The 288,358-nt window shown below is 39.0% G+C and overlaps 8 protein-coding genes across 9 annotated transcripts; 4 read left to right on the forward strand and 4 right to left on the reverse strand.

Annotated features, from left to right (window-relative positions):
* Nucleotides 1-4,376: 4,376 nt before the first annotated feature.
* SLC27A2 (solute carrier family 27 member 2) lies at nt 4,377-27,431 on the reverse strand. The gene is made up of 10 exons (XM_053465137.1): nt 26,884-27,431; nt 15,326-15,535; nt 14,584-14,742; nt 13,511-13,635; nt 12,702-12,896; nt 11,693-11,789; nt 10,269-10,467; nt 9,058-9,155; nt 5,722-5,852; nt 4,377-4,654 (listed from the first exon to the last, which is right to left on the reverse strand). Exons 1-10 carry the CDS (start codon nt 27,359-27,361, stop codon nt 4,478-4,480), a joined length of 1,869 nt encoding a protein of 622 aa, XP_053321112.1. The 5' UTR covers nt 27,362-27,431; the 3' UTR covers nt 4,377-4,477.
* A 13,540-nt stretch (nt 27,432-40,971) lies between these two features.
* GATM (glycine amidinotransferase) lies at nt 40,972-50,859 on the forward strand. The gene is made up of 9 exons (XM_053465147.1): nt 40,972-41,139; nt 43,121-43,336; nt 44,331-44,526; nt 45,776-45,966; nt 47,152-47,289; nt 47,445-47,609; nt 49,122-49,185; nt 49,499-49,615; nt 50,187-50,859. The coding sequence occupies exons 1-9, from the start codon at nt 41,071-41,073 to the stop codon at nt 50,297-50,299; spliced, it is 1,269 nt and encodes a 422-aa protein (XP_053321122.1). The 5' UTR covers nt 40,972-41,070; the 3' UTR covers nt 50,300-50,859.
* A 14,043-nt stretch (nt 50,860-64,902) lies between these two features.
* Nucleotides 64,903-168,054, forward strand: PDE8A (phosphodiesterase 8A). 2 transcript variants are annotated; one of them, XM_053461794.1, is made up of 22 exons: nt 64,903-65,221; nt 131,083-131,139; nt 131,891-132,081; nt 135,610-135,666; nt 136,867-136,924; nt 149,893-149,981; nt 153,308-153,386; nt 153,526-153,663; nt 154,687-154,775; nt 155,186-155,237; nt 155,330-155,372; nt 157,193-157,270; nt 158,125-158,195; nt 158,538-158,702; nt 160,543-160,591; nt 160,698-160,833; nt 161,670-161,868; nt 162,737-162,954; nt 163,770-163,899; nt 164,483-164,647; nt 165,266-165,395; nt 166,612-168,054. In XM_053461794.1, the coding sequence occupies exons 1-22, from the start codon at nt 65,159-65,161 to the stop codon at nt 166,716-166,718; spliced, it is 2,364 nt and encodes a 787-aa protein (XP_053317769.1). In that variant the 5' UTR covers nt 64,903-65,158; the 3' UTR covers nt 166,719-168,054. The 2 variants fall into 2 exon arrangements, with proteins under 2 accessions (XP_053317769.1, XP_053317768.1); XM_053461793.1 differs by lacking the exon at nt 64,903-65,221 and adding an exon at nt 89,412-91,005.
* An 11,501-nt stretch (nt 168,055-179,555) lies between these two features.
* Nucleotides 179,556-196,017, reverse strand: FSD2 (fibronectin type III and SPRY domain containing 2). The gene is made up of 13 exons (XM_053464415.1): nt 195,828-196,017; nt 194,046-194,958; nt 191,046-191,141; nt 190,733-190,966; nt 190,635-190,657; nt 189,353-189,474; nt 188,028-188,183; nt 186,513-186,647; nt 185,464-185,617; nt 183,948-184,081; nt 180,918-181,047; nt 180,416-180,592; nt 179,556-179,843 (listed from the first exon to the last, which is right to left on the reverse strand). Exons 2-13 carry the CDS (start codon nt 194,934-194,936, stop codon nt 179,591-179,593), a joined length of 2,505 nt encoding a protein of 834 aa, XP_053320390.1. The 5' UTR covers nt 194,937-194,958; nt 195,828-196,017; the 3' UTR covers nt 179,556-179,590.
* Nucleotides 196,018-198,484: 2,467 nt separating this feature from the next.
* On the forward strand, nt 198,485-207,284 carry WHAMM (WASP homolog associated with actin, golgi membranes and microtubules). Its single transcript, XM_053463683.1, has 10 exons — nt 198,485-199,459; nt 200,923-201,096; nt 201,767-201,917; nt 202,250-202,419; nt 202,741-202,906; nt 203,969-204,147; nt 205,195-205,281; nt 205,411-205,506; nt 205,657-206,056; nt 206,537-207,284. The coding sequence occupies exons 1-10, from the start codon at nt 198,905-198,907 to the stop codon at nt 206,815-206,817; spliced, it is 2,259 nt and encodes a 752-aa protein (XP_053319658.1). The 5' UTR covers nt 198,485-198,904; the 3' UTR covers nt 206,818-207,284.
* A 15,479-nt stretch (nt 207,285-222,763) lies between these two features.
* Nucleotides 222,764-266,978, reverse strand: HOMER2 (homer scaffold protein 2). Its single transcript, XM_053464375.1, has 9 exons — nt 266,870-266,978; nt 253,627-253,783; nt 243,111-243,242; nt 236,066-236,158; nt 232,995-233,134; nt 228,399-228,555; nt 226,873-226,983; nt 224,764-224,844; nt 222,764-223,822 (listed from the first exon to the last, which is right to left on the reverse strand). The coding sequence occupies exons 1-9, from the start codon at nt 266,956-266,958 to the stop codon at nt 223,634-223,636; spliced, it is 1,149 nt and encodes a 382-aa protein (XP_053320350.1). The 5' UTR covers nt 266,959-266,978; the 3' UTR covers nt 222,764-223,633.
* Nucleotides 266,979-278,303: 11,325 nt separating this feature from the next.
* On the forward strand, nt 278,304-279,973 carry RAMAC (RNA guanine-7 methyltransferase activating subunit). The gene is made up of 3 exons (XM_053464114.1): nt 278,304-278,403; nt 278,836-278,998; nt 279,550-279,973. Exons 2-3 carry the CDS (start codon nt 278,844-278,846, stop codon nt 279,716-279,718), a joined length of 324 nt encoding a protein of 107 aa, XP_053320089.1. The 5' UTR covers nt 278,304-278,403; nt 278,836-278,843; the 3' UTR covers nt 279,719-279,973.
* A 1,091-nt stretch (nt 279,974-281,064) lies between these two features.
* On the reverse strand, nt 281,065-285,387 carry C4H15orf40 (chromosome 4 C15orf40 homolog). The gene is made up of 4 exons (XM_053463120.1): nt 285,244-285,387; nt 284,622-284,754; nt 281,998-282,125; nt 281,065-281,471 (listed from the first exon to the last, which is right to left on the reverse strand). The coding sequence occupies exons 1-4, from the start codon at nt 285,382-285,384 to the stop codon at nt 281,376-281,378; spliced, it is 498 nt and encodes a 165-aa protein (XP_053319095.1). The 5' UTR covers nt 285,385-285,387; the 3' UTR covers nt 281,065-281,375.
* Between the last annotated feature and the right edge of the window lie 2,971 nt (nt 285,388-288,358).

Here is a 288,358-nt window from a genome sequence, read left to right on the forward strand (position 1 = left end):
ATTGACAAAAAATACTATATTTTCTTTAATTCTGAAATGAAGAATATGCGCATAGGTTCAGTTTAGTTTACTGCAGGGTTGTCACTTGAGGGTGGCAAAAGCTGGATGGCAGTTTCCTAGGCGTCATATGAGTTGGATTCCCAAAACCCACAAAATACATAATAATAATAATAAAATCACTGTGAAAAGATAACTCTGCAAACTGGTGTTTACAGACGTTTATTGCAGTGACCATGTGTGCTGGGTAAATATTATTCCCAGCAACACATGCAGTTGACACACAAGAAGGGGGGTGCAGAGAAGAGTTGTCTACATTCAGACTAGGCACAAAGCACCACATGATGTGTTACTGTTGAGCTCCAAAACATGACTGACAGACAACACATTCAAAGTAGGTATATGTTCTAGTTGTAGTCAACTATTCACAAATTTACCAAAAATGTTAGGAAAGAGTTAAGGTTGAAGAACGTCTAATGATAATGGTGCCCACCATCCAAGTTGTACCTGACACAGCACATGTTATCTGTGGGTGCATGGCTGTTGAGGGCACCCAAGGAGCCAGGGGCTCCTTAATTAAGCCTAGGCCCAGGGTAGCTGTCTCCTTTGCCCTGTGTTAAAGATTGTCCTTGGAGGAGGGTCCCATCAAAATCAGAGTTTGTCTACAGCAGCAAAGTACTCATAGAGTTACATGCAACATACAAATGCTGAGGGCATCTACTGACGCAGCCCAACATCATGGAACGCTAGACACGAGGCTGTAACTTCTGTGGGGCAAGAAGGGCGGCTGCCCCAGGTGACATACGATGAGCTCCCCATTGAAAATGCCGTTGCGTCTCTTGTTTCCCTTCACTTCTGGAAGCGGATGTAACGTCATTGCCAGGCTTGACCTTGCCCCAGACACCTAGATTCCTAGTTACGGCTTAGGTTGGATAGCACTACAAAACACTACAAAACATTTCTCCTCCTGGCCTTAAAGCCTTATTAGTTTCGCAATAATATATTATTATTATATGTATAAGTTTCTCTTTTATACCATATTCATTCTTACATTATCTGTTATATAACCTATTTAGGAAATAAATATGTTCGCATTTCCAGTTTTTTTTAACTGTTCGTTTATTTTGAGTTTGAGAGTACGGCCTTCTTTATTTAATATATCAGTTTTTCTTATGCAGTCAATTCTAGTTGGGTCAGACCCTCTGAATGTATGCGCTGTGTAAAGTGTTGGCCCTACATAAATAAAAAACAGTAATAATATTTTGTGTCAGGCATAGTGGTACTCAGTGGTCGCTTTCATTGCATTACCATTTATGACCAGAAGATGTCAGCACTACAGAAGGCGATCACTGCTCTTTTGTTACCCTCTGCGCTGAAAACAGATTTCTCCCGTACATGTTGCCAGATTGCCAAAATATGATGTGTTTTGGGGGGGTTGTGACGTCATGCATAATCCCCTGTCTGTGAGCAATGCCTGTTTTGCAGTGAAACAAATATGACTCTTGTGCGTGTCCTTAGGTGGGGGACTCCCATGGATCTCTAGGGCCCATAGCATCTGCTTGAATTAGTCACGTGCTAGCACCACCTATGCTTGGACTACATTGCCATAGTTACTGGCAGGAATCAGGTTACGGACAGCCCTTCTGTGGGTTATAAAAAAAAGCCAGTAACCCAGAAGAAAAAGGCACGTTTAAATGGACTTTCACCCTATAGAGACTTACATTAACTAGAATTGCTTTAAACTGATTCAGCACATTTGCCCTTCTTTTTAATATCTTATATCTTAGAAAGGTGGGTCACCAATGAAAGGGCAGTCACCCGGACCTTTGTGCATGCATGCTTTACTTGGAAAACTTGATTACGAAACATCTAAGTCTCTGATCCCCTAGTTTTAGACTATGACCTTTTTCTAGCATTTCTCCTCCTTTGAAGTAAAATATCTCTCCCTCTCTCGTCTTTCCTCCAAGCTATACATTTTTTTCTGATAATTTTTTTCTGACAATTTCCCCACCTGGGACAGTTGGCCCTGGATGCTGCAGGGTTTTAAGCATATATAGTATTATATAAAAGTCTTAGCCTGTGTGATGCTACATTGCATAGAGGCTACCCAGACTGTATTTATTCTGATTTGTATTTGGCTATATAGTTCTGTGGGATATTTAAAGTGTTAGCTCTACAGGACAGGGACCGCTTACCATAATGGAGAGATGTCCCTACCTGCAGAACACCCTATCATAATGTCTACATAATTAATGTGCTTATTGTACCACTCTAATTGAACTAAAAACTGTGAAATTCTCAGTGCATCTGTTGGTGTCGTGCAAGTATTAGTATAGATGCATAAAATATTACAGCATTTGTTCTCCTCATTTTCCCAAGCATTTCTTTTCCCTGCTGAGTTTGCCAAATATAGACTGTGCCTTAATTTGCTGTGTGTGCCTGTGCCTGTACACATGTATGTTGTTTCGGTAAGGCAGCGTCCCTATTGTATTGTGAAAAGCCTTGAATAAATTAATTCCAGTGGGAGCTACAAATGTCACTGGAGGATAAACCAGGCATTTATAGAACAAGGTGTGCACAGTAAGGAGCGTAATATAAGGAAAAGTGACCTTGGATCGTTATTTTTGCAACTTCTTTGAAATGGATTTGCAAAAATATGAAATTACTATAACTAATTACTATAAAGGGTAAACAATTGAGCAAAAAGATAGTGATCTTAGGGCCCAAATATGGTAGGTAGCAAACCCTCCCCCAAAAAACCTCTGCTTAATTCAAAGAAGCTCACAAGAACTATAGGTGGTAGGGTGGGTGGTCGGGTGAATTTACCACAATGAAAATCTACAAATTATGATATAAACCTTCAAACATGTCAAGGGATGACAAGGTATGATGCTTAGGGGGCTGCCCTAGGGCCAAGCCCTGTGACTCAGATTCCCTCCACCACATCATACCCTTTGACCAACTTTGCCACTGAGAGAAAGGATTTATGCCTCTGAAAGAAGAATAGTGCTAGGTATGGATACTATAGAGGATTTGCTGCTTAGACAAAGGTGTTCATAATATAATTTGACTGGTTACAAGGGAGACCTCCAATTTCCTGAATTGGCCGGCAGCACACTCGAGGGGGCCTTATTGGATGTAATTGAATAGCCTACGATTAATCCTGGGGCTAATATTGGGCCAACCTGGCTACAGTATATATGAACATATTAGGTTAGCCTCATTACCCACGCCTTCCTGGGTGATATGAGCAAGATTTGGGAATCCTGACGCCAATTAAGATTACATATAATTGCGTGATGAAGAAGACATGGCCATTCCATCCTCTGATCAATATGGCTTATCCATTGGTAAAAGGATAGCATCAGATATTGCTGTCAGATCTTCCTGAGAAAGTAAACTGGACAACTCAATTCCATGTAAAATGCAACAGTTTTTGTTTATAATAATTAATCTTTTACCCCAAAGTTTAATTTGTAACCACAAAATCTTCAGTCATGGGAATCTATAATGGCAGTTCTGGTTGGTGAGGGTAGTAAATCTACTATTAAATGGAAACAATTGGGATTAATACATAATAATATAGTATAAAAAGAAAGATTTGTGAATATGTACACAGGCCATGTACCAGGAAAACCAGTAGTTTATATGCTGACCACTAAACTTCTGATACATCTGAAAACATTGATAATATATGTCGTTTTCATGCACTCTCAAAAAAGCATTCTCTGGATCAAGTTCCTTGGGTTTACAATTATAATATCACGTGAAAAACATAAGGTTTTATCTGAAAAAGAGATCCCCGACGTGATGAACGTTTATGTAATTTTTCTTTGTCTATTCCATTTGTCTAAAGATCTAGCTTTTTGTTGGTTCTATGTAAACATGCGAGATTATAAGCATATTACAATGATTTGGATACAGTAACTTTTATTGACATATTCTGTTTTATAAAATTAATTTCAACTATTTGGTTATCATTTCACTAAACTGCTTCAACCATAGAAATTTATTTGCAATACATTTTCATCTTCTGAAAGTACTTGATTTCTCATAGCCCATGGCAACAATATGCATAGTTTGTAACTTATTACAGAGATTGCCAGAAAAGAGCAGTGCTGTGTATTGCATTTATATTACAACACGTACAACTGGGTGTTGTTTATTTCTGATACTAGCAGAGAGGTCCGACCTTCTCAATTGGTCCCTGTGGGGCACTAAATGATGTCCTCCAGGAGTAAATGTTGTTACTTAGATACCCTTTTAAGAAAAGACAAACACACACTTATATTAACCCCTTAATGACAAAGCCCGTACATGTACGGGCTCAAAATGCATTGTTTTCAATGGGTTTAGGGACCACCCATTGTCCTTAAGGGGTTAACAATCTCTTTTTAATGTAAAATATGCTAACTACATACAGAACTACAAATCCGTCTTATGTGAACCCAGTCAATATTTCCCGTGAATGTGTCCGGTCTTATAACTTTATTTTTTTATTCTTTATGTCTTCGCAAATAGTCTGAGTCATGGGAACATATTTCTTTTCTCTTTCATCCAGGAAGTAGAGAGGGTCAGAGATAACAGCTGGGTCAAAGCCTTCCTTTACAACCTCCACCTTGCGCTGCTTAAAGGTTCCTGTGATTTCCAGAGAATCCTGGGGAAAAAAAGAATTCCAAAAATATAAAACCAGAAAGTTGTGCCAAACAAAAGAATATTTTTTTTAAAAAAATCAATAAAAGTTTGATGATAAGGAATTTCGGAAATTTAGTAAATTATAACAGAAGCCTATCTCCTGCCCCTGGCTTAACACTAGGTTGCCCAGATGTTAAGTATTGAGGTCACGATTAAGTTCCAGGAAGTATATCCAGTTGCTTGTTTTCTACTGGGAACATGCAGGACAGCATACTGCTTGGAAAAACAAGTTCAGTTGTAGTGCATCAATATTTTAATAGGTGGTGTAATACCTGTACTATAAACACTATTCTAAGTTTAAAGGTAGAAACTCTTTGCAGAAAAGAAAAAAAAAACAGTTCTGCTAAAGTTGATTTATTTAACATGCTAGAGAGAGATTGATATTTTGAGTGGAATAGCACCTAACTATTTGAGTGCAATGGCATATAATTAATTTCGTGTATTTTGATGTGCAAATGGTTAACACATAACTACTGTTCTATTGATCAGGGGTCCTCAAACTATGGCCGCACAAGTTTTTATCCGGCGACCAGCAACTTGCAGCAAGATGGTAGGTCCAGGCATGCCTACTGGGTTACCGGGAAATTTCCCGTTAGGCCGCCTATCAAAATATGTGTGACCGCTGCTGTAGTGTCTGCCACCGCACCGCATATGACATCATACCAGAGGGATTGGTTTTGTAAATATGTGCATACATGTAAACCTGATATAGACCTTGCTAAGTAGGTGATAGATAGCATAGATTGTAAGGTAGCTGGACCCTCTTCTCCTTCTATACTGGTCAATATTATTATTACTTTTGTATACTTTTACTCTAATTATTGTTGTTTTTGTATTCTCCCACCAAGGGAGGACTGGCACATTGCTTTACATGAGCCCACTGTGCTCCCACTCTGTGAGTGGGCCAATCCCAACTCTGACCAGCCCTGTTTTAAGTATTTTGGACCACCTGGTAGAGCTGGGGTCAGGTCACATTTGCACTTGTAGTTACTCGTATGATATGTTAATTTATGCAAAGAAATACTTTACCTGAATCCTAACGAAGCGGGGTCTTGCGTAATTTGGCAGAAAGTCTCTGACATGTGCATACAGCTTCCTTCCATCAAATTCATATTCATCTCTCAGACGGATAGTGGCCATTCCTATTCGACCTTCATGATCTATAGAATATATAATTGAAGTTTAATGATTTTTGCATTGCAAATACATTCTGTATCAGTAGACGATGGTCTTATTTAAGTTGCATTTAGTGAGATAGAACCAATCTAGCCTGTCCTTTCTGAATGACTTTTTATCATGGCTTCATGCACATCTCAAGCGTTCTTGAATTATTTTATTGTGGTTGACTGTACTATGTGAACTGGGAGTCTTTTCCCTTTCTGTAAAATAGTAATAACGCATTATTCAGTCTTCCACCCTCTTACTTTAAATCATGCCTTTTAGTTTGGGTGCTCTTTTTATTATAAGTAATTCTTGGGCTTTATTTAATCCCCTGACATACTTGTCTCCATTGGGCCTCCTTTCTTCCCTTGCTCTTCTGGGATATACCTATCAACATGTAAGTCTTTTCTGGTATATCTTCTTAGTAAGATTGTTCTCTCTAAACGTTTAATGGATTTCAGAAAACATGGTTTTCAAAACTGGACAAAGTAGTCTAAAAGAGGTCTCACCAGTGATCTATAAAGTAACATCACAAAAGACGGCCTGGTATCCAGGTATCTTAACTTTTTCACTATTTTATCAGATAATGTCCAATGTTTGATGTCCATTAATCATTTGCACATAATGATACATCATAAATGCACATTTGTTAAAAAAAAGCCCTTCCTTGAAATCTGAGGGACCTTCCTTGAGGTCCAATCACTTTAATAATGCGTAAATAAGAAATGATTGTCGTTTTTTGTATATACGGTACTAGTTGCTGTTTAAAGCAGAAGATTCCGCATGGAACTACTTTCAATTGGCCTTTACCCTGCATGAACCTTTTGTCTATGAAAAGCAAACCCTGTGACAATAGTGGCTCCGTGCAGATTTCCACTTTGGCACAATGTTGTTTCACCAGCAAATAACCAAGGCAGAACATTTGGGGTCCACAATCACTTTGAATATCTCTTTAAATTGCTTGAGCTTTGAAGTAATGATGAATATAAAAAAAAGTTTTCTGTCATATAAAGCCCCAAAGGACTTCCAAGCATCGAAGATGATCCCTTTGTATGAATGGGTCGGCCAAGTGCTCTCCATTGGTGCGTATCAACTGAGTGTCACAGCAAGTTAACGGAAAACCCAGGTATAGACTTATTTGCCAACTGTCTTTAATGATCTTGGTTCACTTGGCCAATGGTATGTTGTTGTGCTTTGGCATTAGTGGAAACAATGTTTGAATTAAGTCAACGGTAGTTCACCTTTTAAATGAACAACTCCAGAAACTTACAGTATGCCCATAATGTAAAAGGTTTCCATAGTTAAAAGTGAGCACATCAGGTACAGAGCTGCCCTGCAGTGTGTAAGATGTGTACCTGAGTAATTGGTTCCATGTGGTCTGGGTGATTTATGAATATTAGTCAGCGGTGCACCACTGGATTTATTTATTACAGAATTAACGCCATGCCAACTGCTTCTGTGATGGCCATTTTCAGATAAGGGTATGTCTCTACGGAAGGATTAATTCTTACTGTATGAGGTAATAAAATGGGTTCACTTGGGGGGTTAACCGCGGTAAATTCACAACACTGAATTTGGCAAGATGTGTAGTTTCACCTCTCCGGATTAACTATGTATTTAGCAGCAAGGAATGTTTTAGGGTTGGCCTTTCATAATAGTTAGTGCGTGCACGATGGGATTTATTATTAACTATTTAGTGACACAGAAGGGGTTAACATATCTTCTTTAGGCCTAGGTCATTCTGCATTCCGTTTTCTGGTAAGGAACTGGTTAATTGCTGCTCTATGTGTTGCTTGTTATTGTTAAGGAATATATGAAACACAGAGAGAGGGCAAAGTGGGACAATAGCATGTCTGACAACAAATAAAGTCTCAGTTTATTCAAAATAAACAATTCTGCTCTAAATACATGCCATTCGACGCATTACTTTAACACGAACTGTCACCTTTACAGCTTGTTTAGCATAACTAAGTTACCGGTAATTTGGAAAAATGGCCAGGCTAGATGGTTCTTCTTTGCCAACAAGTTATTTGTATCTAATAGGAGGTTAAGTAGCTGCAACTCTGAGATACATACATTCATATATAATCATATAGACTGATTTGTTATCAATAAACCAAATTACACCTGCTATATGTTAAGCACTAAATTTTAAAATGTAGAATTTGGGAAAGTGACAGAACTGATTTCACTTCATTTGCTGTTTATGACTGGCCATGCGGAATAGAGAGCCTTTTGGCACTGTGGTAAAATACTACAGATAATCAAATTTTAATCTCAAGTGCATTCAAAGGTGCTGCCTATATTCAGGCCAGTATCATATGCTGAGTATATGAACTTGCCAAGTTATAAATCTCCATATTCCGAGCAAATAATATCTCCTGCTTAGTGAATTATGAGCTAATAGCACAAACTTTTATCTATGTTTTTACATTGCAGTATAATACCAAGGGAAGGCTGTCTCTTGGCAATTATGTGAGTAACCTAAGCTCTAGGCTAAACACAAATGGCCACCAGAGGCTAATGCTAGATCTCAATTCTGGATCAGGTTTTAAACTTCTGTAACATAAAACTACTCCACAGCGTACAAATATTTTTCAGCTGCCTTTGTGTTTTCAGAACTTTATATTTATGGATGAACATTTAAATAATTCAAGAACAAACAACGCTCTGTGTGCTCCAAACAGCAGGGTTTTCGCCTACCTAACATATTGGTGCTTTTTAAACACATGTGGCATACTCTCTCAATACTGGGCCTAAAGTTGAGGTGCCGTCGTTCAATATTTTTTTGTTTCATTATATATATTTATACACAGGAACTGAGTATTTTTCATGCTTTTCCATTTCAAACCACACCAAACAGTAATTAGGGTGATGACTTGTGGACGATGTTGTTTCTGTAGACCCCCAGTGACTAGGGTTGCAAAATTCAAGACAGAAAACACAGTGTAATAGCAACAGAGCCCCAGCAACCCACATCAGCCAGAGAATCATATTAAAGGGAGACTCACCATCATATGCACTTTAATTTAATGGTGTAGGGTATGTTGGTCTTGCTTTACTCACTGATCTACTTACGGACAACGCTTTAAGTAGATCAAGAGCAGGTCATTGAAAAATGCTGCTCGCTATTCTGGGGCTTTGATGTACAAAGGGTTAACACTCACAATTATTTAATAGAAAAAGTAATTAAAAGTTTCATACTTGGAACAGGTACTCCATACACATTAACTTCTTGGATAAAAGTTAACAAGCTTAGAATATCAGCAACTTCTGTGGTTGCCACATTTTCTCCTTTCCATCTGAAAAGAAATATACATTGTTAGAGCTGTAATGATAGAAGTTGCTTTGTCTGCCTGCCTGCGGTGCAGTATTTAAGTTAATTTCATCAAAGTTACTAAGTAAAAGGACATGTATGGAGTTCTCCACATGTGGACAATCATTGCTAGTGTACATAATGTTTTCTGGTGAAGGATCATATGAGGTCAGGAGTGTAAAGATCAACCATTACTATTCCAAAATTTCTAGATCGTCTCTATCTAATGTTTCTACGCAGCCACCTATGATCAGCGTTAAAAGTTTTCCCACTTAAGAAACAGTCCTAAATATAGATATGGTATGGGTCCACCATATGCTATGGGTAAAGATAAAAGTATCTGCAAACTTGAAATACAGCCTTCCCGTGTGATAATGAAGTGCCTTAGGGAACATAACCTGCTCTGTGAGATGTATTGTATACATTTTCAACACTGTTTTTTAACACAAATAACATCTGCTTTTATTAAACAAATTCCTTACCATAGAATTGCATATTTATACGCCCTTAAACATAGATTCCAGAACTTGATAAAGTAGAAAGTAGCTAAGCGTAGTAATTGAATGCTAAGAGGACCATTTGACATGTATAGAAATTTCCCAGTGAAACACACACAGGAGAGGTACGGGTAAGTGCAAAAAGTAATTAAAATACTGAGGTAAGCAAAAGACTGCATTATATAGATATCTGTTAACTATATCATCCCTTTGGGGGATGGAGAATTAAGCAAATAACATCACTCAAACCTGCCGTTGTAATAGTTAAGGTTCTTTCCTTAAAGTTAGAATTAAAAGAAGTATCCTTAGTAGCCCACATGTGGTTAAGTGAATCCTTTCAAATAAGTTACACTAATAAGGACCCACTTTTAGCACTACCTCTCAGACTATTTGTATTTGTAACCAAATGAATACCATGATGTCATGGAACAAACCCATTCCATAATAACCTAGCCTAGGGGACATTGACAAGGACATTCACAACATGTTATAGTAAAGTGTTAGTAAAGGTGCATTCTCCAAACCCTTCTAATACTCTGCCTTTCCTATATTTACATAATATTGATATAATAATGAATAGTCATTAAAGCATGGAAACCCACCTGAATGTATCTCCAACTCTGTCATGGAAATAGACAAAATTTTGTTGGTCAACTGTCAAAAGATCTCCGGTGTTAAAGTACATATCGCCTTTACGGAAGACGTCTCTAAGTATCTTTTTTTCTGTATTGGACTTATTGCCAGCGTATCCACCGAAGGGATTAAGGGATGTGATCTTACCGATTAAGAGTCCAGGTTCACCTACAAGAAGGGAGACAAAATATTTAAAGGTTTCTTGTTTATTATCAAAAACCTGCTTCTCTATCCTCAGTTGATTTATATGAAGTCGGGGTTTATTATATTTGAGTCTAATCGTATATATATATACTGTACTTGATTATAAGACTATTTTTTTTCCAGAAGCAATTATCTGGAAAAACGACCTTGTCTTACAATCAAGGTCATCTTTCATTCAGACCTCAGATCTGCACCGCTGATCAGCCGAATCAGCATTTCCGCCACCTATTACAATATTCCCTGGACATATTATATGAAAGACTTGCCAGACTGTGAACTGCAAACCAATATGCGGACACGCGTGGGTGCGTGAGTTACCCCACGCTCACGTGACCCTCGCCACTAAGGAGCGATCTTCACGAGGTGTATGCAGCATTATGCAGCGTGATCTCCCACAGTCCCGCCCGTCAGTCTGTGCTCCTCTTCACAAGTTGTAGAGAGGAACTGGTTCAAATAGGAGTTAATCTTTGTGAACTATATACCCCATGATTCTCAGACTGCCGTAAGGTTGACATCATGGGACATGTTGTCCCTAAAGATGTGCTACTCATCTCCGAGCCACTGACTTGTTTTGATGTTATACTTTGCAGATAATCGGTTTGTTAGGTGTTGTAACAATTAACTGTGTTTTATGGCAAAACAGTCTTTTTTTCTTCTCCGTAAGGCTGTCTTATATTTAGACCATTTTCTTTCAATAAGATACTAAGTTGTCTTCTAATAAAACAGTTACACGTGTGTACGTGTGTGTGTATGTACAGTATGTATATGCAATGAATAAATATATTAAAGGTTCTTAATTATATTAAGGAAGTTGGGATTTAACAAATGTATGTGTGTGTTATAAATATACATATACAATAGGTAATATACAGTATATTCTAAAAAAACAAAACAAACCAATCAAATATCTGTTTTTAAACCCACATTTCCATGAAGATTCAGCAGTATAGTGCACTTCACGCTAGCAATCTAAAGGTTAACCGAGTAGCCAAACCTATATACATTTATTGCACCTTGCAAGGATTGCTTTCCAGGTTTCCAACCACTGAGATGGCCTTGGCTGGATTAGCTTGTAGATAATAAAAGAAGGGTTTAGAACCTACAGTTCAAATAACTAAACAACGCTAGATACACATAGTAATATCGCTGACCCCCATGGAAAAAGCTGTGTTGAACCACTAAATAATACCTTTTCCTTTCTTAACTTTAATACAACGTCCCTTGGCATCTCGAACAGGTTCATCCTTTTCTACATCATACTTGATAAACTCGTAAGGCGTTAGTTTCTAGAGATAAAAAAAACAACTAAATATTATTACGGTAACTTCACAACATCAAATGAATACAATACGATATGTATCATACAAGATGGTAAGGCAGAAATTTTGCAGAAATCATTAGATTCACTTAGTAATGGCTAGAAGCTACAATATTAAACCCAAGCTGCATCGCTGCTGTACAAACACAGCATGCAGGTTATTAACCATTTCAATGCACAAGTCTTTGGTGCCCAAAACCACAAAAGACAACACGGGGAAGGCACAGAAAGTTACACTTTAGATTTAGATCAATAATAATAATTTGCAAAGACCCATTAGATGTTATATGCTTTGTATTATAGGTGGACAATTCATAATTGACAAGTCTTGGAAAAAAACTTTGTGTGATTTTCTAGTTAAGCATCAGCTGAATTCACTTTGAGCTTGTGGGGTCTACTTTTCGGTTCAAGATCTTGGATGGTAGACGCACAGACACAAGTGACAAAATCATTTAGCTGTGTGCAGTGTATACTTTAGTGCACTTATGTCACAAAGGACTAAAATCCAATTTTGAGTCTTAAGTTTGGCTTAAGAGTTTTATAACCTTCCTAAAGAACATTCACATAAACATTGAAGAGCAATCAACTTTGTGCTTCATATACAGACTGGAGAATATAAATCAGGTAACCACTTATTGGATTAGGGACATTTAACCACAAAATAGATATCTGCTGTAGTTCCCTACTGAGACGAGCAAATCACTAGATCGAACGATCTATCTATGAGCTTATATAGCGCATAAACCCTGCTTAACGCCAGTTTAAGATGTTAAGGTGAGCCATGAAAACAAACCAAGCTATACATGACACCACTGTTTCTATGGTGGAAACATACTGTAGCTTGCATGAGGATGTGCTTCGCAGAAAGCTAGGGACATACCTTGTGCCAATAACTCATTCTCCCCACTGCTCCAACTGTGTTGGTGTAATTGACAAATCCTACATTTCCTTCAGTGGCTGCGTAAAACTCATACACATGAATGTCACCGAATCTCCTAAGGAATTCACTCCAGATGTCAGTCCGAAGTCCGTTTCCAATGGCCATTCTTACGTTGTGGGAGGCATCGTCATCTGACTGTATAAAACAATATTGGTTACCCAAGAATCGCAATCCATTGTACAGAAAATGTAATTATTTTTTGCATGTTAGTAATGCCCCAGCAAGTGCATCGCAGCCAGGGTGACACACAGGGTGGGTACCCAGCAACATGGCACATTTTTTACATTATCCCATTACACTGTACGCCAGTAGTGTGGGACTTAAACACACAATCATACAGTATAGTGAAGAGGTTAACTACGAACATATGGATGTTTCAGTATCAGAGACTAACTACGTACACAAACAGGCTGAAACGCAGCTACGCACTCACTGTTACATTGTACCCGACAATGAGGAGCCAGTTATGCCAGGCGGTTGAGAGGTTAGACCAGGCTGTCAGAATACAGCCTATTCCTTGCATAAATCTGACTATACAGACAACCAGCTTAACGTTTCAGGAAACAGTCAAGCCAGACAAATGCCAACCATGTGACAACCCTAGGCTCATACCCTAGGAGAGTGAACTGATAGGACATGATTTTAGTGTCCCAGCCTCATTGGGAACTATGGAAGTATACTGAACATCAGGGTGTGTTAATAAGTAATAGTGAATAATACAAACACTAAAAAAAACTAAACAAACATACCTTTGGGACGTTACAAAGATATCGCAACACCTCTCCAATGTATTGTATAACAGTCACATTATATTTTCTACAATCATCCCAAAACTGGGTGGCTGAAAACTTCTGCCTTAAGGCTATGGTTGCACCTAATAAAAAAAGTAAATAAATAAGAGTAGTAAAAACTAAGTAATGTGTGCACTAAAAATTGGGCTAAAACCCCCCAGAAAAACACAGAGTTCAAGAGCAAAATGCAATAGTCCAAAAGGTTGATAAACAAGTAAAAGCCCTAAAAGAAAAGGTCAAATAATGTAATAAAAATGTATTTTTTCATGCTGTTGCTTCTGCAGGTCTGTTCTCCTCTCGCAGTGCCACTTTTACAAATAGTAGGGTAATTAAACAGAAGACATGCATTTCTCTACAATATCAGACATCATTTAAAATGATGAGAAAGTACCTTAAATTTACACAGCAGACCAGTCTAATGTATGTGGTGTCACCGTGTACAGTAGGCAGATAAAGATATATATAATGATGTATGTCTATATATATATATATTCATTCTCTATGAATAGGGGAAAACATGTATTTCTTAGGTAAGAGATTTTGACATCATCAGGCAGCCGCCAGACTTAAAGTGCCAGGGCCGTGCAAGGGCCACGGCCCATGTCTAGTCCTGCTCTGTCTAGTACCTCCAGGATGAAAGGGAGTCAATCAGTATATAAGAAGCATACTTCCCAAAAGTCCCTCTCTAGGAGCAATAGTCATTCTTTAAAACCCAAATCCAAATCCCCAGGGCTCTCAACGAGTAATGGAAAATACATCATAGGCATTTATCAGTTCATAGGAAATTATTTTTAAACGCACTTCAATAAAAAAAAGTGTTATATGGTAAGTTGCTGTAGAAGTGGGCAGAATAATCCTTTTATTATATAGCTGTTGTGATCCATGTGCATCCATGGGTTAAATCGGCACAGTAGAGCTGCAATGCCAGAGTTTGATAAGTAATGAATCCTTTGAACTTCACACACAAAACCATCAAATAATAATTTATCAGTAGGTTTTGGGCTGTTCAGTTAGGATAGTAACGCTATTACCTTTATTGATGCATCCACAGACGCCAATCATCATAGCAGAACTATGATACAACGGAAGAGCGGTGTACACAATGTCCCTTGGTCTTACGTTGCAAACATCAAACATGCCGGAAGCTAGCAGCAAACGATGATGATTAATGATAGCAGCCTTTGGAAGACCTATTAAAGTTAAAATGCAGAAGTTTAAATTAAAATAGCATAATCCCCACCATGTTCCAAATTACGCAATAAAACAACTTTAGTCCAAACCTAGCAATACCTATTGCGATATAATACATGAATATTACATTTATCACGAATATGTTTTCACAATTTAGCTCAATAAATGTTTCTGTGGACTAGAGGTGTCCTTTGCCCGCATAATAAGTTGCTGAAATCATTTTAGAGCGGCTAAAGGTTTATAACGCTGGGCACTGTGAAACTATACCAAATTATTGATATAAGAACAGGTGAACATTTCAGCTCACTGATACTACAACGGTCCAAAAAAAGAACAACTCAGCGGACACTCCATGATGCATAGTTATTGTGGAAAGATTTCTTGTCATGTCACTGGTTTAACCGAGGGCTATGCAAAGTGAAAGTGGACCTTATTGTAGGAGAAGCTTACCAGTGTTGGGACTTTTATAAAGCATAGTGAATACAACCATCTGAAATATTCAATTTGAGTAGCATCTACCTTTGGAGATAAACACTGAGTACTACTATAACCATAGATTGTATCTTATATGCCGTTAGTTACCTGTAGTTCCAGATGTGTAAATGTACATAGCAAGAGATTTTGCACTGATGAACGACCTCAAGGATTTTGGAACTGAGTCATCTGACGAAGCCTTAACTTTGTCCAGGAACGTTTCACACCCCTCACCGATGGCTGTTTCAGTTACATAGAAGACTCTTACATTTTCTTTCCTAAGTTCTGGCATCACCTCCTCAATGGCATCCTTGAGCTCTTTGGTTAAAAAAAAACAACACGTTTTAGAGGGATACCCCACTACTCTATGTCATCGCCTTACATTTTCCGTTCTCCTCGGCATCTATTACAGCTATTTCATCCTAAAACCTAAATGTTAAACATACAAGTGAAAATCTTACAGATAGTTCTAAGAAATCACATTCACACTTAACTTGTTCAAATATTTAAGGTGAGAACCAACAAATTACCAACTCTTTGTAATGAAGGCAATATAGATAGGTATACAGTATGAGTGATATCACAATAAATGCTTCAACATCTACTGAGTGTTAGTATTTATATTATATTTTTAGACTATAAGGGTGACCTATACCCGCCTGTTGTCATTATGGTACTTCTGATGGGTGCAAGAGATACTTCATTAACATGTTCATGATATTTGATATGAGAGTGAAATAAGGTAGTAGTTGTACATGTCTAATAAAAGCTAAGAAACTAAGCAAAACCTAAGAACACTATTTAGAAAAATAAGTACTTTATTTTCTACGAACATTATTCTGAGTATTATGGGACTTCATGCATTTACCCATCAACAAGGGGGGGGGGTGAAGCAACAGCAAAGTTTGAACAGGAGTTGGCCAAGCAAGCTATCCAGCTGACTCGAGACAAGTATATCACATGCAGTGAGACGTGTTCGAACAAATCTCTTACATGGAAAATAGTTGGGGGGAAAGGCAAATGCACATGGAGGGGTTCTACAGAATGCCTCATGCATTAGCAGGACAACATGTAAGATTAAAGGGACCTCTCCACTATCCACTATGCCTCATATGATTCACTCATCCCTGGGGACCCTCGACGACTATTACAGCACAGCCTAAACTAATGAATGTTTCTGGATGGTGAAAGCCCTAGAAGCCCCTTTCACCCAGATTTCTTATGCAATGTAAGACCTTTAGTAAGTCATGTTTTAAACATGGCTAAACTTTGTGACAAAGTTCAGCTTTAAGCAGATAAGCCTGTTTTCATACACACCCTTCCTAGCACTACAGAATCTAGTGGGGCTCTATAAATAAATGTAATCTATGTAATATAAAGTTATTTTAAAAGTACTTTTTTTAGGGGATTTTAGCTCTTTGTTGTGCACGATTCTAAGTTTAGCAATGATAAGTGTGGTGGGGGGAATTGAAATGATTGTATCTATTTGTAAGATACAAGTAAAGGCGCTGTTCCAATTACACTCCTAAATTCACCCTCTTTCCTGTCACTACTGGATGCCAAAATCCTTCCTAGAAATAATTCTTCAATCATATAGCTTTTGCCATGAAACACTTGTCATGTGACAAAAAGGAGGCAATAATGAGTTATTGCCATAGAAACTAAAAAGTATCTCTATTGTTTGTGGGTTTTTTTTTTATTAAACCTGAAAAATTATACTTTTTATAAGACTTTTTTTGCTTTATATGTTAGAGAAAAAGATTGTGAGTGGAACAGCATCTTTAAGTGAGTGCGCTGCATGCCATTTCAAAGGGTTAAAAGGTTGTATAGATGGATGGAAATTGTAAATATGTGCACAAACCTTAATTGCTAGGTAGGTTCTCAAGAGCAGGTATGTGTGTATGATGCCCACGAGGGCCAGCGTGGCCAGAGTGGGCCCTGACTGGGCTCCCGAGTAGGGCCAGGCTTTTGGCGCCAGTTTTGATGGGTTGGGGGGAAGTTACTTAAGGGGTTGTGACACGAGGTTTGGGGACATTTTGTAGTCACCGTCCCTGTGTGGTGGTTCCTACCGTAGTTTGCCTGGTAGGCTTTATGGTTTTTGTTAATTATTTATGTTTATGGATGTTATTTATTATATTTTTGTGTTCAGTTGGTAGTCTTTGCCCTGTTAACGCAACGAGGTGTTGGGCCTAAGGTTGCATGGCATCGACTTGCTTAATAAATAAAATTGGCTGTGGCCTTTTCAACCCAAGTTTCATGTGTCGTCATTGGATTAAAGTAAATTGGGTGGGGGCCTGGCCAGGAGATCGAGGGTACTTCAGTCATGTGTTTATGTTAATATTGTATTCTTCTTCATAGTTATCGCACTACAGAATTTAATTAAATACTATTCTTAGTACACACATCCATTAATATTAATACTAATTGGGTGTGTGTACTTCTAAGAATAGTATTTGACATCAAAATTGTAAGCTAGAATACGATGAGGCATTGTTAGGCTGCTAGCATAAATATTATTACATTTATTGTACAAAATAATATACAGTGCTGTAACACCCTCTTTTGGCATCCAGTAGTGACAGGAAAATTCACCCTCTTTCCTGTCACTACTGGATGCCAAAATCCTTCCTAGAAATAATTCTTCAATCATATAGCTTTTGCCATGAAACACTTGTCATGTGACAAAAAGGAGGCAATAATGAGTTATTGCCATAGAAACTAAAAAGTATCTCTATTGTTTGTGGGGTTTTTTTTTTTATTAAACCTGAAAAAGTATACGTTTTATAAGACTTTTTTTGCTTTATATGTTAGAGAAAAAGATTGTGAGTGGGACAGCACCTTTAAGTGAGTGCGCTGCATGCCATTTCAAAGGGTTAAAAGGTTGTATAGATGGATGGAAATTGTAAATATGTAACAGATTGTAAGTTCTCAAGAGCAGGTATGTGTGTATGATGCCCACGGGGGCCAGCATGGCCAGAGTGGGCCCTGACTGGGCTCCCGAGTAGGGCCAGGCTTTTGGTGCCAGTTTTGATGGGTTGGGGGGAAGTTACTTAAGGGGTTGTGACACGAGGTTTGGGGACATTTTGTAGTCACCTTACCTTGTGTTGTTTGTCCCGCCCTCCATCCCTGTTTATTGGGGTATGTGTGTTATGTTGGGGTACTTATGCTGTCACAGCCGGGTAGGTAGCTTACCAGGCATCTAGGGAGTGTGAATGCTCTGGGGGAGAGCATTTGATGGGAGGTTCCCGGTAGGTGGTGCTGGGAGCCCCAGGTTTGGGTTTGGGCATCTTGGTATGTCCGTCCTTGTGTGGTGGTTCCTACCGTAGTTTGCCTGGTAGGCTTTATGGTTTTTGTTAATTATTTATGTTTATGGATGTTATTTATTATATTTATGTGTTCAGTTGGTAGTCTTTGCCCTGTTAACACAACGAGGTGTTGGGCCTAAGGTTGCGTGGCATTGACTTGCTTAATAAATAAAATTGGCTGTGGCCTTTTCAACCCAAGTTTCATGTGTCTGTCGTCATTGGATTAAAGTAAATTGGGTGGGGGCCTGGCCAGGAGATCGAGGGTACTTCAGTCATGTGTTTATGTTAATATTGTATTCTTCTTTATAGTTATCGCACTACAGAATTTAATTAAATACTATTCTTAGTACACACATCCATTAATATTAATACTAATTGGGTGTGTGTACTTCTAAGAATAGTATTTGACATCATAATTGTAAACTAGAATACGATGAGGCATTGTTAGGCTGCTAGCAGAAATATTACATTTATTGTACAAAATAATATACAGTGCTGTAACAGTGCTCCATTGCTGATTTCTTCCATTTTTGCTTAATTTCACATTTTGATGTTAAGGTGTAAACACTAAATGCAGTTTTGAAATGATCATTTCATTTATTGAAGGTAAAGAGTTAATCGAATAATCACCTGTGTGATAAAGTACCGTATTTGCCCGAATATAGGCCGCACTTTTTCGCCAACTGCCCGGCAGAGTGGCATATCTGGGGGGGGCAGAGTGGCATATCTGGGGGGCAGAGTGGCGTATCTATAAGTAAGGTGCATTAAAATGGCTATTGGTTTTCTGTTTGTATGTAATATTTGTTGGCTAACTACATAATAGATACCAAAAATGTTAAAATACAGTATGTTTGGTAGAATACTGTTTTACTATTCCACTGATGTGTATTTTTTCTAAAAATATAAATTTTTCTTTAAAAGCACCTAACTTTTAGGGTGCGGCCTATAATCGGGGGCGGCCTATAATTGAGCCAACACGGTAATTACCCGATAAATTGGTTGTGCCACCCTTGGTAGCAACAACTAAAATCAAACATTTGTGATAAATAGCAATGAGTCTTTTACATAGCTGTGAAATAACTCTTCTTGGCAGAATTGTTTTCATTCATCCACATTGGATGGTTTTCAAGCCTAAACGGACTTTTTAAAAGCATGTCACAGAATCTTAATCGGATTTAAGTCAGGACTAGGGCACTCCAAAACCTTCATTCTGTTCTTTTGAGCCATTCAGAGGTGGACTTGCTTGTGTGCTTCAGATCATTGTCCTGCTGCATAACCCAACTGCGATTAAGCTTTAGGTCACAAACTGATGGCCGGACATTCTCCTTCAGGATTTTCTGATAGGGAGCAGAATTCACGGTTCAATAAATTAGGGCAAGTCTCCCAGGTCCTGAAGCCATAAAGCAGCCCCAGACCGTCACACTATCACCAGCGTGTTTGACTGTTGGTATGATGTTCTTATTGTTGAATGCAGTGTTAGCTTTACACCAGATATAACGGGACCCATATTATCAGTCCACAGAATGTTATCCCAAAATTCTTGTGGGTTATCAAGATGTTTTTGGCAAATGTGATATATGTGAGTTATGGGCAGATCCAGTGGGGCAACAAGTAGTGAAAAAGAGGTAACTCCCAACATCTGGACTTACTTCATTATCTCCCTAACTTCCAGGAGGAGGCGGAGTCACTGAAGGTCACGTTGTGTGACCCCATCGGGGTAACGCTGCAGCTCACAGCACGAGCTGCATTAAGCACAGGCTGAGACTTCACGGGGTAAGTGAGCTGCGTGTGTGTTACTGGCTGTCTATGTATGCATTTTAGTGTGTGTGTCTGCCTGGGTCTGCACGTTAGTGTGTGACTGCCTGGGTATGTACAATAGTTGTGTCTGGCTATGTGTGCATCTGTATGTTAGTGTCTGTTTGGGTCTGCAAGTATTGTTTCTCTGCCTGGGGAAACATGTTAGTGTGTGTCTGCCTGAGTATGTGTGTGTTTGGGTATTTTAGCGTATGTGTACGTGTCTGCATGTTAGTGTGTGTCTGGGTATGTATGTTAGTGTATGCATGTTTGTCTGCCTGAGTATGTTATAATGGGTGGCTGGGTATGGTAGTGTGTAACCATGTGTTTTTGGGTATGTAAGAATGGGTATGTTAGTATGTATATCTGGGTATGGTAGTGTATAACCATGTGTCTTTGGGCATGTTAGTGTGTGTCTGGGTTTTTTATTGTGTGAGCATCTGTTTTGGGGTATGTTAGCATGTGTTTATTTTTGTATGTTAATGTGCGAAAATGTGTCTTTGTTTGGGTATGTTAGTGTGAGTGCATGTGGGTATTTTAGTGTGTGAACATGTGTCTTTGTCTGGGTATGTTAGTATGTGTGTGTCTGGGTATGTTTCTGAGTGTGTGGAAGTTGAAGAATTTTTGCTGATCGAGGATGTCAGTTCAATGACCTCTTTACCTCATTGCTTATCCTGCTGATAGCAGATAAGATAACACTACAATCGCCTGTCTATCTCATTTCTTAGTTTACTGATATCTTGTTTTTGTTTGGAAGAATGCATATGTATGGTATGTTTTCCTGTTTTTTCTTTGCTCTAAGTGCCTTGTTGCAAAAGAATCAGAATGGCTAGACGATATGCTAATAACTGTTTGCGCTTTTTTGCCTATATATTGTTAGAAAATTAAGGAGGGGGAGAGAAGCCTGCGAACTGGACTCTCCCCTGTGCGCACTTGAATAAAGAAGCTCTTGCTTATTCAACTCATTGAACTGGTGTCGTCAGATTTCTTGCCGACATTCACAAGTGTGTGGGGTGTATTTTAGTGTGTGAACATGTGTGTGTGCGTTAGTGTAAGTGCCCCTCCAGGTCAGGCTTTGGAGCTGCCCTAGATGTGAGTCGCCATGCAACTTTCCCATGGATGCCATTTTGCACAGTCTTTTTCTTAGTGTGGAATAGCGGACACTGACCTCAACTGAGGTAAGCGAGGCTTGCCGTTTATTATATGTTAGTCTGTGACCTACTGGATAAGTTGTCAATGAGCTCTTGGAGACATTTTGGTAGGTCAACCATTCCTGGGACGTTTCACCACTCTGGCACTTTTCAAATCTGTTTATTGGACTACATACGATCGGCACTTAATCTGCGTATTTGACTAGATGTACCGTATTTGCTTGATTATAAGATGAGGTTTTTTCCAGAGCAAATGCTCTGAAAAATACCCCTCGTCTTATAATCGAGGTCGTCTTTTAATCAGACCTCATTCAGCTGGGGCCGTGCTGCTTACCGGGCTTTGATCGCGAGCAGCGTCTGTGCTACTAGCAGCAGGAGAACAGGAAGCTAGCACAGTCCTCACATAACTCTACCTCCCCCCTCCTTCCTCTGGGGCGGGGCCAGAGAAGTTGCTCGCACAGCCGGGCCCCTGCAGAAGTCTGCGAGTGGGAGATCTGCAGTTCAGGTAACGGGCTGGGGGGTGGGGGGTTTGAACGTGTGTGTATGTGTGATTAATGGAATGAATGAGTATTTAAATGTTTGTGAATGAGTGTGTGATAGCATGGATGTGTAAGGGGGTGGGGGTGGTAGCATGGCATAGGGAGGCTGTTATCACACTTCTATCATCCCAGGTTCCAGCATGTACTGGCTGCCTTGGCTTGATAGGAGTGTGATTGCTGTTAGCAGTATATATATATATCTCCAGAAATGCATTTTAACCCCCTATATGCCACTCAGCCCCATGATATGCCTTTTAACCCCCTATATGCCAGAGTGGCATATAGGGGTATAAGGCATATCATGGGGCAGAGGGGCATATAGGGGGTTAAAAGGCATATCATGGGGCACAGTGGCATATAGGAGGGTATAAGACATTTCTGGAGGCAGAGTGGCATATAGAGGGTTAAAAGGCACATCATGGGGCAGAGTGGCAAATAGGGGGGTATAAGGCATTTCTGGGGGCAGAGTGGCAAGCCTGGGGGCAGATGTGCATAACTGGGGGGGGGGGCAGGTTGGCAAATAAAAGGAAATAAAAAATATATTTTTCTCAATCATAGCTTTTATTAAATATGAAAATTAGTTTACATGAATTAATATTTACTAGTAAAACTTTTTTCCTATAGGGTAGTCTTATATTCAGGCTTTTTGTTTTTTTCCTAAATTAATATTTTGATTTTGGGGGGTCGTCTTATAATCAGGGTCGTCTTATAATCGAGCAAATACGGTAATTGCCATGTGTCAGACTCCTGTCTTCCTTCCTCGTCACTGTCCCAATGGCTAATAAGAAGAGCCATACAAATTGTGTATAAGAAATGGTTGGGATGCAAAATTTAGCCTTAAAGCAACCAATGGGATGTTCCTGCTAATTGGGTAATTCTACATGTTGCTATGGCAACAAGCACACTTTTCAAACTTTGCACTAAAATAACTTTTCATACATAAACTCTTGTTTTTTACACAACCTCTAATGCAATGTGTAATGTAAAGAGGGATTTTCTTGGGACAATATTTTAAAATTTTAAGACAGAAACCTGCTATCCAAGGCAAGCTCTTGATGGGTTAGTCTTATGTTACAGCAACGGAGCTGAGCACTAACTATGTCCCTAGATCCCAAATCCCTTCAGGATTTATCTATAGTAAAATGGGGCAGTATTTCTTTTTAATTAATTCGGTTTCTATAGAGTTGCAATGATTTCACACCACGAGGGATGTGTAACTATTTCTCTCTTGCGGACTTACAATCTATTGTAATGATATATATATATATATATATATATATATATATATATATATACCGTATTGGCTCGGATATAGGCCGCCCCCGTATATAGGCCGCACCCTAAATGTTTGGTGCTTTTTTAAAGAAAAAGTTTTTTTTCTTTAAAAAAGCACCAAAAAAAACATGCTGCCACTCTGTCCCCCCCCCGAGATATGCTGCCACTGTCCTCCCTCCCCGAGATATGCTGCCGCTGTCCTCCCTCCCCGAGATACGCTGCCGCTGTCCTCCCTCCCCGAGATACGCTGCCGCTGTCCTCCCTCCCCGAGATACGCTGCCGCTGTCCTCCCTCCCCGAGATACGCTGCCGCTGTCCTCCCTCCCCGAGATACGCTGCCGCTGTCCTCCCTCCCCGAGATACGCTGCCGCTGTCCTCCCTCCCCGAGATACGCTGCCGCTGTCCTCCCTCCCCGAGATACGCTGCCGCTGTCCTCCCTCCCCGCGATACGCTGCCGCTGTCCTCCCTCCCCGCGATACGCTGCCGCTGTCCTCCCTCCCCGCGATACGCTGCCGCTGTCCTCCCTCCCCGCGATACGCTGCCGCTGTCCTCCTCTGCCCCCCCTCACGCTGCCGCTGTCCTCCTCTGCCCCCCCTCCTCGACTTACCGGAGCAGACTCCCGGGTGTCTTGCGGGGCCGGCGAGGGACATCTACGCAATACGCGTATGCAACTTCCGGTACCGGAAGTTGCATGCGCGTATTGCGTAGATGTCTCCCACCGGCCCCGCAAGACACCCGGGAGTCTGCTCCGGTAAGTCGGGGGTGGGCAGAGGTAAAACGCTTAAACAACCTCCCGTGCCGGCATGCCCCCCCCCCGTGGGAAGTGCTGGCAGGGGAGGCTGTCTGAGCGTATCGCGGAGAAGGATGCAGGTCCCCTGCACCGCTGCGGGGGATCTGTATCTTAACCCCGCTGCCTGCCCGGCGCCTGGGACTGCATGTCCCGGGCGTCGGGCGCTAGACCCCGAATATAGGCCGCACCCCCACTTTAAAAACTTAAAGTGGGGGAAAAAAGTGCGGCCTATATTCGAGCCAATATATATATATATATATATATATATATATATATATATATATACACACACACACACACACTGTATAGGTCTGCATTTCTCACCTCCAGACCTATTATTTACGACACCCCACCCTTCTCTAATACCATCACTTGTTTTAAGTTGTAACCTCTATCATGTTGATTAGTATTGCTTCGGACCTGATGAAGGGAGGATAACTCTCGAAAGCTTGTCTTTTAAATATTATGTTAGTCCAATAAAAAAGGTATCACCGCATACTCTGCAATACTCTATTCTTGACATCGTGTCTACTGGACTAATACGGCTTCACCCATTTACATTGCACGTACTGTATATATATATATATATATATATATATATATACACATACATATATACACACACACAATTTATATATTAGGTGTCATATATATATATATATATATACACTGCTCAAAATAATAAAGGGAACACTAAGATTACACATCCTAGATCTGAATGAATGAACTAATCGTATGACATACTTGCGACTTCACATAGTTGAATGTGCTGACAACAAACTCACACAAAAATCAAATTTATCAACCCATGGAGGTCTGGATATGGAGTCACACTCAAAATCAAAATAGAAAACCACACTACAGGCTTATCCAACTTTGATGTAATGTCCTTAAAACAAGTCACAATGAGGCTCAGTAGTGTGTGTGGCCTCCATGTGCCCGTATGACCTCCCTACAACGCCTGGGCATGCTCCTGATGAGGTTGTGGATGGTCTCCTAAGGGATGTCCTCCCAGACCTGGACTAAAGCATCCGCCAACTCCTGGACAGTCTGTGGTGCAACGTGGCGTTGGTGGATGGAGCGAAACATGATGTCCCAGATGTGCTCAATCGGATTCAGGTCTGGGGAACGGGCGGTCCAGTCCATAGCATCAATGCCTTCCTCTTGCAGGAACTGCTGACACACGCCAGCCATACGAGGTCTAGCATTGTCTTGCATTAGGAGGAACCCAGGGCCAACCGCACCAGCATATGGTCTCACAAGGGGTCTGAGGATCTTATCTCGGTACCTAATGGCAGTCAGGCTACCTCTGGCAAGCACATGGAGGGCTGTGCGGCCCCCCAAAGAAATGCCACCCCACACCATTACTGACCCACCGCCAAACCGGTCATGCTGGAGGATGTTGCAGGCAGCAGAACGTTCTCCACGGCGTCTCCAGACTCTGTCACACGTGCTCAGTGTGAACCTGCTTTCATCTGTTAAGAGCACAGGGCGCCAGTGGCGAACATGCCAATCCTGGTGTTCTCTGGCAAATGCCAAACGTCCTGCACGGTGTTGGGCTGTAAGCACAACCCCCACCAGTGGACGTCGGGCCCTCATACCACCCTTATGGAGTCTGTTTCTGACCATTTGAGTGGACACATGCACACTTGTGGCCTGCTGGAGGTCATTTTGCAGGGCTCTGGCAGTGCTCCTCCTACTCCTCCTTGCACAGAGGCGGAGGTAGCAGTCCTGCTGGTGGGTTGTTGCCCTCCTACATGTCTCCTGATGTACTGGCCTGTCTCCTGGTAGCGCCTCCATGCTCTGGACACTACGCTGACAGACACAGCAAACCTTCTTGCCACAGCTCGCATTGATGTGCCATCCTGGATGAGCTGCACTACCTGAGCCACTTGTGTGGGTTGTAGACTCCATCTCATGCTACCACTAGAGTGAAAGCACCACCAGCATTCAAAAGTGACCAAAACATCAGCCAGGAAGCATAGGAACTGAGACGTGGTCTGTGGTCACCACCTGCAGAACCACTCCTTTATTGGGGGTGTCTTGCTAATTGCCTATAATTTCCACCTGTTGTCTGTTCCATTTGCACAACAGCATGTGAAATTGATTGTTCATCAGTGTTGCTTCCTGAGTGGACAGTGTGATTTCACAGAAGTGTGATTGACTTCGAGTTACATTGTGTTGTTTAAGTGTTCCCTTTATTATTTTGAACAGTGTATAAAAATAATATCAAAACACAGCAAGAGTGTTAACCTGTTTTACAAGCTTTGTTTACATGCATATTTTTTTGATTTTTTTTTTATATATATAACATACAATTTGCTTGCTGGCAGATAAGACTCATTCGGCCATCTAGTATGCCCATTTTTTCTTGATATAAAGGCTCAGACCTTAATCAGGCTTTGGTCTTATTTTAGATACAAAATAGTAGCTATTTGCCTATCCCATGCATGTTGAAATCCCCTCACTTCAATAGCCTCTACCACTTCTGCTGAGAGGCTGTTCCACTTAACTACCACCCTCTCAGAAAGGTAAAACTTCTTAACATTACATCTAAGCTTCTAACCCTCTAGTTTTAGACGCCGACCACTGACTATTTTTTTGTTTTACATTTTCTGTACAAATAAAACAAATATTACATTCCACAGAACAAAGATGATCGGTGTACCCAGCAACAGTATCTCCCACCTGGAATTTAAATGCTGCGATTTGACTTAGAGGTTTATTTGGTTTATACATAATTGACATCATGAAGATGTGTTTTCCTTTACAAATACACTTCTCATCTAACATGTGAATATAAAAGGACTCACCTGGCGCAGCTAGGATGATCTTAGCCCCACTGCATCGCAAACAGTGTAGAAAGGATTGGGACCTGATGTTGTAATTGAGACAAGCCAGCGAACACCCTAATTTAAGCACCCCAAGCCAGATCCAGATATAAGCCGGTTCATTACTCATGAAGATTGCTATACTGTCCCCTGATTTGGCAGCTGCAAGTTTCCTTAAGGCTCTGGCTGCCTGGTTGCTCAGTCTGTCTACCTTGGAGTAGGAATAAACCTCATCTTTGAACAGCAGCATTGGCTTATCAGGAAACTTTTCTACCTTGTCCAAGAACATGTCCACAATGGTGTATGCTGGGGTTTTGCTGGTTAACTTCTTGGTCCTAAAGCCACATCGTAATATACAGATGAAGTTGGCTATATCCTGGAAGATATAGGGGAAAATGAAGCTAATGAGGAGAGGGAGAAGGAGCAGCCCTGGGAGGGCTGTGAAGAATACAGTGATCATGTGGTGGGATTGAATGGAGACCTTCTCTGCTGGGCTGCCAGTGCTGGATTGACCATGTCACAGAGTGCAGGTGAATGACACTCTGTGCTGTCAGGTGTACTACCCAGGGTGGAGCCTGTACTCCTACAATAACAACCTCCTCCCATACTCCTCCTCCAGCACAAAGCATCAGGTAAACCCCTGGGTCTGCTATTATGCCTACACTGCATGATGGGAGTTGCGGTATACAGCAGCTGTGGCGACAGAAACTGCCTTAATATAAATGCATATATTTTATTTTAGGTTGTTATTGATTGCTAAATGATGCATTAAAAATAAATTTGACTTGGTGATTATCATTATTGCCGCACTATTTTTTATTTTACATGCACACATATATACATAAATATACACGGATCAGCCGTAACATTATGTCCACTGGTGGGTGAAGTGAATAACACCAATAATCTTATTATCATGGCACCTGTCAGTGGGTGGGATATATGAGGCAGCAAGTGAACATTTCGTCCTCAAAGCTACATCAGCTTTGAGGACGAAATGTTCACTTGCAGGAGCAGGAAAAAAACAGGCAAGCGTAAGGATCTGACAGACTTTGACCAGGCGAATGGGTCAGAACATCTCCAAAACTGCAGCTCTTGTGGGGTGTTCACGGTCCGCAGTGGTCAGTACCGATCAAAAGTGGTCCAAGGAAGGAAAAGGGGTGAACCAGCGACAGAGTCATGGGTGGCCGAGGCTTATTGATGCACCTGGGGAGGCAAAAGCTAGTTAAATCCAACAGACAAGCTACTGTAGCTCAAATTGCTGACAAAGGTATTGCTGGTTCTGAGGGAAAGGTTTCAGAACACACGGTGCATCGCAGTTTGTTGCATATGGAGCAATGTAGCTGCAGAAGGTGGTCTGGTGAATCACATTTTCTTTGACATCACGTGGACGGCCGGGTATGTGCGTCGCTTACCTGAAGAACACATGGCACCAGGGATGCGTCCATGGAGGCCCCACCTCACAGTTTACAGGACTTAAAGAATCTGCTGCTAACGTCTTTTTGCCAGATACCACAGCACACCTTCAGAGGTCTAGTGAAGTCCATGTCTCGACTGATCAGGGCTGCTTTGGCAGCAAAAGGGGGACCTACACAATATTAGGCTGGTGGTCATAATGCCATGGCTGATTGGTGTATATATGGGCTGTCCTGCCTCCTCACCTTATGTGTAATGTGTTACATTCTTTCTGGAATAATATGAAGGGTTGGAACCCTAACCCCACATGGTTAGAAAGATACAACAACAATATAGAAATGCCTACCTTCATACATATCAGTCAAATGCACATCACACATAATTTAAAACACTTGCAACGTGTGCTTATATCTGCATAGAACATAGAATTTGACGGCAGATAAAATCCATTTGGCCCATCTAATCCGACCCTTTTTCGTGATGTAGAGACTGAGACCTGAATCTACAGGGGTAGACCTATGCCCCCTTCTTCCTGTCTCCTTGTACCAGTTCAAAATTGTTAAGAAAGGACCCTTCCAACCTGGACCCCACCAGGTCAGAAGAGCCCATTCTAAACTATTTTGAATAAGAAGAAGGAAGAATTCCACTGGTTGGCATGTCTTCTACTCCCTCGCAGTCCTCACACACTGTAAGCAGGAGATCAGACTCAGTCACTGTGCTTTGACTGAGGGAGCGTGACCCACAGGCCCAGCAGTATGCCTGGATCTGTGTATGTTAGTGTGTGTGTGTCTAGGTATGTTGGTGTGATTGCCCGGGTGCATGTGTGTGTGTTACTGTGAGAGGATATCTTACAGTAGGGACATGAGCTCGACAACGCAATAAAATATATGAGGCTGGTGTCCAAATATTTCCAGGGCTGCTTTTCACTCCCAGTCGAGCCCTGAAGTTTTAGTACTGTGTTTTTGCCAAAAGCACACAGGCACTTCTGGAAAGGCCAGGGATACAGCTGGGCCGGTGGGCCGCTCCCTCACTTCATTGATCAGTCCCACAATCAACAGTAAATGCATGGAGGGACTGACCCACAAAGGTAAATGTCCTCTCATTTGGCCTACCCTCAGTCACAGCACGATGACTGAGCACCAGAACATGATGTAAATTTCCAACACTCTGATGTAGGCAGCACGTGAGAACCGCAAGCAGGGCCGGCCTTTGGGGTGTGCGACCTGTGCGACCGCACAGGGCGCCACACTCCAGGGGGCGCCGCCGCCGCCGCCGGGTCCTCCCCCGCCGCCGCTGCCGCCGCCACGGGGTCCTCCGCCGCCACGGGGTCCTCCGCCGCCGCCGCCGGGTCCTCCTCCGCTGCCGCCGCCGCGGGGTCCTCCTCCTCCGCCGCCCCCTCCGCCGCCCCCTCTGCACCTAAATGAAAACGTTGTTTTTTTTGTTGTTGGTTTTTTTAACTTTATTTAACATGGAGGATGTTAAATAAATTTAAAAAAAACCAACAACAAAAAAAACAACGTTTTCATTTAGGTGCAGAGGGGGCGGCGGAGGAGGAGGACCCCGTGGCGGCGGGGGAGGACCCGGCGGCGGCGGCGGCGCCCCCTGGAGTGTGGCGCCCTGTGCGGTTTGAAGGGGCAGAGGGGGGGTAGTTTGAAGGGGCAGAGGGGGGGGGGGTAGTTTGAAGGGGCAGAGGGGGGGGTAGTTTGAAGGGGCAGAGGGGGGTAGTTTGAAGGGGCAGGGGGGGTAGTTTGAAGGGGCAGAGGGGGGGTAGTGAGGGGGGGCGCCAGAGGAGTAGTTCGCACAGGGCGCCGGAACACCTAAGGCCGGCTCTGACCGCAAGGGAGCACCAGAGCTGTCGTCAGCCTGCGGACTGCACGCTTCTGAGCCAACAAAGCTAGTGTGTGTAAGTTGTAAGTATGTTAGTGTGTGCGTGTGTATGTATGTTAGTATGATGTAAATGTGCACGCTGGTCATCTAAAGTCAGGTCACATGACGTAAGATGACCCATTTTTTTAGCCATACCTTCTATTCAGGTGGCTTAGCAGGTAAGTGATTGTGGTGAGGAGCTTAGTGACTCCCATACTAAGTCTCGGAGGGGGCCCCAGCATTTTTTGTTTACAGTGGTAAGTGAAACACTGCCTGCCTTAATTCTTCATCTTTATTAATTAATCAGTTAATAATTCGTTTTCTGCATAACTTTTTTTTTTTTTACTAAAAAGAAGTGGTATCCATCATCCATTAACAGTCTAAGCATTAGAAACTCAAGAACCTGATGACAAGTCTATAGACGCATGCCATTGTATCAACACAGTCATCTATGCAATTTAAACAAGCAGAGTTTCTACACTAATCAACAGGGCCACCTACTGGACAATGTTCTCCGCTCTTCATTCACTATTCTGCAGCAGTTGCAATATTATGTAGTTCTATTTCTAGGAAACCTGTTGCAGTACGTGGTTTCATGCAGCAAGCCACAGGATGCTGGCGAAATCATATCTGTTATGTGTCACATAGCTAGGGATTAGATCTCTGACCTCATCAGATCTTTCCACTACTTTAATCTAATTATAGATACTGACATTGAATAAGTCAATATATGCCTATGTACCCCTAATATCAAGGTAACATATATTGTAGAGGATGGATTTTATTGACATACAGTGACTTGCTAATTGTTTATTGACATAAAATGAGTTTATGGATATTTGAATGCATGTGTTTTGGTTTTTTTAAATACTTTGTAAGGGGTAGTAAAGAATTCCTGGACAGACTTCCTGCTGAAGGATAAAGACATGTTAAAAAATGTAAGCATTTTTAAGTTTATCAAATGTTATCTATTTTTAAACCAAATTACCACCACCACCCCTTTATCTGTCCCAGGAGCCAAATGGGCATTCAGTACATTCAGACGGCACAAAGACGTGAACCCTTCTGTAAGAAGAAATGGAATTGAAACACATGGATGCATGAATACGCAGCACTGCTGAGGGCATGTGAGCATAAAAACTGGACCACAGAGGAATGAAGAAGGTTGCGTGTTCATTGCTTCCTTGGAGAACACCTAGCACCAGGATGCATCCATGGAGGCGCCACCTCGAGACTTACAGGACTTAAAGGATCTGCTGCTAATATTTTGGTGCCAGATACTACAGAACACCTTCAGAGGTCTAGTGGAGTCCATGCCTTCATGGATCAGGGCTATTTGGCATCAAAAGGGGGACCTACACAATATTAGGCTGGTGATCATAATGTTAGCACCAGGAGCGATGAGAATCAAGGTGCTAGCACACTTGTGAAGCCATGTAATAATAATGAACAAAGTCCTTGAGAAGATCGTGTCAATGTTTCGGGAGTGCACACACCATCGAGTCTGTACACTCTTGAAACATCGAGATGATCCGATTAAAGATTTTGCACTATTTTGTGGATTATTACCATATACATATCAGCATATCTGCTTTTCTTTCGTTCTCCAGTGTTACAAATGGGAAAATGTTTTTGTAAATATATTTGTAAATACATACTTATCTCACAGAAACTAGCCTTTGACAAAAACAAAACAGTTTGCAGTGTTTGGGTTATGGGTAATAGGTTTTTCCTAAGGCAATATATACAGTTATATCAATGCTTGTTCTGTACATATGTATAGAGAAGATGATATGCTGCCATGTGGGCTGGGGATGGACACCGACAATTCTATCAGAACACAATTCAGTGTGCATGTTACATTCTGTAGCACAGAGGATTTTTTAATAGACAGTAAGGCTAGCCCAAAGAATATAGTACATTTTATATACTTAAAGAGTGTTGCTGTCATTCTCACATTATGTTAGTGTTTTGCGTGCCATCAGCTTTTGTAGAGGTATAAAAAGGCATGCTATGACATACCGGTACACACTAAATATAACGGAAAGCTATTAACATTGTTTTAATTATATGTATTTAATTTACATTTATGCAAGTTATTCTAATGTAACAATGATAATTAACATAGTCACATGCAAAAAAAATCTACTAATGGAAAAAAAAACTTTTCATATACATGAATTTCAGTCTATAGGAGCAATTTAGCATTTAAAACATGTGATAAAGTTTTTATGAGTCCTTGTCAGGCTGTCACAATCTCACACAGTATCTAATATGGCGTTAAGGAGCGTGTAATGGTTCCTCTTTAAATAGCGGTCACAAGGCATGATATGAAATTACAGCCAAGGGATATATCTGTTGCTAGTAAACTATGGGTTGAAGAAGCAAATGATTATGGTCACAAGTTATCCCTCGAAGTGCTCTATGGAAGCATATCTTTCAAGATTCCCCATTTACTAGCCATGATTTATATAAGGACTACCCATTACTTATATCATACTAATGTGCATTTAAATATATTCGGAACCATTTAACAGAATGCAATGAAATTGGTGGAGAAATTCATTGTATTTCAGTTGGATCTATAATTTAATAATTTAATGGCTCCAGTCACTTTCTCAGCTGACACTTGCTGAACTTGACCTGATTTTCACATTTCCCTTTTATGTTTCTCTAGTCTCGTGTATGTTAAACTGAACTTACAGCTATGGAATAAAATAACACACCTGTACATGAGATATTTCCATCCATACAAGTTCTGCTCTGTAAATGTGTAACCAAAACTAGGAGTGTTTCATGCCACTCTGTTACATGTTAACTGATCATAACGCCAATTGACCAGAGGGGTTGCAATCAATGCAAGAACTATGGATAGCCACTAGATGTATACCACCACCATGCTTTATGTTATTAAATGCTTATTATTGAGCTTTATTTATGTTAAATAAATACAAATGAATATCTAGTGGCAATAAGATTATTAATATGCATGAAGACATCAGGGTCTGTATGAGAGGTAAGTACACAAAATAAATGTTCTGGAATAGTAAGCAATTCCTCTCAATTTTTGTGGTTGTTTACCAATATATTGAGAGATCCTTTACACTTTGAGTAGTAGTTCACTACTGTATTGAATGACTCTCTTCTAGCTCTCCTGTAACACCACTCAGACCCATGAAAGCCTCCAACTTGCCACACGCTACTTGCAAGAGAGAAAGGACTTCAACTACATTTGTTCCACTTTCCTAGACCTGCAAGCAAGTTTATGAACTAATCTTTTTTCCTGTATACATACCAAATACATATTTTTTGACATTGTTTCATTTTGGCCAACTATTTACCTTTTCAAGTGTACATTTTTTTTCCTCCCTGCAGCCATAACCTATGCTCTTTTTGCTTTAAAATGTCCACTATCTGATTCATATTTACCTTTCCCCTTTCAGGCTTTTTTGTAACACGACAACAGCTCTGCAAACCACCCTCTTGCCACAATCTCTAATCCATCCACCCCTCTGTTCATTTTATGTAGAGATTCTGCAACCACTTACCCCCATTCATTTTGCCCATTCTGTTGTTTCAATTACCCATGTAATTCCTCACTCACGGGCATTAGCCTACCTTTTATGCAAGGTACTTTGTATGAAAGTGGCATAACACTAGAGAGCAAGCAAACAGGAATGGTCCTCAACTCCTCAATACAATATTTGTATGTATCTGTAAGCCACCTCATATTTACCGGTAATTTCTACAGAGCAAAAGCCTTGGTATGAGCCAGTTTTGGGTCCAGTTTCAAGAAACCTCATATAGTGTACACTGTGGGGTATCCTCACTAAAGTGAGTGTTTGAAAGAAGGACTGAGCTTGCCTTTCATAATACAGATTTAATTGAGTCCCTTAAGGCAATCTCTCCTACTAACCAGGCCCGATTCCTTGGGGTCATCCTTGACTCAAACCTCTCCTTCATCCCTCACATTCAGTCCCTCGCCAGATCCTGCAGCTTGCACCTAAAAAACATCTCTCGTATCCGCCCATTCCTCACCCAAGAATCCACAAAAACTCTAGTTCATTCACTTATCATTTTCCGTCTTGACTACTGCAACACTCTTCTGGTTGGCACTCCACTGTCTCGACTCTCTCCTCTGCAGTCTGTCCTAAATGCCGCTGCTAGGCTCATCTTCCTTGCACGTCGCTCCTCTTCTGCTTCCCCCCTCTGTGAAACCCTCCACTGGTACTGACATATAAGGCCATCCATAATACTGCTCCTCCATACATTTCTGCCCTAAGCAAATACTCTCCTACTCGATCCCTACGTTCTTCCCATTAGCTAAGGCTCTCCTCCTCACTTATCACCTCTTCCTTTTCCCGTCTACAAGATTTCACTCGAGCTGCCCCATATCTCTGGAATCTACTCCCAAGGAACCTTCAGCATTCACCCTCCCTCCCAACATTCAAGAAACATCTAAAAACTCTTCAGAGAAGTCGCCTCATCTTAGCTGCTAGAACTTCCTTGTCATCGATACAACCCCACACTACCTCTCACCTTTTCTCTGTGCCTTATGTTTGTCACCCCATTTCCCTCTAGATTGTAAGCTTGCGAGCAGGGCTCTCTCCACCAAATGTATCGGTTTGTCTTCGTCTGTCAATTCTTGTCTTGTCATATCCCTTCAATTTATGTATTGTATTAAGCGCTGCGTAAACTGTTGGCGCTATATAAATAAAAGATAATAATAATAATAATATGCATTATGTAGACTCGGTTCAGTCCATCTTGCAGAAGAAGCTTGATGGGTTTGGTCCTTCATAGCAACAAATTATACCTGGCGGTTGAAATATTCAAATATTTCCATGTCTCAACAAGGTAGCAGGGTAAAACGGTGCATCAAAGCTGCTTCTGTCCGCAAGATTGCTGGTCCCTTCTAAACTTTGAAGGGTAATGTATTCTTTCTGATTAATCTCTCAGACGGGCTGATGCAGCTTTCAATTTCGTTTTGTGCTAGCGGGAGAGAATTCTTCCCTGCTTCTGTCAGCATGATCAATCATTTAGTCATTTGTTAATGAAGCTAATGTGTAGGGTTTTAAATCTATCTGTAAATGTGGTCTTTGGCAATGTTTGTACCAAGGGGATCTGGACTCATTTTTTCAGCTAGTTTAACTTGTCATTATTAGAATTACCTTGTATTTATTAAGCACCAACAATTTGTGGTGCTTTTGATGTTTCAGGAAAGGTTTGATATCTTGTAAGGGACCTGTCTTAATAGAAGCTGAATTACCCAGGGGATTGCTTTGATCTGATTTATCAAGCAGTGATTTTTAATTGAAAAAAAGCACACATTGTGTGGAGATACAAAGTTGGAGATGTTAAACACCTTTTTCTTTGTAAAAGTTTAGAGCTCATTGTTTTTTCCTGCTATAGTGTTGAAACTAGGATTATTAAATCAGGTTTATTGAAATACTATATGTACGTTGAATGTATCACATTAATACGTTTGATGTATTTCTTTACAGGTTGTTAGATGCATATTTGCAGTGCTTCTTTGTCACATAATAGTTATGTAAGCTCGTTTGAGCAGGGCCCTCCTCACCTGTTGTCTCAGTAAGTCAAATTGTTATGTTACATACTACTTGTTGTGTCCTGTCCACCCATTGTACAGCGCTACGGAATTTGATCACGCTATATAAAACAATAAATAATAATAACAATAATAATCAAGCTGTGATCATTAGGGTACAGATCTGTTTTCTAATTTTACTCGATGTAGCTGATAACACACATGATTTTACAGTAAGCTCCAGCATTAATGATGTCGGAACATATCATTACTCATAGATGCCTTAGCAAAATGAGTGGTGTATGTAGTGGTGTTGGGCCAACCTTTGTAAGCCCCTGAAGAATGCATTTTCCATGGCTAATTGCCCCTTTTTGCCCCTACCATAAATTTAGCAAAGGCTTGCTTTGTAGCGTTATGGAGAAAGAGTATCACATAGGTGTTATCTTCATAGCATATCCTGTATTCAAGTTGTATAAACATGGATGCAGCAGATGCTAAGGAGGTCCATCTCTGCTGGAGGCTTTGATATAAACCCTTGTTTGTTATGACATGCAAATTGAGCTTTCATTGTGAATGCAGATGGGTCCCGTGATACACGTGACCCATCTGCATTCACAATTAAATACATGTGGATACATAAAAAGAACTGTATCTAATGTAGAAGTTAGAAATGAACTAATCCATTTCTTACGGAGCCTTGCATGTATTACAGTTTATGTTACTGATAGTTTCACTCCCACACTTTTATGCTATGATTTGCCTCTCTTGGCCATTGTCCTGATTTGGTAGGATGTTTGTCAAGATGGCTGTTTCTTGCAATTGGTCACCATTGCAGTTTCTACAAGTATGTCGTCATGGATCTCTTAAATGTATAATCCGTTGCCCCAATTTATGGTTATCTCTAAGCCGCAATAACCACCTGGTAATGCATACTGAAAACTGCAACTAAGCAGATACCTTTAGTTAATTGCAATTAAAAGGACAAAGGCAAATACTTTGGAAGACATGGTTATTTACTTTTACCACAACAAACTACTTGCTTTAAGCCGTTCTTCACAGCAGTTATTGACACGAGACACCAAAGATTAGATGAAAGAAGTTCTTCACTGCTCTGCAAATAACAGCTAGTTAAGATAGACAGATCCATGCATGCAGTAATTGTCCTCTCTGGTTAAAAACACAATACTTCTTTACTGCTGACAGGTATTTACATTGAGATTTGCTATTAACCAGAAAAAAAGGTATTAATGTACAGTATTTGTAACCACATCTGTATATCAACAAAATTTCCAGATATCCCCCCCCATACTCTGCTTAATTTCTGTGTGACCCAAAATCAGACAACAGATTTGAAACTGAAACTCGTTCTGAAATGTTTCCATGTTGTTCTTATGTGATTGCACCCAGTGATTTATTTACGTTGGGCGCTTCCCAAGGCCTGACCCAGTGCAGCGCTCCCAGCTGCCCCCTCCATAGGTGCCATCCTCGCTGCGGAGTGCCAGGATATGACATCTTATGCCTATGCTCCGTGACTTAATGACGCAAAGTGCCTCTTAATGCAGTGTATGGAGGCAATACTGGCTCCGTCATTCAACAGTGTCACACGCCGCATGAAAACAGCATTGTGTGCTCCCTTAAGTAGTCTGAAATAAAGAAAAGGGAAGCACAAAAAAAGAAAGCTGAGCAATAGCGCCAGATGCCCTGTACTAGAACTTGATCCCACTCTCTGTTCAGTAAAGGTATGAGTGAACACATGTTAAACATAATTTTAAACACCTATTCCATACCTCCTAACAGTCTCAGATGTTTTGGCACAGTCCTGATTTTCACTCTCCCTATTGTAATAGAGTTACGGAATTGGCTGATGCCCTATAAATAAAATGCAGGGCAGGTTATTATTATTATTATGATGCTTTGTTAAGCATTAGCATATTCCATAGCGCTGTACAATTTAAAGGGGTGGTTAGTAAACACATATTTACACAAACAGAGGACACTGTCTGTAAGCCTGTCATCTAGCTGTATAGCAATTCCATGCAGAGTTCCTTGCAGGAACGGTGGGTTTATGGGGGCCTGCTCATTTACAATCTAATTATTATATGGGAAATTGAGACAAAAAAGAGGGGTAAGAGGGCTCCGCGCATCAATTGAGACCCTTTATGCGCCAGTGTAACGCAGTCACACTGATTTCAATGGGAATACTTTTCTGCCACTGACTGCCTGCTTCAAGCAGAATCAGCGGACCATGGAGAGCGGGGGAAGATGCAGATTCTGCCTAGAGGAGAGCTTTACAAAGTACTTTCCTATGCTTTCATTTATTTAGGGAGCTCCCTGTGACACTGGGGTGTCTCTTTAAGTACATTGTTTTAAACTTTTGCTAGAGGAATATCCTAATCAATGCATTTTGCACTCAGATGGTGCATTTTCCCACTATTTAAAAAAAATATATATTTTTTCATTCTTTGTAAGTTCAATTTGTGAGGTGAGAAAAGCATCAGATGTGTTAAAACTTGAAAGTCAAAGCCTGCCTAAACAAAGTCAATGCGGGACAATATAACCTTGTGGGAGTGCTCTCTAGCACTTGGAACGGCAGCTTGGATTAAATCTACTTCTTGGTTGCATTTTAGATAAAATAGAGTTAATATTGGATAACGCATGTTGAATAATTACTCTTGCAACCAACTGTTTGTGTAACCTTTAGCTGATAATACTATTAGAAACGTTGATGATTTGCTGACATGTGTTGTGAACAGTGCTAGAAATGCCGTCTGTTTTATTAAGTAAAATGCTCCCATATGATAACTATTCCAGATTGTTCTTAATCTTAAATTATTTACACCGGTAATGTGCCACAAAATAAGTGTTAATTTTTATTACTGTGCTAATTACTGAGGTTTGTTTTTTTTACTCTCTTCCTTAATCAGTTTTTGACACATCTGCCAGAACATGTTATAATGTATCAATATAATATTATGCTTATAATGATATTATTATATATTATAATATCAGGATCGGTGATAGGTAAGCAGGTGCAGGAGAGAGGTGGGATGTATATGTATTTGTACTTCTAAGTGTGTGTGAGCATGGATGTGTAATTGTGTGTGTATGAGCACGGATGTATACTTGTGTGTGAAATTGTGTATGTGTGTGAGCATGGATGTGTAATTGTGTATGTGCATGGATGTGTAATTGTGTGTGTGTATGAGCATGGATATGTCATTGTGTATGTGTGTGTGTGAGCATGGATGTGTAATTGTGTGTGTGTATGAGCATGGATATGTCATTGTGTATGTGTGTGTGTGAGCATGGATGTGTAATTGTGTATGTGTATGAGCATGGATATGTCATTGTGTATGTGTGTGTGTGAGCATGGATGTGTAATTGTGTATGTGTATGAGTATGGATATGTCATTGTGTATGTGTGTGTGTGAGCATGGATGTGTAATTGTGTTGAGATGGAGTGTGTGTTAGTGAGTATGAGTAACTGTATAAGTGTGTTTAAATATGTTGTATGTTGGAAGGGGGAGCCAAGGGACAAATAAGGCACAGACCAGTGGTGTGGGGGCAATGATGCCACAGACCAGCTGTTGAAATTGGGGGGCCCGGGGCAATTTTTCACACCAGGGTCCAATGGCTTCTAGTTACGCCCCTGCCACAGGCAGGTGCTATTAAATAGTGTTTGCTAGATCTCTTGCCTTGTTATGAGTACATGTTGGTTATTTCAGTAGCACCCCAGAATGACCAAACCTTAGCGTTAAGTACCCTACCTGTTACCCTACCAGGTGCCTTATTAATGGTGTCCAGAGAAGGATGTCATTTGCTTGAATTGAGTTAAAATAGAGTGCTGTCAGCTCATTGATTCAGCACCTTGGTAAGCAAAATAGCCATGAAAACGTAGGACTCACCAAAACTTGACATAATGACGGGCTAAGCATTATATAGCCAAGAAACGTATCTTTACCAAAGTTACCAAATTTGCTCTCCCTTTCCACAGTTAACACAGTAGAACTATATATTCTTTCCTGCCAATGCATTCTATGTGTCCTTTAACTCTGAAATATCCAACTGGGGAATAAAAATGATGTAATATTTATTTTGTGTCACCTTGTCATCCTAATCAAGTATTTGGTCTTTGCAATGTTTCCAGATAAAAAATAGCAAAGGTAATCACATCTAAGTGAGTAATGTTAAGGATAATGCACTCTCAGGGTCAAAGCTCCACTTTGATATAACATAATGTTAGCACCAGAGCTTTCCTTAGAGCCTATATAGTGTGCCTTGAGTTGATGCCAATTCAAAGCGGGTTACGCTTTTCAGGAATAAGAAACACATTCTGGGATAACAGCCAACTCTCTCTTACTGGAAATGTGTTGCCACTTGTATCTTCTCCTTCTCTTAATATGTTATTCACATGTGGTACAACCGTAAACAAGAACTTACCTTTCTACTGGCCGCACCAAGTTATATATGTTTTAAGACACGGATAGCTCTATAATTGGGGCCAGCCATCCCTTGTATATAACTGCATTCACCCTCACATTTCCTGTACTTGGTTTCCCTGTAGTGTTGTTTTGGGACAGTAACCTTTACCCTGTTACATGATAAATTAAGTTGCCATCAGAAAGGGGAGAGGTGAGCAGCCTACAGGATAGGGAAATATACCTGGACATCAGCAAGCAAACACTGGAAAAAATACATAAAGTCCACCAAACATTGGTGTGCTGAAATGCAGCAGGAGGTGAGGGCACGTAGTTCAATTCCACATAAAAATATTTTAGCAACATTTCAGTAAAAAAGAGTCCCTGTCACATTTTAGACAGACATTCCAAAGTGTTTAGGAGTATATTCATAATATATTATGTATATATGTTATGTATATATATTGTACAGTATACATATATGTAATATATATTATGTATAATATTTATCTATATTATACAATATATATATGTATATATATATATATATTAGTTCCAGATGTTCATATTGCTGCTATATACATTCTTATGTCCCTTCTACTAATAGGTAGCTTGCAGATGTTCTTGTTTTTTTCTCTGGGCATTGCTCTTCTCTGTCTTACTACAACTAAAAAAGGGAAAAGGTGTTATGTTTCTTGGAATGGAGACTTTCTAATCTGGGAATTTGTGACCTTTAGCTTCTCCCACAATCACCACCTGTTATCTGCAACAGCCAATGGAAGGAGCTATGGAGTTCATATAAAAGGCTTTACAGCCCTGAGCTGAGCACCATTTGGTTTTAGTTGAAGAGCTCACAGCTTTTATTCATTCATTCATTCATCCACCCAGTGGGGACATTCCTTTCCATACAAACCGATCACCATGCTGCGGGTGAGGTGTGTCAGAGGAGGAAGCAGGGGAGCTGAAGCTGTACATTACATTGGATCTATGGTTTGTATTCACACATTTTATCTTCCATTAACATGGCTCTTTTTGTTCTTGACTCACTAGAACCCAAATCAAGCGTCTTATTTCCACTTATTACCCAATGTAATGTCAGATCAAGTAACAGTAACACATGCAGAATTATTTTTGTCATCTGTCTTCTGATCTTCCTGGTATACTCTCTCTTCAAGCTTCAGAAACAAAACTAAAAATAAACAGCTGCGTGGAGTAATATATCAAACATTGTACAAGATAAACAAACAAACATACTTACTAGAAATGTTTATGTTGACCAAACTGTTCCCTCTGTGTGACTTCTTCCAAGATGACACTGTGTTGATTGAGTTGAAATTTGAAATCTGGCTTGTAAAGCCCATGTTCTTAAAGTGCTACAGTGTACTGTGAACTCATCAGATCCCTGGTCACCATTTATAACTGTGATGTATGAGGTTTAATGCCCCTAGCCCCATAAATACAAAGTAATGTTGCTCCTTGTCCTTGCATGAAAGCAAACTATGCTCTACCAGTCTGTCCCTTTAAATATATTCCTAGAATGCGGTCTTTCATTTGGAAGCGGCTACTGTTCCCAAATTCTTGGTATACATGTTTGAAATTGTTTGATACATTTGTTGTGACTATTATTATTATTGTTTATATATAGTGCCATCATATTCTGTAGTGCTGCACAATGGGTTTGTTATGTTTGCTATCTGTTTCTATCTGATAATATATCTCATAATATATTTAAGTCTTTATTAATGCCTGACATAGTCTTAACCCCCATTACTGATAAACCTGGGTGAGACAGGGTTAGTGATTTAATTACATCCATTAGCATTTATTTGGAAAAATCTCAATGTGAATTCAAGAAACTGTGCTCCTTAAGAGAAACAATATTCAAATAAAAGGCATAGATTGTTCCCAGTTTTAAAGGACATTTAACGACACAGCAGGGGCTATTCTGGTTTTAGAACGAAAAAAATACAGGCTTGATGGGGTTGTTTTTTTTAAACTATAATGATGAGTTGGAGGGGAGGGACTGGTCCGCATACAGAGTTTTAATAAATAGATAATCGTTGCCAAGGCCATTGTATCAGTTAAGCAAATGTTGGATTTGCAAATTCTTTCATTCACATGTAGTCTTTAGACTGGGAGTGGAATCTTAACACTTTATCTGCCTGTGGGTTTTATGGGGCTGTGTGAATTGCCCTGTCCATACAAAAACTGCATGCTCCAGGACAGGTTGATAAGGCAGGGTTGATAACAGTGTTTACAGCAGCTGCTACATTATTTACTCCGACCACCGGTTCTCCTGGAGCATACAGGTCACAGTGCAACTCCCTGGAGAGTGTGATAAAAACAAGCCATGTGTACGTGCAGCGGGGCATGGAGGAGAGTGCATGGAATGCACAATGTGCCATCAATCTACTCCAACAGCACAGCATGCATTCCTGCTGCGCACACAGTACTGATGAGTGTGCAGCCGCATCAATACATTCAAAATATCTCCCTCTTACAACACTTTTGTAACATAATTCCATATCTCTTGCGGAGGTATATTGGGAGCTTCTGGGTTTGAGTTATTCTCTCTTGTACAAGACACTTAAATACATGCATAGTAATGTCAATGTGCGGAGACCATCCTGGGAGAGTTTAATGTATATGAGCTTGCTGTGTAAGCTAGATGACTCCCAGATCTTCATGTTTGCGTTCAATCAAAACTTTTTTTGTGAAAGTTCCCTTTTCTTTGAAACACGTAGGACGTGGAATATTTCTATATAAAACTCACTTTATTATTTCCATCAAACACACATTTTTAGACAGACATGATTAAAGTTTTAAGGTAGAACAGATTATTATTTTTTATTATTAATATTTTTGTTATAAACATATTCATTATCCGGTAAATGATTATATTCTCTAGAATGGTAACTCGCATATGAACAATTTGCACGTTGTAAACACTGATGTCCCTTGTCACTTCCAGCTGAGAAAAGGATTTGTCGGGTGGGTGCAGCGAACTTTCCAAAGCACCCAGGCAGCTGCAGCAACCCAAAAACTCTGCTCTGCTGATGACAAAATCACCGAAACGGTGCCCGAAGAGTGTCCTGTTTGCTCTTACAACGAATGGGACCCACTGGAGGAAGTCATTGTGGGGAGACCAGAAAATGCTAATGTCCCCCAATTTTCAGTGGAAGTTAAGGTAAACAAATGTTAATTTCCAAGACATTTCCTCTAGTCACCAACTAAACAGATGTACCTAGCGCGCATGTTTAAATATCTTCTGTCAGGCCTCTAAACTTCAATGCTCTACTTTGTGTGAAGAAGAACTTACACAAGTGGCATATGTTTCAGTGACAGCTGTTCCTATTGTAATGCATAAGGGTTTTTCATTGAGGAAAAAGCAAATCTCTCTTAACACATTCATAATACATTATTAGCATGCGACAGGCACAGCCTACAACCCAAAATGTCCCATAGTGCTATACTAATACATAAAAGGTACTCAAAGTCTCACATATGTAAATATTTTCTATATATATATATTTAATAAATGCAAGAATGGGGTTGGAGAAAAACACAGAAGAAATATAAAACCCAGCTATGTGAAACAAAAGTTGAAATTTCAATAAATTTCACTGACCAGAAAATGGACAGATGAGGATATTTTAACAGCATTTAGTATCTGCCATAAAGTGAAACAAAGCAATAAAATGTAATTTTCCACAGACGTTTACCATGAGTTAAAGCTTTACTGTCTTTTTGCTTGTTTGCTTGCTTGTCTGCCTTGGAAATGGTAGGGTTGAGGCAACATCAGCTTTAACCATTGAAAATAAAGATTATATACTAGATATAGTAATTTTAGGAAAGTCTGGTAAAGTAATTAAGAAGCTCCTTTTGAGAGTGATCATGAGGCAGCTAGCTCTGACATCTACGGTTACATCAGGCTCTTAAAATATTTTCCAAGGAAGATAGCTGACTGGATAATGTAACGACCCGGTGAGCCGAGAAAGAATAGGACATACTGTACATTTAAAGAAGCACAAGCCTTAATTAAATCCACTAAGCTGCCAAATGCATTAACAAAACTCCTATTTTTTCATTTTTACACAAAGTATATATTTGAGGGTTTGCGAGACATTTTTTTTTATGAAGCCTTGCCACTTTAACTTAATGTCATATTTGTCTCTGTCCAGGCAAACACATATGAAAAATACTGGCCTTTTTACCAAAAGAATGGAGGAAGTCCATTCCCCAAGGAACACGTGAAAAAGGCTGTTGAAGAGATTGAGGAAATGTGCAATATTATGAGACACGAAGGTGTCACTGTTCAAAGACCTGAAGTGATAGACTGGTCAGTTCCTTACAAAACACCTGACTTTGAATCTACAGGTAAGTGTGCATTGGGGCTGCTGTTAAACAGGTACACGCCAAATATTTCATCTCGGTTTTCAGGACATTGACTAAACCTGAGTAAAAAAATATGTATGCGTTAGAATTTGCCTTACGCATATAGCTTGGAAGCAGCCATCTTAACTTCCTGTTGTCGGGATCTGTAAGGTTATTTCTTCCCATTGTGTTATCTTACCCCTTGGTAATTTACGGCCCTCCTCAGACTGCTGCCCATTTGTTCTGCAGCATTTTGTAACGGTGGGAGGAGGAGAAGGGGTAATAACATCAGGACAGGAAATTCATTGACATATTAGGTTTTGCCCCCAGAGCTCAGATTCTGTGACGTAAAGTAGCTTCACAAAGCCTAAGTGATAATGGTGATGGTTCCCCTTTTATAATATTGACGTTCCTCTATAGCAAAGGGAATGTTTGTATGTAAAATACCAAGCTTTGTTCCGGACATCCTCCCATTTCTATGCAATGAGCCCTCACTTGGCTAGCAGGCTATTGTGTAAACGGCCCAACTGGCCTAACCACTGAAACCAGACACAAAAGGAAATGCAGTGGAAATCCAATAATGTGCACTCTCACTACATCTGCATTTAAAACAATATGCAGATACCCAGTGTGGTATTTTACTAATACTAGGAGGTAGATCCTGGATAACAACATTTGTGTAACACCGTATCAAACACGAGATAAAATCCTTAAAAAAAAACAAAATCATAGTAAAAAGGAATAACAATAAAAGTGCTTTACGTTATGGTGTAGACCGTACGTAGCAGCGCTTGGTAGGTGGCAACAAGATTCTTCTCAAGAAGCCCCCTTTTTGGAGAAGGTTTCAGTCTTCATTTTGCATCTTAAGTTCACATTAAGCGATGAGCATTATGTGTATTATATATTATAGCAGATCCACCTTAACCCCATGAAGGCTTAGATCGGTTCTGGCAGAACATTATCTAATCAATGTCCTGTCCTGAAGATCTCTCCTCACCTCGCCTACCCTTGCAATAGCTTCCTGAAGCAATCAACAGCAATCAGCAACTTATGTATATATCACAGGGAAAGATAACTTAATCTTGTGAGATCTGGGTGATGATTTATCTTATTGTCTTATCCCTGCCTATTTGTAAGTTGCTGATTGTTAATGATTGGTTCTAACAGCCATGAGTGATATGTTTTCTTACAATTCCTAAGAATTTTAATTGACTGAACCTTATTATTCTCACATCTTTTAATTACATAATAGGTCTATATGCTGCTATGCCCAGAGACATTTTGCTGGTTGTTGGTAATGAAATCATTGAAGCCCCTATGGCATGGAGATCCCGGTTCTTTGAATACAGAGCTTATCGACCTCTCATCAAGGACTATTTCCGCCGTGGGGCAAAATGGACCACTGCACCTAAACCAACAATGGCTGATGAACTCTATGACCAGGTAACTCAAAGAGAGAGTATGCCAAGGCTTCTGGTGATATTCTCTTTTTTTCTGGATGCTTTTGATAAACTAGGAAAGGGTTAATGTGCTACATTTTCCAGCTTCTACCCCCACTGGTCCCTTCTGTCAAGGATCCTTGGTGGCAGGGCTGCTTTAAGAACTGGGCAAATTGGCAAAACAAGAGGAGAGTGCTGGCTGTGTGCAGCTCTCTGCCGATTCCGACAGATGGCACTGAAGAGCACACGTAGCAGCTCTAGCTCTTCTCTGCAGCATGATAGCAGGTGTGTAATGTGTGTGTAAGTATACATTATCACATGCGTGTCTGTGTACGGAGCATGTGTTGTGTGCGATAATAATTAAGGTATCGGAGTTGTGACTATCTTTAAATTTAGTTTGGATTTAGGAGCTAGCCAAAATATGTAGGAGCCATTTTTTCTTTTACCCTAATCATTTCTTATTTTCATATATTTAAAGTTTCGGTCATATCTCCCATATCCTTTCTCTCTTCTAAGGTGATGCTCCACCATCATATATTTCCTAAATATATCATAATTCAAAAATACATCCCATTCTATAGATAATAAAGATCTACAAAATACATAAAATATCTGTCAAATATATATTAAAGATGATCCTTTTAATAAATAAATTATAAATAAATTATTGAGAACATTAATCCATTTAGTAAACTAATAAATCAATACATTACATTATTAGCAAATCAAGTTACAAATTAATTGATAAATAATAATTACATACACACCATTCAGTAACAGACACTAATGCACATGCATGCTAACACAAATACACACACACATACTCTAACGCTATATGCTGACATACACTCACACTATACGCTAATACACATTAACACCACACTCTTGTTTTTTCCAACAATAAAAAGGTGGATTAGCACCTTAAATACAGTGTTCTTTATAACTAAGGATAAAAACCATCTAGGGTTTTGATTTTGTATTTAGGCTTCAAGCAACAGCCCTCTTTCTCCCCATTACTCAGGTTGGATTGTCTATAGAATTACAAATGACATACTGTTAAATTAAATTAAGTTTATCTTTTTACAGATCACATGAACGCACATGCTTTAGAGCAAAGTATAATGGGTAGCAAGTCAGAACAGGTAAAACACTGCATGGGTGCTTGACAAACTCCATTTTATTCTTTCAGGATTATCCTATTCGTACTGTAGAAGACAGACATAAACTGGCTGCTATGGGGAAATTTGTTACGACAGAATTTGAGCCCTGTTTTGATGCTGCTGACTTCATGAGAGCTGGGAGAGATATATTTGCACAGAGAAGCCAGGTAACCAGTATTAGCTATCAGTAAAGAAATCTCACTTTCGGTATAAAAATTTATAGCTGTCCAGAACAGTTTGCATACAGCCGACTTTATACTCGAGAATGCTGACCGTCAAACTTTCCAGTAGTGTTGAAGTTGAATCATTAATTTCCTCATAGGTTACAAACTACTTGGGAATTGAATGGATGAGAAGGCATCTGGCTCCAGAATACAAAGTGCACATCATCTCATTTAAGGACCCTAACCCAATGCACATTGATGCCACCTTCAATATTATTGGACCTGGCCTTGTCTTGTCCAACCCAGACCGTCCTTGTCATCAGGTAAAGGAATGTTATATTTTGTCAACGTCCAGGGAAAATGTGCATTTCAGCTACATTTACCTTTTCGCCTGCTTCTGCAATAACTCCAATGAAAGCATTGATGAGCGCTTAAGAGGGGGAACCACTTTCTGCCCATCGATGTTACGCTGCATGTGTCATGATGTATGTGACATGTACATTGGCAGAAACTGGACCAGGGAAACAAACAATTATTATTCTGCAGATGTTTCCCAGTGCTAGAAAGAGCTACTTTTCATGGATTTTCTGAAATAGACAAATTTTGGCACCCTTCTCTATTCTCAGCACATAGCTTTCTGGAAATTGGCAAGTGCAGCTCCCATCATTATTTATGAGCCTGATAATCATGGAGAATCACGTGCAATATACACAATGTCTAAATAAGAAGATGCTCTGCTCAAGGCAAGCTCTCCTAATGCATCACTGCAAACGTGTCTGTAAAATAAGGCAGAACAATACTGCCCCCATGTGGGAGAATTATGAATAGCAACACAGAAAGTAATTCAATATTCGGCACAGCAACAAGACATGGGTTCCATAGAATAGTTATTGTTGCCATTTAAAATTAACAGCTTTGCTGTGAATAAATAAAAAAAATGAATGGATCTGCCCATGGACATGTATATCCAATTAGAATAGTGATGGCCTGTGTTGTCTGTAGTTCTAAATAAGGGACCCTTAGGAAACATTTTATACCTCAATTATTTGAATTATGGTTCTTCAAGCAGTGCAGAATTTTCCCTAAGATAAGTAATAATGAAAAGGAGGGAAGATATCTACTTTTTACTATTCTCTAATACGTACATTTTATTAGTAAGCTATTAATAGGATGATGTTTCAAAAATATTTATCATAGGATTAAACAAAAAGGAACAGTACCAATCCAGAGTCAATATGTCTGTAGACGCACTAAAATAAATGCTTAAAATTAGGGGACAATTTGGTGATAAACTAACCCTAAAATATTGGGAAATCTCATGTGAATGGGGTATTATTGTACATCTCCCTTTTTTATGAACCCAGCAGAGAAAACATCAACACAGGGGAAAATATACATCCCTCCTTGTTGTTTCCCATAGCATAATAGTGGGCAATATAGTGGCTGAAGACATGTGGCCAATATTTATTGTATGTTTGCTATTATAGAGTTCTTTGTACCTAGACAGGCAACTTGAACCCTGTCTTGTCTTTGGGATAACTGTCTGTGCAAAGAGCTGTTTATTAAGAGGATCTCTTAAGTGGTATCCAGACAGATGATGGATGTTAACACATAAGCAAAGGGTATTTATTTCTAAAGTCCAAAATCACAAATGCATAGATGGCTCTTGGAAACCTAGAAGCTTTAAGACACATATCCAAACCCCTATGTTGTACATACAATTTAATGGTTAACATATTTGCAATTTATTGAGTTCTGGTGATATGTTTATTAAATATTATAACCACAGTTTCTATTATGATGGAATTAGAGCTAAAATCGTATATATCTTATAGATTGAACTGTTTAAGAAAGCTGGCTGGACTGTAGTTACTCCTCCAACTCCTCTTATCCCAGATGGTAAGTATAATTCATTGGTGCTGAGCTAAGGTCCATGCATGCTGTCCTCTGCTTGATACACTGTAGTCTGACCTAGTTTGGAACTTTATACGTTTTAAAATGACTTTGTCCATTATCTTAGTAATAATGTTTTATTACGATTTAGGACATTTGGCAACATAGTCAGTTGGACTAAAAATTCTGTGCCTACGTAAGATGTCTTTTAAGGCATATTCTACCAACTAGTGCCACCATACCCTTGGTCTGCAGCCCTGTAGATGTTTATTGGTTATAGTATTGTAACAGTCCTTGTTTTTTTTATATTTGTCTTTAGATCATCCTCTGTGGATGTCCTCAAAATGGCTCTCTATGAATGTCATAATGTTGGATGAAAAACGTGTGATGGTGGATGCCAATGAAACATCAATTCAGAAGATGTTTGAGAAATTAGGTGAGTGTAAGAAGCTGCTTTTGATTAGCCAGATGGAGGTCACTCAACCAAAATGAACTGGCAATAAAAAGGGATAGATGGCTGCTCTCAGAAGCTGCTAAGTTATTACGAAGTTCCAGTAACATTAGCATAACTGCTGGCTTAATGTGTTTTTCCAGGTTATAGTACTCTTTTTTTTCCAGTAATTTAACTTTTACGTTTTTGTTGTTTTGAGTTTGTATTTTCTTCCCACTGTATTTGAAAAACAGTCAGTAAACTGACCGGTTACATTTATAAGATTTGCCAAAGGGAAAGGCAGTTATTGAAGCACAACTTTACTAGAGCAAAGACTGAAGGATCTTTGCACTAGTTTATAACTATTATAGCATCATGTTATTATCTTTACTTGTTAAGCAAAACAGCCTTCCAGCAGAAGTGGTAGAGGCTAACACAGTAAGGGAAACATGCATGGGATAACCATATGGGATTTAGGTTTGTCGGTACAGCTACATGGGCTGAATGTTTCTGTCGTCAAAATGTGTATATTTCACATTCTATGTATTGATTGTATATCTTTTCTTACCACTTTCAGGCATCTCTACCGTCAAAGTGAGTATTCGCCATGCGAATTCTTTAGGAGGAGGATTCCATTGCTGGACATGTGATATTCGGCGACGTGGAACCCTGCAGTCCTATTTCAGCTAAGCAAGCATTAAATCAGCCCTTCTAGAGCTGTAATGCATAAAACAAAGCTTTTATGAATCTTTGCATCTTCTGCCTTTCAATGTGGACAGGATCTGCCTAACATTGAAGGGTTTAAATGAAATCTTAATTATTTTACTCGCTAAAATTATGCTAAGACAAAACTATAGCTGGTGTTTTTGCTATTACTGAATCGCAAAAGGTTTCTATTCAGTGCTCATAGTTCTAAATGGAATACTAATCATATTAAGACATGCAAAGACACTTCTGGACTGCAGGCGACTAAGGGAATCCATGCTCTCTCTCCGTCTACCTCTGTCTTATCTCAAAAGGCAGCTTTGAATGTTATTCTTGTTATTGTTTGTTTTACACAACAACTCTGTATGCTGTGCACCACTTCTTCCACAGGGCATTGGAAGTCCTCAATGCACAGACCACTTAGTTGACCTGATAACAATCACTTGGCCGTTTGCACGGGTAGTTTATTATTTTTTTTATTGTTAAGGCCTCTGGCTCAAATTTTATATGCAAAATAAATATATTCCGCTCATGCTAAAACCATTCTAAGTGTTATTGTCTTCTCTGGCTTTATTTCCCTTGGTGTATTTTAAATTCTGTATGCATAGGAGGATCAGAGAGTGTCTGTTATATCTGTGTTTTACCCTTAAAATATTGAGGAATTAGCCTGTAACTGAGATTAGGGCTGCAACAACTAATCGATAAAATCGATAATAATCGATAATGAAATTCGTTGGCAACGAATTTCATTATCGATTAGTTGAATCGATTATTATCGATTATAAAATGAGGGTTTTTTAAAAATCCCCCTCATTATATAATCCGTTTAGTCTGACTCACCGTCTCACAGCAGCAGCTCCTACTTACTCCCCCTCCCTGTAATCACTGTGACAACTGGCCCCGCCCCTTCCTTCTCCAGGCCAGAACCACATGGCTGTGACACTCATCTAACTGTAAGTATATGTATATTATATATATATATATATATATATATAATGTGTATGTGTGTATATATATATATATATATATATATATATATGGTGTATATATGTATGTAATATATATATATATATATATATATATATATTTGGGCTACTGAAAGTTAGGGGAGGTGGGGGTTAATTTAGGGGCAGTTATGGTTAGTGGGGTGTTTAGGGTTAATTTAGGGGCAGTTATGGTTAATTGGGTGTTTAGGGTTAATTTAGGGGCAGTTATGTTAATAGGGTGTTTAGGGTTAATTTAGGAGCAGCTGTGGTTAATGGGGTGTTTGGGGTTAATTTGAGGCAGTTGTGGTTAATGGTGTGTTTAGGGTTAATTTAGGGGATGCTGTGGTTAAGGGGGTGTTAAGGGTTAATTTAGGGGCAGTTATGGTTAATGGGGAGTTTAGGGTTAATTTAGGGGAATCTAAATCCTGGGGGCAGTGAAGTGACATATCTGGGGGTATAAGGCATATACAGTATATAAGGCATATGTGGGGAGGGCAGTGTGGCATGTCTGAGGAGGACGGAGTGGTGTATCAGGGTGTATAAGGCATATCTGGGGGTAGAGTGGCATATCTGGGGGTAGAGAAGTGGCATGTCTGGGAGGCAGGGTGGCATGTCTGGGGAGGATGGAGTGGGGATATAAGGCGTATCAGGCACAGTGGCAGATGTGGGAGGCAGCGTGGAGTGGCAGATGTGGGAGGCAGCGTGGAGTGGCAGATGTGGGAGGCAGCGTGGCAGATGTGGGAGGCAGCGTGGAGTGGCATATGTGGGAGGCAGCATGGCATATGTGGGGAGGGCAGGGTGGCATGTCTGGGGAGGATGGAGTGGTGTTTCAGGGGGTATAAGGCGTATCAGGCACAGTGGCATGTGGGGGGTAGAGTGGAGTGGCAGATGTGGGAGGCAGCGTGGAGTGGCAGATGTGGGAGGCAGCGTGGAGTGCTGTGGTAGGCAGCGTGGCATATGTGGGGGGGCAGCATGGCATGTCTGGGAGGCAGCGTAGCAAGCCTGGGCTCAAATGTGCATATATTGGGGGGCTGGTTGGGAAATAAAGACAAGAAACGTATTATCAAAGTTTTTTTATTCTGCTGTTTGTATTTAACATCATTTGTTTAGTAAATTATTTTAAATAAATGAAAAATTTACATTAATTTTTTTTATCCGATTAATCGATTAATCGAAAAAATAATCGGCCAACTAATCGATTATTAAAATAATCGTTAGTTGCAGCCCTAACTGAGATACATAATTAACCCCTCAACCATTTCAGATGTACTTCCTTGAGGGGTGGTTTGCGGTTGGAGGCAGGTCTTGAGCAGGACCATCAACCTACCTTACCTTTGTGACCATCTCACAGCATTCATGTTCAAGTTAGGTGGCCTCCATGGGAGCTGTGATTGAAGTTGGTGCTGCGAAAGTGCCAACCTCAATGTTTCAGCTTGCAGGGTCCATGACCCCCACTTTTCCTAAAGATGGGACACTGGAACATTGCCTGAAAATCCGAACCATGCTGTGAAAAACAGGCAAGTTGGGCAGTATGAAGTAAACCTTGCATTACTTAGGTTTCCAAAAATTATACGTGCACAAAATGTGTTACCACAAGAACTCTTGCAGTAGAACTGTGAAGATAGGTGAAATTATTCTAGCCTTGTGTTTATTTTTCCCAAGTAATAGTTTTAGTATTACTCTTCATGAAAACATATGTTTAATTTCTACTTATGTATTCTCCTCATGTTGTTACTCTACAACTAAGGGCATGTAAGTATGAGAAATCACTGGACTAAATTCCCAAGGAGGATGGGGAAAAAAGTTCATTACAGTTCTTACAGAACTTGAGAGAAGAGGAATATTGGCATCACGCCCTTTAAAGTTAGGTATTTGTTTCAAATAGTAACAGCCTCTTTGTACAGATGTACAATAACCCCCAACAACCCTGCAAGTTAATATTGTATGAGTTGTATGAATTAATGATACTAAAAGTTGTGTTAGTGACAGTTCCCATTAGATAAAAACCTTAAACATGGATTCATAAGACCTGCTTTTGAAACAATTAATATAATGCAAGGCTTAAGCTCAGTCTACTAGACAAAAATACATATTCTTATTGTCTGTCTTGCGGCACAAGGTAGTGTTGGTCCTTATCGCCCAGAGGGACATTGTGTCTAGCGAGGATAAAAACCAACGCTATCATCATTTAAGTAAAGAATTTGTGTTCATGTTGTCATACCACCTCAAGTAGACACTTTCTCAGTAGGTGCAGTTATAGGTCTGACTACAGGGTGAAGGCTTTACCAAAACATCCTTGTGACCTGTAAGTAGACATTTAGAATAATATTAGTGTTATAATATATGGTTCCATAGGCAGTTATTGTGACCTCTGATAAAATCATACCCACAAAAATACTTTGAATTCTAAAAGTGAGGGTAGGAAAGAGGAACCTGAGTCAAGAGAAAGACTCTTGGGAGCTCAGGATTGTTTCTTAAAGAGTATTTCAATTATTGTCATGTATGTGATACTAGAACTGTCTTGATAATATCCTAAACTATGCGCAGTGGAGTCCTATAGGAAATAATTCCCTTTGTCTGTTGCACTGCTTACATTCTTGTTCTCGTTAAGTACAATCTAATTAATTTTTTGAGGGCAACTTTAGGAAAAGTACAGGCTGTCTTTTCATTCACATTAGCATGCAGTGGAGCGTGAATTTGGCTGAATAGAAAATATTTTGCAGTTCACAAGATTACGGATTGCCTTCATGATGGTGGATGACGCAAGACACTTTTATACACCCTAACCTTTAATTAATTGTTACAATATTAAATATTTGCCAGTCCTAGTAATAAGTTCTTGTTTTTACTATAGTGTGTGAATGTTAAGCAAAGGAATGTAATCTTCTCTGAAAGCACAAAAGGATACATTGAACATTAAACATAATAGGATATTTATTTAAAAATGTTCACAGAAGGCGAACATGGTAATTTTGATTAACATTGATTACATTAAACGTATAAAAGGTGTATATTAATATAATACATGGCTGGATGGGGGTAAAATCGGCCCTAGAACTTTAAAGCCATAAGCAGACGAAAAAACCCTAAGCTCTTACACTTTGAATCATGTAGCCATATGTATCCAGCTGTCAGCCCTCCGCTAGAGGACTGGATCTGCCTCAATAAAAGTTGGATGCACCAAGCATTTGCCCAGTTTGCCTGATGGCCAGTCAGGACATGTGGAAAATGGCACACTTTTGGGCAAATAAACATTTTTCCAACAAACATTGATAATGCGTGAAAAACACTATTAAACTCCAGAAGTGGTAGTTACAATTTGACTTGGGCACCGGCCAACTCTTTGCGTTCGTCTTCGTGTTTGTCTTCGTGGGGGGAAAAAATCTTTGTGTTCCGTGAATATTCGTGTACATTCTTCGTGTTTGTTTTTTGCCACTTTTTGTAGAAGGGGTTAATACGGGGTTAATGCGGTACGAGCAACTCTATTGAAGTGCACCTGTACTTCATTGGTTGATGGCAGATGAGCCCCCTGCTGGCGACCACATTTTTACCGTTACATTAACAAATTAACTTGGGGTATTACTTACTAATATGTGATTTATTCCTCCAAACATTGCTATACCTGCAAGATAACATTGAAGACGTTGAATGGACTTTGTAGCAAGGGTTCACTAGTCTTGACTAAGAACTTTGCACCCTTCTGGTTTCATTTCAAGTGTCAGCCTTTCATGGCCAACATAAACCTAGGAAAATGTCTTTGTATTAGAGCTGAAACAACGAATCGATAAAATCGATAATAATCGATAACGGAAATCATCGATAACGATTTCCGTTATCGATTAATCGAGTGATCAATTCGTTGTTGGAGCACTCGGCTCCTTTTACTTACCTCCGCGAGCGTTCCCCGCTTCTGCTACATGCTCTGCCGTCTCCGCCTTCTAGCTACGTGACGGATGTGACGCGTTCCGGAGGTAAGTATTCTGCACAGATCGCACAGAGCGAATCGCTCTGTGCGAATGGAGCCACTCGCACAGAGCGATTCGCACAGAGCGGTTCGCTCTGGGCGAGTGGCTCCATTCGCACAGAGCGATTCGCTCTGTGCGAGTGGCTCCATTCGCACAGAGCGGTTCGCTCTGTGCGAGTGGCTCCATTCGCACAGAGCGGTTCGTGAGTGTGGGTGCAGGGCAGAGTGGGGGTGGGGGTGCAGGGCAGAGTGGGGGTGGGGGGTGCAGGGCAGGAGACTGGGTGCAGGGCAGAGTGGGGGTGGGGATGCAGGGTGTGAGTGTGGGTGCAGAGCAGAGTGGGAGACTGGGTGCAGGGCAGAGTGGGGGTGGGGATGCAGGGCAGGGTGTGAGTGTGGGTGCAGGGCAGAGTGGGTGCAGGGCAGAGTGTGAGTGTGGGGGCAGGGCAGAATGTGGGGGCAGGGCTGGGTGCAGGGCAGAGTTAGAGACTGGGTGCAGGGGCACAGTGCAAAGTGCTGGGTGCAAAGTGCCAGTGCTGGGTGCAAAGTGCCAGGGCTGGGTGCAAAGTGCAAAGTGCTGGTGCAAAGTGCTGAATGCTGGGTGCAAAGTGCTGGATGCAAAGTGCCAGGGCTGGGGCAAAGTGCTGGGTGCAAAGTGCTGGGTGCAAAGTGCCAGGGCTGGGTGCAAAGTGCTGGGTGCAAAGTGCTGGGTGCAAAGTGCAAAGTGCTGGGGCAAAGTTTCTTGAACAGTAATAGTCCACCTCTTTTCAGAATGTTTGGGGTTATTTTGTTTCATAAATATTGTGTTTGGGTTCTTGTACTTTGAAAATATTGTTTTTTATTACATCATAACAAAATAAGAATGTTAATGTAAATTTTAAGTTGTTTTTTAACATCCAGTTCATTAAATTCTTTTAAATAAACGAAAAATTTGCATATTGTTTTTTTTATCCGATTAATCGATTAATCGAAAAAATAATCGGCCGATTAATCGATTATTAAAATAATCGTTAGTTGCAGCCCTACTTTGTATAAATAAAATAAAGAACAAAGAGATAAGCAAACTTTACCAAACTCACTTACATCTACCAATCAAGCCTAACGACGTATGTTTCCCCACATAAAAACTAGTGCAAGGGATTCCAATAAAATATAAATAATTCAAAATCAGTATGGACTTATAAGACACTTTAGACTCCTGATCTTTTCAGTGCAAGTATATTGGATCATCTTTCAAATAAAATGAAAACAAAGCACGGCATGGCAGAAATTAATTGCTATTTTACCCAAGTGAATTACCTAGAAACACAACAGTGCTAAAGACAAGGCATCTGTCAGTAATGAATGAAATCACAGACATTATTCATAGCTCTAAAGTAAATGGCTTTGCTGATCAAAGGCCAATTTATTTTGCGTAACCGGCTTTGTAACCAGTTCTTCCCGGCTGGATCGGTGTACGTCTAAGCACAGCACTTACGTCTGAGGCAAACGCATAATGCGCGACAATAAAAGGATCTTCATATGTACGTTGCCATTATATGTTTACAGGGCTGATTCAAAAATGCTCTGAGGTCACTGTGCCAAGCTAATGTGATCAGATAATTAAGCTTAGAATAGATTGTCAAGATTAACCATAAAAATGGTTGGTCAGGTAGTTAACGTGTGTATATATATATATTAGCGTTAGATGTGTTGAATTGTGTGTGTTTAAGCTCACAAAGCAAGCTCGTACTGAGCACTTTGGGAGGCTAATGGAATATACAATTACGACGATCAGCACTCTCCAGACCTAATAAAACTTTCTTTTCCGTGTTGATTAATGTTACGTTCTTATGAGTAACATGCAGGGCTGGTGCAAGGATATTTGCCACCCTAGGCAAAACATAATTTTGCCACCCCCTGGCTCCACCCCCACAACCCCTCCCCTTTTGCGGCTGCCTGCCTCCCATCAAGTGACCACTTCATTAGAAGCGCGGCCGGCGGTTCGCGGCTGCAGGCTGCGTGGCTGGCGGTGCCCCCTCCAAGTGGGCGCCCTAGGCGGGCACCTACTTTGCCTATAGGTGGTGCCGGCCCTGGTAACATGTCCTCTTTAACCTTCTTTCAGATGTATGGTACCATAAATCCATTTAACTGCGGGCTGTTCAGGCATAGCCCCTGTGAATAAAGTCAGTACTCTCTGCCCACTCCCTTTTCCTGCCTTGAGGGTAAATAATACCATATTAAAAAAATAGTTTACGTGAATTAACATTTACTGGTAAATCTTTTTTCCTATAGGGTCGTCTTATATTCAGGCTTTTTCTTTTTTTCCTAAATTAATATTCAGATTTGGGGGGGTCGTCTTATAATCAGGGTTGTCTTATAATCGAGCAAATACGGTACTTTCATCTGCTCTGTCTCTTTGTATAGGGTCATTAAGCACCCTCTCTGTGCCAGATAAATGCTCCCTTTGGAACCAATGGGCATACCTGGGAACTCTTCTCAAAGTCATGTGAGCCCCATTCCCTGTCCCACAACATCTGGGGGGAGGGTTCCACCCACATCAGTCCCACCCACATTAGCGGAACCTTCGACAAGCATCCTGCAAGTTTTTTCCAGTTCACTTATGATTTACTAATTTCTGCAATACATATTCTTGCCAACATTAACTTTTTTGTGGGTGTCTTTACATTTTAAAGTGTGGGGGGCATCCCAGGTGCCAAATACTTTATAGGGTAACCTATACTCTTAGGGTAACTGAAACCAGAAAGTTCCCCGATATGCCAATGGTAGATCGCTTTCTGTGCATGCACATGGGGGTCTCTCCAGGCATTTGTAATGGGGACCACATGGCATTTTAAGGAGACCATTCAGCTTGCGTCCCTTCAAGCAACAAAACCGTAAATAGCATTGGTGTTTGTATCCACCTACTCTGCTAAATTTAAGGTTTTTAGAAATGCAGTGTTAGTTGTGCTAAATACCCAAATCCTTCCCAGAAATTAATAAAGTAAAACTTGACGAGACCAAGGACTTTGTAGAAAAAAATGGCGGACTAGATGGTCCAAACATATATATAGTATTTAGCGTTAAAGTCAGTGTGTGTGAATGGATGTTGGATAGTGTGCGCATGTGTATATGAATGTGGTGCTAGCATGTGTGAGTGTATGGTTTTGTGTTACCATATGGCATTAGCGTGAGTGTGTATGAATTTTGTTAGAATGTGTGTATTTTAGTGTACAGTGTTAGCCTGTGTGTTTCTGTTACTGTATGGTGTTAAAGTAGGTAAGTGTACAGTATATTAGTATATGGTGTTAGCGTGTGCATGTCTGTTAGTATCTGATGTTAACATGTATGTGTGGGAGACTGCATGTAGTGTTATTGTGAGTTTGCATGTTAGTGTATGGCGTTGGAGTGTCAGAGGTGAGCCTAGCATTAGTGGCCCCTGCGAGACGAAAAAAAGAAGCAGGAGAGAGAATGTGTGTGTGTGTATGTAAGTGTGTGGTGTTATGGGCGCACCTAGTATATTTGTCAACTGGAAAAAATCTTAAAATTACCATATAAACAAATTAAATAACTTGAAATGACATTTACTTAACAGATATAGTACAGCATATCTCCCATCACTATACACTGTTGCAGGTATGGGCAGGGGCGTAACTAGAAACCTCAGGGCCCCGGTGCGAGGGCCCCCCTGACTGGCAGAACTCCAGGGCCCGGTCGCAGTCGCGACCCCTGCGACCCCGGTAGTTCCGCCACTGGGTATGGGCACACATTCGACTTGTGCATTTGGATTGATATGAATGAGAGTGTGAGTGAAAGGGCCCCTACATTTTGGACAAGAATTTGGAGCTTCTTGCTTCATTTTCGGACATCCATTGGGGGTCTGGCCTCGTTTTCGTCGATTCATACTAATCGCCAAATTTGCCCTGATTGGGTCCCCAGATAAGCATACTTCTTCACTGTGATGTCATTTCCGGGCATGCAGTGTCAGCGAGGGAGGGTATATACCAGGGCCCTGGAGCATTTGCTGCAGGGCTCCTCAGAACGCTCTGTGTGCTCCGCCGTTAATTCAACCCTGCCCACAGAGTGTTTCATGTGGTAACCTCTGCTAGAAGCCTCCGTCTTACTGGGGTCATACTGGGGATGACTAAGTGGCCCTGGAATTTAAACAGTGGCCACCCAATTATGTAAAAGTGGCTGCCGGTTGCCTTCCCTTCACCTTTACAAAAGCCAACTGGCCTTTAACAAAAGATGAGAAATGACAATGCTATCATGTGTTAATCTTGTAAAAAGGAAATTAAGATAGCATTCCTCAACTGAACCAACCTTAAAGTGGGTTTCTAATGGATATTTCTTATTTTCATGGTAAAGCTGTTAGCATTTGGCCTGGCAGGCAACTCCATCTCAGCGGACAAGACAATAAACTCAACGAGCACTATGCCTTTCTACCCAAAACACATTAAATATGTGAATCTATAATATTATGTTGTTGTTGAACACTTTTTCCCTAATTAGTCATGAATGCTACTTCTTGTAGGATGAAGACATCCTAATGGAAATCTTCCCCAATCTACCTCTCCTGGGTATTGAGAGTTTAAAAACACTTCACTTTTGGTTACATCAACATAAAGTGATTTGAAGCTGGATATATTTATTGTACCAGCTAGAATGAGCTAAGTGGCTCCACAAGAGTCTGATTTGTTTTTATGTGCAAATTATCACCTTTTCTGGGTCAAGAATAAAAATAAGAAATAAAAGGTTTGGTTAGCTGTGCTATTGCAGCGTGTTTCTTATCACAGCACGGCATAATCTTCTGCAGGGCAGAAATGTACAGTAAATACACACACACACATATATATATATATATATATATATATTAGAATGTATATATAAAATGTTTTTATGGATTAGATATATCCATTGCCACCGGGGGGCGATCATCACTGCTGGCAGAGCTGTGCCAAATGAGCCAAGAGGGACAGCAGTGACATTAAGCAAAACCCATGTTGCTAAATAGCTTGCTGTATGGCAAATATGGTGATCGTTTACTTTCTATGACACTGTACTTTTTAACACTGGCATACATAAACTGTATGTCCACTGGAAAAAAACTAGAAATCTGAAAATGACCATATAAACAAATTAAATAACTTAAAAAAATACCATACTGGCCCAAATATAGGCTGCACTTTTTCCCCCCACTTTAAGTCTTTAAAGTGGGGGTGCGGCCTATATTCAGGGTCTAGCGCCCGACGCCCGGGACATGCAGTTCCGGGCGCCGGGCAGGCAGCAGGGTTAGGATACAGATCCCCCGCAGCGGTGCAGGAGACCCGTATCCTACTCTCTGATACGCTCTCACAGCCTCCCCTGCCGACACTTTCCAGGTGGGGAGTCCCGGCAAGGGAGATTGTTAAAGCACATCGTGCAGATGTCCCGGCAGCGGAGGTTGTTTATGTGCATCGCCGCAGCCGGTGAACGCCCGCACGATGCATTTTACCTCTGCCCCCAAGACTTACCAGAGCAGACTCCCGGGTGTCTTGCGGGGCCGGCGGGGGACATCTACGCAATATGCATATACAACTTCCGGGGCCGGCACTTCCGCTGAGTGCCGGCACCGGGAATTGTATACACGTATTGCGTAGATGTCCCCCTCCGGCCCCGCAAGACACCCGGGAGTCTGCTCTGGTAAGTCGGGGGGGGGGGACAGAGTGGCAGCATATCTCGAGGGGGGGAGGACAGAGTGGCAGCATATCTCGAGGGGGGGACAGAGTGGCAGCATATCTCGGGGGTGGGGGGGACAGAGTGGCAGCATATCTATTACAAAACTTTTTCTTTAAAAAAGCACCAAGCTTTTAGGGTGCGGCCTATATTCGGGTGCGGCCTATATCTGAGCCAATACGGTATTTACTTAACAGATATGGTACAGACAGAGCCAGACATTGACATGGTAGGCCTCTGCCCCTAAAACAGTCTGCCTGTGCCACCTCTGTCCCCCACTAAACTGTCTGCCTGTCCAATTTCTGCCCCTAAACACTCACTCACTCACTCTCGCTCCCCCTTACCTCTCTTGAAGATTTCACTGGTCCGGGGGCCAGCAGAGCAGCATTGGGTGTCACGCAGACGTCTATGTGGCCATCTAACACGGGCCCGCAGCTTACCTCTGTGTGAGGAATCTCTCTTTTCCCGCCCACTTTAATACGATCCAGTTTAAAATAATCTCTCTCGTCCCTTTAACAGTGCTTAGTGATAAACTGTATTAAAACATGTGATATCCTATCAATTACAGAAAAAAACAGCCGAGAAGGATCATGACTATTTAAAAGGATTATGCTTTCTATTTATTTTCTATTTCTCTAAATGTCCACCAACTATTTGCCAGAATTTTGCCAGGGGAAAAAAACATCTTTTGTTTGTTTGTTACTTTCTCAGATTCAATCAAAACAGATCTAGTAGATTTCTGCTAACAGTTGTCACAATCCAGAGCAGTTCATACTTCATGTTACACAACAGAATTTATGTCGCCCAAAGGCAGCTTGTAAGTAATGCGTTTCGGGTTGTGTGAGAGCATTAAGATTCCATATAAGTGATTTGTACAATGCTTAAGTCAGTGTTAATGTTGTCATTTGTTGAGCAGGTGGAATAGAGCAATTAATGTGAAGTAGCGACCCAGAACAGCATAATAGGCATAACTCTACATATTGTGCTAGAAGATTGTTTATGTTGTGAATAAAATTATTATTTAGACAACCTCTAACTTATTTATGTGACCTAACATATAAATCACAGATATATTTATGCCCTTTTTTAGAGGAAGCGTCATATAAAATGTTTTGTGTCTTTTTTAATTTAATCGCCTCTCTCTGACGTACAGACAAGGCTAGATTAAGGAGCTTTGGAGCAATTATACAGGAAGGGTCCCTTCTCTGGGTTTATTGCTTTTAACAAGCTCTTTCCCCCTTTTTTCTCTGCTTTCTGCCTCTTGCTGTGCTTTTTCCTTCTGCTCTAGTTTCTCCTCCCTCTTTCTTTTGCAGGGTCACTTGCTGACATCTTTCCCTCACTTTTTCTTCTATCTTATCTGCCTTTTAAACTTTTTAAACTCTTTCTAACTTCTATTCTGCCCCAACCCACACACAACACACATACATGGGAACGTTCTGGCTCCAGCTGCCTGGGACCCCCCTTGCGGGATGCGGGTAGGAGGTCCCCTGACATTGGTGGTCAGTCCCAGGTATGCACACACATTTGGATTGATACGAATGAGAGTGTGAGTTAAAGGGCCCATACATTTCGGACCTGAATTTTGAGCATTTTGCCTTATTTTCGGACATTCATTGGGGGTCTGGCCTTGTTTTCGTTGATTCATACTAATCGCCAAATTTGCCCTGATTGGGTCTCCAGACAAGCATACTTCCTCACTGTGATGTCATTTCCGGGCATGCAGTGTCAGCGAGGGAGGGTGATCGGCCGGAATGCCTGGGCCCTGGAGCATTGGCTGCAGGGCTCCTCAGAACGCTCTGTGTGCTCCGCCGTTAATTCGACCCTGCCCACAGAGTGTTTGGAAAACCTCTGCTGGAAGCCTCCGTCTTACTGGGGTCATAATGGGGATGACTAAGTGGCCCTGGAATTTAAACAGTGGCCACCCAATTATGTAAAAGTGGCTGCCGATTGCCTTCCCTTCACCTTTACAAAAGCCAACTGGCCTTTAACAAAAGATGAGAAATGACAATGCTATCATGTGTTAATCTTGTGAAAAGGAAATTAAGATAGCATTCCTCAACTGAACCTACCTTAAAGTGGGTTTCTAATGGATATTTCTTATTTTCATGGTAAAGCTGTTAGCATTTGGCCTGGCAGGCAACTCCATCTCAGTGGCCAAGACAATAAACTCAACGAGCACTATGCCTTTCTACCCCAAACACATTAAATATGTGAATCTATAATATTATGTTGTTGTTGAACAAGTTTTTCCTAATTAGTCATGAATGCTGCTTCTTGTAGGATGAAGACATTCTAATGGAAATCTTCCCCAATCTACCTCTCCTGGGTATTGAGAGTTTAAAAACATTTTGCTTTTGGTTACATCAACATAAGACAATTTGAAGCTGGATATATTTGTTGTACCAGCTAGAATGAGCTAAGTGGCTCTACAAGAGTCTGATTAGTTTTTATGTGCAAATTATCACCTATTCTGGGTCAAGAAAAAAAATAAGAAATAAAAGGTTTGGTTAGCTGTGCTATTGCAGCGTGTTTCTTATCACAGCACAGCATGATCTTCTGCGGGGCAGAAATGTACAATAAATACGTATATATATATGTATTGTAAAATATATATATAAAATGTGTGGACGACAGTTTTTATGGATTAGATATATCCATTGCCACCAGGGGGCGATCATCACTGCTGGCAGAACTGTGCCAAATGAGCCAAGAGGGACAGCAGTGACATTAAGCAAAACAAAGGGAACCCATGTTGCTAAATAGCTTGTCGTACTGCAGATAAAGTGACGTTTACTTTCTATGACACTGTACTTTTTAACTCTATCTTTAGAAAGACTAGATAGTGTTTTAAATGAACAGTGCCTGTTTTTCTGCCTTTGGTCGTTTGTGAATATGTGGGACCTTTACATAGTTGTCATAGTATATACTAGACATGGAAATGGGACAAAAACTATTTGGACACATTTTTTGGTTCGTTTTGGCCCATTCGGTTTCAGGCAATGATTTTCATTCCTGGCCATTCGGTTCAGCACAAAAAGTGTTTTGCTACCTTCTCTGCTGACCACTTCCACAGCCTCTTCTATCTTCGTCCACATGTCAGCGGACATAACCTGGCAACTTCCTCCAAAATTGCAGCGCTGCGGTGACGTCCTCCCTGATCCTCCAATTGAGGGAGAGGATGTCACTGCAAGTTCCGACATATTTTGGCTCCTTCATCTCCCCAACATAGCCTGCTCTTCTAGCGGCCGAAAGTATAGCCTGTCTATGGAAGGGTGCGCACCCGATGTCATCCTGGTGGCACCCCACTGATGAGTGGCACCCGTGAACCACCCCAGCTAGGTACGTTACTGATATATTTTATATATGTTATGTATAGCACTGTTAAATAGGGAGGTGTGATCCTGAGAATCTGCACCTTCACTCTGGAAGTTGTCAGGTTAGTATATAACATAAGCCACTAAATGTAGTGGTTGTCATTGTCAAGTACCAGTACCATTATGAAGTGCAGGTTAATCTAGACAGTAAAAGATATTAGCATATAAGCCTTTGTGTATTTTTATTTTGAATCTAAGACTCCAGGTTCACAGTCCAACACCTGAGACACTCCTCTGAAAGAGTCATAAATGTGACAGCCTTCAAAACACATGCCATGATCATAGACTGTTCTTGTGAATGTGCAGACTGGGCTGCAGTGAAGCAGATAACAGCTGCAGTGCAATCTCTCTGCTTTCCTCCAAGTTGAATGGAAGTTGACTTTATTGCCTTCAGTGACGGTGAGATCTGGTTGCTTGGTGACCTTGCTTCTGGTTTTTATGATCTAGCCAAGCTATGAGAGAAGAGGGAGTGGTTAACATGGGCTTAACACTGGCCTGTCAAGTTTCTACATCAGGACATTGCTTTCCCTGTCCCTCCTGGGAAGCACTCATTTTAGAGAGGCTGCTGATGGGGGTACTTGCACCTCCACATTCTCCTTTCAAATTCTTGCCTACAGGATGTGTGTGTTCTGCCCTGCACAGGGGTTGCTAGCAAACACAGTGGAGAACTAGGGAGCTGTCATTCGGGATCTATCCAGGGATAAAAAGAGCAAGCAGGTCACTGGAATGATTCAACATTAGAAGATACTGGGACGATCTGGGTTTGTAATACTTCTGATTAAATGCCACAGGAATATTCAGATCAGCATTAAAATAAGCCCCTGAAGAGATGGAGTGGAAGAAGGTGAAAAGTTTGGGAAATCCGAGCCGTCGTAACGGTCCTTTGCATAAGGTGAGCAGTAAATGTGTGCGGCAGATGTAATTTCAACAAAGGTGACGTCTACAATCCATATATGGAATGCCGACTGGTTCAGTAGAAAGAGTATTAAAACCTGATTAGCGCGTTCAGATGATTAGGGTTAATGTGTCCATCTCTAGTATACAGCGCACCTGTTGTAATATGGAATACCGAATACAAGCAGCTTTCTGGTAAGTAGAACGAATGCATAAGCTAATAATTGTCACCCACAATCAGTAAAGGGTTTCGGATCAATTACGTGGATTTTTTGCAGTTCAGATCTTCAGAATATTGCATCTGGTGCTAGGAGATGTTTAGGAACCAGAGATCTGTAATTTTGTAAGGCGTGCAGGCATATTTAGAGGATCTAGGGATAGGGTAAGTATGGGTTGTTAATGTGGAATCCCAACCTCTGCTGCAGAAGGCAGGATTCTCTAAAGAGTCTAGAATGGAATGTTACACTGTAATTATCTTACCCTAACATACCTCTCAGTGCAAACAGCAAATGTTTAACATCACAAATCCATCCTCCATACCTTATAAGAGAGCAAATGGTACAAATATATTTTTAATTGTTACAAAAAAATTAAATAAATAAAAATATCATGTTTTTTTGTTTTTATTCTTTCACTGCCATAACTACCATCTCATACATTTTTGGTTATCATAGTAAATAATCTAGTCTGATTTGCATGCACCCTTTGGATCTGAGATCAATGAAATGCAGCTGACAGGCAACCAACTGAATGCAGTATGTAAATGTTTTTTCAGCCTGCCTTATATTCCATGTTACATCATTGGAAGCTGCATTACATGGTGTGAGAATTTAAGGGGTTTCGATCACACTCAAAGTCTTTAGCTTAACTCAGTTCACTTATTAAAACTACCAAACAAAAAAGCACGTGTTTTTGGTAAGGTGTCTTGTAGACTGGGGATTTAAAGCAGCACTGGCACTTTAAGGGCTGCGGCCGATAAATGAAGTATGTACTGCTGCCTGATGGATACATCAGGTATGATGATACATGTGCCCCCCCCTCCGGTCAGGTACATCCAGCCTGTGGCCACTCATTGAAGTACCAAAGCTGCTGTGCCAGTAAAGGTAGGTGACTAGTACCATCTGTCACCAGCCCACTGGGTTTTTGCCAAGTTTGCCAGATGGTCAACTCTTTGGAGTGGTTTGTTTTGAAAATAAGAGACTATATATATGATACAGTGTGGAAACTGAGCTCCTTTCCAAAAGATGGTATAAATGGGTTCATGTCTTGATGTTAACTACCTTCACCCCCATCCTTACAAAGGCAGGTAAAATCAAAAGGATGTGACTAAGCATGGTCAGTGACCTTACTGTAACTTTAATGGGGCATTCTTGAGCCACCCAACAGCATTGCCCTAGTGCCTACAGAAGGCAATGTGGTGCCAGTTCCTGGCAGGACCTCTGTTTCCCCATTAAATAATGGGGAAACACCGTATCATGCAGAATAAGAGGGTGGACACATTTTTTTAACCCATAAATATAATTCCATATAATGATTATGTACTAACCTGCGATCTGTGAAAAGTGATAGGTCAACTTTAAGCGAAGTGGATTTTTCTTTACCATTTATTATTCCTGACTGGTTCTTGTTTAACTTGCAGTAATACATTTAAAAAAAATGCTTTGTGACAAACGGGCTATTACTTTAAATACATTGTAGCATTACCAAATGTGCTAAAATAATGCATATTTAATAATGACACTTATGTATATAAGGACTTTAGCCTGGAGGTACTTTTTTGCAGTTGTGTTGAGTTGGTCCATGGGGGAATTAATATGCCATCTCAAGGATTTAGAGATGATTCCAAAGGCAATGTTGGGATGCATGACTGACGTAAGAACCATACGGTAGCGCCTAGAATGTTAGTGAAAGAACCATTAAGTAGGTTAGATTTGCACTGCCTGCGAAAGAGATAAAATAACACAGGTGATGCAGGCCAGTGAAGAAGGTCTGGCAATGTATTGAGTATAAGGATGCCATTCTCCATACCATATAACTAAAGCTTCCACTAGAAGAAAGTGGCACATGTGTTACTGGATTCAATATAGGCTTCTGGAGATCCTTAATTTGCGGAAGCTAACAAGCATCAAGACATGCGTAAGCCCACCTCCTTTGGTATATCTCCTGGTTAATGTAAGCTAGCAAAGATTACCTGCAGCACATGTGACTTTAATGGTAATATCAATGTGTACATGAGATAGGGGCACTATATGATGAAAAGACTGCTTATGCAGGCATCTCCTAATGTAGAATACGTTTGTAGTTCATTATGTGAGGTGTATGTTTGCCAACACTTTTTTGTCCCTCTGTATTTTGAATGCAATGTTATTTTGTTTCTGCTTTATGTAAGATTTGTAGCTTTTGTGTTTTTTTTAATCAAGTATTAGCTGTATCAGTGAACAACTCGGCATTGCAATCTATTAGTTTTAATTATCAGTTCCCTCCTAAGGATATCACCAATGATATGGCCTGGATCAGGTTAAGAGTCACTTCTGCTGTTTCTTCACCAGGGCTGCCCAGATGTTGAGTTACATTCATATAACCCAATCAATTCTAGGCTTCAGTTGTAAATATTAGCCACATAGGAACAAAAAAAGAATGGGAGAAAAGAAAAACCCACAGGCAACTAGCTTATGATATCTATCCCATATCTCTGCAATAGCATATTATGCGACCATAAGGGAGGAAGTTGTTGGTGGTTGCACGGACCCCCAGGCTATGGTGGCTGTTCAGAGACCCAAAGGAAACATGCAGTAGGCCCTAAGATAAGCTTAGGCCCCTTTTGCCTCCATTAAAGATGGCCCAGACTGCAGAACCTGGTCTATTAATAGGATGGATATATAAGTTTTGAGCATAACATTGAAGGTCAAGTTTAACCGTGTAATATAAACTCAGGGAATAATTTACAGCAATTATAGTGAATTTTTTTCTTACTCTATACTAAAATATTTTAGAAATTATTAATGCAAGAGTTTTATGGGTGACTGTTTCAAACTACATAAAAAAGTCAGAAACGTAAAAAAGGGAAAATTTATCAAAATTGCAAAATATTTTATATATAGAAAAAAATGCATGATTTAAAAATTATACAGATAAGTCATTGTTTTGTACTGAAGTAAACTGGTTTATCTCACACTGTACACTTTCATGTTCCGCTTCTCAATTGCAAGCAAATGCCTTCTTCAGGGGAAAACTGCACATAAAAAGCTTTGTATGAGTAGTCAGGGGACTGCTACATGACTTATGCAAGATTGATCAAATATTTCAAGTGCTCACGAAATACTGTGGGATACAAATGCCGTCCCTATCTTCAAAGGTAAAGAATCGTTATATATAAATCCCATGCTTATTAAGGTTGAAAAATGTGCCAAAATGGGAGTTTCATTTATTTTGCTTAAGCAACATCTACCAGTATTTCATTTGATCCCATTAAAGCAATATTTTTGGCTTGCTAAAAATAAACTCTATATTTTACCAAATAAAATCACTAGCATAAGACCAGATGCATTAAACAAATTAAAGTTTTAGTTTATTTCAGGAAAGGAAGAGAAAAAAAAGGATTCCTTGATAATGATGACATTATGGCCCACTTATGTAGTCAGAATACTGATGGGACTTGTTGGTAGCGGTTAAATCAGTAACAAGGTAACCCTGGAAAGTTGCCCATGCTGTGGCCAATATGCTGTATTCTGCAGCAGAACAAGTGATAAGTAGCGCCGCCAAGTTGGACAGGAAAATCAATAAAGCCAGCTTCTGCTAACTGCCCCCCCTCAGTGTAATAAAGTATATGCAAAAGATAGAAATTTTACTGGGAATGAACAAAATAGTGCTGCTGCAGGATACACAAGGAAAATTCCCAGGCAAGGTTTTTTTTCTGCGTGACCCACAGCAGCACAAAGTAAGATATACATAAGCGGAATGGGTGGGAAATAATCGAACAGACGGCAAAACTCATCTGCCAAACAGAAGTTAAAGAAATATCAAGATAATGGTTGACAAAGGTGTAAAATTAAGGCCAAACTGGTGCTCTACAGATCTGGAGGCACATCTGCTAGTTCAGCCCATGAGGTAGATACTGACTGAGTAGCCCTGCAAGAGGCAGAGGCGAACATTCTGCAGTATAGTATAGGCTTCCCCAACTGTTGGAAGTAACCAACTCATAGATCCAAGGTACCTAATACGGAACAGCAAATGAACAGATTGGTGGATTTGTGAAACTGAGCAGTTCTTTGCTGATGAATCAGAGTTGCTCTGTCGATGTCTAAGCAATGCTGTTCTGTCTCTACACTTTCATAGTAGCTGGACACAGACCCTTGAAATATCCTGAATGGAGTAAGTGTGGCAGTTGAGGGACTGATGGAGGAAACAGAAGAGTTCCTGAGGGCAGACTATTCTGAAAAGATTTTCAAAATGGCAGTATCCTTCTACCTTGTAGACATTCTGTTGGAATGTAGAAAGTGGCCAATATGGCATTTTCAACAGGAGAAAGTCCCTGGTATAGCAAGAGAGTCTTTTCAATCTCCATGCCAGCAAGCGGAGAAGTGCTGTAGATGGATGCAGGATTGGATCCTGAGAAAGTAGACCTGGGTGATCTGGAAGAGGAGGGCAATGGACATATGTATCAGATCTGCATTCCACACTCTTCTTGGCCAATTGCCTCTTTTGCCTCCAATTCTGAAACAGCATACCAATTGGAGGCTTTATAGGGGGAGCGACAGCCGCTAGAAATTTTAGCAGTCCACAGCAGATTTGCGGTCCACCCAGGAGTTCTAGGAGAATCCTGGTATCCTTTGGTCAGTTATAAGTTGCAGCGCCTCAATTCCATGCCACCAGCAGGTGGAGCTGGACTTAACGCTAACGGGGATAGTGTAATGGGAAACACGGGACTGTAACCCCTTCCAGGGTCGGTGTCCATAGTCTGTGGGGAGGAAGCTGACTCTCAGGGCCCTCCTGGAGCCCCAGTGACCGAGGGTTCTGTCACAGTCTTCCCCAACAGGAGGTCTGGGAGATCTTTTTATTACACGTGTAAGGCTTGTCTTTATACAATCTGGAAGATCTATATGCCTCTATCCCTTGAAGGACAAAAGGATCTTGATTTAAGCCTGGTAGTAGACACATCTGACGAGAATGTCATGGTTAGAGGTAGAAGAGCCAGGAACCAGTTTATGTACAAAATTCCTGCGAAGCAGATTGTATAGCCGTGGCTGGAGAAGTAGGAATCTGGTTCCTGAATAGCTCAAAAGTATTCTGGAGCTCAGACAAGAACCATTTAAAAAATTCACTGCTAGTATCTTCTCTGGTTCTGGAACAGGCAGAACAGATCTTTGTCTTGGAATCAGGGTCTTGCACGGGTAACATCCCAAGTGCTTAGACATTTGAGGAGTCTTTCCTAGGTCTGTCTAATAAACTATATGCTCTGCCACAATCGCTCTGAGCAATTCTTGTGGGTCCCATTAGATGGCTCATTTGTACTTTTTTTGAAGCTGATAGTGATATCCACTTGCAGGAACGGCAATGTGCTGGGGAGTGTTAACCCCTTTTGTGCTGAGGTTGTTAAGCACACCAGAAAAGCTCAGAGAGCCCTTTACAGAAGGGTTTTTACCATATATTGGAGGCACAATAAGGAAATGAAAAATCCGACAAATCCATAAACTTAATGAGAATGCATCCAAAAAGCCGAGTGAGCTCTGTGATAAGCAATAAAAAAAACCCAAAAACCATCTGGTACCAAAGATAAAACATTCCCATATGGGACACTAATCAGAATACCTGTGATTATACAAAATAAATAAAAAGTTATACTGCATTTTGTTAATGGCAACTGCAGCTTCTAGTAAATTAAGAGAAAGGACGCAAGCTGCCACTAAATCCACTTTGGGCTAAATTATATACTTTTCCACATAACGTTAACGGCCAATCAAACAAGAACCATATAAAACTTAAACCATGTACATGAACAAGCACTGCCTATAAATGTCAGGTCATTTTATACAGCCAGGATTGATTTAGATACACTTTCCTACATACGATGGAAGCAATGTAATCGGAGGAGTTTGAGAACGAGCATAGGGAACAAAGAATTTTAAAAATAATTACTGTTAGATCAAACAGTCCTACACCGTGTCCTACACATGCATCTATGAAGCAAAATGATCACGCTCCCATGTTATACAGGGTTTAGGATCTGCATGATAATGCCCTCCATTTGTCGCTCCCCTACGTCGCATTCCCTATTCAGGCAGCCTTTGTAAGTGTAGTAAGGAGAAGGGGTAAACAATAGGACACAAAATTATGCTTGGTCTTATGCCACAGAACTGTTCATCCATAAGGTAAAGAGTTTGCAGGAAAAAAGTAGGTGTATTCAAAATTAAAAATAAAGAAAATTAAAGGGTACAAGCAATAGGCAGGTTTCTATAAAAAATGGGGCTGGGCTTTATGCTATTATAATATACATAATTTATACCTTTTTCAATACGCGTATTATACTTAAGTAACAAAAACTGGTAAAAAAAAAAACAAAACAAAAAACATGCTTTTAAATTATGGCTGCAACGCTGCCTGCGTCTGAGCCCCAGTAAATGCCATACGTAGATATGTGTGTGATACATGGAATGAGTTAATATGTTAGTGTGTATGTGTATAGGTGTCAGTACATACAAAGGAGAAGCCCTGTATATAACACTCAGGGATTAATGATACTTGGGGCAGCTGTGTTAATTGGACTTTTAGTTAACCCATTAGTCACTGGGAATCTCTGCCCTTTCCGATCTCCTACAAATGTAATAGCCTTCTCTCTCCCCGTCACAATATGTAAGATTCAGGTTTATGAAAAGACATAACGATTCTGAGCTGGCAATCTATATTGGTTACGTTTGAAATGAGTATTCTGGGTTAGTTGTAGAAATCTCCCATGTCTTCTCTCCCTTGCTCTTCTGACGTAAGGCTGAACGGCTACAAAAATCAGATACTAATATGTGAACTTAAGTAAACCTAGACTATTATCTGTTGTATTATAACTACAGTGATATAACTCCAGGTGAATATTTCTGTTGTTTCACATTCAATGACGTTCAACCTAATACCAGACCAGACACGTTTCTCACTGTGACGTTATGGCCACAAGTTATGTAAACCTAAACAAATAGCTCCGCCGCCCTTTGGTACAGGTATTAGTCCGGAATTTAATGCTCCGTTTCCTTGAAATAAATGTATGGAGTTTTGTGTCTATTCGCATTAAGTCAGACTTGGGATTCATTAGGAAATGTACCATCAATTTCCCAATATTCAAGTGTTTTGGCTGGATCTAAACTTTGCTTATAACTTTTGATTTGATTTTTGCATTTTATTTATGAGCTGGACATATATTAACTATTTCTAGTAGTTATTCACAGTAGTTCTTTTGAGATTTAACAACGTGGATATTTTTAGATGATACAATATTATATACAGTGCCTAATAACTTAAGACATTTTTTGTGTGTTTTAATTGAGATTTTGCATTTTAATTAATTTTAAAGATTCATGTGTTCTTTGTAGGACAGACATCGGCTTCAACAGTAGTGTACTTTGCAAAAATGTTTATTAACAATCACATGGCTAACTGTGTCTCATATTCTGGAACTAAATTAATTGTTTATTATATGGCATCAATCATGTTCCATGACTCCATATAATATGAAGAGCACATTCAGTAGATGAATATGTATTTGTTTGTTGTGATATAACTTAATAGCCTAAAACTGTTTCGTAGACCTAGACATATATATATATATATATATATATATATATATACATACATATACATATATTTACTGTGATTATTAAATTATAAATGCATTAGCTCTACTTTCTTTTTATTTTATTTCTTTATCATTTCCAATGAGTATGTTGACGCCTGAATTTGCAAATATTTAGCACTCTTTTATATACACCTTGAACTTTTTGTTATATTTAAGCCAACATGTGTGTTAAATATTTTGGTATGTCTTTCTTTTTCTGGTATGCATTTTCTAATTTCAGTTCACTAAACCGTAAAATGTGCAGAGGGTGCTGGAAATTAGAAAAAAGACATATGGCAAATATAAAATGCCATTTTTGTTCTTCCCCCACGCAGCATTTATTAATTCATTAAGTGATTAAGTGCCCTTTTCCAAATCAAACTGTGAATATGTATAGAGTGACAGCAATCCAAATAAATCAGTAATTCTTTGAACATGTAAGAGCTTGTATCCCGTCCGGACAGGCACTACTGTGAGCTCTTTCGTAGTTGCAGTCAAAAGTCTTAATGTTGCTGGCTCAGAACAAGTGAAGGTCGGCAGGTTTATCATTACAAGGTGTGCATGACGTCAATGCCTCACCATGCCTGCAACCTTTTAAGGATTTGGTCAATAGGAAAAGACAATGCTGAAATAATGTCACTATACTGTCACAAACTTCGTCATGCCTGCACTGCACAACAAACCTTAACCATGGCACCTGATACAAAAAAATAATAATCCGGAGCATAGCCGTTTAACGAATTTCATGTACTGGGTGTAGAGGAGAAGAGCTCATGGAACAGTTACTATTACATAGCAATATTCCAGAAATGGTTGGGTTACAGAAAGGTGAATAATAAATATATTGCTTTGTTTGCACCTTTCTTACTGACCTCTCTGGTGCTATACGGCTTCAAATCATTAATAAATTGGAAGTTCACGAGGGCTGTTCCCTCTTTTCCTTCTGTACCGGTATATCTTAATGTGTAAAGGCTAAAACTATGCTTAAAGGGACAGTCCTAGGCGGCTTCCTCAACAAAGAATGCATATAAAGTACTTTGGAAGCAGTTCTTCAATATGTATGGAAAAAAAAATAAACTAACCTTTAGGAGAAGCTGCAGCTGCAGTGCTGCAGGGCAGCATTGTCTCTATGGCCCTGTTTCCATACCACTTAGAAGTGGCAGCAAAATGCTCTCATTAGACCCCTTGGATCCATTGCCAAGCCAGCACAGGAGCTGATTGGTGCGTATACCATGTAGGCGCCGGCACCAAAACATGTGGTTGGCCAAATAGCTGGGTGAGGGGGGGGCGATGGTTATGGAGCGATTTTGAAGTTTTTGGGATTCTGCATTTGCAGTAAAGTGCGTGTGATACCTGGAGTGTCCTTTTAAACAGAAATGGTTTAAATGACGTTAAAGCAAAGTACTTCGCATTCCTGTGGCACTAAAACAAGATAAAAAGAAATATGATAAAATGGCAAGCAATACAGTCTTAACTCCCATGAAGGCACTAAATACGAAGTACCGTTCAACACATCTTTGTTGAGGAAAAGGTTAACCTGTAAGCTTTTTCATTTTGTTTGGCAACAGTATTCTTATTCAACACAAACAGAGCCACGAGTGCTTGTTAAGTCAATATAACGTCATTGGGATATAACTTGATTTGCATAGGTAGGCTGAGAATGAAATGAATGAGTGTACACGTGTTAAAACAAAAAATGCATTGTCTTGTATTATTCTCTTCTTGTTGTTAAGAATTGATTTAAGATGCTCTATTCTGCAAGTCTCTAACTAGGTTCCCAGGTTAAGTTTCCCATATTTTTCTTTTAAAAAAGTGTTCATATTATTTTCTTCTTCGGTGTATTTCCAAGGTTGTAAAATGGCATTTATTTTGGATGGCTTTCTGCGAGAGAGCCAGCGTGTTCTGTAAATATTACCGATAAGGGTTTGATAGGCAATTATGTAATATACAAAAGATTGTAGCGAAATGCAGAATACAGTGGCAGTATATTCATTCTGAGCACATACGGAGAAAACAAAACAAGAATAGAGTGGGTTTGAGGGATATGCCTGAGAAGTTAAAAATGCGTTGTGAGTCCACAAAGGTGTTATCCCATAAAAGCAATAAATGTGTTTTAATAAATGATTATGCCTTTTCTGCGGTGTTAGATTGGGGGGGGGGGGTAACTGTAAGATCACAATCACAGATCCCTGCATGGGAGCAAGGCTTTTTGTCCAGTATGCCAGCTAGCTGATCTCAGCATGTTGACACACTTAATTTTTCTCCCTTTTTAGGCTGCCTGATCCAAGGACTTTAGCTTTACCTTTTTTTTAATTATTTGGAAAAGCTGCTGATCGGTCTGTGATTGATTACCAGCATTTTATTCACTGTAAGAGCCATCATGTTTAACTGTAATGCTGGTTACCATACCTAGGAACTTCTTCACTCCGGCTACCCGGAGCCTTCCCTTGCGGGATGCGGCCAGGACTGCCCACTGACATCCGTGGGCGTTCTCATGGCGTTGGTAGGCGGTCCCGCTGACATTGGGGGCGCTCAAAGGGAAAATGATTGGGGAGCGGAGCGTGTCAAGACCCCACTCCTGCGACCCAGAGAACCAGAAGAAGCGGTGCTTCACTGTTACTACATACATCAGCCATGTTTCCCAGGATGCATTTTTACAGTATGGAGTATATATAACTGTCTGATTGGTTCCCTTCCATAAGAAAAGCTTCCCACATACAGCAGGACAGCATTTTATGTGGGTTAGTAGGCAATATGTAAACATTAAATGTGTCCTGCAAAACATGGCTGATGTAGTCACCCTACATCCATGGTACATGGCTTCTTGGGCCCACTTTTCCATCCATGGTTGGCACTGAAAAGTTTGAATCACTTGTGTTGAAAACAAAGATATACCGAATTCCTGATTTTTTTTTAGCTTTCAAGGCCTGGAGTTCAACACCCTCGTCCTAGACTGTTTGACCCTGATTAGAGTAAAGACTTTGATTAGAGACTAGACATGGGATAACCCTGCCAATCCCAAAGCTCATGGAGCGATCATTTTATTTCTGTCTGTATATACGTTAACTTATATGTGAACAAATTCCTAACCCTACCCTCCTCCATTTTTATAGTCATTATTATAGAGTGAATCTATAAATTGAAAATTTTTTTCACTTGGTTTAAACTGATCAAAACTTTCATTTTTAGGGTATACCCCGACTCTCTCTAGATTGTAAGCTCCCTTCTCACCTGTTGTTTCTGTAAGTCCAATTGTTATTTTGTAAGCTTGCGAGCCGCGCTCTCTCCACCTAATGTATCGGTTTGTCTTAGTCTGTCAATTCTCGCCTTGTCATACCCCTTGAATTTATGTATTGTATTAAGTGCTGTGTAAATTGTTGGCGCTATATAAATAGAAAGAAGATAATAATAATAATAATAATAATAATAATAGTTGTTATGTCCTGTCTACCCAAGTAACACCAAGAGCAGCCCAGCCAGATTTAAACTGACTTTTCTAGCTTAATTACGGTAAATGAATTAACTGAGTGATTTCTACTTACCTCTGGGACTCCTCACAGAGTGCTATCAGACACGTGGAATTCATTAGCCAATTTAAATGGGCATTTCCTTTTCCATTATAGAACATGTAGATAACAGCCCAGGAAACTAATCAAGTACCCTATGACTTTAAAGAGGAGCTGTTGTGGTCACAGTTTATAGCATAACTAAATGGATTAGTTAAAACGGTCTATAGTTTGTAATATTACCTCATTTAAAACTTCACGTCATGGAAGCTGAGATCGTCAGCATTATCCAATGCAATTCCTGTCCTGTAATTCTCTACCTCCCCTATGTTTTCAAAGCCTGCCTAAACCAACCACCAACAATCAAAAACGTAAGTCATAGAAGCAGGTGCTGGCTGTCTCAGAGGGCATGGGGGCCGGTCCAAAATTCTTCATAGAGGGCCGGTCCAACCTGTAGATGGGAAGAAAGCAGGGTCACATAATGTAATGTAATTTGAGCCAGCAATAAATTCAAGGGTGCTCGCATAGTGCAAGAAAGGGGCTAAGGAAAGGAGAGAGCAGCTGAGTATGTATAAGTATGTGTATGTGTATGTGTATGTGCAAGTGGGCATTAGCATGAATGTGTATGTGCAGGTGGGCATTAGCATAAATGTGTATGTGCAAGTGTGTGTTAGCATTAATATGTATGCTTAAGGGTGTGTTAGCATGAATGTTTATGTGTAAGTGTTTGTGAGAGGGAGTATGTGCTAGCATGAGTGTGTGTTAGCATAAGTGTATAGCGGTGTGTGTTAGTCTGTGTGTATGTGTATGTTAGTGTGGTAGTGTGTTCAAATATATTCGCCAGTGCCTGGGCAAGGGGCCAATGGGGCCACTTGGATTTACCTGCCCCCAGGCTAGAAGGTGGTAGCCCTCCCTTGCATGGAAGAGAAGTAAATAATGGGAGGAATAATTATGCATATCATGAAAAAAAAGTATAGATATTTCCCCATGGTATTAAGCAGGTTGTTGATATGTATATTGCTTATTAAAACATGTAAACATGATTGCATAGGTCTGCTTAATGCATAGAACCGTAAAATAGAATTTGAGACAAACAACAAATCTGGTGTAAGAGACCAGAAAAACACAATGTTCTGTTGCGTGTCACACTTTCATTATGTACATACACACAGATAATCAGTTTACATTTTTTTAATACCATAGACAAATATGTGCAACCCCCCTTTTCAAATGACCATATCATGATGTATAACAGTAAGGCAATTGATCCAGTTCACTTGTTGCATAATCCTGATTTTCAAGCTCAACAAGTAGAGTGGAGTTAGACAGTACTATGCCACAACATTTACAATTTAATGACGCATGACCATTGCATTCAGGTTTTCATCACAACGCGCATTCAGGCTTTTATTTATTAAATTCATCATTTCTTCACTGCTTAACATTGATATTGATCATTTTATATACATGTACTTGATCTGCCGTGTAGAAAGCCCGTCATACATTGGGGTGGGGGATTACTGATCGCTAATGATAAAGCTTATTTTAAAGCCTTGTACTCATTTACCATAGACCAGAGGGTCAGAGGTTTAGAGATCATGTAAGGAGCTTTACTGAGATGGTAGTTAATAAGTGGAGCAATCTCCCAGCATAGGTGGTAGAGGTTAATACTGTAAGGGAATTTGAACATGCATGGTATAGTCATATGGCTATCCCGCATCTAAGACCAACCTTATTGTACAGCGCTGCTGATTATGATGGTAACAATTGTCTGCTTAGGCAGATCCTGAGCAAATTAAGATCACTACTCTCATAGTATACACACAAGGTGGATTTCTAATATATATATATATATATACGCTATATTTTATAATGTCTTTAAACACTTTATTACAAAGGCTTATTTAGGGTCAGAATTGTAAAAAGTGACAGAACTACTTTAAGAATGATCTGAGTTATTGATTCTGGATTATTGATTTTATTATGTGTTTTGGGAATGGGGAAAACAGAGGCACTTGGTCCACATAGTAGATGTGAAAGCAGGGGATATATATATTAAAACATATAATTCTGCTGAAAGTGATTAATCTGAATTGAAATATTTGTCCTGTAGAATAAGCAACTGGAGATAAAGTGATCTAGGTGGGCAATTTAACAAGAGAACTGGCCTCTGTGGTGTTAGAACAGTACTTTATTTATAAAGTGTTATATTAGGGATATTTTTAATTTGCATGCATTTTAAGCACATAAGTGGTTTCATGAGATGCACATTAGCTATTCTTCCATTCAACACTAATTTAGATCAAAGATCAAAAAGTTATAAACAATAACAATTATGGTATAACCCATATTTCTTATTTTCAAACTGTTCATTAATGTGGGTTATATAGCTGTAGAACACAGCATTTCATGTGAACAAGAGACATCCAAGGTCTCGCAATCTTTTGTGAGTCAATGCGGTATTCGCTAAAGGGAGAGTTGGCAAGAAAGTTTGAGGAAGGCTAGTGATTTCAACTTTCTTATTTCACTACTCATGTTGAACGGCCAAGACAGCAGATTCATCCAGCAAGTAGGGGTTAGCTGGCTCTGTATAATGCATAATTAATAACCTCTCATTTATATTATGTTTACATATTTGTTGCCAACTTTATTAGGGTAAGAAGCGCAGACAGTTTTTGTTTTTTTAATGCATAATTAAGCAAGTGGTTGATTTAACTATACATTATAGAGGGCCAGCCAAGCTCTTTCTCACTAGGGTCGGACCTTCGTATATAGTGAAGAGTAGGCGTAAACCACGATTTACTGCAAGCTCTCCTGACGAGTCTTTCATGAATACATCCCTTTATGTTTTTCTGTGTTGGGCCAATAAAAAGGTATCACCTTCTCTCTGACCTATACTGCAGTAACCATTTTCTTATCGTAGAGCGCTGTGTTACTTTAAAACGACACAAAGAGGAACAACATAATAGGAAGGAACTGTGTAAAAAGGAGACCGTCTCTCCTAAGAATTGACAATTGTAGGTGTTCCTTTTCTATTCCATATTATGTATATGAAGGGCTTTGAGTCTTTATTTGGTAACACTAATGAAAACTATCATGATTATATATCTATATATAGAATGGGAGCAAAATCTTTTATTCTGTCTATTTTTTACTATTTTCTCCTCGCTGCTTGAACCTCATAATTGTTCCTTTTTGCCAGAGTCACCCAAGGTCAAGCTGTACCTTGCTGGTGAGATGAATTGCAAACAACTAGAGCAGCATCATGTGACTTCACCTCGTCCCTGTTATTTCAATCCTCTCACACTCTGGCTTTGGAGCCTAGTAGAGCATGCAGAAGCTGACATCGTAGCCGACAAATACAGCTCTCTTTTACCTTCTGGAGAAGGGGCTCAGAAGCGGCTTAGAAGATTAATAGAATTTGGTAAACCTCTCATGTAGTAATAATTAAAAAAAAGTAATATTTATATCAACCGTGCATTTCTGCTTAAACGTAGCCATTCAAACAAAAATGGTTATACCCTAAAATAATATCTATTAGTGCTGGTAGCCTGATTACTACTAAATTTGTGATTTCCTTATCGCATCTCTATATGGGGCTTATCATGTAACGGGTCGTTTTTTAAAGGGGAAGTTGCATGGAAAATAGCTATTATGCCAATGAAAGTTAATACACACCACTACATTTTTTTTATTATTATTATTTTAAAGAAAACATTACAATACTATGAGAACATATTTTTAATCTGACCCTAGTAATACAAATGGAGGAAGTTCTACTTCAACAAGCAAACCAATATCGAATTCAAAATCTGCACTTTTTAAGTTAAGTTGTTGATACTTTTATCCAGAGGGGGTTTTCAGCAATATAGCTCATTGCAGCCTCCTGTTCAGCAAGCAGTATATAAGTTCAGGGGAGGACTGGCAAAGAGGACAAGGGGGGTAATTGCCCCTGGGCTGCTTTGATTCAAACATTTTTGCCCCACTGCCTGAAACACTTTTGTGTGTTTCACTTGCAGTTCCGCATATAGCCACCAGGGGCAATGACATCCCTTACATTATGCATGGATCATTTTCTTGCTTCTTTTATGGGCTTTCTATCCACCTTCAAACGATTTGTTTTGGACAGGACTGCTCAGTGCACATTTAGCATGTGGGTTGTCAGTTATGTTCAGTTGGTTTATTACTGGACCTTCCCACCCCGGGCAAAATCATTCAAGCCCTCCTCTTTAAAATTTAGTTTCTTCCATCTATAAAACTGACCTCTAGTGATATAGTTTACAGTGCAAGAATGAAGTCACACATAATATGAAATGCAGAAGCTTGGCTTTCGAGTCGGGCATCCTTGGTGAATTAGGATATAGTCATGGAAGGTGTTACCACAGAAGAGCAAAGAACTTTAAAGCAAATCCTTAATAGTAGTGTACCATAGTTATCCATCTTTAGAATAGATCTGGCTTTCCTTTAAGTAGATTTTATATAGACTTTTGTGCAGGAATGACCTGGATTCTTCAACATACATCATCTGTCCCCTACAAACAATGGGATGCATTCAGTAAAAGGAGAAATGCTCTGCCTACTGATGAGGCGTTTTCCCAACAACTTAGTGAGGTTACGTTGGCTTCACTGGACCAGTGTTAATAACATCAGGAGTGAGATCTGCCAAGTTACAGGGAAAGCTCAAGCTTATACTACTTTCCAGTTGTTGTCTTAACATACAATTAAAATTGACTTTTCTGTTTGTCGAAATATTTGCCTGATATTACCATGCAAGCTAACATTCAAGAAATATGTCATGCTGCCGTTATTGTAATTCCTGTGATTTACCCCAGAGGCTTAGGGTATGGCAGTTTCTCTGGGGCAGTACTTTGATCTCTGGGTGTACTGGTATTTGGCTGTGTCTTCTCCTGGTTCCACCTTCTTCCCACCGATTACTGTCCTAAACTCCACAATTCTTTCACGGAGCTCAAGACACTGCCCAAAGACAGGAAAGAAATGACCTTTCACGCAATCTAACATTTTCACCTTGTTTAAAAACTTTTGTATCTAAAGCCGGCATTTAAAACTTAAGTAAACCGTATCCTATATGAGCGATATATATATATGTGTAATACTAAGAAGAAATATTTAAAGGGGAAACTACATAACCCTTTAAGGCTCAGAGTTATTATTACAGAGAATGCTTTTAAAATGATTATTTCCTTGTACATTATCCTGCTTTCCCCTTGTATGCTTTTTTTCACATAGCTTTTTTTTTTCACCGTACTGACGACTACAAAACAGATTTGATTAATTTTGTTTGGTTTTAAAGCCTAATCAGATAAGCGTCCGGGCTTGAGCAGTGTACTAGCAGGGCAGTAACCGAAGAGATGAAAAAAACATTATTCTCTCGATGGCTTTGAGTCAGTGATTTTGCTTGGGATTTTTATAATGGGATTCTTGGCATAGATTTGTGTTACACAATAAATAAGGGTGAAAATAAAAGGCTTTGTGGAAACCTCTTTGCTTACTGGCAGCGGCTGGTATCCCTGCATCACCGCTCCACACTAAGTAGGTTAAAAACACGGCACAGCAGTAATACACTACTTACTTTATAGTCAAGAATAATGCGTCTATATGTACCACTGTTATCCATCTTAACCAGAGAAAGACTGTGTCGTTATCTTGGCCTATGTCCCACACAGCCCAGATTCTCTAAAACCCATACTAGGATATGTTTTTTAGGGATAAAAGTAAGGATCTTGGTCGCTATGTCCACTCCTGCTCATGGTGATAGATAATGAGGTTCATACTGGTAGCTATGTCCACTCCTACTCATCCTGATAGATAATGAGGTTCATACTGGTAGCTATGCCCACTCCTACTCATCCTAATAGATAATGAGGTCCATACTGGTAGCTATGTCCACTCCTACTCATCCTGATAGATAATGAGGTTCATACTGGTAGCTATGTCCACTCCTACTCATCCTGATAGATAATGAGGTTCATAGTGGTATGCCCACTCCTACTCATTATGATAGACAATGAGGTTCATATAGGTAGCTACGGCCACTCCTTTGCATCATGATAGATAATGAGGTTCATATAGGTAGCTATGCCCACTCCTAAGCATCATGATAGATAATGAGGTTCATAGTGGTAGCTACGGCCACTCCTTCTCATCCTGATAGATAATGAGGTTCATACTGGTAGCTATGTCCACTCCTACTCATCCTGATAGATAATGAGGCTCATAGTGGTAGCTATGCCCACTCCTACTCATCATGATAGAGAATGAGGTTCATATAGGTAGCTACGGCCACTCCTTTGCATCATGATAGATAATGAGGTTCATATAGGTAGCTATGCCCACTCCTAAGCATCATGATAGATAATGAGGTTCATAGTGGTAGCTAAGCCCACTCCTGCTCACTCTTGTATACATCTGTTCAAGTATTATTTGACCATGCTCAGTCCTATATATGCCCTGCTTACAAAGCATTTGTTTTTGAAGAGTTTGGTGGTTTTGTGCCTTCTAGTGCCTGGAATGTAAATCTGCCTCTAGTTCCACTTGCAGTTGCAATTGACTAGTTACATGAGCGATATCTGATCTCTCCAACTGGCCCGTTTACGCCATGGAGGCTGTGCAGGCTCAGGCCTTTAAGGCACAACATGCCTGGATATGACATTATATGCGGGCGCCCTATGCCTTAAAAGTCCGCAGCACAGTTTAATGCAGTGAAGATGGCGTCGGGCCTAGGGCAGCAAGAAAGGCAAATAGATTGATGCGTATTTCACATGTTATATATGATCATTGAGTTGGGCATTTAGACGAAGAATTTCATTTACACATTTTTATTTATTTACACATTTTAAATAGCTGTTTCTATACCATTATCTTAACTTTTAGTGTTGTAGAACACTCAATTCTGAGCTCCCAGAAAATGTAGGATAGGAAATAGGACAGAGAGATTTTTGTTCCAGAGGGACTGTCCTACCTAATGAGGGACACATGGGAGGTATGCATAAAATCTGGGTATGCAGCTTCTCTTGAGATACCATCCACCTAAATTAAGTTGTTTACCCCATTCAGTAATACAAGACAGCAGACTGCTATTAATTCACAGCTTGATACTAAATCTTTTTAATTTCAAATGTCCAGCAAAAATATGTCATTGACTGGTCTCCCTCAGCATGGATTTTGAATTTAGTGTCATCATAGAGATTGTGGAGATCTTCAATGTACCTCACGCTGCAGATTTGAAACGCATGACCACATTTTTAATTAATACTATGAAATAACAATCATTCATGGTTGATTTAAATGATAATTGTTGCTCCTGCCAAAAAAAGTAAAACTTTCCGTGTGAACTGATTTTTTTCTCTCCAAAAAACACATTTCCATGGATGGTTTCTAGATTCCCCCCTCTGATAGAGGGAATATTAAAAATACCATTTATTTAGACTCAGTTTTCAAAGAAGACACCTCGTTTACAGACACTTGGCTGCTTGTTTCTCCAAAAATAGGGTTTTTGGACATCCCTGCTTGACTACAGGTATGTCAATCAGTTTTCGACGTAGGCAGCAGCTGTCTTTGCATTAGAAAATGCCATCCATAGGTGCCTGATCAAAGCACGTGTGCTTTAGCATGGCTTATCCAGAGATCATGGCCATTCAATTGGCCATTCTATTTGTTATTATGGAGGAAAGACCACTTTTTTCAAACTTGGCACGCAAACACCTTTTTTAATACATAACTGTCAGTATGCTGTACCGGTAGATTAAGATGGGGAGAATTGAAATGTAATTAATGTAGTAAACGGCAGCAATATAACAATGTGATGATTGAAATAAATATTGCAATCATTTCTTGAATACAAATACAGTAGAAAGATATGGGGATTAGTTACACATTTATTTTAATAAAGTAGCTTATTAACTCATAAAGCATAATGGGCTGCCATGTAGAATGAAAATACCATATAAATAGTTTCAACATTTCAGCTTTGTTACTTACAAAATCATTTAGCCTTGTAATAAGCATTTCATATTTGTATTTTTGACAGGCTTTTGATTATTCTGTTTTTATTATATGTTTACTATGTTAAGTTTTAAATATGTTTGGCTGAGGGCTTTCTAGAAATCTGGAGTGGATTATATCTTAATTATAGTGGTGTTAAAGATGTGTAATTTTGAACAGCATTACATACAGTATACAAAATCACGAAACCTCCTAAAAAGATACTTATATGCTACTTATATATATATTTTTTGATCTGATTTGACATATCAGGATAGACACAGAATAGTATATGCAACACAATGCTCACTGACAGGGAAATTATTTTACCACATAAACCAATTCATATTTTATTACGGTTTTAACATTATTAGAGAGGTTGGAGCAAACCCTATTTATTGTACACAACTTGATTATTATTATTATTACCTATCCTTTATATAGCGCTATAATATCCCACAGTGCTGTACAATGGGTTGTCAATACTTTGACAGGCGACACAAAGTATTAGATAACACTGTACACTAACACCGCACCATAATACACACTCAAACACTCTACACCAGGGGTCCCCAACCACCGGGCTGTGGACCGGTACCAGTCGCCGGCACTCAGTGTGAGTTTGCCCTGAAGAAGAGCTCTGTTTGAACAGACCTCACCCCCCCTCCAGCAGCAAGCACCCCCTCTGATTAAGGAGCCCCAGACGGCTACCTTGGTGGCCTGGTACTAAGACGGGCCCTGCATGTGATGGCTGGAGTTCCCTTTGCACTCTGCTTGTTTTTCTTATATAGTAGCACCACCTCTTGAACATGGAATAGGGTGTAAATAGCTTCCATCATCCATCATTTAAGACATTATTTAACCCCTTAATGACAAAGCCCGTACATGTACAGGCTCAAAATGCATTGTTTTCAATGGGTTTAGGGACCGCCCATTGTCCTTAAGGGGTTAAGTATGAATTAGGATACCTGTAATCCAGTTGCACATTGTAATGAATGTTTTCACAATATACACCTACACACTTAAGTAATAATTCTATTAGAAACCAACAAGCTTGCCCTTAAGAGTACTACTTGAGTTAAATGTAACCTATAATCTTTAAATATGCAGGCCTTAAGTATGTCTAACGTTCTAAACATAGGCAGAGAGCTCCGGAAATAAGTTTGCAGTAAGGTTTTAAGTGAAATATTGTCATGTTATTATACTGTATGTTGCATGTCTGCTCTAGAATGTTGCGCTATGAGGGAAGAATGCCAGGGGCTTTGCTTTACCCAGCTTTACGGATACTTTGGCCCTAGAATATTAATACACACAATGTGCCTCTTGTTTTTGTTCACAAGGTACAAGTTTGTTTGAAGACACATTGTGATGGATTGTGTAGTTGACAAGGTAATTACTGTAGCATTTTGCTACAGGCTATTTTGTGTTCTAGTGAACGTAACTAGGAAAGGTGCGTAATGTAAGTTGATGAGGTCTTCTTTGACGTTATGATTTAATAACCCCATGACAGGTAGATTTAAGATATGAGTTAAAGGTCACCGGGTCTCCTTTCATGTCAACTTCGCATAGCTGCATCACATAACACTATAATAGGGGCTAATGCGTGCATGTGTTGTCTTAAACTAACTTCGAGTCCAAATTTATAGAGCTGTCAAGAAAAAAAACCTTGCATTTATCTATCATGCTAATGAGTGTGCTTGTTTTGGGGCAATTACATTTTTTTTGGGGGGGGGATACAAAACATTTTGATTATAAAATACAGTAACTGGATTCTTGGATTCTAAAATTGATTTTAGGTCAATTAAACCTAGATAAATGTTTATAGTATACTGTACCTACCTAACCCCTTTTCTGTCCATTTAATGGAACCTTAAAATGTTGCCTCCTAAAAGCACTGGTGATTTTTTGCATGAACTTGGGTTACATATTTAGACAGTCTCTCCAAATTTGATATCTTGCATCATGGATACACCCCACCTCGCTTACACATGCATAGACACCCTTACACATACATTTGTTATTAGCAGACTCATTGCTGTATGCTATCCTGACTGGAGTCATCCTCTGCTCAGCAGAGCTTTTGTACTGGAGCAAAACGGAATCCAGATTGCCAAAGAAACGATAGATATTAGTGTTGTGTATTCAGATTCCTACAATTTTAACACATTTTGACCAATTTATCAATTTGTACAAATGTCAAAAAACAAGGAGGGACCTCCAACAAGGACAAAGCTCTGAATATTTGTTTTAAATTTCTTGGTTCATTTCTCTATTTTAGCTGTATTAGTGCATTTCTTTTACGTCTATAGTATAGTGCAACCCTGACTGCGAAAGTGTTAAAGTATTTTAAAGACAGGAGGAAAAAATGTGAGCTCACCGCAATGTGAGGTGGAGTGCACTATGCCTGTTCATGGGGGAGGATTGGACGGCCTAGATTCAAAATAAGTGTTCATGTCTATTCCCTGTTATTAAAAAAGGAAACGTGGAAGGAAAAAGATAGTAAGGTTGAGGGTATGTCCCATTTAGAGCCTTCTGTGTGTTACTGGTGTGGTTTATCTTGAACTTGCATGCTAATGGTAGTTGTTGCTGGTTCTTGTCCCTAGCATTCTGTGTGTTTGGGGGAGTTGGTAGGTTTGGGAGTCAAGGGGATGCAAAGTGGTCATGAGTGGGGGGAGCAAGTGGATGAGAAGTTCAGCAGTATTGGTTGTGGACTCTGAAGATAATTGTGATGTGCTGGGAAGCAACTCAGAGAGGGTGAGATTATAGAACCAACCTATATAAACATAAATAATCAACTAGCAGCAGGCTAGATTTTTGGATGTGAGTTAGGAATCGATAGACTCACTTTATTCACCTTGTTTCATCAGTGTGGAGAAGCGTTTCCATAGTAGACTTCCAGCAGTGCACCAAGTCTACTCTATCCAAGTGTAGTGGCAGCGGGGATTCCCATTTTTACTAAAGCCTTATCATTGGTAGGTCCCTACTTTGTTCAAGGTGGACATGTACTGGGGACGGTGGTGGACAATTCAGTGATGTTCTATGGACCTTCACAAATCTTGCCACAGACACGTTGCCTTTCCCTGAGGATCAAAACGTTCCCATTTAAAGGGCACAATGGATCACCACACCTACAAATATTTGTCTTCTGGGGTCACACTGCCTAAAGGCATGTATGACCAATTCCTTCCCTCCTTAGCCACAAAGCCTATGAGAGGGCCGGATCTTCTTGCCCCCCTCAAAATAAGGGGAATCACTGCAGTCTTCAATGGAAGGCTGGAACCCAAAATAAAAAGCCTACTCCCATTACTAAAAACTGAATCTTCTGGGAATCTATCTGTGGCCATTTTTAGTGCACCATATAAAAAAATGTATGAAACAAGTTTTGTATTTTCAATCCAACGAAGTTGCCACAAACACAAAAACTAGTGTCAACTTGAGGGCTAAAAACCCAGCTAAAATGCTGGGGCTAGTGTAAAAGAAAAATGTGCAGAGAAGTGTCTAAAGTGAATGGGGTCAAACAGTGCTTGGTGTACCTCAAACCAAAACAATATTGGTCCCAAACGTTGTCTGGGGACTCCATAACACCTCAGGCTTCTAGCCAGGGGAGGGCTGGCCCAGGGGCCAATTGTGGGAATGACTCAGCACATTATGTGTACACCATAGGGGCTGCCATTTTACTGTCCTGTTTTGCATGTTCCCTCCACAAGCATTTTTGCTTGTCAACTACTCCCCTTTGATTGATGTTAACACCTTTTGCCACATAGAGAAGTACAACATCTCTTGAACATTTACATTGATTGTAAGCAAAAAACAGGTACTTGTAAATTAATGCACTTATACTAAAATAGTGATGGTGGCAGTTTTCTTAAAGGATCCTCACCAAGCTTAACGTGAGTCTGTAGACTTGTAATATATCTTCGGTTTACAAGCAGAGCAGACACGTTTATAAATTCTTGTCCTATATAGATAATGAGAAGACAAATTATGAGGAAACCTTGCAGCAACATTATGTCCATCAAATGGTATCTTATTCTGCTTTGACAGTGATAGATAGATATATAATTACTTGACAATGTCTAGTCTGGTTATCTGTAATAGAGCATTAAGCACAGCCTATTAGACTTGTGCATTTGTTTCCATATAAACGTTATTTTTAACAAAAACTGCCTGTTTGCGTGTTCGTATAAGCCAGCGATTTCAGACGAAACTGCAAAAGTGATGAAAATTTGTCACAATTCCTCCATTCGTCACCATATGTAGCCGCCATTACAGGCCGTTTTGGCACTCGATGATGAGATAAAGTGTGAGGGAATGTGTGTATGAGGGTACATATCAATAGAACAAGCTAGAAAATGGAGGTGATCTCATTGATGATTATGGCTGATTGATGGGTCCAACAACCTTTCTTTCCTCACTTTTTTCACCCTGGCCAATCACTCTCTTCCCCACTTCACTATTCATTATAAGGGGCCAACATTGGCAAGTTTCCCCAGCAAGAACAGCTGAGTACCTCCTTCATGTACAATGAAAGATGTAAGGAGACTGAAGATAGGTCACTGATTTAAGTATACATTACACAGGGCAGCCAAGCTCTCCAGCCAACTCTCCCTTTAGTGAATAGACCTGTTTATTTAAATATTATTTTCTGTGCCTTCGCTGTTCATTAAAGGTGCGCAGACCCAGCAGGCATTACATATATATAATAATGTATATGTGATATTTCCATATTATAGCGGCAGCTGCAGTCTAGGTATTGTGATTAATCCGTGCGTGGAACTCCCAGTGATTACAGAATGTGCTGCTGCACTGCAGAACTGCACCAGGAACTATTTAAACTCCCCTCCGTGTTCTAACCACGCCCATTCGGGCTCCCCGGCTCTCTGATTGGTTTTGACTCTGCTCATTTACATTTACGTCAGTAAAGGCTGGAGGTCATCTCTTGCTGGTGCTTTTATTGGATCTGCCTCTGTCAAAGCGGCGGTGAAGAATTGGAAGGAAGAGAAAAAGGCTGGTGAGAGACAGAGGGCAGGAAAAAAAAGGGAAAGGTGTACGGACAGAGGTGGGAGGAAGGCAAAGCGAAGCGGCAGAAGAACGGGATCCGAGTGCCTGCAGCTTTGCAGCATGCAGTGGAACCGAGCAGCGCTCTAGCTTCATCTTGCATATAGAACAGGATCGCGAGTTACGAGCTCGCCATTTTAATTCATCGGGGACCCCCAGGATCAAGGGGCTGTACCCCCACCCCAGCGGGCCTGCAGTGCCAAACCCATCCGATCAGAGCCAGGCGGGGGTTGCTGACATTTGCCTGGCCACACTGCCCTCTTCTCTACATGTCCTAGAGGTCCAGGGCTACGGATTCTCAGCCCGGGTATGTGTGTCCGGATAAGGCTGCAGGTCTTTCCCTGCGGTCTTCTGGGGGCGGGGAGGGGGGAATCTTCCTGTTGCCAAGAAGAGTGGAGTGTGCAAATGTAAATAAGCCTCTTCCTCCTCCTCCTTCTATACTGGAAGAAGATGTTGATGATGATGAGGAGGAGTCCCAGGGTCCCCACGAAGACTTTCTAGCTTTGGAGGGGACACTGAGGGAGATCTGTGCCTTGTTTTTTGCCCCTCTTCCCATCCCACCGATTCATCAATCCCCATCCCGAGTTAAACGAAAGAATCAACAAGCCCAGGAAAGCCATTGATGTTCACGTTGTAGGCAGGGAAGGGTAAAATATTGAGTGCACAGGGCGTGGAGGACGAGGGGAAGCAAACAGCTCTCTGCATCCCTGCCTTGTTATGTGATCATCACCGCTGTGCAGCCTTTTACATGAATTGATCCGTGGATACAATGTTGTCATGCTGATGCTGCACGGAAAAGTCGATCACAGAAGACATTCGGCTGTATGTAGCAGGGCAAACAGATCCGAATCCAAGGATCCGAATGTTCTCATCTGGGAGCTGATGCGGGAGGATCTCACACCAAAGCCCGTCTCCTGAAGGAGGACATATAACTTGTGCCCCTTGCCCAGTTATTTCTTTTTTTTTTTTTTGGCCCCCCCCTCGCAGATTTAAAGTGTGACATGCAGAAGAGTGGCAGCAGATCACCGACTGCAGTAGGATCCAGCGCGTTTCCTTTAGGATTCATTTGCATCAAGGTTTGAAAGAGGCACCGTACATACACACACAGTGGTTTGGATTTGGCACAGGAGGTATCGAAGCATGGGCTGCGCTCCAAGCATCCACATATCTGACAGCAGGGTGGTTTATCACAGTGGCAAAGAGTCTGAGGATTCCAACTCTCCACACCAGACCAACACACTGTCTCAGCAACAGCAAGGCAACTCAGTCCCTGGATTATTCATTAAATCCCCTAACACATCCAATTATAAGGTGAGGGCTAATTCCTCTAAGAAAGACAGGAGAGACAACAACCAGAGCATGGATGCAGAGACACACACCACCAGCAGATCCAGTGTGAAGGTAACAGCACAGTGCTCAATGCCCCTACCATAGCACAGCAGTGGCCTTCCAGCACTGTGGGGGTTAAGCTGCTGCTGTGTCACTGATTGCCAGGATCTAACAGGTTACACAGTAGTAGATCTTCATTCCCAAAAAGCCTTGATCAGGGTCATTCCCAAAGTCAGTTTAAGTCCACTTCTCTTTAACAATGATTCTTCCTTGTTTTGGGGGGGTCATGTCATTAATCTGTCTATTCTTCCCATTAGCAGGGTCATGTTCAGAAGCTTTGTTTACCAATAGGGTGTTAATAAAGAAAAAAGAACATCAAGACATATAGTTATCTTGGTTTTGCAATGGGTACAGGGCCTACCTCAATCTGTCCTTGACTGTAATAAGCTCCTTATTTTTTTTTTTTAATGGCTAATGTTTGTGTCGATGTTAAACGACAGCTGGCAAATATTGATATTGGTATAGGTATTTTTTGGCACTGGTCACAAATTGCTGAATGAAATATTTAGCCTCGGAAAGAACAGCTTCTTGTTCAAAGCTGTCAACCTGTTAGATGAATAGGAAACTTGGGATTTAGATAAACACTAGAGATCGAGACTGTCTCTTTCATACTGGTTTTCAGTAAATCAGGGCATTTTATGGCCGCGGCCTCGGTTCGAACATATAATATTTACATTAATATCGGTCATCGCCACGTATAGGCTCCTAGTCTGCAGGTATGCAAAGAGGAAAACTTAAAATCACATTGTTTCTACCTGGGTGATTGTAGCTGCTGAAACTTGGTGGCCCATCCATTTGACCTCCACTAGACCTTAACCGGAATTTGGAGACAGTAGACACATGGAAAATAAGGCAAATTAGTGAAGCTTCGAGCGAGAAAAAGCGAAAGTGGAGGGGCAAGCGACTTTTTCTTGTGTTCAGTGCAATGCCGATGGTTTTGTAGATGGTTTTGGTTCTCTTTGGCGATCCATTGTATACTTTTGCTCAAGTGTCAAGCAAACCCATTTCTGTAGCTGTCGTCATGTCTTGTAAGAGGATGTCCATTAATACCAAATGGATTTGAGAACAGAATATGGCAATTCGTATTTACTGTTACTTATTGAAGCACCGGAGGGCCTTAAATTACACGTAATAGGGAAAGTATTATTATTTATTGGTTTATATAGCGCCATCATATTCTGCGGTGCAGCACAATAGGTAAACGGGACATAACAAGCAGTGTAACACATAACAATGTAGACTTACAGAAACAAATGGTAAGGAGGGCCAGGCTCAAAAGAGAAATCAGGTTTCTCTGGAATGTTTTTTACCGTTTCCTCTTTTATGTTATTTCTCTTTAGTTTGGTAATGTAGAACAAGTTTTATTTAAAAAAAAAAAACAGATTGCATAAGACAACTTTAAACAATTGGTTAATTATTATTATTTATTGACTTATTTGGCACCGTCATATTCCACAGCGCCGTACAACGGATAATTATGGCTGAAGTTTTCAGATTTACTCTACATTTACTATTGCAGAATATGTGATTTAATGTATTTGAACATATGTATAAGTGACTTAGAAGTCAGAAATCTGCCGTAAATATCTCCAAACTTTAGCCAGAGCCATGTGAAAGAACCCAGATTTTTAATGCCAGCCCTTAAACTGGTGTTTTTTTTTATATCTGTGCATTATTCTTCCAGCAGTATTTTAAGTTTGCATCTCAGAACCATACAAGCTTTACGTTGTTAAGTCAATCAGGTCTCTTTTAATGAAAGTGATCATTTACTGCTATTGCCAAAATCTTAAATATGAAATAAAAAACTAACTATTTTAGAGGCCTCTAGGTTAATTATAATATTATATTAATTACCCTGCCTCTGGGATAAGTAGTATGATAAACGTATATTCCTTCATGATTTAACCTTCCAATCACTAGTACGCAAAGCAGAAGAGAAGGCAAAATATGGTGGTCTGAAATGCTATATGTATGTAAATTATATATATATATATATAGTTACACTACTGTTCAAACATTAGGGGTCACTTAGCTGTTTTCATGCAAAAGGGCTTTCTAATGATCAATTAGCCTTTTAAACTGCGATGGGAGTGATAAAGGGCCTCTGTACGCCTATGAGGATATTCCATTAAACATAATCCATTCCCAACTACAAGAGTCATTTAAAACATTAATAACATTTACACTGTATTTCTGACCCATTTCATGTTATTTTAATGGATATAATTTAGTTTTCTTTTAGAAACAAGGAAATTTCTAAGTGACCACAAACTTTGAACAGTATTGTATGCGTGTGTATGTATATATATATATATGTATAATATATATAATGTATAATGTGTGTGTGTGTGTAATGATTAGGGTGATTTGAAGTTTGGGTATGTAATGGTGTGCAGTAGGCCCCAACGCCGCATCCTGATTACAGGACCTCTGACATGTTCTGCGCTCCAAGACACGAACATGAATACTGTCTCCATGATATCACCGATTTATTACACAAACTGGTTTATTGACCCAACATCCGCATGCAAACACACTTTTTGCTCTCGAATGAAAATGCAGTATTTAATTTTGCCATATTTTTGAAGGCAACTTCCTTTCTTCTGAATGTATGCATTTAAACGTTGCATTCTTAAACCAGTAACCCTTTGTGTTTGGGAGGGTGCCAATCCTCTGGCAGTCACTAGAAGGAGAAAGCAGACACCAGCATGTTATTTGTCAGTTATGAATTGTTGTGTCTCATTGGCCTTGGTTTGTTCCACAAACTATATCTCGTGGATGCCTGGAATGTTAAATATTCACAAAAAATAGCCATACTTTGGGAATATAGTTTTAGGTTATCCACTAGATAGTACGCATGGGTAAAATATATTTCCTTCTTTGCATGTGTCCTGATTTTAAGTGCAAAGAAGATATAGACTCCAGTATCTTGTATTAGTTATATATATACCGGTGTGTGTATATATATATATATATATATATATATATATATATATATATATATATTTTTTTTTTTTTTCTACATACATTAGAATATTATATACCTTCAGATACAAACTTGATTAACTAGTCAATACTACGGTACGGGATATAGAAGTATTTATATTTTTATACTTGATACAGTTTAATGTTTATTTAACAAATTGTGATTACTTGAAAACATACATATTCATCTTTTTTTAGATGGTGGAAAATAGTTGGGAGAAGGGCTGGGTGAAATATTGAAAATTGCATCTGTGGGAGTTTCCGCAACAAGTTGGCTTTTTTTCCCTTTTTTTTTTGCTTGTTTCTGCAGTAGCTCCCACGGAAGCAGTGAAGAGAACTGATGTCACACTGCATGCAACACTTCCTGTAACATCATATGCATCTTCCACAAGCAATCATATGACTTATATGTCACAGCGTGCATAACATATACATCACAACGCTTGTAAAACATATGTCCGTGGACCCTCAGATGCTGGGCAAACATTTTCCCGGGCTAGACATGTCACTTTTCTGAGAATATTTTGTTTCTCCTATTTGGCAGAGGTCCACATTTTGTTTACAGTCATGTTGCAAGCCACAGTTTAGGATTTGTATCATAAAAAATTTACTTCATTGATGGTCACCAGAATGAAATTTTTAGGCAGGTGTGAAAAATGCTGTAAAGTAAGAATGATTTGGTAAAGTAATAATGATTTGGAAAATTAGACATGTTCATAGTTTATTTTTATCATTTAACAAAATGCAACGTGAGTGAACAGAAGAAAAATCTAAAATCAAATCAATATTTGGTGTGACTGTCCTTTGACTAGAAAACAGCATCAGTTCTACTAGGTACATTTACACACAGTTTTTGAAGGAACTTGGCAAGTAGGTTGCTCCAAACATCTGGGAGACCTAACTTCAATTCTCATGTGGATTTAGGCAGCTTCAGTTGCTTCTTTCTCCTCATTTATTCCCAGACAGACTCGATGATGTTGAAATCAGGGCTCTGTGGGGGCCATACCATCACTGTCAGAACTCATTGTTCTTCTTATGTTGAAGATAGTATCTGCCTGTACTTCTTAACGTTGAGAAGACCATTAATTCTGACCGAATATTCTTGTATCGCTCTCCAGCCATTCCACGAAATAACTGCCTTCTGCTACAGCCAAATATTTTACATTTTGACTCATCAGTCCAAAGCACCTGCTGCTATTTTTCTGCACCTCGGCTTTTGTAAATAGTCACTTGGCTTTGTTTCCACATCAGAGGTATGGCTTTTTGGCTGAAAGTCAGCCACGAAGACCACTTCTGACCATAATTCTCCAAACAATAGATGAGTGTATCCGGGTCCCACTGTTTTTTGCCAATACTGAGCTGGTGGCCCTGCTGGACATCTTCTGATTGCGAAGGGGAGTAAGTATGATGTGTATTTCATCTGCTGCACTAAGTTCCCTTGGCCCACCAATGCGTCTATGGTCCAGTTCTTTGTGTTATTCAAAAGAGCTTGGACCTGGAAACCCCTGTCTGCCTTGAAATATCTGCCTGGGAGAGACCTTGCTGATGCAGTATAACTACCGTGTGTCTTGTTACTGTGCTGAGTCTTGCCGTGGTGTATGACTCTTCAGTAACCTCTTGACTGTTCCTCACCCAACTGTTTCTATTTCATTTAACAATTGTGTTTAAACCTACATATTAAATTGATGATCGTTAGCATGTGGTATAATTGTTAAATCATACACATAACTACTATATACCTACAGAATCCCTGACATTGTGTAAGCGTACCTAGGACAAGCGATGCTGTTTTGAAGACAAAGGGTGGTCACACCAATTATTGATTTGATTTAGATTTTTCTTTTGTTCACTCACTATGCATTTTGTTAAATGATAAAAATCAACTTTTAACATGTCTGTTTTCTAAAACATTCGTACTTTTCATAATTTTTCACACCTGCCTAAAACTTTTGCACAGTACTTCACAGGCATATTACATAAATATAAAGCTGATGGTTGGTTATCTTGTTCGCTCGTAGTAATCCTTTCATTGCCTCCAAAGCTGTAGCAATGATTCTCAAATTACGTTTACATGAAGACTTAACTCAGAGTAGATACTTCTTATACAGGGCAGAAAAATCCAAGATGGTAGGTAGCCATGACTCCTGCTGATAGGTGGCACCCAGCTTTTTGTGTCTGCTGATATTGATCTATATTGTCGACTTCTAAAAAACAAAACTCTTATGTAAAACACACAGTTTGCTCAGCAGCCACAAGGCATGTATATACAGCGTCATATCTACTTGTGCTTCCATGGCGTGTCCGTGATCCAAGTGGTTGGGACACCAATCCTCTTCTGGGCTGTGGTCTCCACGTGAGGTTATGTAACTTCTTTCTTTCCTCCAAGGCCAAAGCCTAAAGCAGGGCTGTATCTTCTAGGATCCCCTCCCAAAGAAAGGCCCACCAAAGTATACAATGTTTAGTCTCCCACAAGGCTGATATTGATAGCTGTTTTAGTCCCTACAACCCATAGTGGCAACCCATATTGCACTCTGCAACTGTTGTGTAAATATACACTTACCTTTACTGTATAGGAACCTATTTAGAACCATACACGCCCTACAGTGGCCTTTCACAGAGCATTACAACCTTGGATTGCTTGTTAGAGTAAAATTAGGCAGAATGGTTTTGGGTATAAACATTTTAACATTTAGGAAGATGGATATCTGGGAAATCATATGTGTGTACAAACAAAATGAAGGTTCTGTTAAAAAATATAGGTTGATCTGTTGATTTATTATTTGATTTAACACAAAATAATATGTTGGCATTGGGGAGAATAGCATTTTCTTTGGTAGATATAGCAAGGCAGTCATAACACCAGATTTGTGACTCATTATTACAATTATTAGGATTTGTGTACTGAGTAGGCGTTAGACAAGCAGTATTGCCACCCTCAGCCACAGACCTCTAATGTAATTGAAAACAAAAAGTGCAAACTGTAAGTAGTCCTGATATGCAAATGTAGCTATGCTAAAAGCTGTGAGTGCTACCACTATGTCACCACCATGTTGGGTTTCCTAACCCTGCTTAACTCGTAATTTGCTTGCGGTAAGAGAGACATATTTCACCCACGCTTGTTCACATCACTCTCATGATAAAGTAATATTTTAGCTGGTGTGGTTGGAATTCACAAACTCTCTTACCCTAATGTACGATAAACCTTGTGGGCTAAAGAGTTTTTGACTATGACCCCCAAGGGCCTGGTGTTGACAGTCATTATGATCTCATGTTTCCTTGTTGGGAAATCCAGCCTTTTGTATCTATGATAATGCCTTTGTGAGGTTTCCTTTTTGTATTTACACTATTGATATTTACTTATCATAAATAATATAATAAATATTGTAATATAAATATATATATATATATATATATAATCAATGTCCTTCTTATCAGTTTATTCAATGTAAAAAAAAATATATTTTGTACAACTTAAAACTTTTTACAATACTAAAATACACCAGCTAAAACGGCAACAATCAAAGTTTATCTATTTAAAGTCATCCATAGTGATCAGTTTGAATCTTGTTCCATAAAGAAGACTTTGGAGCCTATACCATAAGTTATGCATTATGCTATCTCTCCTCCATTGCTAAGTTGCTGATTGTTGGTGATTGGTGCAAGGAGCTGAAGTAAAGGGATCCTACAAACAATTAAGTCAATGGAGGATTTCTGCCTGTTTCTGGATTGTCTGAGATGGAACAATGGCAAGCCAACCATGTCCAACGTTCACAAATATACAACGTTAATTGTAGGTGTAAGACTTGGATGAAGAAAGACTTAACTCATGTGGATTATACTAAAAAAATGTGACTTTAATTTGGTTTTGGGAGTGACTTCATTTTTTAAGATAACACTTCATACAGCCATCATACAGCAGATCAGTCACTTTTCCCAATTCCAAAATGTTAGTTTTATATAATAGATAAACCGATAAAGTTATGTTTATAGATTAAAATTAATATATATCAAACATTTCAGCATTCGAGTGCTGTATACAGTAATTTAGCATTTAACAAAACCTGATTTCATTTTATTTTAATAAATGTCCATTATCTGCTGGCCTGGAGGCTGCCAATGTTATCAGTCATATGATTTGTTGGGTGACTTTCCCTGCTCACCACACTGAGCCCATTCTACAGCTCCTGCTTGTTCAATGAAATCCTCTTCTCCATAGACTTTCATAAGTCAGATAGGCAGGGTCTGAGCTATTAAGACTGAGCCATTCTCTTGTTTACCACGATGCGTATGACAAGGAGTCAAAGTGCTTGGTAGATTGGGCTAAGAGAGTAAAGCTTGAACACATACAAATGGCTAAAATGCAGCCACACTTTATATTATACACAATGTTTTGGCTGGCGTTGCCCTTTAATTGTATTTTCACAAACTCTAAATGATTATTCCTCCTCATTCTGTTACCTCTCGTCTATTGTTAGGTTGTTTATTTTTGTGGATTTGTTCAAAGGACCAGTGTAACGATGGGCAAGGAGAACGGAGATAACTCTAGGGAAAAGACACACACGATGAGATAATGCTGGCTCTGCCACAGACTGCTGTCACTCTCATCTCATTAGAAAATAATAAATGGAGAACACTCCAAGTAACGCAACAAAAAATATTTATTAAAAACCCCAACAGTGGCGTGTCACAGGGGGTAACAGCATTGTTGCTGAAGTATGTTTCAACCCCCAGTGAATGGTTTTCAGGGCAAAAAAAAACAAAAGACTATAATCCACTGTACAGGGGTTGAAACACACATCGACACTTATGACACGGAAATACATGAATTTCTTAAAAACAAGGAGTGCTACGTGGAGTGTGCTTAGTGTATTGTTTTCTTGTTGTATACAGTGACGTTTTGAGGTTATCCCTGTATTGATTGAACCTTCATATTTTTCTTTTGGTGTGCTATCCTTTCTTTTTTTCTGTTTAATCTAATCTTATGAGGTTAACCTTTAAACTAAATATCTCCAAAACAGTAACACTGATGGTGGCACTAGTGCAGAAGATTACAGCATTGTAGCTCCTCTCTGGTCCCAAATACTATAGGAATTGGCAGCAATTTAAAGGGACACTCCAGCGATTCCAGACCCTGTAATGCATATGATAGCTGATGGGTCCCTTTAAATTTTCATAGTTCCTCCTTTGAATATGGAAGTAGTCTGCAGAATGAGCTGCGCACATCTCCCTCTGTGCCCACTACCAGTCCGCTCCAGCGAGGGCTCTAGGGGTCCCTCCATTGAGCGTGCTTGGAAAGCTCGTCCATTTATTTCAATGGGGGCGGTTTTCTGCCAATGATTGGCAGCTTCAAAACACAAGTGTAAAGGTGTAAGAATTAGGGCAGATCCTGGATATGATCATTCCTCTATTTCTGCCCCTTTATGGAGACATATCTATCCCTTAAAGCCAAGCTGGTTACCTGTGTTGGTTAGAAATTCTCCCGTCAGATTTTGGACTGAGTGGTTCTAACATATCTTCCCGTTTATACGGCGTAAGTGACTCATGCTGCTTTTCACAAGGACATTGTCTTTCAATGTTGACTGGTGAAATCAGAAGGAAAAAAAAAAATACATGAAAAACGTGTCATTCTAGTTGAGTGGCTTTATGCGGAAGTTGCAACATAATTGTTTTTCTAAAAGCTAATGCAGAAAGGCTGTCACAATCTTATTTCAGAGTCTTCTCAGTAGTGAAATTGGTTTCCATTGCCTTGAGTGAATTTGTTACTTTGTTTTGTGTGCTCATAACCCCTTTAGATTAATCTGATACGTTCTACAAATTATCACATAGCGTAAGTGTTATCACAATTTAGTTATATAGTTTAAAAAAAACCAAACATTATATATATATATATATAATATGTGTGTGTGTCATCCCTTATGGTATGGTAAGGCTTAGGTAATTGGGAAAATGTCCGCAAAGCAACTCACAAGCATTCACAAATTGCATAATTTAGCTACATTTTTAGGAACAGTCTGCCACAAACTGCCACCCCAATAATAAATGCACGTTGAAGTACTTAATATGCATTCTTTACCAGCAATGGAAAAAAGCCTCCGCAATTGGCACTGGCTTTGCTGACAGGAACCATTCACTGGTAGAAAAGAGTTCTGATTGAAATCTATGGGAACACTTTCTTTGCATGAGTTTTGGGGTCTTGATGCTAGATTACATGTTAGGGAGCCCCGGCAGATTCTCTAGCACTGTTTCGATAGGGATGAATGAAAATGACCAATAACATTAAAACTGACAACATACAAGACTTTCGATAACATTAATGCATGTTAAGACATAATGGATCACAAGGGACCGGCTTCAGGGATGGCTCACATAAGATTCCCAGGGGTCCAGTGAGTACCCATGCGCACTTGGTGCCCTCATTGATTTCAATAGGATCGCGTTCCTGCCGGAGGTTGGTTGCTTCCAGCAGCTAAAACTGGCAGGAATTGCGGATTGCAGAGAGGGCGTTATGCTGCAGTTCTGGAACAGTAGCATTTTCAGCCAATAAGTATAACGTAGAATAAAGTATTATTTATTGCTTTATGTATTGCCATCATATCCTGTAGCGCTGTACAATGGGCAAACAGGACATAACAAGTAGTATATAACATAACATTTCGACTTACAGAAACAGCTGGTGTGAAGTTCCTTGTTCAAAAGAGCTTACAATCTAGTGGCACCAAGTACTTTCATTTGCATTCATGTTTGGCGAGGCTGTTTGGGGCACTCGACTGTCTCTTTTTATTACTACATTTTTCTAAGCGCTTTACACGATAGAAATAGTTTAAAGCGTCTGTGAGTGAATCTGGGCCACGTGTCGGAGATGGAGGGTACAATCTTCTGCTGGATGTACAGAAACGTTTAACGGACATATCATTTTTGACTAAAACGACCTAACTGGTTATTTATGCTGCCTCGTGTTTTTAGGGAATAACTGACATAAAATGCAGACTTCGGTTCTCTGCAGATCTCCGCTTCCTTGCCGAGACTGTACAAAAAAAAGCCGATTCTCTGAGTACATTTGAAAGAATGATTTCCTCTACATCCCATTGTTTTTAAGTCGGAGTTTGCAATGACCTTTTGACTCCCGTTGGGGATGTAGTGGAAACTTTATGAGGCCCCGTTTAACTTGTCTTGGGAAGACAATGTATTTTTGAAGTTACATATTTGCAATAGCTTTCTATCTTTATCTCCAATACAGCAGAACGCTGCTTTATAAAGAAAAAAAAGACAGGAAATATTACAGCCCAGAAGTGTTGTACAGAAGTAACCTAAAAATATGTTTTCCTATCTACGTGTTGCGGCTACTGAGAGAGAATCAAAATAGCAACTAATAAATAAGTGATTGTATCTGTCCTTAGTAGGGATGCGTTCAATATTATTAAATGAAAGGCAACCGTAAAGATTCAATTCTATTACTATTCATAATTAATATGCAACACTCATGTTACTGATGATGTCATCACACCCTGTTTGGTGATGTCATCACACCGTGTTTGGTGATGTCATCACACCGTGTTTGGTAATGTCATCACAATGATTGCAATGCTCTGAAAACCGTAAACTTCAAAGATTTAAATAATTTCCTTCACAGCTTTTAGCTCGACTAAGTGTATTAGTTAGCACTTTCTATAAATCGTGCTTTTTTTGTTGAGGTGTAATATTTTGGAGATATCTACTTTAAAATTGAATGTCTTGCAGCTGAAATGTGTGTCTTAGAATGGCAGGGCCATCATTATCTGATCTATTCCCTGTGCTAAAGTTCTCTCCATTTTCTTTACCCTCCTCCACCTGCAAAGACTGCCTGCACCAATCAACAACAATCAGCAACTTACTGGGGAGAGAGATGACATAACGGAGCGGAGCACAGGAATTTAAAATACCTTTTCCCATGATCTACGTACCAAGTTGATTTTTTATATACATACATGCTTTTCTTCATTGAGAAAGGTGATCATAAATATTTTTTCAGCTCCATGCACTAAATAAACCTAAGATTTAGAGAGAATAATACATACACCCTAATGGAAAAGATAGCATTGAATACTGCCGAACGAGCGGCAGCAAAATGACTTCTGATTTGTTAAAGGTCCGGGGGTTAATGTTAAAACAAAAATGAAATAAATGAAGCCACTGTCAAATAGAATTATACGGACAATTCTGATATGCATAATGCATACTAGAAACAATTACACTGGTGTAATGCTTAAAGAAGCAAATGAAACCAGTATATTCTAGAGATTGCATAGACTGGCAGAAGACGTGTATTGATTTGCCAAGTGGTTCTTAGCCTCTTGGCTCCTAAAGAGTTCCAGGGACAAAATTTACTACGCAAAATGCAGTCTGAAGTGTGTTTGATAATGCTTTATTTCCCTTTGGATTAGTGTTTGCATTATTTAATATATATATATATATATATATATATAATTATTAGATATAATTATATATAAATATATGTGTGTTATTGATGCTTCTTTTAGAATGCAGGTTGAGTAATGTGGGAGTTATGACTTTTACTTATTTTAAGTACAATAAGGTCCAAAAATGTTTTCAGCTTTACATTTAAAAAGTGCACAGCCTCTATTTCTATCATTCGACTTCTTCCGATGTGTATTAAACATAGAAACATACAATTTGACGGCAGTCCGTATAGTCTGCCTGTTTTATATGTGGCAAAGAGCTTCATCGGTCCTTGATCTTGTATTAGGCAGCTTTACGCCTGTCCCATGCTTGTTTGAATTCCCAAGCTGTATTACCCTCTACCACTTCTGATGGGAGGCTGATGATGTTGTGGGGAATTAGTTTTTTGCCTTGTGAGCAGCAGCATAAATATGGCGTGCATTTTTCTTTAAATGTATCAAAATAGGTATTTTGGGTAAATATATATTATCCCAGGAATTTGCAGGAGAGTGGAATATTTTGGCTGTAAATGGCCAACCCAAGTGAGTAAATAAGTGAGATGATACTTAATAAAGTTAGTATTTGCATATGAACAGCTCGTATGTGATCTGCTTTTGTTACGGACGGTGTAAAAGTACCGTGCATAGGGTGCTATTACAAAACGAGGGCTAATAGTGCACTGCGTAAAGAGTTATATTTATAATATAATTTAATTATAATAGTTTATTATAATTATTATCATATAACCAGTAATTACATTAAAGAAGTTATTGCTGTGTATATAATCAGAATATACTCCACACCCTGGCATAGGTAGCTGAAAAGATTCCACTAGCTGTATGGTAAAAAAAATCTTTCATTGGTGATGTTTGCCAACTGTTTTGGAGAACAATAGAAAAGCATATTGTCCATCTTGTTCCTTGTATAGGATTCTAATTGATGGTAAGCTATTTTTAACCAGCTTTCACTTAAAATCATAATTCCTTGTACACATTCTACATTTAAAAATCCTTTTAATGCATCTGGGCTTTTTTTAGGTTGTGAAGTAGAACTCACAACAATTCCCTAGCTCTATCAGATAAAAAAAAGATCAGTGTATTTGGTCATTCGTTAATATAACCAAATTGTTTCTGGATTGTTCAGTCATCCAACATCAAATTCAACCAAAATCCAGTTCATATTCTTTGTCTACAATTCTGTGGTATAACTTAGAATTATATAATTATAATAACTATAGTATAACAATATTATAAACAATAATATATAATAATCAGGATGGACTGGAGTAGAAATTGGCCCTGGCACTTTAAGGCCAGCATCCGCTGGCTACGTTATTACACTCTCGTAGTGTGCTGTTGTCCATGTCCAGCCGGGGGCCACACACTTGGCTGGTTTGCCAGTCCTGGCTTGATAATGTCCGACTCCAAAGTCATTGTCCTCCAAAGAATCATTTCTCTGATGTGTTTTTTTCCTGATCTGTTCTTTGAGTTCCTCCATAGAAAAAAAATATTTTAGGCTTGAAAAAATGCTCAGATTCGATGGACCAGGTGGATTGATATTATGTCTGTGTTTTTTTTATGTTTCTTGAATTTGGAGTTGACCAAACTCATAATTAATAATGACTAAGTCCAGCTCCTCTAACCATACTCATTCTAGAATGTTCTGTTACTCATTAACCTAACCCTCGAAGTTCTCAAAAGCAGTGATCACCCCCTGAGCCTATAGCACCCCTAACAGTGCATCCGTTTCTCCGCACATGAGCAGAAATGGCTTGTCAATTGGCACAGGCCAACACGTGTCCATCTTTTAACCCTATCTGTGCTCATCGGAGCGGACGGTAATGAGCGACCTTGGGTACTGACACCGCGAAACATTGTTGTGGGACATAATCATTATTCCGTGTTTCTGTTTCTTAACATCATAGTTTCCATATGAGATACAATATGGCCCTAAGCATCCAGTACTTTTTGGATGCCAAAAATATTTGCAATATTGTGATTCCCATTCTGTGTTAGCAGCTGTTGTATTCATGATGAAATGTGAATGTCTAATAAATTAATACAAGGCTTATGTACAATATCCAGGACCCCTGAGTATTGGCCTGGTTTCAAAATGCCTTGATATATACACGGTGGTAAAGTGGTTTAACTGTTTCAATACTAGAGGAATCTAGTGGTGCTTTGTAACATCTTAATGTAATTTTAAAGGACGGGAACGGCCGTTTCATTCCCAATCAGGCAACCAAGTCCCGGCTGTCGCTAATTACCATGAGTTCAAGATACCTGAAGATACGGAGTTGCTGTCAATTGCAAACCACTTGCTTTTAACCCCTTAAGGACAATAGGGGTTTTTACTCGTAGTATATTGTGGGACAATGGCTATTTTAACATTTTTCGGTGTTCCTGTTTAGCTGTGATTTTCTTCTTTCTCATATCGTGCTCCCACACATATTATATATTGTTTTTTTCAGGACAAACAGGGCTTTCTTTAGATACCATTAATTTTATCATATCATCTAATTTACTATAAAAAAAATGATAAAATATGGGGATTTTTTGTTAAAAAATTACTTTTTCTCACTTTTTAAACAAAAAACTTTTACTCATCTGCAAAAACGAATGAAAAAACCTGCTAAATAGATTCTACTATTTGTCCTGAGTTTAGAAATACCCAATGTTTTTATGTTTTTTTGCTTTTTTCTGCATGTTATGGGGCAATAAGTACAGGTAGCGTTTTGCTATTTCAAAACCTTTTTTTCCAAATCTGGTAATTCTTCCCCCCATGTGCCATTTCGGGTATCTTTGAAGCCGGCCAATGCAATTTACCCCATCAAGTCATATATTTTTAAAAACTAGACACCCCAAGGTATTTCACATGCTGGTAATTTAACCCTTTCCATGCACTAATTTTACCACCAGCCTTTGTGAAACTTTATGGTAGTAATTTTTTTTGTATTTTTTTCACACACGTTGTACTTCAGGTATAAATTTATCGCTCCTGGTATATGTCCCTGTCAAACAACACCCCAATATGTGTTCAGTAACATCTCCTGAGCGCAGTGATACCCCACATGCATGGGTTTGTTGGGTTATTTGGGAGGTAAAAGGCCGCCTTTGTGAGGTGTGTATTTTTTGGCCATTTAGACATCTGATCCTACTGCCCCCATGTCCCATATTTGGGACACCTTTGAACCCGGCCAATTCAATTTACCCCATCAACTCATAGATTTGTTAATACTAGACACCCTATGGGCATTTGTAATGCCAATATTTTAACTCTTTCCATGCTGGAATTTTTATAAAGATAAAGAATTTTAGGACTTGCTTATTAATTTTTTTTTTTTTTTTTTGGTGACAGTGGAGATTTTTATATGTTACCATATTATTTTTATTTTTTTTAAAAAAAAAATTTAAATTTTTTTTTAATTTTTTTTTTTTTTTTTTTTTTTTACTAATCATTCATTAGTGAGCTGGGCTCCATTGACCTTGCATGGTTGGATGCAGTACCTGCATTCAACCTGCAGGGGGAGCTCGAGAGTTCACAAGAGGGTCTGGATAGACCCTCTATGAACTAATTTCTATTGTTGATGCCATTCTGTGAATGACGGCAACGTCATTCACAGGATGGCACTTGTGGTTGCTCTTCGGAGCAATCACAAGGCGATCGGGGTAGGGGGGTAGTGTTGCTGGCATGCCTCGATATCGAGGCATGTCAGTAACACCATTTATGCTTAGGAAGCGATTCAGATCGCTTCCTAAGCTGTTTTAGCCGGGCGCCGCCGCGATCTTTCATGATCGGTGCGGCGGCGGCCATTTTTCTTCCGGGGAGGGCTGCCGAGGGCTGCCCTCCCCGGATCCACGGTCAGCCTCACTTGGGAGGCTTCCGTGGATGCTGCAAAGCCGCCGATCGCGGCGAAAACGCCGCGATCGCGGCGATGCAGCTATTTAACGGCAGCCCGTACATGTACGGGCATTGTCGTTAACCCGTTGCACGGCAACCCCGTACATGTACGTGGATTGTCGTTAAGGGGTTAAGGGCCCTCATAAGTCGGCGGAGCACGTAAACAAACCTAATTTACCCCAAATAAAACACGTTGATGGAACCTTTGATTATAACATGATAGTCATGTAGGTTTTAATAATTAGAAACTATACTATATGCCTCACCTTTGGCTGTGTGTAACAGCAAAAGACATCATCTGCCGTCTCTCAATATTTCTTTTTCTTTCATGTTTAGTACTTGTTTTTTTCTGGTGCAGAAGTCGGGACCTTCAGAAGTGTTTTGGGTAAATATAGCTGAAGGCCTTTATTTCTTTTCAAGATCCTTTACGGATTGTCTTTGCCCTGTCATTTTCTGTTTCCTTTTGCCACCGTTCTTTGCACACAGCATGGCAAGGAATCCGTTTACAAAAAAAGCGAAAATAATAGTTCTGAGAAGAACCGCATCTCATAAGGGATTCCTCTGCAGTTTAACTATTCCTGCACTGCCGCAGCTGCTATAAGACTCTAAATAGAAATGGGTTCCAAAAATTGGAATTTTTCCTGCTGTTGTTGAGCTGCGTTTTCTGTGATTCTCTGCTGTTTGGTGACCGGCCGAGGATCATTAGAGTTGTTGGATTGCCACCTCTTGGTTCATGATCTTCTCACCTAGGTTTGAAGAAGGTGACTTCTGAGGTTTTCAAAGCTTATTTGACTATAGATTTTTATCTTTCGATGAAAGACTGATTAAGTTCTGAACCTTTACATCAGGAAAAATGGGCAGACTAGATGGGTCAACCGGTTCTTATATTCAGTTAAATTCTATGTTTCTGTGCTTTATTACCTAGTCCATGTTTTATGGAGTTTTTTTAATAGGACATCATTTTTAATTTAGTATGTCCTGGTGATTTATATAAGTTTTATTGTATTTAGAAGGACATAATTAAGTTATTACGTCAGGAGAGAATACAAAATTAACAAAAACATGAACAACATAAGACGTTCTGGTGCAGGAGGAGAAAAAGGGGTCTTGCTATCGCCAGCTTATAGTCTATTAGAAGGTTGAAGAGGAAGGAGAGAGAAGGTGAGTGACTGCTTGGGGCGAGGAAGAGTTTATTACATCAAGGGTGATATATGTTGGGGAGAACAGATGAGTTCATTTTAGAATGCAGGTTGTAGGTATTAATTGTAGGTGTCTGAACAGGTGGAGCATTTAAAGAAAGAATGCCTAAGTAAGGTTCAATAAAAAGTTTAATGTTAGTCTGGATCGTATGGGGAGCAGTATAGGGGTTGGCACAGTGGGGGCATCACATCAATAGTGATGAGTAAAATGACTGGGAAGATGAACTGTAATATAACTAGAATTATTCCCTAATGTTTAGGGGAATATCTGTACAATTGTTTTTTGGGTATTGTGTCCTGGATATAGTCTACTTACAATGAAACATGCTATTCTAGGAGAGATGTGCCTACTAGCAAACCATCTTCCTAAACACCTAGAAATCCTATTAAAGGGAAACTCCCACCAAAAGATTAACATTACTAGCAACAGATGAACAATATCTAGTAAAGAATATTGTGTTTTTTCCCCCTAAACAGTTCCAATTTTTTTTATAATGTTTTTAGGCAGCTGCATAGTATGTGTTCCAGCTCTTTTATTTTAGCCCAGTGTACTAGACTAACATCTTGACTCCTTATTTTATTGCCTTGTGGTAAACTATAGACCAGCTTGGTCTTAATCACTTACTCTGACAGTCTGACTAATGAAAGTCTATAGTGGAATGGACTTCACTGACCCTGCCGTAAACGGTTAGTACAGTGCGTATCTCAGTAGGGAAAATAACAATGGCAGCCCCAACATCTGCAGATGAAGGAAGTATTTTGGAACAAAATTAGATTTTATATTATATTCTATTATTTTTGCGGTATTTCATGCCCCCAGCTGATTTTTTTTTTTACCCCTTTAAATCCCTGCTTGTTTTCTTGCATTGTTTGCCCATTAATATTATATGCTAGAGTAACCCTAATGTGGCGTATCTTAAAACGCTGAGCAATCTGACCTACTTTCACAGTAAAGCGTCTATTGACAAGATGCACGTTCTGTTCATATTCTACAGTCAGTTGAGTATTGCTCACTATCAAATAACACGCAGTATATCATGACTTTGTTTAAAAAAAAATTGGACTATTAATGTTCGAATTATTCAGAAATGCGATTGGGCGCATACCTGAGAACCTTAAAATTACTTGGCCTTTAGATAGCTTTTCTTTTTACCAAACTTGAACCACACCTGTTTCCCAAATCGTGCATGTTACAGTTCCGTCAATTTAAATAATTAATAACGTTTACAAGTTAAAATATGCATATGCAGTAGAAACCAAAGTTATTTATATGCAATGGGAAAAATGTTTAAAGGTGCCGTTCCACTTAGGCAGTTCATTAGTTGCACTCTCTAGTAAATTGTTAAACAAAAGGAGATCTGTTCCAAGAAGCATTTTCAGTTTTATGGTTAACTAACAGGACCTGCTTTTGTGCCATGCGACAATTAAATATTCCTGGCAAAAAAATGTGAATGAGAACTATGAATGAAGGTGGAAAACATCTCTTAGGAGAACTGACTCTTGATAGACTTCCCCAAACGTATTTTTTATTTGACCTTGCAGTTCCTACGAAATGTTGAAGCCGTAGTATCTTCAGGTCACCGCGGATTCTGCGGACTCTTCCGCCTTGTATTTGTTAGGAATGAGAGCAAACTTCACAGGGTTAACCGTGAAAAAGAAGCTGGCCGCATTGAATGGTTTTGTGAAATGTTAAAATCTACTCGCGTTATTTGTCCAGCAGTGCCTGTTTGGCTACTCAGCACCAATTGTAAAATTATGTTTGCTCTTTATTAATGCTGCTTAGTAAATAAACCTCATGGAAATTAATTACTATTCCACACACAGCGCATGGAAAACGTCTTTAAAGAGAAAGGCCTATGGAAAGAATATTTTTCTCATTGAACGTAAAATAGTGCTGCATACAATAATGTAGGTTAGCGTTGCCAAAACCCTGGTTTTATTATTTTTTGTTTTATATATCGCCGTCAAATTCCGTAGCGCTGAATCTTTATCTGCAGACCTGGACGCTGCCATTGTCAGTGATGTGATTTTGTATCTTTGTGGCAATGCAAATGAAGTCTGTAGCTCCATAGACTTCCATTAGTCACAGTGTCGGGTGATTAGAACCGAGCCATTCTATTTACAGGTTAAATTTAAGCCAAAAATGCAGAAAGACGAGCTGTGTGCATGAGTGTTTGAAACGTTAGCGTTTGAACAACAAACTGTACGATCGCTAACTATGATATTACTGGTGTGTTTTCTGTTAATATCCATCTTTCTGTGAAGATCAAGAAGTCGTGGAATGTTTTTTTTTTTAAAATCCTGTTTTATTTCTAAGCCCTTTCAGATGCCATATAATCAGATTCAGTGGAGAGGCAACACAGACTGAAAGTCGTTACATTTCGATCTGGGGGGCTTTGTTGTGGGGGGGCGGGGAAATTACTTTGTTAATTTGTGTGTCTTTACCTGCAATAACCCCCGGGCTGTCTAGCCTAGGAAGGACTTTAAGCAGCATTTACATGCTTACTGGGTGTGCTCCTTTTTTCTATAGATCCCTTTCTGTAACGGCTTGGTCAGTGGTTACCAAATGTGTTTTGGGCTGCTTTACTCGCCCACTTGGTTGCACATGCTAGAAGTTCCATAGATCAAGAGTGTTTCTCATAGAAAGGCTGCATAGACCTAATATGGATAACAAAACAATGTTTTTTTTTTTTTAGTTATCCAAAGAAAATGGCCATTTACCACTTTTTAAACTCCTTATACACAGCACAACCAGAGGTAATTTTTCTTCTCGCTTTAGTAAGTTCTCCATCAGTGAGATAAAGCAGAGAACTGTAACACATTGAGTGATGTGCATGGCTCAGTCAAGGCTTCATGCCGCTAATCTAACGAGCCTCAGATAAGAAGCCGCAGTGAAGGACTGTTTATGTTTCAATTGAAAAATCATATCTCTCAGTTACAAGTGCTAATTATTTCGGATCGTTGTGGATCTAAAGCGTGCTGATTGGAATATAACAAGGATACAGTACATATACATATAAACAGTGTATATATATATATATATATATATATATATATATATATTCTCAAAAGTTTGGGTTTTCTAAAGAACACAACGCGACATTGGAACACAGGAGTGATAGTGATAAAGAGCCCCCGTACGTCTATGAAGATATTCCATTAAACAGCCGTATATATATATATATATATATATATATATATATATATATACACAAACACACACACACACACACAAAATGTGTATATAAACCACATAGTTCCACCACATTATGGTTACCTTTAGGTGCAATCTTCACTGTAATTCAGGTGTAAATAATATCATATCCAATATGGCAAAGTTAAAGGGAATGTAGGAAACTCGAGTGAACAATAGCTCCCAATAGCTACGGAATTTGATGGCGCCATGTAAAACAATAAATAATAATAATAATAAATAATAATAATCTGATTGAGCGTTTGTAGAATGTGTTCTCCTGATTACTATGACAGTGTAAGGTTAACATGTTGCTGACTTGGCCATTAGTGTTTTTTTTCTCCCCAATATATCTAGAGGATATTTGTAATTATTTGATACTTTCATATGCGCGTCTTGTGTCACTCTTCCAAGGTGACCATTTGAGATATATGTATCTAATTTGTTGACTGACGTTGCAGTGGCTCTGGGTTTTCTTGCCCTCCCAGTTATGTCAGCCACATGAAGCCTGTTGATGAACATGACTTATTTTTTATTAATTTGGCCACTACACCTAACCTCCATCACGCAAAATGTTTTCTTTTTTCCTTAACCAAACTACAAAATCAAATGCTGTCTCCCCCCCCCGTCTTTTTCCAAGTTTAAAAGGCTTAGTCATATTGGCTTGCTCCATAGACACCATCATTCGCCAAGAGTAGCTATTTTCTGGCACGCTGTAAAGTATGTAACATTATGTCACAACAGCAGAAACCATAAAATAAAAACGCCAAGCCCATGGGGGACTATTGTACTAGCATTATGCAATGTGGTTTAAGTCATTCACGGTACAGGGCCACTTGTTCATAATGAAAGGAAAAAAATACACAGTTATAACATAAAAAATGCAAACATAATCAATGACACATATTTAACAACTGCACCACAATCATGGTTTAACATGGATCTCATCCTAAGATGTATTTCTTGCACATGCACACATGGATGTTTCTGACAGTAAAATGCAAGAAACATTAGACAGACAGGAGACACTAGTGGCCATCTTGTTGGTGCTTGCCACTAAATCATTCAAAAAGCCATGAATGTCTTTGGCCGATTGTAGGAATTCAGAGGATTTTGAACGTTTCAGACATAACCAGAGATCATCACTTTGGTAGAACCAAAAACAAATTTTTATAACCGTGCAATATTAAAAAAAAATTTGTTTTAAATATGTGTGGTACTTGGGCGAGAGCCAACTTTTAATGGGTTTTAGTTTACACGTTATATTTCATGGACAAGCAAAATGATTTGATCTTATGAGATAAATATAAATTCTTACTGCGTGTTCTTCATCCTGTATTAAACGTGAACTGTAAATGTGTGAATGTGGACGTGAATGCAGGTGTCACCAACTTCATTTGTCAGCGCAGATTGTATAATGTTCTGGCAGCTTACCTTAATTGTTTTCAGGTCAATTAATTTTTATACAATTATTTTTATTTACCTAGTTTTAAAAGCAATTGAACATGGAACATGTAACACATTAGTTTTCGCATCAACAGAGTGTTCTGCTTGCACTTTTCTTGCTTCATTGTGCTATGAAAGTTTCTTTATCTTTTCTTTCACAGATCCACTTGTTATTCCATATTTGTTTTGTTCTATTTTTGTCTCTTCTTTCTACCTTTTCCACATTCTCCCACAGCTTTCCAGTCTTTCTCTCCCTACCATACATAGGCCCTTTACCCTATCTCTGTACCATGCCCAGGCTCTTTACCCTATCTCTCTACCACACCTAGGCCTTTTACCCTATGCCTAGGCTCTTTACTCTTATCCCTCTACCATGCCTATGCCTTTTACACCATCTCTGTACCACACCCAGGCCCTTTACAATGCCCAGGCTCTTTACCCTGTCCATCTACCATGTCCAGCTCCTTTACCCTATCTGTTTACCATTCCCAGTCCTTTTTCCCATCTCTGTCACCAACACAGCCTGCTCTTTTTGACCACACTCTTCAGTCAGTCTTTGAGTCCCTATTGTTTGAACATGCCAATAGCATGTACAAAGAAGTGAAGAAACGTGAAGCCCTTTGTCTTATGTAATAAAACTTTTTGTAAATTGTTCCTCACACAGTTTTAGCACTTTCATTTTGAGGAGGAAGATAAAGAAACATTTTGTGTCATTCACTATTCCCATGTAAATAATGCGCCCAATAGCGGCTCATTCTTTCTATTCCGATGCAATGCATTCCTAGTTATACAAATGAATACTAATACTTTGGGAATAACTGTAAAAATTTGTGATGAGATTTGTATGTAAAGAACGGCCGGTAAGCAGTCAAAAAATTCTCACGAAGGGAACACCTAAGCACTAACAGTTCCAAATCATTAATTCTTTTTGCGGGTTTGTTTTTTACACCTAGAGTTTTGAGATGAGCGGAAATAAAATGTTTCTACTCTCTGAATTCACTGTGCATTATGACAAGCCACCTCCCGAGAGTTTTTCCTGCTCGGTGGGCACAGTAGAACCTGCATAATTCATTGTTGAACTGCTGTGATAATGTTAAGAAAAATTTTCTTTAATTATATATTATGAAGGGGAAGATCAGCCCATTCTGGCAAGAGAAACACAGGGGTGGTGGCCTTTCTTGGTATACGTATAGACACGTTAATGCATATGATAGCTGAAAGGTCCCTTTATGTTTACAGGATGTCCCCCTCATTGTCTGCCCCCAGCTATTTTCCATGCAGGAGATTTGCTCATCCGAAAACATCTCCTCACGTGATATACTTACCGCCAGTCAGCGCCAGCGCTCGATCAGAAAATTTTGGGCAGCAGTCTAATGAGACCCTAGTGCGCACGTGCAGAAAGGGCTCTATTGGTTTTAGTGGGAGCCTTTTCACGGCCACAGACTGGCTGCTTCATTTTGCATTTATACTATTTCATGACCACATTAATATAATTGTACAGCCCTGCAGAATATGATGATGCTACGTAAATCAATAACTAATAATAATAAATGGCCATTGACTTAGCGGTCCAATTTTTTTTAGAAGGTTAAACTTGCGATGGCTGAGCAGTCTCGGTTTTGACTTTCTTTGAACTAATAGCTTATGTAACTTCAAGCTATGTGTCATTTATTAGTGAATAGACAGGGCTCTTCCCTATAAGTACCAGATGCTGCTGATTCATCTTATCACAGTGTTACGTTGGCTTCATGTGCACATTCTGTGTGAGAGTTCAGTTCTGTAGTACGTAGCCCGCTCTGAATCAGCCTGCAATGTGTCTGTCTGACAATACAATGGCGCTGCGATGGTTAAAGTCACCATGCCGGTTGGTACGTTCCCCCGAAAGCAGATCTCTTTTTGTTATTCTGTAAAGTATGAATAATAAACCCATATTTAGACATATTTCTAAAGTGCAGCCATATTAACATATTTTTTTTACATATTCTTTATTGTAGAATGAATAAAGGCATCTGGGTACACTTTTTCTCTGAAAGTATATATGTAACTTTAATGTTGATCTCAACATTCTATTCCGACCCATCAGGACAGAATTTGGGGGGTTACAAAATTGCTATAGCTGGCAGCTATGCTTGAATATCGAATGTCTTAATCTGTCTTAAATTCGAGAGAGCCAGTATATTACTTATGGATAGGTAACTATTAAAATAAATTTGCTAACTGGGATTTTAATGTTTTTTTCCTATGGAAAATATTTGGAAAAAAAGTACTTTTGAAGTAAACTTTAGGCTTAGGAAGAGGATCAGGGAACGCCTCCCATTTTTAGTTTTTTTTAGTTTAGTGAGAAAAGTTTTGGGTCTGATTCTTATCCAGTAAGAAAGGAGACTACCTTGCTCTGGCATAAATTATGGGAAATGCGTCTACCACCCACTTTTAGACACATAGTAATTTCATTAACATCCCAAGACTATTTTCTTTACTGGAGATATATCCTTCTCATTTTCCTGTGTTTGTTTTTCTCTCCTGAAATCAGTCATAATGACTGACCATTGGTTTTCTTTTCCATCACTATTCCATGATTTTCAACATTCTATTATCCTCTTATTCCTTCGTCTAGTTCTCTGCCTCATTTTTATGTATACAAGACAACCTTGTTAGATCATACAATTTCATCTTCTCCTCTGAAATTGAGCTTTACTTTCCCTATTAGCGCTGCCAAACATGCCTTGCAAAACCACGACCCTGGCTTAATCTCACAGACGTTGGTTTCTACATTCCTGCAAAAGCTCCTCTGAACGTCTCTTGAGGAAAACACGAGTATGCCCAGAGTATTTTTCTCCCCTCTTTAGCTTTATATTTTTCTATAAACTAACACAAAATATATATTTCTAATATACCTTCGAGTTGCCCCCAAAGCACACATATGCCTGTTTTTATCCACAACATATCACCCTTGGCAGCAACAACTGCAATCAGACGTTTGTGACAACTGGCAATGAGTCTTTTACATCGCTTTAGTGGAATTTTGGCCTGCTTTTCTTGGCAGAATTGCTTTAATTCAGCCACGTTGGAGGGTCTTTGAGCATGAACTGCCTTTTTTAAGGTCATGCCACAGCATCTCAATCTGATTCCAGTCAGTACTTTGACTAGACCACTCCAAAACCTTTTGTTTCTTATGAGCCATTCAGAGGTGGACTTGCTTGCGTGCGTTGGAGCTTTAGGTCACAAACTGGTGGCCGGACATTCTCCTTCACCATTTTCTGGTAGAGAGCAGAATTTATGGTTCCAGCAAATAGGGCAAGTCTCCCAGGTCCTGAAGCAGTAGAGCAGCCCCAGACCATCACACTACCACCAGTGTGTTTGACTGTTAGTATGATGTTCTTATTGTTGAATGCTGTGTTAGCTTTACGCCAGATGTAACAGGAACCACATCTTCCAAAAAGTTCACCCTTTTGACTCATCCGTCCACAGAATATTATCCCAAAAGTTTTTTTGGCCTTTGTGTTCTTTTAGTCCGCATTGTTTTTTTGCCTTGCAACTCTCCCATGGATGGCATTTTATTATGGAATTATGAACATTGAACTTAAATGAGGCAAATGAGGCCTGCAGTTCTTTACATTTTAGTCTGGGTTATTTTGTGATCTCCTGGATGAGTCATCAATGCTCTCTTGGAGGAATTTCGGTAGGCCGGGCACTCAGGGGAAGGTTCATCACTGATCCAAGCTTTCTCCATTTGTAGATAATGGCTTTACCTGCGGTTCACTGGAGTAACACTTTCCAGACTTATAGATGTCCGTGACTTTGTTTGTCATCTGTTGTTGAACTTCTTTAGATTGCGGCATCGTGTGCTGCTTTTTGAGACCTTTTTAGCCTACTTTACTTTGCAAGACAGGTTCTGATTAATGGATATTTAGATTTAACCGGGCTGGCAGTAATCGTGCCTGGGTGTGTCTCGTGAAATTGAACCCAGTTATCAATTAAATTTGGTTAATTGGCTGATTTAGTATCTAAGGTGGAAATGACTTTTTCACACAAGGCCTGGTAAGGAGAAACTGCATGTTTATCAAAGATAATCATACCCAACTTAACTTTGTAGGTTAATCTTACTTTAATATCTTTTTAATAATAAACTACCCGTGTTATCATTAGGAGAGATTCTATTAGTTCTTGTTCTTTCTGTACCCATCAGTAAGCATTTAATGCAACATTGTATGTTCTGTGTGGAAAAATGTCCAAAGTTCAACTTAATTAAAAAAAAAACCTCAAAAAAGTAGCAATGGGGCTTTAATATCATGTTTTTATTCCCCTGGAAAAGACATTTTCTTATTGCCTCATGTCCATTAGCAGCATCTGACCATAAAGAAAAATATATCACGGTTTCTTTTGGGGCAGAGTTTCCTTAGACAGTTTTAGTGTTTTAAATAGAGCGGAAATCCAGTGGGTTGGATTTGGCAAACATTTTCTACTCTGTGTTAGCAATTATGGCAATTTCATGACATCTTGCTGTTTGACGTTGATTTAACAAGACATAATGGTAGAGCCATTGCAGTTCTAGGTTGCTCGCGGCCAGCCAAGACGGTGTAAGTGAGAGACGCTGCTAAAGCCATGAAATTGGTGTGAATTCTAGCTTACTGTCTGAGTCACTAATGATTTTTTCCCCCAGACTTTTTCTTTTTTTTTTATGAAACACTTGGACCAACTTTTACTACATCCTGCCAAACCATAATGCGGCTTAAGGCCCATTGAGCAAATAAGGTGCCTTGTTTCTTTGCGTTGCTTGGTATTCTCTGGGGTGCTAAGATTTCACAGATAAACATGTGCGTGCTCTGTGACGTTGTTAGAATACTCTTCGGCCTGGCATTATTTCGGATCGCAGAGGAACCTGCTGTGGTTGATTTCAACCCTTATCACTATAAACCAAGAAGGGGCAGTTCAAGTTTATAATCCCAGATGCCAGGTAGCTATGACAGCTAAAACCTTACTGCTGGCATCTAAATCACTCTGATGCTCGCTGATGTCCCGTGAGCCCTAACGTCTGATGCATACTAAGAAGAACATGTTTCTACCTTGTTGTGTTTAAGGGAAAGGGACTGACGTCATTGAAGGGAAATCCTGTGCCAGGTTGCAGGGTCTGCTAGGACCCCGCTAAGCAATGAACCCTGCTGCATGGGTCTTCACTGATAAGGATGCACAGATACACACTGTTCCCCCCTATGATAAACCGATGCTAAACTAATATGTATAGCCAATGGATTATATGTTAATGTTTTTTTATTATATTATATTATTTTTATTATGGTGAAACATTACCACTTTAGTGGGTATGAGTATATCACAGAGTTCTACATCCCCGGAAATAACAATAATGCAAATAATGCCTTCAAAATGCCTTCCAACATTAGATGAATAGCTATCAGGTCACAAAGTCAAACAAAAAGTCTTGACAAAGCCCCCTAAATATGAAAGGTCCCTGCTAAGCTGTCCGACATTTTGGGAGGTATGCTTTTAGATGAAGGCTGTCCAACAGAAGCTCCCAATGCTGAAAAGTTTTTAGGGTAATATTTTTGTAACGTGTACTTAGTAAGTGTACTCAGTTAATTAATTACATGTTAACTAAACAAATCTGAGAACTCTGTCAGGACATGGATACCTGGTGGGACTGGTTGGACAGCTCTGTTTTAGATCACTGTTAAATCCTTTCCAGATCGTGTTCACCTTCTCCTATGAGTTTCAGTTTGTAATCTTTTTAAAGTGTAATTTCAGTAACCTTTAACATTGACATGATACGTTGTCTTTAAAGACAACCCGTTTCGTATTAAGTTTCACACTCTTACTCGTCGTGTTCTGTTTATAAACCTTGATGCGCTTTCACTTTGGAATGTGTTGCGAAACAGGTAGCTTCTCAACCAATTATTAGCCTACTGTAATTATTCAGTAAACTCATTCCAATTCGGGAGTGCCACGGGATGCCTCATGTTTACTTGGTAATTTGGGAAGATATTAAAGTTGTGCAAGTCCAAATGTTTTGAAGCTTAATGTTGGAAGACCTTTAGGCTGTAAAGGAGAAAAAAACGTAAATCCCACATTAAAATTGATTTACTCAGTGTACTCAAATCACTCATGTAAAAATCCATGTAATGAGAGAAATCTCATTTCAGAGGTAGTATTGGATTACATAACACATGTAATCCAATACTTCCATGTGGTGCGACCACCCGGCACTTCCACCGTCAACCATACTTCAAAAATCACATAAAAGGAATCGGACCCCGGAACTCCAGAAGTAACTGCAGAACTGACTTTCAGACAAGGTAACGCATTTCTAACTCATTCAGCTAACCTCAGTGAGAAATCAACACCCAGTAGGTGAACTCCTAGCACGTTTCACCCCCAACAATGGTGCTAAACAGGCATTGGCATACTAACTCGATGGTCTTAAATAGTGCTTACCTAAAGTGCTTCATGATGCAAAGTGCAACATACATACAGTGTCCGCCACATATATTGCTACTTTTAAATATGAGCAAAGAAAGCTGTGGAAAATTGTATTTATTGTTTAGCCTTTTTCTTTTCAAACACAAAAATACTTTTTTTGCAAACACAACACAGGTTTATCGAAGAAAAGTTAAATATATGTGTGGCACAATTATTGGCACCCTTTTAGTCAATACCTCCCTTTGCCAAGATAACATCTCTGAGTCTTCTATAATACCTGATGAGGCTGGAGAATACATAGCAAGGGATCTGAGACCATTCCTCCTTGCGAAATCTCTCCAGATCCTTCAGATTACGAGGTCAACGCTGGTGGACTTTCCTCTTCAGTTCACCACACAGGTTTCCAATGGGGTTTAAGTCAGTGGACTGGGATGGCCATGGTAGGACCTTTATTTTATAGTCAGTAAACCATTTTAGTGTTGTTTTTTATACATGGTATACAACATATTGAAAATCTCCTATAACAATTAGAGAGTTATAATTTATGAGTACAAATCACATGGATACATTCTATGGATTCATGTCAATAATTTACACGATTACCCAGTAAACACTGAGGTAAACCAACATATTAAAATCCATTACCTTGTCTGAAAGTTACTCCTTCCACAGTTGCAGACCCAAATCTCGTTATGTGATTTTTGAATTGTGGCATCATATAAATCCAGAAAATTAATTTATCATCTCTAGAGCGACATAGTTGAAAAATTGAGTAAAAATCCTGAGAATTCCCAAGTATATCATAGATGTTTAAATAACACTGCTAAACTGAGAATGTAAATAAACCTTTAAAGCACCAGTGTTGGAATGATCAGGAAGTCCAGGTTTTGATTTTCGTGATCACTGGCAACCATGCAATGCTGAAATCGGACACAGTACACGCATGAAACAGGCCAGTCAGGGAGTTATTTTAACTGTCACAGCGTTTAATGTAATGTTGGTGGGGTGGGCTTTAACCTGAGCACGCATAGCCATTATGCCAGCTGGGGGACACCTAAAGTTGCCAAGTTTGTGTAACATGCCAGTGACTTCTGTGCTGGTTGATTCAATGCAGTTAATGTTGGGTTGAAGTTTACCCTGACACATTTCTCCAAAGCTGCTAGGAATTGTCTGCTCAGTTGCTACATTTGAGAAGACAATATAAATAGTCCTTAGGTCGGCAATCATTACCAGTCAATGAACAGACGTCATGCAAAATATCTTAGCTGCAAATATAATGTGAATGAAAAGTGAGCGCTACAATGTGTAGTACTTCCGCCATGTATAATTTAGAAACACCTTTTCAGATTTGATGTCTTAAAAACACAGATTTCGGTTCATTTAGCATTCGTACCCCATATGATCTATAAATTATTTAAAGTGGACTTGCCACCTGAAAAAATACGTTAATCAAAGGGCATAGAAATGTTTGGCGTGATTGTTTTAACATCAAAAAAAAAAGCTCAGCGGTTTTGAAGAGATGTTTAATAATAGATGTCAACCTACATGCCCATTGAACTCATTATTCCCTGTTTTATTTCAGGCATCAAAGCCTCCCCCTCTCTCCATCTGCGCTAGTTAGAAAACGCATTTGGAAGAAGGAACTTGGTACGAGATGGCATATATTATGTGACACAAGAGAAACATTACACAAAGCTGTCATTAAAATATACCACTGGCCATTCTTTTTAAACATTAACACGCAGCGTAGAAACCGTCTTCATATTTACAGTTCATTTTTTGATGAAATCACAATTTCTTTCAAGGAGGAAAGGAAATCTTATCACACGTAGCTACCGCCTGTCGGTGCGTTGAGCTGTCTGTGCCCCTGCTCCGTTCTCACTTGCCTATGTCTATCTCTGCTGTTTCTCCCTCTGGTTTCTCCCATAATTTGCTTCCCTCATGTCACGTGTATTACTTCGGGTCACCCCTTTTCCGCTTCTCTGCCCCTCACATGACATCCTTTGGTTCCTTTTGTGTCTTTTTTCAGTAAATTCCCAGCTATGAGAGTAACTATATATTGATGGCTGTTCAGACAGCATTGCACATTTCATACATGAGCAGAGGCTATAATTAGACATAAAAATGTCTTATTATACGTGGCCTCTGTTTTTAGCTCAAAACTTGTTTAGTACATGTTTGCAGCTAGCTTTTTAAAAGGTGTCAAGACTGCTGCTGTGATGTCTTTAAATTGCTGTTACTTGAAATTTCCGATAATAGTGTTACTCGGGTTACTTCCTAGTGTATTATATTTCCCATGATTAATGATGTAAAACGCGTTTCCTTGAGAACGTTCAAAATTTGAATCTTCTAATGGCATATTATAAAGCTTGAAAAAGCATTATAAAGCTTTTATTGAACATTCCAAGAAAGGCTACCCAGAGCCTTCTTATAGAGACAGTCTTGGGTAGCAGGAAAAATAGGCGGGGAGTGGGTGTGGCTTCTACTGCCCAAGAAAGAAGAAAGTGACCTGGAGACCCGGGGATGCAGTGCTTCACCTGGAGACTCCTGGTCAAGTCTGGGGAGTTCAAAGGTATTGAAATTATTCTGCTGCCTCATGTATACCCTAAACTGTAAGGACTTGTATGAGCTACAGTTATTTCAGCAGGGATCCCACTACAGCATAGTTGTAAAGAAAGCACTAGGTAGGGATGCATCACTCCAGTGCGGTGTCTGTTAGTTAAAGAGATTGTCTTCGGTCACCCGAAATTGCTGGTATAAAAATGTTGTCTTTAGGTGAGGCTTGAAGAGAATATATGGGCGTATTACCAAATAATGCCACCAGTGAACCCCACACCAACAATACATTTTAAGATTGTATCTGTTTTACTTATATAATTTTAATAGTCACATGTAGTACAGAAATGTGTGGGAAATTTGCTGTTTTCCCATTATTTTCGATTTGAAATTATTTTGATGATGCATTACCGCTATATGACCTTTCATGAGAGATTGGAGTTAGTAATCAACTGGAGAGTAGGGAGAAATGGGAATGACATCACTGAGCAAGAACTGTGCTTTCTCCCACTGAATATGCTATTCATGCACAACAAAAATCATGTCTCAGTTTAAAGAGTTGTTCTTGTGTAATTTTCACATTGCCAGGGGGTTTGGTAGACAGCTGAGCTGGACCCTTGTAGCAAACAGTGCTTAAAAGGGATCAGTCACCATCAAAGCTTTTAGTATAACCAAATTATAGCATGTGCTTTGTTTTGTCGATAAGTGGAATTACTTAGATTTAGTTTAAATGTTAACCATTGAATGTGAGACAGGCAACAGGGTATGGCTGGATCAGATGAATGTCCTATTCTCCCTTCTCACTCACCCTTACAAAGATTTATGAACCAATCAACAACAACCAGCAACTTTAATAAAGAGGAATAATCATGGAGATCTTGAGAACATAAAGTTGAGAATGTTTCATATATATATATATATATATATATATATATTGATCTCTAAAGATCATTACATAGGTTTATTTAGTATATAGAACTGTAACATATACGATTTGGGAAAGTGACAGATTGTCTTTAAATCTGAAGATTGTGCTCTTAATTCCTCTTGGAAACACATCCTTGACACCTTTTCAATTATGCCCATACAACTGTATAAGTAAATATAGATTACATTTTTCATATGGTGAGCATGTTTTTAATTTATTTTAGATTTTGATATTCCTTCTCTAGCACTCTTCAGTAATATTTGTTGGTGCGCTCCCATTTAGTCCAATTTCTTTCATAACAAGGACACCACGGAGTACAAAAGCAACTGATGACCGCTATTAGCTAGCTGCACATGCTCTGTTGACTATGGCGGCACTACTAGAGAGCACGGCTGTAGGCACCCTGAGCTAGCCCTTGTGGATGTTGGCAGATATATATATATATATATATATATATATATATATTATACATTCCTGCAGAAAGCATGACAGTCTGAAACCGTGCATGGCGGCCTCTGCAAAAGAACTCAAAGTATATTGTAATTTCACCATCATAATACTCGCCATTAGTAGATAAACACAAACCTATTTACTATCCATCTCCTGTAATTACAAACTGACTTTCAAATTGCTCTGTAATGGAACAAAGGACAAAAACCATCAAACTTATAGCTAAGAGACAGGTCAAGAGAACATGAAGTCCTAGACCACCTTAATGTGAATACTGCAGAAATCAGAGGTGAGCAGATTGAACAGTTTTTGAGATATATGCCTCCATCTAAGTTTTCATCTTTGCCTAGCAATACCGGCCATGGTACGTCTTCTATAGCAATATTATTAACGAGATATTAATTGGGTGGGAAGGTAGTGTTATCCAATGCCAGCTTCTCACTGCTGTGGGTAGATCCTTGGGTTAAAATAGCCTACTAGTAGCTTCGTCTATTCTCTAAACTTCTGGAAACTCACGTGAGCACCCTTTTATAGATATGGGTGCCTGGGCTGCTTTGCCGAGATCACATCCTCTTGGGCAATTGTGGGAAAACTGACCTTTACTTACTGGGAGGTTTGTTTTTAAAGGGAAATCCCTGTAAACATTGTTCCAAAGAAAGTTCTTAAAAATCTAGTAGGCCCCTCAAGATTCCAGTAGTTCCGGACCACTTGTCCTCTGCTGCTAGGAAGTTATTTGCTCTTGGTATCACTCTTTGCTGACGTGTGCTGAATGAACAATGTCATCAAATTTCCTGTTTTTTGGCCTTTGGAAAACCGCTCTCTCTAATTTGACGGCGAGTAGAGATACATAAAGCCGGATACACAGAGCAGGCAGGATGTAAGGTTAATGCAGCATACTTAAGTAAATATGGATGGTGTTCTCTGATGAATTATGGCTGTCTATTTTCCTTATGTACTAAAAATCGGACATTTTTATAAGTCAATAAAAATATGGCTTTCCCATTGTCATGTTTGCTAAACAGTACTGTGCGGAAAATGATCTTGAATGTGAAAGGACAGGTTCGCGCAACGATGAAGAACTCTATTATGCTATCGGCAATTTTAAGCAATATTTTATTGGCCAGCTGAGCATTTTGGGAGTTGCGGTTCAATAGAAGCTTCGGAATGCAATGTTTAAGTTTACTAGAGTAAAACTTTTTTTAGGGGTTTACTAAATTACAACATTCAGTACAATTTTAGATTTTTTTGTGCTCATTTTTAAAATTTAATGAAGTTGCTGTAATTTCCTAAATTCTCTGGGCATTTCAAGCGTGCTCACACATGCTGACATTTATTGTGCGTAAAACATCTGTAGAAATTGCATTTTGTTGAAAACATATACTACAGAGCTGGTGAATTAGCTTCAGAATGATGCTTTGTAAAGATACATAGGATTTTTTTCACCAAAGTGGAACATCACAGGCCTTTTCTGCGCTAAATATCTAGCATCCTTGTAGTCCAACAAGTGCTGCTGAGCCATATGTTTATCTAAAATCCACGATAAGAGCTCCATGATCAACAAGGGTGTCTTTTCTGGCCCTTGTGGTTTGTGTGCTAGTGGTTGGGCATTCAAGCAGGCAATGTGGGCCAGCAGCAGTAATCAGTGGCAATATCCAAAGTTTTTGTGTAGTCGCTGAAAACAGATGCTGAAAACGGTTACAATAAATATAAGCTTGTAGACTACTGATTTAAGGACAAGAAATGTTCTTTTAACACATTTATCACATTCTGCCCTTTTATCTATTAGGAATCTGCAGTCTAGAACATTACACATTGTTAATTATCTGATTCCAGAACTGTATCTTTTTTTTGATGCATCCTAATGATGTACGCTGTATGTTCATTGTGAATTTAAAAAGGTTGTCCTAAAGAGGTGCAGAGAGGATTCCTACGATCTCAAGAGTACTAAAACTGCATTCGGTAGCTTATATGTCACAGTACATAGTGTTATGTGTACAATAAATACAGTAATACAGTGTTTCGGACATTAAGGACTCTATACATCCTGTTCAGTTCCACCTCATTTTAACTACTAATTCACAAGAAGCTGACCAGCTCAAGCCTGGAAGCAAGCAGATGGCACAGCTAGCCCTTGGATAAACATCTTGCTAGGTAACAAAAAAGTTCATTAAAATTTATAAGGGGATGTGTTTATGATCATGATAAAGGGTCTTTGAACACATTTTCTTTTTCAAATCACCATTCACCATGCCTTATAATGTAGGGTTTTCCTCATTACTTCTTCGTGTTTATGAAACCGTGAAACTTGGCAGAGTTTAGGAAGACGCAGTACTTCTACAAGAGGAGGAAACTTCGTATACATAATATGGTTCAGCGTACTTTTGAAGCACTTCCTTAATTATGTTGAGCATTAATTATGGAGACACTGCTACAAGAAGTAGACGAAGGCATAATTTTTGAGTTCAAGTATAAAAGGAAGGTTGTATGAGTTTATTAGGTGTATGCCTTGGAGCATCTTTAAAACTACTCTTCCATGTACTCTGTAATCTCCTGAATTTATCACTTTTCTAATGCAACACAACAGCCACCATTCCCAGTACTGTTGAATGTCCAAAATGTTTTCAGAAACAATGAAATAAGTACAGTTTTTCCTGATTTATAATTCTTGCTAGGAACCCCTAGATAGAACAGCACCTTTGCAACAAGTGATGTACACAAAAGGGTGGTCCTGTAGGACCAGTGGTATAATTGGAGCATCGTGGGTTAAAACAAGTGCTGAGGTCTTCCCTCTGTCAGCAAGAGCCAGCATTGCAGGCTAACCGATACTGTGTAAGGATGCTCGGTTCTAGCACCATTTACACTGAAAGGGTTTAAATGTCCAAAAGGAAGTTTGAGTATTCCCTTCCTGCAGTATCACCTTTGAGACTGGGGCCTATGATAACCCCCACCCTTGTCTGATCACGCATTCTGTGATCAGGAAACCAGGTCTTCTGAGTCATGTTTCCTGATCACTGTGTGTGTCTGATCAATGCATCATTCATTTTAAAAAAGTTAATTAAAAAAAGATTCATAAAATATTTTATGGGACCCCAGTAAAGACATCATCCGGGTACCCTGTAGCTTCAAAAGAGATCTCTGGGGTTTGCAAACGTAATAAGGGAATCTTAATGTGCTGCACTACATAAAGAAAAAACTGCTGAAAAAAAGTTTTAAAAAAGTTGTTTGTTTTTTAAAATTAAGCCTTTAAAAGGAAGAAAGGGTCTCGTTGAATTCAAGTCCATACTCTTCGCAGTCGTCCAGCCTGGAACTGTTTTGGTCCTAAGGAACATGAAAAAAAATATTCATGTTGGGTATTCTATGGGACATATGGCTAAAAATACATTGGGTTTGTTTTGTAGCAGTGGTACATATCCTGTGTCACTCCTTCAATTTCCAGACTATTTTATTCTATATTATTCCTAATTTAAATCTATGGTTTCAAACTTAAGCCTTTTTTTAGCCCTGAAAAAACAATACACCATTTGTGTAGAACGAGAAAGAAGGGAATTAGGGTTTGAAAAAAACCATAGCAAAAAGCTTAAATTGCTCTGGTCTTGTAAATATACGGTAGCCGGGGTATTTAAGAGGTTAACAGGGATTATAAGGAGTTATTGTGAATATAAAGGGTAAGCGTGAAGCCTTGAAAGCCGAGCCTATATAGCTAACCTGAGTTGCTCAGAGCCCTTTGATTTTGCTGCCCTTGGTACAGATTTTCAGCTTCCAGTTATCAGATGAACTTGAATGAACTCGAGGCATCTCAGGGTTAGTGAGAAGACCCATACGGTAAAGGGCCCAAGCTTTGTGGAGCGTGCAGTTTCGACATTCAAAGAGTTATAAATTATTATTATTACAGATGGGAACCTGTCACGTCTAATGTGTATAGGATTATTTTTTAAAAAGATATCTGCTTATTCTCTGTGAACAGGAATTTGTATCAAGTGTGAAAAATTATTTCATTCCCACTCTTCTCAATCTTATCGTAAACTGATGACTTTGCAATATGCGCAAACCCCCTCCCCACACTTTAATGTTCTTTTTTATGCCTTCATTTGCCAGAATTTAAATGAATGTTGTTTGTGTTTGGGGTATTAAAGGGACATCTGTAATCTCCTGACTGGTAGTACAGCTAATTCTACTATGCATATGCTAAAGATGCTACAGGGGTTACACATTCACTCGCTTCCAATTAATTCTTTTCTAGTCTGTGCAAGAATTGCAAAAGGGTCAGTTATCAAACCAAAAGGAGTGGATCCAAGTGGCTCTGCAGAATGCTTCACAGGGGAATACTCTACAGGGTGTGGGGAGACCTAATGTGTGAATAAATGCTATTGCGATGAGCCTACATTTCGTTTGCTTTTACTTGATTCCATTCACTTGTGAATGCGCCTCTTGTTTGTACATAGAGTAAAGAAATGGCGATGGCTGTAAATGCAGAAGTAACTGGAGCTTTGCCTATATTGGCATTGGTAGTGATGGTTGCTAAATGGTGGATTATATCAACCAGCACACAGTATGTGGCCTGTACAAATACACTCGGTGAGTCTGACATTCATCCGATCCCTGCTCTGTGTGAGGTCAGGCTGCTTGTACAGTTACGCAACATTGTTTGCCCGTTAATGTATGCTAATCGCCATGGAAATGTATCTATAGCATTTTTTTGGAAATAAGGATCTGCGTGTACAACTGTGGTAATACAGCTGTTGCAAATCCTGTAAAAGTAGCCAAAGTCAGGCACAGTCATTCATCTCTAATTGAAGATCTTGTTTATCAAACAGCTCACTACATATCCTGTTTTAAGAGTATCATTACCATAGCCTTGTTTATTAAGAAGAAGTCCGCGGGGAGAATGGAGTCTGCTGGGAGGTGCGTTTCCATAGATACTGTTTCTTCTGTAACAGAATGAGAAAGATAGCACAAGAGGAGGCTTTTTGTTTACTACGAACCATGAGTTTGTCACTTATTGATATCAGAAACATGATTTACTCGTAAGGGAGGTATAGGGACGAGTCTACATATTAACTTTTTGTGTATTGTACTCCTTCTCTACTGATATGAAGTAAGCAGTTCTGATGTTTGAGGACAGAAGCATTTAAAAGTTTTCTTTACATGTCCGCTGGTGAGCCAGACAAAGACGCTGAGTGAAGGGGAGGTCAATGCAAACCTCAGAGAAGGCCCTGTGTAAGTAGTGAGCAGAAGAACCAGGGCCTCTAGTGACTTCTCTAAAAAAATGTACTATATCCACTGTAAATTAACAGAACTAAGAAAAATATAAGGATGTAAGAGCATCAGGCCAATGACTCTTCTGTTTTATTAACAGACTATCAGACATAACTCAAGGTAGACTCTGATTGTCTTGTTTTTTAAAGTAAACCACGACATGGCTAGTAGTTTACAACAAGCATCTGAATAATGACTTAAGCTACTCTCTACTGGCTTTTGTCCAGGGGTGTTAATTACCATAAAGACCACAGTGAAAGGCTTGACCAGGCTATGAGCCAAGTTCGATGGAAGAACCCTTCCGTTAGGCTAGACATTTGTTTATTGCCAAGTTGGCAATCAGTGACCCTCAGAAGAACATAGTTTGATACCTGCTCAGAATTCGGAATTTATGGTAACCCACTGCATATCAAACTCATCATTGTTATTATAATGCCATTGTATACAGTACAGGAGCTGGCTGTGTCCAAAAAGCAAGCTCAGCTCCTCACTATTTAAGGAAAACTTATCTCCTAGAAGCCAAGGTGGTGGGATAGTGCTAATGCCCATGGGGTTTCTGCATTTGCAAGGGGAAGAAAAGATCATTTAAAGAGGAAAATCCGGCATTATGTACATTAAAGTGCTTACGATGGCTGCAGTGTCATATGTATAATATAAACACAAAGTCTAAAAGGAAAAAATAGTCCTTCCAATGCCGGCATCTTTTTATGTGTTACACTAATAACTACCCAAAAGTTTATTTACACTATCAATAATTATTAGCATTAATCAGATTAACTACATGTGTACTACATCAACTATTCTATTCTTCATTCATTTGTAATGCTGGTATATATTTACATTTTATCTGGAAAGGGTTATCTGTCTATACATGTTCTGGGTTACAGTTTTACCTTTTAAGGTGTGTTTAATTGAGTTAAGAACTTTCTACAATATTTTTAGACCTGCATTTTGTTTAGAAAATCTGAATGTTGATCAGATTTACCAATAAATGTCAGTGGCCTAAACGTGTGTGATAGTGGTGATAGTTACAATACTTTTTAACTTTTATCTGATCAATAATTACTTTTTAAGGCACTGGTCATCAGCCAGTGACCTAATCTTCAGTTTTTTTTCCTACAAAAAAAGTGTAAAGTAATACCTGTGTATAATACACCGGTGCGTATTATACCCGAGAGTTTACAGTACATGCTAGCGTCTTCCCGAAGGCACTATACAAACTTTGACTTCTTCTTTTGTGTGATTTTTCTGCTTGTTAAAGAATACAACTTAATGCAAATCACCTAGACATAGAGGTATTATTAATGCAGAAAGGAAATATAACTAACATCATTTAAAACTGTGTTTTAGGGATTAGCTTCAAAATAGCAATCTCCATATTTTGGGGCTCGTCCACACTGTGTGGGAAATGTTGTTACAGGACGGTTGACAACCTACGGCTACAACCTCTTTAACGCATAATACGAATAGGAACGTACTAAGGGGTACTGGTTGTAAACCGGACCATAATTGAACTTCATTAATCTTGTTACCTAAAAAAAACAGTTTCTCACTTCTATGTCTAATCGTCCTCTCGGTAAAAAAAAATCTTCCCTTCATTACATCTAAGCCTCTGACCCAATAGTTTAAAACTATGACATCATGTAATCACATTTCTCCTCCATTGAAATAAATTTCCCTTTATGTATTTGTTTCCATCGCATTCACTCTCTCTTCTCTCCTCCAAGCTATACAAAAGCACAACCAATAAAATAATTCTGTGTTGCTGTCCTTGGATTTTGGCTCTTCACATTCTTTTCTACCCACCTCTTCAAAGAAAAAAAAAAGCGATATCAACAGTCTGCTTGATTAAACAATTTCCAAGCAATTTTCTCACAAAACAGATTAAGAGAACTTTTTATTAACCAGTCATCATTGCCTTCGGGGCATCTCTATGAGTAATCCATCTTGCATAATATGGGGATGTGGACCTCGAGTCAAAAGACATAAATAACCAGTGAAGACAGGACTATTGTTATTGCATTTGAATACTCTGCCCTAATTAATGTTCTTTCTGGCATCTTAGGGTTTGTATCCATATTGTTTATTCAGATGCTAGCAACTTCTTATATATCCGATTGTTTAAGTGTTTTGCAACTAATACAATCTCAGTGAACATCAACAGCGTTAACAACCATAGAGATGTAGCGTTCATAGCCAATTAAAAAATACAACATAAATCAGTTAACATTTTAGAACATTTTATGGTTCTTTTATTAAAGATACATTACCATTGCCTTGGCAGTCTTTTATGTCTTATGCCTTGAGCCCTCTGTACCTATAATATTTACTATTATACAGCTTGTATTATATGCATATAGTACTTCTATAAACATTTCACCAGTGCAGTGATTCTCAACGTCTTTATACCCAAGTATGAGTGGACAGATTATTGCCCAACGAAGCACTGCTACCCGCAACTGATTGAGGTCAATTAGTAGTTATGACACCTTTGTTTTAGATTTAGAAATAATGCAATCTTCCCAGTTTTTCTGGCTACTCTGAGCAATTTGCAAAGACAAAACATCATTATCTTCAGTACTAGGTCCTGGTGGAACCAAGGTCAAGCACAGATGAGAGATGTTTAGACCTTTGGCTGCCAGAGGCATTAGCAAATCTTACGGTGCTCACATAATAAAATCTGTGTTTCGTTATTCTCTATTGTTTATGTCTTAGCAGTACTCATTCTGCTCTTTATCAATGCAAAGGAAAAATAGTAATAAAAATAAACATTTATGTTAGAATGTTATGACTGGTGAGTTTCCTTAAGCAAGCTAATGTGTGTTTTCGTCATAATCCACTGCGTGATCAGGTGAGCTGCCCCTTCTTATCCTTTCCCATAGTGAGAAAGGGTGACCTACTCGGAAATGTGTTCTTATAGCAGGACAATGTCAGGCAGAGATGACACTTCTTTAAGAAGACAAAGAGTGCATCTGGACCTCAAGCTACTCTTCCTTTGCTGGCTCCTAGTATATCCTCAGTATATTGGGAGACATTATGCCTGCGCTCACTCTAGTACTGTGAAATGCAGAAGAAGACGTTACCAGCTTATATACTGATGTCTGATAATACCTTTTGTAAAGTGGGATAGGCTCATTGAAAGTCTCATCTATGGTGAGAATGTGGTCTCCCAAAACATGCAAGTCTATTAAACAGATTTTGCGTTTCTGTGACCTGGTTTGATGCTACTATGATGCTAAATTGTGGTATGAATAAATAAAATAAAGATGATAATAATAATTATTGCAATATGTTCCTTTTGTTCTCAGGCAGCTGTAACAGAAGTGCAGTTTGGTCCAATGAGACTCCACCAAGATCAAATTCAGGTAATGTCTGTCTGGATTTCTGTGCAAATGGAACAGTGGTGGTTAATACCATGTACACCGTTTTCTCCAATAATTTCTGTTATAAACAATGATTTGAGGAGTAGGGAAATGGGATGTTTTGATGTAAGGATTGGTATCTAGAACCTGGAATTATAGCAGAACAGTTTGTCACTTAATTATGGTCTGTGGAGGACCAACTGGTGCTTGTGCTGGGAGCTTGTCATTTTTATCTCCCATAGTTATAGTTCCACATATTTGGCATGGCTGAGCTCATAACATCGTCACCCGCAGCCTAAAATCTTAGTTGCCGGGTTCGGCCATGTGGTGTTAGGGGTACATGGTGGGAAAAATCTTGAGGAACGCTGTGCTAGACTGTATTGCTGCAATACAGATGTTATTTCTCAGCAGAAATCTATTTATGAAATGTCTCCGGTAAAATGAAACAGTGCTCTGTTAAGAATATGGGATGTATCAAGAATGACAAATATATGTTTGTTTTTTTTAATACGTGACTACTGTTATGAACATTCTACACGCTTCCTGGGACCCCCAAAAAAAGACAATTATATGCTATTTTAAAACAATGTTATAAAGTATTTTGCATATTTAACCCTTTAAAGTGCTAGGAACACAAACAAGGTAATGATGCTTTGCATACATCTCCAGCACTCAAAGGGATGCATTTGCCACCAAATTGTATATTTTTTAGAAAAATAATGCCAGTGAAACCTTTTCTATTGTTGCCATTTAGGTACTTTTAGTATTTGCCAAAGAAGATAGCCAGAGCAACGGATTCTGTTGGGCATGTGAGAAAGCAGGCTTTAAGTGTAACATTGCCAGAACACCCGAAACCGCTTTGGAAAGCTTTTTAGATAAACATCATGAAATTATCATTATCGATCATAGACATTCACGATATTTTGATGCAGAAGCTCTATGCAGGTAAGCAGTTTGCTTAATCAATCCAAAATATTATAATTCCTTTGTGTTTATATATAACAATTCTGTGTTTTTTAAAGAAATATATATTAAGAATACATTGCTTTACATAAACTAAACACTGTTTAGTTAAATAGTTTAGATTACATGGTTTGTTTTTAATTATCGCTGTTGAATTAAACGTGCGTTCCCTGTGGTACTTTATATCGACAATTAGTTTATACCCAAGTTTGGTAAGGCCGTCAGCGCTCTACGATGCAAAAAGTTCAATCTAAATTATAGCAGTAAGTAATATTACATCCATTTATTAGATGAAGATAAAAATAATTACACCATCTCACAGGCTATAGAGCATACTCTCAAACAAAAACGTAAATGATTTCAATGTTCCTGCACGATCCGTCTCTCACAGAGAGTACTAGTGCTGTTACATTGTATTTGTCAGCGGATATCCAGCAATGCTAGATCTTGATTAAAGGGGGGACACCGGGCTGACAAGGACAAACTAGGCCCAATGATCACAATGTGAATGTATGGATTATGCGATCCTTGAAGGCGGCTATTATGGTATTGTACTTAACAGTCGACCATAAGTTTGGAGTGCCCTTAGAAAACTACTGCCCCATCCGTACGCGCAAACTCGTTAACATACCAGCTTAGGTAGTCATCTAGGTTATCTGAAGGGTAAAACTGGCCTCAATCGCACTTAATGCAGTGGGTCACACACATTTTATCCATCTTAAAACGAACATTTTTAATTCACGTTTATAAAACGTAGGGACGTGTGTTAAGTGCTACAAATCCTGGTTTTACTTATGCATCTCCCCTATTCTTTTTCTCCTAGCGTTTTCAGTGCAGGAAGTCTGTCTACCTGAGTGTGGTTTCCTACTCTAGTTTAGCACGGAAGTGAAGTGTCACTTATATGAAATAATATTAAAGGCCTTTCCTTTGGGGTTTAAAGAGGTGTCACTCCCACCACTTACAGATGACCTGCGATGAAGTTATTAGCCTATATTTTCCCTCCCAGTCTAGAGCTGTTTTCCTGTGGAATGTGTCCCGGCCCTATAATGTCAGACGCTTCCTGTTAGTTGCTGTGAAGTCACGTAGTCAATAGGAAGCCCTGGGTATAATGGGGGGAAGGAGGACACCAAATTCACACCAAATTTATCTCCCAGCAATGGCACTCACATTATTCTACCCAGCGGAGGAAATGTTTAACTCTGTCACTACCAGGGGGTTGTAGAAAATATGTTTGGTTAATATCGATGTAGGTCATACACTTTTCTCCAGTCTTTGATAGTCTGTTACTGTGCGATATCCAAAATAATTCATGAAAATTAATAACATGATAATTAATGCCAAAAGTATTCATTACGCAGCTATGCATTTATTTTTATAATGTACATTCATGGTCCTTCTTGAGGGGGGGGCACATTTAGTGAATCCTGTATTACCATTTGTTGCCAATAATCAGATCTGGTGCTATAAACGATTGGGACAATGTTTCCTTTAAACCAGAGATCCATACGGATTTTTGCAGGGTTGTAATAAAATAAAACGTATGTCTGCTTTGCACAATGAATCTGTGAATCTGATTATAATTCAGTGCTGCAGATTTTGGGATGGCAGCTACCAATTCTATTTCAAGCTGAGGGTGCTGGGAGTTGATCAGCTCCTCACAGTTCTCAGATTCTACCTTGAATTTGAAGAACATAAATTGTTCTGTGTGAAAATACAACAGTGCTGACAATAATACTCTCTATGTAAGAGCTGATTAGTCAGATTCTTCTGATCAATAAAATAGCCGAGAACAGGGCTGTCGTTAAAGTATCATATATTTTGCATGCCATACCCTGTCTAATATTTCTTTAAACAGTCAAAATATTTTGTTGTAATTAAATGGGAAATAATGTTTTTATTTCCTTGAAGAGGCTACATAGACTGATATACTGCTCAAGGATACCTTTTTTTAAAAAAAACTTTCGGGAATTACTAGCAGTGTTTATGTAAATTTTCCCAAAAGTCACAACTCTTTTGATTTTTCAAAAACAAAAAGTTCTGGCAAAGTACTGTGTACACATCAAGACGTCAATTCCTCAACACAGAAATGAATAATATGCTGATAACATGATGTTTCTCTCCTGAACAGAATACCATGCATGGGATTTTGTTTTAATGCCTTTTGTTAATGCTGAAGACCTTGACATGTCCTCATGTAGTGCAAATCAGTTGATTTTTTTTTGGCATAGATTAAAGACTTATAAGGGATCTGTCATTTTTTTTCTTAAATGTTATAGTTCGGTACATTATATATATATATATAGATAAACATTTTAGGAGAACATCATTACAGTATGTTTACTCACTTGATCACCAAGAACACAACTAATAAATAGCATAAATAATTAACAAAACTTAATAGATACATTACGGCCCTCATATGTACTTTAATTCATAAAATGTAGATAAGAGTGTTACCTTATAACTAATGTTTTTTTTATTCAAGTTCATAGAAGGGTTCAGCAGAATCATCTGTGTATATTATGGATGGTCTCTTACAAGACAAGCATGTGGCCGAACGTATCTTCTGTTTAGCAGTATGCATGCACAAAGTGCTAGACGCCAGCCAGCTCTGGCTTGTGCAAGGGTTCCAAGGGGCCTAAAGAGACCCCCTGCATGCATCACAATCTGCGCTCCAATTGATTTAAATGGGAGTGCTTTCTTGCCACTGATTGGCTGTTTTAAGCTGATGGGATTTGCAAAACAGGGGGAAGAATTAGACTGCTGCACTATGTCATGATGGCTGTTGTTGTTCCCTTCCTGGTACCTAGTGTTTCATGTGCTGGATGCTAAATAGAGCCAAATTGTGTGTCCAGTAGCCAGCTCTATACATGGTTGGCTTTTCTTTACTTTGTGTGCCCAGTGGGGTCATGTGACCCTAAAGTAGTAGTGCTACAGGTACTTTGTCAACCCTGTTCTATAGGATCTCCTGGCATCAGAGAACCTATGGAATCTCATTAAGTGTTTGGAGACCTGCATGGTCCATCTGATCACAATGAAATCACACGTGTAGCTAGTTTGTAGTTTAAAATCTTAAAATTCACTGGGTCTTTGAAAACCTACTGACTTGCAGCTAGTGTCAAAATCATTAGTTTAGCCAATTGTCTCGCCTCTCTAGAGTTCCATGGTAAAAAAAAAAAAAAAGTCATTCTGTTCTTATTGCTAGAACTACCATTGAAATGGTTCCAGGGCTGCAATTACTCTTTGTACATAACTCACCATATATAAAACATTGTTTTTATATTTTTATTAAGCCTAACAATGAACACGATATAGCCAGAATTACTATTTTTATTCTTTACAACTTTAATTACAAACTGTAATGTGCCTTTCGTTTTTGTCTTTTTATTAATATTAACAAATATAGTTACTTTAAAAACTAAACGGAGTGTAAAATATGCATAAATGTCCTATTTTATTTTATACCGTTGCAATAACTAATATGTCTTTTTTTCTAATCTGATCTTTAAGGTCCATCAGAGCTACCAAACCCTCAGAAAACACCGTCATAATTGCTGTAGTTAGAAGGTAAGTTTCTCTACTTCATCGTGGTCCGTTATTGTGACGTTATCCAAAACTACAGTCAAATAGGTTTGATTTATATAATGCCAAATGGCAATTCTACACACTCCTGCCCTCGTTGCGTTCCTAGTGGTTTAGTTCACTGGAGATTGCAGGAGAATTATGGTTTCAGCTCGCTGAAGTCTTTATAGATTATGACGGGTCAATCCTGACAACGTTCTCATGCAAGAATTTGCATAGTAATAATAATAATGCATAATGAAATCAGTGATGGTCTTTGAGAAATCTCATTGATTTTATTATACACTATACAGGGCAAACTAAGTGCTTCTTCCAGGAGAAGCTCACCAGGGTTGACCCTTCATAATGTATGGTGAAGTTGGTGATTTGAAACCACAGCTATCCTACAAACTCAGATTTTTCCCAATTTATTGGGATTATAAAGGTAAAACATCAATATAGCAGATCCAACACATAGTATTCAGAGCATCTCCTGTTAGACGTGATAGTAAATACCCATCAACTGTGTCAAATATCACATCAGACATACCACATTAGCAGCAATGCTGATTAGGACCCTGCCTTACTTAAAATCTCTTAATTGGCTCAATCAGAGCTGAACTAGTGATTTTTAATGGTGATTTGACTAATCCATTTCACACCATATTTATTTCAGTTGCACCCTTTTGGCTAGGACGTGTAGGAAATACCTTCTACACAAACGTTTAAATCTATAGGGACCTTGTTTTAATAATAGGAGTTTAGGGTGATTTGCTGTTAATAACTTATACTTATGTAATTCTTTGAGTGTAACATGGTAAGCGGTCCTTCTCCGTCGGGTTATACGTTTTCCTGTATTTTTTTTACATCATCATAGCAAATTTCTCCTACTATGTTGTTGTTATATCTGCAATTATATAAACATCTTTTTTGTAGAGTGCCAACGGCAGTGCTTAATATGTTAAAGTTAACACTGAATTATAACTCAATAAAATGAAGAAATCGGACTTTGGTATTTTTTTTCTTTATAGTTTATTGAAACATGAACTATAAAAAGGAAATTAAAATGTCCCTTGATTTTAGAAAGTGTTACAACATTCAGGATTAGATGGGATGTGTGATCATTTCACCTTATCCTTGTGTATATGTATATTTTTTTTACATTCTTTTTAACTTGTACTTTCGTCTTTTTTTTTTGTCTTTAAGGCAAAGTGACAGGGATGAAGCATCTATAATGCCTCTTATATCTGCTGGCTTTACCAGGGTATGTATTCTGTAGATTATTACGTTTATTCCATAATATCGTTTTAGCCTATACTTGCTTTCTCACTATTTTTGTATTCCACATATATCACTTCATTTTAGCAATGTATTGTGTAAAAACATAACATTTAACAGTATTCATATTTGTAAATTTTTCATAGCACTTGATAGACAGCTAAAGCTTACAGTCTGGACATTCATTCTGTTTTAATGCAGTAAATCTATGGTCTATTATACCAACGCAAAAGTTGGATTTATTTTTGTTTGAAGGGTTTTATTCATTAAATGGAAGTTGGAAGGTAAGCTTAAAGCAGAGAACCCGTCAGTGATGCTTTGGGAAATACTAACCCCTGTGAGCTTTTCTTGCTCGGCCCTTACCAATGCACAGTATAATCAATGAAACTGCAGCTCTCTCGCTGACTCCAGCTTCAGTTAATAAGCCAAAAACTACTTGTTGTGAGTCATTTCCTTGATTGCGGCTGTACCAGGTGGGCAAACCTTTGGGAAATGTTTTATTCTAATATAGCAGACCCCTTAATTATGGATCACATGGCCTAATTAAAATAAATATGGAATATTTGATGACTCATTTAACACTGAAATAATAATGACATGATATTTTTATTGTATGAAGCAGTGCCGTGGGTAGGTCTTCTTAAAGGCATGTATAGCAATGTTCTGGATGATTCACATAGGTCTGCTCCACGATTTAAACGCAAGACTAAAGTGTCTTTACTGTTTGGTACAAGTCTTAAAAATCCTGAACGCCAAACTGCTTTATGGTACCTCCACCTCTACTGAGTTTGCGTGCCGTTGGGGCATTCCGTGTTTCGTTCCGGCACTGATTAACCTACACAGACCAATTATAGATTTCACACCAGACTGTTCCTTTACAGGATTATAGAAACGAAAGCTATATGTGTATTTATAGCAATGACCAGGAAGATTAAAAAAAAAAACACATTCAAATGTGACAAACGGTTATAATAAAGAATTCAGTACTGCGCTTCCTCGAATTATGTCAAGGGTAACAGGGTGATAAAACAATGTGACTTGTGATGTCACATTATAGACATGTAAGCAGAGAGTTGTTTTGTAGCTCATTGTAAAACCAGACCCAACAAGTCATCAATCTACAAATAACCAGCACCTGGACATTAAACATTTCTACCATCTTTATTGTGGATGGAAGGAATATGATCGAAAGAAATGCAACCATGCTTCTTTTTATGTACAGGAAGAGTATGTCCCAAAATTTCATCTCAGGAAGCAGTAAGAGAGGAGATCATCATATTTAACAAGGGCAAAATGTGCATGAAATCAAATTTTTCCCATGTATGGTTGTGGGTCATCGCGGTAGAGGAATTACCTTATTTTTCCTCCAGCTGTGTAAATAGGTGAGGCATATGCCACTCTGCGGTCTGGTTAATCCCACTCGGTTAAATCCAGGTGTGTAACCCACTCCACGAAACATATTCTGGTATCTGAAACTATTGAAACACGTTCATATCAAATACTTTTAAAATGTGTGTGTATGTAAATATATATATATATATTGCATTTAACTATAAACTTATTTGAAAGAATATCATTTATGTACGGTATCCTCTTTAAAGCACTAAAGCAGATCTGTAACTTTTCGAACATTTTAAAGTTTTTTTTACGTACAATAAATAAACCTATGTATTGGCGTTTGTCACGGAGCTGGATAGTCCGACCGACTAACTCCGCTGACTTGTGCTCCCTTAGCCTGGGACAACACACTTTCCCTGGCTTCCCAGTCACTAGCCAAGACTCAGTGTAGAGTACACACACTATATCCAGCAAAACACACATTAACATAAAACAAGATATTAGTGTACAAACAGCTCCCCTTAATCTGCCTCCCGGAGACAAAAGGGTTAAAAAAGGGATTAACAATACAATGGGGTCCCAACCTCCACTATCTATTACTGGCCAAAATCAGTTCCAAGGTTTGGTCAGGGTAAATGTCTGTAGTGGTGGAACTGGGGGACGACGACTGACTTATACAACATATTAGTACACCATGGGGTGGAGGGGGTCTGACATTAAACTAAAACAATGGTGGTCACTCCCTGCTTGCAGATCCTGGCTGTCTGCTGGAGATAATCCCCTCAGCAAGTGATGAGATGATACTGCTGGGGGTAGCCACAGAAATCTTTACAAAGCCAGGGCCCATAGTCAATAGGGAGGAGGCTGGCTGTCAGGCCTCTCCAGTGGCTCCAGTGATGGAGGCTTCCGCCAGTGTTTACAGATTAATATCAGAAATTAATTATACCATGGGAACAGCAACCTTAACATCTCAATATACCTAACACCTCTGGATCAACACAGTAGGGACACAATATGTATATAGGTTGAACTTGATGGACTTTGGTCTTTTTTCAACCTTATGAACTATGTTACTATGTTACTAATATATGCATGATTCTTTCCTATAATGTACGTCTCCTCTGTTGTTAAGTTAGTTGTTGGTAATTGGTTCAGGAAGCTTTTGTGTTGTGCCACAGGCTGATACAGATCTCAGTTTCTGTGATGCGAATGTTTAGATTAAGTATCTCCAAAACAGTTATACTGATTGACTGATTGACGTAGGTAGTTTTTATAAATGAACACAGTTGTGCCAAAAAATGTATTACCTCCCAGCCTCCCCCTCCTTGGCTGCCGTCCTCGCTGCAGAGCACCCGAATATGACATCATACGCCAGCACTGTGTGACTTACGGGATTCGCAGCACCTTTTAACCCCTTCATTAGCCTGTATGTTTATGCATTTTCCACAGCTATAGGAACATCTCTCTGCTGCTGCATGGGAGATCAGGCTGTCTATTGACAGACTGGACTCCTCAATGTCAGCTAACGTGCTGACCGATCGTGTGTAATGGCGTGGGTACACCACAATATCATTCCCTTCCAATAAGTGTCACTGCTTACACCCACTGGAAGGTCACTGGAGGACAGGAGAGACTTAGCAGGGTCTGTCTAGACTGCTGGGTTCTCTTATTGCTCCCCCTGCAGGTTCATCACATGTATTGCGACCAGCAATGCAAGTCTAGAGCCTTCTTTGCTGATCACAGCGTAATGAATCAAAGGGAGGTCAGATAGAAGAGAGTAAAAGACAAAGTTTCCCTGTTCCCACAAAGGGAAAAAGCAAAGGAAAACATTGTTATTGTGTTTATTACTGAAATATAAAGAAAACATGAAAAATTAGGGGTTAAAGCAGTCTATGGAGATTGTGCTGGCTCAGCACAGCTTCCATAGTGTAAGTGGGCCAAGTGGGGAGATCAGAGATATCCCATGTAACTGCCCCATTGAGCAGTGGCAAACTGGAGGGAGCCTGATTCCCTAAGAGGGCATCCTGCCCCTTGCTCTTGGAGCAGGGAGACTGCTGCCCCTGGGCCTGTCGCCTAGGCCTGTCGCCTAGGCCAGACTATGATAGTTCCCCATAAAAGACCAGACATTTGCGATGAACGTTTCTTTTAATAGTCATTTTGAGTTTTATGCACTTATGATGCACAAAGCTGGTATGTGAAATTACCTTTAGTCTCAAGGACATTACATTCCCATGCATGACGGATTCACAACCAACTTATCTGCCCTCCTGTTCCTGTTTCAAGGTCTTTGACATTCGTTAGGTATTAGCGTATATTGTAAATTAAAGGGAAAGTCTCATGAGGAAAAGGCAAGCTGTTTTTGAAAGCATTGGGTAACAGATGGTGTACTTTAATACAGTCATGCCGCCAAGTTGAAAAGCATATTTTGTTTCCTATGGATATGTTTTATTGAAGTTAAATCTCTTGACTTCACATTGTGCGAGGGAGGGCTGCTGTGATGCTCTTTGCCTGCGCAGGCATCCCTTCACTCCCTCACATTTTCCCAAATGCTGCAGGACCAGTTAGCAGGCAAATCCTAGACCTCTCTGCCGACATAGGCAGTGGCGCCCCCTGCAGCACGACGCCTAGGTGAGGCCGGCCCTGAGTGAATGACTGATGAAACTGCCAGCCAGGAGCGGAAGGAACAGGTTTCTTTCACATAGTGTATTAACAATACCCATCTGTATATATTTTAATGAATGACTTTGTTACCAAGTCGTACAATGCACATAAGTATACAATATTTAGACATCGTAACTGAAAAAAACCTGATGGTCATTTACCTTCATAAAATGTTGAGGCTTTACATAAGCTTAGCAATGTATAATAACTTAATAATTTATGAATATTATATTCCTTATATTATTCAGCTGCACAACTCCCTTGGGCTATTACTGCAGATCACTAAAGGCACCCAAACCTTTTGAAACTTTCTTTTATTCATCAGTTTTGTCAAATGATAAAAAATGGCTTTTCCCACGGAAAAGGGAACTCCTGCCATAATTTTTGTCGTGAAAAGTCTCTGTAATAGTAAAACTCTCATTTTTTTCACATGAGTTTTTACCTACCCATTACCCTCTATTTGTGAATCTAGTTCTTCCAACCTCGACGCCTGTTTGTGATGAGAAAACAACACAGATTGTGTCACATATAACGCGTTGTCCAATGCAGTCTTGTAGATATTTACGCTGCAAATGGCCCTTATGTAAACCCCGTATTTTTCCAAAAATAGCAAAATGCAACAGTACTTCGGGTTCAGGTGGAAAGGGTAGGAGACGTGGCCATCCGACCACCATTTCTAAATAGCAGCTTCATAAAATGTTGGTTTCCTGGAGAAAAAAAAATTATCTCTATTCTTTCAGTTCCCACCAAAGCTCAAATATATGTCTCAACTCCAGCTACTGAAGAACATTTATGGCGATCCGAAATTTCTAATATACACCATAGTAAATGGGAAACTGGTGCTTTCCAAGAATAATTGAAGGTTCTCTTCAAAGAGTAATTTTTGGTCCTCCAGGTGCAGTAGATCCTAACTAACATGACGCCTTACAGTCAGCAATAGAGACAAGCATTTTGATGAACTAAACTTACCATTGCCCTTTGGCCACCCAGGCTGAAGATAATAGGAATTACAGCCCTACAGGAGACTCGGACCATAGCTAAGACTTTTCATGTATAGGTATCAACAGAGTGGCAAAGGATTTTGCTGGCACTGTGCCGGCGTGACCTCTTTTGAAGTCTGCGTGTCTTGAGTTAACCCTCTTCCACCAATCTTTTACTAAGCATGTCTTCGGCTCCTGGTGAAATGTGTTTCTGTAGATATGGGTAAAAGGTCACGATGTCCGCAGTGTGTCATAATGCTAAGTTAGGCAGGTATTATCTGTGTGCTGTCACAGATCAGTGCAATGTGTAATCTCTAGACAGCTGATAGGGCATTAACTGTTTTGTTCTCCAGTTTCACTCAGAGAGCACTTAATAGAAGATGCAGTAATGATGTCATTACTGGTGTAAAATAGACCAATTTTCACTCCTTTAGGTTTCCCTAGCAACATCCTTGATACACAAATGCTAATAGGTTTTGTGAAACACTTATGAATGGTATAGCAGACAAGCCTGCATTGTAGTGTATTAGCTTATGAAACAGGGAGTCATATTGAAAAGCTTCATCCGTAGACATTACTTCTACTGTTCTATTTGTAAATAGAAATCATTCTGTCCAGCTATAAACATTGTGCAGCTCAACACTAGATACCAGATGTTTGTGGCTTGTTTTCAGTAGTCTTTAAGGACACATCTTAACTAAGCAGTGCTAAGCCCTAAACTCACTTGGTTAAGCAGTAAAAGTGTTTACATGTTAAAATTAATCAGAAACGTTATATTTTCTTACTTGTAACTCCTTTTTGGTAGGGTTCAGTTAAAAAAGGTTTGCCTCATGGGTTTTTTTGGTGACAGCTATGGAGCCAAACATGTTGGAAGATTGAAGTTAATGTCAAATGGCAAATGATTTAAGTAAATTAGAAGAATGGTCAAGTGTGTGGGAGCTGCTGTTTAATGTTGATAAATGTAAAATGATGAACTTGGAATGTAGAAATCAGCATATAGCATTGAGGACACTGTTCTGTCAGTGACAATGAAAGTGAGGGACTTAGGAGTGATTATTTCTGATGACAAAGTTTAGCAGACAATACAATAAAGCGTAAAAAAGCAGGGTGCTGGGTTGTATAGTGAGAGGCATTAGTAGTTGGAAGAGGGCGGTGGTTCCGCTTTACAGATCTTTGATCAGACCTCACCTAGAGTATTGTTTACAGTTCTGGAGACCCCATCTCTAGAAGGATATTCACACATTGGAGAGAGTTCAGTGGAGGGCTACTAAAATGGTAAATTTGCAGCATATAAATTAACAAGAAAGACTAAGGGATCTGAATATGTATTGCTGGGAGGAAAGAAAGAAGGGAAGATGCAATAGAAACAAGAGGTCATGGACTAAAACTAGAGGGTCAGAGGCTTAGATGTAACGTAAGGAAGTCCTACTTTACCGAGATGGTAGTAGATAAATGGAACAGTCTCCCAGCAGAAGTAGTGGAGGCTAAAACAGTGAGGGAACTTAACATGCATTGGCATAAAACTATCCTGATTATGGGACTAGGCCAAGGACAGATTGGGGTTTGAGTCCTTACAACTGGTACTCATCTGCCGTAAAATTCTATGTATTAAGTAATTTAAATTCTTCAGTATATGTGAATGAATGACAGAAATCTAACACCATCATTAAGTTCACACATAACAGCTGTGTAGTCTAACTCTTACGGCTAGGAAGAGATATCCATTATAACTTTCATCGGGGACCGGGGGTTTTCCTGTTAATACTGAACATTTGAGAAATAAAATTACTAGATCATGTAAAAGCAAAATGTTTAGTGAAATATATGTGTAGTGTGGAAGAATGCTGGGCCAGAGATGTTTACTTAGGCCTGCCTTTACGTGTTACATTTCACAGTTATAGAATGAGACCAACATTCTCTTTACTGTATACATATAGAGCTGACGTGTGAAATGTGAAGGCCACGCTACAGTTGTAGATTTAAATCATACAATTCCAGGAATAAGTGAAGTGGATGATGCCAGAGAAGGTTGTTTTTAATGCGTGCTGATATTTCAGAGAAAACCGTGCATGAGTGTATAGATTATAGACAAAGCATTAAGTAGAATTATTTAAAGGCATAGTCCCACTAATAGTAAATAGTATGTTCTTATCCCAGTACTCCCCCAAAAAACTACATAGAACTCCCCTCTACCCATACCAGGCATATTCGATATTAGTCGAATTGGAGGAGAGTTTATGGTATCAATGCACAGACATCATAATGATTATGAAGGTCCAATTCCAGTGAGCTCCTGCATGGAGAGCTTGTATAATGTATAATTAAATTAGTGAAAATTCCTGAAACTAATCTACACATAAATAAATGTATACAGGGAGATAGTGAGCTCATTCCGTAAGGTTTGAGTAGACCCTCCATAATGCATAGGTAATGTGGGAGATTTCTCAAATCTCACCTCGCTGATTTATCTTGGCATTAAAAAGGACCAACAAAGCCCTTCTTGAAAGGGAATCTTACTGGTGTTTGTCCTTCTTAAGGTATATGTTCAACTCTCCTACAAACTCCCTCTTTAGTAAATAGACCCCAGTGTTTTGAAGTCACCCCCCCCCAATCAACACCAGCTTAACTGAATAAACCTCCTTTAATGGCTAACCACCCCTTAACTTCCACTCCTGCTCTCTTAGAGGGGCAGTTGTGCCCATTTTTATTCTTCATGGATCTTTGAAGCAAATAGCAGTGCTCCTCTTTCAGTGAAGAAAGCAACTATTCCTGGCAGGCAGCACCTGGGGGTTAAAACCATCTTTATATGTATACCATGGTTAAAGGTAACTTTGTTTTCTGCTTGATTATCGCTCCCCTTATTCTACCTAATCTGATTGGTTCTGGTAAGGGTGTAAGGGAGAAACCTTTAGGGCAGAAAACTTGGAAGAATTACACACTAGACTAGTACCAAACTTTGCTTCAAGTTATGTTTACAACCTTTTTTTTAATTATTTTTTTTTTTAGCAAAACTAGTGACGCAAGTAATTTTTACTAATTGTTTTACTTATTATTACTTGAATTCCAACTTAATTGACTATTATTATTTATTGTATTAGTCTCCAAAACAAATGTTTCTGATGGGGGCTATGTATATATATATATAAAAAAATGATTCTGGTGCAACTTTGAAACATAGTCTTATTACCATAGTAACCAGTGTTATGGCCCAAACAGCAGGAACATGACATCAGTTGCCACGGTGAGAAGCCCATCTTTCAAACTTTGCACCAGGATCACAGATTTTTTTTGTTGTTATATACCAAACCCCTATGCTGTGCTTTAGAAGCATTTTGTTTGATTTATAGATTTGGCCCATTTAATGTTATTTTTTTTAAACTAAATCTACCAGAGCAGACAGTTTTCCTGACATGCAACGATTATTAATAATAATGTGGATGAAACATGGGCTGTGTATCATAAAGAACTTGAGGAACAGCTGTAAGTTTGGTCACCTTTTGTGATGTCACTCAAAGCCAGGAGACAGATGTCCACATTTACGTCAATTCCTTCAGCATGAGTCTGGTGGATTGATGACTTACGAGTCATTGCACAAGAAATTAAAATAGTAATTACACTACAGTTCTTCCATCTTTCAACATTGTCCCAGAGCTGAAGTGTTTTCTTTTTGGTGGAAAAACAGTGCTTTCTGGCTCTGTTATTTTTTCTTTGAAAATGTATTTATTATTAACATGTTGTTATATATAATATATGTGTGTGTGTGATTTATTTGCTAAATATATCACTGTGTCAATATAATTTTCAGTCATTTCTAAAATATAATTAATTATATGGTTTATTTTTTCATATTATGTTCAGATTAAAGAAAGAATATGAGGGAATCAAAAACTCCTTTCCATGTTTTATTAACATGTTAAATAGGGCTAAGATACGCTTATTAAAGGATCTCAATGTGACAACCATGAAGTTTACATGTCTTGGGATCCCTCCACATCACACAAGTTACAGGACACATGTTTAGTTTACTTCCCAACACTTCCGTATTGAGGAGGTTAGCGTCCGTGCTTTACTGACACTTTTTATGTGACTTTGTCTTATCTATAGCTAGAGTAAGGCATTTAGCGAGCGAATAATTTAACATAGAAACGCATTTACTGTTCTGTATCTACTCAGTCTTCTTCTTGAAAACTCCTGAAGTGTTAAAAAAAAAAAAAAGGTATCTAGAGTGTTTTTATGCTCTATTGAGTAACGTAATGTTCTCATAGATTTCAGTTCCTCTTTGGTAGGGTCATCAGGGCTCCATGACTAGTCAGCATTAACTGTTCATGTAATTACATCTGGTATTTTCACACAGTTAATATTATGTACCAATGCTTATTAAAATTAGAAACCCGCCACCTGTATGTGCATACCATGATGGTGTACATGACGATGATGTCTACCTTCTGTTCTCAGGATCTGCTTGATTATTTCTCCCCTTTTATTATTTGATCTCTCCTCTTTAGTGGGTTCAGGCACCCTTTGTAAGGTTTCGGTGAGGAGACTAGCTTAAAAAAATGCTGTTTCCTTATAAAATATGATCCCGCAGCTGCCTCCTAATGAATTTGCACCCCCGCCTTACCCATTTGCACCATTGGAGCCATTCTGCCCTGGTGTTAACACCTCATTGGTCAGACTTAACCTTGTGTGGGAATGTAATTTGTTCCATTCCATGCTTCATTAAGGTCTAAATTCACTGCAGGGGGATAAACAATTGCTGTTAAATATTTTTTGTTTCTGCTTTGATGCGCGTCAACTGCCCAGCGTACCCTGCAGGGTTTTTTCTTGCTATTTTTTGTTCTCTCAGGTATGTGGAAAATGACGGTGCCAATTGCTTAATCAGCATAATTATTTGCAGTCTTTGAGTCATTTAACATCATTACGCATCTCTCTAATGAAACCTCATGTGTAACGAAGAACTGTGAAAGTAGCGTAGTTACCAGAGCTAATGAGGTAAAGCTGTTAATTACAAGAAGGCTGAATGTTTCTGGTCTCCCTTCTATACCAACGGTGACGATATTTAATTAAATTATGCATCTGTAAAAGGAGTCGGCTTTAGTGATTCAAAGAAAGGCAAGCTGCAGTTCTCCACGTGTTAATTAACTACAATTCCTTTGATCCTCCACCAGTGACAAATCCGAGAAAGAACCTCAGCTGCCATGAAGGCCAGGCTGTTCAACTTTAGAATTACCTCTTCTAATTGCATAGTTAACATGGTTAGATGAAACTCTTTCTTTTCCTACTATTCTATAACACCCAACATTTCAGGTGGAATAACTGGGTCACCTTTGTTGGGGCGTATGGCTGGAGATGGGGATCAGAGATTGGTGCTGAGCTTTAGACGGACCCAAGTGGCCACATGGGAGCTGCCATGGAGGTCTATGCTACAACAGCAAAGACCACTATCAAATTTACAGCTCATTGGGCTGTGCAGGGGAAATTAGGATGGCTGGAAGGTCATTAAATTAACCCCAGTGCCTTTCGTAAGAATACAGATCAGTGTAGAGTAGTTTGTGAAACCTTTTTCATCTTAGTACATGCTAATTTTTCATGAACTATACCCTTGTATAGTAAACATTTCCTCTATAATTTCTGTATATAGTGTAAAAATCGCTTAGGTATAGTTATGATTTGCCTGCCATATGAAGCCATAAGATGATGAAATCCCTTACTGGATATAAACAGTTCACTTCCCACATCCTCTTTCAGTTTTGTTACAAGTTAGGAAATCAGAATCCACTCCTTCCCCATTACCTTTGAAGACTGACCAAAACATATGTAACATATCAACTGGTAGTCTGCTACAGAAATGGTGCATGTTAAACAAATATGCCCTTTGTTTTATAAACGCTGCAATTATAAATACATAAACTAATAGACTAATAAAAAAAAATAAACTAATAAAAAACCGTCTTAACTAGACTTTTGTTACAGTCTTTTCCTCAATAGGATTATGAAATTTGTATTTTTGTGCACTGCTGAAGGTTCAGAAAATCCAAACCCAATGAATACTTTATCACTACAAATCCATGCTATGCTACTACAACTCTGCCCTCTCTCTCGGTAAACAACTCTACTTCTCCACTCTCATATCCATGCTTTCTTCCAAACCACATCACCTTTCTTTCACCTTCAACTGCTTTCTCTGCCCCCCCATACCCACACCACAAACATCTCTCACTGATTCAGATTATGCTGCTGACAAAGATTGATACCTGTATTCTGTGCAAGTCCCTCCTATGCTCCTTACCATCACTCGCCCCTACTCACCCCATACTAACTGCTCTTTCCACTACAACTGAAGAAAATCTTGCCATTCTTCTTTCTTCCTCTCATCCAAGAACCTGTCCACTTGACCCCATTACATCACATCTTCCAGTCTTATCTCCCCCTCCCGTTGCCCATCATTTACCCACCTACTTAACCTTTCCTACTTTTCTGGAACTGTACCTAAACATTTAAGCATGCTCTAAATACTCCCAGTCTAAGAAACTGCTCTCCTTCCTTTTACCTCTAAGTTGCTTGAACCGATTGTGTAGAATCGCTTAACTAACTTTGGTTTTAGACCCCATCACTCTGCCTAAACAAAAATATCCAATGACTTGCTCTCTGCCAAAGCAGATACACACTCCTGGATACGCACTTCTATAGGTATACGAGATACAACTCTCTCTTGGATCTCCTCTTATCTGTCTAACCGTTCCTTCTCTCTCAGCTTCTCTGGCAAGACATCTTCACCTCTTCTTCTTTCTGTTAATGTCCCCCAAGGATCAGTGCTGGGCCCTCTGCTCCTCTCTCTTTACACGTTGGCAAACTAATCAACTCATTTGCCTTCCAGTATCATCTATATGCAGATCATACCCAAATCTACCTGTCTCTACCTCTCCAACTGCTTGTCTGCCATTTCTTTATGGATGTCACTTCACTACCTCAAACTTGATCTATCTAAAACTTAACTCATTATCTTCACTTCTTTCATCTCCACCCCAGTATTTGAATTTTCTATCTCCATTAACAACGCAACAACCATCTCTTATATTATTATTATGTATTGTTTTATAAAATGCCATCAAACCCCTCCTTCATCCCTCACATTCATCCCTTCACCAGATCCTGCCGCCTTCGCCTAAAAAAAAAAATCCCTCGCATTCGCCCAAAAAGCCACCAAAAAACCTGGTTAATTCCTTTTCCATAATTTCCTGCTAGTCTTACCTTCCTTTCATGATGCTCTTCTGCTTCCCCACTCTATAAAACCCTTCATTGGCTCCCTGTTACCTCAAGTATTACATTTAAAATAATGTAAAAACCTCTTTAATATGGCTCCTCCATACATTTCTGCCCTTATAACAACATATTCCCCTACCCGATATTTATGTTTCCTCCTCACTTCTCACCTCTTCCTTTCCCCCGCTTGTAAGACTTCACTCGTGCTGCCCCATACCACTGGAACTCACTTCTACCTAACCTCCTTTCCAATACTCTCAAAACCCACTTTTGTAGAAAAGGATATCATCTCTATAACTAGAACTTACCTGCCACTAATACAACCCCCAAATTATCTCTCCCTTTTTGTATACCTTATGTTTTTCCTCACCTTATTCCCTCTAGATTGTAAATTTAGATGCAGGGCTCTCTACCTAATCTATCCAATCTATTTGTCTTAGTCTGTCAATTCTAGTTTTCTCATATACCTTGAATATATATATTGTAAGAAGTGCTATATAAATTGAGGTGCTATAATAATATGACAACCCTGCTTTCAATGACCAAAATATGTCAAATTTGCATCTTGATTTAGGTTTGTTCCAGTTTGCCTTGGCATATCCATCATTTTGTGGTTCCTCAAAGGGTTAACAACACCAGAATAAACCTACTGTGATAGTGAATGTATTAAAATGAAACTAATTCAACATGTTGTCTCTTTTTGCACATGCAGAGATATGTAGAAAACTCCAATATCATGGCATGTTATAATGAACTTATTCAGCTAGAATTCGGAGAAGTACTTGCACAATTTAAACTAAGGTAAGAGCGATTTGTGTATGCTGACGTATTCAACGTACACATTCACGATGTGCACATATTCTGTATGACCTTTGTATTTGTTGCAGTATGTTTTTTGGTTGTCTTTTTTATTTAAAAATGACTTTAAAGAAGCAAGAAAGTTTGAAAACTATTAAATTTTAGAGATAAAAAAGAGTTGAATATACTTCAAAGGATAAAGTGGGTAAACATATTGCATGTGCCTTCCTGTTATTAAAATGATGATATATGAAATAATTTAACGAGCCATATTGCTTAGGACGCTACTGATAGGATGCGTTATAGTCCGTGCTGTCTGCGGTCAAAGGATCGCCATAGTGGAGAATGTATTTATACTTACAGCACATAATGGTGCTTCTATAAAGGCAGCCTGGAGTCTCCTCTCATACTCTGTGGTATATTATCTTATTATGCTGTTTTAGAGAGAGCATTACCTTTCTAATTAAGTGGTGGAATAGTCCTATCTAAAACTTGGAAGAAGTGTGGCTGACATTGCAACTGCGACCTTGATGCAGCTCCAAAAGTCAACTATTTCTAAAGGGGTGCTTTGCCACCATATGCACTTTAATGCGGAGTGTTACCTTTAAATGAAGATGTAGTTTTCTGGTAACAATAGGTAGCGGGAATATTCAGATTTGTTCATCTGCAGCAGTGCACAAGGGAACACTTGGCTCCAGCACGGAGTCTTGTAAGAGTTCCAGGAGGGTCTATTGAGACTTCCCCTCCTTGCTTGCGCAGAAAGCAACACTATTGATTTCAGAAAAAATCCAGTTTCCCCCTAGTTTTGTCTGCTTGAAGCAACTAAAATTGTTGCCAGAAGTAGACAGCAGAGGAGGTGTCATAAGAAGGTAAGTTCTATTTTGCTGGCTAGGTAAAGAACATATTAATTAGATGCCAAATTATATGAATATGCGTTATTCACCGGTGGGGTGACATGGGACATTAGACTGTCCATTTAATTTTACTGCTCGGTAGCTAGCTTCTAAATTTGTCCGTATAGGCCTTAAATTAAATGGGTCCGAATCCGCCGTTAGTATAGGAAAGTGCAGCGCATGTGTTATAGACGTGTTAACTCCTACCATGTAAGAATTTAGAGATTATCTTGCCGAGCTGCACACCAGATAATAAACAGACCTGCAGAGCCTTCCTTTGTCCTGAATGCATATACAGTAAATGTCAAGGACAATTCCTCAATCGCGTTTTTTTTTTTTAGTTCAGGAATGTATTTATTTAGTTAAGAGCATTTTCTGTTAGAAATCTGAACACAAAGAAGCTTTGTATTCCTTATTGTGTTATTTCTCTCTTCTGCTCTTTACGTTTTATGATAGAGAGCTGAATTTAAATCGCAGAAATGCATCTCCCAATTTCCCGTGGAGTTCCTCGTAAGACAATTTTAAATCATAGGAATTCAGGCAACAACGTCATGCAAGATGTTGATGTTATTATTATAGATTTTTTATGCAAAAATTTGCATAAAAGTAACATGCCATGGCCAAACGATGTTAATTATCAAGAAAGCTAGGTTTTATTGTCAGGGCTTGCTCTCCCATAATGTCAATGGCAGTGTAGGGTTATAAAACTGGTGGGAGCATTTGTTTTTGGTCCAAGAAAAGCAGCTAGTGGAGGGGTACCAAATGATTGTATATTCTAGAATAAAAGTCCATTTTATTAATAAACTATTTGGGACTCAAAGTTACGTTGATGACCAACACATTGACTTAATAGTTTTTGTTCAAAGAAAATCCATCCTGTAAGTTGAATAGACATAATAAGGGTACGGTAGGCATTCCAAAAAAAAGGAGCTTACCATTACAACAAACATGTTCATTATTACATATAATCCCTGCGGCTGTCAAGGAATACGGGGTCAAAACTGAAATATTTAAAGAGTTGAAAAACGGTTGCATTTCCCTTTAATTTTTGATTTAGAAGTCAATATCCAATATCTTATTATCATGAAAACAACCTCCTTCTTCCACGAGCAAAGGCTCACAAGTAGGGCAGCGTGACCCCCCAAGAAGCACTGATCTACAGGATAAAGTTTACGATTAAACATTACTCTATGACTGGACCCCCCGGTGCATGTTTAATGTTTTTTTCTATGCAGTGCTTTTAATAAACGTGTAGGAACGGGATAGCGCACATCGAGAACAGTTGTCTGCTAAAAGAGATTTGTGTTGGGATGAAAGTTGCCAGTCCTCTCCTGATTTACCCTATTACCAAGGCAATATTTTTACACTTTGTACATTCCTATGTAAGTGCTGGCGTTTTTATTTCTAACGGATTCTCGTATGTGGGCTTACCTTCTGCTGGCCTTGGCAGTAGAGGGAGAAATGCTGCCAGGAGCTTCATCTGGTAACATTTACAATTTTTTTCTTAATTTAAACAGACAAGTCTAAATGCAATTAACTCGACCAGTGTGCAGCTTACAGCCCAGGGTTTAGTCAGACAAGGTTCCTTATTTTATCTGGCGTATTATTAGTAGCGGAGGCCCAGGAACCATCTCTCTCTCCTACACAGTACAGTAAAGAGCCCGAGAGTCCTCCAGTCTAGTTAGATGTTCGATGGGCATCTTTCTGCACCCACAGCGCTGTCTGTGGCCCCATCAGGCGATATATACTCCCCGATTAACATTGGTGTCTTCACGTTGGTTTATGAAGAATAATTATTGAAGATTTTGTTTTACTATTCAGAAAGGTCAGCAGTACATCGAACAGTCAGGTGGTTCAGCAAAACCCAGATCAAAGAACAGAATCATTCAAAAATGCATACAGTAAACAATCGGTTACGTACGCCCGCTCTACTTCCTATAGATCTAGAGGGCTAGATTAGCAAAGTTGGATCAAACAATGCATAACGTGAACTGTGCTGCATAAATAAGGAAATGGATATCTGCAATCTACTCTTTAAGGCAAAAGATGTTAATACATATGTTAATACATTGTATGTATTATATCTCCGTGTGTGTGTGTGTGTGTATCAAGCATTGCAAAAGGGCGCCTGGGGTGACATACTCCTAAAGTCACAAGGGAATTCTATTCATATGACAGGTTCATGTGTATTTATGATTAGGTCCTATAGCAACTGTCAATCAGTATTTTGCATTATATCTCTATCTTTGGCTTCTGTATACACTGCATAGCTTAGAAGTACCGGTATATTTCTTATATAGTTGGTACAACCTAAAAAAAAATGTAAGGCATCCCTATATCTAAGAGTAAATAGCCTTGGGCTGTCAGAGCAAGGTTTCTACGTACGGTTCCTGGGCACACTGATTATTCATTCAGCTCCTCGCTGTTTATTTGTAGGGCTTGTAATTCACTATTTACTACGTTAGAGAAGAGTCAAGAAGCCATTGAAATTACAAGTGAGGATCACATAATACAGGTGAGTGAATGTGTAATATTTCAAAGTACCATTATATATATATTTTATATTATTAATGTGGTTATTATGTGATTGTGGATTTATGAAAAATAAATTCTATATATTGCTATAATAACTTTTGTATGGTTCTTCTTTATAGTACGTGAATCCCGCTTTTGAAAGCATGATGGGTTATCAGAAAGATGAACTCATTGGAAAAGAATTAACTGAAGTGCCTATTAATGAAAAAAAATCTGATTTCTTAGATACTATAAACTCTTGCATCAAAACAGGAAAGGTAAGGTCACCCCTCTCCTTCATACTCCATCATTAGCCGTACTGCCCCAAATGGGGTAAATTCAATTTATACAGTAACGGTGTAGTACCAAAGGTGATCTGTGTACAGATTTTTGGGCTTCTTTTATATTCTTGATGATTATTATAAAAGGCCCAGTTCTCTTTAGTCAAAAAAATGACACTCCTTCCATATATTTATATATACCGGTGTATATATATATGTATGTATGTATGTATATATATATATATATATACATATATGGTTAATTCCCACAGATGAAACTGCACAATATTGTCTGGCAGTGTCTTATAGCACTATCTTTACATTATTATTCTATACAAACCATGCCATACTAACAGAGATCCCATTGTACAGTTCTACAGAGTGTGGCAACGACTCAATAAATAATAACAAAATATGCTGGATATTAATATTTGCAAGCCAATTTTTCTGCAAGACACCAAAACACTTACTTTGTCTTTAGTCTTGGCTTGTGTTCAGGTTAGCCACATGCCTATCCCATGCATATTTATATTCCCTCACTGCATTAACCTCTGCCATTTCTACTACAAATTAGACTAACGACAAGCAAAACTACGTTGGTTTTCGTTCTGCAGTTGCTTATTCTGTGAAGGAAATCTACCTTCAAGCTAAAAAAAAAAAAAAAAACACAGAAAAAAATTCCTAGGGATTGTTGGTCAAAAATGGTTGCATAAACATGCCTCCATTGGAATATCGTGGATTGTCTTATCAAAAACATATACTTTTATGGGCAGAAGTTACAGAAAAAGTGCAAAAAAATACATGAATAGTATTTCCAAGTCAATCAGTTGGTATTGAAGAGATATTTTGTACAAATCAATATATGCAAACTTTTACCCTACAACACTTCATACACTGTAGCATCTTCCATATAAGAATAAAATGCAAATACTGGTATTACTTTTTTAAATAGAAAACCGTTCATACTTGTCAAATTATTAATTGATTTAATCAATTCTTTGTATGTGGTTATTCCTGCAGGAATGGGAGGGTATTTACTACGCCAAAAATAGAAATGGTGATAATATCCAGCAAAATGTGAAGATAATTCCTGTTTTTGGACATCGGGGGTAGGTACACGTTTAGGGATGACTGGATGGTGTGGTGGATTGTACTATGTATATATATATATGTCATTAACTCCAAATGGACGGTACTATTTAGTAAATATCCCTCCAACAGTGTATTAGTATTGTAAGTTAAGTGATTTGCTGTTGGCAACATCCTCCAGAATCATTAATCACAGCCAAACTCAATCTGGATGTCTCATTGCTAACGAAAGGACGCTTCCCTCTTATACGAGGCAGACCGTTGTGACACCGAGTCACTCCCTTGGAAAAAGTAGAATGTACTGACATCTCTGTTTGCCAATGATAGGGCAGCATAAATCTGTAAATAGTCTTGGACACTACTAGAGGATAATTATACGAGTGCAGAAGTGATTTAAATATTTGTTATAATTATTTGTTTGTTCTTACAGTAAGATCAGACACTATGTGTCTATTAGCCGGCCATATACCGACAACAACAAGGTAAGCACGATTCATTGGGGATCAGTCTGTTGTGTTGGTTAATGTATCGGGGATGGTTGTGTCAAGAACTGATTGTTGATCTTTACTTTCAGGTAGAAAAACAATGTGAGAGAGTCCAGGCTGAATCTCAAACAGGTTTGTTCTTCTGGTAGTAGGAGGATAGGACACAGATGAAGCATTTTAGTAGAAGAGGAAGCCCCAATGTACAAAATGACTCTCTTTGGGACTTAAATAATATATTATGTAACTAACAATAGTAGGCCAGGTGCCCAGAATGCAATGGTTCTGCCCTAATATTTCATATTGTTGGGCTGGTGTACTTTAAATGCCCAGTCATATTATTGGCTACAGCCCATCCTTGGTGTCCTCCTTCTGTACCTAAACGTCTAGAGATCGTCTTATGGAAGGATCTCCTCAGATGAACACAGGTAGATTAAAGCAGAAAAAACTCAACTCCTGATGGTACTTGAAAAAGGTTTCATGTAGTAAAAAGTATTTGTTAGTTTTGCTCAACAGAGAGTCGTAAAGTAAGAGCTTCACGCAGTTAAAGGACGTTTATATTTAAAATTTGACTAGAGTCTACTTATAATAGAAGCCAGTGACATCTTGGAATTATCATAATAATCCCATAAAACCGAAACTCCAGAGCCATGTTCATGTTAAAGGTGCATTGGAATCCAGTGTATTTTACTGTATGCGAATTAGCACAGAGGTTCTCTAGTTGTTAGAAAAGGAGTTAGAAGACGAGGAGTTAGAAAACGAGGCTTCTGTCTCGTTTAATTCCTCCCTCAGGTGTGTCTCCTAAAAGTAGAGAGCACACCATACACCTTTTGCACATGCTCAGTAGAACTCCCATTGTAATAGCCAATCACATGTGTGCTATCAAAACACGGATGCTGCTAGCATATATGTGATTGGCTGCTTTTTAAATGACTTCAGTGTGAGCGGTACTGAGCGCGTAGAAGAAGTTTACATACGCTTTCTACCTTGTTTCAGTATTAGCAGTCAGAGAAAGAGTTAAATGAGACAGATGTCTTATTTTCTATCTCCAATAACAAACAAAATGCATGCTTCAATTTGAATGCAGTAAAATAGACTTCAATTTGCTTTAAAAATAAGATCTTTGATTTCACCTCTAATGTTGTTACATTCTATAATGTGTAAAGATTGTTGTAGAATTAGTGTCTTTATTACTATATAGTCTTTTAATTGTAGAGATCCTAGTAAAGGATACTTACTTACTTACTTGCATGTATAGAGTCGTACCCTTGTGCTATACGTCTTGTATGGAAAGAGTTAAGTTGGCACTGGTATACCGTTTGTACTTTTTTGCTTATGTGAATACTTTTATTTCAACTTTCTTAAATTTCTTTAACTCTCTGAACTCTTCTAAGCAAAGTATTTCATGATCTAGAATGTACGTGTAAAAACGTATCCATTGTACATGAGCTAATACTCTGCAACGCACACAAACAAATCACTTAGGAGAAAGCTGTTTTCTATTGATTTCAATGTAGCTTTTTTTTAATAAAAAAAAATCCAATTTTCAACAATTTCTGTATTATCTGCAGCTGCACATTTGAGTTTAGTTAGGTAATTGTAATTTAAACCAAGAATTTTTTGAAGCCATTAAAACCCATTAAGGTTTAGTTGGGTCATTGAATCGAGCCCTGGTTATCACCTGTATGTAGGTACGACACTGAATGAAGACACTGATTGCCACCTGCATGCAAAAGAGTACGGTAATTGAATCGAGCCTCTGATTACACCTATATGTAGTTTTAAATCTGAACTTGGGCTGTGAATACCTACTGAGCGTTTCTTGTTACCATGATAGACAGTTTCTACAGACGTGAGCTCAACTTATTCACTGGAATTGTAGGAATGCTAAGAAATTCTTTTGCAGGAAGCTGGTAAGAAAAGTCTTGAGAACCAAGCCTTTTTTTTTTTTGTAGACATCCAGACTTGCAGACACAAGGACAGGCGGAAAGGTTCCTTAGATGTCAGGTCAACCACATCCAGAGGAAGTGATGGTATGTGAATCTAAAGAGAAGGCAAATGTACATTTTACAACCTTTTAATTTTTTAAAGACCAAAACAAAAACTGAATTTTGTAAAGACGCCCTATATACACACTGTTGTATTTTTTTTATTTCGTAATATTTATTTGCCTTGCGACGTGTGGGGACTGTTGTGTGATCTGAACCCCTAGGTTCTGTTGCCTTACCTTTGAATTTATGGAAACCCTGTGAGTCTGTTGCCTTGTCCCAAACCCACCAAAGTCTCTATATGTCTCAAAAAATAAGGGAGATCAAGTAGATAGGACAGGACCAATTACTCGTTTGCAGGTTATATTGGGCTCTGTGTGAAACGGGGATTAGACTTAGTGCTCTTTAAATTTAGCTCCCAACGCTACTTGAAGTTTAGGTAGGTTACGTTTTTAAGCATTTTGTGTTCTTACTCAATCAGATTCTTCATTGCCTTGTCTTTGATTTAATGGAAACGCAAAATTCCGTCGCCTTGTCTCTGACCTTGTGGGAAACCCTGGGGTTCAATTGCTTGATCTCTTACCACTTGATGAACCCTGGGGTTATTTTAGTTAGCCTTGTAGGTCACTTAAATGTTTCAGTTCAGTTGTCTAGTTTCTCTGCTTATATTTAACTTTTTGAAACGTTTTTGGAGTAAATCTGCTGTCTGAAGACTCTGTAGTATAATTTCAGGGCCCAATACCAAGTAATGGTAATAACATCAGAACTTCAGTTTGGGTCCTCTGTAAGTTAAGATTCACATCTGGGCTTTCTGTGGTATAACTGTGTAAGATTGGGCAATTCACTTCAACATAATTAAACATTTTAAAGAGTCTACCTTCTTCTTTTCTATTATATAGGTAGTTCACAGAGGCGGCATTCTTCAATGGCAAGAATACACTCAATGACAATTGAAGCCCCTATCACAAAGGTGACGTCTTATGGTCTATTTACTTATCCTGCACATGTACTGGTTAGCATTGTTGTACTCATGTGTAGCTACTGGCAAAAATATAAGATCTTGTTTGTGCCAAAGGGGTTTTTTTGAGTGCTGATCTGGTCTCTGAAGGGCCAAAATGTACAAATAACAAACAGTGTAGCAGTAAATGAAAAAAATATATGATCCTCTTCAGCAGTAAGGGGGCAGCGATCAGCCATCTGTATTGCGACATCAGAAATTACCGTATATGCTTGCATCATATAGGTTGCAGTTTTTGTGTATATACAACATCTGGCCCCATGTTTATTTCTCCTGTACATATTTTTTAACTAGGTAATAAATATAATCAACGCTGCCCAAGAGAACAGTCCGATGCCTGTAGCAGAAGCATTAGATCGGGTGCTGGAGATCTTGCGAACCACAGAGTTATACTCTCCACAGCTTGGAACAAAGGATGAAGATCCTCACACTAATGATCTTGTTGGAGGTTTGATGACAGTAAGTAATCCTTCACACCTTTTCATTAATGTTTTTTTTTTTTTTTTTTTTTTTTTTTTAACACCTAAGATGAAAGTCTCTCCTACGTAGTTACATTAGAGTCTGTATGTTGATAGATCTACCTTTCCCTGCATATTTTTGTCTGTATTCAACTGTAAACACACCCTATATTGCAGTAGTTTAGGTTTTATTAATATTTATTGACTTATAAGTAGAAGTGACATAACAGTCTGGAATTACAGAAACAAATGTTACGGGGACCTGCCGCACAAACATATATATATATATAAATATAGATATATATCTATATATATCATTATAAAAGTTATTGAATGCTTCTTTTTGGGGGGAAAAGTATTTTTATATGGATTTCAGGAGTCAGGAGTGAAGTCAGGGAATTTAAACTACAATTCTGCAGCAAACTCTCCAGACAACTCTTACTTTAGTGAATAAACCCCTGTGTAATTGGCATGCACAAGCAAAGCAATCAAATAAAATCAAATCTTTTTTTTTTGTGGAGAAGAAGCCGACACAACCCACATTTATATATATATATATTTATACAATGCTATTTGATAAATATATTTTTATGAAGACTTAACATTTGTAGGACACCTGTTTCGGAGTAGATCCCAAGGGGCTATCTGAAGAAAAGTTCTAACAATACAAAGACAAGTCCCAATTCCATAATACACATGAAAACTTGTTGTTTTAGCATAGACCACATATAAACTTGCCGCTTATTTCCAGAGAGGTCCTGTTAATAACACAGTAAAATAATTTCAAACAGGCATGCCACAATTACAAGACTTTTATTCCTAGAAGAAAACTCGCACTTCAAGGAAGACATCTAATAAGTGGCTAAAAGAAAATATATCTGACGCACATGGAATGAAAACGTTTTTGGAAATAATTTAAGCAGTAGATCTATGTAATATGTACTGAGTGCTATTACAACATTGTCTATTTTGCTGAGTTTACCGAAATAGAAAAGAACAGCTAGAACAGGGAGGGTTTCATGGCTGGGCATCCTGCAATTTCCATGTCGCTGCCAGCGGAGAAACCCATCTTCCACGCAATTTCGCCTTTCCCACATCCTGCTCTGTGGAGCTACCGATGTTAGAGGTTATTCTCCTGATAAAATGTGTATCGTGCAGGGAAAACCAGCATACATATTTATTCTATGATAGGAATCCCAAAAGGGAATGCCCCCTATGTATCTTGAATTCTTCATTCAGAACGCTGAGAGACAGAAGACAACACTAGCAGAGAATGTGTCCACTCTGGCCTGTGTAGTAAATATGTATATACTATAATTCCGTTACCGTTATTTATCACAGTGCTGTGATAAAAAAAAAAGTCCACGAGAACTTCAGTTACATTTTTCTTGGCTCGGTTTAAATGACGTAGAATGGTAAAGGCAACCAACCAAGGCAGTGCACGATGGACGCAGAAGCGGCCAGATCTCCCACAAGGAATGTGTGGTGTGCCCTGTCATGTGCAGATGTTGTTTCGATTACTCGTTTCAGTAGCTGATGTGCCTTAAACTATAAAGTAATCTTTAGATCAGCATATTTTTATATTATTAGACCAGAACCCTGTCAACATGATGAAGTATAATAGCAATGATGTTGTGGGCCTGCGTATTTAACATCAAACGGTTTCGTGGAAAACATTTCATGATAAAATGACAGAAAGGGGTCCGTCTGTGTCTACAAATGGATACTTCTATGCTTTCATGGAGAAATATATCTATATCTACCTGTTATATTAGTATATACGCATTATATTTTAAAACTATACTTATACTTCATTCATTTTAACCTTTGATATCTATCAGGATGGTTTAAGAAGATTATCAGGGAATGAGTACATCTTGTCAGCAAAACGTAAGTCTCCATTTAGTAAAGCGCTGTATGTATTTACCATGGATGTGCTTTTTTTATTGTTTTTTGGTAGGCTTACAGTTTTTCCCTACTATATTTGTTTTAACAGAAGTCCATCCAATTTCCGGACACCCTATCTCTTCGCTGTCACTTACCGACATCCCACCTCGGATAGCCCAAGCGATGGAAAATGAAGAAGACTGGGAATTTGACATCTTTGAATTAGAGGCCGCAACGCATAAAAGGTCCGGTTACTGCCTGTCCAGTATTATTTACTAACTCTTCCAATACTTTATTGATGTTATGGGATAGCTGAGACAGGGGCTACTACCCTAAAGATACTCGAGGATGCATTGCTTTATTTTGTTGGCCCATTTTGTTGTATTTGATTCATCTGATATATTTTCCACTGGGGAAGTGAATTGAGTTAAGAAGCAATGTAATGTTTTGACGCTGCCATTTATTCTGCCCCACATCATTGTGCATAGTAGGATGAGAATATTTTACATATATCTGTATACACACTGCTGTTCAAAAAGTGGAGGTCACTAAGTTGTTTTATTGAAAACAAGGACATTTCTAGCTGTAACATAATTGCAGGAGGGTTTTCTAGTGATCAATTAGCCTTTTAAACGTAAACTTGAATTGTAAATGCGAACACAACGTGCGATTGGAACACAGGAGTCACGGTTGCTGATAAAGGGCCTCTTTACGCATATGAAGATATTCCATTAAAATCAGCTACAATAGTCTTTTTGCATTAACAATGTCTAGACTTTATTTCTGATCCATTTCATGTTATTTTAATGGTCAAAATTTGCTTTTCTTTTAAAAACAAGCACATTTCTACGTGACCCCAAACATTTGAATGGTAGTTTATCTATACATACATACATACGTAAATACACAAAACTGTTATTAGCATTTAATAAGAGTTTATATGTAACCTAAATATCTTTTTTTTAACTCTGGATAATGTCAGTATTTCCTTCTCCTGTTTATGTCATTTCTTTTTATTAGCTTTCTGCGAGTGTCATGTTTTTCTCCTGCTTGACTGCATCAATTTTCTCCTTTCACGCAGGCCCTTAGTTTATCTTGGCCTGAAAATGTTTGCCCGATTTGGTGTCTGCTCATTCCTAAACTGCTCAGAAGCTACGCTGAGGTCTTGGCTCCACATTATTGAATCAAACTACCATTCGAGCAATGCTTACCATAATTCCACGCATTCCGCTGATGTGCTGCATGCCACGGCTTACTTCCTCTGCAAAGAAAAAGTGAAGGTCAGTCAACGTGCCATCACCTATATAACCTGAACATAACCTCATGTTCGGACCTAAATGAGCCTATATGTTGGTTATTAGGGGAAACATGTACTGCAAACAATTTGAACGGCCATTGAAGTGGTTCATTTACACTCTTAAGCCACTCACTACTCAATTAGAAATCTGTTAACTATACTGATACAAAAAGGTGTAGGATGTGTACACACAGTCATATACAAATATACAACTATACAAGTGAAATGCTGCCTCCTGTAGCACTCTCCAGTGTGCCCCAACTACCCAAATATATACAATTTCAGTATAAATTTAAATAAATAAGTAGTGCATAGATGGCAATGGTGGAAACGATCCTAAGGAGCTAAACAGTGTCCAAAGATCCAGGAGAAGGTATTGATAGCCTCTCTACGCGTTTCACCGGAACATAGGTCACGGCTTATGGTAATGCTGATTTCTTCTGATGAAGCCGTGATCCTGTGTTCCGGTGAAAAGCGTAGAGAGGCTATCGATTAACATGTAAAGTCTTTAAAAAAAATCCTACTATATACATTATGCACAAAATAATTTTACTTTAGTATTTGGTTTAAAGCTTTATACACTGGGACACCTTTGGAGACAAACAATGTAGTTGGTATCCAACTCTGATTAGTGCTAGGTGAGTAATTGTTTATCTCTGTGATATATCTATTGACTGTTTTCACCCTTGTGTGTGATTATATAGAAGGGAAGAAACTGTATTTCCAGGCAGCTTGTCAGTGTACATGTTATCTGGGTGTATGATAATAATCACATTTTGCTAGCAGTACCTTTGTCGCTTGAATAGTGAGTCCCATGTTTGAAGATCTGACAATGCTCTATCTGTGTTTAGCAAAGCTTGGATCCCATTGATGAAGTAGCGGCTCTCATCGCTGCCACTGTGCATGATGTGGATCACCCTGGGAGAACCAACTCGTTCCTGTGTAATGCTGGAAGTGAACTTGCAATCCTGTACAATGATACAGCGGTGTTGGAGAGTCACCATGCAGCTCTGGCCTTCCAGTTAACCACAAGAGATGACAAGTGCAATATATTCAAAAACATGGAGAGGTGAGTAGTAGAGCAGCGCTAATCTTCTAATGCTTGGCATAGAATGGAGGTAACCAGCCGCAAAACTGATCCTAAGGGGCATACTGCCACCTTTCTTGTGGATGTGCGTATATCTCCAGTGAGGCATTATAATTACAATAAAGTGGCAGAAGGGACAGCCCAGTGGATTTAAGGACACTCAACGTTTTTAACAATAGTGTTTTCTCAAGGGGAATCCTTATGCTACCATCACAAAGATCATAATTTTTGTACATGTGTTAGCTTGTATGATCACTGTGATCACGTCAGTATGTTCATCGTGTAAATGAAGAACACGTCACTTCCATTGGGTGCACAATGTTATAATTTATGTGAATTGCATATTCAAGCTGTTGGCTTGGTTAATACTCTTATGGTTCACAATCTTGTGTCCAAGTTGCTACAATTAAAGACATATCACAAACACAGCATTGCCATAGTATTGAAAGAACATATCTCATGTCAGCAGATTACATCAATCATCCCGCACAGTCCAAAGTAGTAATCTGGAAGACATTTTTTTTTCTTCTTGTAACAAAATGTAAGACTGTGACATCTGTGTGTTTTAAAAGAACGTACTAACTAAAATGTGTGTGTGTCCGTGAATTAGAAATAGTTCATGTACTGTATGGATATATATTAATATTGGTGCCAGTTAAAAACCCATTTGCGCACTGATTTTATGCTATAACAGGCTGAAGGATACTTTTCTCAGCCTCTGTTCCTGAAAGTTTTAATGGTAACGTTCTAATGCTGTATAGTCACACCCTGCACGTGTAACCCCGCGTTTTTAACAGGAATGAATACCGCACTTTGCGACAAGCAATCATCGACATGGTATTGGCAACCGAGATGACCAAGCACTTTGAACACGTGAATAAGTTTGTCAACAGCATCAACAAGCCATTGGCGGCATTGGAAGAGAATGTGAGCATGGCTGTTTTTTCTTGCTTTACTAGAACTCTTCCTATAGACACAGCCCTTTAATTGGCACATATAGAAATTAAGAGATATGTTGCCTATATCTAAAATCGATCTCAGCAGGGACTCATCTGAAGGCCACGCTTCATGTAGTGTCAGCAAAGCTGAAAAGATCTTGTAAGTTTGCATCTCGCTTTGCACTGCATCTCCTTGGGTCTAATATAACTAGTAACGGCACAGAGACTTCTTCCTAATGTGGGCCAGCAAATGATTTGAGAAGTTCCTCAAGATAAAAAATGTCAGTTAGCTTGGCCCATTTGTAATTGACGTCTATGTTGACAACTGTTATGAAAGAAGACATGAATATGTATAGCACCGAGCTGCAGTACTATGTAGTATGTTTAGATACATTGTCCCCTTGCATCATCCCCCGACACACACACATGCCGGTAGGCTTTAACCCTTTAAGTTGGCTTGTTGGCACTCTTAAGGGTCTTGTTAATGTTTTGGAGCTGACAATGTGCGTCCATAACAGTGGTTTTACTGCAATGCCTATTGATTGCACTCTTCTCCTCCTTGTTTTTTCCAGGGCAGCATAGGGGAAGACGAGACGGTCAACGTGTTGACATCCCCGGAAAACCGGATCCTGATTAAAAGAATGCTTATTAAGTGTGCAGACATTTCCAATCCGTGCCGAGCCTTACAGCAGTGCATAGAATGGGCTGGACGAATATCAGAGGAGTATTTTGCGCAGGTTAGATGTTGCCAAGGCCACAAAAACACTCCAATTTAAAGCTACATAAAATAGAGAATCAATTAAGCTTTTCCTTAACCCTTTCTTTAGTGACTTGTGCCCAAAAACCTAGAGCTTTTTCCGTGCTTTTACGATATCTTTGTTTATCTTTGATTCAATTCTACATCATTTTTTCTAGGTCAAATAATACACTTTTTTCATGGTCAAACATTCCAACACTTTCAGAATTAATGAAAAAAAAAAAATAGAAAAGTGCCACATTTTTGTATGATTTTGGTAAGATAATTTTCACTACAATAGCTGAGTTGACCAAAATACCCCCAGCTTTTGTGGACTACAACTCCCATCAACATCATCATCCTCAGCATAGCTGAGGACGGTGAGAATTGTAATCCACAGATGGTCATCAGTACATTTGTAATAACTAATAATATGTTTAGAAAATGGGGGTACAGGGTATTTTTTTTAAATTCATTTTTTTTCAAAGTTCCATGAACTCCTAATAATATGTTTCATTAAACTTAGAATTCATCTGCAATAATACATATATATTATTTATTTTGTGTTCGATTTGATGTGCAGTTTAGTGTTGTGAATAAACGTCATTTCTTATTACAGACAGATGAAGAAAAGAGGCAAGGTTTGCCCGTGGTGATGCCAGTGTTTGATAGAAACACGTGCAGTATACCCAAATCCCAGATCTCTTTTGTTGATTATTTCATAACAGACATGTTTGATGCGTGGGATGGTAAGTTAAATCTTTTTGACTTTTTTTGTGCACACCTGCATATTTCTAGATTCTTGTTACTTGTGGAACAATTGATCAACAGAAAACACATATTCAACACTAGCCTTGAAAAGAGTGACGTTATTTTTTTTTATTTATTAAATGGCCATTAGAGTGACCTCCAGAATAAAAGCTGCCATGTGTCTATTTTGATACTGCCTAAGTGAGACTAGGTGCTGTTTAGAAATGCAAAGAATAGACACCGAGAACAGAAAAGAACAGTTTTTATAAAACATTTAATCTTGCATTAAATTGAACTCACTGTGCTAAGTTGTTCCCAGTCCCAGCTTAGCTTGTGCTGCACATGGGGGAACTGTAACATTCAACAACCCTAATTCATTCGCCTATACTCAATATATTCTTTTTTAGTATTAGTATAAAATATCCTTATTGTGTTCTTCTGATATGTCATTTCATTTTTTCATGTATGTTGTGGGTTAGAGCTGCTAGTTTCATTGCCTTACGTGTAATAATAGTTCAAACTCACATAGTGTTAATTCACTTCCATGATTTAGGCTTTAAAACTAACTTTGCCATTTTAAAAGGTTTCTGTTTGTTTTGAAACTATCTATAAGCTACTGGGATACTCCTGACCTACAATATTTACTGTGAAGATAAGCACGGACTTTAAACTGCTTTTTAAGGCTGGTGTTTGCATAATTTATAACTGAATTGGAAAGCTAATGTCTTTTGAACATTATTAATTGATTTTAGATTTCACACATGGAGTAGAATGTGCTAAATTAGTTTTTGCCAAATACATTAGCAGCACTTTTCACTTAACAATAGAAGGGGAAAAATCTTAATACAGGCTAAGCACATTTTGATCGGATTCAAGATTTAGTTTTTTTTTTTTTTTTAAATTCAAGTGATAAATGGGGCATTCCATCAGTTTCTATGATCACCCAATTTTAGCACTTTTTACCACCACCGGAATTGAGCTTGATACGTAAGCCACGTGTTTCATTGAAGTATTCTAAGTAACTGTGCACTTTTTTAGGTCTCTTCTCATGAGCACAGGGGGCTTTATAAAAAAAAGCATGCACTTTTCACCTGTGTTTATGTGAGAAACTCCTAAAAAGCCTGCAGATTAAAAAAACATGGACACATTATTCATACACTGTGCGTATGTATCAATATTTTACAGATCCTAACATCTGCTTGTGTCTTTTGACAGCTTTTGCCGATTTGCCCAATTTGATGCAACATCTGGATAACAACTTCAAATATTGGAAATCACTAGATGAGAAACAGCTTAAGACACTGCGGCCACCCCCGGAATAGCAGGAGGAGACCCCAGATCACACCAAACAGCCAACAAAGTTTGCATTCTACGCAAGAGGCTCCAATGCATTTTGGTCCATGCATCGTTATCACAACCTGCTTCTACATCTTGCAGAACTTTTTAAGTAAAGGATCATCAGGTCAGACATTACCTCCAGTACTCTGCAGTAAACTATAAAGCCTTTCACCTTAACTCAAGTTAAATTACACTGGATTGCTGCAATATCAGTACTGACGGGTTCTAGAGAAACATACCTGTTCAATTTCTTCATACCCATTTGAGAACCTCGAAGATACCCTTGGATATAAGTGTCTTTTCCAAAACGATCACTCAGAAACAAAACCTCAAAACCTGCAAGTGAAGGAAAATCCTATTTTGTGTCTCGCAGCTTTTAAGAGAACACTCTGCTTTTTTTAAGCACTTAAAGATGTAACAATCAACACATTAAAATGCACTCTTTATGAAGGAGTTTTTGATTTCCGAAAAATAGATCCACTCTATTTTTAATATCACGGAAGGGGCAAAGCATTCACCTCTGCACACTACTGATAGGGAGCTCTCTCTCAAGGCTATTTAGTAGCAATTGTATAAAGAAAAAAATACACAGAACAATTTTGAACTGAATCATTAGCATCTATGATTAAAATATGTTTATTTATTTTGTTAGATGTTCAATATTTTCTATGAATTTATAAAAAAAAAAAGCCAAAGCCAACTTTAGATTAATTAAAATTCACACTATTCATAGTCATTAATGTTACCTTAATTAATGTACAGACCTTTTATTTTCATAATGCAAAATACAGAAATCCTATTCAATGACACATTTGTATTGCACTGTAAGACTTAAGGTGGATGTCGAAACAAGTTGCTTTTTGATTTACATTGATTTGAAAAATGTTTCTTTTTACGAGATGGCTTCACCGAAGGTTCGACATCATTGAACCAGGGCGCCAATTGGCCTGGTAACGGAAATGTCTCGCTCGTTTTACCCTTACCATTGTCCTTGGACCTGGAAGGAATTGCCAAGCAATGTGTCGGCAGGTCCGTCGGCTCTCAAAAGGAGACTTTGCATCTTGTTAATTTCACAGTTTTGCAGTTTGGTTTCCATGTAAGGAACCAGCCTTATTTTTTACAATGTTTCTATAACTCATTCCACACAAAAGACAGAGGGGAGGTCAAAATATATTTAAGCATTTTGTAGCTTGTTATTTTATTTTATTTTTTTGCAAGGGTATTCCTTAAATCCAGTTTGGAAGAGGTATGTACCTTCACAGATTAAATAAATCATTCACAATAAGCACCAGTAACAATAAAATGTATATTTTAAGAGTTGTTAACTGTTGGGATTGTTTTTATTGTTACTGTAATTTCTCCACTGTTGAAATTGGAATTACCAAGATTAATTTTATTATATTTTAAAAATATGATATGATCTAAGTTACAATAATAAACAAACACAATCTTTTAACTGATAACACACAACGTATTGTATTGTTCTTGTCCATATTGAATACATCATTCAAAAATTCACAGTAAGGGTTGGAAAAAGTATGTGAACCCCTAGACTAATCACTTCAACAAAAGCTAATTGGAGTCAGGAGCTACTAAACCTGGAGTCTAATCAGAGAAACAGGATTGGAGGTGTGTTTTGGTGTTACCTTGACTTAAAAAAACACTCAAACATTTGAATTTGCTGTTTTCAAGAAGTATCTGATGATGTGAACCATGTCTCACAAAAAAGAAATGTCAAAAGACCTAGAATCAAGAATTGTTGATTTTAAAAGTAATCTCAAATAAAGAGTTTACATATTCATCAGTCCACAGATAGACACATTTTTTTTAAGTGGAGAGAATTTAGTACTACGCCTACGTCAAGCCAGGATGACTCCAAGGGCACATGCAGAATGCTCAATGAGGTAAAAAAGAAGCGTAACAGCGCAACAGCTGAAGGCCTGAAGTTTGCCACAGAGTACATTGACACTCCACAATGCTACTGGGAAAATGTTTTTTGGACTGATGAAACTAAAGTGGATTTTTTTGGGAAGCACTACGTATGGTGTAAAAAAAGGCACGCATACCCGCGTGAAAACATCATCCCAGTGGTGAGGGAGCATCATGATTTAGGGCTTTTGTTGTCTCAGAGCCTGGACAGCTAGCCATCATCAAAGGCGACAATTAATTACCAAGTTTATCAAGGTATCATACAGGATAATGTCAGGGTGGCTGTCCTCCCTCTGAAACTCAGTAGAGATTGGGTGATGCGGCAAAACAATGACCCTAAACATCAAAGTAAATCACTACAGAATGGTTTCAAAAACGGCAAATCTGCCTTTTTAACCCATTAGAGATGCTGTGGAATGACCTCAAGAGAACCGTTCACACCAGACATTCTAGGAATCCAAGGGTTCACTTACTTTTTCCACCAGCACTGTGAATGTTTAATGAGTGTGATCAATAAAGACGTCATTATAAAGACAAAGATTATCATTGTTTGTGTGTTATTAGCTTAAACACATTGTGTTTGTCTATACTTGATGTAGATTAGATCACATTTTATGAACAATTAATGCAAAACAAAAACCAGGTAATTCCAAAGGATTTCCACTGTATACCTTTTTTGTTATCCACTCACTTTATATTTAGCTCTTAGACATTCCTAGTATTCGCTAAATACCACTCTCATGCATTATCAAAGAAAGCTACTAGCAATGGGAAATGTTTACAAAAAGCATTAAAGGTCCATAAGGAAAAAAAGGTGGTGCAGCCGCAACCCTTTTGTTTTTAAGTAGGAACCAGAAATGTTTCCTAGCAGCTTCAGAAATGGGGATATCCCTTGTAACCTGCCCAGTTACTCCATGGTGGTTTGTCCCTAGCCAACACAGCCTTCATAGTACCTTGTACTCAGCACTATGCCTACTTCTAGGGCCAAACACTGAGATATGACATCACTATACCAGCATTTAGCAGAAGGTGAAGGCAGCCATGGTGGTAAGTCCTGAGGGGTGGCTGGGGGCACTGCTCTGGGTCAAGTGCCCAACCTTAGTACGTCACAGGAGATATCCCTACCATAGCTGTGTGAGGCATTGTAAGTTTGAATATGTGGTTGTGCCAATTTGTATGTACAGAAATCGAGCATTAGCTGAGATGGCTCAAGCCCCTTTTAAGCATCTATATGCAAAGACTTTCCTTATATGCAAGGCTGGTCCATCTCTGCTCCTGTGTTGTTAACAAGATGATCAGGTCCTGGCTCATTGTCTCACCCACCTCTAGTCCCCATCTTGCTCTGATATGATATAATACAAGGGCTCATTAGAAGGGAACAGCAGTACAGGATTGCATGTAATAACCAGGCAGAATGAGACAATATCTTCCCTGTTGAAGTAAAAAATGTGTATTTAAAAACACATACTTACTCATTGTTCTCAGTCGCCTTATGGAATCTGATTGATACTCCACACAGGTAGGTCTTCCTTGGTGTTTGCAGATCACTGTGGCTTATGTACAAATCCCTGCACAAACAGGTTAGAGCAAAGTGATCATTGCGAGACTGTTGCATGGCACATAGCAGAAACTTTTTCACCAGAATTACTTTGTCCCAAGGGTTTCCTGACGCTTATTGAAACTTTTGGTACAAAGCTCTAAAGAGGACAAAACAAATGAATCCCTCAGAACTTTCCAAACTTGCTCTAATAGCTAACTGGGGTTGCTTATCCTTTGATCTGCTGTGCAGCTTCACTCACTCCAGTTCTGTCGACTACCCACTCCCTTTCCTTAAATCGGTGGATAGCCTCAGCCATGTCCATGGCATTCCCTGCCTTCCCTATCATTGATCTTCCCACCTCTCGTAAAGAGCAGGAAAGCTCAACATATCCACAAACACTTTTGTAGGGTTATACGTGATACACAACTGAGAGATTGTTATTTGATTACGTCAGTTAAAGCAATCCTAAAAGCCTAGCTGGATTGGGATCAGACACCTGTGTAGTACGGCATACATCAGACCTTTGTGATGCATTTATCCTATTATTACAGCGTATGTTGAGCACAATGGATCTACGTATAATGGCTGTGTATGTGGATGGATAAGTGGATCAATAGCCCAAAATAATTATTAATACACTTCGCGGTCACAATGATGCAGTAAACATTTTTAAAACACTATGTGTGGGCAAAATGGCTGCATAACACAAGCCCAGCGGATGCACATACCCTGCCCAAAATGCAGGGGAAAAAACAGAAAGTGTTTAAAAAAAGGAAATCAAGTACATTGATGGACATTGGCTGTATGACAAGTGCCCTAATGCTCCTAGTAAAATACCTGGGTTATCTGAAATATATACTTTATGAGTTATTTGCGGATTCGTTACAATTACAAACCAGCATCTTAAAAAAAATCAGAGCTGGTGAAGACAGCTGCTCCTCTTCAATTATCAGCTTAGGGCAATTAGCATCAGTGTAATAATAATGCAGATCCAGATCAAACGGCCCTTAATGATGCTGCCAGATACAGGTGTAACATCATAATGAGGCCAATTTGAATGAGAAAGGATCCTTCCGTGATGCTTTGTAACGAGGCTTCATCTCTAAAGCCTCTAATATGTTTACCGGTACAGTAAGCGCTCTTCTCAAGTGCTGATGAATATACGTAGACAGCGCCACAGTTTACAGGGTTACACAGCCCCCTCTCTACTCTTTCTAGTTGTCTGTATAATCATGACCCCCCAAGTTTCCTTGTCTAGGAGGGACAGTCCCTATTCAGGACCTAAATCCCTCCGTCTCTATTACCTTTCCCTGATAGCATGTTTGGTGAGTGTATCACATTTATCTAAAAGTCATATTATGTGTGCATATGTGTATATAAATGTATTTCTGTTTAAGTTGTGTACATAAAACTGCGTTATTATTCTTCTAAATGCCTTACCCAATAATATAAGTACCTCAGTAAAGCCCCCTCCACTTGCCAACCCTTAGAAAAATGCGGCCCTCTTTTGAGAAGCTGGAGTTTAGGTAGAATTAATGGTAATAATAACTGGGCAGAGGAGGGTGGGGATAATGTGTGCCAGGCCCGCGTTTCCTCCTGTTGTATCTGGGGGTACCTGTAATGTGGTCCAGTGCACCAGGTTCATTTGCTAATTTGGATGATATGACTATTCAGTACATTTCTCAAGGTGATCATTGTTGATTTATATTGGATAGCTTTCACCTTATGGGTGATCCTGTGTCATCTCTGCCCACATTTAACAGACTCAAAAGTGTTTAATAGCAAAAAAAAATGTAAGAGAGACAAGAAAGAAACGAGGAAGCACATGCACTTAAACACAACCACACACTCACTCTAACACCAGAGCCAGATAAACTCACACACCATACTTAACCTGCGTGAAGCTGCGTTAGTTACCACACTCCTAGCGCGGGAACATGTACCACAGTGTTATGTGATCTCTGGAAACCACCACCACCAGTGTTTCTGGGAAATAACGAGGTGAGTGGAGACTCAGGACCTACATCTTAATTCCTGGATCGCCCAGTCAGTCCAAGACTAGTGGCAGCCCTAGCCAGACCACAATACAGAAAATTGATCTAAACATTCTTTTTCAACAATCACTGGGTGAAGGGTTCAGTGTGGCTACATATTAGATTCATAGCTGTCTTAGCCCACTTTTCCTGCTATTCATCGCATATGTAGCTGACACTTTTGCAGTTAAATCTGACACCCCTAGGCTAAAATATTACAGGAGTCCCATGGAACTGGGAATCGTGAAATGGCGGAGAAAGAACCCAAGTGACTACAAGTACTGATTGTGGAGGAAAGATAAATATTTAATACACATTTCTGAAGGGAACTACTGTCCCTTTAGTCCTACCCTGCAGCCACCCTTTATAGTTCCATAGATCCAAAGATATTTTGTGATGCAAATCTGTGAATTTCGAAAACAGTGATGCACTTCAGGAAACAGTAAATTTATAAGAAAACCTCCCACTGATTTTAATTGCTGGAAAAAATCCAAGGTTACCAAGTACATAAAAATATACTCAGGTATTTTATTGTTTGACACTTTTGCTACATTTTTGCCAAGCAGCTGTTTCTATAGCAACACATGTCGCTGATGCCATCTTATAGCCTTGCAACAGGGAAATTGAATGGTGTTTCCACTATGGGAAATGAAGATTTACTGTAACATGTTTTTTTTATTGACAGTCAATAACAGTACCTAGCTGTCTTTGGATTTGCTGTAGGAAATGAATGGTTTTCTTTAAAGACCTCAGTGATCTCTCTTGAAAACATTTTTATTCGTTTAAACTTTTTTTAAAAAAAACACTGTTTCTCCCTCTTCTTCGCTTTGATCCCCATTGCTGCTGATTACAGAGTGATCAGCAAGCAGGGCTCCTGTACCCTGCATTGCTGATAGCAGTGGGGGCCGGTGGGGAAGATGGTCCTGATGATATTTAAGGCTTGAATTACTGCTTTTGCTACCAGTAATATTAATATTTAAAGAGTATTATGGTCAGCTATTTAGAAAGTTCGCAGGTATGGCTGTTGGGCCTGAAGGTTGTAGTCTGGATATACATACAACTTATGACATCCATATTTTATATTTTATCTAGTTACTCTATTATATCATATTTCTTTATTGACTGTAACACGTTTATTGACTGAAATCCTGGAACAGGTGGCTGATGTCGTCAGTGGGCAAAGTGTGTTTAAGCTTCAGCTAGAGTAGCAACGTTAGGCCACACCGACTTCCCATCTAGGTTGTGTCCACTCCCCACTAATTTCAATTCTCTTTAGGGCTAAGCCCACCTCTTATCTCTTCCAGGTGCCTTTCTGCTTCCTATGAGGAGCAGGAGACGGAATGCTCTAAGTGGTCTTCTGTATCCCTTAACCAGTGTTACGGACAGTGTTCCCTCTAAGCTGTGCGCTTGTGCACTCGCACATAGCTTTTTAAGAGAGCGCACACATCCAAAAATTGTGCGCACAGCAGTTTTTCCCCCAACAAAGAAAAAAAAAATAATTTTTTTAAAACTTTATGCGGCACGGATATTGCGCGCACAAAATTTTTGCTCTGTGAAAATTTTTGCACAAGAGAAATTTTCTGCGCACGCCAACTAAGAAAAATTAGATGGAACATTGGTTACGGATATCTATCAATGTTGCATAAAGTCATATAAAAGTAACGTTTTCAGGCCAGCGACCACCTGTTGACATAAGTGCAGCTAGCGGCTGGATGTGAGTGGCATACACTATGTTTTTATGCTTGTGTTGTGCACAGCCGGGCCTATCGTGGCATTGTCAGACAGCAAAAACAACGGGCATTTGCCTGATGTGCCAAATGGCCAGACTGGGTCTGATACCTGAGATCATTCTAGGACATGATTAATAAAGCAAAGAATAATATGACTTACAGTGTGCTTAAAAAGTGTTTTTGTTGTAAAGTTTGAAAACTTGCCTTCTCAACTTAGCAACCACCAAAGTGTTCTGCTGGTCGAACCATTCCAGTTCTTTCTATGGTGACAAGAACACTCTCTAAACTTTGCTCCAGAGTAAATAACGCCATCTCAGCTACTACATTATGTGTGTAATTGCTTTCATCCGCCAGCCAGATCATTGCTGCATTTACTTTGATGTGAGCTGCTTCCAGCATGTTACATGTGCTTTACCAATTTCTCTGGAATTCCATTCTCCATTCTCCATTCTGTCAGACTCTCTCCTACTTAACCTAACCTTAAACACTCACTAAAACCCCACGTATTCAGAGAAGCATACGATATATCCTCAGAATACCCACAACCTGCATCCTGAAAGAAATCTTCTGTTCTCCCCACCTTCAAGATCTCCACACCTTCAAGATCTCCACACCACAGACATCCCCCTCATTGCAGTCAACTCATCCTCACCCAAGCAGTCCTCCTATTTCTGTTTCAAACATTCACTGTTTGACATGTTATTACACGCATACATGTTACTTAGTATTATATGAGTGATATATAAACCTTATAATACGCACAGATGTTTTCAATTTATTTACCAAGGCAAGATATATCAATAGATTAAATCAGTCTTTCTTATGGAAAAACAGCACACAGACATCCTGATAGAAGCAGCATCACATCTTGAAAAGGTGCGTAAAATGAACTTCCGAAAGACCACATTGGACATCTAGTGGTGGGGAGGAAAAATTACACCCAAAATTATTCATAGCTTTAAAGTCCACTTTTCAGGAATCTAGGACAATGATTTTATGGGGCTTGTTTGAGATAATTTCAAATAAAAATACAGTGATTTTTTGTTTAACCCCTTAATGACAAAGCCCGTACATGTACGGGCTCAAAATGCATTGTTTTCAATGGGTTCAGGGACCGCCCATTGTCCTTAAGGGGTTAATGCCTTAATTATATAATTAACACAAACCACTTGTATGCATCAAGTGATATCAGAAATAAACAAGTTTTATCTATAATGTAAATATTAACAAATATTTTTTTACACTCGGTATTACTGATGTATTCTTAAAAATAAATTGTCTAGATTTCTTAGCTACAATAAGGCACCGTCATGTCGACCATGTAACTACTTTTATACATTCTCAAGGTCCGGACTGCTATTGGATCCAGCATTGTTTCACTGGAAAGGCTTACAGGAAAGTGTACATGTTTTTGAAGACACCACAAATGATTAGTGGAATTGCTAGTTACATAGTGTGGAACACGACAAGAGGCTCAGTCTACAAATAGAGCAAATTATATCCAGCCACAACCTAACAGATGTCTTCAACTTGGTCCTGTTCAATCACAATCCCAAAAGACTTTTAACAGTGATGAACAATTCATATGGCGCGACAATGAAAGGAATGATTATGAGAGTCCATAGTATCGTGATTAGTACTAATTACTCATATGCTTTAATTGTGCTACAGGACAGGAGAAGTGTCAGTCTACCCTTTGGGAACCATCTAAGGTAGGCATTTCTGGAAGATTCTTATGGGTTCTTGTATAAGATGGTCAACTGAAGAAACCCCTGTGGCGTTCAATCCTTTCCTTCTAGAGTTAGAGTCTACTGCATCTCGTTCATAAAATTCTATTCTCAATTTCAAAAGCTTTAGGCGTCACATTTGTTCTATTTGTTCATGGAACACCATTATTATCACACACAGATGGACAAACATTGAATAAAGTCAAAGATCCGGGAACAGGCTAAGGTATGATGAGAAGATGTTGTATCTTATAATGAAAGTGTCCATCATTCTGGCAACAACATGGCCTCAGGCGTATACACAGGAATGTGATGCATGGTTGCCATGACACGCTGTATGACAAGTTTTGCAGCGCAGCGGAGCACATACACCAGGATGCGACTTTTTCTGCCAAGCGTCCTCTATTTAAATCTGTCAAAACCTTCAACCTCAGCTGTTTGCATTCTTCCTGATAACTTGATGTTTTTTGTTGGGCTGTTTTCTCTGACTGAGCCTCATTGCAGATTGCCCTGGTCTGATTTGATCTTCTGCTGCCCGATCCTTTGGACTTTGGGGTCTCCACCTCGACTCGCTATATATATGGATCCTTCGCAAGCTATATTGTGACATAATATGAGATTTAGGTTGAATTCTCAATTCTATGTTATATATTCTTTCTGCTAAAGGTGCACGTCTGACATCCTGGGACAGATCGCCCTTGCCTGAAGCAAGATTCATGCTCACGTATCATACTGCATATAGATTTTGCATTTGTGATGTTTTAACCCTTTCAGTGCTAACCACATATGTGATACATAAACCGTAGCACTTTTATCCCTTATCTAATATCGCCAGTGAAATTGTCATCATTAGCTTGCCTTCAAGATCTCTTGTAATATTCCAAATAAAAGTATTTAAAAGAATGGGTCCCAGTACCGATCCTTCATTACTAGTAACAGGACCTTCTTCTGACTTTCTGACAATTCACAATTTATTAAAGGCTTCTGTCTCCTGTCACTTAAATTTCAATAAAGCATTTGCCAAATAACTAAATAAATTGCAGTGTTTGGATTTTCAAATAGTTGAATGGATAATTCAACTATTTGAAAATCTAAACACTGCAATTTATTTAGTTATTTGGCAAATGCCTTATTGAAATTTAGATAAGCTACATCTACTGTTCCCCCTGAACTGTTATTTTAGTTAACAAACGGAAAAAAAAAAACTAGGTTATTTTCGTAGGATCTCCTGCAATGAACATATGCTGTTTTTTTTATTTTGCAAGTCATTTATCTTGAGGTATCATTGAGACAGTCAGCTAGACCTTTATCCTCATTTACATATCTCCCACCGTTTGCCTTCAGTATAACTGTGTTATATATTTTAAATATATATAAATAACATGTTTTATCCTTATTATTTTTAATTGGGTATTTTTCTCCTCTGTATGTGCTTTGGCGCATCTAATAAAGTATCTTGCATTCTTAAGCCTAGTTTTGTATTAACTCCTACCTTCATTATCCTAAATCTGCTTATGTTGCCTCCTTCTCTCTTTTATTTTTATTATGGCCCTATAACCCCCCCCAACCAACTTGCAAAATGACTCCAAAATACAGTACATATAGCATGGAAATAGGGATGGAGTGTCCCTTTACTATAATGTTCTGCTGTATCCCATAGGACACATTGGGACACCTGACCATTACACCAGCAGGGACTTATATGACATTGCATTCTAAATACATAGACATTAATATGTAGTTGGGATTTTGGAGTGTTTCTGTGGGAATGTTTGGGAGCATTTTGTGAGGTCAGGCACTGATGTTGGAGGAGGTCTGGCTCGCAATCTCTATTCCAGTTCATCCCAAAGGTGTTCAATGGGGTTGATGTCCAGGCTCTGTGCGGCCTGTCAAGTTCTTCCTCACCAAACTGATTCAACCATGTCTGTATGGACCTTGCTTTGTGCACTGTGGCACAGTCATGCTGGAATAGAAAAGGGCCTTCCCCAAACCGTTCCCACAATGTTGAAAGCATAGAATTGTCCAAAATGTCTGGGTATGCCCCTTCAGCATACCAAGACATTTAGCCCCTTTCAGTAAGGGTTCACTCCAGACATGCACCTCAAACACCTGCTTAGGACACCTCTGATTCATGGCCTGCCTTGTGTTTAGACCAGGGGTGTCCAACCTTTGGCGCTCCCATAATGCTCTTTCTGCTAAGTACCTGGCAGAGGAGTATGGGAGATGTAGTTCTGCAGCAGCTGGAGGGCCGCAGGCTGGACACCCCTGGTTTAGACCATATTATGTCCCAGGCTGCACCTGACTACCTCTCAGAGATTGAGTTCACATTTGTGTCTCTTCAAGTCTGCAGAAAGAAGATATTGAATTACATGTGCACATTAATTAGCATTAAAACTTTCCGGTTAGGTTGAAATGGTATGATTAAAAATATCTAAGATATGAATACATATACATCTGTAATACTCATTTTATTAAAGAAAAGGTTTTTAGAGATAGGTCCACTTTAATAATACATCAACAAACAAATGAAATGCAATATTATGTTACACTTGACTTGTCACTGACAGATTTTAGCATCATCTCATTTATATACCCTCCCTATCATGCGAGTATCACACATGCCAACCTTCCCATGGCCAAGCACTCCTCCCACGTCAACTACACATATCGACACTTGCTGGCATTGATGATGACTAAATAAAAGATAGGTGATCTTCTTCCACAAACCACCTATGACAATACCTGCTTTGTGACATGGCTAGTTAAACTACACCAGGGTCCCTGGGCACATGGCCTTTGCCACACCTGTGAGTATACTCTACTGTCAAATTCGTCTTGCGGGGTCATGTTGTTTGCCCACTAAGTGTCCTTGTTCCAGCTACAATAGCCTTGATTACAGTATCCTTACACTAAAACCCGCATATGCCCTTTCATACAATGGTAAAGCCGCTTCATCAAGTGTTGAGAAGCCTCACAGCAACTCCTACAAAAGATGGTATAAAAACTTCCAGCAAACTAAAAAAAAACATTCCCAAGGACCTAAATACGTGAACAAAACACATGACCGGAAATCTTTTCTTCACAAACCTCTCTTGCTTCAACACACATGCTAGTTGGAAGAAACAGGAATTCAGCAGCCAAATGCTTCAAGGGACAGTTTACAGTCCCTTACAGCCCCATTAAAGAAGGATTGATATTAAATTCATTTGTGAGTATTTTAATATATGTTTTTTAAAGGCACATACCTGTGGTAGAATCTGCAGCCCTACAGTTGCCCTCCTCCTCTGTGGTCTGTTCCCATTGAAATCAATGGAAGGACTTTCTGCGCACATTGGTCTGAACCCTGCCTGCAGCTTTCTCTGAGCTAGAGATTACTCATTTGTACTAAACACTTACATTATGTGTACAACATCGTACCATGGATCTTTATATCCATTTATCAGGATCTACATGATGCTTGCTCCCCATTAAGTCATATCTCCCCTATTCTTAAGCTGACCATTGTTGGTTGGTTCAAGCATCCTTCATAGGAGTGGAGAAAGAGAAGGGAGAGAACGTCAGGACAGCAACTTGCTTAGATGTTCTTCTGCCACACGTGGACACCTATCTCAGCTTCTGTGAGATGAATTTTAATCACATGAAATAAATGTCATCATTCTACTATTTTACAGGTGGTTAGCATTTGGGTAGTTTGTTTCAAAGAAGGTGTCATAAGAATGTTTAAGGCAATCTCTAAACAGTATGTTTTATGTAGCAAAAACTTGCAATGACACCTAAATCAGATTATGTTAACTTTATATAAAGACAATGCTACATATTCTAAACATTTCATAGAATGAAGAAATTAAAGTAAAAGAAAATATTTAGATATTTGAGGATTTGGTTTATTCTGGAAACTCATGGCAACATCACAGATCCAGGTATTGGAATACCATTGTGGATATGTATTCTTCCCGGCTTCTCTAGAGCGAAACATGGATGCACTAAGTGCTGAAAATGGCAATCGAATGTAAAGAGGTGCTGATGAATTTCCATGTTAAAAAATGACAATTTTTCACGGTCATAATCCAGCAGGACTCCAATTCTTGATGGAGGTATTGTAATACGAATGTCTGGTGAGATTCCACAGTGCAAAAATTCATACTTGTGCCTGTAGATTAAGAACAAAACTCATGATACTTTCAGCCTGCATCTAGTCCAGTGATGTGACCAAGTAATAACTCCCCCAAGTCCCTTTCTACAAATCTGTTCACCTAAGGTCATGTTTTTGAAATATAAAAGGTAGATTTCCCATCTATAATCAATGGATTCCATGTAATGTGCAAATCACAAGGAATTTCCATTATTTTCCTGCAAATAGTGGTGCTTTCAGTAATTTTTTTTTTTACTGGTGGCCATGCAGAATGTCTGCAATGAATTTTGTCCTTGTAGCGGGGTGTAGGATCTTACCAGCCCCATCTGTGACACTGAGATGCTAGGGTAACGTGTTATCAAGACAAAAAAGATGGGAAAAACAAATGCTTAAAGCTTTAAACTGAAATTTGTTGGATGCCGAATGCAATCACAGAATTCATCATTAACGCTGATACATGTGATACAAAAATACGGTGAGCGCTACAACGAGTGTCAACCAATTCTGTATAGTGCTACGGCATCACAAGTATATTGCAGATATGACATAAGTTAAAAAAAACACTTGGAAAATAGAGATTTGTCATTTACCTGGCTGGAGTTAGAACATGTCGAAAACACCAGGATGTATTGTTGGCACCAATTAAAGAATTTCTGTTCGTATCCTCATAGGCCACTCCGATCCGGTATTCTGTATCTTCATCCACTTCCACCTCCCAGTAATGTCTCCCCTTGTAAGGGATGAGGTTTGCCATGACAGCAATGGATCTAAAAAGAAAACAAGGAGCTGATCACTGCATTTGTTCATGCAAAGGAACATATCCAATGTTTTAAGGGGATACTTGGAACAATAAACAAAACTTAGAAAGGTCAATAAATAATACATTAATTAATAAATCATTATTGCCAAATGGATGCCAGGGCTTGTAAATATAAATCTGGACAAATGAAAAAATGAACACAAAAAATATTTTATTTTTAGGGATAGGTTCAATTGTGGTTTTGACTGTTCATAAATTAATTTATCAGGAAAAAAGAAAGTGTCAGATCTTACCAAATTAGAGATTAATAGAAAACGTGTTTGGTGCTTTACCTTGTAAAGCTATCACTATTATAAGTTAAGTCAGCGAGGCTTTCTTCCTCATTGCATGAAATTGTAAATCCATTACCAGAAATAGACAAGAGAGGATGCGCAGTTTCCTTGTTCAGATGAAAAAAAGTACCTGTAACATATTAGATAAATTGTTTTAATTCATGATTAATTTTTTTATAGAAAAATGTTAATTCTATAAGACTACTCAGGGTCACAGGTTGGCTCCTTTACAGTAGTTCTGTCACTTTTCCCAAATGCTCCATTTCTCAGTTTTATACAATAAACGCATGTACACGATGTTTACAGGTTAAAATAAGCAATATATGTTACAAAAACCCACCTTACGTGAAAGGATGTTAAGTACTCTTTAAAGGATCTGGATGATTATTCTTCCCATTGTGTAACCTACACTGATCAGCCATAACATTATGACAACCTGCCTATTATTGTGTAGGTCCCCCTTTTGCTGCCAAAACGGCCCTGACCCATCGGGGCATGGACTCCACTAAACCTCTGAAGGCGTGCTGTGGTATCTGCACCAAGACATTAGCAGCAGATCATGTAAGTCCTGTAAGGTGGGGTCTACATGGATGCATCCTGGTGCCATGTGTTCTCCAGGTAAGTGACGCAGCGGGCCATCCACGCGATGGATAAGAAAACGTGATTCATCAGACAAGGCCACCTTCTTCCAGTGCTCCGTGGTCCAGTTCTTATGCTCACGTGCCCTTGTAGGTGCTTTCAGCAGTGGACAGGGGTCAGCATGGGCATCCTGACTGGTCTGTGGCTACGTAGCCCCATACACAACAAACTGCGATGAGTGTTTTGGCACTGTTCTATCAGAACCAGCAGACCGGGAACACCCCACAAGCTTTGGAGATGCTCTGACCCAGTCATCTAGCCATCACAATGTGGCCCTTCTCAAAATCGCTCAGATCCTTAAGCTCTGTAAAATACGTATTCTATAAGCGCCTCTTGTTAAAGAAGGCATCTTCTCATCCTACCATATGTTTTTTTTTTATTTTGGCACACGATTACCCATGGACCATGGATACATATTTGCAATAGGGTTAAGGAGCTTACACAAATGGTTTGCATTATAACAACCCAAGCTTGGACAGAAATGCTTCACATCACAATGCCCATAGCATCCCATATACTGTACAGATAACTAGCTTAATAACCAGCTAAGACGTTTTCCAACCTATTTACGATAAGCTTAATTTGGCCGGCCAGTTTCCCCTTTCAAGATGTTATAAATTTGCATCAAATGTGCAAGTAGTAACTGAAGTGTCACTAAAGAATATGTAATTATGTCGTTGTGTTTCTAAAAATAAATGCTGGAAGAGCAATCAAATTTGAGCAAGCTGTGATTTGAACTGCTTAGTGTTACTTAATTTGACCTAAACCTAAAATAAACCCTACATATGCAAGATCCATAGGGTAATGCCAGAAATCAAGGCATTGAGGGAGGGGGCAGTACAATTGATGAAAAAAAAAATATTATTGCCATAAATTAGGTTATAATTTTAGAAATAGGTGTTACATTTTAGAAGACTTGCTTTAGGCGTATGAGCGCTCTATCACCTTTCTGTTTTTAAAACAGGTCGGGATATTTAAAAGGACACTCCATGCATGTTAATGTATATAGCCGCGTGGTCCCTTTTGCAAATGAACGGGGGGAATCCTCCGATATGCATTTGCACCTTTCTCTGTTCAACCAGCAAAATGCCTTCACCTTCACCATTCTTCATAATTTCACTGGCTTTTATTTCACACACACACATTCTTTTCTTATCCTTATATTTGTTTTGTATCATTTTTAAGATTTTGCAGAAAAAAAAGGAAATTTTATTTCCAAGTTATGAGAGTTATATTAAAACAAAATCTAAACAGATAGAGCCAGCAAGGGGAGATTTAAATCTTCTTTAACACCCTACCCCATGCATTTATTATCTTTTTCTGGAGACCACACTTAACTTTGTCCATGATAGCACAGTCAGACAGCAGAGCAAAAGAACGACCTGGACACCAACCTTTGTTTAAAGCCCCAGTGTCTACATGTGTCACTGAAGCAAAACATGCCTTAGTGAATGAATTATGGTAGCTGTTGATAGGCAATGTAGCTTTTAAACTGGAAATGCAGCCATTGTTGTATTATTGATTTGCGGAAGCAGTCTTGGAATTATGAACAGATCAAAACCATGCAAACTATATTGGACCTCCTGATTCATGTTCAGGAGCTTCACAAACATTTGTGAATGTATCAACACCCTACAATCTCTTATGTTAAGAAAAATGTTGGCCCTAAGCCTACTCATACTCAAAGGCAAGCAGCAGAAGCAATTGAACAATTTTTTTTTTTTTTTTACTTGTTTCTCTTTCTACTACATTGCTTGGTAAAAAGATTCTTATGCAGTATACTGAACCGGCCCCTGAATTCTCTGGACAACAGACTTTTTCCCGAATGAGACATTTTCGACCAGTATCTTGCAATCGTCAGAATGTCCATTAAGTGGTGGACAACTCTTGAGTATGAAAAACCTAGTCATTCTGCAGTTTTTGATTATATAGGTGTGATTGCGGTAAAGACAGGTGTATCTCGCTATTAGAAAGCCTTTCCAAATGTAGAGATTGGCACACAGCTGAGAAGGCCATTATAAAAACAGCGCAAGGAGCAACCAAGCATGCTCAAACTGGAACAAAGCAATCGGTAGTGGGAACTAATGAGCTGTGTGACTCCAAACATACAAAATACAGAGCACTCTAAATGAGAACACTCTCAATAAAATGAATACATTGTATCCATAAACCTAAATCAGGTAACTTCTGACACGTCAGCTGCTGTAGACCACAACTGCTGCACGGTGGGAGTTTTGTTCTAACATTCGCTTCTAACTGATGTACTGTTAGTCATTGCCAACCAAGGTTTAAATCAGAGAATCTGTTAGCTCATTGCATGTTTAAAACAAAACACAGAATGTGTATAGTGTAATTTCCACTCCAGGGAGATTTCTACTGTTAACACTATACCTGTAGTGTGAATGGAAACATATCTGCTGCTTTCGCTCGGCCCACCCACATTCACAGCTTTGACGCTGATGTGATATGTTTCATTAGGCTTGAGTTGGATTAGGGACTCACAGATGGGAATGCCAACAATAGATCTGTGAAACAAATAGCTAATTGTGAGTACGGAACAAATTGGGGCGAGCGGGGAATAAAAACAGGGTTAACCTTACATTTCAGGCTACAGGTTGTTCACGGTGATTACTAACATTCTCGACTTTGCTTAAATACATAACCTAAATAATGAGCACTTTGCAGTGATAATGAGATATTACACGAAAACTTCTACAGCCCCCCATTTACTGTTTGTTGTTTCAACCTTATGTAGTCCTAACCCTAATGCCCGGTTTGGACATTGGTCCTTTTCATTATATGGAATGAGAGCCAGAGCAGAGTCAGCTCTTCAACACTTAGAGGTTTTGCGGTTTTCCTTACATTAAAGCAGGGCTGCACTACTCCGGCAGAGGAGCTCCCTGCCGCCGACCAATAGAGTCTCTCGTACAGACCTTTAACTCCTGATGGTGAAACTCCGCATGGGGAGACCGTTGGTGTCCCTGCTCCAAAGGTCCGTACGAGCGACCGTAGAGTTGCTTGTAGGGACCTTTAACTCTTGGAGCAGGGAGACCAATGGTCTCCCCAGGCAGAGTTTCACCGTCAGGAGTCAAAGGTCCGTGAGAGCGACTCTATTGGTCGCCGGCAGGGGCCTCCTCTAGCATCAACCAATTGGTCGAGTCGCTCTCACGGACCTTTTACTTCTTGCGCAAACCTACGTATTTCCGCTCCCGTTAACCCCTGCGATACTGCGTAGATAAGGTAGGCTAGATGGGGAAGGGACCAGAGAGATTAGTAGTGTCTTCGTATACGTTTTGCTGCCGCCATGTTCGTTTTTTGGTATTCCGGCTGAACATGAAAATGCACCCTCTGTGTTTGTTTTCATGTTTGCCCGAATACAAATGCACAAGCTGTATAATCAGGGTATAAATGTGGAAACTTTTGGCTTGCTTGTTGTTGAATTTACACTCTCCTGTTGGCAGGGCTGTATTTCCCATAAGGCCAATACATTATTTTCATGTGTGAGGCAGGATGAAGGTGTTTTAAAAGTATCCATAGTTTATCTGATCATATTGTCCTTATTCTTGACTGGGCATAGAGCAAGTCGGGATGCCTACAGAAATGTCTGATAGCAGTTGGCCGTGATTAAGACTTACTTTCCCACACTGTACAAGAGCGCTCTAACTCTAGATTGTAAGCTCTAAGGGCCCTCCTTACTTCTTATTTCTCTATGTAGAAATATTATATTATATATTACTTGTTATGTCCTGTCTACCCATTGTACAGCGCTGATGGTGAGAGAGAGAAAGATATCTATATATATATACTGGGTCGTCTAACAGATAATGACAATGTCACACATTTAGTGAGATGCAGAGAATCTCTATACTGCCCTGGCATACACTGAGCCTGTCACGGTGATACTTACTCTGTGAGAAAAGCTTCATTCACTTCATTAGTCACCTTGTATATTTCTACGGTGTATGAGTCCACGGGGTTAATGTTCCCAGACTGCCAGCAGATTAAAGCTGCATTGTCACAACTGCGGCAGTCTTCACGTTTAATGATAGGAGGGGATGGCACTGCAATCACAAAGAAAACATCACAGATGAAGGGTTAAACAGAGCGCTTGCGGGAAGGAATTCATACATCGGTTTATATTGTCCTTCCCTTCATAACCATGATGTAAATCAGTGATATTTCAAGATGTGTCTCAAACATTAAGAGTTGTAATAGGGACTAGGGCATGCATTCTTATCGGCAATCTTTGTTTTGGTATTGCTAAAACAACATATTAATTCAACATATTCTATATTCAAATTACTATAAAACATTACAAAAATGTTGTTTCCTTTTATTTCTAAGCAGAACTGTTTTTTTTCCAAACTTTACTAATGAATGCATTCCATGTGCTTGCTAAGCCTTTGTTTGAGACGAATTACTTTTTCATATTAGATAATGTTTCAGGTTTGGGGTCACTCTGCAAAAGGGTTTTCTAACAATCAATTATTATCTTAAACTTGGATTAGCGAACACAACGTGCCATTGAAACACAGGAGTGATGGGAGTGATAAAGGGCCTCTGTACCCCTATGAAGATATTCCATAAAAAAAATCTGCAGTTTTCAGCTTTAATAATCATTTACAACGTCTATGTTCTATTTCGTGTTATTTTAATGAAGTCTTGTATAAGTGCTTTATTGATAGGCAGATAACATTCTAGATTGTAAGCTCACTTGAGCTGGACCCTCCTTTTGTTCTTGGAAGTGAAAATTGTTATGTACTACTAGTTATGGTCATTGTTTGCAGCTGCATAATAGGATGGTGCTATATAAATCAATAAATAACTTATTTTACATGGATTTCCCACCAATCTATGTGATTTAAAAAATAAGTCCGTAAATTTCTTGAACACCCTGAGAAGTGTCAATACTGAATAAAACAAGGTATGTTCCGCTACATTCCCTGAAATCGTTACCTGTTACATATACGGCGCTTTCGCTTGCTGGACTTTTCCCAGTGGTGTTCACAGCTACAACCCAGAACTCATACTGCGTGTTCGGCATCAGACTGTTCACCATGCAATAAGTCTCTTTGGCTCGAATCATAAACTCTGCCATAAAAGAGAACACAAATTCAAAACATTCAGTGATTGCTGTGAGCATGTATTTATGAACAATTCTTATTATAATACCAAATGATAGGAGGACAGACAATCATGCAAATGTAATTTCATTAGACTGTAATTGTACATTGCATCTAGAGTGAAATGGGCTTTCTTAATGAATATTAATAATTCCAGTGCTGCTCAACCCGTTCTCTTCATGGGGACCCTGACGTAAGCAGGACTGTATGATCATGTAGCAATCTACAGCATGGTTTACGAAGCTATCTAGAACAGTGGTGCGTGAGCCAAGGTACTGGCATTGAGTTGATTCCCACGGATCAAGCAGAACCCTGCAATACTACATATCGTCCACCAAACATGAGAACAGGAGCACAGTAATCCACTTCCTACATCCATCACCATCATGTTCTCCATCATACAGAGACAAGGAATATGGTAATACACTTCCTAAATCTCTAATGCATAGTGAAACTGAATACATCAATCCACTGCCTTCATACAGAGATGGTGAACAAATAATCCACTTTTAGCATATGGAAACGATAAACAGTAATTTGCTATGTAAATTAACCAATTAATGCTCCTGACACCAAAACCATTGGTCTCCACAGGCCAAGTTGCACCAACCTTGTCCTTTGTTGTATTTGTAAAATATCACTGGTGTTGATCCATGTATTAATATTCAAGAGTCTGCATGACAATGGTGATGAGTCACTCTATACCATTGTACAGCAATATAGAATATGACAGTGCTATATAGACAAATAATAATAAAGAACATTTGGTTGGGTAGGTGACCCCTCAGCGATATCATTTCCATTTTATTAATGCATTTTAAGACACAATGTCAGTTTGAAACTTATAGATCAGTGTAGCATTGGTGAAGGATGGGGGATAGAGTTGGACCACACACTTTGTTACACTTTGTTCATGCAGACTACCTGACACGCTGCCACTATATCTACCATACGGTGACCACCCTGAGTTATTGACCACCCTGAAACCCTTAACAGGACAATAGAGAATATTCATAAGCATTGTTTTACACCTATCCACACCATTATATGTAATATGGATATGGGTTGCTTGTTTAGAAATTATGATAGCTGTCCCTACAGTCATTCTTATGTTTCCCCAGATGAATGGAAAGATCCTGTACATTTGTTTGTACAGGATCTCCTCGAAGTGTTTCTACAGAGAAGTACCCAGCTCAGGTATCACATAAAGATTTCTTCTAACAGATAAAAGCTCACCAGGTTAAAACCGACAATGCTGCCCACAGTATACACAGCTTTAAAAAAGCTAACTGGCTATGGCCCTCCCAGCTGCCCTTAGTGCATTCTAACCTTCATCACACACACTTACCTTCCTGATCTTCCCCGGGAGTCCCATCAGAAACCGGTTTATAATACAGCTGGTAACTCTCTACTGTGTCATCAGAGAACAGGCTCCAGCACACCCGCAACGAGGTGGCTGTCGCCGAATTGGGTGCTTGGGGGTTTATTACAGGAGCCGATGGAGCTGGAATGGAATAATTATGAAGGGTTATACAACGTACTCAATATTGTGAATTTTGTGCTTAGCGCTTATGCTCCGATATGTGATGCCGGTGTCTTTAAAAAGCATTCAATTCAATTATAGCTGGTTTTTAATAATTTTATTAATACGGTACTAATGAATACACTTATGTTTCACAGTTTTACGGAAATGTCAAATACATACTGTTTCTAGGCCTGCTACGAGGGTTAATTCACTGTCATGTTGTCAAGAATTGCAACTCAATATGTAACAAAACCCACTGCCATTTGTTACTCATTAGTTAATCTCATAATTGCTAAAATAATCACCAAAGTATTCAGTTTCTATGGCAACCTAGAAAACTGAACAAATTTTTTTAATAAGTTCAGGATGAATGATTAAATGAATGGAATGGGAGTTGCTCCCCCCATCCTGATTCAGGGCAGCATCCCCAAAACCTACTATGTGTAGGAGTCCTCTTTGTTTAAAGACCTGGGATAAAAACTTGATATTGTGGCACTCCACATTCGGTTACAAGGAAGAGATACTACAGAGGTCTAAATGGACCTCCATGGTATAAGGGAGATCTCCCAAACCTGAGAGCTGCTGCACACTAGAGAGGTTGATGATGTGCAAGCATTGTAGTAATGAGAGCTCCTCGCTTTCACGAGAGGCTGCTGTAAATAATATGGATATTCTACCAATAACTAAAGAGTGTGTAAATACCTGCACCAAGTCAAATGGACTCCAATATGCAATTAACATAAACATAGGGCTAGTGAGCTTCTTTAATTGTGAGGTTCGCTTCACAGAGGCACAGTTTAAATTATTTTATGTTTGATGTTGTAGTCCATGCTTATTCTTCTCTCGCCTCCTCGAGTATGAAGCTGTCTCCATCATGTCCCAATTGTGTTCTCTTGCATGACAAATTGAACTTTTCTATTAACCTCATGTCCACACTGTCCAAAAGCCCAAAGTCTATTGTCTTGGCATAACAGGAGGCTAACCGCTCCTATATTCCTAAACCAGTCCTTCCTTAATTCCAAATATAAAAATGTCACAACATATATCTACATAGATACCTAGAAATGTGATATGTGATATATCTCATTTTAAACAAATGTATATATTTTATTATTATAATGTGGCATCGTGGCTTGACAGATAATTACCTGGGACTGTATTGATAGAGTCCAATAGCTGTTCCACTTCGGAGAACTCTATTGTGTTGTTAGCAAATTCTGCATCCGTAGATATATTTAAATTGACGTCTGTGTTGAAATATTCATTCAGTCTAAAAACACAGAGAATTGTAGGTTTTTAAAGGTAACGGTAGATCACGTAGCTATCCAAGTTTACAATAGCAATTGGTATGCTCTCCTTAAAGAAACGAAAGTTTCAGTACAACAACTGGAGCAATAGCAATCATTCCTTAAAAAAAAAAAACAACTCACACTTTTGTACCAGAAGCACTTGTCATACATATTAGAAAATGCATCACTGCTGGCTAGCAGGTACATGACAAACAGCATCTTCTACCAAGGCACCCAACCCTTCTGGAAGTCCAGAAACCCAGAGGTTCTGGAGTCTCTCCACTGCTTTACACCCAGTTCTCCTGTAGACAATAGTGACGCAGCTTGCTGGTTCAATGTCATTTTGTCATTGCACTTTACACAATGTGTGTTTCATGGACACAGTTGTTATATTTTATCGAATATGACACTTTACGAAGGATCTCTTGCTCTTTTAATCTCCCCTCACAGTAGGGTGACCACCACACCTGGGAACTTTGGAAATTGAGACTCTTTAAATAGTAACCGTTTAATGACCCAACATGCAGCAAGTCATCAGATGTGTTAGCTAAATGACTCTAATACATGTCCTCATGGAAACCTTGTCATTATTTAAGGATAAGCTTAATTGATAAACATGCATTCAACAATAACACGCTGGTTGCAAAAGCACTAATTAGGAGTCCAAGATATATAATTAGGGGGTCTGTGTAGCAGGACCGGACTAGGAATGAAAAGCAGCCCTGGAAATATTTGGACACCAGTTCCATATATTTTATTGCTTCGTCAAGCTCATAAGCCCGCACACCACACTAGAAACCACAGGGCCCCGGTGTGAAAATTGCTCCGGGGCACCCTAACTTCACAAGCAGCCTGCCTCTGCCATCTCTGTCCACTAAACACGGAATTTGATGGCGCTACATAAAACAATAAATAATAATTATAAACAGCCTGCCTGTGCCACCGGTTCCCCTTAAGTAGCCTGCCTGTGCCACCGGTTCCCCTTAAGTAGCCTGCCTGTGCCACCTCGGACCCTATACAGCCTGCCTATGCCGCCTCGGTGTGTCTAAACACATAGAGCATTACATGCAGACATTAAAAAAACATACATATATGTAAGACATACTGTATATACATACCAATGGAAAATAAAGACGTTTACCTGTTAGTTGTTTGCAGTGCAATCTGGGAACAAAGACAAAGAATCAGTACATATGAGTGTCACTTTTATGACACCTTACACATCTTGTGGCATCTTACCTTTATGAAGTCTACTTTTTCCTTTCCTTTAAATAAATCCTGGATGGTTTCCATCAAGTCCTTAGAGGTGTCGAGGCACTTTCCGCAATCAACAAGCTGCTCAAATAACGATTCTAGTTTGAGTCTCTTTTCCTCTCCCAGAGCTTGCACCTTCTCCTCGTGTTTCTGAGCAAGTGCATCCATTATTTCATTATAGTGCATCTCAAAGTTCTGTTCTTGTCTCACACAATTCTCCTGTAAGATCCCAAGACATTAATAAAATGATCTGCCTGCTGAGTCTCAGATGACGGTTAATCTGCTTCACTTTACTTACATCTACTGTGATAAATATTTCTTCCAGATGACTTGCAAAGTTCTCCATTTGTACAATTTGTTCTTCCAGTTTACACATCTTTTTGTGTGTTTCTTCCTGTCAAGACAAATGAAAGTTATAGGAAAGAAAGTGGTTAAATTTATCGATCATATCAACAAAAGTAAATAAGGTTCTGCAAAATATTTCCCTGTGATATATTGTAAAAAAAAAATTAATAAAAAAAACAAGTACAAAGGCCACAAAAAATAGTTTGTGGACAATAATGACTTCATTAAATCAATTAACTTTTCAGTATCGTTATATACATATTCCCGGGAATTGGAGAAGTCCTTGCAGAGTTTGGCTTTATAAAGAGAGTATTTTTCCTTAGTTTCTTTATATATTATATATTTACCAATTTTTAGTATATTAAACTTGTATATTTGTTGGCGTCTAATTAATAAATATTAACCTGATCTGGGACATATTGGAATTTAGTCATCTTCGATTTGTTTTTATGCTTCTAGCTCAAACAATATTCCACTGAAGTTATGCGGTAAATCAGAGGTCCTTAGCCTGACCAATAAAAAAATCCATACAGAGCTGATAATAACCATACTACACCCACACAACGTCCAGACTTTATTTATTGTTGTGATTATATCTATTATTTGGCACCACTAATACAATTCTCTTTCTCTGGCTGAACCTTTATTAATGTAGCCATCTCCTCTGCTCAGACCTTGAGAGAAAATCTTTCGAGAGGTCTGCAGATCATCAGCCTTCCTCAAGTAATACGGAAGCGAAAAACCCAATAATTGGTCTCCAGGGTCGTTTAGGAGTTTCAAGCTGGGGAAACTAAGCCATATTAATATTAATGTAAACCATAATATGTAACAATTGAAATATTATTAAAGGGATATATCATGGAAAAACAATTCCCTGAGCTTATCGAGAGTTTTTTTTAGAGGTACCGGTATTTAACTACACTTAAAGTAATGTAATTGTATGTAAAAGACTATATTCAATTAAGATTACCAGTGTATTTTGATGATTTGGCAGAAAAAATATGTTACAGAACACGGTAAGATGTACCATCATTACTGTAAATATCAGCTTTATAGGCTGAATCCACCTCCTGATCTGAAATGGTAGCAATTACCTGCCGTGATCGGCTGCTTGTAGCAGGTAAAACAGGGGTGAATCATGGAGAGTGGAGGGGGGGATAATCAGCAGCAGCAGATTTATTTATTTTTGTTACTGGATACAATGCATCATATATATATATGTATACACACACACATATGCTGAAACTGAAATTCTTAAAATACCAACCCTTTAATAGGCCACCATTAAGACTTTATGTTGTGAGTCAACCAATGTGTTAACCAACTCACTCTAATACCAGTCCTTATGAAAACCATGACTTGTCATTATTTAAAGATACACTTCATTCTGGCAGGGATATCAACCATAACATACCAAATGTTCCAATTAGAAGTCCTAGACACCATATGCTCACAGAAGTGTAGAGTACCCTGAGAATCACCAGGTATGCGTATTGTACCAGCGACAGTTTTAATCTCCAGTCCTCCCTTGCAGTATACTGTCCCTTTAAATTAGCATTTCGCATCTCAGAATTACACATGGCAGAATTTTAAAACGGAAAAAAAGTAATCAGTGAAATAAAAGTATTGTCACCAAACAATAGCCTTCCTATAAGAAGACTCCCTTATGTGTGCATTTGTCAAAATCATAATTTATGTAAAAAAGTATGATAAAATTGATTGGTTAAAGTTACTGATATTTTATATACAGTTATATACATATATGCATGTATATATACTCACACAAACACAGTTGTGTAAAAAAGAAAGTACAAAAGAACAACAAATTACATATTACACTTTGTCATGATTTATTCAACAAATAAAGCCAAAATGGAAAAGCCATGCGTCAAAAAACTAACTACACCTTTATACTTCAATAGCTTGTAGAACCACCTTTACATCATTGTGGAGGAATTTTGGCCCACTCTTCTTTACAACATTGCTTCAGTTCATTGAGGTTTGCAGGTATTTGTTTATGCACAGCTCTGTTATGGTCCCACCACAGCAATTCAGTTGGGTTGAGGTCTGGACTTTGCAACACCATGACTTTTTTATATTTTTTTTTTTAACAATTCTGTTGTAGATTTGCTGCTGTGCTAGGGATCATTCTCCTGTTGCATGACCCAATTTAGTCTTTGGCCGCCGGACACGTATTTGATTCTAGAATACTTTGATATACAGAAGAGTCCATGGACGACTCAGAGACTGCAAGGTTCCTAGGTCCTGTGGCTGCAAAACAAGCCCAAATCATCACTCCTGTACCACTGTCAAACCTGGAATGAGGTTTTTGTGCTTAAATGCTGTGTTTGGTTTTTAGCAAACATGGCGCTGTGCATTATGGCCAAACATTCTAATTTGATCTCATTTATACAAAGGACATTGTGCCAGAAGTATTGTGGTCTGTCTTGAATATTTCCCACTTTTGAATAATCTTTCTCACTGCAGAATGATGAAATTGTTTGGAAATTGCCTTATAACCCTTCCCAAGTTGATGGGCAGCAACAATTGCTTTTCTAAGATCATTGCTGATGTCGTTCTTCTTTAGCATTGTGTTAACACATACCTGAATCCTCAAGACCATCAAACAGCTGGATTTTATAGAGGTGGCCACACTTGCTGATGATCAATTAATCAAGGGCATTTGATGAGCAGCACCTGCTACTTAGCATCTTAATTCATATGGAAACAATAAAGGTGTACTTAGTTTGTCACGCACGGCTTCTACATTTTGCCTTTGTTTTGTTGAATAAACAATGACACAATTAGGTTGTTTTAACCTAATTTTTAGACCTGCTAAGAAACATTTGAATGTTATTATGCCCTGATATGTAAAACCGTATAATTCAAAGAGGGTGTACTTTATTTTTCAGACTACTGTATATGTACACACACTTACATAAGTTGTCCTTACCTTGATGCTGTCAACGGCTGCCTTTATTTGTGTGACATCATGTTCTTTGTGAAAGCCAAACAGCTTTTCAAATGCCCTTACTGGAGTATTGCATGTAATGCAAAAGATATCAGGAGGCTCTGCAGCTTCACTTTCATCACTCATATGATTGTTGGACTTCATGGAAACTGGGTCTTCTTTATAATCTGGTTGCCCGAAGTGACCATCTTTATGTCCTTCTACTTTACCTTTGTGGTCTTCATGTTCAGGGTGTCCATGAATTGGTTGTCCATCTAAATGGACAAAGGTTTCACCTTGTTGTTGGGTTCCATTTTTTAGATTTTTTTCTTCATTTATGTGACTTTCAATTTCCTGTTCAAGATATTTGCCTTCATTTTCACAGCTTTGTCCATCATTTTTATTTCCCGGAGACTGATTGCCAGAACCTTGATCAATTGTTTCACTGTCTTTTTTGGGAATGGGGACTGCCAATGATCTTTGTGCATAAGGATTTATGTATTTAGTAGGGGAGTGATCCTGATGTCTGAAAGTCTTGGATGTGAAAAATTTAATTTCTTCTTCTTCTTTGTCTTCCGAAAGCCCGTATTGTTTTGCCAAATCATCTACTTCTTTTTGTAAGTTTAACTGTATTTGCTCTGGACTAGAAACAAACTCTTCCTTTGTTGCCTCCGGCACGATCCCTTCTTCTGCTTGCTGCTGTTGAAAATCTTCAGGAAATATTTCCAGGCCACTATTTGAATCATACAGATCTGTGTGATAGAACATCAGTCCCTCTACCTCGGGCTCACTGTCCTCTTGGGCTATTTCATAACGTTCTTCTTGTTCTTTCATGGCTGCGTCAGCACCTTCTGGCCTGTAGACTTCATATTCATCCTGTATTTCTGCCTCCATTTTTGCTTAATGAAAATGTTCTCTGTAGGGAAAGACACCAATTTATTTATTTCTTCACACATAAACCTTCACCCAAGCAGAATCAATTGTATTGATAATATTTTAATTGCGCATATCCTTATCATTACTAGTTATAGTAATAGCTAATTAGTATATAGTAGTAATTAATTATATCAATTATAAACAATAAGTATGGAAAGTGTTCACAATAATTCTAAAGGCCCTTTATGAACTTTTTTTTTTTTTTTTTTTTAACAGACTTGGGCAGGCAGGAACACATCATAAAAACTGTGATATTACTGGAATTTAGTTGAAATAAACAGCCAGGTAATAATTATTCGTACTGTACTACTGTTTTTTTATTGTGATCATTCACATCATATCTTAGCACAAAACATGTTAATATTTGGAGAAAATACTATTAAGGGCCCTCTTTAGCTAATGTATCGATTCATCTTTGATTATATGTACTTTAAAGGTGCTGCATTATTTGTTGGAACTATATAAATAAAAAATAATAATAATAATAATATAAACAAAACTGCCAACTTGCCTGTCTGAGCTATAATTACACACAAAGTAAGCAAGCAAAAGTTGCAGCATTTAGTATGGTGAACTGAAATGAATACATGTATATCTATGTTATATTATTAGCGCATAGGTCTAAACACAGAATAACAATTTAAGACCAGTAACACGTAAATGAAGATGTAAGATAAAGGGAACAAAAATGTTCCAGTAAATTCAAATTTCATTTTGACAATCCTTTGGATCCACGTTGCATTTTTGTTCTTTGAACATCAAACGTCTAATACTTCAAAGTAGATTTTGTCAAACAATCCTAAAGCAAAGTAAAGTACAACAGAGAAAAAAAACATAGAAATGATTTACCTGATGGTTTGCACTTAGATCCACTAATAAAACATTCAATTGCATATGGGAGATTCGCCGCTATGTTTTAACCAGAGAGGCTTGATAGACCAGTGGTAAATTTAGACAGTGTGCCCAGAAATACTAATGCCGACGTAGTGACAGACAGTGACAAATATAGATCCCAACCAGCTGTCTTTCACTCTTCATGTAGAGAGGTATCCGAAGTGTGACATGGAATATCTCCTGTTATTTAGGGATGAGTTCTTACAAAACACGGATCTGAAAAACCCAGAAGATGTACAGACTATAGAGAGGAATCACGGTCATATATGCTTGTAGATCATGCAGAACATAGCTTTAAATGTGTATTCCATTGACACTGCGGCAAATGTATTCCATGTTATTATTACTGCAGACAAGTAACAAACCCCCTCTGTGAAAAGAAATCCTAAGAACGGTCTAAAAACAGATATGACTAAACTGATTTGGGACCAGGGTGCTGTATCCTCAGTTGCCGCATGTCTAGAAAAGCTTTGGGCCATGCAAAGATACAATTATTATTCAAGATAGTTCAAATCATTCAATCATTTTAGGTTGATTCAAATTTGAGCATAATTTGTATCCGACACCCTTATTATCTCATCATGTTCTTAGATGTGGATACATCGTTGCGCAAATAAAATAAAAAGTGTAATGAATATGATGTCATAAGGTTACATGACTCAGCACAGACAGCCCTGGTTATGGTTTGGATGTTGCACAAAATATAAATTGCAGAATGATACCAACCATGTCTCTCTTTATTTTTGGAAACTTTCTGAACCCCCATTGTCTGTTATCCCACTTTTTGGGACAGGTAATAATTGTGAGGCATGTAAAACCAGCGCAGTAAGCAACTGATGTATTAAACAATTGGCAACTCCAGAAACATAAGCAATGAGGAAAAGCATTTTCGCAGGTGCTCTTCCACCTACTCTGCTGAATGTAACACTTTTCTTACGAAATGCTGCCTTGGAGACCCATTATTGCTAAAATGCCCAAAAATAATGTAAATTTGATAATTTTTGCTAGGAAAACTTGTCATGTGACACAAATTAAGTTACTGATAGGTAGTTGCCATATAAATTTTCCCATTTAGTGGGAACAGTCTTGCTCATGTAAGTACCGCTGGGTTGCAGTACAAGCATTACTAAAACCCACTTCTCCTTCTGCTTCCAGTTACACTGCTGGTGTTGTAGGTCCATTATTTAGAGGGCTTTTTCCCCTACACACATGTACTTGTAGAAAGGGATGCACCAAATGTTTGTTTGTGAATGAGTGTGTGTGATAGCATGGATGTGTAAGTGTGGGGGGGATAGCATGGCAAAGGTAGCCTGTAATCACACTCCCATCATGCCCAGGTTCAAGCATGTACTGGCTGCCTGGGCATGGTAGGAGTGTGATTGCTGTTAACAATCATATATATATTAATGTTATTTTTTTTTTTGTCCAATTTTGGTGTGTTACTTACTTTTAATAAAAGTGTGGTTAAAGGTGGGGGGTTCAGTTTCAGTTTCGGCCAAGTGAATCTTGAATCTTCGGTTTTGGACCAGAATTTTCATTTCGGTGCATCCCTACGAGTTGTAGATGTCCAGGAAGTTGGGGCTCATAGACAACATATACATAGGTAAGAAGCAGATGCTGGGTCTCAGACCCCACTCCATGTATTCATCCATCTCCATTTGCAGATTAGGCTTTACCTCTTGGCAACGCTGTACACCTTCTGGCTGATCAAGTAGGGGTCAAGGGTCAAGGCAACTGTAACAACCCTGTTAACATCTTCTGCAGCATGATTTTGGACCAAAAAGAGATAGGCAACCCATCACCCTTTGGGCAAATACAGCACTCATCTCTTCATAAACTACCATAGTGCTTCTGTTGGTGTCCCATGTGGTGGTTTGGACCATCTGCGAGGTTTATCAGATCCCAAAGCTACCACCAGTGTAACGGAACGGGGGGTGTGCCAGGACATGCCTTCTGCCTTTCTCATAGTGAAAGCCGGCTACAAAGAAACAGAAAGAAGAGGGTGAAAATAGAAAGTATTACAGTCCCAATACAATTCTGAAAACACAGGTCCAGCATTATAACTATAACCAACAAACACACATTCATTTATAGATTAGAAACATATCATTCCGCTGAACAAAACAAAGAAAATATAACAGCAGGGATATAACATAATAAAATATTAACAGCTCCATTTCCTTTTACAGTTACATTTGCCTTTTTCCACTGGCTCAGTAGCCAGCCTTGATACTTACAAACCCAATATAATTTTGGAGTTTTCCCTAATTTCTGAACTTGAGGGAAACAACTGTCCAAGTTTGTAGAATTAAGTTTTATCTGCAAAGTTATGTAACACATCAATGAAATAGAATATTTAGTGTTGATAGAAATGCTAATATATTCATACAACATGATACCCCATGTATATATATACCGACTGACCGACTTGTGGAAGTCGTTAATGCCTATGTATCATTTAGTGAACTTTCCACCATTATAGAACCCGGTACTGCTCAGTAAGATCCTTCATGTAATCACCATTTTCTTCTCACTGTCACTTTTTAAAGTCATACAATCGCATTCCCTGATCACATGTATACTGACAGCTAAGCCTGTCATGTGCTCATACACGACACGGTATTGTCCCATCGGTATGTAGCACGCAGCCAATGCTTAGCGAGGAGGAAAGTACCGAGTATCCGCCCGCCCCTTCACACCGTGCAAAGGTCATGTTTATGTCCGTTCCTTCCTTGTTGCTGCCCTGACGGCCGCTGGATATAAACATACGAGACCGGGACGGGGCGGTGATCGGCATCAGCAGGAACGGAAAGTGAAAACGGAAACTTGGAAGCGAACAAAATGTTCCGATCCGCGAAAGTAAACAGGCGAGAGAGCGCGAAAGAAGCCAGAAGTGGTTAAAGAGCGCGGTGACAGGACTGCCTGACAGATCACGTGACAGTTTAAAGGTCCAAGCGTTTCCCGGTCGCACCGCGAGGAGTGTGTGGGATCCGGGGCCCCCCGAGCATAGGGCCCAAACACAGCCTCGGACCATGGAGTGCGAGCGGATAGACAGCCTGGAGGGGTGGGTGGCCGTGCGCCCCAATGCCTTTGAGGAACCCGAGAAGTACAAGTTGGGGTTCATCGTGGCCTGGAATCAGGTGGAGAGCAAGTTCGCGGTGACCTGCCACAACCGTACCCTGCAGCGCCGGAGGAAGTCGCGGGAAGACGGAGAGCGGAGTAGCTGGGCCGGCCTGTACTCTGTACCGGAGCTGGAGCACATCCACCGGCAGCTGAGCTCGGTGTGCAGCCAGCTGGAGCCCTGCTTCCCCAGCCTGCCCTCCCCGAAGCCCGCAGACAGCCTCTGGACACTGCTCTTCCCTGGGGCTCCGTCCTGGGAGGGGGAGCCACAGGAGCTGGACGCCGTGTGCCGGGCGCTGGAGTTATACCTGGGGGCCGCTATCGAGCAGTGCGGCCGCAGGATCGTGCTGGATGTGCTGTTCCCGGATGATGCGGAGGACACCGAGCAGTACTTTGAAAACCTGCACGAGTTCCGCAAGAAGAGCCTGGAGGAGCAGGTGTCCCGGGCCAAGGAGGACCTGCGGAGGGTGCGGGCCTACTGGAGGGGGTGGGGGGGTATAGATATACATATATAAGTGTGGAGTAATAGTCACGTGTTAAGCGGGCAGTACATGGAAACAAACCTATAGACAGGTAGAGCCCATGTGCCTAAAATGAAATGATCACCCGATAGTCCAAGTCTATATTTATCCAGTGCAACCATTACCTGCTTATTAAAGGCAATGTTCACAGACTGGAGCGCAGCACAGAGTACCCCAGTACATGTTGTAAATGCTAGTGATATAATGTCTGTCCTTTTTGTGGATCAGAGCGTGTTCACGTGTTTAAAAATGCCAGACTAATGCCATAGCTATATTATTCTTATTATCTTCTATTTATACAGCACCAGCAGTTTCCGCAGCGCTTCTTACAGACCGTACATTAAAAGGGTCTGACAGCTAGAAGTGACAGACCGATACATAGGGTAAAGAGGGCCCGTACAATCTATACTGTCCTGCATATAACCTTCCTTGTTAAACTATAGGTGCCTTAGATTTCAGGCAATTGTTGACATGATAAATGCAGGTCAGCGATCATATAATGTATATTGTATAGCCTTCATCCCAATAGTAGGAGCCAAAAGCATGTAGCCTTAGAACATCTATGGGGCATAGTCAAAAGTATACATTAGGACTAATTGTACAGCACTATGGAATATATATAAAACAATAAATCAGGAGGGACTAGTGCACAAGTGTTTTAAGGTCACTGTGTAATTATACTAAAATACATTGAGCTTGATCCAACACGGTATCCTCAGAACTCAGTTATGGTTGTCAATAGTGAGCCAATAAGCGAGCGTTAAACAGTATACACTCACAGCCATATCACACGTCTCTCCAACTCCTCCCGCTTGCCGATTTACCGCAAGAGGGTCTGTGCGATGTAATCACCATGCACTTCCAAGCGTTCATAAAAGCTCCAACCGGAAATATACTTTATTACATATATGGCATACGCTGACTCTTTTAATATACGTTTATATAGTGTACGCATCCCCCTACTGGGAAACCAAGGGAGTAGATGCTGCTCAATGGCCTCTTCATAGGCCTTTTAATGTATTGAAGATGCTAACCTCGGAGGGGGCAGCTGGGTGTGCTGGTAAATAAATCACTATGGTATGGGGATACATACACATATATATATATTCATTCATATAATAAAATCTTTATATATATTTTTTTTTCGGATTCATTCTGATTGATGCAACAGTTATTAGGACCAAATATTAAAAAGTGCAGGGAGTGGTTTCAAAATAAAGTTTCCATTCTGAATAGTAATATGGTGTAGCAGACACTGGTGATCTGAAAATGTTTGTCGGATGACCCTGTCCTCCCTACAATGACAATAACCCAACTTTAACAAAAAAGACCATTTTAATAAACATTTTTCTGTATATGTTTTGGTGCTGTTCTTATAAACAATTTTATATTTTTTTTTCTCTACGTAGATCCTTCATCAGCACAAAAATGCAGACAAAATGGTGTCGTTGCTTAAAGTTTATGAAGAAGAAGATGAAGCTTTTATGGAATTGGTTACCGTGGCAACCCAATTCTACCAATACTTACTGCAGCCTTTCAGAGATATGAGGGAGCTAGCCGTATTATATAGGCTCGAAATACTGGTAGGCCATTATTTCTTTTATCTGGTTCTGTTAAGCCTTCTTATTGGACAACCTTAGGGGCTTTGTTTACGGAGTAGTGTGAACCAATTCTAGTCAGAATGATTTATACTTGCAATTGTATCGGTTGAAATACCTTTTCCTTTTATTTAATTTCAGATTTGCTGTGTGCTGTATTTCTTTTCTATTCAATGTGCTTGCATTATGAAAAGAAAAAAAAGAAAATACCAGTGTTCTTTTAACACAGAACCAAAAATGATCCATTTGTTTAGTTTATCGAAGATTATTCCAGTTAACTAACTTTAAAATAATATGTATATTTAAATTAGTTTGTACTACCGGTTTCTGTTTTTGGACAGTGCATTTCCTCGCTTGACCCGTAGGTCACAGCTGGCTAAATAAAGTACTACAGATGATCCTTTTACATTTATAGACCGGGCACTTAAATAATAAACTCCAAAAAATCATTGGATCCGTTCCCGTGAACACCTTCACTCGCCTTGCCTGGAGCCGTGTGCGTATCAGAAATGCTTGCCTATCACACTCAATGAGTTGTGTGCACCATTACACAAGTTTATGAAGTATGCTAAATGTAAAAAATGTAAAAAAAAAAACATATATGCAAAGTATGTCTTTATCTAAATTACATTTTACCAATAATTTTTTTTTGTAGAAGTCACTTGAAATGGATGACTTGGGTCCAAAAAGAATAGAGGCTTTAGAGAAGGAAGCAGATAAATGGAACACAACAGCTGAAGATGCCGTGTGCTCCATACAGAATGTGACTGTGAATTACTTCAAAGAGACCGCAAAAGCCCTGGCAGGTAGGACAGCTGAGTGGCTTATGTTTGTCTCCTCCATTATTAAGGCTGAAAATAATTGCTGTGCTGCACACCATCCACATCACTCTATGTCTGCTGGTCATATCACAACCTCTAAACTGTCTTATTCGTAGTATCTGCATTTCATTGAAGTAGAACTAGATTAAGAGAATGCTGGTAAAGCTCCAGCAACGATGCTTTGGTACTTACGAGTTTAGTGTTGTATTGTATTATTTTTATCTGTCTCGGAAACAAATCCTAAACGATCTAAAGTATAATGCGGTTTTCTCTGCATGGGCAGCTTTACAGTGTTAGTTTGATTTATATTCCAATAGCAATGCACAAACAAATGGAGCTGGATGGAAAGAGATTTGGGCAAACCACATGGGCCTCTGCACTACCCAGGCTTGAGAGGCTAAAATCCATGTTGGCGAAGGAAACACTTCAACATATGAGAGGAAAGGAGCTGTGTCTAAACCAGAAGAGAACAGAGATCAAAAGAAATGTACGTTCTACAATCACATTTCCGAACAAATACAATGTATTGGTCAGTGTCTTCAAAATAAGGGTTTAAAGATGACATAATATATTAAGATGGAAGAATCACATTGAGATCTTTATAGATCAAAATGTAATACAAAGTTGCGAAACACAGGGACAGTAAAGGGTGACCTTCAAATTGTTATAGGATTGACATGATAGTACATAAGTGTATCTCCCTTTCATCCTTTGAGTTCAGATGTGACCCTAAGCATGTTGGTAATCTTGGAGTGCCACATGGGTCCTATATATAATAACTTGGCTTCCTCCATGTTTGAATCTACAGATGGAGAACTTGTGTGAATCTGAAGGAGCCATGGTGTTGCTCGATGAGCTGGAGCTGAAGTACTATGAGATCCAGTTAAAGCTTTATGATGTTCAATTTGAAATACTAAAGCATGAAGAGATGTTGCTTACAACAGAATTAAATATGTTGAGGAGACAAGTGAAAGGTAATGGCAAAGGCTTGAATCAGGGCTGGTCTATAAGTGGAGATCAGACTGTTGCTAAATTCCATCTCTTATTAGCCAGCCAAGAAGCGTTGTTGTGCTCAGGACCATTGTACCTGTAGTTCAGCAACAGCCGGAGATCTACCCTTGCTGATGAATAGATTAAATATGGTTCAACTTGGCATCTGCCGGCTGCTTTCTAGATTAAACAGAGTCTTTAGTTGAAGTTGTTGCCTTTGTTTGGACCAGCATAAAACATAAGTGATTTACTTACTTTTGATTAAAGCCTTCATGAAAGATAGCACACTTTAAATATACAATGGTAATAAAATTTTAAAAAAATTCTGACACCCTATGCTCTATTGCACCTCACAATGTAATGTCCTTTCTTTCTGTTCTAAAACACTATTCCTGGTAACTTCACCAATGCTTGAAATTGGTCCTGCGTCTACATGTTATCTTCGCTCCATCTTACGTGATTTTCTTTTGGTTTTCTTTTCTCTGCTTTTGCTTCAACCCTAAGTGAAACTCTACTTTCTGTGTGCTCTGCTTTCAGTGGTGTCTTCCTTTTGGTTATCTTGTGTTCTGATTATTTTGTACACCCAAATGGTTCCCTTATTTTTTGTGTCTTTCATAAAACTATTTTCAATATTCTGTCTCTCCCCCATCTTAATCTTGCTATGTTTTCCAACCCATGACATATATTTTTTTTAACACGTCAGTGTCTGATATAGAAAGCTAGTAGTATCTCCTTCAATGTGCCGTAATTAGGATTTCCTTAGCATTTATTCGCACCTTTTGGAATTCCATTTTGCTGCCGAGGTTTTGCATCTGTAACGATGTATCGTCCTACGTTTACTGCTATGTGACACCTGGATCCTCACCTTGTAGGTGAGGCTGAGGACCTCAGTACCATACATATGTGTGGTTCTTCTCTGTGGCTGTTACAAATGTAGTATTAGGTATGGTAGTATTGTCCAAATGTAGTATTAGGTATGGTAGCCTCTACCGCAGTAGGAGAGGAAGCAGGGGTGATCTGATATAAATCAATGCAATCTTTTTCAGAAAAGGAGGAAGAGGTTATTTATTACGACCCATGTGAAGATCCCCAGGAACTTAAGACGTATGAACAATTACAGCACAACCTCTGTTCAACAACCATGACGCTCAAGAGAAAGATCCAACAATTAGAAACTAAACGAGGGAATATCTGTGCACGTCGAGCCTTGCTGAGGAACAAAAAAGTATGGCTCTGTTTCTAGACATCCCTGCCATTCGTGTATTAAATTATGAATAATAACGCAGTAGCAGTTCACCAGTGTGTTAGACTGATAATTAGCTAATCAGAATAATAGTCACGTGAACTTTAGGTATCTAAATAATACGTCTGTGTGCCCCCCCCAACACTTGTAACAGATACACTATAATGATAGATACTGTCCATTTTCCCCTTATTTAAGTTATATGATATAATGACAAAAAATATTTATTTTCATGACTGGCAGTTTAACGGAGTTGCAAAATGTAACATCTGCTGTGATTCAGGTCTAAAGAACATGCTAGTTGTGTTTTGTTTATTTTTAGGAGGAGGTTACAACTTTTATAAAACAATACAATGTATTATATGTAGATTTTCCACTTTCTTACTAATGAATTGAAATCTTAAAAAAACACAGATATATAACCCTTAAAATGAAATTGTTTAGGATGTATTGGAGCGCTAAACACATTTCCCTGCACAGTGGGGCTGTCACCTCCAGTTACTAGTTGTGCAATGTGCTTAACTGGGCTACCTATTTCAAAATCGTATTTCTTTTTTTTTTCCCTTTTCTTCTGAAACTATGTTGAAAATGGAAACATATAAAAATATTACAGTCCCTGTCTTTTTAAAATGAGGTGCACATTGTAAAATTGGCAATTTTAAATATAGATGGTGGCCCGTTTTTTTTTTCTTTATTACAAAATATTTCACAATGATTTGGGCAGACTCAGTTGTACAAATAGTATATAATATGAGTATATGATTCTTTTGAGTTTCTTAACCCCTTCAGTATCAATATATTTGTGGTGGTGTTTTGTTTTACTGTAGTTGTCATGTGGCTTTTTTTTTAATGTAGATCATACAATTCATGTTTTCTTTTTTGTATGCAGAGCTAATTAGTACTATATTCTCCTGCGCCATGGATCGTTACAGTTATAGGTCTTAAGTAATGCCTCATACAGCGACCTTTTATAAAGGTTTAATGGGAAATTAAGCTGCAGTAATGTCATTGTCTTCCTTTATTTCTAAGGATCAGTGTGTAGAGACACAGGAACTAAAACAGTTGCAGTTCCAAGAAGCCCAGAAACGCCTCCATCAGCATCACTCCATACAGATGGTGGGTGCAGCTTCCATGAATAGCTTTTCACTTGTCTTATGGTGGCCCCATCCCCTCTGCGCGGGAGGTGTCTGGGTGTCACGGCTTGTGTGGGAGACAGTTTAACAGAGTTGTTTTATTTTGAAACAGAAAAGAGACCAGAAGAAGGAGGAGGTGAAAAAGAAAAAAGAATGGCTTGATCAGGAACGTCAGAAGGCATTACAGCGCTTAAGATCATATAAAGATGTGAGTGTGAAGCCGTAGAACACCAGCTGTGCGGTCCTGATTCATTCAGAATTAAACTGAAACAAAATGAAATGTTTGCTGGGAGGAAGGGGGTGGGAGCGGATGGTTCATTGTAGAATCATTGACTGTAATGCATGTTTCTTTCCTCAGAGAAGTGAATCACAGTCTGCATTGAAGACATCTCGCATACAGTCTCACTTCCCGTGTAAATCCCAAGGAAGAAGTAAACCTGTAACCCAACCATGTGTGCCAGTAGGCCCAGCAGACGTACCCGTTCATATTTTTGTTCCAGAGACCAAACATGAACCTGCAATTAAAAGTGATGAAAACTACAAACCAGTGGTGCACTTTTCACCACCTCCACCACCACCACCACCTCCTCCTCCTCCTCCACCACCACCACCACCTGCTCCCCCCTTAGTACAGCCTAATTTTCAGCTTACGACAGCACAGACCTTTAGACAGAATGAACCTCAGATGTTGCAGTGTGACATATCTGCACAAGACATGTCTGAAAAGTCACCAAAAGTGGCTTCAAATCAATATACTGGTAAGAAACCTACAACACTACTACTGTTTTTGAGGTTTAATGCATTGCGGGTCATGGACAGGCGGCTTTACATAAATGCTCTTAGATTGCAGCAGTAGTCGTATTTGTTTTTACCAGTGTCAGTTTTGTTGAAAGAAAATTGTTTAATATAACACATTCCCTCTGATTTTTATGGCTTGCTTTTATAAATCAGATCATATCGGTTCCGTTTGACTTCCATGTCCTTCAAGTAAAGTGTAGTGTTGCTTTGTTCGGCGACAGGATAGCTTGTTTAGTAACAGCCCTTGGAAGCAATCCATAAAGAGGCCTTTTTATAAACCTGAGTTACATTAACAAATATATTCAGAAATCCGGAACCTGAAATATCTAGCCGCCTCTAAGGTCAATCAAAGCCATTGGTACTTTTGAGGAAAAGCATTTTGTTGTGACACAAACTTGGCACATAACGAAACAGAGTATTATCAGTGTATTTTCTTCTAGGTTCAATGGAAGAGGTATTGGCTTCACTAAAGCGAGGTGAAAATCTTCTACGTAAGGTGGAACAGCCACTTCCATCTCTGAGCGACGTCAGAGATAACATCCTGACTGCCATCAGACAAGGAGTGAAGCTGAGGAAGGTCCACAGAGAAACCGTTGACAAAGAGCCAGAGAACGAACTCGAGAAAAGTATCAAGGCCGCCATGCTGAGAATGAAGAGAGTATCGGCTGACTCAGAAGATGACGAAAAAAGTGAATTTGTCAGTGGGGAATGGGACACTTAAATGGAATGTTTTGTGAACTACCGACCCGACACCTTCATCTAAATATATCTATTTTTCTGTGAGCAGGTTCCATGAGTTACTTATTCTGTTTACTAAATATATTAGAATTAAGTAAATTTGAATTTTTAAGCTTAGGTAACGTAGGATTTCTTGCACTGAGCTGCCAACACTATATATTATCTATTACACTACATTACATTTTATTTATATGCCAGCAGATTCAGTAACGCTTTTATAAAAGAGTTTAATAACATTACGTAATGTTATCTTCATTTAATAATTATGTTTGAGCTAACTGTACATAGTTATATGCAAACCATATATGTTGCTAGAATGGTTGATGATAAGGAAAGCAATTCTGGGTATATTACCGGTGAATGTGAAATTGAAGTATATTGGTTTGTTTCACGAATGTATAAACACTTTTTTTTTTTCTTTAAAAGGAATTTCTCATGCAATTAATGAAATGGATTTTATTTGCATGTAAGAACTAATTGTATTTCTTTATAATGGGTACTATGCGGTTTTTACTTTAATGTGTATTCTGACGCTGGGAGGGATAAGATGCCTTAATAATAATAATAATACATTGTGTGCGGCTTAATAATACAATGTTTGAACTGTGTTTTGAAGATATGCCATGCATAAGACCAAGTAAAGTATTAGGAAAACGGTAATAATGTGAAAGCTTGTAAATATAAAAGCGAAACATAACATTTATGGGGCGGATAGTTGACTTCCCTCTGACCCTATCTTAGGGCTAACAGCTTTTCACTTATTATAGCAACAACCTAACAGTGCCCTTTGTGTCACGTGAGAATTACACATTTTCTGAAATATGTAAATGAAGCAAACTTTCCTATGTCGAAACCAATATTTATATAATTATCATCATCTTTTATTTATATAGAGCCAACAGTTTACGCAGCTCTTCTTACCATACATCTATTCAAGGGGTATGACAAGAGGAGAATTGACAGACTAAGACAAACCGATTAGGTGGAGAGGGCCTGGCTCGGAAGCTTATGTACGGTAAAATACAACTGGAAATTAATGATAAACAGGGATTTTAATTACGAGAATGGTTAAATGTCTTCGGATGGTTGAGAGCAGCCGTGTAGAATAATGCTATTAATTAGTGAAATAAATCTTCTGGAAGGTGGGGTTTCCCAAGGGCAGCTCAGCAATGAAGGGGCATTTTAGTTAGTATTAAGAGAAGTCAATTCACTGGAGCAGCAAGCTGTAACTAATCCTGTCCTTTTAACCAGTTATATCCTTCTTTGCTAAAAACTAATCTAGCTTATATTTAAACGCATCATATCCAATTTGATAGCTTAGTGAATTCCACGTCTTTATTGTTCTTACTGTAAGGAACCCCCATTTTCGCTACTTTAAGTGAATATTCCTTTCTTCAAGTGTGAATGGATGGATTTGTTGTAGAATAATTTGGATTTACAGAAACAATATGTAGGTTGCTACACTTGTATTTCCAAATAATTAGCCTAAGTTCTACAAGAAGACTTCCTAGAAGAACCTAGGTATTTATGGCATGCCTCTCCATATTTCGAGTACCGTGCATATGAGCAGTGGTAGTTTGATGTGATCCGGAACAGAATGGTTCACGATCTGTGCATGGTCTCTTAACATACTACAATGCAATCTGTGCGTTCCTTTCACATCTATGCTTCTCTATATAAATGATATGTGTTCTTTCCCAATGTTAGACATAACCAGCTGAGAGCTATAGCTTGTGCCAAGCCTCAATCTATACTTATCTTGCAACAGAATGTTCCTTTGTGTCAAAAAATAATCCTGCGTTGTAATTAAAGGGCAATTTGGCTTGCTGGAGACTTTTAACACTTGCGGCTTAGGAGTGGATATCAGAAGAGGACCTCCAGCTTAGAAGATGAATGTAAGCAATTATTCTAATCAGAACAATAGCATTGCTGAAGAAGAAGGAAGTCAGAAATAAAAGGGTACAAGCGCAGCAGCCGTGTGAGTTTAAAGAGGACATGCAATTACTGGTTTCGTTCAGCGATTGTATGCTAAGCCACGGCTAAGTAAGGAAAATACATTGATGCTGTGCCGAACAAAGTTCCATAAAATAGTTTTCGCAGTTTATATATAACAGCTGTAGTTAGGCAAGAGTATCCTTTCGAATTAGGAAAATCTGTTATATAGCATGAAATCACAAATCAGAAGAGAATTATATAGCAGTGGACACTCCATTGGAATTGCCTGAGCAGCGTGGTTCCTTGTTAGATGTAAAGTTCGGATACAGAACTGTCAGTTAATAAAAGCCCTGGACCATTTGTGTCTTTGGGACAGAACTGAAACTCATTGTACTCTGTGTCCAATTTCCAGTTGCTGGTGGAGAGCGACTGGGTTTGCTTACAGAGGCCAGTCTGGCTGTTCTGAGTTATAACTACATACTTACTATGGATGATGTGTGATGAAATGTCACGGTGTTCCCTAGGCAGTGGGAGACCAGACACAGAACAACCTGCCTCTGCTTGTAGATAAACCACTGTTACTGGAAGCAGGCTTTTGTATTACCACTTAATGTATGTACAGAACATATTCTGCTCTTATAGGATTCTAATAGGATCTCAGGAAAGTGAGTACAACTGGGGTGCCAAAGGTTAGTGTTTATATCATTATAGATTGTCACTGCAACTGCCGTGGAGTGCAAATCTCATTATTCTCAGCCATCCATTTATCGGCTGAACACCATGACAAATGTAATACCAGCACCTTGAGTGCCAAATATTACCACTGCTGGAAAACTACCAGGAGTTTTGGTTCCAAGCCTGGATGTCCCTTTTTACCACCCTCTTTTTTGTAATACCTTAGAATACTACACAACACAGCATTAACGTTTCTTGACGGCAACTCCCATGATGTTGAGCCAGCAATAGTAGGAATACCGTAATAGGAGGATATTTTGCCCCGACTGGACTAACTCCTGCAGATGCCCATGTAAAGGTGTATTGCAGAGATGTCCTGCCAGCCTTCAGAAGCATTACTTGTTTTCATTTGCCAGGTGGACTCTTAAGTTCTATGATCACTATAATCAGTCATATTAAGTCACAGGTAGGAAAGTTATCAGGTTTTGGTCATGAGTGGTTGTTTTTGGATAATACATGTGGTTATGGATCATGGTTTCTATGGCGATAGTTGCTGATCTCAGAGCAACCATCAATCACCTCAACTGCAAGAGAAATCTTTTCCAGGAGCCCCGGAGTCAATAGGTTCAAGAAACACAGATTTGAATTGTAGTTTTGGAACAGATGAGTACCGGAGAACAGAATCACCCTGAGCTTCTAATGATCCCTCCAGAAATCTTTTGCAGCATATTTCTCAATGGATGATTCCCAGTATCTATACCCCCCTCGGCGCTCAGGCTACTGCTTTGCATGCAAAGACTAACCAACTACACCCTCTTTCTTAACTTAACCCAGTAACTCCTGAACTTTTCTCCAGCTTCACAGCTTTCCCACTGGATAACATTCCATCACAAAACTTCTTTTGCATTTTATTCTATCCCTACAATATTTTTCATCTGAAACATTCATCTTCAGTCACTTATCAAGCCCATTTTAAGAAAGACTCATCCGCTCATCTCGTCGCCTCATAGCTTTACCCTTTGCATCTAAATGTGTCTTCTCATCCTTGAGTTGATTCGCTACTGTCCAACTTCCGCTTCAAATATTCCCAGAGATTAGGTTTGCCAGGTTAACGACTAGTTCAAATTGACAATGTTCTCTAAAAATCCCTCTACAGACGTGTCCTGCTTTTGACGCTGATAATAAATATGTATTCATCCCTGCTCTCTGTGACACATCTCTGTAATAGTTTTCCTAACTCTTATATTTCACCCAGTATTTCCTTAGCTGGCGCCACATCCTCAACCGGGGGCGAGCTGAAGCGGGTGGGAACTGAGGTGCCAAAGGGGGTTCACGTAATGTGTATAACGTGACCCCTCTACAGTAGAGATGTAGAGATGATAACATTATATATATATATATATATATATATATATATATATATATATATATATATATATAGGCACACTGACCAGCACTATAGCTATAGTCAGTCTTAGTCCCAGGTGCTCACTTACTAAGGGTGCACTCCAGGCCTTGCACCCCCAATGGGCCAGGAGAGGGAGATCATAAGATCACTATGGGTGAGCGCTTGATGTGATGTCTAATCCAGCGCTTCTCATACAGCCATATGGGATCTACACCAGACAATAAGAGAACAGTGCCCCCCTCACAAAAAAAAGGGAGGCAAGGTGGGGAGGTGCTGATGGAGACAAAACAGTACAATACTGGATACTATGATACTTAAGAGTAAGCGCCAAGTTATGTTTTGTTTGTAATTTATCCCCCTCGCTGATTAAATATGGATTGATTTTTCCAAAAATAAATATTATAATAAATATAATAAATATTATTGGAACAGATTGGCGTTTTCTTTTTCTTTTGCCGTATATATATAAGTGTATATAAACATAACACGATCAGGTTACATTACAATGTGAGGAATCTGTATCTCACGCCTATATATGCTTATGTAGTAACGCCATCTCTGGGTAAATTGAAAATGGTGAGGTATTTAATCTAGGAGCTGTATATATAAAAAAGGTACAGTAAAGGACCCCACAAATATACACCTTACAATAACGGAACCATAAAATACAAGTTTGGTGTTTTTTTTAGTGCTGCTTATTACTTGGGACCTGCTCCCTTGTGCTTTTATCCAGCCAAGACATGACATGCATGCTAGAATCCTGTGACGAGACGCTTACAAGTTACTGTTATTTAAAACATTTTAAAATCAATTTTCATATATTTTAAATATGTATAAATCTTAAACAGCTTCAGACACATCAATGATTATTTTGAAGGCATTCATAAATACCACTGAGAGTAATCCTTCATTTTTCACTCCTCAAAGATACTTCAGAGATATGAAATGACTGTTTATTTTTTTAAGCGTTTATAGTAAATTTTAGTTACAGGGAGAGTCGCAATTCTCACAATGTAGGAGATTCATTTTCTTTTGTGGCGTCTGAACCATTCCTGATGTGTTAGATTATCTCAATGAACATATTCTCAGCTCCGAGTAAATTCATCGGGTAGCTATATTATATGTCTATTGAAGCACAATCACATACAAGATAACGTAGACGGTAGCGTGTTGACGTACATTTTTGAGCATCGCACCTTGCTACACAGTAAGAGTCTCTACCAACTGCACTCTGACGCAGCAAACTCTAATTGGACCATTTCACAGTTGTTATGGTGAAAAGACCAATTTTCAGGTTTTTCAGCAGAATTACATTTTATACGCAGTGCCCAATGTCTTACGACTTCGAAGACCTACACTTTCTATTTTTAAGAAAATCCCAGTTTTTGGGAGCAGATTGTTTTTTTAGTGCTATGGAGCTCTCTAGTTCTCTGTACTGGCAGCATTGTGAGCGATGTGAGCTAACTATAGGGCTTGCAGGTAGGGTCATTTCGTGTTTCGGATTTCCCAGGGGAGTGATGCATCCTCGGGAGCTGTCCAGTGTTACAGGCATCCTCATTCCAGGGTCATGAAAAGTCTTGAAATATTCTATAAACAATGCAAGGAGTGTTGCAATAATGTATGGCTGGCTACAATGACCAGGGTACAGGGGTAGACACCAACATTGCTCATGGTGGACATTTGCTCAGGTCCGTGTTAGACAATGAGAATGTTCTATCGAACTTACATGAAAGCTTGACATGGACACTTGTGTCCTTGTACGGACAGTTTGCCTATGCCTGGTTGTGTGGGTGCTTAACTTTATGCATTGGACATATCTTCCTGGTGCTTCACCTATGTGTAGAGCAAGCCAAGGCTAATTGTTAGGTAGGTGTACTTGCACACTTATCTGATGTCGCCTTGTTTAAGTCATTCCCCCACCATCCTTGAATTATGAACATGAAATGTGATTGCCCTAATTGAAATGGGGTGCCAATGTGCCAATGACCCAAGTGGTCTAGTGTGACAAAGTAGGGAGATCTGTTTTCAATGCCAGAAAACAATAACCATGCAAACTGAAAAATTACAGATACAGCTCACATTTTTTAGATCATCAAGGAAAGTATGTTTTATAGTGAAACCAAATGTTAATTATGAGTAAGAAAACACGCATCAGAGGTATAGATAAATTCTAGTGTGTCCGTCAGATGCAGGAATCGCTCCATGAAACATATTAGATTCAAAATAGTAGCGAAAGGACAAGTTCTATAAATATCGTTCCGTATTGTTATGATTACCATTGATTTACATGACCTACAATACAGTGGTGGAACAGAAAATGTCATGAGCTGCCCCCTAAACATGTCTAACCCCTCAGCTGCATGTGTTTGGGTCCCTGCTCTTCACAAAGTCATCCGGCAGAGCTCCAGGAAATCTACCCTGGGAAGCTCCCCATTGTGGTGATATGATAACAAATATCCACTTTTGCATCAAGAAGCCATGGGACGGGGGCATAGATTACACTCATGTTTGAGCAGCTACAGGCTTTCCATTTTGCAGCAATGCCCTTTCATAATGAGAATTGATAGAACCAGACAGATAGCCTAAAACAAGGTCTGCGGAAGATCCTGTAATGGCAGGGAAAAGTGCCTAGCCTCATCATTTAATTACCATCTTTTGTATACCCACATTATAATAACTTGTACTGTCTAGTCCTCAATCACAGCTTTATAATTAGGTTACCCTCACCCCCGTTGTTCACAGCATAATTCCAATCATATTTTTCATGCACTTAATTCCTTCCTTAAACAGCATTAAAATTCAATTACCAGAAGAAAAATAGAGCATTGTTATTTTTACCTGGGAAATACATTTTCTTAAGCCTTTTTATCCAAAACAAATGAATTTCCCATGTGGTATACTTGCAGGGTCCATTCAGGCTGCGGAGCTGCTTTTCTCTAGTTTCCCCTGTCTTGCTACAGTTCCCCCTTTGCCGTAATCCATTCCTGGATTTCCATATGCTCTGCTCTGTGATTCCATATGCTCTGTTCTTCTGATCCCAGTTTTTCTCTTTGCTTTAGCTCTGGTTCCTTTATAACCCGTTTTTAATGTTTGTCTCAGTCAGCAGTCTATAGGTATGTCCTTCTTGGTTTTGTGTTTAGAGTCAATGTTTAGTTTCAGTTTATTAGTAATTCAGTAGGCAGGGTTTAGTGCTAGGTCCTACCGAATATTGGAGTACTTTGGCGTAGTGGTGGGCTAAGCATTCTAGGGCCATATGATGTGAAGGAATCTCCAATTGTTATCACATAGTCCTAGGCTAGTCCTGTATTTATGTGTGTCTGTCTCTTAAGTACCTTTGCCCTCTTTTCCCTGAATCATCTGAGGATTTTGGTTCCTCTCTCCTCTCCCCATGTCCCAGTCCTTGCTTAAAGGAGAAGCGACCGAGGATCCCGGCTCCTCCGAGGATCCCAGTCTGCAGCATCCTGCACATTCGTCTGGAGAGCTATGTCTCATGCCTGCTCCAGGGTGCCTGCAGGATATCACTTTTGTTTTGTTCTGGACAACTTCCGCTGCTATGTCAGGGCCCTGGTATGTGGCCTCACAACCATAGAGGCCCCCCGGTAGAGTGCAGTTGCCCTGCACCAGGCCCTGTCCAACTCCGCTATTGTGCAATAACTCATGAACTCCATCTTTGGGCGCTCTGGGTCATTACAGTCCTCTGTATTTTTCAACCTTATGTACTATGTAACCCCCCCCCAAATATTAGCATTTTTGTTCTAAAAAACATATTAGGTAAATTACAGTCATGGATGGGTAACCTTTACACCCAGCTGCTCTTAAGTACAATTCTGATGACACTTGGCCAGCTACACGCCACAGGTTGCCTATATCTGATTATGACAAAATATTTGGTAAAAAGCAGCAGATGGGGCTACGGCATACATCAGCCATTTGGAGAAAGTGAAGGACCTTCTAAATTACTTAATATTCCAAGATACCTGGCAGGAATCACTGCCTACAACTTATAATTACATATTATATTCATCTGCGCATGGCATATATCCTAGATTAGACAATTTCCTGCTAGACCAACTAACAGTGCCAGATAGCTATCAAAATCGACAGACCATTTAAATGTTCTCATAAATGTACAAATTGATAATTTACACTAAGCTGGGTCCCAAAATACCTGCTACAGAGGATAAAATTAGTTTCTTCTGTGTCACACTGAACAGCAAGAGAACAGCCAAGATATTACAGAATAATTTAATAAATGTCACCGGTTATGCACATGTATTAATCCTAGAAATTGGAAATCCTATGTGAAAGGATTCCTTAAGGCTTTCTTAAGGTTGATATATAAATGTAGGTAAATGCTGACCATAGACAGTTTGTCCTATAGAATACCCCAAATGGGGAATAACCCGAAAACAACCTAAATTTAGTTTAATCTGTCCTAGGAAATAATGCCAGAAGCACTGTGGAACATCCTAGTGGTCTTTGGAGAACTTTAGACATGTAGCCATGTTTGTTTGGACAGCAGTGCCACTGTCTTCTTCTGTGGTGTCCTCCCTCTTGTTTGTTGGTTTACATATGGTAGACTGTTAAGTGTTAAGATGACAATCTAGGATTCTTCTTAACCGCATTAAGCATTTTGAACAGTACTCTTGCAGTTATCTTTGCAGGATGCCAACTCCTAGGGAGAGTAGCAACAGCGCTGAATTTATGAATAATTTGTATTACCATGGATTGATAAACATCAAGGCTTTTAGACAGACTTTTGTAACCCTTTCCACCTTTATGTAAGTCAACAATTCTTAAAAAACAGAGTTCTCTTTTGCTCTTTTGTTCGAGGCGTGGCTGACAGCAGGTCATGGTTCATGCAAAGTGTCGTGTGAATAGCAAATGCAAAAGCAGGCCAGCTATGACCAACACCTCCAATGTGGCCTCATTGATTGGACTTCAGGTTGGCTGCCTCCAATTAGCTTTATGAGACATCAATAGCCAAGGAGTTTGTTTGTGTATATATATCTATATATCTATCTATATATATATATATATAGATATATATACACACACACACATATATATATATATATATATATACACACATATACATACTGGTTTTAATACCCGTTTTATATTGAATAGTAGCAAACCAAAATTAGCATTCTAATTCATTCTTAGTGGCGTAAATACGGGGGGGACAATGTCGGAAGGGCCCTTTCTAAAGTATTTAAACTGGCACAGGAGACAGGAACGTATCGAGGTCCTGCTACATCACGTAACCCCGTGGTGAACCCGAGTATGCCCGCAAGAAACATTTTTCTTTTTCTGTAAAATGACCCAAACCACGTAATGGTTTTTATGTCTAAAAAGCAATTCTGGTGCAAATTGTAAACAAAATTTTGTTATCACCATAGCAACCAGTGGTATGTAAAAAAAATATACTTTGCCTACATGTCATTGTGGCGCCGGCTGCTTTTGTGATTCACGGTGTGCAAACCTCACTATCAACTCAATTCTCCCTCATTTCTAGTTCAGATTGATTCCCGGGTATATAAAGTGCTAAGTAAGTTGCTGGCGCTATTTAAAACAATGCTAGTAATTAACAAGCTCTTCAGTTTCCCAATGTAAGCCACATTCCAGAACACAGTCTGTACGGGAGGATATAGCTTGGTGACATCACTGAGCGTTGTGATGACAAATAGAGCTATTCCTAAATTGCATTAGATCTTGTTTCATAACAGTTGTTCTTCAGTAAATAGGCATCCTCCTATGTTCATGTCTTCATAATTACATGTTAATCAGCTCTTTTGTGTCTCCAGGGTTGATGGCTTGGATATATCTGACATGTGCTAAGACCTCCAAAAAGCTGTCATTTTCTCTAGATAAACATATCCATTGAACAGTTCTGTCTGGCTGTGCATGTTTCCAGAGATGAAAAATGATGTAATACAAACAGCTCAATAAGGTTAAATCCATCAATACACATACGAAGCATTTCATTTTCCTTTTCATTGTAGAAGGGGTTAAGCTACTGCCAGCCTCTGTAATGATTTGTGTGCGTGATTGAAAGTCAAGTTTTTTGGGTATTGCGTTGTTATTTTGCAATCATATAGTTTTTACTAATATAAAATCACATTTGTCTGATTCTAACATTTGCAATTTCCGCAAACCTTTGTTATTCTGAATTAAAGACCTGATTTCCCACAGAGTGACATTACAAAGGGTTCAATCTATAGGTCTCAGTAAATTACCAAAATTAGATAATGTTCAGTGAGTGGTTCATCATTACAGGGCTTTAAAGGAGAAAAAGGGATCGGTTTAATATTAGAGTTTACAGAGTTAATAAATGTTGTCATTTGATGCAAGCAATTAAAACTGAACTATATGACATCATATATTTTAAATATATTCTCCAAACACAAAATGATGCATATGTTAATCTGTAAAACACATTCTATTGGTGGTTATAGATAAAAGGTGAATATATTAGATTAGACTAGATTGTAAGCTCACAAGAGCAGGACCCTCTTCTCCTTTTGCACCAGTTTGTTATTGTTTGTGATTTAAAATTTAACAGCGCTACAGAATCTGCTGGCGCTATATAAGTATATGTAATGAAATGGTCCAATCAGTAGAAATATACAAATGGTTGCTAATGGTGATAAGACTACTTTTTAAACTTTCCACCAGAATCTGAATCCCTCTATGAATCCTTATAAAGCTACTCTTCACGGATAATAGCAGCCTAGGAATGAAACCGTTAAGCCTGTTCTAAGTTCTTTGCTGAAATTCCTTGCTCCAAATGAGTTAACATCTCCAGTAATAATTTAAAGCACGGAATCCCAAAGAAGTGATTTGCATACTGCTGTAGAAAGGTATATTAGTATTTAATTGAGCTGTAATATAATTGTTAGTTCATACAGTGGATGTGATAATTGCTCTGCGTTCTTTTAGACCAGAAAAGAAAGGCTTGTTTGAAAGCTTCAATTCAAGCAGTCATGTCAATCAAACGCTCCAACAGTTGCATTTTATTTTTTATATAATTAAGGTAATGATTCTTTATATACTTTCCCTTATAAGGCCAGGGAAATGCATCTTCTCAGCGGTTGGAATATATTGCCCCAAAGAATGAGAAGGGGTTGTAACTGCAGTATGGATGATAGGCATTGAAGTCAGACCATGGATTTTAGCAGCCCAGTGCAAATATTGTGTATCTAGTGCTTTTCTAATGGGATCAGCTATGAAGAATATATACATATGAGGGAGAATATGTAAATATGGGGAAGACAAATGCAAGTTCTCTAATTAACAGGGAACATGCATCTTAAATCTATTATGTCCTCAATTGAAGACCAACGACTTATTAAGGTCCGAGTCTTTTAAATGGACTACATATTTAAAACAGCTACTTATCTTCCAGCTTGACTTTAGAAATAGAGTGGGCTTTGAGCAAGTCTTATTCAAGGGAAACATTACCCTTATTGTTTTCGTAGAATCGCAGAACCTTTTGTGCTGAAGCCAAATATATTTATGTATACTTGCTACAAATTGCCCTTGTTTGGACTGACTATACCATTTATTAGAGAAAATTCTCAATTTACTCCACTTAATGCCTCCCGGTCACATAAATGACACCTTTTTGAAAAGAAGGCACTAATCAGTGATCAGACCAGCAGAGCAGTATAACTCCTGGCAACCTACGTTACTATGGCTACAGTGGCCCTCAGTGATGGCAGAACATCACTACAATACATCCCTAATGACATCATCATACCTTACAAATCAGAACCTCAAATCAAACATGGTTTTGGCAGAACACTTAGCGGTGGCATTGCCCTGAGAGCAGCAGAATGCAGTGAGCTTGTAGCATAGCTGTTCATTCTTGTCCCAGAGCTTGCCTTATACATATCTGCTGCGCTGAGCCGTTGGGAGCTGTGGTATTATATTACGCACATGGAAATGAGTAGATTAGAATCCGGTTCCAACATAGACCTCTTGCATAATTCAATTAGAATCTTCATATTAATGCATGCTGCTAAGATCACCCTGGGCAGCAAGATGCTGTATGGGAGCAGAATGAGTATGTGTGACACAATTCATTCATCCCCAACGGTGATTTCACAAGGTGTCTGTCTGTTTTCCCATCACAACTGCTAAAGCACATCATAAAGCGAATGTGATTTCATATTCCATCCATAGGAGTGACAATGCAAGCTGAATTCTTATAGCAAGGCTATAGTTAAAACATATCTTTCTCAAAGAAGTCGCTTTCATCTTTGCTGCTTATAGCATGATAATATTTCTGAATACCTTTTTTTCAACAATGTAGCAACGAGCAACATTCTGTATTAAAAAAATGAAACATGTAAATCTGCTTGGGTGCATTTATTTATATAGTGCCAGGCCCGAGATGGCCATCTTGCGGCAGCGGCCCCATACTTACCCGACCTGCTGCTCCAGCGGGAGATTGGGTGCTGTGCGGCCACTGGCTTCATGTTCCTGGCTGCCTGCTGTGTGACTAGAAAAATGTAACATGGCTACTGTCATCCCCACTACTGTCTGGCCCTGTATAGGGGACAGTAAAAATTTTAAGAAGGCTATTTAAAATTGATAATAGCATGAACATACATTAAACGTACCGATACAGAGGGAGAAGGTGGCCCTACTCTTGTGAGCTTACAACTTATTGGGTACCAATCTATATGGCAAATTGCCTATGTTAAATACAAAATTAGAAACGGTTTGATTCCAAATTTTACCCATCCTAAAAGCAAAGCAAGCAATCACAACACAGGAGGGTGTGAATGAAAGTTATTCCGGTGCCAATCAAAAAGTAGTCTTATCCCCATAGCAACCAATAGAATGGCCTAATCAGCAGAAACATTCCATTGGTTGCTATGGTGGTTAAAATCGCTTCTCCAACCTTTTATCAGAATTGTTATTTATAAATAATTCCACAACTGAATTCAATAAAGTGCACATTTGCATATTTGTTTTATACCAGTAGGAAACAGATTTTTACCTTTTTAATACATTTTTAATACATTTTTTCTTTTTCGTGCCTTTTTTTTGAGGTGCATTCAATTGGTGTGTGTCACAGACACTTTTATAAATGACCCCCGGGGGCTATGTGTTTTTCTCATATACTAAAGGCGCTGGTTACAATCCGTTTCCCTCCCGTCTTCCCCTGTTGTGTTAGGCCGTGGCTTAATATAAGCTGCTTACACAGAGACTGGATTTCTCACATACGGATCATTGCGAAACAAGAGGCTCCCTGACTTGAAAATATTTCGTGTCAAATGTGGTTATCAGCAGTACCTGCGGGAAATCACAAAATCCCTCAGCAAAAGAGTCAAGCTTATTTACTAAAGATGCTAAGAGCATACTTCACAAATAGTTATAAATATAATTTACCATCGGCATCGGTCAGCAGTGGGCAGTAACCGACATGTTCCTATGTTTTCATGTTTTTGATTATCCCACTATTAATGTTCTTACCATTCCAGTCCACCCAAGAGTATAGTCATTTTTTTTGCCAAGAATTTGCAGAATTGCCTCAACTGGTAAGTAGATCACATCAAGGGCACTCCATTTCCCAACTGAAAGAAAATGAAAACATTCTGGCTACAGCTGAAAAAATCTCCACCCAGCATTAGATTGTCTGCCCTTTTACTTTGACCAACCCTGGTGGACAAAAGGTGGTGCTCCAGGGCTTAGGTACTTGCCCTGGTCAGGAAACCCTCATCCTGCTGTTCTTGGGACATTGATATTCAATATGAGCTCAGGGCAAGATAGGTAGTGCTAGTCCATACCTTCATCATGTTTGCCCATGTGGTAATGGACAAGGCAAAGAACAAACTCAACAAACCAGGAGATATCTGAATATATAAACAAATATTATAGGAAAGAACAGAATGTATGCCTGCTTTGGACCCAATATTGTTAAAATATGGTCATTTCAGGCATGTGCCCCTTTAACAAACATAACAAACAAAACTCTCTTTAGAATAACATACTAAAGTTCTGAACTACATTTATAATCTCATAGCGCACCTCGCAGAAAACCCCCCAACTCTGCGTCATTAAAGGATCTAACCCCCAACGTATTTAGTGCAATCATTGTTAATAGGTACAAATGAGGTCAACCAGACCACCCAGGAGAGTACAAAAACATCTGTAAACACCAGCAAAACAAAATAGCCTGAAGATTTTGTAAATATTGTGTATGCGCAGATGCCTTGGTGGCCCGTAGGTAAGACAAATTGTTCCCAAAGGCTACCACACAGAGCCAAAAGTCAATAACATTTTTGAACTAGAGCCAATTTATGATTCCATTGACACGCTTGCTTGCAGACACGCTTGCATCTGTCTAACTCAAAGTATAGAATGCCACAGCGAAAATGCTATCCGTGCCCTCTTGCTATCCATCTCAGTATTTTTCTTACAGGCTGAGCTCATCTATTCCATTCCCATTGATGTCATCATTTCAAATGTGACAGCTTATGGTTTTTTTATGGAAAAAAACCCCTTTCATTAAATGACTCTGATTCTTTTGTCTTGCCTGTCATTATCCATGCTCCTTAATGTTTCACATTTGGTTAACATTTAGTAGGCATTCACGGTCAGGTTTTCTTTAGTCCTTCTTGGTACATGGCACTCCAGCAGTTTTTGGATGGCTATAACCTTCTCGAGGGCATACAAGAGTCAAATATGTTCATTTTTTAAACAAAATAGTTGGCTAAACTGGTTCTTTATATTGGAAAGCTGGTTGTTGCTGTATCTCATCTTTTGTTTCTTTGTTGTTCCTGCTCTTTGCTTCATTTTGAAGGATTACTTTAATAAAAGTTAATAAATGTTAGTTCTCTTTTCCTTTGAAACTAGGGATACTCATGTGGAGAAAACCTGTTTAAACTACCTTTAAGCATTTGTATAGAACTATTTAACAGGTCACCAGTGGCTTCCGGCTCAGAAAGGTTAGTGCACCAGCGCATGGAAAGGGAACATGTTCCAAGCCGTAGTACTAAGAAAAATGTGCCACCTGGGCCCATGTAAGAGTAGGCTCTGCAAAGGCCATACATTCCTCTACCATCTTTATTTTCCGGGTTTCTCTACATACACTGGTCAAACTCTGTGACTCCACTAATTGTCCCATCTGTCTTCTTGGCCTGATGGTATGGGGCACACTAGTAAAGTACCGTATGAAGATTTTTAATCAGGATTAAAAACACATGCTTAAAATACGAATTTCATCAATCAATATACCAAATCCCAGAGATGGTAAATGGGGCGCTATCTGGGAAAGGTACCTTGGAGTTCAAATTTTGTTCCTCCCATCCTACGCGTTTCACCAACGGGCTTCAAGAGGGGTGACAGAGGAATGTACGGCTCTTCATCTCACATACTGGATGGCTTGCCCAGAGTAATAGGAGCAGAAGCTGGAGCTGGGAGTTGTGTTCTGCATATGTCCCCTTGTCATAAGTTAATGGTAGTTTGTACTACCAATTGCAAATATAATAGTATATTTTCTTTATCTCTGGATAGATGTTTACTGGAGTTCCATCAAGGTTCCAGATACTGAACACTTAAAGTCTATTGGTATTACACAGAGACTATACTATATCGTTTCGTAATGGAACTGTTCAGCTGATTGTATACGAATTTTGGAAGCACAACAAGTTACAACTTAGGAGACAGCTACAATTGGAAGCCACTGTTGCATTTTTTTGTTGGTTTACACAGACGTACTAATAATTATTAATTAGTGTGCAAATTTATGAAGTTATCTAGGTTGATTACTCTTATTTTTGGTTTAGACAAATAGCCATTGTCATCTCACTTCAAGGAGACGGAATTGGATAAACATTCTCTCTTAGTGCTATTAGTGGAACGGAAACTGGAAAAATATAACATTTCTGCTCAATAGTTTTTATTATTTTACAAAATAGGCTTCACTCCAGCATCCAGAGGCAGAATTGTCCCAGAGTCAGTCAGCCTTTTTACAGTTCATATTAACAGAGGTCTATGAAAGCAGCAACATTTTTGTATATAAATCTTGCAGAACTTAAGACACAATATCATTAAATATAAGGAAGCATAGAATGGACTGGGTTTTTGTGTTCTATTTATTATATTAAGAGTTAAAGTTCAACTTTTAGTGTAGAAAACTACAACGTGTCCTCTATTTTTTGTGCTTTTTATATTACAACTCAATATCAGAACAAAATCTGTTCACCTCCAAAGTACAGAATCATAAAACACGTGAAGAATCCTAGAATATACCCTTTTTACTCTTACTGGATTTATTGCAACTTAATTTCCAAGGAAAATAGCAGATTGCTGCCTAAATCAGAACAGCTAACTAGGTGTCTTGGCTATGTGCCATTTTTCTTCTTATTGCAGATCCAACATACTGGGAGTACTACATACCTTAAAGACACTATAGAAGGAATTCTAAGATATATATATATTTTGGTCTTCAAAGCTTCTCTGAAAAGGATTTTGGGTGGTGACCACAGATGACCAAAGACTATATTAGTCACTTTTATCTCGCTCTTCTTTTACATAAACTTTATGGACTTTACCTTATTTGCATTGTGCAGATTGGGAAGCTATCTCCCAGATTGATAGTGTAAAAATAAATGGCTTTGAAGTGGTAGGCAGCTACTGGTTGTCAAATTAGGCTATAGACAGTGATCCTAAAGGCGCTACAGAAACATTCAAATAGCATTGACCAGCTTTCTAACCCCGGGGGTTACCCTGTGTAGGACCTACGTGGTGAAAAAATTTCCGCACCCTAGTTATCAATTTCTAGTTTTGAAAGTCCTTGACGGAATTCGTGCAAGTCATCAATCTTTCCATCTAGTATGTTCAGAAAATGTTTCAGTTCCAGTTTCAGGTGACCCTGTCTGTGCTTGCTTTCTTCCATGTCTTTTCTAAGAGTCCTCACTTTCTCTTCAAGTTCTTGGTTTCTATGCTCAGCGTCCTGCAATAAAGGATGGGAACGCATCATAATATATACCTTTTTAGCCATGTCTGTTTGTTGATATAGTATAGGATATTCTGTAGCGTAACCAAATCAATTAGGAATATATGAGAAATGATTTTACTTTTTTTTGCCATCAGAGTTGTGTGGATCCAATTTGACACAAGACAATTTGGATTCTGGGACCCTTGGCATTACCAGACTAAGATCCTTTAAAAGCATCAAAGACTGGGGAAGAAATCTCTATTGCCACTAATAAAACACCTTTTGTTTATGCTGTGTCTCTTCTGAACAGGTTATGTATTTCACAAGCCGGAGTTTTGCTACTAAGTGGGTTGATGAACACATGCACACCAGGGACATGATCTCAAGAGTATTTCTGCTCTCTGATGCCGATGTCAGCAACACGAGTCCATTTATTATGAGAAAGATAATTAAGTAGACAGTACAGTGTCATGTTGTAAACAAATTCTCAGCATTTTTACTTAATAAACAATGCTGTTCTGGGTACATTCCCCTTGCGGCTGGTATGATTAATCAGTAACATAGTAATTACACCATAAACCCATAGTTATGCACCAATATAATGGTGAGCACAGGAGCCAGTACATAAATATGATTTTATATCTTTAATTCTTGCTGTTACAGTGCTCCAGATTAATACAAAAGACACCAGTCTGTAAAATATCCTTTTGTTTTGGAAGGTGCTTGTTAGGCCCCATTGTACAGCCGGCTCTGGAATGACTACATACTGTACAAACATAAGAAATATATAGAAATAATAAAAAAAAAAAAAAAAAACACAAACAACTAAGCAACAGCTTGTACAACCCAGTTCTGAAAGCTAACAATAATGGGAAAACCATTAAAACATATCCTTATATAATCCAGAGCTAGTAACGTTTCGCCTGACTTTTCTACTTGTGTTATTCGTTAAGTACCTGGAGCTTTTCATTCACAGATTCACATTCTGACATCAGCTGTGGGATAACTTCACTTTGTTTCCTGAGATCTTCCAACTCCTGCGTACAAAAAATATCAATAAAACTGAAATGAGAACGGAAACAACTCAATTATATGCTATATAAATAATACAGTTAACCCTTTGAGGTTAAAGGGGTTGAGAGCTGAGGTTATCAGACAGCACAGGCTGAATGAAGACCGGTTACATTCACAGTGTTTGTGAGACCCAATTCTCAGATCCTTTAGCAGATAAGAGACAAATACCCGCTAACATCAATGTGTCATTGTTCTCCAGAACTCAAATTTAATAAAATGCCTAGCAGGAATGTTTTTTAATTTGCTAATATAGCAGATACTAGTTCCTGATTTTCAGGCTTTGATTTTTCTCAAGCAAGTATTTCTAAAAGGAATTTATACTTCAATTACAGCTTAACCCCTGCTAATGTAAAGCTTTAGTCCTACAGACTTTCAAAACCAAATCAGTCTATCCCATATAAATACGATCTGTGCTGTTAAGTCTCCTTTTTTTTATCATTTAATGACCTCTCGATGGAGATATCTACAGCCTGTTTTCCGAGGGGTACTGACAGCAACTTCCTGGAAGCCCAATTAAAGATGACACTATTTTCGATTTTCTAGGACATGCTGTTAGAATAATTTGTGTTACAATAAACCAAGCCCACACAATTTGTGTGTGCGTCCGCAGCAGCTAACGTATTGAAAACAGAAATCAATTTAACAACTCCTGCAGAGTACTTTAAAAGACAATTGCATAACAGGCACCGAAAACGTAATCTTCACATAATTTTAGAGTGAAAGAAAGAACGTCATTTAAATGGTAGGAGCTAGAACTTCCACTACAGTCATCAGCTATGTCATCCTGGTTCCTAAGGACTGTCCACATTCACCTGATTTTTTTTTGGAAATCATAACGTAATGAGCTGCATATTTTCTATAAGTCAGAGAAAGATTATCTTGGTGGTTTTTGGATGGTTTCATCTTAGTTCTTATAAGAATTATATCCAAACAATATCACTACATCATTACCACATTGGTGTTCCTGGACATACCCAATATCAGAAGGCTGGAAACAAGAATGCCTTTGTAATCAAACCCAATATTTCAGGGTATAACATTATTGTTAGTAGTAGTAATCCTATTTTTTCAAGATACTGTCTGGATAACATTCCTAGATTCTATCGTAGGCAATAACACTGACTAGAACTTGACAACAGATAAGAGCTCATCTAGCCGGCAGGTTTGACATCATTTGAACATGAACCTAGACCAAGCCTAGATTGGCCAATGCGTCACTCTGATTGCTACAGGTAGGTTTTCCACCATGTCAGTATTTTGCAGACATCTGTTTTGTGACATGTATAAGCAGTAATTAACACTTTCACTGCCTTTAGGGTTGGCCACAATTTGTTTTAGCAACCATATATCAAAGAACAAAAAGCAATTTAATGTCAGTCAAACTATATTAAAAAAAATGGGCTAAAAGCTTCAATAAGCTAGAGAACTGTTCAGGACATAGGACCAATTAAACTTGGAAAATGGTGCACTGTCAATCATCCAAATGACATATTTCTTCGCCATACAATTATTTCCATGCTGTTCTTTGCATTTTTACCACAAACCAGGCACTTTTGGAAAGGACAGCCATTGACAATGGACTCCCTTGAGATTTGGAATCATTAATAAAACATGTATCTTGGAACACTGGATGCAGCAAAGCACAAAACGCCAGACAGATGACAGAAACAGAACCGTGTAACGCACACTCTAGTGCACGAGGTTCCTTCACTGGAGGTAAACCAACACGAAGAAACAATCACAAGCTAGTGAACCACGGTGCCTCACGACTGTACAGCCATCAGCACGGCGTGGGTCTGTACTGGCTTTATTAGTACATGTACCTTTGTCACTAACTTGCTGTAAATATTTGAATTATACTGGAGAGTCTAAAAACATAAAAAAATCATATTCACATATATACGCACATCCATATATAACTATATACAACTCATGTATACATAACATACGCATCATCACATGTATCAGACATGCATATAGTATGAACATACCGCTTCCTTGTCTAGGATCTCAGTTTCCAGTTCCTGTAGTCTTCTGCGGAGTTCTTCATTTCTCTCTTTTGCTTTATCAATTTCATCACATTGAGCTTCAAGCTCTGTAATCTTCAAAAAATAAAATAAAAAAAGAATTGGATTTATGTCAGTTATGTGCAATACCAGTACAATGATACCAATGGTATGGATGCACTCCGTACACAAGTGACACCCAACAGCTTTAGGTTGTGGGCATAATCAAACGCCTGGAACTGAATATTCTTAAGAAGTCCTCTCTACCAACACTAAGCCTTATTAACCAATTCACATTCCCAAAGGTTTCTGAATCACATTAGTTGTAAAATGCGCCTTTTGATCACAAATTATGCCCACGTATACCTCAGCAAAACAATAAAAGTAGTACTAAGTAATCATCTGTTGCTTTTGATGTTTCTTCACCGGCATCAGCACACGGTTCCACATTCCACTGGGCCAAAACTACTCGATAGCTTTGCATGTATTACAAAAGACAGGATATAAAATGTGGCATGGTTTGCAGGGAAAAACATCTCAACAAAATATATCTTGGAGAAAAGGTAAGAGCAGATTTATTACAAACATCCAAATACAGAAAAGAGTAGACCCTAAACATTTCGGCCCATGGTACGTTGGTGGTCTCAGACTTTTGCTCTTTTTGATCAATATTATATATTTTTATTTACATGCTGTAATAAAACTTTCACTTTTTATATATATTTTTTGATATGTATTTATGGGTATATACACATACAGATAATATACCTTAATTGTAATATTTGTGTAGGATTTGGAATGGGGAACAGATCAGCTTTAAGATGCGATGACACACTGTAATGCAGAAAACATGTTTGAAGGCTGGCGGAAAGAAAGTATGATATTTGCTATTGAACAGAAAGATAAATGTGAAGTTAAAAAGGACCCCAAATCTCACGTGATAAAGTGAATAGTAAAACATTAATAAACTACTTTCCAAAAGTATTGCAGCTGCCCAAAGAACACTCCTCAGGAGGTAAAATTCTCTTTTACCACCCAGGAAAGCAGGAATGCAGCAGGGTAATGTGACATAACAAAACTCTGCCGAGTTCCTGCTTTCCCATGGGGGGTACAAGAGAGGTTCCTCGCATGGTGTGCAAGCAACACAGAGGTAAGCGGTGGGTCGGCCAGGCGGGCCAGGTGGCGGGCCAGGTCGCAGTTGCCCCCCCTGAGACCGTGGTGGTTGTGGGATCACGGGGCAGCTGCTATGGACCCCACAGGAATGACTAGGCCTGGGGCAGGTGCCCTTTTTGCACAGCGTTAAAAACGGCCCTGCCACAGGGACCCCGATTGTTGCACACACTATTTAATAGAACTTCTTCCTGTTCTGTAGCAGCATATCTTGACGTATAATAATGTTATTGTCAATTTTGTATATTGTCAATTTTAATGGTATTTATTTTATATAGCGGTTTGGAATCTGTCAGTGCTCTAGAAGTAAATATAACGTAATGTACACACATGGATTTTACCTTGTTCCTGAGTTGATCGTTTTCGTCTCTACATGTTAAAAATTGTGCCTTCCAGTGTTCCACACTAGCAATAGATTCCTGTAGTGCGGAGGACAGCCGGGCATTGCTCTCTCTCAGGGTCTCCAGTTCGGTTTCCCATTTCTTCACATTGGAGTTGCTGATAACAAGACAATATAGACATGACAATGAGATTTAATTTACACATATTATCCTTCAGGGGGTCACTAGATGCTTACCTTTAACCATATACTGAATTATAACCATTTTTACCCTTCTTGGAACATTTATCATAGGAGTCATTGGGTCAACTAGCACCCAACAAATAGGAGAACAACTCTTTGTCATTAATGTCTAGCACTAACCTTTTTTGGTGTAAAAGGGTACTTCAGACAATTAAAATGTTTTCACCAAGATGTGGAAAGCAGCAAGCTAAGCCTATTGCTTTATCCAAAGCATTTATCTGTAGATGCTCTAGGACAGGGGTGTCCAACCTGCGGCCCTCCAGCTGCTGCAGAACTACAATTCCCATACTCCTCAGCCAGCCCCTGCTGAAAGAGCATTATGGGAGATGTAGTCCTGCAGCAGCTGGAGGGCCGCAGGTTGGACACCCCTGCTCTAGGACTATGAGCATTCAAGTGAATCCAGACAAACGTGTCACCTACAAATAAACCAACCTGACAAATTACGTTCATGAAATGTTTGGCCACCCAACATTTGGCGAGCAAATGAAGCCAAGCATAGGGGATGCCACCATAGTCAGCACCGTAATCAGCTTATGAGGCCCTATGGATCACCAAAGACCCATAAGATGAAAAAGAGCTGAAACTTTTTAAATACTTATACAGACTTACCATAAATGTAACTGCATACATTATACAAATGTGAAAGCACTTGCTGAGTTTATTAGTTTCTGTGTTTTTACCTAGGTCCACCTAGAACCATCCCATAGGGGGTAATGTGGACGAAAGGTAAAGATACACACATTATTGTTACATTTCTAGTTATTTAATAGCGGTCTATCATCTTGACAGCATTTTGTGAGTGGGCACATGAGATACAACATTGTAACAGATGGGCATATTAGCATTGCGACACTGCTCTCATTAGGAACACTTTAGCAAAAGAATGAATAACCGTTTACCTAAAATAACACGGCTGTTTTTGCATGATATTTTTCTTTTAGAGGGATTATTCTAATTCACGATTGGGATAAAGAATAGCGTTTTTGAAATAAGGAAATGTTTAATGCTTTAGCCATATCACCCTTTGTTCTAGTTTTTTCCCCCTTGTTTAGTTTTTATTGCCATCTTTTTCTCCATGGTGACCGACACGTCTGGCTTACATGAGAATCTGCGTGTAGTTAGTGACAGCTCCCCAAAATGTCACTCTCAAAATCACTTTGGGACATTGCAGCGAGCTCACTCTGTTTAATTCTGGGTGCGGTGCCAGTTCTCTTAACGCAGAAACCACAAGAGGAAATTTAATCCTAATACTTGATTTCTCAACTGATGCAGACAGAACTGAATGGCGACGCTGTTAAAGTGTTTATGTCCAATTATATAAAGAGTTAACACATTCAAAGTTCACCTAAAACATAATAAACACTTTCCAGGCAACCTTAAAATTTAAAAAATCAAAACACTGAGACCGAACCAAATAAAAAAAAAAAATCCCAGAAGTCTAATGTTTTTGCAAAACTGTATTGTGATCGAATTTGAATTCTTGGTATGGAATATCTTCTCTTTGAGATGTAGCTAAGTGGATTTAATTCAAAGAATTTGCTGCCCAAAATACATTCCCTTCCTGCTTTTTGGTTTATGTTTATAAAGTTTCAATTCACATGGAAAGTTCCCATTAAGAAAAAGTATATACATTAAATCTACTCTGCTGTCTTAAAAGTAGCCACACAGACGCATCGGCACTAAAAATTTCGTAACTATACACATGCATTCAAGCGATCTCGTTGAAAATGTGTTTTTCATGGTTTACCTAGAAGGTGCCACAATATATGCGCATTCTTAAAATAAAAAAATATGCGTTATGATACATGAAAGCATGAGATTTACAGTATGGAAAAAAAAAAGATAATGGAAATGTTGACACTACCACAAGCCTTGCTTTATATCTGCATTTCCTCATATAGCCATTGAGACCTAGTATACTCTAGGCAGCATTTACACCAAGACTAGATCCAGGTTGTGCACATTTTTGGTGAGTTTACAGGCCTGGATAGTGTGTTGCCTCATGCCATATTAATACCTTTGTATTAATGGGCCACTTTGCTGAGTATGTTAGCCCTTTTCAGATTTAATCACCACTGATATCATGGAACCACAGGGCAGTCCGGGGCAATGGCTGGAAATTATTAGGATTCAAATGCTGGTGGATATGAATATTAAACAATATAAACAGCAAGAGTCTAACCTACATACTAGAGTATTGTAGCATTAACAGCAATAGCATTAAAGAGGCACTACATTCTAACACAATTTAATTAAAAATTCAAATAAAAAATAAAAACCAATGACAGCCAGAATTATTGAGCATACCTACATCACAATAGTAAGTCAAACGGATGGTATCTGAATGACAAAACTCCAGCACAGAGACATAAAATATATTTAAAGGCAATGCCTAGTGGCTGTTTTTAACAATATTACTCAGCTAAGTCTGACAGCCACGTTATAACACGCAGTTCTTAAATTAGACGCAGTAAGAGCAGTCACTAAAACAAGAGATGCTTGAGAGAGAAGTGGAACGAATATAAAAAGATTCGTAGATTTACAATGGTATTTCAAGGAAAACAAAGCGTATTCCTTGAAGAAATCCTTCCTAAGAAAGTAAATGCTAAAAAGGGCAATTTAAATACCGTACAAATACATTTTCAACACATCTAGAAGTTGGATATCTTACAGATTACAGCACTGGGGATAGTTTGCAGTTGACTGCAAATGGCAACAATTTTTTTTTGTTTAATATATATATATATATATATATATATATATATATATATATGTCAGATTCTTAAATATAGCGCAGCTGATGGCAATAGCTTATATGGTGCCATGATTAAATGGTTCCTTAAGGCTTCTATGTTATTCCTTTGCCTAGGACCTCATTCGGGAGCAGTGTGGAATGTCACATTCATTTACTGATTCTTTCCAGTAAAATGTTATTCTTTCTACAGCCTGTGGGGAAATTGTGTGTTCATTGAGACCTCAGGATGCATTTAGATGGTCTATCACAAATCTGTCTTTATCTACGAGAGATCATCAGAGCCAAAACATCAGCTTTGGCTGTATCGCTAAATGCTGCCCATATTATATATGGAATATTATATTCCTGAAGATAGTCTCAAAAGCTTGCAATCCATTATACATCAGTTAGCCAATAAAGGTATAATCTATATCGAATTTGAATGCTGCTGCTACACGCTGATCTCATTTATGCAAGTGCATTTTAACCTTTTTGATCGAACAACATTTAAATGCTCTGTCCTTTTATTCCAAAAGGTGAGCATTTCAATTAAAAGGTACAGGTAAAAGGAAGATTATTCTGTTATTTATCTACTTTTCCTTAGTTATTTCTCTATCTAAGAACTAATTTACATTATTGTACATAAGGGCTTTCTTTTGTGTTTTCATACAAATTTGGGCTAGTAATTTAATTATTTAATCCTACAAATGTGTTTAATCTAGTTTAATGAGCGATATCATAGACAGCAACATATGTATCTGAGTTCCAGTGTGTTTATTTTATCATGTTATTGTTGCAGCAGTATTCGCTTGTTGTTGCTGACACTTATGCATGTATTTTGCTATGGAAGCGCTTGCACTATTTTTACTCTGTGCAGTGTCTGTTAGCATATATGAGGCTGTAGCTTGCATTGATCCTATAAGTGCTGACTTATTTCTGCATTTGCTTTTGATCTCCTCTTTCTTAAGGTGCCTTTGAGGGATCCTTTATACTTCCCAGTGAAATGTTATTCTTCCTACTGCCCATGGGATAATCCGTTGCTCATTGTACCTTAAGGATGCATTGAGTTGGACTCGGACAGATCTAACTGACAATTGCTTATGGCGTCACTTTATATATCACCATTCTGCTTAAAACCATGCTGCACTGGGAAATTGTTATGCGGTCATTTGTATAGCATTTAAAATGTGGTATGCTCGTATTTCTCTATTAGCCATTCTACATATAAAGGTATAATCGATATAGGCTGCAGTGTGGAATTATATGTTCTTTCACATTGTACTGGTTTCTGAAGTTGAGTCTGTGTTAATAAATCGTTGCCATATTCGCCATATTTCTTAATTAGCAACAATAATTATTTGGTGGGATTGATGAAGTCCAGCACAAACAGCAAGGGAATGGTGACCGAGGGCTTTGGAGGCAGACCTCAGACTACACTATTGAATGAGACACATTGGGCTAGTCAAACATGAGATTCATGGAGTCCCCCACCAGGACAAGATACTTCTGCACACCAAGGCATATGCTTCTTGGGGTTTAACTGCTCTATCCCCCTCCCCCAATAAATTGATAACCGCAACATACATTATAAAGAAAGAAAAAAATGTGTAGTTAAATTACCTTTGTGCAAGAGCAGTTTTTAATTTATCATTCTCATTCTTTAACTCAGTGTCTTGAGGGCCACCATGACAAGCTTTCTCATCATCTGTTCCGTTCACACTTGAAGCTCGAGTTGAAGATGGAGTTTCACGTCCCGATTCCTAAAAAGCATGCCAGAATTTATCAATAATGCAGCAGCACAAGCTTTCTCTTATACAGGAAAAAAGATAAACAAGACTACAAAGTCAAGGCATATAGTTGATGGAGCATGAAAAATTTGGATTTTGTCCCATTTTATATTGATTTTTACATATATAGCCTTCTAGGCTCCCAGATTTCTTCATAATTTTCCCCAGCCCGTACACAGAATCAGTATATTACCTTAGATATATGGCTATTTTCTCAAAATTCATCAACCTAACAAATGTGTTGCACAACAAAACTCTGCAGTATATTTGCTTTAAACTTAATGATTATTTCCAAGTATATATAAACTTGGAATATATGTAACCAATGCACTGGGCCAAAACTTCATTAAAAAAAATCAAAAGTAACATTGTTAAAGACTGAAGTATTTACAAAATCATTATTGTGTGTTTTTGTGCAAAAGAATAATAACAACAGGTTTTGAAAGCTAGAATGTGGGGACACAGAGCCGATTAAGGCTGGCAATCATATTCTGGCATAAGACTCTAGTTTCAGATTCAAAGAAATCCACATTTGTTACATTATCAAAAAATTAATCCTATATTTACTTAACACTGCACACAATGTGGATGTCCAATCAATATGGTTCTATGGTCAATACCAGTTTATCATTATTATGGACTGCCCCTAGAACCACAAACTTGTAAATAATAATAATCTGCACACATATATAAGTGTTCTGAGCACTGATTCTGAGCTAAAATGTGAGCAAGGCCAATTAGTAACAAAAACACCACCAATTTCACCATTACTCCTATGGAAAACGTGGTTGCAATCAGGGGTGTCAAATTCTGCAGAAACCCAGAATACGTTCAAGCTCAGTACACGCATTCAATTCAAAGCTGTATCTAAACTCAGAAGGTTAAAGAAGTGATCCTTCAAGTGAAATTATATTATATTATATATATATATATATATATATATATATATATATATATATATATATATATATATCCAGCACTGTATCACTAAGCAAATTTTAGCTATCATTCTGAAAAGAAATCTGTATCTTTGTGGCCCTAGAGTGCAACACCCCAGGCCCCAGGCATAGCTTTGTAAAAAAACAAAATTTGTAGTATGGTCAATTGATAAGATCAACAAGTTGACAAAACACAACAGCAGCGTCTGGCCTTCTAGAATACAACCATTTTTTTGAGAAACAGAAAAACAGTATTACATTTCTTATAAGATTTCTTATTTGACCCATGTAGTGTTCAGGATATCTTTGCAACTATACCATCCATAGTTAATTTCCTTCACTGTATTAACTTCCACTGCTTCTGCTGGGGAACTGTAATTCATTTACCACCCTCTCAGAGGAGAAAATACACCCTAATGTTACAGCGATGCCTCTTGCCCTCTACTTTTGTCATTACTTCACCGTTAACATAAGGTCCTCCGTCACCAACAGTAAAAAACGTTAAATAATTTATCAGGATATTGCTTCACTAAAGCCCGAAGTTTAAAACTGTTCAGCGACCAAATTATATTAAACAGTGCGTGTTATTCTACTATGGGGTTCAGCTAATGGCCAAAGGTATATGACATCTACACTTTACCAGAGTTGGGAATGGTTGCTATGAGAACACCAAGTAAAATTTAAAAAGAAACACTTAAGGCAACATATGCATTGTACCTTACTGTGGCATGAATACGTAGGGCGCTTGAGTGGGGATAAAAAAAAAAAAAAAAAGTTAAAACAGCCGTGACACAGAAGCCAGGGGCCAATAAAATGATATATGCGTGGCTAATGGCTGTGGCTACCCTCTTACCGTTTAGCAACATGTGGCTATGTGCATCGAGGAAGGGGACACAAGGTAAAAGAGGGTATTTTCGGCAGTAAGGGTAGGTGCCACTTTTTGCCTGGTTTACCTGATGTCCGGTTCGGGCCTGAGCAGCTATGAATTTTTTTAATCTATGGTAGAATCCTATTTCCATGACACATTGTATATCAAAAGCATTAAACCTGGCCATGAAACCATATCCAGCTAATTTTAAACCCACCTACATTATCAACTATAGCCCTCTGGTGTGTTCTCTTAACCCTGAGACAGCCTTGACAGCAGTTGTAAGGTCACTGCTTGACCACCTTGACAAATATGTTTAATTCACGAGTAGTGCATTTCTAAACCAATTTGGCACCAAAAAACAGTTAATAAGGTTTGGGGAGAAATGCGAAAACAAATGCTAGGTAACAGCACCCACAAGTGAAAGTTAACATTTAGAGGTTTATGGTAAGCATATTCCAAAAGGGTTGGTTATTCAATATGGCACCTAGTTTAGCAAAGGGGTGTCAAACAGCAGTAATTCTATATAGCCTTGTTTAAACTATTTAATCAATTTCAACTATTTGGAATGAGGTGCCTAAGCTCAAGATGAGACCCCAAATATGACCTAGTTGTGGCACTGGAGATAAAATACCTGGCTTAGCAATGATATCGTTTATTTGGTATTATCTCAGATAAGGGCATTCTATTATTTCCCTGTTCAGAACAGCATTGAGATTTCTAGAGCCCTGCTCAATATTATTTAATTCATGTCGCTGAACTTTCTATATCACCCCACACACACACTCGGGGCAGCTTTCAAAATATTTTGTATTACATTCAGCGGTGGCATTTGTTACAGAAGTTCCCAGCTGAGTTTAGCAGCAAAACTTTTTTTCTTTAAGCAGATTTCCAGGATGGAAAAAAAAAATGTACTCAACATGGCACTATGTGCTGTTATCTTTATTCCATAAAGCTGCAGTGCGCCTGTTCATATTTAGGATGCAAGTGTGAATGGCATTGATCTAGATTAGAATGTCTAATGGAAGATACACGTCATATTTCCTATAAATCCGAAACGTAGGTATTAGTAATTAATTGTAAGCATAACAGACTTACTTGAGAGTGATTGCTCGAAGTCTCCATTTTTTCTTGAGATCTGTCCCGTGCCAATTTAGCAGCTTCTTTAACCTCCTGGAATTTATCTGCAAACTAGGGGGGGGAATGGAAAAGATGGTGAATACATTACTTTGATTTGTAGTTTGGATTAGTCAGGTTAAACAGAAAAGAATATAACTGTATGAAATTCCAATGAAATGTTGTATATTGTATAACATTGATGAGGCAATCCAGTTCCCCTCAGAGCTAGAGAAAACACCTAGAAACCCTTTCGTCAGGTATTCACCTATTCATTGCATTCCCTCGAATACATCTACTCATCGTCTGTTGCGTTCTATTGCTTGCGAGTTGGCCTCCAGTTTGACAACCTGTAAGTTCCAGCACAAACTCCTGCACTGCCCCTGAATCGGTGGTCGTATGCTCCTTGGTGGACAGACGCTATTTCTGCAACTAACCCAACGTTCTGAGAGTTCAACTTTGTTGCAATTCTATGGCTTTTACGCAGGCTTAGTCAACTCTCTACCAGTGATGTTATGAGGGAACGCCTATAAATACCCACAAGTGTCACTGCCAGTTACCCATTTAATTAATCAACCTGATGTTCTATGGTGCGCTTATCATAGTACTGAATACTGTACATGGCTTGTCTCTAGCACTTTATCTCATGTAAATCCTTCATTCTTAGGATATCTGTGACAGTTCTCTCTAGGCTCAGACTCTAGTGTCTCTGGCACTTGTTACTCTCTCCTTCCGCTTTCTGCTGGTATGTCAGAGTTCCTTTCTGGGGTCTCTACTCAACTGTGTGTGTATGGGCAGGTGTGTATTTTGACAGTGTGTGTGTGTATACGGGCAGTGTATATATTTGTGTTGGGTATGTGTGTGTTTTGACAGTCTATTCACACTATTAATGTATATTAAAGGGTATAGAATCATTCCCTGTAACACACATGTAACACTGGGGGCACTATTTAACAGTTTTTGTTTTTCTTGTGTAATATTTAATGTATTATATTCACTAGTGATATGCTGGGAGTTAATGCTCTGGTAAAGCCTTTGATTTATTTCCAGCTTATTCTAGGTTATTATTTGGATCTATGCCAACTGATTCTATGCTAATTATGTGAGTCGGGAAGAATGGGCAGAGCTTTGTGGCAGTGGATGTGGTACATTTTCCAGTAATAGATAGCTGTTCTGCAAAAGCGTACCTGGATATTTTTTTTATGCAAACTCCTCTCTAACTCAACACCTCCTCTTCCACCCTTTAAAAGGCAAAAACACTTTAACGCCTCTGACAAACTAAATATTGTTTTATCCTGCCCTTCATCTGCTGTGCCAGATCCTCCACCGACTCTCTCCGGAATAACATTTTCACCACTTATCAAGCCCCTATATCTATGCTCTTTTCTCCAGATTATCATTTTCATTTCTTCCCACTTGAGTCTTCATGATTTTACCCGTGCTGTAGCTATTCTTTGGAGTTCCCTAACCTCATTCAGTCACACTCTCTCCTAATTATTCTAACTTTAGAAGCTCACTGAAAAAGCACAATCTATCCTAACACCATCAGCATGCATTAGAAACTATTTCTATCTACCCCCTGCCTTTGAGATCTCCACGCCGTTCACCTCTTCACATCACCCTTGTTGCAATCAAATCATTCTCATCAAAGCAGCCACTAGCCTTCTATCTCATTTACCTTAACACTTTAGTAGGCTGTCAGCTTACAAGAGAAGCCCCTCATGTCCTTCTGTACCAATGGGTCTTAATGCGTAGTAATGTTATACTTAATTTGGGGTATTCGTAGTGTTAATGTCATTGCTCATTTTGTATTGTTCCTACTGTGATAGCCTCTGCCGAATCGGCTGGTACTCACTAAAGGTAATCCATTTCCTTTGTACCAAACCTGGCTGCTGACCTCATCCCATGCAGTCTTTCCATGGACTTACTTTGGCCCGTCGGGACCGGTGTTCCTCTTGTATCCCATGCCTTGCCAGAAACCCAGTGGCTGTCAAGCACTTCATGAGGAAATGTTAAATTAATGGAAGCAAGCTTTTACTGGTAACTACCCTGTAACCAATTCTGTTATTGCATGAATCCAATGTTATTTTGTCATCTGCATTCACAGACATTGGGTCATGGAGGGTAGAGAACCATAATGTGCGTATGCCTACATGTAAGCATAGTGAACAACCACATACAAACAGATGGCAATTATCATTAGTGCTGCGATGACCATGTGAAATAACACACAAGGAGCTAGTACACAGACGCCAGCCATACAGAGAAGAGTGATGTGTGAGGCTAGGGCTGGGGAGAAGAGCTGACGGCTTATACAGAAGAAGACACATACATCTGGAAAATTCACATGAAAAAAAACACTGGCAGCAAAGGCTAGATTCCTTTATGGCAATTAATGTTAATTCTCCCTGTAATTACCGTAGAATTATGAGCTCTTGTTCAGCCATTCTTTTGAACCAAAGAGGTAAATCATCTGTTCCCCCATTCCTTTCAAAGTGAATAAAATACACTTGAAAGATACATCTCCTTGCTTTTGCTGCAGGCTCATGGGACATCACTAAGGAAGATCTAGATCCACTCCGGAGGTAATGGAGATCATTTTTCATTTAATGCTGTTTGTCTAAGCCTCTATGTGACCTTTATAAATGGACACAACGATACCTTTGCTAACTTCTTTGCTGTCAGTGTTCACCGCTTTCCATATACACCGCTTTATCACTTTCTCATATCAGAGAATGTCTGGGTCTGTTAAAAATAAATACTAGCATCACTCTCCAGATCCTGCTTGGTTAGCGTGTCTTCAAAAATAGAATAAGGCTCCTCAGAAGCCTTCATTACATTGGAGAAGTATAATTTTGTAGATTATATAGATTACTCTCTATTTCCACCTACTGCGCACTACTCGCATGCACCTGTCACACTCCTACCACCCAACCCACTTAGTGATCACCAAACAGTCTACGGCAATCAAATAACCCCCCTGCTCTTATCCTGTGGGGAAAGAAAGTTTAGATTTATTTTCTTGGCCCCACCATAATACAACATAAATACCAACAGAAGCACCAAATCTAATAACGTCCTACCTATTTCTATCGGAACATACGGTTGTCTTTGTCAAATTCATTTTATAATATGATGCATATTTCATGTATTCATGTAATTGCAAGAAATAAGATAAACAAATAATTATACAATTTTCTGAACCAAAAAACAAACAAATAACAATCCCTTGGCTTTGCGTACACGATGAACATTTCTATACTGTAGACGTCAACGTTTCCTTGGCCTCTTGACTTGCCATTACTCATGGTCAATCATCATACAGCATATCCGTTTAATTTCTTCGCTAATGGAAGCAGGTCCAGACAGACGTTCTTTGACTCATCAATTGTGTCTATGACATAACCTTATCATCATCATGCTTTTTTGTTTAGTTTTTTTCTATATATATATATATATATATATATATATATATATATATATATATATATATATATATATATATATATATACACACGCAAGAGGTCACAAACATTTTGTGATATGGTGTTCAAATTTAACCATGTGAGTGCCAAGCAGGTAAGCAACTCCCACAACCAAAAGGATCAGTGGCAGACATTTATCACGAGGACGTGGAGGAATACACCCGCCGCTTACGTCATCAGAGAGAAATCACCGATTGCGGGCAAATATTTTAAGCCACTGCAAAATAGTACATATCACGAAGCTGAATCTCCAAGTCAGATCTAGCGTGACGCTGTTGTCTAATCAATGCATTCTTTTCCACAGACGGAAGTGCGGACATTCAAGTACAAAACAATAAAATTATTTTTAGGCATCCATTGCAATAGGTTTGGTTGTACTTAACCATCATTAGGTTTCCATGATGTAGCGGTTGCCATGGTAAACCAAAAATAACGCAGTGCAGTTGACTTAACCCTTTAGGCTCATTTGATATCTGTAATTAGCATCAATCAAAAAAAATGTAAAAAAAATTACTGTGTCATTTACAGGGGCTTAAGGAAAGCAAAATATTTATACTCACATCATTTAATATATAGCATGCATCACGTTTTACTATTGTCTCATTATAATCAGATGTAAAATAACTGTCTTCCAGGTAATGAGAGTTCCTTTAAACAGCAAAGTATACAAAAGCAGGTTTGTTAGAAAAACCTGGGGGGGAAGCATAGAACTCAAGTGTAATCTAAAGGATACTAAGCGCAGCTGTTAATAGCTCACAAAGCTAATTTAAGAATAAACCTTAATGCCGCCGGCTGCATTCCTATCAGGGAATATGCACGTAAAAGGCACTTATGTATTCAGCTTTAAGTCTGTGGAGACCATTTAAAAATAATACCTTTTTGCAGCTGCAATAATGAGGTCACAACATCTGGAATGTGGGTCAGCGTCTTCTGGAATTTATCAACTATACATAAAAACAGTCAACACTAACCTCCTCCGCTACACAATTATGATATGAGGACAGACACGTAGTGGAGAGGGGAAAATGGGGAAGAAACCCCATAAAACAAAAAAAATCATAACAAATGCAGGATTATCAAAATAATGTTAAAATGCAAAATCTTGCCAATAATCTGGGCATTAAGAGACTGCGTTGATTTTTATTTTTCCCTTAAGACAAAAAAGGTACCCACATTAAAGGGGGGCTGTCACATCTCAAGTAAAACCATATTTTATTCAGAGGCTTAGATGCAATGTAAGGAAGCTTTACATTGTTGAAAAGGTGGTAGATAGATTGAACAGTGTGTGTGTATACGGGCAGAAGTGGTAGTGGCTAATACAGTGAGGGAATTTAAAGCATGATATAGGCAAAAAGACAACCTGAATCTAACACAAGACCAACGAATGATTAAGATCTGAATCGCTACATCAGGAAAAACGGGCAGACTAGATGGGCCGAATGGGTCTTATCTGCCATCAAATTCTATGTTTAGATTCCAGCACTGGAATTTATTTATACCTTTTGCTGTTATTTTCATTACATTTTAATTTATTTAAATGTGTATTTTCCAGTTTTGACATCAATCCCCTCAAGCTTGTCCCCCTTATGTATCGCTATCGTAAGAAACGCTGCATAAATTGTTGGTGCGATATAAATAAAAAATAATAATAATCATACGTCAGGCCTTTTTAATGTATTTATTTCCCATGATCCGTCAGTGACAATTGCATCGGAATCCCGCTGTCAGCCTACGTAGGATGTTGTAACACTATTATCACATATATCTTAGGGCAGGCAGCAATGCAGAATGCAACACAGTATGACTGAAGCACCCACAGAGCACAAAAGAAAACACCAAGGGTCCTTTTTATATTACTTAACTGAAAAAATATATAGTTATATTATAACTACCATCTGGAATATGACAGTAGCCATTTTCTATTGAAACAACCCATCTATGCCTCCTTCGGTGACACAATTTAATTCTCAGCAAAAGATTATTAACGAAGCAACAAGATTACATAATTATTTGATACATTTGGGTAATTATTTCTATTTAACAGTACTGATAATGTTTATTAAACTGCATTTTGTTACAAAGGTGTTACATTCAGCAGAGTAGGTGGGACAGCACCTTTAAATGCAGCAGAGTAGACAGGGCCTTTAAACTTCAAAACAGTGAATTATTTAATTCTTTCACGAAGAACGTTGGACTTTGCAATTTAAATGTGTATCAAATAAACGTTAAAGAGCAAATCTGTATCATTCTAAGTGAATGAACATTCCGAGACGTAATATTGTAATTCCGTATCCTCACAGCTTTACACAAGTGTTACAGAATTGCTCAGGGTGCTTTCATTCTGCTTCCGCAGCGAGTAATTTGGGGAAATTTTAATAAGCCGCACTTAATAGCAGAGGAGAGTTGTAATGAGTGTCAAAATGTCAGCTTGTTACCGGGACACATTTCACGTTGGAATCAATTAAATCCCCCAGCTGAGATTAACCTCTGACCTTGCAGCATATGTATCATCTAGATGTATATGGCCAGAGTGTTTAAAGCCATCAGATGTAACATTAACCTAAAAGGCAGGTTTAATTTGCACTCAACATATAAACAGCAGCCTGATTGCACAATTGACCATCAAATAGTCGTCATCATCATCAATTATTGATATATCCAACGTGAAGATTTAAAGGTAAAACAACAAATTAAATCTAGTCTGCAAGTTTCTGGACTCCTGCCCCCTCCTCGGGTTTTAGACTCTTAAAAAGAATGCAATATTTTTCACAGCAAAGAAAAGGAAATACAAGAAAAGGAAAACCACGGAATTAATTGATGCAGTAAAACACAACGTGCACACCTAGCTTCTGACTATTTCACGCAGTCATTTTCTAATGAATGTAGGAGGCAGCGTGTATGTGATGTTCTGTCAAGCAGGAGGTTGTCATGGGAATTACTCGTGGAGGTGTCACTTCAAGCTGCCGACGTCACACTGTTATTCACCGCACTATTTTAAGTGTAGTGCTTTCTGTACCATTTTCACCGTTTGGATCGTTAACCAATACATTTGTCGTATGTTAATATGCATATTTCCAAATCAGACAACTCGTTTACCAGGGCATTCAATTAGGAGTCATTTGTACCTTTAGTTTATGAAGTTTTTTGTGTTCCAATACATTAACATGAGTGGTTAAAATGCAGGATCAATGCTACAAAGAGAGATTCTGGCAGGGCAAGATAAAATCGATAATGATTGCTGAGAATTCAAGACTTTGTTCACATTTTCAGCCATATTTAAAACAAAGAAAAACACGAAAAAAATACTTTAAGACATTGAGGGGTTTATAATGTGATCTGTTAAGAGTGAACCTGCAGTTCTATAGGAAGTAGAGTTACTTCAGACTTGTGTCAGAGAGCTTAATGCCATCCACCAGGTGTTTTGACCAAGCATCTATATTACCCCAAGTTACTAAGTCTTACTGGATATTAATCATACACATATGCTGGAGGTTCATAAAGAAAGAGTGTGGGAATAACATTAAAAAAAAAAAACATCTTACCTTGGACAGCTGCTGCTCAGAGCCAAATCCCAAACCAAACACTGTATTGGCTCGACTGTCTGCCCACTGGCCAAACTTCTGGGAGGTCTTTGTAAAAGTCATATTCGGTGTTATTGTGCTGTTAATTATTACCTAAAATAGATACATGAGAAAGGTTGAGGTGAATTTTGTGGGTATATTGTAAAGTATAAAGATACAGGATAACCCGGCCGGTTAACACAGGCGGTATGTTGAGTATGGGTTTAGTTTAGATCTTAAAGGCCTCTGAAATATTTAGCGAGTCTATTTTCCTCATCACAATGCCTGATAAGTGACACAGCGAGGAGGGTTTTGAGGAAAATGTAAATAATCCATGAATTCTCAAGGTTCTATATGGGCCGTCACTATGAAGAATATTCATTGCTTTAGGTAACACCTATTTATCTAACAATGTTGGTTATGGAAATTGGCAATTTTGTATATTGTTAAATTTACTGTTATTAACCCCTTAAGGACAATGGGCGGTCCCTAAACCCATGGAAAACAATGCATTTTGAGCCCGTACATGTACGGGCATTGTCATTAAGGGGTTAATGTAAGAGAATGTAACGCAACAACCCAAAGACCATGAGCAGTCAGGGTTGAAGTCACAGTGAAGTCACGGTGAAATACAGCCTTCACGTCCCTTAGACTAGGATCCTTTAGATGCTCATTCTAATACTCTTATTTCACCTTCATCTCTTGCCTCTCCTTGATTTTAAAACCACTGGCACACAGCCCAATACCACTTTTGGCAATCAATATGCAAAGAAGAAACCTTATGGGAAAACATGCATTGGGCTAAATTGCGCTTTGTGCTTCCCTCAAATAGGGGCAAGGGCATTATTTAAACGATTATTTATTTATATATATAGCTCCACCAGAATCTACAGTGGTGTACAATGGGTTAAAGTTTTTTTCTGTGAATGGTTTTAGCATTTAACTAGGAATTAAGTTTCTAATAATTTAATACTAAAAACTCTTTTTGAGGTAATTAATAAAGTATTACAATGTAAAATAGATCCATCCCCTCAAACATTTCTATTCCATATGGGTCTTAGCAAGTTACACAAACACAAAAAAAACTTACTAATCCAATTATTTTTAGCCTGTAAATTAGCCATTGCTGGGAACTGGAAAAAAACAGGTAGAATACCCTGGGAAGAGATCTTTACACAAATTCAGTTACAGTGCAAGATGGAAGAGGGATACTATATAAGTATTGGTAGAAAGTTGGCTTACATAAATATATGGTCTCCATGGATTTCCTTTGTACACTCCTAAATAAAAGTAATTAAATATATATTTAAAAAAAAAATGATACCAAAATGTTCATTTACTATGTGTTTGATGAATGCTGGATGTTTAGTTACCTGGTTACTATATAATTAGATATTTAATATCTGTTATAGATAACTAAGTAAGATATAAGGGTAATTTAAATGGATAGGAACTATTAGAAACACCAGTATCAAAACACTAAATATATTGAATATTATGTATGCTATATATGTGTATGTATGTTTTAAGTTTAAGTATAAAGAGGCATAATACATTTTACTTTGATACTAATATATATCGTACTGGACCGAATATAGGCCGCACTTTTTCCCCCCACTTTAAGTCTTTAAAGTGGGGGTGCGGCCTATATTCGGGGTCTAGCGCCCGACTGCATGTCCCGGGCGCCAGGCAGGCAGCGGGGTTAGGATACAGATCCCCCGCAGCGGTACAGGGGACCTGCATCCTACTGTCTGATACGCTCAGACAGCCTCCCCTGCCGGCACTTTCCACGGGGGGAGTACCGGCATGGGAGGTTGTCTAAGCGCATCGCCGCTGCCGGCGAACATCCGCACGATGCATTTTAACCTCCCCGACTTACCAGAGCAGACTCCCGGGTGTCTTGCAGGGGCGGCGGAAGACATCTACGCAATACGAGTATACAACTTCCGGTGCCGGCACTTCCACTGAGTGCCGGCACTGGGAGTTGTATACACGATGTGCATAGATGTCCCCCTCTGGCCCTGTAAGACACCCGGTTGTCTACTCTGGTAAGTCGGGGGGGGGGGCAGAGTGGCAGCATATCTCGGGGGGGGGGAGGACAGAGTGGCAGCATATCTCGGGGGGGGGGGAGAGGACAGAGTGGCAGCATATCTCGGGGGGGAGAGGACAGAGTGGCAGCATGTTTTTTGGTGCTTTTTTAAAGAAAAAAACTTTTTCTTTAAAAAAGCACCAAACTTTTAGGGTGCGGCCTATATACGGGGGCGGCCTATATCCGAGCCAATACGGTAATATTACTTTGAATAAGTCCGTTCCAGGCTAGGAACACACTCTTGAATGAAGAAATATTATAAATATAAGATGCGAACTATATGTATTATGCGTTATTCAGTTTTTACTAATATATATATATATATATATATATATATATATATATATATATATATATGTATGTATTTACAAATGTATTAATGTATTTGTATGTTTATATTAAAATAAAAAATAAAGTTTCTAATAATTTGTTGTGTTATAAATGTGTTGAATCTAGTGGAACAGCACCTTTAAATAAATTACCCAAGGGCCTATCATGGGAACACAGCCATTACTTTGAATTCAGTATACTTTTGGCAAATAAATTTTGTTTTTACATCTCCAAGTAAATGGAGTAGATTAACCTTTTTGATGGCAGCTATGTAAAAGGTCATTTCTATTAAAATATTTTCCATCTAAACATTGCATTATAATGGGTTCCATAAATAAATCTTGAAAAAAAATATTATTCTAAATAGAAGTCAGGAAACAAATATTGCAAATGTACAACTTTAGATTGTAATGCATTGTGACAAGAGTCTTACGCAAATTATCTCTTGAAGGAAAGGATTCATTCACCCTGCTTGTGCTTTCCTGTACAGCTATGTTTCCGCTTGCTTCTTGTATTGGATACTAATTTATTTGTTCACGTTGCTTCAACTGGGTAAATATCTCTGTCTTCATAAATAAAGCTGAATTCTAGTTGAGCCTCTCCAGTAGGACTATGGCTTTGAGTTGTATTGGGAGAATGAATGTCACATCAAATATTCCTGGCCAAACTACTGGTTCAGTTGGTCCCCAAGTATCAGTGCTGGAAATAATGACAATGACTAGGAAACTATATACAGTATGTATGTGTTTATTAGAATCATATGCACACCTTAATCTGTATGGCACAGGTTTAACAAATTGTACAAACAGAATTTATTTACAAGATTAAACCCCCCCAATGTTTTTTTTTTCAAAAAGCCATTGCCTTTATCAGCAGTATATTTATGTTTTTGTGCTGCCTCATCAAGCTCAAGTGTCCCATTTGACCCACGTTTACCCTTTTCCTTCCCAATTGTCATTCCAGCACTCCACTTTAGGTTGTATGGCAACAGGAATGAAACGGTTGCACAACAGACCTGCCTATGAATGGCTAGAGAGCAGTAGGGAGCCTGATCACCAAACACAGATATCTGCCACCAGTAAAGCAGTAAGAGGCTCCAATCATCTGCTACCCTGGACCTAGCTGCACCATTATATCCCACTGGCTCGCGTGACAAATACTTTGAGGAGTCCTGACTCACCAGTCAAAATGTCCATCTGACTTTATCTTTCTTGCCAGACTACCTAAGCCAGACTCTGTAAAACCCTATCTTACTCCTAATAGCGGTCTGCAGTTGGGCAGGAGAAGCCTCTAAGCAATCTCCTCTTTTTGTCCTCAACATGGAATCTTCCTCAACAGTCTCCAATTCTGTGCCATTAGGGATTCCAACGACACCTCCAGGTTAGACCTGAGAACCCTGGCATCAATGTTAAATCAGTCTTCCAAACTAAAGCGGGTTGAGCACTGGCCCACTCTGCTCAAGATTATTAAATGCTGACAAAGTCATTTTGAAAGGAAGAAGAGATAAGCCATTTGTTCACCACGTTGCCCCAAAGGCATATCCAACATCAACACATTAGAGTAATACGAACACGCCCTTTAAATTACACAAAAACGGTTAGGTATCCACCCAATACCTTCTGCAAGTTTTAACAGATCCAGCAACCAAGACACAATCCTTAAAACAATTAAAACAATCTAAACGTAAACAGCAGCTTTTTGCAGTGGTTGCAGAATACTCCTTGGTGTGTCAGGAAATCACATGGGTGCTACTGACAATCTTGTTTTGAGTTGCCTTTAAAGTGGGTTAATCTGGTTTCACTTGGGCTCCCACGTGTGAAATGTCAAGATGTAAACTGTACCAAATTATAACCCAAGAAGAAAAACAATGTTAAAAACGGTAATATATGTTTCTGGCCTAAAACACCCAGCAGTTTGTTATCAGCCTTTTATTTCCAGAACGGCTTTCTTATTACATGAGGACCACCAAGTCCACTAAGTCTCCGCATTGCATGTGTTAATCCAAAAAAGGGTTCTAAAAAAAGTTAAATAAATAAAAAAAGATAACAAGGGTAAAATTATAGACCTGTAATTTAACATCAGTAGTGGATAAACTATTTGATGTGGTGTTCCAGGATTGAATACTATAAAAGACTTTATAGAAATAAAAAAAATCTATGTGTTTGTTAATCAACACAGTTTACCAAGAACAGGTCCTGCCAGACAAACATCTTGGGTTTCTACTACAACGTAAGGATACATTTAGATCTAGGCGGGGCAGTAGATATAATCTATTTAGATGTTGATAGGGCATTTTACGCGGTGCCTTGGGGGCTTCAAATGTAAGGGACTAGGCCCACAAAGACAGTTTATGTACTTGGATTGAAAACTAGCTGAAATATGGAGCAAGGTTTCTTCCATTTTTCTTTATCTCTCCTCCTCACCCACATCATTCCCCTTTCTCTCGCTGCTTTTCATTCTTTTACTAAGATTTTGTGGCGGCGGGGGAGCAGCAAGGTCTGTTCCTACAGACCTCATTACAGGGCTCCCGGCTTCAGTGCCGAGCGCTGGGATATGATGTCATATCCTGTCGCTCAGCATCAATCACTGTCCGGGAGCGCTGATCAGACCTTGTGTCTGTACAGACGTTTAAACAGCAACTAGATGAATACTTGCAAAAACATGATATTCAGGTATATAATTTTTAAAATTATGGTGAAACAGCTTATTGATCCAAGAAGAGATCTGTCTGCCATTCTGGGGTCAAGAAGGATTTTTTTCCTAGTTTGTTGCAAAATTGGAAAGATTTTTTTTTGCCTTCTTTTGGATGAACAGCAATTAACAGATGTGGGAAAGGCTGAACTTGATGGACGCATGTCTTTTTTCAGCCTATATAACTATAACTGCACAGGGGCCTAGGTTTTGCATATGTTACACCAATAAAACTAAACAAATATTTACATAACATTATGGACCGCCTGCCTAATATTTTGTAGCCCCCCCCTTTTGCCGCCAACACAGCCCTAACCCGTCGAGGCATGGACTCCACTAAACCTCTGAAGGTGACCTGTGGTATCTGGCACAAAGACGTTAGCAGCAGATGCTTTCAATCCCATAAAATGAGAGGTGGGGCGTCCATTGATGCTTACCTGGAGAACACATGGCACGAGGATGCAACGCACACCCAGCAACCCACGTGACGTATAAGAAAATGTGATTCATCAGACCAGGCCACCTTCTTCCATTGCTCCGTGGTCCAGTTCTTATGCTCACATGCCCATTTCAGTTGATGTCACGGCTCATCGATATAGTATATAATATATATACACACTTTTCATGTAGCACAATAACAAATCTGTTTTGTGTTTTCATTTAATTGGGTAACAGACATCACACTATATTTAGCTTGGAAGTCTCTTATTTTCCCATTATGTATTGCACACAGGAGCCAAAAAAAAGCAATAATTTAATAATGTGGCCTAATTTCACTTGGTATCATTGCATTAAAATAGAATTCTGAAATCATTAAATTTGAGTGATATCTCTATGCAGATATAAAATCATTAATGTTTTCAATCTTAGATCTCTGCTGGAGATGGTGATAATTATTTCATAACATCACTACCACTGCAAACATACTTCTTAACTTCATATATCTGCACAGGGATTAATATACCCATTTATTTGCTTTAAAAAAACATATCGATTTTAAAGAGGCATGTATAGTTTATTTTCCATATCTTTTCATTGTGGAGCCTAGGACAACACAATGTTTCAGACTCACTATTTAACTGGCATCAGGGGTTTACTTATTTTCTACAATTTTAAATGGCCATAATTAAAAGAACCAAGCATTCTGGATGTCTAGTAGAGAGGGACATCAGGGGAGGAACATCAGGGGAGGAACATCAGGGGAGGAACATCAGGGGAGGGACATCAGGGGAGGGACATCAGGGGAGGGACATCAGGGGAGGGACATCAGGGGAGGAACACGGGACAGAGGGGCTTGAGTGCTCTCCTAATGGCAGAATGAACTTCCAACTAGTAATGTGGCTCAAGACGATCTGCCAAGTTAAAAATAATTAACATTGTGGAGAGTTGAACAAGGTTTTTATTCCACTATTCATCATTATGTTGGACCTAATCAGAAACGCTACTTTAAACAAACAAACAAAAAGCGGATTTCTCGTTTCACCAATCCTTTACCTGCTTGAGTTCTGCGTCACAGTAAACACTCAATCAGTATCTATGGAATAACTTCTTACATAATGCCCAGCAGGGGATGACTGAAATGAAAACTCTCACGCACATCACACTTTGCTCCATGTCACCTTAGACACTGTGTGGAGTTATTGGATTGTGAGCAATGACCCAGCACCTATGAAGAGAGGCTATATGGAGGTCGGTGGAAGATGAGACATTTACCAAAAACGTGTAGATTCCTACAAGAAGCCTGGCTGACATCCAAACACGAAGGAACAAATACACAATATACCATATTAAAGCATTCCACCCAACATTTCACATCGCTAAAGATGGATGCTTTTGATGTAGCGTTTGAAGTTAGAGGCGTGGCTGGGGGACTTTAAAAAACAAAGTTATGCGACTGTGACCTATGAAAAGGAACATGTGTGGCATTTGTATGACATTATAAGAAGAAGAATATAATTTATATGTTCACTTCTGCTGTTTAAATACAAATTATTGTGACTCTTGTAATACACTCATAACAACCAGACATTTTTAACTCCCTTAAAAGGAGGCACGTCAAAGGAAAAATTAGGGACAAAGGGGTTTGAATCTTAAAGAAGGACTGTCCCTCTTAAAAAGGGACAGTTGGAAAGTATGCTAAACCACACATGGACATGAAACCACCACCTGTGTGATCAGTATGTATTAATAAACTGTGCCTGATGAGAGTGCAGAGGGTGCTCCAGGAAGAATCGCCGAGTGCCATCTGCCCTTAAATGTCAACAGGTTAAACATATGTGAAAACCTGTAAATATATTGGTTCCCCGTTACTATTTTTACAATAGCCCATGGAATGCTAAATAGACTTCCTTTCATGTTTTGCTGCAGAGACAGTGGTATAACTACAGGGGTCACAGCTGTTATCAGAATCCAGGGCTCAAGTGTCTTAAGATTGTAGACCCCCAACTTCCCAGTAGAACAGGGAGCAGTTAAATCTTGTAATAGTCTTTTATATCTATTATATTTATATAGAATTTTTATCCAACTAAATATTTCGCTTGCTAGTCTACAAGCAGCGGAATAAAGACCATAGATAGATGTAACGATTTGGCGCACAGAACCAAGACACCACAATAATACCTGACTGTAATATGACAGCTAGAGGGTATTGTGTACATGTCATTATGAACTCTGTATGAGTCATGACTCATTTCTGAAATGTGCAAATCCCATCTCTCACGAAATGCTTGAAGCCAGGCACATAATAAGGATTTAGTTAGCCTTAGTGATGTAACATTGGGGGGAAATGACACCGGAATACTACACCTACTCTAGCCACCAACAGATCACTTTACCTATTCTGGCACATTGACGCACAGTTGATTCACTCATCAGCGTGATGAGGAAAAACAGCTTAATGTAATTCACTAGGCGTTTATTATACAAATGTATATTTTACCTCTTCCAAAATTAAATTAATTTTACCCAATATGAGGCAACATTTAGCTATCATATGTATTAAAGTGGGTATGATGGCTGGAGTATCATTTTAAAACAAGGCACGATGTATAGCATGAGTAATGAAATGAAGAGGTGATGGTTCAGACTCCTTTAGGATTACAGAATATTTAATATTAAAAAAATATTGATTTACAAATGTTGTACTATTACAGATAATGCCCTGTCTGAACCAAGCTAACAAATAGGTGATGTAAGATAAGGGCCAGTAACATAACCATGATGGATTCACTTGCACTCAATATATTGAGATTGAATGCATGTTATATCAACTAACAACAGTATTGTCAGATGGCGTGAACAAAACAGCTGAATATTTTGGTGTTTAGGTGGTAGACCTAACACTTATTCTGAGTTTCTAAGCTGATCGTTAATAACACATATGCTTTGAATGCCAAGGCCTCAAAGAGGACTACACCCAAGAGCATGGATGAACCTATGGCCTATTTTGGAATTGTTATGGGTTCTAAAACACTTTTTGTGTAATATTTTTTTAATCTATCCATTTCTTTGAAAGTAGAGAACTTTTTTAATGTGCAAACAAAAAGAATTAGTAGCGGTTCTGGTACTTTAGACCACCAAAGGTCTCTCCTCTAAACAAAGGACATAATAGAAAAATGAAAGATCTCAGATATTTAGAACTGAATGGATTATTATTATCCTTTCAGTCATAACATCTCATGTCTAAAATCTAACAGTATTATTTTAGGTTACAGCTGCAGTCTGAAATGCCACCTACGCATTGGAAATGATTATTTTTCATTTAAGCATCTAAAAACCTACACATTTTAATGGCATCGTACAGCAGGGTTTTTTTATTAACATATCACCAAGTGTGAGTCAAGTATCAGATGGGTTTTGGCTATTAAAAAATTAATATCTTTAAAACCAACAAAAAGTTTTTGAGAATGTTCTCATTTTAACCAAAACAAGTCATAGCACCAAGAAGAGTATAGTAGGGAAGACCCCGGACTATCAGGCATAGGCATTAAACTTAGTATTTTTGCAGAAAGGGGCCAAACCTGATCCTGGCAGTATTAATGAACGTATCTGATTAACATGCCACAAAACAAGTAACAATAGTTATTAGAATGTAACATGCTAGGAATAATGCTGAATACTTATTAATGTTTACAGCCCTCAAAGACTGGAGTTGAACAGAACTAATTTTGTTAATTTCATACACCTACTAATCATCCTAGACCTGGCGGGACTGTCCTTATTTGGGCCCCATGTACCACTATATTGGGTAAATATTAGACTTATGCATTCATATTTGGCGAACATGAAAACGGACAAGAAGGGAGCGGAAATTCGGCAGGAGTTAAGGACCTTTAACATCTGATGGTTGAACTTGGCCTGGGGAGACCATGGTCTCCTCGCTCCAAGAGTTAGAGGTCCGTATTGGTCGTTCGTATGGATCTCACCCGGCAGATAACACAAAACATATGTACACCCAGATCAAAACATCTTCCTATGTATCATCTGTGAAGCCACTAAGTGGAAAGATTGAGATAGGGTTCGTGGCCATTACTGTGTAGGATTTCCTGTTATCACGCACATTATTCATGCTGCAAATGGGGAATTTGATAGATGCTCAAAAAGTCTTTGAAATAATAAACAGAAAGTCGATAATGAAGACAATATTTTCCAGTGTTTGGCTATGAACAGTGTTTGTCTGTCTTAAAAGGACAGCTAAGCAGCTGCCTTCCGACATCACCGGTTCATCCAGTGAACCTGTTCAGACAAGAGCATGTCGTCTCCGCATGAATGTCCGTTACTCATGATATTAAAGATGAGGAATATAGCCTTTTCTTATAAAATAAGAAAACCAGCCATGGCAGAGCTCCTGTAAATTACTTTTGTACATCAATAAAACTAGAAACAATACATCTGTACACTAAGGGTGATGTTCTTTGCCATGTTAAGAAAACATATCTTAGCATATCTGTCATCATATTCGTTCTTCTAAGCTTATTCACAAAAGGCACATCTTGTGTACTTAATTTCAATGGTGATTTGCCGTGACAAGAAAGTAAAAAGTTATATTTCTAAATCAATGCATTTTTGAGGAAGCAGTGTGATTTTCAAGGTTTTTTGTTGTTGTCATTGATGTCCTTTATTTTGTCAATACTAAGATTTTTATGTACATATTTATATAATTATGTCATGCATATTATAATTTGACAGTAAACATTTACACATATTTCTTTTACCAGAAATTTGAGGTAGGTCATAATATAGTGGGTTTTAAGCGTGTTTAAATATTTAATATTTTGGCGGAATTCATGGGGCAGCGAGATGTTGAGACCCCAACCCTCGTTTTCGTGAATTTGTTCTACTTTTTGTAGGTATTTGTTTTACTTTTTCCTCCAATCTATGGCTACTGACCTTGGTTCCATCCACACTGATAATCCGATAGCTGTTCCTTGTGCTGTCGTAGAAGTAGGAGACAGTTACCGCCTGTTTACTGGCAGGGACCCAGTTCTTCTTAGTGCTGGGATCAATCTGGAAGACATGTGCCCTTGTGGTAAAGATGGGTTGCTCCCTGTTTAAAAGAAAGAAAAAAATAAAAGTTATATTCATTGTTACCACTTTCCAGCTGAGACCATTCATCGAGGGCTTAACTACAAAAGGAGAGTCCCTTCTGCGTATCGGAGAAGGACAAGCTGATGAACTTTCTGATGCCAGGCGTTATTTTGTCATTACAACCAATTTTAATGAAAAGAACACTTTTCAGTACAGTAGACGTCAGAGACAGTCAAAGGCTTCTCGCAGTGTAATGATAATATATCTGAAGTTCTAAAATCAGGTATTAAAAAAACAACTAATACAGTAAAATATTTATAGCAGAAGTACGTGAAATGTATACTACAGTAAGGATGACTGCATTAATGTTCTTTTTATATCTAAGTGCTTTAAATATATTTTTTTTAGTTTAGTAGCTATTGAAAAAGAAAATACAAAAATCACAGAAAACTCAACAGTAGCATTCCCTGCCAGACTGAAAACCAGAAACACTGTGAACATCGATTGGATGTTTTTCCCGCAGTTTTGTATGCTTTCTTATAGATGGCCAAATCAATACATTACTACGCCAATTATTTTCTTTCATCGTCTGAAAAAGCGCCACTTAGTTATTGGCTGGTCGATCTGTAATTTTTTTTTGTATTAGAAGTTAGTGAAGAGATTTACAGCTATTAGATAGAGTAGTAAAAAACCCAAAGTATACAAAAAATATTTTTTTTTTTAACCAACATTTCTGTCGAGGGCCACTATTTATTCATAGCGCAGGATTAGAGTTGTAACTAAGGGGCAATGCTTTACTTTGTTACCTATTGATACAAGTTAGTAAGATATTTAACTAATTTAAAAACATATCGCAATGTACCCACATCCGATAAATATTAAACAGCAGCAATAGGAGAAGAATGAGGGACAAATGGATTAGGATTAGAAGGGAGTTATGTCACAGGAATATTACTTAAATGCCTTTAAGTGAAGCAAACAATCTGAGAACGTTCTAAAGCAGGACCGGTCAATACTGAGGACGTCTCAAAAGACAGATCCTGAAGAATTGAGGTGGTGGGTTACCCCCATTAGGGGCATGCTTAGCTATAGCTAGAAAAGGAGTGTGTGTTTGCCTTCATGTGGATGGGTTGATGGCCCTGCATCATGACAGAGCCAGAACTGAAGTACGGACTTGTAGAGATTGTGACAACTCAGGCTTAGGTCTTGCGTTTGATGCTTTGTCTTCTTATGAACCCAGGAAGTAGCAGTAATAATAATAATAAGGTAAATGAGACAGACAGTTGTGTCTCTTATGTCCATTTTTATCTCCACTGTATGGCTTAATGGTCATGCGTTTGATTGCATCAAGTGACTTTTTGTGGGAAGTACCGCCATATTGTGAAAGAGCAGCTACAGATCCCACCATGAGCATTTACATTTAACTGGAGCCGATCCGTAGAGGTTTTTTGAGGCTAGAAAAAAAGGAGTGCAACAGCAAAAGAGTTAATCTACAAATGGAAGATTTCCATTAGTTGGAATTACGGCAACCTAATAAGAAATATGCTAAAATGAAATGATGTTTACACTTAAATGACTATAGCAGTCAGCATTTTAAGCTTGGCTTTGCTATCTGGTGCTATTATTGGTTTCGACTTTGTGGCATTAAGTTCCTCAGTCGTCCTGCTAGGGCAAACAGAATGAAAATCCACATGATGCTAGAAGAATTTGACACTTCAGAACATCAGCATTTTTTCTTTAAGCAGAAAGATATTTTACACGGCAAGTCTGTATTCACCTTCTCCGGATATGCAGTTGTTGCAGTTTTATTGTCCTCCATCATGGTTTATTAAATATCAAACTGGCCGAGAACAAATTAATACAATCTCTACAATCAAAAGGTCATTTTCCTTGGCATTGTTTTAAGTGAAATGATACCTAGACCAGAATGTGGCCATTTGCTCATTAAAAGGCTCTGCTAAGCAGCCAATGGCCCTCTTATCCAGCAGCTTCATCTCCAACATTAACAAGACCTTTGCCTAAAATGTGTTTTTTTTTTGTTTCAATTATGCAGGTTAAAGATACAAACTTTCTATTTGCAGGATTATTCCTTCCCACTTACTTATCTCTGCCCAACTGTTGTAAAAAGTTGGAAAGGGAATCTTCATAAGGTTGAGCGAGCAGAAGAGAAAGTACAGGGAATTGATTAGGTAATGCCGCTATCAGGGCCTTGTTCTTTGGTAATGCCCCCCAAGTGTTGTTCCAAAGCAAAAAAAGAAAAAAAAGGCCCCCCGAGTTTCGTCTGAGCTGAATAAACGGGAAACAAAATTTGCTGCCTGAAAGCTAGCATGGCGAAAATGAAACTTTTGGCTGAAGTGATTTTGCTCGGAGTGCATCTACTAACTACTACAAGGCATAGGTGAAATGTCACCCCGTTTAACCCCTTAATGACAAAGCCTGTACATGTACGGGCTCAAAATGCATTGTTTTCAATGGGTTTAGGGACCGCCCATTGTCGTTAAGGGGTTAAACAATATATTGTCGTTTTTTCCCCAAAGACAGGTGCACTTTAAGTAGGATGGTATTTAGTCCTTTAAGGATAAAAAAACAAAACAGACATAATATACGGACATTCCCATATAGATGAGGCTGGGTTACATTCAAGCAGTTCTTAAACTAAAATAACCATGATATTCAGCTGCCTTCTTTAAACAGATAGAGGGCCAACCTTGATATAAGACCAGGTGTCCTGGTAGCATCACCGCCCAATTATTAGCTTGCTTAGTGTTATTCTTTATGACAAAAATTGGTGGTGTAAAGGGATGCTGCCTGATGGACCTGGCTTTAATTATCAAAATTACAAGGCATTAGACTTCAATGACAACATTGCTTCACACATTATTCTCCATCTTACATGAAATGAGCTGGCGTGAATACATTTTTAACACACAGTATCTTAAATCTATTATCGCTTTCTTAAAAAAAAAAAAAAAAATGGCTTCTGAACATTACTGTCTGTGATCTAGGAGAAACACATCACAGTGACGAGCCCATTATGGTTAGTCTCATTACAGCACATTAGTTCTTCTTTGGTTCCCTTTTCAATCACTGCAGGTGTATCAGATTCATACAATAAGACAAAATGGGCTAAATGAAGCATGACAGCAGCAAACACAGAACGCGGGAATCTTGCTAGATCTCAGAGTAATATTCAATAGAACAGAAGGGTCATGAACCGGTCCGGTACTTTGAGGTAAAAAGTTGTTGCCATTGTAGCCAATCCAGGAGTGCATGTTCAGGACGCGATACACTTAGTTTCAATGGGAGCTGTTTGCTGCCACTGATTGGCTGCTTCAAGCAGCCAATCAGTGGCAAGAATCATCAGATAACAGATGAGGCAGGAAATGTGTCTTCTAACACAGGTGAGTAAGATTTTATTTTTATAATAATGCATTTTAAAGTACTCAAATAGAATGGGAATTGAATGTTAAAACAAATTATTATAAATTCAGTACTGAGTCATTACATAGAGGAACCTGTTCTCATTTAATTGCATGTATAATACTTTTGCATAGAGTGTGGAACGCGTTAGGGGGGTCATGGAGTTTATCCTATTCATAGGATGTGACAGCTACGAGCACTTAAAGCTCTGATCAAGTGTGGGCTAGAATTTATAAGCTCATTACGCAGAGCCCTCCTTATCTCTTGTTTCTGTACGCCATATACTATTTGGCACGTCCTGTTTACCCATTGTACAGCGCCGCAGAAATAAAGATCATACTTGTCAAGGCTGTGCAACCTGTGGCAGTCTGCGAAGAGTAGTGTGTTTGTAGAAGTCTCTACTGACTGCGCATCAGGGGAGCTTAACTTAGTAACAAATGCAAAGACTGAAGTTATAGAACCCTGATTTAAAAAGCAATCACCACTTGATGTTTTTAGTACTGCGTTATAAGTATTTTCTAGCTGATCTCATGGTGTGTCATCTCACTTGAAGCTGATTGCACAGACAAAATAAAGTGGATTATTTAACGAAAAATATGAATTTTAATAAAAGCACACCATTTCAGATTGTGTCTCTTTTTAGTCCAGATTTACATTTGCAATGAATCTGAATAGTAAACAGTAAGAAGGAAAAAAAAAAAGGGAGGGAGGGAGAGATAAGCAAAGCTAAACAGGGTACAAACGTTTCATTAAATGTTTCGGGGATTCAGCACCTTCTTCAATGGGCCTCCTCTGTAACCCTAACGAATGGAGTGCTTCAATGTGAATCCATGCAGTTCCACCAGTACATAATGTGTTACTGATATAATACAATGGAATATAAGGGATTCAAGAGATGTCTAGTTTTACATTTATGGTTTGCATCCGTGCATAGACACCAGACTACTCAGAATCAACGCGGTAAGTCCACAAAACAGTATCCCGCAAATTAATACAGCAATGAGTTACTAGTTAGTCTAGACTTTCAGGTTTTCCACAAAATTTATAACACATCTCATACTTTCATACATTGCAATTCTTCAGATTTCACCCACAGGCTCCAGAAATCAAAGACGATTACTGAGCCTCGAGGTGACTGCGTTTAATGGGGTAGCAGCGTTTGACAAACCCACTCCCAAGGGCGGACTGGGGACAGAAAAGTGGCTGTCAATTATGTACGTGGGGCAGATAGCTGGAAAAGATAGAGAGAGTGCGCTGTGTTTTTATGCATATCCAGTCACTGCTCACATACTGTACCACCTAATCTGCCTCTTGAGCAACAGATCAAGTGGAGCAATGTTGGCCAGCGGCCCACTGAGAGCTTGCCCAATGTATCAGATGGCCAGTCTGGGCCTGCCTACTCCTGACCCTAGGTTATGCCTACTCATTGCCCCTTTCAATTCTAATTGGGGCTAGCTCTATCCCTATACATGGCTAGCCTTGCCACCCCCCAACGTATCACGGCCATATGTCTTCAGGAGAGGGAAAACTGCTCTGGGGAAGCCCTAGAAAGTTCACAGGTATGCTTCTCTTACTGAAGGGCAGGAAGGAGCCCTGTATCTTTCCATCTATAGTACTCAACAAGGTATTCATAGAAAATACAAGCGGTACTTTCTGGCTCTCCTTAATTAGCACAGTAATAGTTATAGTATGGGGTAAAATGAAATAGTTACTTTTAATAAATTACTTAAATCACTGGATGAAACTTAACTTTAGAACCAAAAAACAAAAACAAAAAAGCTGTTTTGATTTTTTTTTTTTAATAACAATGTTACTGGAATAGCTGCTGTCTCATGATAATTTTCCATGCTCGCTATGGTAACCAGCTCTTGCAGGTCTCTTGATAGAGAAGATCATGCTTTACATAGAGACGTTGGACAGTAATCTTTAAGATGAAATTAAAGGGACAGTCCCGTGTGCCAGTCAGCCGGAGAGGTTCTCCATTAAGCCAGTGTTGGCACAGACTGGTGGGGCGCATGCCATGTAGGTGCAGGCAGCAGGAGTTGTGTTCGGCCAAACAACATGTAGCTGGGGGAGGCAAATGCATAAAGGGGGGAATTCTGCAGTATCCTTACATGCATTTTGCATACAACCAAATGATACAGTGTGCCAGGACAACGAGAATCAGCAGAGCGAATCAGGACTGTTCCGGGGTATGTGCCTTAGTCTCAAAGACATGAAACGCTGACCTGGCAGAACAAAACTGGACTAAATCCTGGTGCTGCTTTACTTATACAAAACAGTAATTGCACTCTCTAGTAAGCTAATAAAATCAGATCTGTTTATTTGCCTCTTTTCCTGCAGATTTACTCACATAGAAACTACAAAGTCTTCTTAAAAGATGGAGTTTTTATGTTGCATGACATGTATTGCTAGCAAAAATTATGAATTGTTGCTTGATTAAATACCGGTAATTATTTATTTGAAGGTTTGAGGCATTCGCCACTATTTGGAATAGTAACTTATTCTGCATTCAGTTACAGAACAATGTTAAATTCAGAAGTATTTAAATAGTCCATGGACTTAGCAACTTGTATACCAAATAAGCTCAAGACCATACAGAGGTGGAACGTATCTGCATGGACAGGAACCGCACTTAATAAAAATCCACTGAACGCTACACAAGGGCTTACAAGAGTGTATCCAGCAGGATTTATATATCAGGCAACATGGCTCTATGTCACAAAACAAACTTTAAAGTGAAGAACGCCCTTTCAACCAACGCAGTTTGTAGGAGATGGGGTGGGCCGTTACACCTGCTGTAAACCTTCACAGACCAAATGTCAGGGCAGCCCGTAAGGTTTCAAGGGTTAATGTTATTTTTGGATTTTTGATTGTTTTTTTTTTCTGTAGGATTCTTTGTGAAAACAGGGGAGCCATATTTCCTATTTTACTGCTAACACTTTTGGACAATACATACTGTGCTGCAAGGCTGTACACAACAATATCTCACGCTCGTAACAAAAGCATGTTGGCTGTCAGACACTGGGTTGAAAACACCTTTTTTTAGTTTACAAATAAACTCCACGTTATCAACTTTGGGGTAAAGGTTTCTCTGCTACATCAAGTGTTGAACATTTACTCCATAACAACTCCATCATTCTGAAACCGGTTACTCTTTCACACCTCTATCGAGCCGGCTGTGCTCTATTACATGACCCTGAATGGCACTATACCTCTATCAGCTAAAGAGTAACATTTACAATTTCTGTTTTGCTAAATTATATATTATGCATATACACCATAGTTCAAAAGTTTGGGGTCACTGGGGGGGAAATACAACATACTGTAGACGTTCTTAATGTTGTAAATGACTATTATAGCTGGAAACGGCTAGAAATGTCCTTGTTTTCCATGAAAACAGCTAAGTGACCCCAAACCTTTCAATGGTAGTGTATATATCAAAAATCCCATCAAGGCATAGACCAAAAGCTCTTGTGAGCAAGACCTTCTTCTTCTGTCAATTTTGACATTCTTTCTATGCCACCATGTAAAAGTCCTGTCAAAGAGAATGCTTTATAAATATAGGAAATAAACTTGTAAAAGCTGCTGAAAATGATCAAAATCAAACTACAGCTTAAAAAGTTGCTAATTCTAAGCAAGCAAACAAATGTTAATATCCTTCTAGCAATCTACTATCTTACACAGAACTTTCAACCTCCCATGGTGTCCTCAAAGGCGTCGACGAAGAAACCAGAGTGGTTTCAAAAGCTTACCACTTTATGCATCACGGTCAACAATAGTGATCCGCTAAAAACATATTAACGTCTATTATACTTATTACTGGGGTGGTAATCATTTTAAGAACCTATTCAGCATCTTGCCAAAGATCAAAGAAAAAAAAAAAGTTAAATATATCCGGCTTGTAATGTTGCTAACAAAAGTATCCTGGCCAGTGTAACTCAATCCCCCCCCCCCCATTAAACTTCCTCTAGGTAGAGGAAAAAAAACTAGGTTGGGTCCGAGTATATAATCATACAAATGAACAGATAAAAGCATCCTGGTTCATGTAAATAATTTGTTTTCTACATACTAATGAAGGCAATAACGAAACACCTATTTTTCCATAAACATAGTTTTGTGAATTCACAACAGAGATGGTTCCTGCCTATCTTTATTATAGTAACAGAACCAAGTATCCGCACCCAAAACACGGCCAGTAAAAACAAAGAGTTGGGGACATTTAAAACAGAACAGCAGTTAAAAATTTAAATAAATTCTCCTGATATCCTATATAATACGGCAGAAATTGGATTCCTGGTCCATCGCAAGGTGGAGATGATCTGGCCATGACCAAACATCGCGGTCTGATCAGGGCATCAAAATATTTCATATTCTGGCATTTGCCCAGTTGGCAAATTTACACCACGAAGGACAGAGCGCAGCCAGAACAGCCCCCACAGCGAGTTGTCCATGGCACCGCACATACTTTTGAGCCGAGTACCAGGATACGCCATCGTGTCCCGGCACTCAGTAGAATGATCACTCGCTATGTGCACCAGGCTTATTGTATATTCCATTATACATAATAGTCTTATGGAAGACCCAAAAAAGTAAAATAAATCAGTTCATGGCCCAACCATTATCCAGAATGAATCCACTTTTATTTCAGTAGCGAGATATATTTTGATATAATTGGTTTGATCATAAAATTCAACAGAATTCTTATTCATTTGCAGTTATCTGATACTTGGGTGATATTCTCTATTCAAAGAGCATACTAAGCTGTTCATAGACGCCGAAACCAGTGTCTCAGTGTGGCTCAACTAGCTTTATTTCACAAAGTTCTCTCCCTTCTCACTGACCCTTACAAAAAGAAAAGAAATAATCACACCGAGAACTGGAAACCAATAAGATGCATCTCATGTTATGACATATATTACTTCATAAACCTATATCAATTGCATTCAAATAATCAACATACCCGGCAACAGGGCCAGACTGGGGTTGACTAACGAGCCCTGGCACTTTAAGGCCAGCAGCCACCAACTGCAGGCATGCAGCAGGAGGAAAGCAGGTACCGTACATCAGAACGGAGAATCCTCTATTCTGAATACTTGCTTTTCACTGTTAAAACAGAAACTTTAATAAGGATATTATCACTGTGTGTATATATTATACATACACATACACACACACATACATGAATCTGCCCCTTTAATTCCCCGGAACACTCTATGTTGCAGTCAATTTTGTGATTCCCATCAATCCCAAATCCCAGGGTGGATTAAGCTAAATGCTGACAGTGCTGCTGAGAACCGCAAAATAAATTAGTTACTAAACACACACGCAATGCACATCATGCAAGCGCCGAGTACACAGGGGTACTTATTAAAGAAAGAGCTGGTAGGAGAGTTTGCAAAAGTGTTTCTATTCCCTCACTTCATTATTTATTACAAAGGGCTTGCACTGGAAGCACGGCCCCTGTATAATTCAATAGATAAAGAGACTCTGATCCCACTATGCCCGCTGCCCCTGTATAATTCAATGGATAAAAGAGACTCTGATCCCACTATGCCCGCTGCCCCTGTATAACTCAATGGATAAAAGAGAATCTGAACCCACTATGCCCGCTGCCCCTGTATAACTCAATGGATAAAAGACTCTGATCCCACTATGCCCGCTGCCCCTGTATAATTCAATGGATAAAAGAGACTCTGATCCCACTATGCCCACTGCCCCTGTATAACTCAATGGATAAAAGACTCTGATCCCACTATGCCCGCTGCCCCTGTATAACTCAATGGATAAAAGAGAATCTGAACCCACTATGCCCACTGCCCCTGTATAACTCAATGGATAAAAGACTCTGATCCCACTATGCCCGCTGCCCCTGTATAACTCAATGGATAAAAGAGAATCTGAACCCACTATGCCCGCTGCCCCTGTATAATTCAATGGATAAAAGAGACTCTGATCCCACTATGCCCACTGCCCCTGTATAACTCAATGGATAAAAGACTCTGATCCCACTATGCCCGCTGCCCCTGTATAACTCAATGGATAAAAGAGAATCTGAACCCACTATGCCCGCTGCCCCTGTATAATTCAATGGATAAAAGAGACTCTGATCCCACTATGCCCGCTGCCCCTGTATAACTCAATGGATAAAAGACTCTGATTCCACTATGCCCGCTGCCCCTGTATAACTCAATGGATAAAAGAGACTCTGATCCCACTATGCCCGCTGCCCCTGTATAATTCAATGGATAAAGAGACTCTGATCCTACTATGCCCGCTGCCCCTGTATAACTCAATGGATAAAAGAGAATCTGATCCCACTATGCCCGCCAATCTGGACTTAACAAAAGGAGTGGAGGGCCCTGCCCAAAGGAGCTAACAATCTAGAAGAAACCAAACCCCACCTGCAAACTCTTGCTTTATTGACAAGTATGTGCCTACCAGGCAAACACAATTGGGCATCTGATTTAACCCTTTCTGCGATGTTGTTTTGCTGGGAGTTAGTTATCCATGATGCAGGATGTAAAACAACAAGAGGTTTTATAAACCTAAAGTACAGCGGCTAGATTAAAATCCATTAACACTAAGGGGTAAAGAAAAATATTCCTTTTACGTACTTATATTTCTCTACGCGTTTACATTTAAGAATTTGTATATGGAAAGCAAACATGTTTAGACCTTATTACAGCAAGAGACAATAATCCATTTACTGCAGACAGGACGGAAACACAGCACGGCAGTGATTTATAGAAAAAGATAGGATACAGTGATTCTGTGCTTCACGCTGTAACAATGAACACACAATTTAGCATATGATATGCCAACATACAAGGCTTTTATGTTTATTTTGGATGCTATAAAGATTAGTCACAGACTTCCCCAACAAACACTGTACGACCTGTGGATGCAGGTCCTAGGGGTCTTGGTGCCTCCATATGCCTGAGATACCTTTTTTTGTATTCTTTCTTTCTACTTCTTACAGGATACACAATATATCACAAACATATGGAGACAGAATATCATACACTGGAGGCAAATATCTCCTGCGCCAAGCCTTCCCCCAGCACAAGTGAGCAATCTGAGAGACGTATATGTGGGGGGCACAAAATCTCTATATGCAAGGGGTCTCCAACTCCCTTAGTTTGCCACCACAACCAAAATGAGCTCTTCTAGTGCACGTGGCTCATATATAGTAAGTTACTATCTTACCCAGTGCTATTTGTCTAGACACAAACTATTGCATTCCAAGGTATTACTTGAATTGAATTAAGTTTGTTCTTTTGGTTTTACTGACCAACAGCTAACCACTTGTTTTAAAAAAAGAATCCATTAAAGGGACACTCCAGACATCATATGCACTTTCATGCATATATGTGTGTGTGGTCCCTTTAAATGTTTGGGTGGTCCCACATGCATTTGCTCCCGGCTCAATGTCCTGCTAGAGATGTTCTCACCTCCGGCGCAGGCTTGGGGAAAGCTGGGGGCTATGATCCTGCCACTGATCATTATCTTTAAACAGCCAATCAGTGGCAAGAACAGCCAGATTATAACGGAGGGGGGCTGCTGCATCTTCTGTGTCATATTAAGGGACTCACAGAGGGGTAGGGTTACTCAGTGTACTTTAATATGCATTCTTCTGGGTGTCACGGATGTTAGCCTGTCCCTTTAATATTACTTTTTTAGTTTAGGGTTTGGTTTTATTGCATTTCCAGGGGTAGCTCTAGCTTTTCGGGGGCTCTATGTCAAAATATTTCCTAGTATATCTATTAAACAATTCTGCTGAAGCTATGGAATGGAATATTTATGACCACATTTATTTTAAAGAAAAATTCATTACATAGGTTTAACTTTATGGGGACCCCCCCATAACATATATACACATTCACATGCTAGCCAGCGCATGTAAAGCGCTACCCTGCAGTATGTGCGACGTATAAATTCACAGAAGGGTTTCCATCTGCGAGCTCAGCTGGGGCCGTAGGGAATTGATTCAATGCCTTGCAAAAGGTATAGCAAGCACTTAACCGGTTAAAAGAATGCATTACAAGCAATCCAGACTTTAAAAAATATCAATGAACAGAACACCTGAAACCTACGCATTGCGCCGTGTGCCTGATTTGATTTGCTGTCCATCACGTATGTGTTAAAGTGCAGTCATGCTACGACTTATTTTTTCCTTGAGGGATCAGTGATGCAAACTGGTTACTTCACAGCGTCTGTCATTCTGCAATCCATAATGTATTATTGCATTCAAAAATGACTGGGGAAAATAGAAAAAAAACCTAAACTTTTGTTGCCCCAGGACAGAATTTAAGTGGATACATTATCATAGCCATGGTTAACAAAAAAAACAACCGTTAGAGCTAGTGTCTCTTTTGAAAATGTATTTTTGCATTTATTTACCATTTCTCAGAAAAAAATGACAACACTTGCTTCCCTTCTTTGCATACTTTCCCCAGAGGGGTAGGACTGCACAATGTGCATCAGCTGTTGAATAAAGAGCATAGGTTTGGGATGCCACAGAGCTCTCGCATAAAACCGCTGCCTACCACAGACATTCAAGGTGCCCATAGGCAGATAAGCTGCAGGGCAACCTGATCCACTGCCTATGATCCTTGGCTAAGTGGTGAGGTGGCACAAGAAGCATTAAAGGGCTGTGTTTTTGATCGCAATGACTGTGTTCTGCACACAAAAAATATCACAACGGAGCTGGGTCCTCAAATACACAGTTTCTTGGGTGAACAAAGTTGGCCCTGGCCTTTTGGTAGCCAACCCCAGTTGAAGGCATCAAGGGTTCTGCACCCCAGGGGCAAGAAGGCACAGAGGATCTGTACCTCGTGGCTGGCCTTTTAGCTAGGGTAGGGTGGAAATGGGCCAAAATTCCCTGCGTGGAGCTGAAGGTGAAGACTGAGAAGGTGCTCCTCTCTGTGGCTCTTGCAATTTAATGGAAATGTTTCATACCATTGGTTAGCCAGGTCTTGGCGAAGCCTTTGATTAATATTTTTTGTAAGTGTCTACTGCCTCCAACGTGCTTAACTGAGAAACCCATACTCTACAAGGAGCTAGCAGCCTATCCAAAAGACCATACATGGTGCTGACAACAAGCAGGGGACACTGATAATGGCTTCACATGACCGGAGTTTATAGTCACAGTTTATGTTCAGTCCAACAAGGTGCGCTCCAAATTAGCGTTTGGGGTTTCTTCAGGTAAAACAGTAAGTAAAGTATTCCAAAAGGTGTCCCCCAGCTGGTTAACCCATTCATACAAGTTGACCTACAACTACTAAGCTTCAGGGTATACCTGATCAACCTGCATTACTTTCATGCTGCTACACCTGCTCATATCTTTCAGGTGGGGATGTGCAGTTCAAAACTATGCGATCACTCATTTGAATGCATGTACACACACACACACACATGTACACACATGTACACACAAGTACACACACACACACATGTACACACACACATGTACACACACACACACATGTACACACACACACACACCAAGCTGATCGATAGGCAAGGGCTTCAGCATTGGACCACTTACCTCTTGGGGGCCAAAGAGGTGAATATGAACAACAATTTATGTGGAAAACGGGTTTTTACAAACACATGAAGACCGGGTTCTCCTCGGGAAAAGTGATCCCGCATGCAGAAGCTGAACCGGAGAAACGTGACTTACCCCATGTCTCTGCCGTAGGTAGTAGCCTCTGGCCAGCAGGCAACCTGTCCGCGATCTCCCGTGCCGGCGTGTCTCAGGACTTCATGCATGCGGGTGTGAGCTCCATCAGCTGCCGTTTAAGTCCTCATCGGGCTTGTTTCTCGCTTCAGCCGGCAGCAGGCTGTAACTAGGAGAGATCAAGTAGGCGTGAGAGGCTTTAATACGCGGGGATCCGCTCCCGCTGCGCTCCCATCACCCGCTCCCTGCGATCTCAGGGTTAGCGGGATCCTCACCTCTCCTCGGTCACGGGCTGAGCGCAGATCTCCCTGTGTGTGGAGCGATCTCCCACCTGCGTCCAGCAGCAGCCTCCCACATGGAGGAGGGACGGGCAGGGAGTGTTGTGCCTGCCCACGCCTGCCGCTCGCTGTCTGCCTCACTCCTCGTAGGTGCAGCGGATTCAGGGCGCTTGTGGGGTCCATAGGTGTCCCCCTGTGGGGCTCATATAGCTGCAGGTCACGGTCACAGAAATATCTCATGGATGGCCAAACTGCTTGTGCCATGCGTATGCAGAATAATCATTATTGATTCAAAAGCTGTTTTCTAACTAAATATGTATTATTTTTTTATTTCTAATTAGCAAACACTTAACCATCCCTGATTTCCCCCCATTGTTTATGTAATGATTGCTGACATCATAACAGTCAATTGAGAGTTGGAATCCATGTGTCATTTTTGGCTCGCTCACAATATTACCAGACACTTCAGGGTTAATCATTTTGTTCAATGGAAATCATCACACTACACACATTTTCGGGGATCAGACCTGAAGACATTGAAATATAAAATCAGACTCTCAAAAAGCATTTGTCGGAGTGGATTAGTTTAGTGAAAACGTTCCTTGGTTAAATGTTACTTTTTTTTTTTACATTACATTTATTTATATAGCGCCGACATATTCCGTAGCGCTGTTCCAATAGGGCGCTGGGAAAATATTTAATGGAGATAATTTAAAACGTTCAATGAGAGATGAGGGCCCTGCTGTTAAGAGCTTATAATTTATAGTGTGGTTGAGCGGAAGGGAGACAGCAGGAGAGGAGATATTTTTATGAAATGTTCAAACAACAATATATAAAACTAAAAAGTCATATTTCTACATCAACGGCTTCACATAAACCTTGTTTAGCAAATAAATTATCTTAATTTTCACAGGCTTAACAAACAAAAATATACGCTCTGTAGATTTTAAAGATGTGGCCGACCATAAATAATAAATAACAGCTTTTATTACATACAATGTATGTTTGTTCACGTTAACAAAACTCTGTAAACTTACTGTGTCTGGTTTTAAATTTGAGACAAATCTAGATATTTTGCCATCTCAGTCTGTTCATTTATACTAAATGGACACTCACATAAGAAATGGGATATTGTTCTTAAATAACCACTACATTCATCCCTTTGACAGTTAGAATTATTCATTATTTAATTTCATACATGCATAGGTTTTATTATATTTTCAAATAAAGACAAATAAAAAGTACAGTGTGTAAACAAGACATAGAAAGTAATGTTCATTATTTTCGTAAAATGCTTATAATTCTATGCAAATATCTCGTTAAATATTTAGATGATCGTAGGTAATAAAAAAAAAATCAAAAACTTTAAAAAAAAGATAAATATGGGGAAATTTGGGAATCCTGGACAAAAATAATGGACTAATATTAAAGAAACTGACATCGCAAATATGAGATCCTTGGCCTTGGACTCACTAAGTCTACTCTTGCCCTCTCCCCAAGGGGACACATGCCCAAACCACCCTAATTCCTGGATAGGTACACAATATTTATCTTAATAATACTCAAGCGATTACCCCATAACAGCTGGAAAAAGACATTTGTTCTGATTAAGTAAATAAATGAAGGGTCTGGAATAATTCTAGCCATTGAGTAGTTTCTGATGCCAATATTTGTTTATACTAGTGTTGTGTTCCCCTTACCATTTTAATCTGTTGGTTAGAATTAAATAAAATTAGATTTTTCCACCCAGTGCTTTTAACCTATGTCATCCTCACATCCAAATTTAATTTTAATAACAACATCACTTTTAAAAGGAAATTTGCTTTTGCTTAATCTCCAATCCAGCCCTGTTTGGGACTACGCCTATCGAAAAAGGAATCTCTTAGGAGGACTCATCATTGACTCAACTGTTCATTGGACTCTGAACCTGCATGAGATGTAGTTATGGAACATAGTCCCATACTATAAATAACGATAATAAACTATAATACGATATACTTCTGCAATAACACCGTCGTGCTTGGACCCTGCAGTTTTACGCAGATCAAAGGTTTTGAGGTTAACATGGTGGGAACATGGCTGTCAAAGTGCAAGGAGAAGTCTCCATCTCTGTAATGCACACTTGTTGAAATAAGATTCCGTGGGTTTGCGTGGCTGTCAGGAGACTCAGATGTCTGGCTGAAATCTATACTTGTAACTATAACTGTGAAAAGACTTTTGTAATTAGCTGTTAATAAACTACTACACAGCAATAAACTAAAAAAGACTTGCTAAATCTGCCGTAATAACTAACTGTCAGTTGATGTTCTTCAGAGTTTTCTTGAACGCATTATTATTTATTGATTTATATAGCACCACCCTATTCTGAGCGCTGTACATAGGGTAAGCAGGAAATAATACCTAGTGGATAACATAACAAAGGGTGGAAAGAGTCCGGCACAAACAAGCTTACAATCTAGAATAACCTAGAACACATTGAAAGTAGGTCAAAGCCAATTGATAGTGGATGTTGAAACATTCATGAGCTTTGGAAAGAATGCAATCCATATAATCCATGGGATTGCAACCATGAATAATATTGTTTTTACTAAACAGAGGTATATGGAAATGAATGGAAGAAAACCGGAATGGAAGAAACTTGGAATGGAAGAAAACGGTCCATGTCTCATTTCATTTATAGTAGTTTAAGTAGCACAACCTAATGGATGATTCGTTTACCAAACCGTGCCCACTTTAATTTAAGCAGGATGAGGCCACTGTAAAAGGGAACTCCTACTATTTTTATTATTAAATTATCAAATATATTATATATATTATATTATCAAGTTTGATAAACGTATCAAATTAAAAATACGTTTCGAAAATATTTTGCTTTTTTAAAGCATTTCTAGTTTTACATGAATCAGATAAAGACGCTCAAAACATCATGACTGGCAACAATGGCAGCCTCCAGGTCTGCAGATAAAGGAAGTGTTGGGACAAAATGAGATAAAACCATTTTTTTGTCAGTTGTAACCTACATAACTTTATACAGCACTCCACTTTATGCTCCAGGAACAAAATAGTGCCCTTTAAAGAATTCTAACTTTTAAAGCTCAGCTTGCAACACTATTTTCTGAAATTATTCAAATTATCTCTCAATACACCGCAATCAACCACAAAGAAAATATTTAAAAGATTTAGCAGTTTGGAGCAGATCCAGAGAAGGTTAAGTTATTTTAACAACCCACTGGTCTGTAAATCTATATGTGGAAACAGCATCAGAGGACATTCCTCGCGTATGATAAGGGCTAATACTGAAGAATGAAGACATGTTCAGTGTTGTCTTGTTTGGTTGTGTCTGAGAGGAAAAATACAAAGAAAGGTGTGCAGCTATAGTAAAAAAATAATCTGTTTTATTATATCACATAGTAAAGCAAAACATACTACTAGGACGCGAAACCGACGCGTTCCGTGCTACTTGCACTCAGGCTCCCTACAGCGCCTCCTACTGGGCTGTCACATACCAGTATAAAATAATACACTGGCCATTTTCTACTCATTCTCCCGGTCTCCTAAATCATATTTGAGTATTGAGTATCATATTGAGTTGGGAACCGCTGCTGTAGTGTAGGGCCATCACCTATATTGTGGTATTAAAACGTCAAGATTGTGTAACAAAAATGTCTATTGTAAAGAATAAGTGGGAAAAGAAAAAAAAAACGGAAAAATGTAAAGTATTAAAATAAAATAATAACAATATCCAAAATAAGTAAATGAACAATGCGTTTTCTTCTGCAGTGGAGGGTTTGGGGCCACTTACTGGTAACCGGGATTGTAGTCTAAAGGGAGATACAAAAGACCAAAACACGGAAACAGAGAGGGTGATTGGCAAAACTATCTACTTGCACTAAAAAATGTGTATATCAGAATAGGCTTTATACGTGTATGTGAGAGTTGTGATATCCTTGCTTATTATGAAGCAGTTATAGTCACTCCAAAGCCACAAATTGTTATAGATAGGATGCCACGCTTTGTACAGCATGTTTGTCCATCTTTTAAAACTGATTTACATTAAGTTATGACTGTTTATACTGTAGAATATCCGACACTATACTGTTTCATTCATTCATTCATTCATGGTTTTTTTTCTAGTTTTTCTGTGTTTGCACCTGCATGATTCTGATTAATCGCAACAAAGGTAAGGCAAATGACATAAGTTGCACTATTATGCTAAGATAATAAACCTCAGCACAAAAACAACATTGAAAGTTTTAGGATGCTTTCTATGACAATAACCTGCTTTTGTTACTGGCAAAAACTATAGGCGAGGCAAACATTTCCATGATTAATGAGTTATTACTGGGGAGTGTTTGGGCATTCAACAGTGCCGGCAATGATGCTGCATTTAGTTACAGAAGTGTAGGTGGAACAAAGTCTTTAATAATGAAATTGAATAATGATGCAATTAAATAGAATAATATAAAATTGCAGAAACCTATGTTATATCGGTTACATTTTTCCCCTAAAACTTTACATTTAGTCCAGTAATTGGCTATAAAAGATCTATGATATTTCAGGCAGCAGAGCACATTGGCATGTCCGTGCTCTCAGATGCCATAACTCAGACAGGGGCATCATTGTCTACCAGCAACTTGCTGCCCTCCCCACCTTGGGCTGGTTTTAACGTTGTCAGACAGTCCATATTGTCAGCAGGTGCTTCCTGACTTCATCCACGGGCTCAGATGAATACACCAGGATAACTAGACTGTTTATTATTACTGATCAGTAAGTCGTTGATATTAAAAATGCTATGTACTAAAAAAAATATATATATTTTGGAGGTAGTCTGGGAATATTGCCAGCAACATATTGCAAATAAGCAGAGAACGGTGCTAAAAACGTGAATTGAATTTGCTTTATTTAGCCGTCATGCAGATTTTTGTGATTTCCTGCAGATCACAATGACCTCGCTGACCGCGCCATTTGCCGGCTTTGTGTTGAGCTCAGTGGCTTGGCCAACTTATTAACATTTGCACCGGGCTGCTATCTCTTTCTCAGAAGAGTACAACCTGTGGTGTTTTCTTTATCTTATTTCACATGTGAACCTAACACTTGTACTCTGTTTTTAGCTATGGAGTTAGTGAAGAATTGCAATTAAAAAGTTTTGATGATTCATAATCAGCTTATTGATTGCATTGCCTGCCTGTTGTTTAGCAAAATAAAACCTATATATATCCTTAAAGAATGGTCGGTCAGGAAATAAAAAGAAAAGGGAATTTAAAATATCCCTGCCACAGGCATCAGCGGCATCCTTTATAAAATACAAATGGCAGAAAGGCGATTAAAATGGCCTTAAAGTGGAAAGGGAGAAACAGACGACTGCAAGACAAACACCGTCTTTTTAAATATATTAAAAAATATTCAAAATTTAAAATAAGGGAAAACGTTGACCCTATTGAAGTCAGACTTTGGCAATTTGATCAGTGAGGTTGAGTATAAAGAAGAATAGTCTTAGATATTTTTTCCTCTGTACATACCAATAAAGAACCGATAGCTGCAGGTCAATTATACAAAAAACACTAACAATATGATTGGCTGACACAGGAATAAGTGATAAAACTGCTAAATACAGTTCAAATAGATAAAGCCCCAGGGCCAGGTGGTACCAGGGCCCCTGGTACCTATAGAACTTAGCGGAGGGTGCAAAGCAGAAGTGGTATCAATATTTACAATGGGATCATAATTTCAGCTCAGTAATTACAAACCTGTGAGCTTGATACATGTAGCGGGAAAAGTATTTGAAAGCTGTATCACAGACCAGCAAAACATGATGACCACGTCGCTCGGTAGAGTCTGGCACTGAAAGGGTTAACATGTTTCTTTTGCAGATGAAACAAAATTAGATAAAGTAATATAGGCTGAACTAAATGTTATTTCCCTGCTGGGGGGGGTGAGTCTTATGAAATAAATGTGTAAATTATACCTTAAATGGGGTTGTGTTGGGGAAATACTTAAATGAGAAGGTTGCAGAAAATAACATTTAGCAACAGTGCCCAATGTCAGGCAGCTGCTGCAAGGTCCAGTAAGGTAGTGTCATGTATAACACTGCTCCGAAACGAGGGATCTGAAAAAGTGCAGAATTCATATGAGGAATGGAACATCTTAGTTATGAAGTTAGGTTGAAAGGCAACTGTGTATACTACAAATAAAGAAGTCTTTGAAGGTACATTGTTCTCTGATAACCTGTTCATTAATAGGACTGTGCAAAAGAACAAGAGGTCATCCACTCAGACCAGAAGAAATGGGCTTTCACTAAAGGGTTCTACACAGTAAGAACAATACAAATGTGTAATGTACTACCTCCAGAGGTCATGCCATCTAATTCAATTGATATAGATTTTTTACAGTGAAGAATATACAGAGCTATAACGGTTAATAAGGACATGACTAGTTATAGCTTGATGATCCAGTAAGAAGGGGCTGATGCCTTTTGGATTAACAGCAGGGTTAAACTTAATGGACTTCTGTCTTTTTTTCCCAACCAGAATTACTATATAACTATGCTACCGACTACAAAGGCGTAAAAATTAAACATCTCACTTGGAATGCTAAGAACTGCTATATAAAAATATATATCACACACACTCTTAAGGGTTAATATTAGCTGTTTTTTAAATATCTTTTCACAGAAGAGACAGTCAGAGCAGCACAGCAGTAGAGCACTTTTCAAGTGCTGAGCAAAGACTGTAGAATTAAAATAGCCTTATCAACCCAGAGATTAGATAAATATACAAAGGATTGCTCGCATCTGCGATACCTTACAAACAGACTACCAGAGAAACATAAAACTTGACAGCGGAGAAGAAACATTCAGTCCATCTTCTCTGCCCATTTTAAGGCTTTAATCAGTCCTTGGTCTCATTTTACATCCGCGTAAACCATATATCTATCCTATGCATGCTAACTCCCTAACTGCATTAACATCTACCACCTGTGCTGAGAGAATGTTCCAAATATCTACTACCATCTCAGCAAAGTAAACTACACTCAAGCCTCTGACCCTCTTGTATTGGATTAGGACCTCTCGTTCCAGCATTTCTCCTATGAAATACATTTCCATTTCATAGCTTTTACATAGAAAGATAAGTATGAGAGATGGAAATGAAATTTAGTCCGCGGGGGTAGGCAAAGTGTCCCTACAAGGTGACCTATGTCAGTGAGAAGGCTGCTTAAAGTAATTCGAGGCAATGGTATATATTTACCCAAATGCCACAAAGCGCGGCTGCCTCTCGGTCGAGTCCTTAACGAAGGTTAGACTGTTTAGTTATTGCTGTAAATTGTGACATTGGACACACTTCAACCAACTGTATCCAGACCTAGCAAGTCTTTTATGGACACAGTCTAGTCCCAGAATCTTTGGTTTTTAAATAAATTAATATACAATGGAGTCGCATTTTTCGACTTCAGTGACTAAAGAATCCCGAAGGTCGACTCTTGTTAGTGATGAAGATCTCTAGCTCTGTAGTCAAGCAATGAGTATGTTGTGATTTGTGTGAATGAGGGTTCAGTGATGAGCTTCAGTAAAATCTACCAATTGGAAAACAAACACACGTTTCCACAATTTTATCCATAGCTGAGAAATATATATCCAAACAATTACTTACATTCATATTAACGTTACAGCTAAAGAAGGGACGTTTGAGGTCTTAAAAGCTTGTGTGACTCTACAACTTACTCTGTGTAGGTTGTCCCAGAAACACAGAACGATCCAACCCATCTAGTCTGCCTATTTTTCCTCATATAAATACTCAGTCTTGGTCCACTTCTGTTGGGAGGCTGTTCCTCTTATCTAACACCATCTCAGTAAATAAAAGCCTCTGACCCTCTAGTTTTAGATTATGACCTCGTTATGACCATTTTGTTCTAATAAACCTCCCTCTGGTTCTTTGTTAAAACCATTGTATGTCATTGGTCGTTAACTGACTGTTTTTGCGTGACTGGGGTTAAATGTTCCTATCAGGGCACACTTAGTAACATCCTCCGTCTTAACTTCTGACGCTATATAAGAAAGCCTAAAAGTACTTCAAAAGCATTCTCTGGTTACACTATAGTGCGGGATATAAATTATATATAATATGAAAGCCATATCCAGCGATAACATATAACAGAATGCTATCACTCCTAAGATGCTAGGACTTGCTTTGACACAGAATGAGGGGATTTCTTGAAAATCTTCCCACAAAAAATTGGACTAAAAAGAACCCACATTTTATATATATATATTACCCAGCCCCCGCTCAGCCCACTGATGGGTTAGTGAATTCACTGGCGTAGGCCGACTAGGCCCGAGGCTAATGTGGCGGGTCCAGGTGGTGGCAGCCTGTCTGCACTGTATGTGCAATAAAAATATATATACAGTACTGTTCCCTCATTTCTATACCTTTTCTCCAGTCTCCACTATGAGAATACACGACAAAACAAGTATTGTTACATGGATATATATCATATTACAATGTTTACGTGTTAAATGTAACAACATACTTGTCATGTTTCTGTTCACGCAGTGTGTATGAGTGATGCCATCTTTTTCGGTTGTGATGGTTTACAAACAATAAACTGCGTGCGTAAAGTAACCAGTACACTGAAACATTGTTTATTTCCTATTACATTGTATTTAATGATTATTACTTCTTGGAAAGATCTGATATAAAGAAGAAGCCATGTAAAAAAATTACGACTTTACGATTGTGTAAAATGTTACATTGTAACCCTTTTTGGTGTCCTTCTTAATGGTGATAAGTTACACATGCAATGTTGCACAGGTTTTATTAGTTTTTTCAGGGGTTGCCCCCCCCCCATTTCTGTAACATAGTGGATGTTGTCTGAGCCGATCCACAACCATCTTACCTACTCCAGGGGAAGTCTTTCTGCCACGCAGCTGTCAGGCATTGTAATGTCATAATTGACTAATAATATTTCAGAAATATTTGAATTTTTTTAAAGAAAAAAATGGGCTGATGACCTTTGATTTGAAATGTATGGGGGGATTATGAGGAAAAAAACTGTGTTTTTTTTAATCACGTCATCGGATGCACAGTTTTTTATGAATAGCTTAACTTGTCCTGTATAAAACAATATATATGTTTCCCTAGCTAAAGCGTAACATGGTTACCATTATTATTTATTGTTTTATATAGCGCTGTACAATGGGACTACAAAAATGTTCCCCAACTGCCAGCACTCAAAGGGTTAAAGCTGTGTATGTATTTTATGCTGGGTTCAGGGGGGTCTGCTAGACTCCACACTAAAGTACCTCTGCAATCATCTCTGCTTATTGGGTTTCATGGAATACAGAATCATCTATCCCTATACATTGGATCTATGCTCATGAAAGCGCCGAGCAATTCACTCGATTTATTTATTTATTTTCCGTCTCACAGACAGAAATTGCTCTCATTCCTACCAAGGCTTACGCCTACTTGCTCCCTTTGTATCATTCATAGACTTTAACGCATTCCGGCATCGAAAATAGAATCCCTTGGTTGGGTGCCGTTAATGTGAGCTTGGCTGCGGTTCACTGGAATTGTAGTACAACAATAGCTGGGAAATGCAGGCTGCCTAGTCACGTAATTACAGATACATTCTTTTTTTCTGTCCTTATAGATTTCCTCCATTAAGAAAGAAGAATATATTACCTCCCCTTACCTATAAAGTTTGCTGTTAGGGACAGTGGTGCTATACTGCCCCCTCTTGGAGGAATAGTGTTAGCACCAAAATTAGAAATTGCCTTAGTTCTATAACACATCTATGGTGTATAAGGATTAAGTCATTAACATATTCACTTTTATATTACATTATTTTATTCCACAAAAGGGACTGACTAGCACACCTACTAAATGAGCCGCAGTCACTCATACCTCCCAACTCTCTCTCTGTAGGAGGGTATGCGTGTGCTCTAAAGTCCTAAATACCACTGTAAGGTGTATATAAACAGTAGAAAATATGCTTAGAATTTGTTTCATGTAAATAAAGTGCATCTTCTTCTTCTTCATTCACTAATTGCAGAGTACTATTAATTGATCACGTAAGAAGTATTGGTAAAGCCCTACCCATAACACACATCCCAAAACAAAAGTGTCCCTCTTTGGCCATTTGTAATTTGGGGGGGTATGCATTGTATATGCACTGAAGTCTCATCCCGTTGGGGAATGTATGGTGTATTTCCAAAAACATCGCTGCATGTTGGTGAAATCAGTCGTCACATCTGCAGTTATATGATGGCACAAATAAAAATCAAGAAGGAATTCTGCAAAAAAAAGAAACATGCATGATCAGTCACAATTCCAGAAGTGATTAACAGCAACGCCATTAACGCCAGAGCAACTTGGGTATCAAAAGAAACTTTGTGGCAGATAAGAACCATTCCATCCACCATCGAGTCTTCCTGCTGTAAATACTCAAACCTCAATCAGTCCTTGATCTCGTCTTAGATTCAGGGTAACTTTATGCTTGCCCCATACATGTTTAAATTCCCTTACTGTGTTAAGCTCTACCATTTCTGTTGGGAGGCTGTTCCAGTTATCTACCACTGCCTCAGTAAATTAAAACTTCCTTTAATTACTCCTTAATATTTTTCCTCCTTTGAAGTAATCTAGTGTAGGCTTGGCTGTGCTGCAGGAGATTGGGTTATTCCCCCGCTAGAAACCCAGAGATGGCTGTAATGGAGGATTTTACCATTAGACCGGCAGCCCTGCACGTTTAATAATATACTGACTGGATCTTGAAATCCAACTATAGGGGCATTCATCATGCATTCATCATGCATTTATCATACATTCATCATACAGTTCTACAGGCATAATGTACATGTCAATAAACTGGATGAAAGAGCTAAATATATATCAATGCCAACCCTGCCAACTAGTGCCTACGAGAAGAAAAGCACTAGCAGTGTCCTTGGAACCATTTACATTATATAATTAATTACATATATACTATATATTACTAATGATATATATATATATACATATACAGTTATATACATTTTAATAGAGCTCTACGTGTTACAAGGTTCTTCAATTCTATATAGATTTTCTTCTAACAAGCTCATAGACGCGCTGCCAATACATTTTCGAGCCACGCCCACGTTTCTTTTCCGCACATTCATTGGATGACGATGGTTGTACAACAAAAGATCACGTGAGCTCGCTCGTTGTACGTGACGTCATTCGACAGCGACACCCCGAGTGAACCGCAATAGCCGAGTTGTCCGTATTTGTAAGTTGTATTGCTGTCGCTACGTGTTTGATATTAATACAGGAAAGCGTTAGCAGCCAACGTAGTGTAACAGATCCGAGATGTATTATAATGATCGCGATGCTCCGGGGCGCAGGTTTACTGGCGTGATGCGGGTTATGTAGTTGTTCTGCGTGGTTGTGTTAAGGCAGAGTCTAGGCAGTGCAGGAGGTGGCATCTTCTAGGGTGGATCTATTTCACGGCGGAATGTTTGAGGAATGTCGTAATACGTTAATTTGATGGATACTTTTAATATTAAATCTCCTTCAATTGTTTAGGTACCAGAAGTCTGTATAACGAAGACAGGTGGAAGTGGCTTGATGCAAACCTGCTCCTCTTATCATGGAATCGTTAATGGTAGCTGATCAGTGTTTTCGTGGAAACATAATGTTTGCTTGTCTCTGTTTTCTTTAGGATTCAGGATGACCAGTGATTCTGATCCTCAGAGGTATGAAAATATGTTCGCTCACCGCTTCACGGCAGATGACAAAGAATATCAGGATTACCTGAAAAAGCCTGAATCGGTGCCGCCAATTGTTGAGGATTATAAATTCGGCAACCAAAGATCTCATGATAGGTATGTGTCCGCTGCATGGTTTAATTCAAGAGCACTGATACATGTCTCAATATTGACACGCTATAAATGCTGCATTTTTCTCCAACTGAGAAACTAAAACATTTCATCTGCGGGTTATAGTCTCCATGACAGGAGTGTTAAGTTTAGCTTTGATTTTGTGTCTGGTACTTGCTGAAAAAGCTACTCTCCATAACTTAAAAAAATAACTACTATACTAATAGTTAAACAACAATTCTAAAACCCTGGAAAAAAGTTAAAAGCTTTAAACTTTTTTACTGCTTCATGTATGAAGGTTTTTCATCTTCCACCTTTGTTTACATGACTTGTACGTCAACTATTGTTTAACTTAACGTGCGCATTTAAAAAAATATATATTTAAATAAAAAAGAAAAGTAAATAAAAACAATGCCATGTTTTGGCATTGGTAGGGATCTCACGATCCTCAGATTTCTCTTGCAATGGCCTTTCCGTAGAAAAGTGCTGTCCAGATCCAGCAGTAAATAGCCAGAGAAAAAAGAATTTTAATTTCAATAGCTGTTATTGTTCCACAGGTACAGAGATAACAGACACCGGAGAGGATGGGAAAGACAACGTGACTGGTCCAACAATAGTTATAATCAGCCACGAGGAGGCAGAGGGTGGGGTAACAGCTACAATCACCAAGAAGGTCACTACGGATATAACCCCAGCAACCAAAGGTTTCACTCTGATCGATACTAGTAGAAATAATCGGACTTTTTTTTTCTGCTTTCAATTCTGATTTTTTGGGGGGGGTTGTTAAAATACCCTTACTGCACATAATTCAAATCTGCAGGTTAAAATCAGAACATGAGGTTTCATTTTGTAATACATCTAAAACTTTTATTTTTCTCTCACTTGTTGACCCATCAGAAAGCTTAACCCAGACCAACTGGGGAACAGCTACCAATTGTTTGTTGTAAATGATTAAAATGAGTTTTCAAAAAAAAAACAAAACATTTTTAGCAATTCTTGTTTTTACAGCTGCATATTGGTCATTTTACTTTAGCTGTGCTATCTTAGCACACAATCACACTTCATACTGCCTGTGGTAAAGAATAGCATGGCTCCAGCACAGCCAGCCTGAGTCATGAATCGACTCAGTGTGGAGTATGAGCAGGGCAAGCCACTGAAATATCACATGTCTGACAACAATGGCCGCCTCCAGCTCTGTTGGAACAAAATAAAATACATTTTTCTTCAGTGCTTGCCAGCATTACGGTGTATATGGAGCTGCATTTACCGCTCAAAGAAAACTTGTATTCACGGGACTTCCCTTTTAAACCCTGTTCAGACCCCCATGCGCATGTGCTGCAAGCGTTCCCCGTCAATAAAATAGGTGTGTTTTCCTGATGTAATTGGCTTCCAAAAATATCAGACCGCAGAGGAGAGGGGACAGTTTAGTTTAGGATAGGTTAGTTGGGGTTCTTTTGTTTTTTTCTAGTGGATACGGTTGTCAAAAAAAAATATGATCAGCAGACTTTGAAGATGATTTTCATTACCCCAAAAAAACACTGCAGTTTCAAAGGGATCTCCCAGAATCATTTTATTAGTAGTATCACTTCAAAAACATTTGGGTTTATTAGCTAAAGGGAAAGTTGTATTTCGGCTTCTTTACTTCACATTATGAAGCGCCACCCTGCGGGTTAAATCAGAGTAAGATTTCTTCAAAGTCTCTGTACACATTAAATTATACATTATGCAGGACCATTTCAGCCACTAACGCTAGATATACTTGCTACTTGGCCCGTGATAACTAGTGGATAAACCCCATTGTGTTGTTATACATATAATTCTAGATAATACTTCACTTGGCAACTGTATATTGCCTCTGTTATCTTACACCAGTGTACTGGAAAGACCTTATACAGGCTAATGTCCCTGTCTCTCACCAGGAAGGTCCCTCACACCACTAGAAGTCTATGCCCTAAATGGCTTCATTTGATGGGCACAACACCATTAGCACTGCTGTAAACAAGGAGCTGAATGTTGTGTGAGTAAATAATGACGCCTACAATGAGACAATATAAATAAGGCAGCATTGGTCATTGCCATACAAGATTGTTATTCATTCTCGATTTTGTTTCCCTGGAACAACTTCAAACATAAAATAAAAATGCGTCCCGGAATGTAGCAGACGTCCAAATACCTACTTGGCTGCTAATTTACACAACTTTTAGCACTGCCCAGCATGTTTGATAAAACAGGAAGACAGAAAAAAGCCCAATACATGCTTAAATTTACACGTTTTACTTGATTACTGTCAGGTTTGGTGGTGGAGGGACTAGTCCTCTTTATGGACAGTTCATGGTTGTAACCTTTACAAGAAAGTAACTGGTTATTTATCAGGTTGAAAAGCTCAGCTCACAGATGCCTCCTCTTTTAACTTTTCCAAAATAACTTCAGGAGTGAGTGCTGCTGAAACCTTCACTATTTTCTCTCGGGATTTTCCACCCTGTTGAAGCAATCGACAAGGTAACTTTCTCTCCAAACATATACCGTGCATGTATACTGTACTGTACTGTAACACGGCAGACGCAGTAGCAATGGGTGATTGTTACATTTGTTGTTGATTCCACAAATGATTAGAGAGGATGAAGTAGAAGCAATATACAAGATGTATAAAAAAAACATTGTAAACAATGTATTACATATGATGCCCAATGACCCAGAGTCAAGCTGTATGAAGTATTGTTGAGAATGAAAGATAAACCATTTGTATGGATGCGGGTGTGCTCACTGCTACGCATACACAACTGAAACATCTGTTGGATTAAGGAGCAAATAAGCATGTGATAAACACTGTGCATATCACTAGTAATAAATATAGAAATCGTTACCACCGGTTTCTTTGGCTTACATGTACATTAAGCAGTGTAAGGTATTTGCTGTTCAAGCCACTTATTTATGTGCTACTCAATCCAAGTTATTTCTAAAGTTTATTTCTTTTTATTACAATAAAATATATGGATATAACATACCTTATCAAGGACAACTTCACTTTTCTTTACATCAAGAACCTTTGATAAATAGCGACATAGCTCTGCGTTTGCCTCTCCTTCTGTTGGAGGAGCAGCAATTGCAACCCCAACAGCTTCAGATGTCACATCTATAACATAAAGGGTGCACTGTAATGCATGTATTCATTAGTCCTATCATGTATGGCTTATAAATATAACCTGTGAAACTACAACAAGAACACTTGCAGGGAATACCGTGTTTCCCCGATAGTAAGACACCCCCGATAGTAAGACGTATCGGGGGTTTCAGAGGGGTCGGCTAATATAAGCCGTACCCCGAAAGTAAGACATATGTCTTACTTTCGGGGAAACACGGGGGATTTGCCGGGTCCGCCACTCTAAGGGGCCGGGAAGTCCCCACCAAGGCCGGCCTTACGTGTCTGCGGCCGCACAGGATTTAAATTAAAACATCGGGGTTTTTTTTTAACTTTATTTAACATCCTCCATGTTAAATAAAGTTTTTTTAACTTTATTTAACATGGAGGATGTTAAATAAAGTTGAAAAAAAACCCCGATGTTTTTATTTAAACCCTGTGCGGCCGCAGACCCCTAAGGCCGGCCCCTTAGAGCAGGGCCGACCTTTGGGGTGTGCGACTGCACAGGGCGCCACACTCCAGGGGGTGCCAACCTGCGGCACCCGGCACCCCTCCAGAGACGGACAGTAATGTCCGCCGCTGGAGGAGCAGGCTCGCAAGGGAGCGGTATCGGAGGTCTTTAACAGACCTCCGGCTCCCTTGAGTGATTTTAAGCCGGGTTCAACCCGGCTTAAAATCACTCAAGGGAGCCGGAGGTCTGTTAATGACCTCCGATACCGCTCCCTTGTGATCTGCGCGGCAACAGCTGTTGTGCGCCGGGGTTTCTTGTCAGATCCCGGCGCACAACACTGAAGCCGCGCCCACCGCTGTCCGTGCCCTCTGAACCAGGAAGAAGACAGAACTGAAGAAGAGGAGCGAAGAGGAGGAAAAGAAGCTGAAAGAAGAAAGGAAAGGTAGGAAAGCATTAAGTGAGAGTGGATTGGTGTATATGTGTGGATTGGTGTATATGTGTGGATTGGTGTATATGTGTGTGGATTGGTGTATGTGTGTGTGGATTGGTGTATATGTGTGTGGATTGGTGTATATGTGTGTGGATTGGTGTATATGTGTGTGGATTGGTATATGTGTGTGGATTAGTGTATATGTGTGTGGATTTGTGTATACGTGTGTGGATTTGTGTATATGTGTGTGGATTGGTATACGTGTGGATTGGTAGGTGTGTTGATTGGTAAGTGTGTGAGAGTGATGGGTGTTATGCTGTACCATTTCCAATGTCTTTTTCATGATCTAATTATGCTCTAAAAGTACATCATAACTCCCATCACTCTCAATTTTTTCCCAATATAAGACATACCCCGAAAGTAAGACATAGTGGGGCTTTTAGGGATAAAAAGAAAGTAAGACACTGTCTTACTTTCGGGGAAACACGGTAGTAATGTCAAGAAGAGTCTGTTTGTGACCTCAGACGTGTCAAGTAAACTGAGATATGTTGTGATTCAGTCCCAGTATATGAACTTTAGGTCTCCAGTTAGTGTATCTTTAAGTCTACCCAAGTGGCATTCTCTGCATATCCCTGCTCAGGTATTCAATCCCACACCCAAAAACATAGTACATGATATGATCATATTGTGAAACTATTAAACGCTAACTGCTTTCCTAAATCCTTTTCACCTGAGTATATGAAATAAGCAATAGTGATTTAAGTCTGCGGAGGAGCTTCATAGCCTCTGTTCTAAACATTTACACATATGGCAGAAATCAGACAGCCGTTGTATGGCGCACCTCCTTTTATTCTCAAAACCTCTGAAGGCTATTTGATTATTACAGAGAAACTTTTTCATACCAATTTATCTATACACTATGCCATATTTATTTACAAAAAGAACCAACCTGACTCTAGTCAGTGGTGTTGGACTTGAATAGAAAAACACATAAACACTACTGTTCAAAAGTGTGGGGTCACTTTGAACTTTCCTTGTTTCTGAAAGGCAATTTTCCATCCATTAAAATAACATGAAATGGATGAGAAATACAGTGTACAAGTTATTAATGTTGTAAAGGACTATTCTAGCTCGAAACGGCTGATTTTAACGGAATATCTGCATGGGCGTACAGAGGGCCCGTATGAACAACCATCACTCCTGTGATGGCACAGAGGGCCCTTATGAGCAACCATCACTCCTGTGATGGCACGGAGGGCCCTTATGAGCAACCATCACTCCTGTGATGGCACAGGAGCGATGGTTGCGCATAAAGGCCCTCTATACGAGATATTCCATTAAAAATCAGCCGTTTCCAGCTAGAATAGTCCTTTACAACATTAACAACTGTTACACTGTATTTCTCATCAATTTCATGTTATTTTAATGGATGGAAAATTTACACTGTATTTTTTCATGAAAACGGCTAAGTGACCCCAAACCTTTGAACCCTACTGTGGAGACCAACTTGGAAACATGCAGCACTTGTTCCTTGCCAATAGTGTACGTGTATTGTGTATTGACATACAATATATACAGTGTTATTGACGATATTCTTTTAGACACTAACCTGTTATGGCATTTTGTTTAGAGCCAGGCTTTGCATGAATAGCAATGGTAATAAAACCATTTTTATCTTTTCCAACCGGTCCTGTTGGTGCTGAGGCTGCAGTCTCCGTAGACCTTTTCTTTTGTGATTTTCCCTGCAAAGATAAAATTGTGTGTCATGGGATGCTGGCAGAATTATACAATAGATCTTGCAAAGAAAAAATAATAAAAATATTGTTCTGCCAACATGTCAATTATTCCTGTCCATCCATTTGTATGCAGTTAGCATAAAATGGTTTAAAGTTTCTTGCGCATGCATGTGTGGTGGCTACGCACACAATGTTGTTGTGTATTTATTTAGAGGGATCCAAGTGATATAGTCAACTAAAGTGATTTTCGTTTTTCTATATTTGTTTTATAGCAGTTATTGTAACAGGGCATGTTTTAGGTCTTAACGTAGTCATATTTTAATCTTTATTCACAGATTAGAATACTAGCATTTCATAAAAAAAAAAACGTCAGGAATATGGGAATACCGTATTAGCATATATGTTGGAATACACCGTACAACAGTAGTAGAATATAGCGCTGGATGATTAATATAGCTTTCTACAACAGACAGCATTATCATTTGTAAACCTTACCTCCTTTTTCGGCATGGCAGGGACCCGGCACACACCGACAGTATGTGTAACACAAGGGACCGGTCTTGGGGGCAGAGGGCAGGAAAACCACAACACAGACCGGACCTCAGCCAGAGAGTTTCCCAAAAAACGGTGCAGCATCCGCGAGGATTATATGGAAACTTCCAAATAAATTATTGTTTATTACACTTACGATACTCCAAATTTGAAATGTTAAAAAAATGAATCTGTAGTACAAGCAGACCTGCATATTTTAACTTGTTTACATATTTAGAAATAATTTGTGTACTTGGCAACATCACTAGAAGTCTTTATACCGAAATCTATAAAATATTGTGCTGAGATAACATAATCAAACATGGCTATAAGATATCATATGTTATAACTTCATTCTTTAACAGATTTCAAAGCATGTGAACCGGATGGTAGGATAGGGGGAAATATTAGCTTTCTTGTATAGTACTAGACGGGGATGGATCAATTTACGTAGAAGTTGGGTGCCAGAGAGAGAAATGGATGAGATCAATAAACATCCATGTATTCTGCAGAGGCTTGGTTTCAGCATAATCTTGAAAGAAAGCAAGTGGGCCAGGCAATGGCTCAATATGGCGGGTATACCTGTTCCCACATAATCTTATAAAGACTTTACGGAGCAGCTCTCTCGCCATATACGTTTACAGAGTAGCTGTGCTGGATATGTTGGATCTGTCAGATCTGCTGTCCCCCTAGATTATAAATTTACGAGCAGACGGCCCTCCTTACCTAATGCATCGGTTTGTCACTTCTGTCAGGGTCTTTGAATGTATGGACCGTAATGTGCGCCGCATACATTGTGGGCTCTATAAAAGTAAAATGAAATAGATATTATAATTAATATTCATTTTCAGCCTGGAATCAGGCACGGTGCAAGATAAAAAAATATGAGTTTAACAACAATAACTTTGCTGCAGCATTCAGCCAACCCCACTGATGTCTCTAGGTAAGAGAATACCATACCTCATTTTTGCTTGCTTTATACCAGTAAGTGACATGCTATTCACATAAAACATTTTAACATTATAGACAAGGTGCGCTTTATATACACAACATTCAGTCAACAAATGAAACCAAAGCCAATTACAACAAACATAATATTTACAAAAAAAACAAGAATAATGGGACTGCTGCACTAATTGCACTTAAAGCAAGAAGAGCTTTACTCACAAGAGCACAAAAAGCAGCACTTTACAGCCCAGCTCCACACAGCACTCTTCCTGACACCCAGACCCCGCCCACCCGAGCCGCACAAGCGAGAGTGCCTGTTTTTTTTTTTTTAACAACTTTATTAGTAACGATAACGAACCATAGCTACCTAGCTACCTCAACAACTGTGAATCTGGATGGAGGAGGGTGTATGTAGTAAACACAAACCAGTAGGGGGCCCGGGAGCTGAAGCGCGGCAGCTGCTTAACCCCATAAGGACCAGGCTGTTTTTTACTTTTTGTAGCTTTTGGGACCGAGGCTGTTTTAACACTTTTCCGGTGCTCGTGTTTAATTTTCTCCTCACTCATTTAATGAGTTATATATTGTTTTTTTTCAGGACAAGAAGGGTTTTCTTCAGATACCATTTTTTATCATATTATCTAATTTCCTATAACAAAATAATAATAAATTATGATGAAAAATAAAAATAAAATTTTTTTTTTCATACCTTTACCTGAAAAATATTTTACTCACCTATCAAACCATATATTTTTGAAAACTAGACACCTCAAGGTATTTCAAATGCTGGTATTTTAACCCTTTCCATGCACTAATTCTACTACCACTACCACAACTCAAACTTTGTGGTAGTAATTTTTTTGTGTTTTTTTTTATCACAAAAATTGCGCTTCAGGTATGGATTTACAGTTCCTGGTATAGGACACTTTCACACAAGACCCCAATATGTGTTCAGCAATATCTCCCGAGTACAGTGATACCCCCCCATGCATGAGTTTGTCGGGTTGTTTGGGAGGTAAAACGCCACATTTAGGAAGTACGCATTTTTTAACTTGAAACTTTTACACCTGGTCCTACTGCCCCCATGTCCTAATAGGGCCATCTTTGAAGCCAGCTAATTCAATTTACCCCATCAAACCATATATTGTTTGAAAAATAGACACCCCAAGGTATTTCAAATGCTAGTATTTTAACCCTTTCCATGGCTGAGATTTCACCACCAGCCTGAAATTAAATTATTATAGTTATTTCATTTATTTAAATAAATGCCTTTCAAAAGGCAAGGGAGAATTAACCATTTAAAAGTTGACAATGTACAAAATGGACAATAACATTAACACATATTGATAGACTGTAAGCTCAAGAAAGCAGGGACTCTTCTCCTTTTGTACCACATGTCTTCGAATGTGGGTTAATGTTATTGTTATATTGTATGTTGTCTTAGACACCTCGGACTTAATGGCTCAAGACCAATTTGTGGAATAAGCAAAGCTACCTACACTGACTGAGGCCCAGGTTGAACTGAATGCACCAATAACACCAGACGAAGTAAAACATACTCTGGGCAACTTAAAATTGGGAGAGGCCCCAGGTCCGGGCAGACGTTAACTTTATCTAATTCCATATTAGTACAGGAATTAACCCTAGACCTTTTAATGACACGGATAATCATGCTACCAAAGGAGAGACCCTCTTCAGACCTCATCATGCTGATGAAAAATGTAGCATTTGCGGATGATGTGGTCCTTTTTCTTGGGGAGCACTCAAATAGTATACTCCTGCTTTTAACTCTTTTAGAGGAATTTCAACAGGTATCCAAATCTCAGGCACTATTGCTTAATGCAACCTAGCAATTTAAAAGTCAGCTATCTTTGCCTTTTAACTGGGCAACAGGCTCTATCACACACCTGGGTAAAATTTTACGAAAAAATATAGTCTAGCTCTTTGATTTAACTTTTATGCCAACCCTGAAGCAAATCTATTCAGAGTTTTAGTTATGGTACCAATTACCATTTTTTTGTTGAATGCATTCATCTCCTTCCCTTGGATACTTTAGAAAAATCAAATGCTTCCACTTCTATTATCCAGCCAAACCATTAATTTGTTTAATAAGGCAATGTTAAACTTTAAGTAA

Source organism: Spea bombifrons, chromosome 4 (assembly GCF_027358695.1).
Source record: "Spea bombifrons isolate aSpeBom1 chromosome 4, aSpeBom1.2.pri, whole genome shotgun sequence".
Taxonomy (NCBI): Eukaryota; Metazoa; Chordata; class Amphibia; order Anura; family Pelobatidae; genus Spea; species Spea bombifrons.

Coding starts and splice junctions, on each gene's coding strand:
- SLC27A2 (XM_053465137.1), bottom strand. CDS start 27,361: ATGATCACTGTATTCTTCACAGCCCTCCCAGGGCTGCTCCTTCTCCCT. Junction 15,536..26,883: donor GATCATCCTAGCTGCGCCAG/GTGAGTCCTTTT, acceptor TTTTAACCAAAG/AGCTCAAGGATGCCATTGAG. Junction 12,897..13,510: donor ATCTTTGTAACGTCCCAAAG/GTATGTTTGTTT, acceptor TGTTTTATACAG/TCAGATGACGATGCCTCCCA.
- GATM (XM_053465147.1), top strand. CDS start 41,071: ATGCTGCGGGTGAGGTGTGTCAGAGGAGGAAGCAGGGGAGCTGAAGCT. Junction 44,527..45,775: donor ACCTGACTTTGAATCTACAG/GTAAGTGTGCAT, acceptor ATTACATAATAG/GTCTATATGCTGCTATGCCC. Junction 47,290..47,444: donor TATTTGCACAGAGAAGCCAG/GTAACCAGTATT, acceptor ATTTCCTCATAG/GTTACAAACTACTTGGGAAT.
- PDE8A (XM_053461793.1), top strand. CDS start 90,745: ATGGGCTGCGCTCCAAGCATCCACATATCTGACAGCAGGGTGGTTTAT. Junction 91,006..131,082: donor CCAGCAGATCCAGTGTGAAG/GTAACAGCACAG, acceptor TTTTGTTCTCAG/GCAGCTGTAACAGAAGTGCA. Junction 154,776..155,185: donor CCTGTTTTTGGACATCGGGG/GTAGGTACACGT, acceptor TTGTTCTTACAG/TAAGATCAGACACTATGTGT.
- FSD2 (XM_053464415.1), bottom strand. CDS start 194,936: ATGGAGGCAGAAATACAGGATGAATATGAAGTCTACAGGCCAGAAGGT. Junction 190,967..191,045: donor AAATATTTATCACAGTAGAT/GTAAGTAAAGTG, acceptor GGGATCTTACAG/GAGAATTGTGTGAGACAAGA. Junction 190,658..190,732: donor AAAAAGTAGACTTCATAAAG/GTAAGATGCCAC, acceptor CTTTGTTCCCAG/ATTGCACTGCAAACAACTAA.
- WHAMM (XM_053463683.1), top strand. CDS start 198,905: ATGGAGTGCGAGCGGATAGACAGCCTGGAGGGGTGGGTGGCCGTGCGC. Junction 199,460..200,922: donor CCAAGGAGGACCTGCGGAGG/GTGCGGGCCTAC, acceptor TTCTCTACGTAG/ATCCTTCATCAGCACAAAAA. Junction 201,097..201,766: donor TATATAGGCTCGAAATACTG/GTAGGCCATTAT, acceptor TTTTTTTTGTAG/AAGTCACTTGAAATGGATGA.
- HOMER2 (XM_053464375.1), bottom strand. CDS start 266,958: ATGCATGAAGTCCTGAGACACGCCGGCACGGGAGATCGCGGACAGGTT. Junction 228,556..232,994: donor AAAACTGCTCTTGCACAAAG/GTAATTTAACTA, acceptor TCTTGTTATCAG/CAACTCCAATGTGAAGAAAT. Junction 224,845..226,872: donor AGATCCTAGACAAGGAAGCG/GTATGTTCATAC, acceptor TTTTGTACGCAG/GAGTTGGAAGATCTCAGGAA.
- RAMAC (XM_053464114.1), top strand. CDS start 278,844: ATGACCAGTGATTCTGATCCTCAGAGGTATGAAAATATGTTCGCTCAC. Junction 278,999..279,549: donor AACCAAAGATCTCATGATAG/GTATGTGTCCGC, acceptor ATTGTTCCACAG/GTACAGAGATAACAGACACC.
- C4H15orf40 (XM_053463120.1), bottom strand. CDS start 285,384: ATGCTGCACCGTTTTTTGGGAAACTCTCTGGCTGAGGTCCGGTCTGTG. Junction 284,755..285,243: donor CTGCCATGCCGAAAAAGGAG/GTAAGGTTTACA, acceptor TTATCTTTGCAG/GGAAAATCACAAAAGAAAAG. Junction 281,472..281,997: donor GTGAAGTTGTCCTTGATAAG/GTATGTTATATC, acceptor TTGCTTCAACAG/GGTGGAAAATCCCGAGAGAA.